This window comes from Pan troglodytes, chromosome 19 (genome assembly GCF_028858775.2).
Source record: "Pan troglodytes isolate AG18354 chromosome 19, NHGRI_mPanTro3-v2.0_pri, whole genome shotgun sequence".
Classification (NCBI taxonomy): Eukaryota; Metazoa; Chordata; class Mammalia; order Primates; family Hominidae; genus Pan; species Pan troglodytes.
The window spans coordinates 39895644-40183062 of NC_072417.2; the positions used below are offsets into that span (position 1 = coordinate 39895644).

Here is a 287419-nt window from a genome sequence, read left to right on the forward strand (position 1 = left end):
CATCAATCCCCTGTCTGGGTGCCCACTAGGAGACTCAAGCTTCGTGTGAATACTGACAATGAAAACCACAGGGAAAAGACGTCCATGTCACAGACCACCCTGAGATGTGGTGAGATCTGTGCCACCTCCTCAGAAGCTGGCACACCAAATCAAAATGGGCCTGGTTCAATACTCCCTGATGGCAACGGAGACCCATCTAACTAATCCCACTTCTCCTAAATACCTTTCTTTTTCTCCTTACAAACCTAAAAATCTCACCATTTCTATTACCTGGAAATAACATCCCTCTGTTCTTCTCTTCCTCCTTCAGCACTGAATCTCACTTACAACAGGTTTTATTTAATGATTGTCCTCCTTATACTTTCTGTCTCACCAGTTTCCTCTCACACTGATTTACCTGCTACACAAAATTATTCTTGCTGGGCTTATGTGCCTTTTCCTCCACTCATTTGACCTCTCACCTGGATGGATGCTTCTGCAGAAATCTACACTAATGATAGTTTGTGGATGCCTGGAGCTACAGATGAGCATTGCCCTGCTCAACCAGAAGAAGAAGGCACTGCATTTAATGTTACTATGGGTTATAGATACCCCCGCTCTGTGCCTCAGACATGCATCTGGTTGTATCCATCTAGAAACCCAAGTCTGGGCTGCTTATCTTCCAGAGAGATCAGCTACAGAGAAACCAGGACATTTTGTCTCCAGCCTCTCCCTTTCTCCTTTAAAACAAATGAAAGGGGGAGTAATGGGAGATACCCCATACTTTCAATAGAAACCTGCAGGAAAACCATGCCCTAAAAATTTTGAGGGCCCATCTAAAACTTTAATTTGGGAAGATTGTGTTAACCCACATGCAGTAATATTAAAAAATGACTCATATGGTTTAGTAATAGACTGGGCACCAAAGGTCTATTTAAAAAACAATTGCTCCTCTCCAGAAGGGAATGCCTGGAGGCTACTTATTTTATTTCTTATCAGGAGAATGAGAATCATCATTCTACTTTGCATAGGAGGTTCAGCTCATTCTTTCCCTTAAAATGGGAAGATAAAGGCCTTACCCTCCCCGAGGCCTCATATGATATTCCCCATTCTAAGCCAAGAACACCCAGAACTTTGGAAATTGGCTCTTACCATGTCTGGACCGTGAGTATGGGAAGGGGAAACTTTTCTGTCTATTGTCCCCACTACCATCCCTCTCCCTCAGTATCAACATAGATCCAGACATTTTGCTTTGCTTACCTCCAACCTGACTGTTCCCATACAGAGTTGTGTTAAGCCTCCTTACATGCTGTTAGTGGGAAAATCAAAATTTGGACTAACAATCAAACTGTCCAATGCATTGACTGTCATTTATACACTTGTATTAACTCCCATTTTGACTCCAGGAAAAGTGTAATGTTGGTTTGAGCTCAAGAAGGAATCTGGATTCCGTTAACTTTGCCCAGACCTTGGGAATCCTCCCCCTCGATACATTTAATTAATGAAGTGTTACAGTGAATAACAAAAAGATCTAAGATATTTGTTTTCACTTTAATCACTGTGATCATGGGCCTAATTATGGTCACTGCAATGGCCACCACTGCTGGAATGGTGTTATATCAGTCTATTCAAATGGCTCATTTTGTTAATGATTGGCAAGCCAATTCCACCCAAATGTGGAATTCTCAGCAAAGCATTGATCAAAAATTGGCTAATCAAATTAATGATTTAAGACAGTCTGTTATTTGGCTTGGAGATTGGGTAGTGAGTCTCAAACATCACATGCAAATGCAGTGTGATTGGAACACTTCTGATTTCTGGATTACACCATATTCCTACAGTGAGACTGATCATTCATGGAAAATGGTCAAAGGACACCATCTGGGTAGGGAAGACAATTTACCATTGGACATAACTAAATTAAAGAAACAAATTTTTGAAGCCTCTCAAGCTCATTTATCCATTGTGCCTGGAGCTGAGGCATTAGATCAGGTGGCAGAAAACCTTTCTGGACTAAACCCCATGACTTGGATTAAGTCAATTGGGGACTCCAGTGTAGTAAATTTTGGAATTATGTTTCTCCATTTAATCAGCTTGTCTTTAGTGTGTCAGACCAGTAAAAGAATCCTGTGTCAAAATTGAGAGAATGAACAAGCCTTCATTGCCATGGCACATTTATACGAAAGGAAAGGGAGAGGTGTTGCAGGAAGTCAGGGACCCCAAATGGAGGGACCGGCTGAAGCCACCACAGAAGAACATAAATTGTGAAGATTTCATGGACATTTATTAGTTCCCCAAATTAATACTTTTATAATTTCTTATGCCTGTCTTTACTGCAATCTCTGAACATAAATTGTGAAGATTTCATGGACATTTATCACTTCCCCAATCAATACTCTTAAAATTTCCAATGCCTGTCTTTACTTTAATCTCTTAATCCCATCATCTTCATAAGCTGAGGATGTATGTCACCTCAACACCCTGTGATGATTGCATTATCTGTACAAATTGTTTGTAAGACATGTGTTTGAACAATATGAAATCTGGGCATCCTAAAAGAACGGGATAACAGTGATTTTCAGGGAACAAGAGAGATAACCATAAGGTCTGACTGCCTGTGGAGCTGGGCAGAACAGAGTCATATTTCTTTCTCTGGGCTTCTGTTTCCTTGCCTATAAAATAGGCAAATGAGACTTCTAATAATAAAATAGGACTAATAATTCTAATAAAAATAGGACTAATAATTCTAATAATAAAATAGGACTTTCTAATAAAAAAAAATAGGAAGATGAGAAAAAAAAGTGAATAGGAGAAATATCACCGAATTCTTTTTCTCAGCAGGGAACAGCCCTGGGAAAAGAATGCATTCCCAGGGGGAGGGCTCTAAAATGGCCAGTCTGGGAGTGTCTGTCTTATGCAGTTGTAGATAAGGGACTAAATACGCCCTGGTCTCCTGCAGTGCCCCCAGGCTTGCTAGGATTGGGAAATTCTAGGCTGGTGAAATTCTAGTCAGACCAGTTGTCTGCTCTTGAATCCTGTTTCTCATTAAGATGTTTATCAATGACCATGTATGCACAGTGGGACATGAAACCTCATCAGCAATTCTAATTTCACCCTGGCCTTGTGATCTCGCTCTGCCCCCATTTCCTTGTGACATTTTATTGCCCTATGAAGCATGTGATCTCTGTGACCCACTCCCTATTTATACACTCCCTCCCCTTTTGAAATCCCTAATAAAAACTAACTGGTTTTGCGACTCAGGTGGGCATCATGGAAACTGCCAACAACGTTTGATGTCACCCCTGGAGGCCCAGCTGTAAAATTTCTCCTTTTGTATTCTTTCTCTTTATTTCTTAGGGAACTAGAAAAGAACCTACATTGAAATATTGGGGGCTGGTTCCCCTGATAAAATGTGCTTTCCCTCTAATAGGTCACAGAGCAGCCTGGCACTCGGGATTATCGTTGTTGAAAGCTAATAACTGCAACACTATATCCTGAGCAGCTGAATCTGCAATCACCTTTTTAAGAGACTCCTGAAACCAAGCTACAAAATCTGCATAAGGTTCTTTCAGCCCCTGCTTAACAGAACTAAAAAAAGGGTATTGTTCTCCACCTGAAGAGATTTTTTTCCCAAGCTCTAATGCACACTCCTCTAAAGTGATCTATAGCATCGTCCTGCATGACCACTTGTGCATCTAACACAGCCCAGCCACCGACTCCCAAAAGTTGGTCTGCAGTTATATTAATCAGAGGTTGAACTTGTGCATTGCAGGCAGCTTGAGTAGAAGCTTCATCTGCCCACCAGGTCTTAAACTGTAAAAACTGAGCAGGAGTCACACTGGCTTGAGTAAGAGCATCCCAATCAATGGGGATCATCTGACTGGAGGTAGCAACATTCTTTAACAGACCCATCATGAAAGGAGAACCTGGTCCATCCTGATTGATAGCTTGTTTAAACTCTTTGAGTAATTTAAAGATAAAAGGCTCAAATGTAGCCATAACATTCCCCTGTTGATCTGGGGGTGTATCCTGAGGGAACTGCCAAGCCTCTAAATCACCCTCTCTTCTAGCTTGTTGAATTCCTGCCTGAATAGAACTGAGGGTGGTCCCTTGCGGCACCGCTCAAACAGTCACTGGGGTGACTTCTTTTCACCCAGTGTCCTCCAGAAAAGAAAGATCAGGAGGGTCAGGCCATTCTCTATCTTCAAGATATTGAGGGAGTGCCAAGGGGCAGGGACAAGCTTCCCCTTCTTGGGTCTCTTTAAGCAGTGGACAGATCTGTTCTTTTATCTCTTCCACAACACTATCACACTCCTCCTCTTCTTTGTCTCCTTCCTCATCTTCAGTGTGAAAAGGTTCCAAGGTGGAATGAATCAGAGCCCACACTGAGCAGACAGTTATGGGAATATCCTCAGCACCATCCTTATATGCCTTTTTCAGTGCGCTACCTACCATCTCCCAGACCTCTACCTCCATAGTTCCTCATTTTGGAAACCAGGGGCAATATTTCTCTGCTGCACTAAAAAGTTGCATAAGTTGGCTAGTGCTAACCTTAACTCCTTTTTCAAGGAGCTGCTGAAGCCAACTCAAATAAGCCTCATGCCTGCTTGACCCTTGTCTCATTGTTACCCTGATGCTTCTGAGCTCCCCTTCTTTCTCACCATGGGGATTGCTTAAGAGCACTTGAGTGTCCTCCAGCATAGTTCCACGTTCTTCAACCATCGCTCCAGCAGCCCTTCAACCCAGGTTCGAGCCCCACATTTGGATGCCAGTTGATGAGACTAGCTCAGTCGTGGGGACCCCAACCCAGCAGCACTAGAGGAATAAAAACACAGACACAAAAATAGATGCAAAATGGGATCGGGGGCTAACAGCCTTCAGAGCTGAGAGCCTTGAACAGAGCTTGATCCACCTATTTATTGACAGTAAGCTATGATAAATGTCATTTCTGCAGTTTATAGATTAACTAAAAGTATTCTTTACCGAGAACAAAGGGACAGGCTCTGGCTTATTATCTGCAGCAGGGACATGTCCTTAAGGCACAGATCTCTCATGCCATTGTTTGTGGTTTAGGAACACCTTGAGCAGTTTGCCAACCTGGGTGGGCCAGGTGTTCCTTGCCCTCATTCTGGTAAATCACCAACCTCCAGCGTGAGCATCATAGCTATCATGAGCATGTCACAGTGCTGCAGAGATCTTGTTTATGGCCAGTCTTGGGGCCTGCTCCCAGCAGACGGGTTTTCACCATGTTGGCCAGGCTGGTCTTAAACGCCTGACCTCAGGTGATCTGCTCACATCAGCCTCCCAAAGTGCTGGGATTACAGGCATGAGCCACAGTGCCCGGCCCACCTGAGGCTTCTTTTTCCTTCCCCAGCCACCTCACCATCCCAGTGGAACTCTCCCATGAGGACAGCCAAGGCCTAAAATACCTGTGTGCAGGGGGAGCACCTCAGAGTTTGCCCAGGAAACCAGCCGGCTCTGGTCCAGAGCATCTTGGAGTGCATGGTGGATGGCACTGCACCCCACCAGACAGTACACCTGGAGGACCTGGATGAGAGCGGTGAGCTGGGGAGCCAGTGCTAAATGGCATCCTCCGGCCACCCTACTTGGCTGAGGGGCTGGGCCTGGGCCTGCCGGTGACAGCCATCCCTGTCTTTCCTGCTGAGAGGGCAGGCCACCAAAGCTTACGTGAAAGCAGCTGAGGAAACAGTCCCAGCCCATAAGGCATGGCTCCCTGGCCTTAGTTTCCCCAGTGATAATAATATTGCCAGTATATCCCCTTCAATGCAGTGGTCAAAGTCAGAAAATGGAATCAGCTGGGTATGGTGGCACAAGAGTTAGAGACCAGCCTGGGCAACATAGAAAACCCTGTGAACACAGGAGTTAGAGACCAGCCTGGGCAACGGGGCAAAGCCCTGTGTCTGCAAAAAACTTTTAAAAAATTAGCCACTTGTGGTGGCATGTTCTTGTGGTCCCAGCTGCTCAGGACTCTGAGGTAGGAGGATTGCTTGAGCTTGGGAGGTTGAAGCTGCAGTGAGCTGTGATTGCACTACTGCACTCCAGCCTGGTTGACAGAGTGAGACCCTATCACACATACACAAAAATTGCTTTCCTATTTGTACTGCTATATATAGGGACAGAGTCTCGCTTTGTCGGCCAGGCTGGAGTGCAATGGCACAATCTGAGCTCACTGCAAGCTCTGCCTCCCTGGGTAGACGCCATTCTCCTGCCTCAGCCTCCTGAGTAGCTGGGACTACAGGTGCCCACCACCATGCCCGGCTAGTTTTTTTGTATTTTTAGTAGAGACGGGGTTTCACCGTGTTATCCAGGATGGTCTCGATCTCCTGACCTCGTGACCCATGTGCCTCAGCCTCCCAAAGTGCTGGGATTTCAGATGCAAGCCACCCCGCCCAGCCTGTACTACTATATTTTTAACACGCCCTCCATATAAATCTTTAAGAGTTTATTTAGTTTTATTGGTGCATACACATTTAATGTTTTCTCAAACAATATACTAAGTGTAGTAAATCATTCCCCCTCCATATTATCTTCAAAGCTGGATGAAAGTACGCTCTAACCCACCATGTTATTGTCTATACATGACCATTGGCTAGTTCACTGTTACAGCTAGTTAGCTAGATCTCCCAGAGTGGAAGTATATGTACCCAGAGATGAATATTACTCAACTTCACCAGGAAAAGGAATGAGCTATTAGATATTTTCAGAATTCTTTAATGCTGATCAAAAATAAAAATAAAAAATAAAAAAGTAAAACAAGTCTCTATAGCATGGCATTTATTTTCTCAGATTTTTCTCTTTGACCTTTTAAATACATGTGCACATATCCTATGCAGGGATTAAAAAACAAAATGAAACAAAAACTCCTGTGATAACGAAAAAGTCTCGAGCCCAATATATTACCTGCAATACGTCTCTACATCTATAATGTATGCATCAGGGCCATATTCAAGGAGGGGACACCTGCACTGTTGATATATTCTGCCATTTTATTATTTACCTCATAAGCTAGAAAGGGAAAAAAACAATGAAAATATTTTACAAAGTGCTATATAAACAGCTAAAAGCAAATTTTCTGCCTATATGCCCTTTTGGTTGACAGCAAAACAAAACAAAACAGAAAACAAACAAGATAGCAAGTAATTGGGAGGCTGAGGTGAGCTGATCACCTGAGGTCAGGAGTGCAAGACCAGCCTGGCCAATATGGTGAAATCCCATCTCTACTACAAATACAATAATAAGCTGGGCATGGTGGCAGGTGCCTGTAATCTCAGCTACTTGGGAGGCTGAGGCAGGAAAATCATTTGAACCTGGGAGGCAGAGGTTGCCGTGAGCTGAGATCGTGCCACTGCACTCCAGCTAGGGTGACAGAGAGCAAGACTCCACCTCAAAAAAAAAAAAAAAAAAAAAAAGAGGGCAAGTAAGAATTCAGCATTTTATCCACATAATCCATAAAGACCAAAATAACACCACATGACCTGAGAATGGCTGTCATCAAAATTCAAGTGGCCTGGGGAGGTACATATCTTGAATGGAATGGCTAATTTAATTACACATGTCTGCCTTAATATAATCCAGGATCCTATCTAAGAAGTACACAGTTATTTGCAAAATAGCCATTTAGCAGAAAGCACTTACGCTTGCCAAAAGTTGTTCAGTATCAATCACCATTGTCAAAAACATTCTGTCTTGGCTTGATCCATTTAAAAGGGGTGTTAGATCAGAACTAAAAAGTTCAGTTAAAGGAAACCCATTACTCAAATAGAGTCCTTTAAAACACCTACCCTTGCCAAAAGTTGTTCAATCTCAAGCACCGTTGTCACAAACATTCTGTCTTGGCTTGATCCATTTAAAAGGGGTGTTAGATCAGAAATAAAAACAAGTTCAGTTAAAGGGAACCCATTAGTCAAATACAGTCCTTTAAAACATACTTAAAATAATGAGGTAATTAATAGGAGCCATAAAAGGAATTATGGATTATGTTATAGGGTCTGCGAGAAACAACCTTTTAAATTTTTACCCCTAAGGAATTACGGTTCCTTCATCTTCAAAATGAAGTTCTCTCTTCTTTCCTTGACTCTTACCAATAGGAAATAAAATTGAGTTTTAAATGATCCACAGATTGGCTGGGCACTCTGGCTCATGCCTGTAATCCCAGCACACTGGGAGGCTGAGGCGGGCGGATCACAAGGTCAGGAGTTCGAGACCAGCATGGCCAAGATGGTGAAACCCCATCTCTACTAAAAATACAAAAATTAGCCAGTCATGGTGGTCTGTGCCTGTAGTCCCAGCTACTCAGGAGGCTGAGGCAGAAGAATCGCTTGAACCCCGGGAGGTGGAGGTTGTAGTGAGCCGAGATCACACCACTGCACTCCAGCCTGGGCAACAGAGTGAGACTCCCTCAAAAAAAAAAACTATAGATTGGATAACAAGCTATTGAATACTCAGGAACTGGCTTTAAATCCAACATATACAGCCATGTCCTACATGCTTTGGTATGGATCTTCTACATTTCCACTTATAATATGCAATCATCTTTTTGGTTTGTAAAATTGTGTTAAATTGCCTTTTCAAATCTGAATAGTCAGAAATCTCTTTTTACAAGTGAAATTTGTTTGACAGGTTCAAATTCTGAACCTGCCTGTCCAGACCGTTTCTTTTGCCTTTTCTGAAACACCACTAACCTTCATCAGGTAGTATGTATTAGCATATGAGCAGCTCAATACAGACCTGAGTTATACTAGACACAGATAAATGCCTGGGCAATGACTATGCTCTCCAATCTTACTGAAGACTTTGTCCTGCCCTGTGACAGTGCCTGGGTGTGGCAAATGAAAAATATTAATCAGATGCTCTGTAGACTACTAATATAAATCTTCCCTTCCCAAATATATGAGAAAGAACAGTAGGCCAATAGAATTGAAGCTCCATGAGGGGAGAAAAAGCTGCCTCTGTCTTATTCACACATATATGCCTAACACCTAGTACAGCACCTGGCACTTAGTAGATGCTCATTAAATGTTTGTCGAATGAATGAATAAAGGCGAGAGAAATCTCTACTGCTGGTTATCCCATACTCATTATATTCATATGTTTATCAGGACAGTATAAGAGTAAACAGAAATGGTGAAAAACTAATTCTTCACAATACTAGCATTTAGTTAAATTTAATTCGTTTTATAGGTGGATAATGATTCATAGACCTTGAGGTTCTGAAAATACACAGTTAAAATAAGAGAAAGCTTTCTGGAATAAATAATATTCTAGTTATTGCTTAGTTGACTCATAGTGACATGCTTCCAACCTAGGCGTCAAACAAGATGCTTTAGAATACACATCAAATCCTGATCCTCATGGTCTTAGATTTCTTATTTAAAAAGAGAGTTAGGCTGAAGTAATTCTACAAAGCCAGTTCCAGTTTGTGGTAGTATTTCTTAGGAAATGTTAGGACATCTGCTTGCCCAGATGTCTTAACCTGGCTTTAGGAAGATAGAACAGATAACAGGGATGAGGCCCCGGCTTTTCCCAGGAAGATTTGGCAATACACTCTTTATTTAGAAGCATGGGCAGTGACAGGACCTAGGGATGACTGAGGGCTTGTCACCTAAACAGCAAGAAGAGCAAGGAGCCTGGTTTTATGCCTTCAAGCCTGGGAGGACGTGGCCAGGGCTCCACAAGGCCCTGGAGTTGGGGGAGGGGGTGTGTGCTGGCGGGAGAGCAGATCCACCCTCCTCTTGAGGAAGCAGCCACTACCCCCAGGAAGCAGCAATTCGGGGCACACAGGCAGAGTCCCCGCGTGCTGTAGAGCAGGGCCAGCAGATCTGCACTCAACCTCAGCCCCGAGGGAGCTGCAAGACAGATGCAGACCCTGATAGGTTTGGCTCTGTGTCCCCACTCAAATCTCATCTGGAATTGTAATCCTTCTGTGTCAAGGGAGGAACCTGGTGGGAGGGGATTGGATCTGGGGACAGTTTCCCCTGTGCTGTTCCCTGATAGTGAGTGAGTTCTCAGGAGAGCTGATGGTTTTAAAGTGTGGCACTTCCTTGTTCTCCACTCACTCTCTCCTGTCGCCTTGTGAAGAAGGTGCCTGCTTCCCCTTCGCCTTCTGCCATGATTGTAAGTTTCCTGAACTGCAAGTCAATTAAGCCTCTTTCCTTTATAAATTACCCAGTCTCAGGTATTTCTTTATAGGAATGTGAAAGCAAACTAATACAGACCCCTTCCCTGAGATGCCTTCTCCTTAGGCCACCAGCTGCCCCCATGCTCCTCCTCTGCCCCCTGGTCTTTATTTCCCCTCACTAGGCCCAAGTGATCCACAGAGCCAGCCCCAGCCCCATCCTACTGCAGGCCTGTGTGGCTGCTGGAGAGGCCGGGCTCCTTTCCTCACCCCGAGGCTGCCTGATATGCTCTCTGGATCCTGGAGGAATCTGACCCCCATCCTCGTACTAGTGCAACTTCTTCCAAAACTCAAAGCTGGACAATGTGAGCTGGTCTTTTTTTCTTGTCTCCACTTGCTAGGGTTGTCACTGGGACAGTCCTAGAGTTGCTGGGGGAAGAATGGATGAATGGATGGATGAATGGACAGTAGTCCAGGGAGGATGTCCCTGTGTGTCCTGAACTAGGCCCTTCCTCTGATGAGAAGCCTTCCTGAGTGAGTTTATACAGTCATCCCTTGGTATCCATGGAGGATTATTTCTAGGGTCCCCGGGGATGCCAAAACCCATGGATGCTCAAGTCTCTGATATAACATGGCTTAGTATTTACATATAACCTATGCACATCCTCTTGTATACATTAGACCATCTCTAGATTAGTTATGATACATAATCCAGTGCAGCTGCTATATAAATGGTTGTGATACTGTATTGTTTAGGGAATGATGACAGGAACAAAGTCTACACATGTTCAGTATAGACAACCATCCAATTTCATTTCTGAATATTTTCCATCTGCTGTTGGCTGAATCCACAGATGCAGAACTCCCAGATATGAGGGCCAAGTGTGCTTTGAGAGTAGGGTGGGTGAGGTTGCTAATGAGTACAGGGGAGCAGGTGTCAATCAGGAGGGCACTGCATTGGGGCATCAGGACATCCTGTTTCAGGACTTGAGCCTCCAGGTTTGGATGGCACAAGAAGGCTCAGCCTAGGCCAAAGCCCTCCCCTTGAATATTCTTTTTTATCCCAAGCTCTTTCTGGCTCCTGGAATTTGGCATCACCTAGGCCTTGGGTGGAAGGACAAATAAGCCAGATTTTAGATAACATGTCTAGAAGAGTGAGCCTCTACTGTGTGCCGGGCACTTTCCCCACAGGATCCTCTAGCTGGAATAACCAAGGATCATGGAGAGAAATACCCAATTAAAATATCAGAAATAAAAAAATAGATACCATTAGAGATACTAAAAAGACCATTAGAGATACTAAAAGGATCATTAGGTAATAGTATTAGCATTTTTCTTCTGAGATTCAACAACAGCAGTCACTTCCCTCCATCCCTATGTGTATCCCAGGCCCACCCTGGGCAGGGAGGACTGAGGTCAGGGAGCACCCATGGATGCTTTGATGCTGGCCTGGGGCCCCGGGGGTGACAGTGACAAGGAACTGGGTGCACACATGAGTGGGGCAGCCAGGCCTGGCCAGAGAAGCAACACATGCATGCACAGATGTGTTTACCCACATACACGTGTGCATGCACATGTGCAAACACATTGCAGGCAGGCATGTTGATGCCTCAGGCAGTGGAGGATGCTGACTCTGGGCCCTGCTGACCCAGGCAAGGCCCCATTGTGATGCCTGCCATGACCTCAGAATGTCACTGGTGCTTATTACCTGTCCGTTGTCCGGCCTGCCTCTGTGTTCTACAGCAGCTACACACACACAGTGGTATCTGTGAGCAGCTCTGTGGACTCAAAGGTTTTCTCCCTGAGAGGCAGAGCCCAGGCCAGCTGATTCATCAGTATCAGGTGAGTGTGACCTGCTCTCTTCCCTCCATGCTGACTTGGGGACTGTGGCTACAGTGTGGGCGGTGCTGGCTTCTAGGCAGCAGCCGAGGAAGGTGACCCCTGAGCACTCACCAGGTACCCACTCTACACTGCCCATGTAGACAATTGTCTCTTTTGTCCTCATGGTGGCTCCTGAATGTACCCATTTGGCAGTTGAGAATCTGGGGTCAGAGAGGCAGTAACCAGCCCAGGAATCCAGGCATGACCCTGGGTTTTGCTCTCAGCCCTGCCCTGTGCTGTGCTGGACTTAAGGCCTGAACCCCGTGGCCTCCTTGCCCTAGATCCCAAATTTGTCCAGGGTTTCCGATCCCGATGGGGCAGAGCCTGGCCCTGGCAGAGCCACTGGGATGGATCCACTGTGGGTGGGGTGGAGGGGAGGGCCCTCCGAACACATCTGTGCCCTAAGCTGGGTCTTGATGGTCCCTGTGGGACCCACTGGACACACATGGCCCCTTGTCTGTGAGTAGCATGGGGAGCCTTCTGCCTTTGGGCAGCTGTGGAAAATGAAGGAGCCCTGGAGAGCTGGCTGGAGTGAGACTATCTTCCATCCTGTTCAAAGGGGTCCAGGAACTGGGGTTCTCCCCAAGTATTTCTTTCTCTGTCTGATCATCTCAAGGCCTTGCCCTCCTTTTGCCCCAAGTGTTCCCAGAAGGGACAGTCCATCTAGGTGTTCTCCAGGACCAAAGACCCACTGTTCTTCCTCAGTGACCCAGGAAAATGAATCCCCTTCCTGTATGGACAGCTCAGAATGGTGGAGTCCACAGTCCCTCCCTGAGAGATGTGGTTTCCATGAGCACAGGGGCTGCTTTGGAGAGAGTAGATTATTTTCATCCCCAAAACCAAACACCCTCCTGCTCAACTGGTGTTGTTCCTAAAGTGGCTTCACTGTTCAGACTGAAGGGCCATGATAGTCCAAGTGATGAGTGGAGTAGAACCAAGCGATCAGGAGAGGTCTTGTTCCCCATAGGAAGCTGAACATCTCTATGGTCCCTGAGCATCCCAGGAGGCCGATTGTACAGAGACCTCTGGTCCCTCTCCCCAGTCTGCCTCCACATCCCTGGAATAGCCCATCATGGGCCCTTCACCCTTGGCAGATGGACACCATTGAACCTGCTAGGCCAAATGTGTGCGCGTTTCACGGCATCTGGGGACAATGGGATTCTCTGTCCAGGTCCCACTGTTCTCAAGTCCTTGGGAAGATGCCTACCCCTGCTTGAGGCTTTAGACCCCAGAGACCTGTGCAGGTGTGGGCCACTGGGGCTGGCCCTTTTTCACCTGGGTGCAGTGGTGGAAGGGCGGTTATGTAGCCAGGCAGCATCTGGGAACCGGGCAGGAGCAGTTCAGGTGTTCTCCGAAGCTCTCGGGTACAGTGTAACCTTTAGACAATTTTGTCTCACAGGATGGACATGGTAGAGGATGCGGATACTTTGCAGGAGTGAGGGGACATCATTATGAAGCATGAGAAGGTAGAGGTCAGTCTGCTCCCTGGAGGGAGGCCTCCTCCAGTGCACCCTGGTGAAAGGGTCCTGAGCTCCCTAGGAGCACAGAGCGGGGACAGGTGGCCAATACACAAAGGCCCTTTCACCCTTTACCCTGGACCCCTCACCAAGGCTCCCACTGGGTTGCAGGGACACCAAGCTGGGCTGCCAGCAGACATGGGGCCTGTGCCTGTTGGAATCTACAGCAGTGCTGATTGCTTTGGGATTCTGCAGTGAGTCCTCTGTGCTCCCCTCAGCCCCTAAAGCACCTATCTCAGCTCAGGGCTGGGTTTGCTTTTACAAAGGCCTTTCTGAGGCAGGACATGTCTCCCTAGGTCGAGCCAACCTCCTTTCCAGGGTCAGAACTCCTTCCTGGCTCCCCTGCCGGTCCAGCCTGAGGTTGCTGTTAGGCCAGTGGTGTGGGGCCCATCTAGGGAGCGGGTGGGAATGGAGAGGGGGCTAGGTCAGGCCCCTGGGCTCTCAGCAGTTCTGTCTCTGAGTTAGCACAAGAGGAGGGGGGCAGCCTGAGGGTCTGGCCCTGTTCACTTGGAGACAACCCCAGTGAGATCCAAGCGTTGTGGCCACAGGGTGAGGGGAGGCCTGATCCAGCCTCGGGGCTGTTGTCCAGCAGGCCTCTGAGGGCCCACCTTCCCCTGTTCACCCCCATTTCCCTAGAGCTACAGCCCTCACTGTACCCATGGGGAAGGGGGAAAGGCATGGGGACAGTAGGGGCTGTGGCCTTAGGGGAATGGGGGAGAAGATGGGCAGGGCCCTATTCTGGGCATCTCACAGAGAGCCAGGGAGGCAGCAGAGCTTGTGGCTAATGACCCTGGGTCTGGTGCTGGGAAGGGATCTGGGGCCAGGTAAGAGGAGCCCAGCCCGGAGCCCATCCCTCAGGGATCATAGGATGGAGAGATGGAGGATCACCGGGTAAGTAGTGTGGTAGGGAGCTTATGAGCCATGCCACTTCTGAAATGCAGTGTGTGTGGCTTGGGTGCAGGGAGAGGCAGGTGGACTCTGGGAGGTCAGATGCTGTAAGGGCCTTGGGACTCTCAAGTGGGATGGGCCCCTGGTGCACCCAGGGTGTACCAGGCAGGTCTCAGACCAGGCTACCTAGACTGGTCACTCCTTGAGGGATTACTGTCAGGGCCTGGTCACCCACACTAGGTGGCCCCCATCCCATCCAAGGGCTGACCTTTCTCAGCTCCAGCAGAAAGCACCACCTCCAGTCCAGGAGGGGCAGACCCATTGTGCAGCCTGACCACCCCCCACACCAGGGGCCCCAGTAACCCCGGCCAGGCTGGCCCTGCACTCCCTCTTCTCCCAGGTCCTGGACTCTCCTGGGAGTCAGCCCCACAGGAAGGCCCTTGTCCTCCCTTCCCTGTGCCTTCTCCCGGGATGAGCCCTGAGCTGGATGGGACAGAGCCAGTCCTTTCTGGGGGTTGACTCCCTGAACCGGACGACTCCAGACCCTGTGCAAGTCCTCAGCTCTGCCTGGGTTCCCTTACAGTGAGACGGAGCTGCCCCCTGTCACTACCTGGAAGGCGAAGGTAAGAGCCTGATCCATAGGGGGCTGGTCCCGGGATGGGGGACTCAGTGGGTGGTTGATGAGGCAGAGGAGGCAGCAGGTCTGTGCAGTGGCAGGTGAGGGAAACACGCTGTCACTGGGAGGGGCAGCTGTTCCTGCTGGACCTGACCCCAGGTTGCTGTATCTCTGGCAGTTTGATGAAATTCCAAAGTGAGAACCACAGTCATGGTATGGGGGTGGCTGCCCACTTGTGTTAGGACCCCACCTAGAGGCTGGGACCTGACCTACGACTGGTGTGTCTGTGGCCTGAGGATGGCACGTCCCGGGGTCCCAAGGCCAGCCCACTAGTGCTCATTTGCTCAAAGGCCCTCAGCCCTTAGGGTCTGCCCTTCCCTGGCTCCTTCTAGCTGGGTCCCACCAAGGCTTCAGAGCCCAAGACCCAGCATCCACGGGCCACTCCGCGAAGCCTGGCAGCTCCGCTAACTCCAACATTCCTCATTTGACAGCAAATGCGGCAGGAGATGAGATGAAAGAGCAAGTGGATGGAAATGCTGGGAGAATGGGAGACATATCAGAACAGCAAAAAAGTAATGTGTGGAGGGAGAGGCCCCCAGAACCACTCTCTGCAGAGACAGGGGACAGGCACCCATGGCTGTGTCCTTTCAGAGGACGAATGGCACACTGTCCTCACCCAGAGGACCACAGGCCTCTTTGCCAGCTTTGCTGCCCATTCGTGCAAGCATCACCTTGCTTGGAGGGAATCTGAATCCAGGGATGGAGACCCCTGGAGCTCGGAGTAGGGATGCCTCCTGGTGACCCGAAAGGAGGAAAAGGTCCAGATCAGAGTTCAGGACTCTGAGTGCCCACACACTCTTTCAATCCTGGGAAGGGAGACCCTGTGCCAGCTTGACCTCACCTCTACTGAGGAATCATGGGGCCAAAACCAAAGATTTCCAGAATCCTCGGGCTCTGGTCCTCACTGGGGTTGTCCTGTGGCATGTGACACCAGATTGTTTTCTGCCCACAGCTGATTGAGTGAGTGTATAAAGGCATTCCCATTAATTTCCAGGGCCAACTGTGGTCAGGCCCCCTGAACATTCAGGAAAGCAAGGCAAAAAATCCCAGAAAATACCAGGCATGCTCAGCCAGACACAACAAACAGGCCAGGCCGTGTCAGGGAGCCAGGTCTCCAGCTGGAGGGAACATCAAGCCCAGGCTTTGGGGGTGGGGGGGTGGTCAGATGCACATCCTGGGCACAGATGGTGACATAGTCACCACAGACGAACTCGGCTCTCGTGACCCTCTCCGGCTTCAGAAACAAGCCAAAAAGCAGTTTTCTGCAGAAGGAAATCTTTCTTCTTTCCTTCCTTCCAGAAGGGCTGACTGTGGGCTGACTGCCATTTGGGGCAGAGAGTCTTCCATCTATTCTGAGCCTGCTTCCTCCTCTTGGCCCTGCCCTACAGGTCATGAAGGAGAAGGGCAAGAGGTCCTCTGGACACATCCACCAGATCGACCTGGACATGAGCCGGACATTAAGGAACCACCTGTTCTTCAGGGACCGATATGGAGTCAAGTAAGCCTATGGGAGCCACAGGGTCCCAGTGGAGATGGGGTGAACCAGAGGGATGGGGACTTCCCTGGAGCAGAAGCCAGGGTCACCCAGGAGGGATGACAGAGCTGCCAAGAGCTCTCCTGTACCAGGGAGCAGCTGGTACCATGGACCGAGCACCTCCCAGGTTCCAAGCCCTGGGCCAGACTGGAACACGTGGGGCCAGAACCCAGGAGGATCCTGAGGAGACAGACGGCAGCAAAGAAAATCATGCACAATGGTGAAAAGTGCTCTCCCTGACCCACAGGGACCCATGGTAGGACCCACGGGAGGGCAGCAGGATGGAGGGTCCATGAGCTTCCCCAGGCAACACTGACAGGACCAAAAGCTGGGGGAGCTTGGGGTCCTGGAAACTCTCATCCAGGTCTGCTGGGAACATCACACGGCACAGCCACTTTGGCAGCCAGTTGTGCAGTGGCTCACAAAGTTCAATGGACTTGAACCACATGTCCCCAAAGTGTCACCGATATTGAACCCACTGATTTGAAAACTGATGTCCACATGAAACCTGCATGCCACATTCACTGCTTGATTCATTGACACTCACACATGGAGGCTACGGGAATGACCTTCAACACGGGAACGCAGAGAGGAAGGGTGGTCCTCCCTTCAAATGGCAGAAGATTCAGAGAGAAAAGGGAACGATCTAGTGATGCCCACATGAACGTGGGTGGATCCTAGATGCGTTTTGCTAAGGGAAAGAAGCCAGGCCCAATAAGCTACCACAGTAGGATTCCCATTCCTAGACCATTCTGGAAAAGGCCAAACCACAGGGACCGAGAACTGGTCTGGGTGGCCAGATGCTGACGGATCAGGGAGAGGCTGGCTGCATAGGGGCCACCCTGGAGACTTGGAGGATGAAGGAGTCACTCCAGGAGGGGCTGGAGCAGTGGCCAGGAGATTCTGCACTTGGTTTAGAACCCTCCTTGCCCTGCAGTGCCCTGCATCCCCAGCCCAGGGGTTAGGCTCACCCTTAGCCTACAGGAGGCCCAGGAGGGTCCCTGCAGGCCACAGAAGCAAGACCCTCTGCCCAAGAGGGGTCATCCCAGGGCAGAGGCTGGGGCTCAGGCCCAGCCTCATGGGCAGACTGGGCCAGGACCCAACTTGGGAGGGCTCAGGGATGCCTCAAGCCCCGGGAAAGCCCCTATCTCCAGAAGCCACATCCCTACTGAAATGAGTGCCCCCCCATGAGGAGCGGCAAGACCTTGTCTGACCCAGTGTCCTGGAGGGGTCAGGTGACCCTCATGGGGAAGGTCACTGACTCTGGAGACTGAAGCCCCAATGGGTGCAGCTCGAGCCACCAACCCCAGCCTGGAAGGGCCAGGTCCTCCCATGCCTGCTGTCCCCATAGATCTCTCTTGGGCTCACCCTGCACCTGTGGGACATGTATTTGCTGGAAGGGGAACAGGCGTTGATGCCGATAACAAGCATTGCCTTTAAGGTTCAGAGGAGTAAGTCCACGTGTGGCCAGTGGGGCCTGGGGAGCACTGGGGTCAGACCCTGACTGGCCCAAGGGCAGCTTCCTCACACTGTTCTCATGATCCTCTGTTCTGGCCCAGAAGGAGGTCTGTCCGGGTGGGCTGGGCAGGGCACAATGACACCAAGTCCATCCCCCACATGACCCAGATGAAAGTCAGGAGTGTAGTGAGCACTTTTTTTGCCCAGGCTACCCCCCAGCCACAGCCTTCTGTGCATATCTGGACCCCTGGAGTGGCCATGAAAGTATCCAGCACCACCCAGTGGGAGACTGAAGTGGCCATGGGGTGTGGGCTCTGACCTCTCCCAGGGAACTCTCCGGGCCTGATGCCCACCCTGTCCCTACAGCGCCTCATGAAGACGTCCAGGTCTGGCCTGTGGGCACCTTTTCGAGACCAGTTATTTCATACCTGAGCCATGGACGATGATCCTGTTCTGAAACACCTTCGGGCCTCTATGAAGAAACTAACAAGGAAGCATGGGGACCTGCCACCCCCAGGTGGGCTCCAGTACCAGGTCCCCTCCTGAATCACCTTCTGGGGCAGTCAATAGTGGTGGAGTGCTCAGGACCCCCAATCCTACTACCTGGGTCTTCCTCTTCACCTTTTCTTTCTCCTCTTCTTCCTGGACTCTAAGAAAGTACAGGAGGCCCACTGGTCCTCAGGGCAGGCTCTCAGTGCGTGTGTACGGAACATGCTGTGCAGGAGGGGGATGTGGGCAAGAGCCTCCAGCAAGCCCCCTCCCACTTTCCTTGGTGGCCCGCTTTCCCCCTCACAGGGCCCTCAAGGGCACTGGAGGAGCCAGACCCATTTGTGGGAGCCCCCACCCCTCCCTGAGAGCACCCACAGCCTCAGAGAGCAGCAGAGGCCCCTCACTCCTGCAGACCCCTCTAAGGGTGCCAGGACAACAAGCCTTGAGCCAGGGAGACAAGGGAATTGGGTGTTCCTGACTCCCAGAGCATTCAGGGAGAGGGCACAGGCAGGACCCCGGGCCCAGAGCCAGAGCCAAGAGTTCAGCCAGGTGTGGGAATGGTCAGTCCTGGCATGGACTGAGCAGCCCAGGAGGGCAGAGGGTGACTCATATCTGGGCCCAGTCACCCACTGCGGAGACAGGTCCCCATGTGAGGTGGCAAGGGGGCTGGGTAACAGCCAAGGCCCCTCCTACCTGAGTTCTGACAGGGGGCCATATCCCAGGCCCAACAGCCCTGGATAAGGTTGTGTGGCAGGAAGCCTTCAGCCTCTCTGAACCCTGGGGGGCAGTCCCAGGAGCCACCTGCCATGCCCCGACATCTTCCCCACCCCAGGCAGCACACACCCCTCCTTCTGGGATCAGCAGACTACAGGTGTGTCCTCAGAGTCAGATCACGGGGGCCACACAGAGACTCTGAGGACTCCAGAGACCCAGGCAGGTGAACTCAGGCCTCAATATACATCAGCTGCTCTAGCTGAATTTTGTTCAAACTCAGTGAACACCTGCTCTACAGGGTGCATGTGAAAGGGGCAAGAATGAGTAAGCTGCAGATAAAGAAGACAGAACACAGGGGGTCTGTCTAAGCTCTATCCCCTGCCTTCAGCACTGATGAAGCAAATCCAATACTTAGGGAATGGTGGCCACATGCTTGGCCAGCCCCAGGCTCTAAGGATCTGACAGTGAGTGACGCAGAGCCAGGCCTTGCCCTTGGGGAGCTCTCCAGCATACACCTCCCTCTCCCCTCCCAGCGCCCTGCAAAGCAGGCGTCAATGCCATTGTTAATGCACAGAGGAGGAACCTGACTGTTAGACGGGTTGATGGGTTTTCCAGGGTCAGGGTCACATGGCTTCTGGGAGACGGATGTGACCCTGAGGACAGGGCACAGGCCAGTGTAATGCCACAATGGGATGAGCTGTGGTCTGTGCTGTGTAGAGGCCTAGGCTAAGGTGGGACTGACGGATGACCAGGTCAGCCAGGTTGCTGAAAACACTCTTGGGTCCTCACCTGCCAGCTCCCAGGACTCCGGAACTGCCAGGAGAGTGGTGGCAGGTCCCCCATCCTCAGCTGGGTGGGCCTGGATAGAACAGCAAGGCGAGGGCACATTTCCCCAGCCATTCCCTCCAGGCACAGCTGTGACCTGCTCATTCCAATTTCGTGGAAATATTTCCACACACACAAAACTGTAAATAGCAATGGATGTGCTGAGAGGAGTTTGGACATAGGATAGGCAGTATTTTACAGGCAGAGCATCCAGGGCTTCCTGACGGGTTAGCTTCAGGGCTTGAGCAAGGAAGGAGAACCGAGGACAATGTGTTCAAATCTGTTCACTCACCTCCTCCGTGCCACACCTGTGCCGGGCACTGGAAGAGACAGATGAGCACAGAAGCCCTGGCCTGGGGGAGGTGTGGGAGGAAGCCCAGAGCATCTACTGGGAGCTGAGGGCTGATGTCCACCTGGGTACCATCCAGGTTCTCTGCATGGACAAGTACAGGCTAGAAGAGCTGCCTGGAGGAGGCACAGCTGTTGCTGGTGGAGACCAGCACATTTGGCAATGGAGACTGCCCCAGCAATGGAGAGGTGGGTGGCCTGAGGTCTGGCTGGTCTAGGAGGTTGTAGGGTGTGGGAGGACCCAGGAAAGGGTCCAGGGAATGCAGCAGGTCCTACAGAGGGCATTTGGGAGTCAGTGCTCAGGCCATCTGGGTCACTCAGGTCATTTGCCGGCCTCCGCTGTAATTATTGCCATATGGGAGTGCCACCTTTCCTATGACATATTTAATATATTTCTGTGAATGGCCTACCTGTTTGTATTTACAAATTCATGTTTAAAGGAAACTTGTGTCACTCTCACAAATGGAAAGCAGCAAAACATAAATTCAATGAAAACAAAATGAAGTTAATGAATTTTAGCTAGATACTATTCCCTGGCCAAGGCCTGTTCTTTCTTTGTTTTTTAAAAGAGTACTAGGCAATGAGAGAGGCATTAAAGGTCTATTAGCACCAACTCAAGACTGTCTCTCCAGGGCTCAAAAGAATGAAAATGTAATTGAAGGGGAATAACTAAAAAATAAATTATGGAAAAGGGAGTAAATACCATGGGATTTGACGCTAGTTCTGCTGGGTCACATATCTCCTGGAATCATCTTGGCTTCCTGGAAAGCCAGCCTTATTTCAGAGACTGTAGGACCAATTGTTGTTGCTTTTACCAGGTTCCAAACAAGAAGACAGAATCACGGCCTATTAGGAGGCCCTCTGGAGATGCCCAGGGCTGGATGGGAGGGGGCCAGGCTATTCTGGGTCTCCCACCAGGGGACAGGGCCCACACGAGTTGCTACAGTTTAGCTGGAGTGAGAGACAAGCTAAAATTCTCACCTGACAACCAGGTCCTTGGCCAGGTGGCCCCATATGTAAACCAACTTCCATTGTGGGCCAGGAGCCATCTCCTGCCAGCTGTGGCCAGTTTTCCAGAGGAATGGAAAAAGCGGTGTTTTTTTTCATCTTGGCCTGAGAACTCTGTCATTTCCTCTCTTTCTAGAAACTGAGGAAATCCCTCTTCATGCTGAAAGAGCTCACCAACAAATTCAGGTAAAGCTTTTTCCCTCCTCCTGCACCTTCTAACCTTGTCCTGAGGACCCAAAGTCTGGCTCAGGGGATGGAACTGGGTGCGCATACGGGGTCTTCTCAGAGCTGACCAGGCACAGAGGGACCCTGGGCCAGAGGTTTGCCCTCGGAGTGTGTCACGGGTCAAGCCACAGAAACCAAGTCCCTCTCACAGGTCTGCAGGCCAAGCATGGGGTGGTCATGGGAGTTGGTGGCAAGGCTCAGGGGTTGGGAGGACTAGAAGGGGCTGCAGCTCCATGCTTCAGCTGGATGGGGAGAGTCTGGGGCTGGCCCTCCAGGCTGTTGGTGCTGGGTGCTGGGTGCCAGGTGCTGCTTGCATGGGACATGAGTCTCTATGTGTTTCCTTGGGCAGGTATGCCATGTTTGGCCTCAGCTCCAGCAAATACCCTCAGTTCTGTGCCTTTGCTCATGACCTCACCCAGTAGCTGTCCCACCTGGGGGCCTCTCAGCTCACCCCAATGGGGAAAGAGGATGAGCTCAGTGGGCAGAGGATGCCTTCCGCAGCTGGGCCATGCAAACCTTCAAGGCCGGTTCCCAGCCAGAGCTGCTCCACAGCAGGGACATGACAGGATGCATTCAACCTAGGACATCTGTGCTGGGTGTCCCAGGTGCCATGACCTCTGCCCCTGGTCCTGTAGATGTGGTCCCAGGCATGAGCCAGGGCCACAGGCCTGAGGGCTTAGGTCACTGCTGCTCTCCCTCAGGCCTCTAGAAGAGATCCACCTTGTGCACACAACTCTGGGGGAGAAGGTGGCACAGATACCCCCCTGCCCTTAGGGAGCTTCTAGTTTAAGGTCTCCCCCACTGACTACCTAGGTCACCTTTTAACTACTATGTCTGTTTCAGTCTCACAGCCATAGAGAGCCTAGGGACAGGCACCACACAGTGGCAGATCCACTTTGGATCCACTCAGTATCTCCATAGCTCTTTACTGCTATGGTTGGCCCCAGTCATTTAGGGAACTCATCACTCATGCAGAGCGTCACTCAGCAGTGGTGCTTAGGAGCATCAGCTTGCATTGGGGCAGGCTTGGTTCCAAAGCCCAGGCCTCCTCCATGTGGTTCCACAACAGGAAAAGGGAACAATCAGACCTCTTCCAGTGTGGTCATGAGGATACAAGAAGATCATGTCAATATTGGCATTCATAATGGCCAGACACTGTGGCGCATGCCTGTAATCCCAGCAATTTGGGAGGCTGAGGTGGGCAGATCGCGTGAGCCCCAGAATTTGAAACCAGCCTGGGCAACATGGCAAAACCAGTCTCTTCTGAAAATACAAAAAATTGGCTAGGCTTAGTGGTGCACATCTGTAGTCTCAGCTACTTGGGAGGCTGAGGTGGGAGGATTGCTTAAACCCAGGGAGGCTGAGGCTTCAGTGAGCTATGATGACACCACTGTACTCCAGCCTGGGTGACAGAGCGATACCCTATCTCAAAACAAAAACAAAGGCAAAACAACATTCAAAATAGTAGCAATAGCTACTATGTGCCAAGCCCAGGCACTTCTTTGAGTCCTTGCTGTCACCCTATCAGGTAAGTGTGCTTCGAAGTTACACGAAGCATATGGCTTAGTATCTGGCCCATGGTAAGGGCCTAAAAAGTGGTAGCCCCAGTGGTGGGGATGCTGCTGCTGCTGCTGACCATTAACCCCCATCTGCTCCACCTTCTTCCAGGCAGCCTGTGAAACGTTTGATGTCCGAAGCCAACAGCACATTCAGATCCTCAAGCTCTACACCTCCAATGTGACCTGGGGCTTGCACCACTTCAGGCTCGTGCAGGACTCACAGCCTTTGGACCTCAGCTAAGGGACCTGCTTCTCTGTAGCACATGGGGCTTGTTTGTGTTGGGGTCTGAGCCCTGAGCTCATGGTCAAGGAGAACCCCAGGTCCTTCTGAACAGAGACAGCTGGCCTCGGGGCCTCCCTCTCACTGCATGCAAGAGCCTGTTAGGGCACAAGACTCAAGGCGCTGAGGGAGGCTGTTTCAGGAGGAAGCCGCAGAAGGATGGTGGAGAGAGAAAGGGACAGCATCCGCCGAGGGCCTACTGTGTGCCAGGCACTGTCCAGGGCTCCTGGCCCACATGGGCTAAGTGAGCCTGGACACTCCTCCTGGGAGAAAGGCACAGATGGAGAAATTGCAGTTCAGGGAGGTGAAGCAAGCTGCTAGCCTGTGGCCACTTTGGGATCTGAGCGCCAGCCTTCTAGCCACAAAGGCAGCCAAGGGTCATGAAGAAGGCATCACAGAGGCGATTCCAGGCTGTAGTGGTGAACTCTCCACTCTGCACCCCCAGGTGCTGTGCCCTGTGCCCTGATTAGATAGTCCTGAAGGTTTCTACATGTTTAAGATATCCCTAATGTCAACGATGCTCTCCTGTGGATCCCAAGCTGTGGAGATGTCCTGGGACTTTCCATTTCAGGTTCCTAAATTGAATTTCCCAACACCTAGAAGCAACCCAGCTGCCCTGTATCAGACCAAGGACCTTTATTTGTGATTCAGAAACAGTGGAATAAAAGGAAAGGAAAGAAAACCCCAACAGCCACCTCAGCAGGATGCCCCAAGGGTAGTGCTCTGGTGTCACTGACTCAGACATGTGGGGGCTTCTGCCACCCACGCTCAAGAGCCACTTTGCCGTTTCACCTTCTCTGTGTCCTCCACAGCCCTCAGCAGCATGCACGCCAATAACATGTTCACCACGAGGCTCAAATCTTGGCAGAAGCTACAGAGTCCAACATCCAGGTAAGGGAAAGTGCAGGGCTTCTCGGGTGATGCTCTACTGATTTTATTTTAACGAATGAAAGACCAGAAGTCAGTCTTTGAAGGGAGAGGAGAGGAGCATCTGCTGGCATTAGCAGCCATGCCATCGGTAGGACTGGCTCACCTGGTAACCTGTGGCCACCTGTGCTTTTACATCTACTCTTGGTTAACCACGGGCCACTTTTCCAGCTTGGACTCTAAGCGTCTGTTCCACTTCCTCTCCTTCCTCATTGAACTCTTTCACTAAAAGGAGAGTGCAAGAGAGACTTAAACTGTTTGACTCATTCTTAAGAACTTTCAGGAAAAGTGTTGGCAGGGAAGGAAATTTCCCAGCTCTGGGAAATAAGCCTTGTGGATTATCTGCAGGTTTCATTGATCTGTGCTGTCCTCCCCACATGCATTAAGAAAATTGGCCTTGGTTCTAATAAGAACAGCATTTGTCCTGGTGACAAGGAAAGGTTTCTTCTGATGTCCATTATCTCCAAGAGGGATGCTTTCTCCAGGCAGAGGCTGTGGCCAAGTGCTCGGGGGGCTCAGAGGGCTGCTGGGAAGGGGTGAGCCCCTCTCCTCCCCAGAGGGAAGCTCCCAGGGCCCTCTCAAGCACCTCTGGCTGTGGGGATGCTTCCCAAGCTCAGGGTGGCAGCCCAGGCTTGTGGAACCAGCCAGGTAAGTGAAAGGAGAGTGCATTTCCTGGGGAATCTCTCTTGCCCATCAGGGAGCCTTGGAGGAAATCCTGCAACATCACCTGAGGCTTCTTTTTTTATTTTCATTTTTTGAGATGGAGTCTCACTCAGTTGCCTAGGCTGGAGTGCAGTGGCGTGATCTCGGCTTACTGCAACCTCTGCCTCCCGGGCTCAAGCCATTCTCCTGCCTCAGCCTCCCGAGTAGCTGGGATTAGAGGTGCCTGCCACCACGCCCAGCTAATTTTTGTATTTTTAGTAGAGAAGGGCTTTCACCATGTTGGCCAGTCTGGTTTTGAACTCCTGACCTCAGGTGATCCACCCACCTTGGCCTCCCACAGTGCTAGGATTACAGGCATGAGCCATGGCGCCCGGCCCACCTGAGGCTTCTATTTCCTTACCCAGCCACACCACCATCCTGGTGGAATTCTCTTGTGGGAGGGCCAAGGCCTGAACTACCTGCCAAGGGAGAACCTTGGGGTTTGCCCAGGCAACCAGCTGGCCCTGGTCCAAGGCATGCTGGAGCGAGTGGTGGATGGCCCCACACCCCGCCAGACAGGGCACCTGGAGGCTCTGGATGAGAGCAGTGAGCCCTGGGCCAGGGAGCCAGTGCTGCCTGGCATCCTCTGGCCACCCCATCTGGCTGAGGGGCTGAGCCTGGGCCTGCCAGTGACAGTCATCCCTGTCCTTCCTGCTGAGAGGGTGGGCTGCCAAAATCTTATGTGAAAGCAGCTGTGGAAACAGTCCCAGCCATAGGCATGGCTCCGTGGCCTTAGTTTCCCCAGTGATAATGACACCACCAGTGTATCCCCCTCAATGCAGTGGCCAAAGTCAGAAAGTGGGATCAGCTGGGCGTGGTGGTTCACGCCTGTATTCCCAGTATTTTGGGAAGCCAAAACGGGTGGATCACTTGAGGTCAAGAATTCAAGACCAGCCTGGCCAACATGGTGAAACCCCATCTTTACTAAAATACAAAATAAATTAGTTGGGCATGGTGGTGCACACCTGTAATCCCAGCCCCTCGGGAGGCTGAGGCACGAGAATCGCTTGAAGCTGGAGGGAGGAGGTTACAATGAGCTGAGATTGCTCTACTGCACTCCAGCCTGGGTGACAAAGACTCCATTTCAAAAAAAAAAAAAGTGGGATCAGAGAGGCAGAGCCTGGCAGTGTCCCCCACAGTCTAGGAGAAAGTGAGGATGAGGAGACAGATGTCCTTGTGACTGCAGGGTGATGGATGTGGTTCATCAGGACCCTGGTCCAGAGGAAATAACGTCATACTCATATTTTAACCTAATATTTAGGGAACATGTTTACCAGGCATAGCACCAACTTTTTTTTTTTTTTGGACACAGTCTTGCACTGTCGCCCAGGCTGCAGTGCAGTGACATGATCTCGGCTCACTGCAACCTCTGCCTCCCAGGTTCAAGTGATTCTCCTGCCTCAGCCTCCCAAGTAGCTGGGATTATAGGTGCCCACCACCATGCCCAGCTAATTTTTGTATTATTAGTAGAGACAGGGTTTCCTATGTTAGCCAGGCTGGTCTTGAATGCCTGACCTCGTGATCCACCCGCCTCAGCCTCCCAAAGTGCTGGGATTACAGGTGTGAGCCACCATACCTGGCCACAGCACCAACTATTATGGCACAATTTCATTCAGCGCTCATGCCAACCCAGCAAGATAGGTTGTGCTATCAGATCTGTTTCACAGGGAGGGAAGCCAAGGCCCAGAGGCTTTAGTCACCTCGGAAGTGGGGAGCCAGGGTTTGAACCCGTGTCTTCCAGCCCCAGGGTCTGTGCTGTGACTGCCCTGCATGCTGCCCCCTGGGAGTTCCCTTTGAGCTCGTCTTCTGCTCACACAGCACCTCTTGGTATAGCACCCAGGGGACTGCAGTCATGGGCTTTTCTCCAAGTGAACAACTGGCCTGTGAGGTATCCATTAGTCTTTGGTGGATTTAGTCATTGTGAGTCTGTAGATCACCAGTGAATGTCTTGCTAAAGTTCAGGTCTGGGCCAGAGAAGGACATGGTTAGTTTATCAGGACCACGCCAACTTACTGCCCCTTTGGGGGCTGGTGATCAGCCTTCCCTGGCAGTCCTTTCTCTATGTGCCACCTTCTTCCTGCCTTTTGCTCTTAGAGCCAGGTCTTTAGAGCCTCCTTTCCCCTGCAGCTGGAGAATAGGGGGTGTCTGCCTGGGTGCCTCTCTACCTACTGAGAATCCTGAATGGGGCCTCTTTTCCATCCTGACGCCTTCCTTCCCCATCCGGGCAGCTACTGGGTCAGTGACAAGAGGCTGCCCCCCTGCTCACTCAGCCAGGCCCTTACCTACTTCCTGTACTTCACCACCCCCCAACCCAACTGCTGCTCCAAAAGCTGGCCCAGGTGGCCACAGAAGAGCCTGAGAGACAGAGGCTGGAGGCCCTGTGCCAGGTGAAGATCAGGGCTGGTGGGCAGTGGGGGTATGTGGGGGGTCCCAGCATGTGGGGAGCCAGAGTCCAGAGCTGGTCTTTAACTCCCAAGAGGGATCCACACCAGGTTCCCAAAGTGAGACTTGTCAAAGGCTGGTGGGAAGCCAGGCATCGTCCGCTGGCCCATGTCTAGGACACAGTTGTGTTGAGTGAACTGAGTTTTTCCAAGTGTCTGCAAGATGCAACCAGAGTGCACTGCCTTGAACATTAGCTAGAAAGGGGAGCCGTCCTTATCCATCTTTGCTTTCCCCAAAACTGGAATTAAACTTGTCACTTAAGATGTACTGGGGGATGGATGGTGTGGATGAATGGATAAATGGGCATAATGGGCAGAGTGACAGATGGAGAGTTGAATTAATAAGTTAATGAGAGAATGCATTAACTCACCTGCAACTGTCTGGTTCCAAGTCTGCAAAAGGCACTGGTTGTCATTATTATTGTCATCATTATAGTTAATTATCTCGATTCCAACTACCTCCATCACCATTATTTTGTGGCTGCAATGTACTAACTTGGCACATGCTTTCTCATTTAATTCCCATAACATCCCCACAAGGCAGGCATTACTATCCTTGTTTCACAAAGGTTAAGTAATTGGGATGAGATTCCACAGCTAGTGAGGACACCCAGCCAAGATTTAAACCCAGGTCTGATTGGTTCCAAAGCCTTGCCCCAAATTAAATTGCAACAAAAATTTGACCTCTGCCCATAAGTTGCCGACAGTGGAGGTCACATAAGTTAGATAAATGTACTGGACTGAGTTCCTCCAGGACAGGAACTATTTCTTCTCAAGCTCGGTAGTCTCAGCACCCTGGACAGTGCCTGGCACATGGACTTGTTTGTTGAGTGAGTGAATGAATGAATGACTACTGGGTTGTGAAAGCCTTTTCCCCCAAAGAGGGGCAGGCGCCCTGAGTCGCTCACATCACCCTCCACTTACCCTCAGAGTACAGCAAGTGGAAGTTCACCAACAGCCTCACGTTCCTGGAGGTGCTGGAGGAGTTTCCATCCCTGCGGGTGTCTGCTGGCTTCCTGCTCTCCCAGCTCCCCATTCTGAAACCCAGGTTCTACTCCACGAGCTCCTCCCGGGATCACATGCCCATGGAGATCCACCTGACTGTGGCCGTGGTCACCTACCACACCCGAGGTGAGCCCAGGGAGGAGGCTCTGGAGCAGCCTCACTCCGCCCCTTATTGGGCATCTGTTCATTAACTCCGCCTCAGCTCCCTCATCAATTCAAGGAGGGAGGGAACACCCACCACCCAGAGTTGTTAACTGTAATAGGAGGCGTGTGGGAGAGATCTCTAGGAACCAGGCACTAAACCAAGCCTTCTGTATGTATATGATCAGTTACATTGTGGGGTAGGCCCTGTGTGCATTTTACAGGTGGCACAGAAAGTCACACTGTTAGTAAGTGGAGAGCAGAGATTCGGACCTGATTAGTCTAACTGCTGAGTCCAAGTCCTCCACCACCCCACCGTTCCACTACTCTTGGGACAATTTAATGAGATCAGACGTGGAGAGCACCCAGTGCTTGGTGGGAGGCCAGTGGTTCTTAGTCTTCCTGGTCGTGCAGCCTGAACGCAAGGGAGATTCTGCATTGATTGTTCATTCACTTACTGAGCTCATTCAGTGATGGTTTATTTCACACCTCCTCATGCCTGGCACTGGGGTGGGTGTGGAAATACAGCAGACATCAGCCCTGCCCTCAGGGAGCATCTAGAGGCGGCAGTGGAGAGATAGGCATAGAAATAATTAGATGATTCTCATTGTGCTGAAGCCAAGAAGGAAAGGTCAGGGTCACTGAGGGAAGCAAAGTGGGCCAGGGTGGCAGGGGGCGGGGTGATGCTGCCATAGAGCGGGAGGCCAACATCTCGTCCAGGTGGTTTCAGCTCCACCACTGGCCGCTGCCCCCTGCCCTGCCCTCTGTAACTGAGCGTTGCCTGGGTGGGCGAAGCTGGGAGCTGCCCACACTTCTGAGCCCTCTGTCCTCTAGGAAGCACAAACACAGTTTCTAAAAACTGGCCAGAGACTCTGTTTGCCCTGCTAGAGAACAGCCACCCAGACCAGGAGAGGAGAGGCCTACATGTCTTGTGAGATCAAAATTTAATCCCGAGGAAAACCAGGGGGACCTCTGCAGTTGGTTGGAGGCCTCCTTCAAGTGCTGGGCCATTGTAAGGGGAACAGAACCCAGAGAAACCTCCTGGGTTTCTACAAGCCCGGGAGGGGCCACTGAGGAGGAAAGCGAGGTGTCAGAGCAGGCCGAAATGCGCGGAGCTCATCCACCACCCAGGGTTGCTACCAGCAAGGGCCACGCTCATGAGCACGCACAGCAGTAGCCACCCTGAGGGGCCACTTCATGCTGCTGTCAGTGGAGCTCAGTGGTGAGCTGGGAGTGTTCCCGGAGAAAGTCTTTGGAAGGAGCACTGGAGTAGGAGTCAGGGAAGCTGAGCTGTCCACCTGATTCCACCGCGACCTGAGTGACCTTCTCCAAGTCACTTTTCCACTCCGGAACTCAGTTTCTGCTTGGGCAGATGGAACAACCTGCAACCTCTCTAAGTCCCTTTCAACTTTCCTCAGCTCTGGGCTCATAGAGGGTGGATCTCAGAACCAGAACAAACAGCTGCTCATTGAGTCCTGAGAGTGCCTGAGTCGGGGCGTCCAAGGAGGCCGTGGTGTGGGCGGAGCAGCTGGTACAGTTTGCACATGGGCAGTGGGGGACGTTGGTCACTTCGTGGTATCGTTGCAGATGGCCGGGGTCCCCTGCACCACGGCGTCTGCAGCACATGGCTCAACAACTGAAGCCTCAAAACCCAGTGCCCTGCTTTGTGCGGAAGTAAGCACCCCTTCCACTCTGTCCCCTGTAGGACTGCCGACCCCTGGGGGTTCCGGGAGGAAAGGGAGGGATCTGGGGTTTAGGTGCCGCTCGGGGGCCCCGTGGCCCATAAAGAAGACACTGGGGTCACACTGGTGTGCCTGTCTCTAGCAGGGACAACGATGACAGCAGTGCTGGAGGGGCCCAGAGTCCAGTGAGCTTGGCCCTTTTTCAGAAGGACCTAGGGGAGGTGCTGGTGCCTGGACAGAAGTGAAGCAGCCTGCAGGACGAGGGAAATCAAACAGGGGCTTCTTGTCCTCTCCACCCCCTCATGACCGCCCCCCACAGGCCCAGCTCCCCAGCCATCCTGTGTGTGCGTGGGCCTGGGGTGTCTGAGGACTGGCCCCCTCTTCTCCTGTCCTCTTCAGTGCCAGCGGCTTCCACCTCCCCAAGAATCCCTCCTATCCTTGCATCCTTGTCAGGCCTGGCACAGGTCTCGCTCCCTGCCACAGTTTCTAGCAGCAGCGGCTCCATGACTCCCAGCGGAAGGGTAAGGCTGGAGGCTTCCCAGGTGGCAGGGGCACCAGGGGCAGCGCCTGCCTAGAAGCAGAACCGCAGCCCCACGAACAGTTCCTGGACCTCTCTGGAGGGAAGACCTCCCAAGTTTGCCTCCCTGTGCGGGCCTCTGCGGGTTAGAATGGCCGCCTTCACGTCTCCGGCACCGGAGCCGGGGCTCCCTCTCCTGGTAGTGGGGGTAATGGGAAAGTCCTTGCTTTTGACCTCCGATGGGCTGAGGGAATCCCGCATCTGCATTTTCAGTTGTGTGACTATGGATGAGTGATCTGAATGCCCTGGGCCTCAGTTTCCTCATCTGTAAAGTGGGGATAATGCTATTAACTAGCTAGGATACTTGTGGGAGTTAAGTGAGAATTCCAGTTGGGCTTGGAGCCGTTGCGCCCTCTGGTGGCCAACATGGTAACAACAGCCCGGGACTCCCGGCAGTAGTGCTGGAAGGCCGCCGGACCCCGGTCTTCTGGTGCCGCCGCCCAGATGAGGACCGCCACCTACCGGGAGGAGATGCTGGAGATGACCCGGAAGCGGGTGCTGCATGCGGTGCACACGCCTATTCCCGCCTGCCTGGCAAGCTAAGGTAAATGCAGCCTAAAAGCTGGTGAAGCATTACACACACAGGCTTCAGTATGAGCCCTGGGTCCCCACGGGCCCCTCGCCTCCCTGAGCCTTCAGCTCTTGAGCTCTAAAATGCAGGTAGTTCACAACCATCAGAGTGATGCTATGAAGCGCGTTACACCCTCTCATACAGCATAAGCGACAGGCCCAGAGAGGTTCAGGACTAACCTAGGTCACACGCGGGTTAAGCCCAGAGCTCAGCCTGCTGAAGGTCCCCAGCAGGCCCCCTGGGACATGCGACTGCCCAGGGAGAGGTGATCCAGGCTGGCTGTGCTCAAGCCCAGCAAGACTGGAGGGCGGCCGACCCTTCCACCACGGCCCTCAGACGGGTTCTGCTGCCCCCAGGGCCGCGTTGTCTCCTGAGCCGGAGGTGTCAGAACAGACTCTCGGTCCTCACACATTTGTCCCATCAGGGCACCTCTCGGGTCCAGTGCTCTGTGCCCAGTGCTGGGGCCACTGGGCATCCTGTGTGGAGCAGGAGCAGAGAGTCCCCGACTGACTCCTGGACCTTCTAACTGGGAAGCCCGGGATCCGTACCCTGCAGGGACCTGATGGACAGTCTGCATTGAAAGGCTACCTTTTCCGGAGTATAGACAGAGCCCTGGGCAGGGGGACTGGCTTCACTGATGCTTCTTTGAGACATGGCAAATTCAGAGACAGTCTGGGGTCCCCACTGGATGGTCAGCCCCTCGAGGGCAGGACTGTGTCCAGCATTTATCTCTGTAATGCCAGCCCAGCCCCAGGGGCATCTGTGCGCCTCATCCTAAGCCTGGCCCCATGCAAGGTCCTGGCTGGGAGGGGACTCACTCCTCACCCCTTAGTGCCCTCTCCCCACCTCCCTGAGGACAGCAGGCCTGCCTGCAAGCCTTGTCCCCAGCAGCTGGGGACTGAACCCACCACTTCCTCTGGTTTCAGGTAGATGTTCAGGACATCCTGCAGCAGCAGCTGGCCAGCAAGGTGCTCCGTGTACTCCATGAGGAGCCAGGCCACCTCTATGTTTGCGGGGATGTGCGCATGGCCTGGGATGTGGCCCGCACCCTGAAGCAGCTGGTGGCTGCCAAGCTGAAATTGAATGAAGAGCAGGTCGAGGACTATTTCTTTCAGCTCAAGGTATAGTAGTGGGTGTGTGGGCTGAAGGTGCCGGCCAAGGGCACAGGCCGTTGGAGCCAGGACCAGGGGTGGCAGGTAGACCCAGGGGAGTCAGGCCCAGAAAAGTTCTGGGCCCCAAGAGAATCTTAGCAGTGGCTGAGATCTGAGCTGGGTGGGCTGTCAGAAGGCCCTACTGCACATCCTGGACTGGTTGGCAGCTTTGAGAAGTCGGGTGAATGTGTTCCATTTTTCCTCTGTGGAATGGGGGCAGGAGAGTCTCCCTGGCCTCTCCCCAAACCCCCCTTTCAGAAAGTATCTGTGTGGCCAAAGCAAGGCTGTGAACACAGGGGAGAGCAAGGCTGCCCCCTGTCAGCCTCGTGTGAACCTCACACTTCTTATTTACACCCAGGCTGGCGTCTGCTCACCCTCATCCCCCCAGCAGGAAGGGCTTGCATTTTATTGATGAAGATAATAGTGATATTTATCAAGGGCTTACACTGGGCATACTGCTTGCCAAAGATTCTGCTGTGACATTTTGTTCAGTGCTGCCGAGGATTTTGTGAGGGAGGCACCCCATTTTGCAGAGGGAAGGGAGCCTGTGGGGACCACAGCAGTGAATATGAAAGCCTAGAGCGCAGTCTGCCTCTCTCTGGTACCAAAGCCTGTAATTGTCACTTCCATACTCTCCATAAGACACGTTCATACGTTCAACCGAACATTTATTGAGCACCTGCTATGTGCTAAGGGTAGAGCAGTAAATGAATCAAGCAAAAATTCTTTACATTTCACTGGGGCTGACAAACCCAAACAAGGAAGAGGTGTAGTGCTTCAGAGAAAACAGCAGGAAACAGCCCAGGGAATGCTGGGGAGTGTAATTTTAAATAGGGTGGCCAGGGAAGGCGGAGCTGGAAGGCGGCATCTGAGAATAAACCTGAGATGGTGAGGAGGAGCCCTGTGGATACTGAAGGAAACACTCTGGGCTGTTCTGGAGGAGCAGCAGGTACAAAGGCCCCGGGGGTGGGAGTTAAGCTGGTGTGTTTGAAGAACAGTGAGGAGATAACAGGCATTTCCCCAAATGCGTTGAATGGGTCGGTAGACAGTTGGCATCAAAAAGGTTCCAAGGTCGAATAGCCTGGGACATGCTTAGTTAAGGCAAGGCAAACACATTGCTTTACTACAAGACTTCTGGGAGCCTTCAGCATGCTGCTGTTCATCAGGACCCTTCAAGGCTGGAAGGAAAGAAAGGACCTAGCATTTCCCAAACATATTTATCTCAGAGCTCACACCTCCTGGAGTATCTTGGGTGGGGGATGAACGCTGGGCAGGAAATGGGTATGCTAAGTAAAGCTTTGGAGATGGTTAGCGGGCCCACACCAGATCAGGTGCTGAGGGCCGTTAGAGTCTAAACCAGATTCAAGCACAATCTTAGTATGACAGTTGGGAAGACAGATGGCTCATGGAGGTCCATGTGATAGGGAAGCTGGGCAACCCCAGGGGCTCATCCCAGCCTGGACTTGACACTTTGGTCTCTGTTTTTACCTAAAAGAGCCAGAAGTGCTATCATGAAAATATCTTTGGTGCTGTATTTCCCTACAAGCAGACAAGGCAGCAGTGCAGCCCAGGAGCCTGGAGATGTCAGCGCTCTGATGGCCCATAGGAGGGGTTAAAGCTGCCGGCACAGAACTTAACCACGGAGCCAGCTCTGCATTATCCGAGGTCACAGGGCCTGGGGAGATGGAGGAAAGTGATATCCCCCAGCCTCACATCTTATTTTTTCACTTCATTCCCCATCAAGCCCTTTACTTGACCTCCTACCAAGTAGCACCCTGGATTGATCGGAGCCTCCTCTCTCAAGCTGGGGCCTTCCTGGTCCCTTGGAGACGAAATCTTCAACGCCAGGCCTGGCAAATGGGTGAAAGATGGAACCCGCTGCTGAGTGCACCACTTCAAGTGACCACCAGGAGGTGCTGTCGCACCACTGTGTATTTAACTGCCTTGTGTACAGTTATTTGTGCCTCTGTATTTAAAAAACTAACACCCTAGTCTGTTCCCAACGGCCACTTGGGTCTTCCCTGTATGACTCCTTGATGGAGATATTTACATGAATTGCATTTTACTTTAATCACACTGTATGTGTGTGTGGGGGGGAGGGGGGTTGGGGGCTGTTTTGTAGGGAATGTGGCCCTCAGTTATACAGAGTGGCGAGCTGGTGGGTGTCGCAGCCTGGACAGATCCCCCACAGAGGGACACCCCAGGCAGGCCATGGCTCCTCTGAAATGGCTGCCAGGTGTGACAGCAGAAGATGGAGCTTCGTTGCTTGTCCAAAGACCTGTGGTAGGGTAGGAGGCACAGGCCTGCCTCCCTCACAAAGGATCTGAAACGGGGTCTGGCGCGGGTGGGATTCTCACATGAGGCCAGCACTTCTGGGAAGGCCTTGAGCTTCTTCTTAGACACTGTCTTAGCGTTTTACTCTGGGGCCACCTGTCCCATGTGAGTTTGTCTCATACGGATGTGGTCGCTGGGAAGGCAACATGTCGAGGCAAGTGTGGGCCACAGCATCCTCGTCTGAGGGATTGGGGACCCTCCCGGGTTTGGAGCTGGCCAAGGAAGGCTTCTTAAGAGACTGAGCCCCATTTCCTTCTGGTCAGAACCAAGGAAGGAGCTCAGCAGGGGACGCTGGGGTCCTAGCAACACACGGCTCCCAGCTCGGGTTTGGTGTCTGCCTCCTGGCCGCCCTGGCCGACTTCGCCCCTCTCTCTCCCCTCCCTCTTCTAGCAGCAGAGTCTCAGGTGGCAGGATAAGGTGTAGTGTCAACCTCAGGCTCCAGAAAAGCTCTGTGCCCTGCGCGACAGCCGTGCATCTCAGCAACACAGCCAGGAGTCCGCTCCCGGACCAGGCTTCTCAGGTTTGTGGTGGTGGTGGTGGTGGTGTTGTTGTTTTGTTTTGTTTTGTTTTGTTTTTAATTTTGAGATGGAATTTCACTCTTGTCACCCAGGCTGGAGTGCAATGGCGCATTATTGGCTCAATGCAACATCTGCCTCCTGGGTTCAAGCGATTCTCCCCCCTCAGCCTCCCGAGTAGCTGGGATTACAGGTGCCCGCCACCATACCCGGCTAATTTTTTTTATTATTATTATTTTTAGTAGAGACGGGGTTTTGTCATGTTAGCCAGGCTGGTCACAAACTCCAGACCTCAGATGATCTGCCTGCCTCGGCCTCCCAAAGTGCTGGGATTACAGGCGTGAGCCACCATGCCCAGCCGGCTTCTCAGCTTTAATGTGTGTGTCTCACCTGGGATGTTGTGAAAACGAAGGCTCTGATCTCTCAGGTAGGTACGTGTGTGTGTCGCGGGGCGGGGGGGCGGTGCGCGGGATGCCGCGTTTCCAACAAGCTCCCAGTTGCTGCTGGTGCTGCCAGCTCCGAGGACTACACTGGGGCCTGAGGAACTGGATTCTTGCTGAGCCAAGCAGGATGTGTTGGCATCACGTGGACGCGGAGCTGGGCTGTTGGGCGGTGGCCCAGTGGCTGGCAGAACCCCACACATGAACACTGAGCCACTTTTCCCACGCAAGCCCTAACCCCTAATGCCGGGGAGGCCCACAATGGAACACACACCCAGACGGTGCTTCGGATCAGCTTCTCCTGACCCCCCTCCCCAAGCCACCTCCTCCCACTGGGACGCCAGGTCTGAGGAGGCAGCTCTGACCCTGCTGTGGCCCTCACAGGCTCTGCCCCAGCCCCTCTCTCATCTCGGAGGCATGGGGCTGTTTCCTGGGGTACCCCATTACCACCCTTCCTGTGTCCGAGACTCCTGCCCAAAAGGCTAGAGCCCCAGCCTGCTTTCTCCAACACCCTCGTGGGATTTGCAAGAGACCCTCTGGGAGGAGGTGTGAGGTCAGGACCCCCTGCCCAAAGGGAGTCCATGCTTTCCCATCCCACTCCTCTCAGCAGCACCCCCGCCCGATTCCACAGACTCCAAAATGTCTCCAAATGAATTAAAGAAGCCATGGTCAACCCACATGAATGTGCCAACAAGCATTTTCATTTCTTTATTTTAAGGACACTGGGAAAGGAGCCAGTCCTCTGAAGAGAACACTCTGGTCAGGTGGTGGAGGCCAGTGGGAAGCCATCAGGCCTGCTTTCCAGGAGGGGTGAAGGGTTGGTGCAGGGTGCAAGGTGAGAGTGAGGTTAAAGGTCAGAGGGGAGGGGCTGAGGAGGCCACCTCCCACCAGGAGCAGACAGCTGGTGGCTTGGGACTGGGGTGGAGCTGCGTGGGGGATGGGAGGGGACTGAGCATGGGGCTTCATCTTCACTGCCCACTCCTCCCCTCTCCCTGGCTGTGCCTGCCTCCTGGGATGGTAGGATTCCAGCAGCTGGAGCCCCAGGTGCTGCTGCGGCTGAGGAAGGCAATCCCCGTCAGCTGCCTTCTCCGTTCCAGGGTGGCTGTAGCCAGAAGCAGGACCAGACAAGGACATGGCCTCTGCATTAAAGCCCAGATCCCAGGCAGGGTTGGAAAGGCTGGGCCTGGGAAGTGGGGATGATGAAAGGACCCAGACTGCCCCACACCCCAGCCCCCGGCCCCAGGGCCAGGAAGCCGCCTATGTCTGCACGTGGGTCAGCTGGATGTCGCCCCCCACTTCCAGTCTGTTGATGGTGGGCAGGTTCCTCAGGCGATGGTAGTATTCAAACAGGTGCTGACCATCCACGGCCACCTTGAGGCAGTGAGCTTCACACAAGATCCACACCTGTGCAGAGATCATGCCGTTTGCACTACACTTGGGAAGTCCTCCACCCTCACTGCAGCCTCCTCTCTCCCTCCCTCCCACCCTCCCTCCCTCCTCAGTTGTTAATAAGCAAGCCCCTCACCTGCACTCTATCCCCACTGAACGACGGCTCTTCACTAAACAGGCTGTGCGTGCTCTTTCCCCTGTACTGTTCCCTGGTCTAGAATACTGTTCCCACCCCATCAGGGACAGGAGCACTGGCCTATGCCGTCTGTATCCCTCAGGCCCAGCACACAGGAGTGCTCTGGGCCTGGGCTCCTGCAGCATCAGTCTCCTAACTTGTCTTTTCCACCCCAATGCCTTCTCCACGAAGCAGTCAGGGTACGAATGTTAAAACCTCCTTCCCTTTGCAATAGCTAACACTCCTATCACACATGCCACGTGCCAGGCACTGTCCTAAGCATACTACAGATACTGTCTCATTCCATTCTTACAACTCTAGGAAATTCATGATTATTAGCTCCATTTTGTAGATGAGGAAACTGAAGCACAGAATAATTAAGTCACTTGTCCGAGGTCACACAGCTGTCTACAAATCAAAGTATGTTGCTCCCTGGCTTGAAACACTCCTGAGGCTTTTCACTGTGTTAAAATCCAAGCTCCTTTCCATGGCTGCAAAGCCCTACATCAGTCATTTTCAACTCTGACTGCAGAGTATAATCACTTAAGGCATATTTTTAAAATACGAATGCCCAGCTGACTGCCTCATTGGCCTGGGCTGGGGTCCCAGCACTGATATTTCCTTTGTAAGCTCTCTGGGTGATTTGAATATGTAGTCAGGGTGGAGCACGCCTGCCTGCTGTTCCTGGACAGGCCACACCCGTGCCTCTGCATGTTGGCCCTAGCTGCCCCTCCCAGGCTCGCTCTATCTCATCGCTCTGTTTTGCTTTGTGCGTGGCACTGTCGTTATCTGTGACAATCTGTCCATGCTTTAGTTTCCTTGTTCTTTCCCCACCTAAATTATAAACTCCCTGGAGGCAGGACCCTGTCTGTGTGCTTCATGACTGTGCCCCCAGCATGTGGGGTGCTTCCTGCGCAAAGCAGGCGACAAGAAAATGGTTGTTGAGTAAATGAAGAAATGAATAACACCTCCTTCTTGGGTCTGATTTGACGCTTACTGACTGTGTGACCACAAGCAAGTAACCTGCACTTGTGAGTTTGTTTCCTCATCTGAAAAAGCAGATCCCAGCACTTCCTTCATGCGGGACAGTAATAATAATAATAATAATAATAATAATAATAATAATAATAATAATTTGTTGGCCACCTTCTCTTCTTTTGGGCCTTCATCCCAGAGGCATCAGCCCCCATCCTGTTCAAGGTACCTCAAACCTCCTTTACCCCCTCCCCCTGTGCACCCATGGGAGCCTCTCCAAGCTCCAGACTGCGGCGCCTTACCAAGAAGCTCTGGCCACGGACGAAGGGCATTTTTCGGGGCAGACTTCGCTCCTCAGACCCCCAGGAGTTGTTGATCTGGGTGTTGCGGACCACAGCATTCTCATCAAAACGGGGGTTCAGGTGGAAGGCGATGTGGCTCCCAGAGCACAGGTTGATGTGGAACCTGGGGTGGGCAGCCCACCTGAACCTTTATCCACCGAGTTCTGAGTCCCACTTCCTCCCCATCATCAGTAGCCTTCCTGAAGCCAGGGGAATGGCTGGACCCACCTTGAAGGGCTCTCTCTTCCCGGAGGTCACTGGAGCCCTTGGCTTACCTCTGAGCACTGGGCAGGACAGTGCCTGACAGCAGGATGGACTTGGATGGGTACAGCCCTCCCAGAATGGTGGTGATGAAAGGCATCGGCTGTCGGAAGAAGGGGGACAGGTCAGCCACCACGCGGAAGGGGAAGATTGTACCAGTTCCCATGAATTTGAGCTGTCAGCTGAGAAGAAGCCCATGATATCTGTACTTGGTTCCATAAAAGCCAAAGGAAAACTTTCCAGTGCTCCTCAAATTAATGGGCTTAGATTAGTGTCATGAAAGGAACTTTGGCCAAACACAAAAAGACTCGTCTCGTGGGGTGAAAAGGGAGGGACATGCAATGTGCTCATATTGACACGACAGTTTTAAGGTTGAAAGCTCCTCTCCACAGCCTTCTAATTCGCTGGGATGCTTTGTAGCCCTTCAGCTTAACAAATGACTGCTTTTAATTTTTCAAGGCCAGCGGATCCCCCCACAGCGGCCCTTCACCCCCAGCCTGCCCACCACAAACAGAACCTCTGCCCTCCCTGAGAAACCACTTACATAGGCGGGGTGGGGGTACATCATAGGTGGGATGGCGGGAGTCTGTTGAAAAGAAACCAGGAAATTCAATGGGAGAGCACATGGGTGCGCGAGCACTCACCCACGCGCACCCACGCGTTCTAGAGAGGGCTCCACTGTGAGGCTGACCTCGTGAGCCTTTGGCCCTTGGACTCTCCCGTCTACCTCCCTTTTCATGTTAGCCTTCCTGGAACTTCCTGCCGTGTTCCCAGACCACACCACGGTCACCTGCCCCTCAACCCCTCCGCAGGCAGCCCCACTAATTCTAAGCCCCCCTGCCTCATTTGCACCATCAGGAGAAGAGCTTAAGCCTGTGATCAATAGTGACATCCTGGGGACCCAGGATGCAGGGCCAGGAACCTCACATCCGGGTGCTGGGGCCACTGTACTCCCCACTTGGTGACAGATGGACCAGTTTCCCTCCCGGTCTCTAGGGGACTTGTCTCTTCCACCACTGGATAAACCCTGCTTCTTCCAGAATCTCTGCTGTCCCAAGGACAGCTTTAGCCACATGTCACCTGAGCCAAGCACTCAGCCCCTAGTGTCCCCATCCTCCTTGCTAAACCGCTTTCTTCCCGACTCTAGGGCTCTAGGGAGTTTAGTTTTTGGTGAAGGAGGACACTGTGCAGCTGTGAACTGACCAGAACTTGTAGACTTACAGAGAACATCTGTCCAGGGGCGCTCTGCACTGTGTGGATGACTGTCTGGGTCTGGAAGAAAGAAACCAGGTCTCACCCAGGCTCTCATGTGTGAAAACCACCAGCTCCCACCAGAGGGCGCCACATGGCAGGCACCCTCCGGGGGCGTAACAAGCCCAATGGCCCCACAGACCCCACAGAGGGTGGGCCCAGGTGTCTCTTCTCTCAAGGGGATGAGCGAGGGGCAAAGGTTAGAACCCTGGAGAAGACAGATAGGGACACTGGTGGCTCTGGCCCATCTTTCCTCTCGGGGAAACGTCTCTCAGCCCAGCCTCCCTTTGCAGGTGACAGAAGTGAATGTGGGGCATGGTCTTCCGTGGCTGCCCACGGGGTGGCAACTCAGGTTGTTTCATCACGGCCAGCCAACCACATCCAACCCCCAACCTCACCAGGCTGGGCAGATAGTCAAGGGTCTGGTCTGTGCCCTCCCCACTCCCAATGGGAGAGGCCCAATGCCTAGCTCTGCTTCCTCCATGAGCCCAGAAGAGCCAAAATGAAGAGGATCCAAAAAGAAAACAAGAGACTTACAATGGGAGCCGGGTTGGCAGGCCACACGCCGGGAGGCTGGAGGGGTGAGGAGAGTCAGAATGGTGGTTATCGCGGGCACCACAGAATGGGAGGAGATGGTGGCAAAACTCCAGGGAGGCTCTTGTGCTCAGAAATGCCTCCCCAGACACACCCACCTCCCTCTTGCTCCCAAGCAAGCCTTCCTGAGCCCGTGGCACCCAGATTTTTACCCCCAGGTGTACAGGGCTTTGGGGTTGGGGGGTAGGGTATCCCCACTTGTTCCTCTTGAGAGAGAGGAGACTGGGTTTGATAGAGACCTCATTGCTTTCTGTAGCTCCCACAGCGAAGAGCATTACTTCCAGTGCCATATTTCACCCAGAGCCAGGGCCAGCGCCAGGGCCAGGGCCAAAGTTGGGCTGCCCTGCAAATGTTCCCTGGGGCTCGACCAGTCCTGAAGTCAGCGTGGCAGGGGGCAGGTGCCCTGTCTGTATGGTGATGAGCCATAAGAAGACTGCATAGACAAAGCGCCCCTCCTCCCAGTTCCCACTACTTGAGTGGCCAGAGGAAGGGCTGCTCACCTCCTTGTCCTGGATCCTGCCCCACCCAGTAGACTGTTCTTGCCCTGGCTGGTATCCCATTCTCCCTGGCTGTGTGAACCACATTCCACATTCATTCACTGAGTCCCTACTGAGTGCCAGGCACAGTGCAAATGAACAAGCCACAGTTCTGGCCCTCTGGGGCCTCATGGGCATAGGGACATGGGGGTGGAGTAACGGGGACAGACACGCAAATACAGTTACAATGGGGTGCTGTGAACTGGCATGGCACAGATACATACAGACTCTGTGGGGACACCGGGGGAGCGTCCAACAATATTCCAGGCGGGGAGGACTCCCAGAGGAGCGGCACTTAGGCAGAGCATGGAAGGGCAATTAGGCATGTGCTCGGGGCAGGCTGGCAGAGGGTGCTTCCGGGACCAGGGACAGCATATGCAAAAGCATGGTGGCCCAAGAGGGCCTTGAGTGAGCTGCAGAGGCTGCGTGAGCTTCGTGGGTTGGGGGTGAGGCAGGGATGTGGATTGGGGCAGACTGGGGAGGAATTCATATGCCCTGCTGGGGAATTTGGGCTTTATTTGAAGGGCTAGGGGCTGTTAAGATTTTTAAGCAGGGAGAGGGTGTGATCAGATTTGCTTATAAGAAGGTCACTGTGGCAGTGGTTGGGTGTAGGGGGTGGGGAACTGGACCCCTGTCGTCATGGTGAGGAATCCCAGAGGCCTGGACCACATCGGTGGCTTCAGGAGGGAGACACGTTCGTGCCTTGGAGAGACGTAAAGAAGAGGGAGTGAAGAATCCAGGGCGACCCCCAGGTCCCCAGCTCTGGGTGCCCAGCAGACAGAGACAGGGAACTCTTGGGTGGGCAAGATGCGGCCTGTAGGCCCTGGGTGGCCTGCTGGCTGGGGCCAGCCTCTCAGACCCTCGGTCCTTCCTACTGTCTGCTCGGCCACCCAGGGCCTCTGTGTTGAACTCACTTTTTGTCTGCGCCCCCTGGGCCTGGGTGGGAAACAGACAGGCTGGGAGAATGGCACCGTGGAGAAGGCAGGCTGAACAGGGACTGTGCGGGGGTTCTGTTAAAACAAAAGGCACCGGGCAGTGAGGAGAAGCATTAATAGAGCCAAGGAGAAGCCGAAAGGCAGAGGCAGGGGCAAGAGGGAGAGACCAGGCAGGCAGGGGGATGAGGCAAGGGGGTTAGGGCCATGCCAGGATGGGAGGGGAAAGAGCCAGGCTCTGGTGAGCAGTGCAGGGGTGCAGTCTCCCTCCAGCTCTTCCCTCCCCTACCACCTGCAGGGGAGAGAGTCAGGGAAGGAGGGAATGAGAGATGAGGACCAAAGGGCGAGAAGCCCAGATTTGCTGAGGGCCTACTGTGTGCTTCGCTGATCTCAGGAAGCTCCCTCGAATGCCAAAAGGGTAACAGCAGCTCAGACCCAGCTGCTGGTGCCCTGTGGGAATGTGGGCCCAGCATACCCTAATCTTCCCATTTTTCACATGGTATTGGTATCTCCTGACCTTCTTTAGTTTTATTTATTTTATTTTATTATTTAAACAAAGTTTTTTGGAGACAGGGTCTTGCTATGTTGCCCAGACAGAACTCTAATTCCTGGGCTCAAGCAATTCTCCCGCCTCAGCCTCTTGAGTAGCCAGGACTGCAGACCTCCACCACCATACCTGGCTCTCCTGACCTTTTAGATGTTGGCAACACATTCAAAGTTGTTAAAACACAGAGGTCAAACAGACCCTGGTGTGGGCCCAGGGGGGCCACTGTGTGACCTCTGATATCTGTCTCCTCACTGAACCACACAACCACCCATGGGGGCCAGGCAATGACCATTCTACAGATGAAGAAACCAAGGCTGAGAGAGGTGAAGTTGCTTGTCTAAGATCCCACAGATGACGAATGGCAGAGCTGGGAATTTGAACTGGATTCAGTTTGGTTCTTGAGCCTGGGCTCTTTCCAGAACAATATGCCCTCCTTACCAGGATGGAAATTGACGGATGAAGAGAAAGGGGCAGCTGAGGAGTCTGGGAGACCAAGGCAGGTGTTCCAGACAGAGACAGTGACACAGAAGGAGGGGCAGAGTGACAGAGGAGAAGGGGAGGGCAGGTACTGGGACAGGGAAGCAGAGGTTGTCCCCAGAGTGACCTGGGTAGGAGATTGGCTTGGGTCCACCCAGCAGGGCCTAAGCACAGCTACGCTGGGCCCTGCATCCCAGCCCCGGGGCCGGTGCCAGGTGGACAGTCTGACCTGGAAGCTGATGTAGGACAGCTGCACAGAGCCATTGATGGAGATGGTGTCCACCCGGTGGAAGGGCACGCGGTGGAAGTACTGCACGAAGAGGCTCCCGTTCACCATCACCTGCCAGAGGAGAGCACGTGTTCTGGGGGAGGCGTCCCAGGCTGGGATGGGGACCACCCCTGAGCTCCTGGACCCTCTTTCTAGAAAATGAAGACCTGAGTCTGGTCTTCAGTGTGGGGCCAGTTACAGGAACGTGTGTGTGACCCAAAGTGCATCAACCCGAGTCTCTACTGGGCTCCAGTTGGACTTTTCGTTCTTCTGGTTGTTTCCTGCAGTAGGTTTGTCTTTCTAGTCTTAGCTCACCTGGGGTTTCATTTATTAATTATTTATTTTTCCTTCAACTTTTTTTTTTGTTTTTTGAGATGGAATGTCAGTCTGTCGCCCAGGCTGGAGTGCAGTGGGTCAAGTGATTCTCGTGCCTCAGCCTCCCGAGTAGCTGGGATTACAGGAGCCCACCACCACACCCAGCTAATTTTTGTATTTTTAGTAGAGATGGGGTTTCACCATGTTGGCCAGGCTGGTCTTGAACTCCTGACCTGAAGCGATCCGCCCTCCTCTGCCTCCCAAAGTGCTGAGATTATAGGCGTGATCCGCCATTTCCATCCCCTTCAACTTTGATTTTAAGTTCCAGGGTGCGAGTACAGGATGTGCAGATTTGTTAACTAGGTAAACGGGTGCCATGGTGGTTTGCTGCAGAGATCAACCCATCACCTTGGTATCAAGCCCAGCATCCATTAGCTAATCTTCCTGATGCTCTCCCTCTCCGACCAGGCCCAAGGGTGTGTTGTTTCCCCCCATTTTGTCCATGTGTTCTCATCGTTCAGCTCCTACTTATAAGTAATAACATGTGGTGTTTGGTTTTCTGCTCCTGCGTTAAAGGATAAAGGCTTCCAGCTCCATCCATGTTCCTGCAAAGGACATGATCTCATTCCTTTTTATGGCTGCAGGGGTATTATTTATATATGCATAAAATGCTCATGGGGAGCAGAGGAGAGGTGACCTCAGGTTGCATACTGAATGAATGGGGACATCCTTATCTCAGATAAGCATACTCGGACTGACTTACCCACAGGCTTCTCAAGCCCAGAGACCTACTCTGCTTGCAAAGGTAATTTGCAATGTGCTTACAAAACTATACCCTTAATAGACCCTGGATAAAGGCTGGAACAATGTCGCTGAAAAATAAATGTTACCAGTGACCTGGAGAGGAGGAATGGCTATAGCAGAGGAATGGAATGAGCTTGGAATTCAAAGACACACAACACCAAATAGCAACGTGATGACTCCTCTAGTTCTTATTTTCAGAGTAAAAGAAGCAGCAGGTGCACCTGTAGATTCAGATGAAGGTGCATAAGGAGACTAGGCAGCCATGGGTAACACCTCACAAGGAAATGATCGTGTTATCTGTATAGTGGTGTCACTCTGGCTGAATGTCAATTTAGGTGATTACTTAAAGGCCATTCACCTGATAGGGCTGGGGGTCCCAGGGGTGAGAGGTGGGGAGGGGATTCTTGCTCACCTTGAAATCTGAGCTCTGCACCAGGAAGCAGAGGTCAAAGGGCATCCCCTTCTGGAAAGGCATGTGCGTCTTCCTCTCCTCAGGCCCCCAGCTTCCGTTCTGCCTCGTGTTGCACACCACGTACCCTCCGTCTTCAAACCGAGGGTTGAAGTGGAAGGCAATGTCATTTCCACTGAAGCCAGTCTGAAAGTTCACAGCAAACCTAGGCCCAGGGAAAGCAAATAGTCTTCTGTGGCATGGATTATTGCCAGTGACAGGCACAGGAGGGCCTCGGCGCCTGTGCTTTGCATTTGTCTGGATCTTGCACACAACCTGTATGGCAGAGACTGCTTTGTTGGCATCGTTTTTGTTTTTCTAATTGGGATCTAATGTGTTTTTGTTTTAATTATTGGATTTTGCATTTACAGCATGATTTGCTAAAAGCAAATAGAAAACGGTTAAGGAAAAGTGCTGGTATTAGCAAACAAGAAGCATAGGTCTTGGAAAGTGATTACCAATTGATACCAAAGATGGAAGTTGTTAAGCACACCTAGAAGAGAGAGCCTTCTGTGCCAGTGGACACTTGTTGGAGGCCAGCACATGCCTGATTAAATGGGAAAGAAGAGAACAAATGTAAAGAGCATGTGAAATTGGGGCTGGGCACAGAGGCCAAGGCGGGTGGACCACTTGAGCCCAGGAGTTTGAGACCAGCCTGGGCAACATAGTGAGAGCTCATCTCTGGTTAAAAAAAAAAATTGGCTGGGCATGGTGGCTCACGCCTGTAATCCCAGCACTTTGGGAGGCTGAGGCATGTGGATCACGAGGTCTGGAGTTCGAGACCATCCTGGCTAACATGGTAAAACCCCGTCTCGACTAAAAATACAAAAAATGAGCCAGGCATGGTGGCATGAGCCTGTAGTCCCAGCTACTCAGGAGGCTGAGGCAGGAGAATCACTTGAACCCAGGAGGCGGAGGTTGTAGTGAGCCCAGATAGCGCCACAGCACTCCAGCCTGGTGGCAGAGCGAGACTCCATCTCAAAATAATAATAATAATAATAATAATAATAATAATAATAATTAGCTGGGCATCATAGTGCACTCCTGTAGTCCCAGCTGCTCCAGAGGCTGAGATGGGAGGATCGCTCAAGCCCAGGACTTTGAGGCTGCAGTGAGCTATGATCATACCACTGAACTCCAGCCTGGGGGAAAGAAAGTCCCTGTCTCAAAAGAAAAAAATTAATTAATTAAATGAATAAATGGAGAAGATTGCATTTGAAATATATCTGCATGTATTTTTTCCTTTGGAGTCCTTCAGCTTCATCCCTGTAGTCCTTTGGAAATTCTTGCCCCAAGGAAGGGAGAGACAGAAAGCTCCCAAGAGGAGAGGGCCCTCTGAGGTAGGATCTGTCTCTATATGACAGGATGGGAGTGGGAAGCCCTCCTGGTGCTGGGGGGTGGGGGAGGCGGAGGGAGAGGGAGAGAGGAAGGGGCGGAAGATCAGGGTCATGGTCCTGATTCCCCTGGTTGGAGGGTTCAGGGAGATCGGGGCCTCCCTGCCCTTGGCATCTCCTGAGGGCACCACAGTCTCTCAGAGAAGTCCCACAGCAGGATGGCAATGGCGGAGGAGGTCACCAAGAATCTAGGTGTCCAAGCTGAGGTTTAGCTGGGATCTGTGAGGCCCAGAAGGTCTTAAGGAGAGGTCCCCTGGGACTGAGGCAGAGAGGCTTCCGAGAGAGAGTCATGAGTCCAGAGGCTCTTCTGTGGGCCCCGCAGAGTTCAGCAGGCAGCCACCCATGGTCCCCCACTAAACCAGGAGAGAGCTGCACACCTCTGTGCCACCCGGTCAGGGTGCCTCGGCAGGGGTCAGCCAGGCCTGCGTGAGGGTCTAGAGCCCTCCCAGCCACTGAGAAGCCATGTGAGCTCTTCTCTGTTCCCAGACAGCCCACCTTGGGAGGGAGGAGGGGGTGGGAAACAGCCCTGATACAATGTTAGTATGTTGAATTGACTTAGTAGTTTCTAGAAAAGGCCTCGAAACCAAAAGAGACCAAATTACTTTTGATGGCAATTTTCAATATTTTCACATCAGCAGAAGGAGAGCTTCAGAGTGGATGAGAGCAGTTATGGGAAATGGAGGAAGTTTGATTTTTGCAACTCTTAGTCACAGTGTGCAAGGTTCAACCCAGAACATAATCATCCAACTCTGACCATCCCACACCCTCCTTAGACCGCCAGCTCCCAGGGCCCCATTCATCCTGGAGTCCAGGTTAATGGCACCCCTGGGTGCAGGTTGTGCCTGTGGAGTGCTGCCCTGTGGCATGGGTTAGGGACGCATTGGGCCTCCCCTGAGCCAGGCACGTGAGCTTGGATGTTGCTGTTTGAACTAACCCAGGCTCACAGGCACAGTGGTTTACTAAGGGACGAGGCTGGAGTGAAACGTTTCCATCCATATACACACACACCTCGTTCCACTGGAGCTGAGAACGGTCCCATTGACAGTGATCTGAAGTCCGTCCTGGAGACCTCCTTGAATAGTCCCAGAAAAGGGGACGGCCTGCAGGGAGAAGGTGTGGGACCATCAGTCAGGTGGCCGGCCTCCCATTTGCTCCCCTCCAGCGCTAGTCAGTGGCCGGCCTGGGTTTGACAGCGCCATGCAAGGGGATAGGGTGCGGCTGTGACCAGTACAGAGGGAGTCGCAGCCCCACGGGTCTTAGCGTCCTGTGTGGAGGCAAACACAAATCCAATTAGTTACTCAGACAGTCTAAGCTTGTGATAAGGAGAAGCCTGGCCCTGAGAGGACGCGACAGGGAGCTGAGCTTGTGTGAGAGTCTGAGAAACAGTGGAGGCTGCAGCAGGAACGCACCAGGCAGAAGGCCTTCCTTCCAGGCAGGGAAGTAGCAGGCAGACACCCTGGGCTGCTAAGGAATTAGGTAGCAATGGGGGCTGCTGGACCCCATGCTAAGCTCCCAGCAAAGGTCCCAGGCCCTGGCTGGAGACTCAGGAAGCCCAAGGGACCAAAGGGACCCATCAAGGGTCTGGAGGGTAAACCTTCGACTCACCCGAGAAGGTCAAGAAGAAGCCATCCCCCTCTCTCCACCAGCACCATATAACAATGGCCACTGTGAGCTTTGCCCTCCTGGCCACCTTCAGCAGAGCATCTTCCCAGATGCCTTCTGTAGCCGTGGGGCAGCCCCCTCCTCCATTTCTGTGCCCGGGCTCCCCATTCCTTCCCTCAGGCCCTCAGCAGCCCCGAGGCCTAGCGTGGTTTCCCCACCCATCCCAGGCCCCACGGGCAACCACTTTGTCAAATTCTCTCTTCCGAGGCTCTTAAAAGGAGCAATGGGCCATGGTGAGGCATGCATCGTTTTAGAGTCAGGCCAACTCCAGGTCTGAATCCTAGCTCTGCTGCTCATGACCTGAGTGACCTCGGGAAGCCTACTTCACCTCTCTGTGCCTCAGTTTTCTCATCCGTAAAATAGGAAGGTGTTTCACCTGCTGCATATGATTGATGATTTTGTGAGAAACAGCCTGTGGTAAAAGAGACTGGCACATAGGAGATGCTTCACCACTGTCACCCACCCCCCACCTTGATCTCTCTGAGCAAAATTCACAAACTGGTACTTCCAATTTTCAAAGTTTATTCCCAAAATGCTTCATATCCAATGTGGTTCTATAACCCGCATTAAAGCACAGTTCTATCTCCTGGCTGATTTTCACATTCTTCAAGTTTTTAATGTCTTCTCTAATATCTCCTTTAGGTCAATTTCCTACACAAATTAAATGCCTAAAGGAGCCAGGCAGGTGAAGTGTGTGGGTGAGATGGCCAGGTCGGGGAGTGGTGGGGACTGTGGCAAAGTAGACATCACACCCCTCATCTGAAAAGTCAACATCTACTCAGTGCTAAGCAGTGATTGCCATCTGGGCCCAGTATTGGCAGAGCTTCCAAATTTTTAACAGAAGACAGAAGTCTGGATTTTTTTTTTCTATAAAACTTTCTAATTTCTTGGGGGAAAATTTGTCAAAAAGGATTATGTAAAAGCTCCTGGCTGGGCACAGTGGCTCACATCTATAATCCCAGCACTTTGGGAGGCTGAGGCAGAAGGATCACTTGAGCCCAGGAGTTTCAGGCCAGCCTGAACAACGTAATGGGACCCCCATCTCTACAAAAAATTAAAAAAAAAATAGCTAGGTGTGGTGGTGCACACCTTTAACTCTAGTTACTTGGGAGGCTGAGGTGGGAGGATCCCTTGAGCCTGGGAGGTGGAGGCTGCAGTGAGCCATGATCACACCACTGTACTCCAGCCTGGGCAACAAAGTGAAATCCTATCTTGAAACCCCCCAAATTCCCATATTATAGAGATACAAAATGAAATATTTGAAATGGAATGGTATCTCTGGATTTGCTTCCACATATCTGAGGGTGGGAAGGAAGCAAGCGAGGGAGGGTATAGGATGAAGCAAGATAGGCCTGAGTTGATCATTGTTGGAGCAGAGTGATGGGTGTGTGTTGTTGATGGTACAATTCCCTCTGCATGTTTGAATTTCCTATAATAAAAAGTTAAAAGAAACACTGTGCAGGCCAAACAGAAAACACCCACCAGCCAAATTCAGCCTACTCGCCACTGCTTTCTGGTCTGTATTGTTGAGTTGTGTGACCACACAGAACCCTGGGAAACCCATCCTAGCTCAGTGTACACACCTGGCACCGTGAGAGCCCCAGGAAATCTGGGATCTGATTCAGATAGACTCTGCTCCCCATGGATTTCAGGGGGGTGTCTTTTGTTGCCCCTCAGGTCAGGTCTGAACTCTGCCATTAAGTACTTTAGTGACCTCAAGCAAATCACAGCTTCTCTGTGTCTCTGACTTCTCATTCTTGTCCCTGTCTACACCAGCAGTGTGGGGGAAGGAGAGTCAGCCTGATCCAATTATGGACCAGCACGGCCTAGGATTGGGAAGCCTGTTTTCCCTGAAACATGTCTGTGGAACATTTTTCCCCTTGCCTGTTTGTGGAAGCCTGTGATTCTCTCCAGAGCCTTTCATACTATCATGAGAGACAACACTGAAAATACACACCCTCCTGGGAAGCATGCGGCCTCCACTTAAGTGTATTCACAGCACAGCATCTAGAATTGAAGGCAGAGCGTGATGGACATGGGCTGGCAAGTACACACAAGGCTTAATTAAGGAAGCTGGGAGGGAGAAAGAGGAAGTACAGATCATGCGGGCGGGACAGGACAGGCTAATCTCCAAGGCAACAAGTTCCCCAAAAAAGCTCTGTGAGGCTTCAAAATATCTTAAATAGTGCCCCCAAAATTCGGAAAAACAAGATTATTTATTTATTTATTTATTTACTTATTTATTTATTTATTTAGAGATGGGTTCTCACTCTGTTGCCCAGGCTGGAGTTCAGTGAGGGGTGTGATCATGGTTCACTGCAGCCTCCACCCCCTGGCTCAAGTAATCCTCCCGCCTCAACCTCCCGAATAGCTGGGACAAAATAGGTGCAGGCCACCATGTCCCACTAATCTTACAATATTTTTTGTAAAGATGGGGTCTCTATGTGTTGCCTGGGCTAGCTCAAGTGATCCTTCCGGCTCGGCCTCCCAAAGGGCCAAGATTTCAGGCATGAACCATCATGCCTGGCCTGAAAAATGAGTTTTTAAATTGAATATCATCCTACAAACAAGGTTATTCATTGCAGCATTATAACACAAAGGATTATAAAGCAAAGCATTGGAAAGAGCTTAAAAGTCCTCTGACAGGAAAAAGGTGAAATAAATTAGGGTATTTCCATTTAACAGGTTCTGTGTAGCCTTAAAAAGGAAAGAAAAAGAGGAAGACAGAACTCTGAGCACTGATATGGAATGATGCCATTCGTATAAAAAGTGGGTGGGGGAAGTCTATGGACTTGCATTTACTTATTTATAGATAAAATATCTCTGGAAGGATTTATAAGAAACTTATAACACTGGTTACCAGTGGGCCACCCCCCAGAAACATCCACATTCGAATCCCCGGAAACTGTGAATATGTTGTAGAAGGGACTTTGTAGATGTGATTAAATTAGTAATTTTGGCATGGGGAGATTGTCCTGATTTTAAAGGTGGTCCCAATGTGATCACAAGGATCCTATAAAAGGAAGGCAGGAGGATCAGCGTCAGAGGTAGGAGATGTGACAACAGAAGCACAGAAGCAAGAAGAAGCTGGTTTGTGTTTTGGGGGGGTTTTTGTTTGTTTTCGTTTTTTGTTTTTTGTTTTTTTTGAGACAGGATCTCATTCTGTCAGCCAGGCTGGAGTGTGTTGACGCGATCTCAGCTCACTGTAGCCTCCACTTCCTCAGGCTCACGTGACCCTCCCACCTCCGCCTCCCAGGTAGCTAGGACTACAGGCATGCACCACCACACCTGGCTAATGTTTGTCTATTTTTTGTAGAGACGTGGTCTCACTTTGTGGCCCAGGCTGGTCTCAAACTCCTGGATTAAGGAGATCCTCCTGCCTCGGCTTCTCAAAGTGCTGGGATTATAGGCATGAGCCACTGGGCCCAGCCAAAGCTGCTGGTTTTAAAGATGGCAGGAGGGGTCATAAGCCAAGGCATGCAGGCAGCCTCTAGAAGATGGAAAAGGAAAAGAAACAGATTTTCCCCTGGAGCCTCCAGAAGGAAATAACTTTGCTGACACATTGATTTTAACATCTGACCTTCAGAATCATTAAGAGAGCAAATTTGTTGTTTTAAGATTGGCCAGCCAAGGCTGCTGTGGAATTTGGATAAGTGTGTCCAGAAAACCCAGGAAAACAACTGGACCTGCTTTTGTTCCATGTGGTGCAGGAGGATGGATTTTCACACTGGATTTATGGTCCCACGGGACTGGGCTTGCCTCCCAGCTCTGTACACTAGCAATTCTGACACTGGCCAAGTCACTTGACCTGCCTGTGCCCCAGTTCCCTCCTCTGAATGGCAGGACAGTAACACCACCCGACAGTGTTCTGGAGAGGACTGGGTGCAACGCTGTGTGCTCAGCCCCTGGCTGGCAGCGTTCTGAGAGGACTGGGTGTGATTCCGTGTGCTGAGCCCCTGGCTCGTGTCAGACATGACAGTGCAGCTCTTTGCATTGAACAAATCGATCCCTCTGCTGAGTCATGACTTGCTCTCTGTTCCTGATAGTGCCCAGAGACCGGGGACTTTTCCTCCTCTTCTTATCTGGAAGTCTAGAAAGCAGAGCTGAGCCCTGTGAACCAAAATGTGGGCAGCCTTGTTTTGGACTCAGCATCACCAGAGGACACCCAGGCCCGGCCCCGAAGTGGGGAGCTCAGCCTGGCTGGCCAAGACTGCGTGTCAGCAGGAGGCCAGTACGTGGCTCTTAGCCAAGGTGCCCCGCTGCCTCAGAGGCTCCATGGTCCTGCTGGCCACCTTCCATGACACTTTGATTTTAGACTTCTGACCTCCAACACTGTAAGAACAAATATGTTGTTTTGAGGTTGACCAGCTAAGGCTGCTGTGGCATTTGGATCCATGTGTGTCCATGAGGGCTCTGGGCATGACTAGGAACATTTAACTTCACAGCAACCCTGGCCACTTTTACAGATGAGGAAATTGAGGCACATAAAAGTTCAGTCACTTGCTCAAAGTTACACAACTGGTCAGCAACAGAACTGGAATTTGAACCCCAGCACCCACGCTTCTAACCACCACACAGGCTTCCTCTCATGAGTAAGCTGAGAACATCCTTATTCCTGGCTCTCCCAGTGCTTCCTGGACCACACAGCACGTGGTTCCAGCTTCCCCCAGGCCCTGCAAAGAGGCTGGGCTAGATGAGGCCAGACAAGAAGTGGGAGTGAGGTTTCCAAGCCAGGCCCTCATGGCACTCAGCCCTCCTCAGCAGGACAGCAAACTGCGTGACCTTCCCCCACTGTCGGCATGTGGAGGAAGCGTGGCTCCGACTGCCAGATGGGTCACCAAGTGAGGCTTAATTGTCCCAACCCAGGGGAGCCCCCGTGGGGTAGAGGGGTACTCTGGACACCCATAGGGGCTGCACTGATCATCTTTCTTGTCTGGACTCCAAGGCCCTGTTTTAACTCTCTGATGTCCATAGGATAATTTTCCTTCTGAATCCAAGGATTAGAAAGTAAAAACCAGTCACCAGAATAATAATATGTCAGAACCTGGAAGAAGCTCTGGGATCCCCTCTTTGACAGAAAACCAGAGACAGGGTGACATGCCCAAGGCAGCACCTGCTGACCCTAAGGCCCCCACCAGCGGCCTGTTCCAGCTTCCCCCAGCCCCCTCTGTGCAGGTCCTACCTCAGGGGCCTCCACAGGGTGGCTGAGGTGTCATTGGTGACAGCCAGGAGGAAACAGGCCTCCTTTCCCCATTCTTTCTCTCTGGAGTTTAGAAAGCAGAGCCGAGCTCTGCAGACCAGAACGTAGGCAGCCTCATTCTGGACTCAGTGTCACCAGGGGGCACTCAAGCCCGACCCTGGCCTCTGCTGAGGTGGGCCATGGCAGCTTCCCTCCCTCAGCACCCTGCCTCTGCCCACCCTCCCCACCCTGCCTCCCCACCCAGGAAGGACCCATCAGCCCACCATCTCCAGCCCCTTGGGAAGCTCTTTGCCAAGGCGGGGTGAGATCCTATGACAGGAGCTGGCCCAGGACAGTGACCCCTGAAGTCTCCTGGGCTCCTGGGGCTGCCACTCCCATCTGGAGGCATTTGGCAACTGGCCTCTGCCTCCCTGAGCCTCAGATTTTCCGTGTATGAAGGGGACTCATAAACCTCACAGGGTTTCAGCAAGGCACCTGCCGCCCTCTGACCCCACGCTGCAGGGACAGTCCTCACCCCCCTCTCACCTCTGAGACTGCCCCTCCACAGATGCCCTGAACATGCCCATGCCCAACCTTCAGAGCACAGACACCTCCTCGGGAGGTCTTCCCTGCTGCCCTCAGACACCCAATAACATGAAACACTCCCAAAGCACCTACAGTGTGTCAGGCACTGTTCAAACACACTAGATACACTACCTCCTTAATCCATATCCCAACCCTGGGAGTAGGGGGCTCAAGTATTATTCCCACTTCACAGATATGGAAACTGAGGCCCAGAGACCACCAGCCAGTAAATAGCTGGACCCAGGGAGGCCATCTTCACAGTAAGCACCCTTAACTACCATGCTGGGTAGCGTCCTTACTGTCCCAGAAGTGTGCTTGCTTCCTCTTTACATGAACCACCCCGCTCTACATGTCTTCCCCTGAGCACACAGGACAGGACAGGACAGGACAGCTCAGTCAACACTGTCAAAGCCATGACTCGTGGGAAGGAGCATCCCTCCAGGCATGAGTGAGCTCAGCACGGCACAGGTGTGCCAGGATGACCCCCTCTGATATTTCTGCCCTGCTTGTGTTCTCTTTGGGATGCCCCCACCCCCGTCCCCTGCCACCCAGGAGTTGCTTCCTCAGAGCCCCAGAGCTGTGTCCCTCTGGCTGAGGCAGCCCTGTGCCCATAGCCCTGGAACTCACTGGACTCAGGTAGGGAGCCTGGGAACCGCTGAAGGCCATCTCTCCGCCGCCTCTGTGGCCACCGCTGCCTTTCACACCCACTAGGAAGTCCTTTGTAGAGGGAACGACTTAACAAAGAAATAGAAACCAAAGCAACTTGGCTGTTATTCAATGGGGAGGAGCCGGCAGCAAAAGGAAGTGGGTCCAGAGAGAGAAAGGTATGGTACTGGGTGGACTGGGGTGACACTCACAGAGGGAAGCAGGCACTCCCAGCCCCAGTGACCTTCCCTCCTCCCTCTCCTGTGCTCAACCCAAGCCTGAAGCATATTTGGTTCATAGAGGTCTACAATGCTTGACCACACTGACATGACAGCAAGTTGCCAGATGACACTGCCCAGAAGTATGTGGCTGTGTGTCCTAAGCATGCTTGGCCACGGAGTCCAGAAAATAATGGGGCTGGGCATTGCCTGTGCACAGGGTGCTTGTGGGGAAGGGCGGCTTCAACCCATTTTACATACAGAGAAGCTGAGGCTCAGAGTCTAAGGGGCATGCCCCAGGTCACACAGCTAATTCGTGGCCGCCTGAACTTTCTGAAGATTCTCAGACTCTTCAAAAAGTATGTCTCCTGTTTAAATTTATATTATTCATGTAAAAACATAATTATGTAGAGGGGAATATTTTGCAAGAAAAACACCATAATGAAGATTTTTATTCTACAGTATGGGGTGCCCAGGAGCTTCTGATCCTCCCTCTCAATGAATCTCTCTTGATTCTCTTCTCCTTCTCTTCTCCATCCTTATTTTCTGCACTTTAGGATGAGGAGAGAAGTCTTGGACATGATAGAACATTTCAAGTGACATGGGGCTGGGAAGGAACATATGGCATGTGCAGGTGCGGGGGGAGGGAGCCATGAAATAAACTTACCTGAAGTCAACCAGGTCCCAGCGATGTGCTGGTGAGAAGGCCCAGAACTCAAGCTGGGTAGGGTAAGTGCTGGCAGGTAAGGGCTGTACGGGCGCGAGAGGATGGCAGGTGCCCCAGGGCCACACGTGAGTCTGCACCTCTCTTCCTTCCTGTGCTCCACCTAGATGCACTAGAATTTGCAAACTAATTCCTTTGAGATGCTCCAATAGACTGAGGCCATGTGTGCCATCTGCACTGTCCATCCCCATTATGTTCCTGGATCAAGTACCAGTTTAAGGAGTAGACAGTACAAGGGGAGCAGAGAGGAGAGAAAGGAAGGGAAATTCTTTGCGATCCTCTCGGACACCAGGGACAATTTCATCACGGCACATCATTTGTAGGCAATCACAAATTGATTGCGATACGCAACAACTGGAACTCTCATTCACAGCAGACTGGAGTGTAAAATAATCCAACTTAGAAAAATGGGCAGGGCGTGGTGGCTTATGCCTATAATACCAGCACTTTGAGAGGCTGAGGCAGGAGGATCACTTCAGCCCAGGAGCTTGAGACCAGCTCGGGAAAGGTTGGAAGACCCTGTCCCTACATATAATTTAACAAACAAATTAGCCAGGTGTGGTGGTGCACACCTGTGGTCTCAGCTACATGGGAGGCTGAGGTGGGAGGCTCACTTGACCCCAGGAGGTCAAGGCTGTAGTGAACCCTCATCACGCCACTGCACTCCAGCCTGGGTAATAGAGCAAGACTCTGTCTCAAAAAATTGAAAAATAAAAAAGAAAAAGAAAAACTGCTTGGTGAGTTGTAATACAGTCAAATATCTACTTCTATGTTCTGGCTTTTCTACTTCTAAAAAATTACACAAGAGAAAGGAAAACATATGTGCCTGTTTTTAACAGCTTTACTCATCATTGCCCCAGGCTGGAAACAATGCAAAAATGTTCACCAAAGGAGAAGGGAGAAATGAATTGTGGTTTTCATACAACAGAGTAGCCCTTGGCAATAAAAAGGAGCTAGGCCACAGGAAACATCAATGGGCCTCGCAACTGAGCAGAAGTAGCCAGATCCAAACTTGACTCGAACTGTTGTTCAAGTCAAGTTGAACAGGCCAGAATGGCGTCACCCTTGGGGGTCTCTGACTGGGAGGGGCAGGAAGGAGTCTTTGAGAGGCTGGAAATGTTCTGGATCTGGTTCTGGGTGGTGATCACACAGGTATTTACATCCATTAACAACAGGCTGAGGCTGGGTGCAGTGGCTGACACCTGTAATTCAGCACATTGGGAGGCTGAGGCGGGAGGATTGCTTGAGCCCAGGAGTTCGAGACCAGCCTGGGCAGCATGGCGAGACCTTGTCTCTACTAAAAATCAAAAAAATTAGTGGGGCATTGTGGTGCACACCTGTAGTCCTGGCTACAGGAAGGCTGAGGCAGGAGGATTGCTTGAGCCTGGGTGGTTGAGGCCACAGTGAGCTATGATCGTGCCGCTGCACTCCAGCTTGAGTGACAGAGCAGGACCCTGTCTCAAAACAAAACTCAAACAGAAAACCAGGATCTGTACATTTTACTCTACCTAGACAATATTTCCATAAAATACTGCTAAAAGAAAAAATCTCCCAGAGCCCAAGGAGACACAGGCACAGCTCAGAGTTCTAGCAAATCAGCACCTTAGCATCACCTTGAGCCTTGGAGATGAGTCACAGGTAAGCAGCCTCACTACTGAGTCCAGCCCATAAAGGAGGGTCCTCTGCTCCACACCCTGCCTGGAGGGGCCCCAGTCATACCCAAAGGCTGATGTGTTTTTAGACCAATCAACACAGTAGGGAGACACTTTGAGGCACAGTGCCGGCACCCTTCAGTCACCACAATCCATTCGCAGTGGTTAACCCTGGTCTTCAGGAGATGAGAAGCAGCCCTCGTGAATGTTTCTTCTCAGAGCTCTAGTATTCAAAGTCGCAGACCTGTCTCGGAGGCTCTGTTCTCTGCCCTGTAGACTGAGGGATCTTTTCAAAATGTGAGTCTGCCACCTCATACTCATTAGGATGGCTGTGATTAAAAAAAAAAAAAAAAAAATCCAGAAAACAACAACTGTTGGCTAGATTGTGGGTAAACTGGAACTCTGTGAAAACAGCATGGCTGTTCCTCAAAAATCTCAACATAGAATTACTATATGATCCAGCAATTCCACTTCTGGGTATATCCCCCAAATAACCAAAAACAGGAACTCAAAGAGACATGTGAACACCCATGTTTGTAGGAGCATCATTCACAAAAGCCAAGAGGTGAAAGCAATGCATGTCCATCAATGGATGAGTGGTCAACAAAATGTGGGCCAGACATACAATTCTATAGATAGTACAAATAGCCCACATTTGAATCTTGGCCCTGTCATTTAATTCTTGTGTGATCTTCAATAAGTTCCTTAATTTCTCCAAGCTTCCTTTCCTCACCCATAAAATGAGGCAAATGAATGTGAACCTTAGAGAGATGCTGTGGGGATTAAATGGGCTAATGCATGAAAAGGACTTGGGGCTGAGCTTCGCACGTAGTGCCCACACACCAGCACCTTTAGAGTCACTCCCGGACTGCACTGATCCTGTGCCCAGACCCGTTCACCTTCGCCAGTAGTAGACTTCCTCAAGAAGGAATCCTTCCATCTGCAGTGACACCTCCAGCACAGAGGGCCTCGGCAGGGCAGTCAGTGATGCCCGCAGACACCTGAGTCCTGTCGTACAATGCAGGGGGCCCTGGGTCGTCTTGTCCAGTTCCCTTTGGAAACCTCACTGTATTGGTACAGCCGTACTGAACCACATTAATCATTAAAACATGCATGCACATCCCCCCCGCTGAGAACAAACATTCTCTTTGAGCGTATTCTACCTCCATAAAGTCAGATATATGGTTCTAACTGCTTCCTAATGGCTAATTAACAGTGCACCTCTCTCCTGTAAACAGACTATGACAAAACAGTACTTGGTTTGCCTCACTCAGTAAATCCAGTAGTAGTTTAAGGCAGCAGTCACCAAACTTTTTGGCACCAGGGACCAGTTTCATGGAGGGCAATTTTTCACGGATGGAGAGGGATATACAATGATTTCAGGATGAAACTTTTCCACCTTAGATCATCAGGCATTAGACTCAGATTCTCCTAAGGAGCGCACAACCTAGATCCTTCACGTGCGTAGTTCACAATAGGGTTTGTGCCCCTATGAGAATCTAGTGCCGCTGCCTAACTTCATCCTATTGTGGTTGGAGAAGATGCTTTGTATGTTATGTTTAAATCTATTGAGACTTAATGTGTGGCCTACCACGTGGCCTATCCTGGAAAATGCTCCACAACCTAGCACTGTCTTATGAACATAGTAGGTGCTCAGTAAATGTCTGACCAGCAAATTCCTAGACTTCTGGAGAGATTCTGGAGTGAAAGCTGTGGCCTGAGTCCTGGATTGGCCACCCTGCAGCTGTGTGATCTTGGGTGAATACCTTAACCTCTCCGTTTCTCATTTTCCTCAGCTGAAACATCACAATTCTTACCTCATGGCCTTGTGAGGATTAAAGTGAGATGGTGTTTAGAAAGTACCTCTTCTCCACCTATCTGTATATATAACTGGCAATGAGGGGCTCCTAGATATTGGATTCAGATGAACACCACCTCATCCCTCCAAGGCTTCCATAAGGCTAAGGCATCTCCAGCTCAGGAGATGCTGGGCCTGCTCATGGCTTTGTTGCTGCTGGGGCCTGGATGATCTTCCTCTGCGCATTGTGGGCCAGTGACGCTGTGCCTTCTCCATTCCTCCATCTGTTTAGAAACACCTGCCACTGAGGTCCTGGCATAACTTCTTTCTTTGGAAGGAGCTCCTTAATCTATAGACCAGGGGTTCAGTCACCCCAGACCTATGCATTCCCATGCCACCCATCCAAATGGTCCCCAGGACTCAGCTGGAACTGACCAAAGCAAAGACAAGCCCCAGAACACCTTGGTATAACTTTATTCACAAACTCCAGACACCCAGGCCTGGCTTAGCACAGAGGGCATGTTCTTGCCAGTGGCAAAAAAACCCGATACAGCATGTTCGTTAATACTAACCATTTTAATTTAAATTAATAGCATGTCTGGAAGACAAATGTAGTTGATAGAAAATATAAAAACTTTACTGTACAAATTTTACATCACATTCAAAAAAAGCAAGTGTGTGGCTTGTGGCCACAGAAGATGCTAGGTTTGCACGCTGATGAGATCCTGGCTAACACTGCTGCATAGCACAAACTCCAACTGGCTTGACATTTACGTCTCCACCCTCCCCCCACACCAAATCAACACAGAATAACACAGGTTTCCAGGGCTTGCCATTCCTCTCTGTGACCTCAAGAGGAAATGCCGTAGGATGACAGAGGGTGTTTTGATTTGGTGACATGGAGAGATCAACTTTGCTACACACTGCTCACAACCCCAAATTAGCTAGGATTCAAGACTTCGAGTTAGACAGAAACCCAGGGGGCTGCGGCTCTGGTGGTTAAAGGCAGCAGGGCTTCAGAGGTGAGGCTGGAAACTGGGGATGCCTGGAGGGCCAAAGCTTGGGCTCCACTCTCAGATCCCCGTGGGGACTTCCGCAGCCCCTAAGAGCTCTCCCCGAGCCCTCCCAGCCTTCTCCATCCCCTTCACAGTTGGCCGTGAGGGCTGAATTCACAGTATCTGTCATCCTTCGCGTGGAGAGAGCACACAGAAGGGCAGGTGTGCCTTCCTAACCTCAATTCACAGTCACTGAAATACAAGGGGAACAGAGGGGACCATCATGGGGTGGGGTGGGGTTCTTTAAAGGCAGGCAGTGCAGAGGTGGCAGGCTGACAGCCAGCTGCCCCCAGTCCTTCAGTTCCACCTTTGGGGCCCAGTGGCTTCTGGGTTCCTTGAAGACAACAGGGCCCCACCAGGTCATCAGTTCCTTAAGAGCAGGGACCATGACTGTTCCTATCTCTAGGTGCCCAGCACTTGCAGAAGACCAAGTGCACTGTAGTTGCTCAATGAGCGCTTCTTTAACTGTGATGCTCACAAGAAAAGCAAAACCCAGACTGACTTTCTGTGGGCCTGTGCATGCCCACTGCGGCCTGGTGTCAGGGGTCAGGGAGGAACTGAGCCTACTGTTCCTCCCAGTTGGACGGCTGAGCTGACATCCAACTGTGGGGGTCACCAGTACATCCATCAGGCCTGCTCTTGCCTGGACAAAGGCCACCATTGCAATAGAAAGGTGAAAGGCTGGAGACACACGTGATCCCTGGGAAGGGGCAGGTGTGTGGGAGGCCAAAGGGATGATGGGGCAAAATGAGCAGTCCCACCATAGCACAGAAACTCCACACGGAGCTGAATCCATGTGGTTTACAGCCTCCCCACACAGACTGGGAAGGGTGAAGATGCTGATGGCCAGGCACACTGGCACTGTAATACGGCTGTGCCCTCCCAGGAGGGGCTGACCAAGGGATGCCAGGCCTGGAGAGGAGGCAGCTCCACAGCTTGCTGGCAGAGCAGCTCATTTTCTGTGGCATTTTGACCAGACTCTGGTGCTAGGGAAGGGGCTGGAGACTGGGGCTCTGCTAGGCAGGTCTTAACTGGAAGGGGTGGGAGCCACACCCCTCCCTCCCCAAGTCTGAGCTCAGAGCATGGTCACAGGTTCTGGGCCTGAATCCAATCACGTCTCCACTCCCATCACCCTTTTTCCTTTCTGGTTTTGGAGTCTAATGCAACCTAATCTCCACTTAAGGGCTCCCTTGCCATCTGGAACTTTTTTCTGCAGTTAAGAGTTTCTAACGAAGACAAGCGTGGTGCTCTCACTTCAAAGACTTTTCCAAATCCAGCCCCTCCTGCTTCAAATGGACACAAGTAGAAGGCCTAATGGTGCTAAGGAAGGCTCTGCAGATGGGGGCCAGCTAGGTAGGTCTAAATGAAAGGGGTGATAGCCCACACACCGCCCAGCTGAACTCAGAGCATGGACAGAGGAGTCGGAAATAGGCTAAGGGGTTTCAGCAGGACTGAAATGGAAGAGGTGGGCAGTTCTAGAACCTTCTGGCATGACTGACAAAGGGTTTTTACAGTGCCAGGGTCACCCTGTGGCTGGGAAGTGGGCTCAGGTACCTTTGCCATCTACTCCTCCTCCTTGTTCCCACCCATCCAGCCCTCATGGTCAGATGTCAGTGAGGGACTGGGATGTATCTAAAAGCCAAGGCCCTGAGTCCCATCACCTTGGTGCCTGCCTGGGGGCTTCATCAAAGACTCACATCTGTACAAGCCATGGATGTTTCCTCACCTTTCAGCAGAAACCCTGGCTGGGAACCACTGGGTGAGTCCAGACCTTTTTTGGATTCTGTTTCTACTTTTCCAGCAGGAGCAGCCTGGATTACAGGGGTGAGAAGGTGAACCCAAGCTCTCCAGGAATTCCAGACGCCATAGACTAGCTCAGTTCCTAGCCAGGGTTTCCTCTGCAAGACGAGGAAGGGGCAGTATCCCTTTGAAAGGACAAGGGGAGAGCCCTAGATAGATTTCCCTGATGGAGTCTTGGGCCAAAAAGCAGAGGCCAGATCAGACCTTCTGGGCTCCCCGCCCTACCCCAAGAACAGCTGCAATCACCATGTTTGTCTTCCTTCTGGCCCAGCATGGGTCCCTCACCGCCTACAAGGTCCTCAGAGGGGACGGCCATTTCCGCCATCCTGGCCGTCAGTGCCAGTGCATCTGCACAGACTGTTTTTATTATTACCTATTGGAAAACATCAGGTTCACTCAGGAGAAATAAACGTGTAAACATTTGCTGTCTGTCATGACAGGTTTGGTTGTTGGTGGTGTCATTTTAAGAAATAGCAGGTGCAGCTCCATCTCCCGAGTGGGGTTTATGGCCAACAGTCTGAATCTAGGACACGTGCTCCTGGTTTGCAGCGGTGGGCAGGCAGTGTTTTTTTGTCGTGGTGGTTGTTTGGATGTTTCAGAAACACATTTTAAAAAGAAAGAGATCAGCAGCGAAAAACCATATGGCTGGCTACATCTTTGGATTACTGGACTCCAGGACGCCCAAGCCAAACCTTTCAAACCGGGGTACAACTTTGCTGCTGTTAATGCTGCAAAGAGGAACAAAAACAAGAATTATAGCCCCATTGATCTTCATCAGAATTAGGGTAACACTAGCTAGGAAATGAGTTCAGCAGAGGACCTGGCCTCCAACAAGAAATGAAAATGATTGATTGGCCAACAGCCCTGGCAGAGCTGCCCCTGGTCATACTGCGTCCAAGGCCTTAGCTACACTCCAAGTAGTCCTACTTGGAGCACCAACGGTGGCTCATTCATCTCCAAGTCCCAAGCTCCCAGCATGCTCAGTACTGCTGTGGGTTCCTCGGAATTGTTTTCTCATTTGCAGCCCAGGAAAGCTCTTGCTCCAAGTAGAACTGAGAGAGAAGAGAAACATGACTCCCAGGATACCAGGAGTGACAGGGCATGTTCCTTTTAGCAATAAACTCTAATACTGGGGTGCATCAGGGCCACCTGGGAAGCAGGTTGAAATGCAAATTCCTAGGGCCCCATTCCAGAGATCTGGGTTCAGCAGGTCTTGCTGCGGAGGGAGAACAGAAACCTGCATTTAGTAAACAGTGCAGTGACTGCCACAGGGGACTCAGCAGCCATGCTCTTGACAAATGCTGACCTGGGGTCTGGTCTATGGTACACTGGGCAGCTGTAAAGGAAGTAACTTTGCCAGGGTGGCAGGGTGGAGACGGGGCAGAGACTTTGTTTTCATCAGAAAAATTGTCTGGAGCCAGGTACCTCTTTGCTTTAAGACAATTTTTCTGAGGGTGCCACTGAAGACACAACCCTTCCAAGCTGGTATCTTTCATGGCCACAGAACTTTCTGTGTCTTCTGATCTAACTCTACAGAGGGGACTGAGACAGGAGCCAGCGCAGAGGGTTCCTGTGACCAGGGTGCCAGCCTCAGGGCAGCTCTGAAATCATTCCACTCCTTGTTGGACAAAATCCCCACAGGTTAAAAGCCAAGCCAACACCCTCCCAACCTCCGCCCGCCCCGCACTAGGCACACACCCAGTGGGAGGCTGGTGTGCTCAGGAGGGTGGAAGGCATCTCACTAAGGTGTTAGCAGTGAGACAGAGCCACCCAAACAAAAACAAGACCAGCCCTCAGAAGAACACGGGAGCAATCAGTCATGTCCAGGAAGGTAGTTAGAAGCTGCCCAGACCGCCTTGGAGGGAGCTCAGTTAGTGGGATCCTCTGAGAGCAGTTACTTGGGCATATGCAGGCCACGTGGAGAGGGCAGAGGGCCAGTTTTTAAAACAAAGCAAAAGAAGTAGCCTCGAGAGAGACGACTGGAGCAGCAGAGGTGGCATCCCCTGGGTTAGTGCCCGCATCTCATTTTGCATTTTAGCAGAAGTCACGGTGCTGAGTTGTTGATTAGGAGGAAGAAAGCCCCTGGTGCATGCAAGGCAGCCAGGCCTACAACCTACAGAGGGAAAGAGAAGAAAGCAAAGAACAGCGTCAGAATCATAGCCCCAATGCAGAGCCTGACGGGAGCTAGAGGTCTGGCCAGAGCAGCTGGGCAGGGGACTCCCTTTCTCTTCCAGAGAGAAAGGGCCATCCTGGACTCCATCCCCCAGGCTTGGCTGCACTGCATGCTCAGAAGGGAGCCTGGGCACAAAGAACCCTCTCTAAGCTCCCGCAGGGCACAGTTGCAGCACGTTTATAAAGAGGATGGAACATGCCCACAGCTCCTTAGCCCTTGACGAGTAAAATCTACTTCCAAGAGTATTTCTGCTTAACTGGATTCTCTTCTCTTGAGCTCTGGCCAGGGGGACTGGGATCCTGGGGGCTCAAATCAATGACCAGAATTTTCTCCGACCCAGGGACAAGCCACCCATTCACTCATGGTGTGGACAAAGGCCCCGCCACATGCTGTGGCTCTTCTCCCACCCAGCGAAAAATGCAAGCCTGTGTGACCCTTGCTGGTAGCCATTTCAGCTGCAGAAACCTCACTTTGGTTTGCGAGAATAAATGACACAAAGATGGGAGAAGCTGGGAAGCGGCGACAGAAAGGAAGCGGGGCTTGTGTCAGGAAAACCAGAGACAGGCAGCCAGCAAAGGAAGCAACAGGAACACACTATTCCTCCAGAACCGGACAGGAGCTCTTAAAGTCAGGGTGGCCGTAGCGTCCTTTTCCATAGTAGCGGCTCCTCCAGCGACTGGGAGTGCCCAGCGACCATTCCACCAGGTGTGGGAAGAGCGCAGTCCGGCCCCGGCATGTGATGGAGTCAGGCACGTGTGGACAGGTGGAGGAATCAGGTGATGGGAAAGTGGGAGGTGACAGAACAGCACATCCGCCACCCCCCGAAAATAAAAAAGTGACAAGATCAATGGAAAGAAAAGAGAAAGTGAGAATTAGGGGGCAAGCGTGTAGAAAGTAAACACTGTGAACAGGAAGCTTTGACACAGACTCATTCAGGAAAGGAAAGCCCACATGCTTTCCTCGAAGGGGCTGGGCAGGGAACAGCCCCATCTGTGACTCAGTTTCCTGCCTGTGAAATGAGAAGGTGGGACTATATGGTTTTTGGGGAATCTGGAATGATGTTCTGAATGCCAGTGTCCACCTAGTGGAGCCTTTTCTTTCGTCACGGAGAAAACCAGGGCCCAGCTTGTTAAGCAAGTTGCCCACGGTCTGATTAGAGCTTGGCCTCGCTGCCTCACATCACCCTCCTTGAACTGCTAAGAGCCCCATGCTCCTGGTCTCTGCTGGGATAGTTCTGGCTCAAAACCCAGCCCTGACGACCTTCTTCCAGAGACTCTTCCTCCTGTCCCCCAGGTGGATGCAGAGGCCCCCATCTGGGCTTTATCACAGCACTTGGCATGGTATCACCCTTTGCTCACATTCATTCATGCACATTAAATATTTAGTGCCCAACTATAATGTTCCTGGGACTGTACTAGGAGCCAGGAATACAAAGGTGACAAGAAAGAGTCCTGATGTGTGCAGGTTTCATTACAGTGTGTCTGTTTGTCTTTAGGACACTGCAATCTCCTTGCTGGTGGAGCCCTGGCCTCAGCCATCTGTGTAGCAATGCGGCAGGTGTGCAGGCAGGCGGCAGGTGTGCAGCAATGGCTGCCTAAAATGTATACCTCTATGGCTACGATCCATTACCCCACAGTTGTACTGGACTCTGACCCATCCTAAGAGCAAAATAGTGAACCCAGTATTGCATGAGACATGGTATTCCCTAACCCCACACTGTCGTTCCTCCAGACCATCCCTCTACCTGGCCTGAATCAGTGAAGAACCAAGCATTTCTTTAGTGACTTCTGCAGGAGAGAAAACTCATGCTGAGTTTCTCCTCAACTGCAGCTTGGGGCCCACTTTGGTTCTTTATCAAGACAGGGCCCGAAGGCCGGGCGCGGTGGCTCATGCCTGTAATCCCAGCACTGTGGGAGGCCAAGGCGTCTGGAGTTTGAGACCACCCTGGCCAACATGATGAAACCCCATCTCTACCAAAAAAACACAAAAATTAGCCAGGTGTGGTGGCAGGCACCTATAATCCCTGCAACTTGGGAGGCTGAGGCATGAGAATCGCTTGAACCCGGGAGGCGGAGGTTGCAGTGAGTCGAGATTGCACCACTGTACTCCAGCCTGGGTGACAGAGCGAGACTGTCTCAGAAAAAACAAAAAAATAAAAGACAAGGCCTGGAGGCTGGGTGCAGTGGCTCATGACTGTAATCCCAGCACTTTGGGAGGCTGAGGTGGGTGATCACCTGAGGTCAGGAGTTCGAGACCAGCCTGACCAATATGGTGAAACCCCATCTCTACTAAAAATACAAAAATTAGCCGGGTGTGGTAGCGTGCGCCTGTAGTCCCAGCTACTCAGAAGGCTGAGGCAGGAGAATCGCTTGAACCCGGGAGGTGGAGGTTACAGTGAGCTGAGATCGTGCCACTGCACTCCAGCCTGAGTGACAGAACAAGACTCTGCCTTTAAAAAAAAAAAAAAAAAAGATACAGCCCAGAAAACAATGTGCAAGCCGAATCTGGCCACACACTAAGAAAGGTTCTGACTACTTTAAAGGGTTAAAAAACAGTAACAAAGAACATGTAACAGAGACTGTGCCACCTGCAAGCCCAAAATATTTATTACCTGACCCTTCCTAGGATAAGGAATGCTGCCATCACCACACCTGGCGCCAGGTATGGGAGTTGGGGATGCAGCTTCTCCAGGCACTCAGTGACACACATACACAGGGACGGGGGCCTCAGGGGCTTTCTTGGCAGCGGGTGGCAGAAAGGCTCTTCCCCTCACTCTCATCAAGAGCAGCTCCACTTTATGGGTTTTATAGAGCGGGACTCTGTGGGAGATTTCACTTTCAGAAAGTGTCCTTTTCCTTAAAGTTTATAACTGGCCGGGCGCAGTGGCTCACGCCTGTAATCCTAGCACTTTGGGAGGCCGAGGCAAGAGCATCACTTGAGCTCAGGAGTTTGCAACCAGCCTGGGCAACATAGTGAGACCTCATCTCTATGTATACAAAAATTTTTTTGAAAAAGTTTTTCAGAAAGGTAAAACTATTCTTAGTTTGCAGATTGTACAGACACAGGTGGCAGGCCATACTTGACCTACAGGCTGGACTCCTGGGTGAGATGAAGCGATTCACTTTCTACATGGTTGGGGGCAAAAATACCAAAAGAAGACTATTTCATGACATGTGAAATCCCAATTTCCAGCATTAAGTCTTACTGGCACGCAGCCAGCTCCCTGGTTTATGCTGTCCGTGGCTGCTCCCGTGTTGCGACGGCAGAGCTGAGATGCTGTGACAGAGATGGTGCTCGGCACACTGCCGAAGTCAGCCCCAGAGTGAGGACTTGAGTTGCCCTCTTGGCCTGCAATGCCTCCAATATTCACCTGGCCCCTTACAGCCAGTTTACCTGCCCTAGACCTGGCCCAACCCCTAGCCCAGAGATTTTTTAATGCTGTGGAAACTGAGGCCCAGAACAAACTTCCCAGGTTCTCACAGAGCATTCGTGACAGGGCAGAGGTCTCTTCTGAGTGTTCTAGCAGAGGCAGCCAGAAGACAAAGGAAAAAGGGAATGAGATAGAATGCAGGAGAGACGACAGTGGCCTGTGACCTGGTGGACATCACCCCCGCACCAAGGGGTGCAAAGGGCTGTGTGTTAAACCAGGAGGGAGAGAGCTTCTAAACCCAAGTGACTGTGGTCCCCATAAGAGGTGGCTGGCTTCTTGTGTTTCGGTGGGTGCCATTGTAAGCAATATTGACTCTGCTTATTTCAGTGAAGCTTATAATACCACATCACTCTGATTTCTATCTAACTGGCCCCATCTTGCCCCTCCCTCAGCAGAGCCTTCTAGTCCTGGCCTGGCCTGGCATCAGTGCTGGTCTGCTAATAGTGATGATGTAGTATTTCATAGCTGCAAACTGGAGGTGCTCACCTGTCAAAGGGAGTCTCCAAAATAAATGTGGTAAACGAAATCCTGGTATCACTTGGGCAAGGGGACTAGTCACCTCTGGGTGACCTACTGTGTGTATTCCTCAGATCAAACTCCTGGGCAGAGGCCAGGCATGGTGACTCATGCCCGTAATCCCAGCACTTTGGGAGGCTGAGGCAGGAGGATCACTTGAGGTCAGGAGTTCAAGACCAGCCTGGCAAATATGATGAAACCCCGTCTCTACTAAAAATACAATAATTAGCCAAGTGTGGTGGCAGGTGCCTACAGTCCCAGCTACTCGGGAGGCTGAGGCAGGAGAATTGCTTGAACCCAGGAGGCGGAGGCTGCAGTGAGCTGAGATCGTGCCACTGCACTCCAGCCCGGATGACAAGAGCGAGACTCTGTCTCAAAAAAACCCCCAAAAAACAAAGTCTTGGGCAGAAAGATCAGAAGGTGCCCTCTAAGACCCCAGGTGAGGCTGCGAGGGCCTGGCTGGCAGTCTGGCTCATGGAAGAGGCACTTACTCAGCTGACTTCCAGAAGTGTCCAGGGTGGGAGAGCCGCCGGTTCAGCTTGGGAAGTTTCTCCAGCATGTCCATCAGCAGGCTGAAGCTGGGTCTCTCCTGCAGGTCGAAAGCCCAGCAGGCCGACAGGATCTCCTGCAAATGGAGCTGCCATTAGTGGTGTGTGAGCTGGCTGGGAGGGAGGGGGCACACAGTAGGGGTGCTCCACAAAGGGTCCCTTCAATGTTCTCAAGTGCCCTCTAACTGGCGGCCCCCTGAACACCCTGCCGACATGAAGGGGTGAGAAGTAACTGGGTTTCAGAGAACCACTCATGCTTCTGGTTCAACATGGAATGCACGAGATTACCTCACCTCCTTCCTTCTTAGATCCATGCTCACCCCAAAATAAGAGTAACCATGATGAACACACCAGCAATGGGAAAGAGATCAGAAATGGGGCTGTTGGTTTTTTGAAGATGCAAAGTGCAAGGTACAACGTTCACAGGTGAAATGCAAGATGCTTGGAATATGCGCAAGGCGGGGCTGCAGTGGACGAGGGAGCCTCAGCATTACTAGAATGGCGGCTGGAGTGACAAGAAGACTCGATATACGGGCAGCAGCTAAGAGTCAGCAGAACAGCTGTCCCGATTGCCCCCAGAGCAAAGCCCTTCTTGCTGTGGCATTTTGCTGCCTACTCTCAGGATCCACATGTGTACCAGCACGGCCCTGCAGACTTCTGATTCAGAGCTGCCTGTGAGGAAAGGCCTATTTCTTGCACATACGACCAGGCAGAACACATACACCCACACAGACTCAGCAACTCAGGCTTTTGCTCTTAAATACAACTGGACCCCATGGGGTTGCCTGCCGTATCAGGAAAACCAGAGAGAGATCAAAGATAAGCAGATCAAGATACTGTCTCTGGAGGATATGGGGTGTACATGTGTGTGTGTACATTTGTGTGAAGCAGCTGCTCTATCCATAAAACAAGACCAGGCTGCAATAAAAAAGAAATCAACAAATAAGAAAGTGCTTGAAATGAAAATATAATTTCTGAACTGAAACATTAAAAGTGCTGGAAGATAAAAATCAAGGAAATCCCCCAGACTGTAGGCTCAATTCTAGAAAGGGATGGAAAATACAAAAGAAGGTAAGAGAAATGTAGGCTCACCAAGAAGAACCAAATTCTGTCTAATGGGGATTTCCACAAAAGTAAGCAGACTATTGGGCAGGAAATTATCAAAGAAATAATAAAAGAAAATTTACCAGAAGCTTTCAAAGGTAGCAGCTGTCTTCAGCTGAAGAGGTCCAATAAAGGGACCTCACTAAAAACAGTTAAAAAACAAACAAACACACAAAAAAACTCTACCCTCAGATATATGTTTATGAAATTTCACTATAGCAGGCATATAAACAGAAAATCCTAGATGCTTCCAGAAAGAGTAAGATAGGCATCCACAAATGGTTGAGAATCAGACCAACACCAGACTTCTCAACAAGGCACTGGACACTTAGTAGACAGCAGGGCAAAATCCCTGTGTTCTCAGGGAAAATTATTATGAACCTGGAATTCTACTCCTGATATGAGGATGAAATAATAACTATTTTAGGCATGCAAGGATTCAAAGATTATCTCCCATTCTTCCACTGGGAGGCAGTTTTTTCAGGTTTCACTCGCAGTTTATTTGCTGGAGTGCAAATAAAGAGAGGGCAAGATATGAGACATAAAGAACAGTGCAACTAACCCAGGAGTGAATGAAAAGAAAACAGAAGGGTAACAGCTGTGCAGCAGGCCTAATATCCCATTGATTCCAATGACAAGAAACCAGTGGACTCTGAAAAGAATGTAACAGTTTCCATTTAGGAAGCAGAATGCAGAAGCTGAAAGACCTCAGGAATATGAGAAAGGTGTTTGTTTCTTCTCTCAGCAATAAGAAAAGGCAAGAAGGAAAAAAGAAGGCAATTAGAAACTACAGGAAAAACCTAAACTGCACAAGAAAGCCATGGTCCAAATGTGAAGCCAACAAAATTGTGAGCCTTTGAGTAATTGATGAAGTGGAAGAGATGGACCCACAAAGAAAATGTAATCCCAGTGAATTACCTGACCAGTGGCTAATACCACTTACAGTCTACTATAGTAGTGTATACACTGTTCATCATCTTTTCACTTTCAGCCTCCATCAACAGGCACAGCATGGAAGATTTAATCATGGCAACCTTAACAATAAGTAATGGGAGAGCTGACCAAAGTGGTGCAGCAGAAATAACGGAGTGCCAGAGTGAAAAGCTGATAGACCCAGGTGATGCCTTTGGAGAATGATCTAGGGTGAGGGACTGCTGGTTTTCATTAAGAACCCTCTGGTCTTTTGATGTCTTCCCATATGCATGGACCCTTAAATACAATGACTAATAACTCACTGGCTGCCTCAGCACATAAAGCAGTGCCTGGTGGCGAACTATACAGCAGTGTGGCTGGAGAGACAGAGAAAGGCATCACTCAGAGGGCACTCCCAGCTTTTGTCTATGACAGAAAATAATTTTATTGCGTTGACCAATGTTCCCCTACCCCTAATAGCAATGTGTTAAAAAGGGAAGGCAAGACTGGACAAAAGAAAGGGAACTCCTGTGAGCCACAAGCTGCTGCCGGAGCATCTGCTCTCTCCCCACTCCCCACGCCCTGATCCCACACTGGTCTCAAAACAACCATCACCCCGCACTAAAAGAAATCCTTCCAATTAGTTCAGAACTCTGGCTGTGCTCTAGAATGATCTGAGGAGCTTTATTTAAAAATAAAAAATAAAAAAACTATGATCTTATTCCCATCCCAGGCCAATTAAATTGGTACCTCTGTGGGGGAGGCCTTAACCCTGGCATTTTTATAAAGCTCCCAGATGATTCCAACTTGCAGCCAGTGCTGAGCCTTGACTCCCTTGCAGCCCTTTGCTCAGCTCTGCTCCAGCCTTTGCCTCCCTGAAGATGGCACTTACCATTCTCTGCTCCAAGATGCTAAGTATGCAGAAAGGAAACAAACTGTTGCCAGAAGGGCAGAACGACGAATATCTTTTCTCTCAGATCCAACAAATATACATAATACTCTGGTTTATACAAAGATGTCCTTGCTAACTCTTGTAAAGAGAGGTTAAAACTGGAAAGAATCCCCATGTCCAGTGACAGAAGTAGTTACATTATGGTGCGGCCACAGGACATAAGGGCAGACAGTCTTAACAATAAGGATTTGTTAATGATTTGAGGTAATGAGCATAATAAAATGTCATGTGGAAAAAGTCACAATAAAAAAATCAGCTAGGTTTTATGATATGTATGTCTTAAATATTTTTTTAAAAGACTATGCCAGGCATGGGGGCTCATGCCTGTAATCCCAGCACTTTGGGAGGCTGAGGCAGATGGATCCCTTGAGGCCAGGAGTTTGAGACCAGCTTGGCCAACATGGTGAAACCCCATCTCTACTAAAAATACAAAAATTAGCTGGATATTTTGGTGCATGCTTGTAATCCCAGCTACTTGGAGGCTGAGGCGGGAGATCACTTGAACCTGGGAAGCAGAGGTTGCAGTGAGCCAAGATCGTGCCACTGCACTTCAGCCTGGGCGACAGAGCAAAACTGCTTCAAAAAAAATTTTAAAAGACTGGAAAGCAGTGGTTACTTCAGCTGCCATCTGAGCTGCCCCAGAGCTCAGCCAAGGAGGCTGCAGCCACAGCCAGGAGCCCAAAACCTGTATCTTGAGCCCACTGACAGTTGCAGGAGGCAGATAAAGAAGGGTCCCTGGAGAACCTCCAACCTGCCCCACAAGTGTTTACAACAGATGTTTTTGTGCAGATGAGGGAACCTGCACAGGGTCTTGCCTGGGTACACCCACAATGGACTGGAGACCCACATGCACTGGGGGAATAGGGTGGAGCCACCAGGAATTCGCGCCTTATGCAGGGGAGGAGCCTGGCCTCTTCAGCTTGTGTGTGGTGGCCTGATATTCAATCTGTGAGATGGGAGCCTGTTGGGAGGACCCCCTCTTTTTTGCTGAGAGGTTTCTTTTAATGAATTCCACTCTCCTCACCTTTCAATGTGTCCGCATGCCTAATTTTTCCTGGTCATGAGACAAGAACCTGGATTTTAGCTGAGCTAAGGAGCAAAAAATTCTGCATCACCACCACACGCTCCTAAGGCACCCGAGGTTGCACCAAGGTGAAGGTGGTGTTTAACTGGCCCTGGCCCAGAAGGAGGCCAAGAAGGACGGGCCTCAGAGTGTCAGAGAAGTGCTCATCACCCATGGCCCTTGCCCAGCACCCCAGATGAAATGGTATCAACTGGCCAAAGAGGAGCCTGCTGTTCGTGTTGTTAAATAGCATTTTGGTGTCATCTTTGGAGGGGCATCCCCGTACAAATATTTTGCACTTCAACAAGATGACATATACTACTGTGGAATAAAGTAGATCAAATATAATGTCATCTTGAGTGAGCCTTCTGAAGACGCCCTAGGGGCTTGCCACCAGTCAACTGAGAAAAATATTACCATCTATTAAGAACTTGGAGGAAGATGAGGTTGAATTCATCACTGCAAATTTGCAGACAGAGTCTGCAGACAGACAGTGATCCTGCCAGCAATGTTCATGACCTTAACAAGAAGCTCACAGCCTGTTTGTATCTTAGCCTGGACAAGTGCTGGGTGGTCCCTCTGAAGACTTCAATTGTTATGCTGCCCAAATACTGACTGGAGTTGCTTATTAACATCAAGGCTGTTCTGTCCCAATCTATCTGATTCATGGACACATGGCTATCACTGATGGCACTGAAAACACCAAGCCCTGGAGTTTCTTTATATATCACTGTGCTGTGATAAAGGAAACTGAAAGCTGTCAGAATCAAAAGAGAGTCACAAATGTGAAGAAAACTCTGACAAATCGGGCCTGGGAAAGCCATGAAGAGAGGCTTCTTGGGCTTGTATGTCTGATAACAAAAACTACCACTGAAGACTGCAAAAACTGCAACCTTGTACGAAGGCCATGGCAACCTTATACAAAAATACTCCTACAAGGACATCTGCCTCAAACAACCTGTCTAACCTTGGACTGACATCACTCTTGTTACTCATCTTTGTAGCCAGGGAAAACTACTAAATATGTCAAAATAATTGTGTAATCCTCTTCATTTTTTCCTTTACCTCCCTGAATAAGCAAGCCATTCACCATGGCATGCATATTCCCAGTGCAACGCTCTATTTCCAAATAAACATCTTTTGAGAGCCTCTCTCTCTTATTTAGCCTGACAAAACTTACAAACACAGAGAAACCATTAAGGAGAAACCACGTAGAAACGAGAAGTCAGCCACTATAATTAAGACTTGGTTTTTTGAAAACAAGTTTGCTGTGGAAACTTTGATTTGTTCTTAATAGTCAAGAAAAACATTATGAGGAAAGATTTAATACCACACCATAACACAACTATTTGTATTTTCAGCAGTGATTTTTTAAAAAAAATTATCTTCTTTCATGTAAATAACATGGGGCTTTACTTTCTTTTCATCTCATAAATCAATGAAAACCATTATCTTTAAGAAAAAAAAAAGACTGAAAGGAATGAAAAGGGTGAGCAGTGGGGTGAGGATAGATATTTTCTTACTTATGCCTCCCTGTTCCTTCCCCATTCCCAGGCAATGCATATCATTTTCATCTCTAGCTAGACACGTGCAGGTGGCAGAGCTCCTCACCGACCCCATTTCTCAGGTGGGTGAGTGAAGGGCAGCCATGCCACATGCCCCACCCCACCTCCAGCCCTACTGCTCCACCCAGGGCAGGTACTACTTACACTGACTTCCTTCCCCAAGCTGACAGAAGTCAGGACACGCTTCATTCCTTCCCCGCTTCCAATCTGCCAGATGGATGCCTCTGCAGCCTGGTTCTTCAAGGGCCAGTCTCTTGCTTGCAGCTCATACCAAACAGTCCTGCGGAGACCCAGCCATGTCTGTGAGCTCCTGGGCCGCTGTGCCCAGCTCACGCCCAGGGGCCCTTGAGCCATAGCCCAGCCAGAGGATCAGGACCCTTCTCCAGCCTTCCTCACCCACTTGGCTTCAGGGGATGCTACAATGGGCTCCTGGAGGCTCCTCCCAGCCCTAGAGGACCTGGGCCCTGTGCTGTCGTTGGGTGGGAAGTCTGAGACAGCGCAGGTTTGACTGGAGCATTGGTGGTCATTCTGACCTCAGCACAAATCCAGCTCTGCCACCTTCTAGCTGCAAGATCCCAGTAAAACTGCTTCACCTCAGTGGGGCTAATGTCTCTTGTCACAGGGTTGTTTGAGGAGTACTAAAGTGCCAAGCCCAGCACCTGGCACACATGGGTGCTCAGGAAAGGATACAGTTAAAGGTCAGGGAGGAAGGATGGTGCCAAGGCCACCCCACTGGGAAGGATACCCAGATACAGCACAGGTGACCGGGGTGGTGAGCCTTCCTTGGCCTCTCTACGTCCCCTTGGCTTTCTTGACTTGGGATGGGACTTTCTCCATCAGACCCACACTGTCCAATGTGGGAGCCTCTTGCCACAGGGGGGCTACTGAGTGACTGAAATGTGCACAGTTGAATGGAGGGGTGCTCTAGGCAGAAAACACACCAGATTTTAAAGACTTAGTAGGAAAAAAGAATATAAAATATCTTATTAATTTGTATATTGATTACATGTTGAAATAATATTTTGGATATATTGAGTTAAATAAAATATATCGTTTTATAATATATAAAACATAAACAGGGGAAACTAATTTCACCCATTTCTTTTTTAATGTGGCTATTAGAAAACTTTAACTTCTATATCGGGCTCACATTATATTGCTACTGGTCAGCACCCAGGTCTTTGTGGGGTAGCAGAGCCGGCAGGACATCCAGCTCCCCCAGACTGGGAGGAGCAGTTCTTGGTCAGCTCTGGTGAGCATCCTCCCAGATCAGCTGGGTGGGGCTGACAGCCAGTGTTAAGCACTGCACACAATTACCTGATTTAGTCCTCATGAAATGACCTTGTTGGGAGGAGCTATTCCAGGTCAAGGATATAGTCATGCACTCAACAAGCGGCAGAGCCAGGACTCAAGACCATGCACTCAACAAGCGGCAGAGCCAGGACTCAAGACCATGCACTCAACAAGCGGCAGAGCCAGGACTCAAGACCATGCACTCAACAAGCGGCAGAGCCAGGACTCAAGGTTGATTTTTTACTCCAGAGCCTGGGTTTTCAACACCTAAAAGCATGCCTCCCTCTGCCCCCAATGGCCACCAGGGCCCTCTGTTTTGGCCACACTTGGCCTCAGGGCACCAGGGGCCTACTCACCCAAATGCATAGACATCAGCAGCTTTGGAGAATGGCAGCTGATCCTCGTCCTTCCCAGGGGTCATCTCGCGTACAATCTCAGGGGCCAGATAGCACAGCCAGTCGTGGGACAGCTTTAGCTGGTTCTCACGCCTGGAGACCAGGAAGCCGGGACAAGGACACAGGCCTTTCAGCAGGCAGCAAAGAGGCCTGCCTGGCACAGGTCTGCCCCAGGGCCGGCAGAACACCCACACACAGCTTAGAAAACACACCCAGACCCAGAACACTGACCCTGCACTTGGGAAAGGCACCGGTGCTTTTGAGGAATTCTACAAAGGAGTCATGACCGGTTGTTTCTAGAAAAGCAGGGCAAGAATGGATAAATATTGACAGGGAGCTGCTGGTGAAGGTGCCCAGCTCCCTCTGCTGGAGAATGAGGCGCCTCTCTAACCAGGAACCCCGATCTGCCTGTGGATCTCAAACTTGGCTGGGGCTGGCCTTGCAGCCTTGCTGCCATGCTCCCTTTTGGGTTCCCCTAGATGTGAGGGGAGGGGCCTTTCTCCCTATGCCAATCCCTTCAAGATTTGGGGAAATAAAATTTGACACTCTTCCTCATCGTGGGGAAATGACCTGGTTCCTTGGCCAAGCAGGTGAACAGCCAGGGCAAATGTGAGTGTGGGGACCTGGTTTCCGTGGAAGTCGGCCTGAGAATCCAAACGCGACCCAAATCTGATTCTGAACCAGAACTACAAGGGCAGGACCAAAGCGACCTGGGTTTCCCTGCAGGGAGGGCTGCAGCTCAGCAACAAACAGTGAAAGTGCCCAGACCTCAGCCCTGCTCTTCCCCATCCAGCACCCACATCCCACCCAGACACTCAAGACCAACTCACCGTCCCTCTCGGACCACGCCTGAGATCCCAAACAGCCCGAAGTCTGTGATGACCACCTTGCCGTTGTCATAGAAGACGTTCTTAGATTTGAGATCTTTGTGTACGATGCCCTTGGCATGAAGATATCCCATGCCCTGGAGGACACATCAGGAGGAGTGAAGATGTGCAACGATGACGGAGGTGCCACCCTGGGCTGGATGCTTTACCTAAATCCCCATATTTGATCTTCACAATTCCACGCAGTATATTGTCCCCATTTTACAGAAGAAATCGAGGTTCAGAGAGGGAAAGTCACTTGCCCCAAGCCACACAGCAGTGAAGAAGCAGAGCTGAGATCTGATCCCAGACCGGTCTATGCTCTTTTAATGTTACCATGCTTCTAAACAACCATGTTAACCTTGGCTAAGGTAGGAGGTGTGAACAGGGTGATGGGCAGGGAGCCGGGGGGTCAGGGACAGTGAGATTTATCAGTGTTCAGTCATAAAGGGCCTAAATGAGCTGGGGTTTTCTGTCAGGATATGCACAGCTGGTCTGTGCTCTCAGGCAGGGCAAGGGCTCAAGGTGGGGGAACAGAGAGGCATTCCCACAGTGGGGTCCCCAACTTTGAGTGCTCCTAATGTCTGAGCTGTAGTAGAAGGAGCCCTGGACTAAGAAATCTGGGGTTTGAACTCCATCTCAGCTCAGATTCTCACTCACTCTGTGGCCTTGGACACAGTGCTCAACTTCTCTGAAGACTGCTTTCCTCACCTATCAAGCGAAGAGGTGGCAGTGGGTGATTTCTAACCAATGCTGTATTTGAACTAACACTGATGAGGCAGGTGCATGGAACGTGGGTGACCTGACACAGGCATGATCTCATCCAAGGTCAAGCTGTCTTCAAACACCAGACCCAGGGCTCCTGTGTACCCCACAGCATGGATTATTGCATTTTTAACCTCACACCAATCCAGAGAGGGAGGATATATGAAGATCCCCATTTTACAGGGGAGAAAACTGAGGCTTAGAGAGGCTAAACCTACCCAAGGTCACACAAAGGGTGTGACCAGGATTGAAACTGGCCTCTAAAGCCTGCCAAGTTCCTTCCCAACCAAGTCAATTCCATCAAGCCTAATCATGTGGACAATCAGCTCCCAGCTCTGAATGAATGAGACAGAGACAGGGAGGAAGAGATGGGGTCCCACCCTTGAGGAGCCTGAGCTAGAAGGAGAGGCAAAGCTGCCCAAACCACCCTAACAGGGAGTAACAGGGCGAGAGGAACAGCCGAGAGCCCTGGAACCGGCCAGAAACCCACCCCCAGCAGCTGGGCACCCCCTCACCTTGATGATCTCCTGAGCGATTTGCCTCGTCTTGTTGATGTCCAGAGACGTCTTGGGGTCCCTCACAAACGAGTGCAACGTCCGCCCCTTGCAGAAGCTGTCGAGGGTGGTGGGGGTCAAGCACAAGTCTGGGGCTGGTGCGGCCTGACCCCAACCCTGGTGGAGCCCATGGGGAGAACTGTGCCCGTCTGCCTGCAAGGACTCTCTCCAGCCCCTCGACTGTGAGCCAAATCTTCTTTAACCCAGCCCAGTCCTGCTGGGGCCTGGCCTGAACGTGCAGAAACACATGACACCACACACGTACACGCACACAAACCCCCATTCCCTGAGAGCCAGTGCCTGCCCATCCTACAACAGGAAACAGTGCATCAAAGCTCTCAGGAACTCAGAGTAGCCATGCTTGGTGGGTTCAAGGCAGGACCACTCTGATGGGGAAGAACTTGGCTAATTTAAGGCCATCAATAGGCAACATCAAGGCTCTGGGGCTCACTGTCAAGAATCTCATTATAGTTTTCATTTTTTCTTCATCACAGGGTTTTTATTACAATAAAGGAGTGTGCAAGGAGGGAAAGGGGGTGGGGTAGATGTTAGGGGTGTCAAGGTGACTACTGGAAAAGGAGCTTCAGTTCTGGGGTCTCCACCTGCATCAACTCCTAAAACCCCGGGTGAGGAGGGACCCAGAGAGAATGTGGGTCCAAGGGAGCTATCTTAGGAAGGGACTATGTTTTTAGGAAAATATTCTTGGAGTCTCAGAGCCTTTGAAAACCAGGCAAGGGGTAGAGAATATTGGTTGGTGATTTCCTTATCTGTGTCCCACTTTTCTTCAGCGTATTCTAAACAAAGTAAGATTTTTTTGTTAATGAATATTTTCCTGTTTCAGGCAGGCCACAGTGGCTCACGCCTGTAATCTCAGCACTTTGGGAGGCTGAGGTGGGCGGATCACCTGAGGTCAGGAGTTTGAGACCAGCCTGGCCAACATGGTGAAACCTCATCTTTACTGAAAATATAAAAATTAGCGAGGCGTGGTGGCACACGGCTGTAATCCCAGCTACTTGGGAGGCTGAGGCACGAAAACTGCTTGAGCCTGGGAGGCAGAGGTTGCAGTGAGCCAAGACCACACCACTGCACTCCAGCCTGGGTGACAGAGCAAGACCCTGTCTAGTTTATCATTAATTAATTACCTGTTTTGTTTTTCATTAACTACTTTTTTTTTTTTGAGATGGAGTCTTGTTCTGTAAATAAATTATGGGACCACCAGTGATCAGCTCTTGATTATACAACTCTTCCCAACTCTACTCCACTCCAGGAGATAACATTGGTAGTCTGAAATTGACCATGGTGAGAGTATTTACACCACAGGAAGTGATGGATGTTATAAATTAGGGCTTCCCTCCATACTGCCCCAAAACTGGTTGTTACACATTTACCAGCACACCACTGGGTTCAGCCTATGTGATGGGGATATTGTGCAGGTGTTAGAAGAGAGTAGACCTCAGACCCACAATCGGGTGCAGGAGGCAAGGTGTGAGCCAGCATGATCTCTCCTTTGTATTTTTACAAAAAGGAATAAACAGTTTTAAAACGTGAGTATATGCAAATGTCTTCCTTTTAACAGAAGGAATGTTAACTGTTTATAGTGTCTCTGACTTTGGGGAAAAGCGCTTAGTTGCAGTGGGAGAAGACTGGCTTTCACTCCGTACCTTTTATGGACATTTGATTTTCTGTAAACTTAGAAAGGTCTCACTCTGTCACCCAGGCTGGAGTGCAGTGGCATGATCTTGGCTCGCTGCAGCCTTGACCTCCTGGGCTCAAGCGATCCTCCTGCCTCAGCCTCCTAAGTAGCTGAGACCACAGGCACAGGCACCTGCCACCAGGCCCAGCTAATTTTTTTGTAGAGACAGCGTCTCACTATGTTGCCCAGGCTGGTCTCAAGCTCCTGGGCTCAAGCAATCCTTCCACCTTGGCCTCCCAAAGTGTTGGGATTACAGACATGGGCCACTGCACCAGCCCATATTTATTTATTTTTTAGTGTCAATGCGGTTATGTGATTAGGAAGTTATACCCCATTTTTGGTTTTCTTCTTTATGCCTCTATTAGAACTTCCACACCCTCTAGGGCATCCACACAAACAGGGCTCCCTGGGAAGGGGGAGGCTGAGCTGGCCATCCAGCATGAGGTCCTAGGGCTTGGTTACCTGGTGATAATGGCCAGGTGGGGCGGGTTCATGCAGGCCCCCATGAAGAGCACCACGTTCTCGTGCCGCGTCTGCCGGTAGTTCATCACCTCTTTCTTGAAGAGCTTCAGGTGGTCCTGGTTGTGGCCGTCCATCTCCAGCAGGCGAATGGCCACCTCGCCATGCCAGCGGCCGCGGTGCACCCGGCCCCAGCGGCCCTGCCCGATGGGCTCGCCCAGCTCTACCTGCTCGAAGGGGATGTCCCACTCCTGCAGGTACACGCTGGTCTGGCTGGCCTTGCGAGAGATGGGGCCCCGCCAGGGCCGGCGAGAGCTCGGCAAGTCGTCCACCTCGTCCTCATCGTCTTCTGCCTCAGACTTGCCAGCCTCTGGCTCCTCAGCCTGAAAGGAGAGCAGGAAGAACAGGGATGGGCAGCAGATCTGGGCTCTGCGACGTCTCTTCCTTCTCCTGGAGCCCTAGCCAGGTAACAGGGGAGAGAGGCATCCTGCCGGGGGACCCAGGTTGTAGTTGCAGCTCTGCACTGGCCTGCTGTGCAGCTCACTTAGCATCAATGGACCTCAATGTCCTCATCCACAATATGTGGCGGCTGGCCCCGGTGACCTGAGGCCCTTCGTCATGCTAATACTCCAATACCTACCTGTGAGCAACATCTAATTGTCCAGGAAAGAGCAAGAGCATCCCTGGCATAGAAGAATTTCACTGCATCCATCCTTCTGGAACTCTTGTTTAAACACAGAGTTTCTGACTCTCCCCTGGGCAGGAGTAAATCAGTCTGTTAACATTCTCCAAGCCATAATGCAATGGAGGGATCCAGCCTTGGCTGACACTTTTGTTCAAGGGTCAAGGCAGTGGTTCTTGACCCTGGCTACAATCACCTGGGGAGCGTGGGGAAGACAGAGCTTGGACAAGCTTGCTCCATTACATTCCTCATCGTTCTTCCCTGACATGCACCTCTGCAATGGGTGCCTGGGACAGCCCTTGCCAAAGTCCAGAACCCACTCACCCTCAAGCCCCCTGCATATTCTGAGATGGGGAAGGGAAAAAAGACGGAGGGGCCATCTGTGGACACGTGTGTGTCACCCTCACCTCCGCTTCGTGAGCTTCCAACACATCTGCTTTCGGCTGGTCATCGAGCCTAAGAGTAAACAAGGTTTGTCAAGGAGACCTTGAGGAACGCCGCTCTGCTCTCAGCTAGCGGGGACTCCGGGGAGAGATCTGAGACAAAGGTACTTACTCTGACTCACACCTGGCTAGGGGAAAGGCCGCGTGGATACCATGGCAATAGGCAGGAGGCTGAGGGCCAGACCTGCCCCTTGTGCAGCCTCAGCCTTCCCTAGGCTAACCTGAGGGTGGTGGGGGCTGAGAGGTGGGCAGTGATCCCCAAAGCCCCTTTTCAGATGTGACACTGCTACACAGGGTCTCAGAGCACACCCACAGGACTCGGAATCTGACGGCCTCAACTTGGAAAACCAGCTCTATCGCTTCCTAGCTGTGTGACCTTATGTAATTTCTTAACCTCTCTGGGCTGGCTGTATGTTAAGAATGACACCTACTTTGATACCTACCACCGCGCTGAGGGTGAGATGCGGGAATGTGAGTCAAGTGCTCAGCATGGCCTGGTAGAGAAAGGGCTCTGCACAGGAGCTATTCTTAGGCTTCTCTAACTCCAAGTGCCCTCTATCCACCCCGCCTGGGTCCCAAGACTGCTCCAGTTTCACATGCGGCCCCACCCAATGTTGACCGCACTGATAGGAGGCAAATAAAACCCTCTGTGGAGTTCACTTGCCCAGAGGGTGAATGAGCCCAGGGAGTTCTGCATCTGGCTGGCTGGAGATGGAAAGGTGGAGTGGGAGGTGGCCAGGGATATGGATCCAGCCTTAATAATTCCCCAAAGAAGCGAAGGGGACACCACCTAGGGATGCCTACCGGGTACCGTCGGCAGCTTCAGGGAGCGGGGCTGCGTGTGCAAAGGCCGAAATGTCTGGAGGAACAAAAACCAAACACAAAGCATGAGATTGCTTTCCTCTCCCCAAAGAGACACCGTGCTTGAAACCCAGCACCCCCAGAGAGGCTGATTTTCCCCTGAGTGGACTGCCACATGTTCCCCAGGCACTTCCACAAGGACCAGCCTGGGCCCTTCCATAAATTTTGCAAGGACGCAGCCTCCACAGCACCTGCTTCTGCATACACAGCTGTGTCTCAGGAAGGGGCTCTGGGCAGGGGATCTGGGCAGGTGGGGAGGGTGAGACTTCTCATTACCACCATGCCCCTGTGGCCAAACTGCCCCCCACCAAGCAAGTGGTAAAAGCAAACTGGGCTCTCATTTACTGGACAGGCTGGCTAAAGCTGCTGTTTGGAAGCAGGGGCTGCTTGCAACAACCCTTGAAACTAATGAGCTTCCCTCACTTTGGCCAGCAAGGCCGGTGGCAGGACATGCAGGTGGCTCATTAGCGACACCTGGTGCCTGATACAGTTGCTGGGAATTTCCAGCACAGAGGCCCCGAGCCCTCGGCTTCAGGTATGGGTCACTGGTAGAGCAGCTCTCAGGGGAGAGGAAGAAACGCCACATATCAGGGGCCCAAGAGTGGGCAGCTGGGGCTGATCCCTGAGCCTGGGGTGTTCCCAGTTTTGGCGCTAAAAGTCCCACGTCCAGGAAGACCAGAACCAAAGGTTACTCCAGCATGGAACCAAAGTGCTACAGGGAGATTGGTGGCCCCAGGGCCGCCATGGACGGCTCACTCCCCGCTCTTTTCTGCAAAAAGAGAGACAGGAAGTGGCAGTGGCTGAAGCTATCAAAGGCCTCTCTCCTGCCTGTGTGGACAAAGACTCTCCCCGCTCAGCCAAAAGACCTCCCTCGACCTTCTTCTAGGGCTTTCTTCTGCCTTTGAAGGTCATCTGAACCACAGGCTGTCAACATCTCTGGGACCTCACAGACTTGGAGAATCTGATAGAGGCCGTGGGCCTTCTTATCAGGGAAATGCACACATGTGCCCAACAACCTGTGCACAATTTCTGGGGGATCAGAACCTTAGAAGCCTCTACCGGTAAGGCCTCCCCCGGACACAGTGTGTCTGCAGACTACCAGCAGGGGCCTGGCATTTCCACCCATCCCACACTGCTCAAATGTTCCAAAGAAGGCAAACACACACCTAAAGCATGAGGGAAGTAGTAAGAGTTGGGGTGTGGTTTCTCCCCAAACCCCAGGTGGGAAGGCAAAATGCCTCTCTGAATCCTCATGCTTTTGCTTAAAAGTTAAGAGTGTATCATGCATTCTGCTCCAAAATGTGTCCACGTTTGCTTTAATAAAAATGTATTTCCTTGCCCTCCCTGTGACATCTTCGGGGGAAAATGGACCCTTCTGGGAGAAGAGCCATATCTTCCCAATGTTTTGGGGTAATCCCCTGCGTGCATCCTAGAGCTAGTAACCAGGGGAACCACAACAAAAAACCGGTGTGAAACTGCAGAGGCTGCTCAGCTGTTCAGAGGGAGCCTCCGGGAGGCGGGTTCTCAGGGCCCTGACTGCTGCCCTGCACACACCTGAGCAACGCCATATGGACGGTCCTCTAAGGACTCACAGATGCTCCAAGTCAACCCCCTAATGGAGCTGGCTTAGGGAATAGAAAAGCCTGGAGTAACCAAAATACTGTGACTTCAAGACAGTCCTGTTCAACCCAAGAAAAAAACAGCTACAGTCTTTGTTTTAAACACCATTATGCTCATCACCTTCAGTTACAGTAAAAAGCACTGATCTCAAGCACTTTAGGGGCAGGAATGAAAAGGTTGGTACACAGTAAGTGTAGAAAACAATTTTTGCAGAAGGGACTCAATGTATTGACTTACTGAAAGGGTTTTCCTTTAAACTTTCTGCAATAAGAAGGCATTTCCAGCAATGGCCAGCAGATGGCACTGTGTGGTAAGGCACAGAAGGGTGAAGCCCACTAAGAGAAGCCCGCAGACCTTCCCAAATGGGTTTCTACTTCTCTAAGACACTGTGCATAAGATATCCTCCCATCATTGTGCAAGGGAGGATACGGTGACATATGCTCATAAGGCATTAGCAAAAAGTCTTCTCCCCATTCTATAAACCCAGATTCTAGTCCTCCTTCTGCCATCTCCTAGCAGTGTGACCTTGAAAAGGTCGCCTGCAGTCTCTGTGCCAAGAGGCTGGATGGGATGGATTCCAGGGTCCCTCCCAGCAAGAACTTCTCACGTAAGAGGCCTGCCACCAGGGCACTTACCCTGCCCTCTTCCCATCCTCTATGGGCAGTCAGCTCTCAGAACAGGTGGAGGGAGACTCAAGTATCTCCAAAGGTACCCAGAGAGAGGGCGCCCAGGTGGGCAGGACAGAAGGGGTCACAGCAAAGGGCAGTTAATGGAACCATGCAAAGGACTCACCTGGAAAGATAAACTGCTGTCTATGATGAATGAAGTAGGCAGCTTTAAACAGAAGAGGAGGTGAGTCACACACACAGAACGGCCAACGCAGGAGGGAGGAGCGGAATTGCAGGTACCGGCTTGGGAGGCAGGGACTTGTTACTGGGCTGGGACAGCCCTACCCCAGATGGACCTGGCAAGGACAGGCCAAACCATGCAGGAAGGAGGAAAAGAGCTGGGAGAAAATGGGCCCTGGCAGGAGTCTGCAGGACTAAAGGGGCTTGCACTGGAGGATTGGGCATTCCAAGACCCCGTCTCTGGTCACCAGCACTCTGTGAAATGCATGTGAGCCCAGAAGGGCAAAATACAATGGGAGAGAAACAGTGATTCTGAAAAGTTTAACAGTGTTATGTACGGAAGAATGGCCTCCTCCCCCTGAGCCCCACCTGTACCTCCAGAGTGTCTCAACCTTACCACTCCCTACCCACATTGTTTTCTCTCTCTCTCATAGGTGACTGAAAAGGATACACTGGGGTTCTGGAAGCTGACAGCATGTTCCAACCTCAATTCTGCCACATAACTAGGCTCTGGGACCTTAGGGAGTTGGCTAACCTCTCCAGCTGTCTCACTGTCAAATGGGGGTGTAAATACAGTCATGTGCCACGGAATGTTGTTTTGGTCAACAAGGGACCACATACACGACGGTGGCCCTAATTATAATGGAGTGGGAAAATTCCTCTTGCCTAGTGATGTGGTAGCTGTGGTAACAGGGCAGCGCCATGCATTCCTCACGTGTCTGTGGTGACGCTGGCGGGAAATAATCCACGGAACTACATGCTGTATAAAAGGATGGCACGCACGATTATGCACGGTAGCATCTTACTTGATAATGAGAATAAACAACTGTATTACTGGTTTATGTATTTACTATATTGTACTTTTAATCATTTTTTAAAATTTTTTTATTTATATATTTATTTTTTGAGACAGAGTCCTGCTCTGTTGTCCAGGCTGGAATGCAATGGCACAATCTCAGCTCACTGCAACCTCTGCTTCCTGGGTTCAAGCGATTCTCCTGCCTCAGCCTCCCAAATAGCTGGGATTACAGGCGCCCAGCCCACCACCATGCCTGGCTAATTTTTGTATTTTTAGTAGAGACGGGGTTTCACTATGTTGGCCAGGCTGGTCTTGAACTCCTGATCTCAGGTGATCCGCCCACCTTGGCCTCCCAAAGTGCTGGGATTACAGGCGTGAGCCACCACATCCAGTCTTTTAATCATGATTTTAGAGTATACTTGTTCTACTTACGAAAAAAAAAAAAAAGTTATCTGTAAACTAGCCTCAGGCAGGTCCTTCAGGAGGTATCCAGAAGGTGGCACTGTTATCACAGGAGATGCCAGCTCCATGTATGTCACTGCCCCGAAGACCTTCTGGTGGGACAAGATGTGGAGGTGGAAGACAGTGATATTGATGATCCTGAGGCTGCACAGGCCTAGGCTAGCGTGTGTGTCTTAGTTAACAAAAAAGTTTAAAAAGTAAAAGAAAAAATAAGGATTTTAAAAATAGAAAAAAGCTTATAAAAATTCAAAAAAAAAGTTTCTGTACAGCTATACAATATGTTTGTTTTGGGCTAAGTGTTATTACAAAAGAGTCCAAGTTAAAAAAATGTTTAAAGATTATAATGTAAAAAAGTTGTAAGCTAAGGTTAATTTATTATTGAGGAGAATATTTTAAAATAAATTTAGTATAGCCTAAGTGTTTAGTGTTTATAAAGTCTACAATAGTGTACAGGAATTCTTCCAGAGCAGCTTCCAGTCCCCTACAAATAAAGAACAATTGATTGATTGATTGATTTAGAGACAGAGTCTTGCTCTGTCACCCAGGCTGGAGTGCAGTGGCGCAATCTCAGCTCACTGCAACCTCCACATCCTGGGTTCAAGCGATTCTCATGCCTCAGCCTCCTGAGTAGCTGGGACTACAGGTGTGTGCCACCACACTTGGCTAATTTTGTATTTTTAGTAGAGATGGGGTTTCACCATGTTGGCCAGGCTGGTCTTGAACTCCCGGCCTCAAGTGATCCGCCTACCTCGGCCTCCCAAAATGCTGGAATTACAGGCATAAGCCACTGTGCCCAGCCCTATTTTTAATATTTTATGCTGTATATTTACTGTAGCTTTTCTGTGTTCAGATGTTTAGATACACAAATATTTAGCATTGTGCTACAATTGCCTACAATATTCAGTACAGTCACATGCTGCATAGGTTTGCAGTCTAGAAACAACAGGCTACACCACACAGCCGAGGCGTGTGGAGGACTATACCATCTGGGTTTACGTAAGTACGCTCTATGATGCTCACGTAACAATGAAATCATGGAATCTATCTCTCAGAACATTTCCCCATTGTGAAGCAGCACGTGACTATAATCTTTTCCCAGGTTTACCCCTGAAGTTCAAGTGCAATGCCCCTGCACAGCACAGAGCAGGGGGACGATAGGAGGCGTGCCTTCTCCAGCTGAACCACCGGGCCAGCGGGGCGGGCAGTGGGGGTTGGGGGGAGGGTTGACCCATTGGTGCTGCCACGACCAAAGAGACAGGATCTTGGAGAGAGTGAGGCCTCTGTGCAGGGGACGATGAAGGCCCAATCTGGGGACATCAGGGAAAGCAGCAAGGGTCTGGCTGATTGTGCAAAAAGAACTTTTTCTGTGACTGCCGTGTTCCAAACACACCCTTTCCTTTTACAAAAACCCAAAATGGGAGGTTTAGCAAAAGGCACAGTTTCAGAGCATAATAAAGACAGAGCAGAATGGGAGAGGAGGTTAATCAAATGGGCCATCACTCAATGCAGGGAGGGGAGGGGCGTGCTCAGGACAACGCGTGAATGTCAGGAGATATCCAGCCATGTGCGTACTGAGGTGAAGGCAAAGAGAGAGATTCCTACAAGATCTCCGTCTCCACCGTCCCCAAAAGAAGTCCCAGGAGAAGCTCCCTGGCCTCCTGCTGGCTGGGTATGGCTCCAGCTGGGGCTCTCCTGGCACAGGGAGAGCTGTGCCTGTCCTCATGGACCTGGAGCTCCAGAGGCCAGAGACAGGGGCCTGACCTGGACTCTATGGGCTGGAGACGGCCTGTGGCTGGGTCCAGAGCAAACAGGAGTGTCACAGTCACCTTCCTTCCTCTGGGACTGCGAACTGTAATAAACTGAAGGCTGAGACTGACTCTGAGGAGCTGCCAGGGAGGCCGAGGCAGCAGCTCAGTCCCAAAATGGGCAGGTGGGCTTCACTCTGCTGCTTGGAGAGGCAGACACCCCCGGGCCAGCAGCTGAGGGCAGGAGAGGCTGGAATCCTGACCTCTCCCCACAGACACCAGGCAGTGGGCTGGGGTGGAGCTGGAGGTCAGCTCTGGCTCAGGTCTACTCTGCTTTAAACTCCTGTGGGACTCAGTGTCTTCATCCACACAATGGGAACAACCTAATTCCAACTTTACATGGTCACCTATCTTATAAAGGGAACGAACGAGAGGTCTCCTTGAAGGAGCTTACCCAGATCACGAGTGGGAAGCAGCAGGACCCCAGATTCCCTCCCTGAGGCCTTCTAGCTCCCTGTGTTGCTGGCCATGCCTCCTGGGAGCTCAGAAGCCAGTCCCGAGAAAGTGAGCACTGCCCAGGAGAGGCCACCCCATGAAGAGGAGGGCAGCGTGGGGATTATGTTATGTCAGACAGACTTGGGTTTGATCTCCATTCTGCCACTTACAGGCTGTACAACTCATGGCAAGCCCCTCCCTCTCTCTGAACCTCAGTATTCCCATCTGTAAAACAACAGCATCAACCTCAGAGCTATTGTGCTTGGGGCGCCTGACAAGTACTTCATAAACATCAGCTCTTAGCTGTGACCATGTCTGACCTTGAATCTGCCGAACTTGGGTCTGCTGAGAAGGGGATCTGACTGTACCCCTTAGAACCCAGAAAAGCCTGGAGATGTGGTACCTGGGAAGTTGAACCTGCTGTCCCGCTGGCCAGGTGAGGGGTTGGGGGGCGTGGTGGCGCTGGATGGGTTGGATGATGTCGGGAAGGGCGCCGGTGAGGAGGGTGTGGAGGAGGTGGTGGAGGAAGGGTTGCTGCTGGAGTCCAGGTGATTCATGGCCGGAGGGTGCTCCTGCAGGACCAGAGATGTTGGGAATGGCAGGGCTGTCCCTGCCCCACCTGCCTCCCACCAGCCACACCCTCCCTTCCCCACCTGGAAAGGAAGCAGTCAGCCCAGGGAATCCTCAGGGTCTGACATTTTACACATCTAACATTTGAGGAAGGGCAGCGCACAGAGGCCCTCGCCTCAGTGCTCACTCCCCGGGGGGCTCCTGCTCAGCTTTCTGATTTCAGCTCAAGCACACTCTTCCCAGAAGCCTTTCCTGCACCCTGGCTGGGACCACGCTCCTCCTCTCCATCCTGGCACAGTTCCCAGCAGTTTTTCATCAGGGCACCGTGTCTACTGCAGATGTCCACGGGCACTTTCCTGATGAAAGTCTCTCCCACTACCTTGTGTGTTCCATGAGGCCAGGGTGACCGTCACATACTCAGTGACTGGCTCTGAGCTGGGCACACATTAGCATTTTATAATGAATTAAGTTCAGGCTCTGATAAATGTTATATCATGTCTGCTAGGCACCAGGCACTCTGCCAGAAGTAGGGAGACCAATGATAAGCGAGAGGTGTACAGTCCTTTTCTTTGGAAACCTGGCTGAATCAAAGGCACTGTGAAGTCTTAGAGTCAAACTACAAAACCCTGAAGAGGTGATGGCTTGGGCTAGTGTGGTCTGCCATTTTGGAGGGGTAAGAATTCTGGAGCTAGAAAGAACTTTCTAGAAGATGACCACAGGAGTTGGTTTGTCAGGACAGGCCTGGTTCACTCATGTTGTCCCAACTTAAATGTTAATGTCATCCCTTCGACACTCAAAGCAAGCATGCTCCCCCTGCTAATGGATCACATCAACCAGTGCTTGCCATGGGAAACACGTTTGGTGCCTAGTGAGACATCTTTAGGAGGCCCTTGGACACAACACAGAGGATGCTGCGCCAGGGAGGAGGGGCACTCTGTTTCCTATCTTGCTCTGCCTGAGAGAAGGCCTCGGCCTGAGCTGCTATGTCTTTAATGCCTCTCCAACACTGGCTCATTGCCCATTCAACAGAGTGAGGGCTTCAAGCTCCAAGCCTTAAGCAAGTGTGATAACCAGATGAAGCTTAGTAACTTTTTGGTTTTAACTGTGCTTGTTTTAATGATTACCTTCCATCTGTAGGGATCATGGTTTTTCCAATTACGATAGTGATGATTACATAAAAATGAAGTGTTATAAGTAAGTATTAGCCCAGGTGGTACCTGGTTCAGATAGAAACCATAAAGATGGTTTTCAGCTTTGATGAAGTTTGGGCGGCACTGATTATCAACTCAATCCACGCTACGTGCCACCATGGCCCCACTGCAGAGCTCAGGGGAGAAGGGCCCAGGGAAGCCAAGGGCTTTGCCCACGGTCATGGGAGATGGGCCTGGCATGATCCTGGCTCCAGGATGCCTTGTGGCCATGGCTCCCCAGCCACAGCACAGAGGAGACCCCTGAGAACGGCACCAGCATCTCACAGCTCCGAGCAAGAGCCTGTGGGAGCAAAGCACCACCAGACAGGCCTGGGAAGGGAGGGCTGCTGCACTAGAAATGGAAAAGGGGGGCAAAGGGAGAATGTGGGGGGCAGGGAGCCCTGGGAAGGGAGGGCTGCTGCACTAGAAATGAGAAAAGGGGGGTGAAGGGAGAAAGTGGGGGGCAGGGATAGAGGCCTAAGCTCCAGCTTCTCCCTGTGGCCAAAAAGAGCACTGGGTTTGGAGGCAGACAGACTGGAATTCTCAGCCAGCTTCCACCACCACTTAGCTGGGTGACTCTAGGCAACTTCCTCCACCTCTCTGAGCTTCCATTTCCTCAACCACAAAAATAAAACATCAACACCTATGTCAGAGCGTTACTGCGCTGATCAGTAGCATCACAAAGGTGGGAGTGTGTGGTACATAGCAGGTGACTAATACATGTTTGTTCCACATTCTTTTGCAGACCTGCTAGCCAGGAGCACCCAGAAGTTTGGGTCCCAGCAAGGCCAAAAGACCAACAGAGAGAGGGCTCCAGGGGGATTCTACATTAGGCAGGACCCTGGATCTGACCAGTGCTTCCTGAATGCAAACATCAATTCACCTGGGGGTGGGAGAGGAATTACTTGGTTAAAGAAGTTGAGGCCAAGTTGGGTTAAATGCTAAGTTCAACAGGTTTATTTGCTGCAGGCCGTGAAGGCTCTGGGGTACACAGTGACCTCTGGAATCTACTGGCCAGGGACAGTTGACATCATGTGGTGCCAAGCTAGAAGTGGGAGCTGGATCCACTGAACCCTCCCTCTTCTCACTCATGCTCCAAGGCTCAGGACCCTCCATCAGTCCCTCTGTGATCCTGGACAAATGATCCAACCTTTCAGAGCCACTGTATAGTAGTATGGGGGTAACAGCTGCCAGGTCATAGGGTTGTTCAATCATTCAACAATCAATATGCTGGTTTCCTGACTGCCTATTTTGTGCTTGGTGCCAACGAGAGCAAGACAGCATCACTGGGCCCTCAGGGAGCATCTGTGCTGAAGGGGAATGTGGGGTGGACAGGGGTGGAGGGGCAGGTAGTGGGAGAAGAGGTCAAAGGGGAACAGGATAAACACCTCTCAGCACCATGTGTGGCCCCTATTGAGAACTCAGTAATGGTTAGCTTATGTTATCATAGCAACCTTCAGTGGGATCCTGGAGGGCCACTGCTCTCAGAGATGAGAGGCCTCTGGCACCACCACTGTATGGACTTAGAGGTCGAGCAGGTGCACGCAGGAGGGGCTCATGGGGAAGGTGGGACAGAGAGAGAGTGCTGTGAGGAGGGCTGAGGGGTGGTGTCCAGGTGGGTGGAGATGCAGGACTGAACATGATGGGCAGGGGGTCGTGCAGGACCCACAGGCATGCGGGGTGTGCTTGGTGTAGCTGGAGAGGAGAGGCAGGGGCAATTATGACATTGTTGGCAATGGGGGCAGGAGGCACTGCATTCCTGCTGAGGAATTGATCCTATCTGTGACGGGCTGGGAAAATAATTACTAGTTGATGATATGGTACTGCTCCCTACAAGTTCATGAACATTCTCTCTTTACCCTTCAAATACCCTGTGAATGAAGCATTAGTAACCCCAATTTACAAAGCAGAAAGTGAGGCTCAGAGAGGTCAAGTGGCTCACTCAAGGTCATGGAAGCAAGAGAGGAGTTGGAACTCAAAGCCAGGGCTGGGCAGCTGCTGTGGTCTGAATGACTGTGAACTCCCACAACTCACATGCTGAAACCCTAGCACCCAAGGAGGTGGTACTGGGAGCTGGAGCCTCTGGGAGGTAACTGGGTCATCAGGGCAGAGCCCTCAGGAACAGGACTGGAGCCCTCATGGAAGGGCTCGAGGGAGCTTGCTGGGCCCCTCCACCATGGGAGGATGCAGCACGAGTGACATCTGTGAGAAGGTGGACCTTCCCAAGACATCGAGTCTACTGGCACCTTGACCTTCCCAGCCTCCAGAACCATGAGAAACTAATTTCTGTTGTTTTTAAGCTACCCAGTCTATGATATTTTGTTACGGTAGCCTGAACACACTAAGACAGGACCCTATCATCTTTCCCCCTGCCTCCCCATTCTGGGTGAGAAGCTACCACCAGAGGGAAACGAGAGGCAGGAGAGAGGACAGGTGCAGGCCCATGGCAGACTGTCAGGCCTGGGGCAGCTGGCCTTCTTGTCTGACAGTAAGAGGTGGCCCTGGCTCTCTCAGAGCAGCCACTGAAGCTGTATCTTCAGGGTCCCCAGTATGAATTGGCCACATTGCCTGTCTTTCTCTTCCGGCCTGAGCCATGTGGCCAGCCACAGCCACGGGGCAACTGGGCACATGCTCATCGGGGGGGCACACGCTAAGCCCCTGGTCTGGGGCTGCAGGTAGAACACACTTAAAAATACACAGCCAAAACCACAGCAGCCAGAAGCCTGCACCCAGCAGCCAGCCAGGATGGGAGCTGCTGTCAGAAGCCATCAGCACTGGCACCTCCCAGATGCCAGGCATACCTGTGCAAAGAGGCCCATGACAGGTGTGCCAACCCTCCTGGGGGACACAGGCTTTGCAGACTCTGTCTAGCTGCAGAGGACACCCGTCTGCCTCAGCAGAGAAGCCTGACCTGGCTATGGATGGAAATGCACTCTTTGTATTACTTTTGGGTGCATTCTTGTGAGGGCAGCAAAGCCTTGCTTGGTGGGTGCCACGGCAATTGCTTTAATGAACAACTGAAGGTGTATCTGCTGCACTGTGACTAAGGGCCCAGGTTTTGGGGCTGGGCGGCTGCCAAGGCTACCACTCTGGGATTGTCTCTTGCTCTCGGGATGCTGTGCTGTTTTCTCACCTGTGAAATGGATCCATATGTACCCTTCAGAACTATTGTGGGGCTCAAATGAAACAGCAATGGAAGAAGTTTCCAGTACACACTAAGCACACAGGAAGTGTTAGCCCAAAGGAGAAGGGACTGGGAATCACGGCTGTACCACCACAACTTAAATGTAAAGCCTCCTAGTGGCTCAAGATATGATCCCCAAGGCCACCCTCTGGCCACAAATCTGAGACGGTGGTGTCATGCCCAACTTCCCCACTGAGCCTCTGAGGCAGGGGTGCTTTATAGGAAGGAAGGCCAGTGGCAGAAGGGCATCCTCCCCAGCATTACCCAGCGTACCTTCTTTGTCAGTGCTTTGGGGAGGGTTCCAAAATGGGGTTCGGCTGCTCTGTCCACCGGGTTGTTGATGTCCGAGGGGACAGATTCTGTCCTCCGAAGCCGAGTTACTGTTTGAAAAGAGGGAAAACCCATCACCAGGGAACAGGTCAAGCTAAAGATTCACCCAAATCCAGAAGGCAGAGGAGAGGAAGGCAGAAAACTCACGTGGCAGGAAGGATATTCTACAGGCAGGGGCTTCTTTGGTACATTTGTTGTGACACTTCAACCTGGTAAAGAAGGGGAGGTTGGTGTGCAAAGCACCACATGGGGGGGCTCAGGCACACAGGGGTAGCTCTGTGTAGCATTCACTCAGGACTGTCTCCATTTTCACACACTTCTCAACAAATGTTAGCTCGAAAGTAGAGAACATCATGATATTAATAGTAATAGCAGCTGCTCCACTGAGCCACTATGCTGAGCATTTACCACGTTCTGCTGTCATCTATCCATCCTCACAGCAAAGCAGGTCTCATGATGCCCACTTCGACTTGCCCCAGGTTGCCCACCTATTTTTCCTTTGTAAAGAAAAGGAGACCCTCTACCCATATTGAAAAAGCTCAAGACAAATCTGAACTTACAAAAAAAGAATTAGACAGATAATGTTTGCTTTACCAAAGAATCCCAGGGACCCAAAGGGCAGCCCCTCCGGCTACATGTGTGCAATGGACCGTGAGGTCTGAGGGTCAGCCCCGGGCCAGGATTGGAAAGAACTGGATTCTCACTGTGGTCCTGCCTTCTGCACTGAGTCTTAGATTTCTCACTAATGGGCTGAGGGTGTCCTATCAACCTCATACTGCATCGCAGGACAGCCCTGGGCTCAGAGGTCATCCTGTGCTCCCCACATGATGGGAGCTAGAGGTCCCTAATGTAAACCAAGTGGCCAGGAGCCACAGGAGACCCAGACTAGAGAGAAAACTCAGCAACTCCCTAGAGGTCAGGAGTCGCTGGGAAAGTAATGGGTCCAGCTGATATGCACAAGACCCACCATCTACGGTCTGACTGGAGCCCAGATGCAATCACACATACTAGCTCAGGTTCTCAGAGCCATCCCCATGGTTGATGTATACATTAAAAATCAGGCCCAGAAAGGCAAGTGCCTTGCCCCAGATCACACAGCAATGCAGGGGCAGAGTGGGCTGGGCACCGAGCCTCCGAGGCCTCCCTGCATTAGGTGAGGACAGCCGGACAGCAGGGGACACACTCTGCCTAGCCCACACTGTTTCCTATCCTTGACCTTCCTTCCCACCAGAAACCACAAGGCATGAGAAAATAAAGTTGGACTTGTACAGAATCTGTACCCTCTGCTCACTCTCCCCTTCCGCAAGCCAACTCCCTGTTTTTACCATCGCCTGTCTGCCACCTCTCGAGGGCTACAAAATGCAAGGCTAAACTTCAGAACTCCTTACAGGTCCCAGAACAGTCCTCATATTCCTCCAGGCCTTAGTACAAGATGCACCCATGGCCTGGAATTCTCTTTTCCCCTTGGTCTACCTTGTAAACTTCTATTCATCCTTCAAAGCCCACCTCAAGTATTCCCTTCTTCCAGGAGTAACTTGCTTAGTCTCCCTGAAGAGGCCTGATCACTCCCTGGTGTGCTGAATAGGACTATGAATAGCAAGTATAGGGAAGCGCGTTTGATTTACTGAACTAAAAGTGTCTGCTCCCCCCACCCCCACTCCTCTTCCCATCACCTGCAATGCTTGCACTTCACTCCAAATATCATGCTCTTCTGGCACACGTGGCAGACCTGCGACAGCCAGGACTTGGTGGAGAACCTGCAGAGGGCGGACACAGGCACATGCTTGCACCAGCTGGGAGGCCAAGGCCCAGCCACAGAAGGTTTCCCATGGAGCTCCAGGGCAACTGGGAGTCTTGGCTCCATCCCAGAGCCCCGTGGGCCCTCTCCCAGAGAGGACAGAGATACCCAGGGGCCACTGCTTCTCCTCTCACATTTAAATTTCCCAGATGCAAAGTCATCATTGTCAATATGCTGAAGTTGGTGTGGTCATCTGGCAGTACCAATTTGGCAGCAGCAATCAAGAGTACAAGTGCGCATACCCTTTGACCCCACAGTTCTTAGGAATTCTTAGGAATTTATACAACACATAGGCCCACATGTGTTGCAAGATATATGGACAAGGTATGCCTGCAGCATGTTAGCAGCATAAAGACAGAAAATAACCTATGTGTCCATCGATAGGAGCTGACTAAAGTATGGTCTTTCCATACAATGGAACACTATGCAGCAAGAAACTAAAACAAGGACGCTCTTTCTGTGCAAATATGGAATGATCTCCAAATCACATTGTCAAGTTAAAAAAGTAAGGTACAATAAGATATGATCCCATTCACATGAAGTTCAAGTACAGGAAAAAAACTAAGCTATGACAATAGAAGTGAATAGTAACCACTGGATGGTAGCACTGTCAACTAGGGAGAACTAAAGGTAACTTTCTGGGTGCTGGAATGTTCTTCATCTTCATCTGGATGGTATACACAGGTGTGTGTATATGAATACATAAATTCACATACACACACACGTGCATTTTGCTCTATATAAATTGTATCTCCATTTTTGAAAAAACAAAGTATAGGATTGTGTATAACATATGCAGTATTTGAGTAAAAAATAAAGGAGGAAACATATATACATATTTGTTTGTATAAAATATCTCTAGAAGACAACACACAGCTAACACCTCTTTAAAGAGGGGGTTGAGGAGTTGAGGACAGGAACAAGAGGGCAATTTTCTGTTGACGTTTCAACGTATCAGTGTATTTTCAATCCAAAATGTAGAACATTAAAGAAAACACGAAAGATAGATTTGAAGGAAGGACGGGGGCTGAGTGGGTGGTGTCCTCCAGAAAAAAAGCGCAAGGCTGGTCCACAGGGTGGGGAGGCCTAAGAGCAGAAATAACTCATATTTTTGGAAACACAGATTTTTTTTAACGTATTGTATATCACAGTAACAACAGAATGAATGCCAACAGTATTTGGGAAGTAGTTTGTAATGCATCCACCAACACTAGCTCATTTGATTCTTATGCCCATGCCAGGGAGTGAGGCAGGTCCAGGATTCTTAGTGTGCAGCCAAGGAAACTAACTCAGAGAGGTCAGGTGATGTTCCCAAGGTGCCACAGTTGGGATGCTGTGTAACAGGGTCTGGATCCCAGCTCTCTGAACTTAAGAGTTACAGAGCTTCTCGGTAAGAGATTCCACTGGTCCAGCAGAGGCCAAAAAAGGCCCCGAGCACAAGGGAAAGAGAACAGACTCTGGGGGCAAACAGCTAGGTTTGAATTCTGCCTTCTGCCTACTACCAGCTGTAAGATGCCTCAGACACCTCTGCAAATAGGGTTAATGCTAAGCCTCACAGGATTTGGGAAGGATCACAGATACGCCGTGTAAATGGAAGGTAGCAGAGATCCATAGATGTTACTCTCTCCACCCAACAAAGATGGGAGCTTCCGGTGGCAGGGGACGCCAAACTGCATGGCGTGCCTTTTAAGGAGTTGCGATCCGGCCTCCCCAAGATGCAACCAGGTCTGTGGAGGCTCACACGTGCACACGTGCTGTCTCCCTCACTGGGTTTTAATTACTTCTCACATCAACACTGGGGGTGAGGGGAGCAAGAACCTTAGGGGTGGAGCCCGGGAATCTGGATTTTCAACAAGCTCTACAGCGGACTCTGATATGCGGCCAGTTTCAGGACTCATGTGACATCGCACTGGATGTAGGGAAGCTCCTGTGACTCCTTCCCATGACCCTGACCTTATTTCTCCCGGGACCTGTGTCCTGGGAAAGAAGGAAAGTGTTTTCCCTAAGCAGAGTGAGGAAGAGACCCGAGGAGGTGCAGATGAGGGAGCTGCAAGTCCATGTGGCCACCCTGGCAAGGTGAGGGCTCCAGGTAAGTGCAGGGCCATGTCCCACAGGTGAAATGGACAGGCCCGTCAGAGGCAAAGAGCTCGCTGAGAAACAGTGACCAGAACTCCTGGCCCCATCTGGGTTCCAGCCCGGCTCTGTGCCCTGCTCCCCCTCCAGGCCCGCTGTGCCTACCTGTGCGTCACTGACAGCCCGATATCCCTCCGTACCATCTGTGGGGATCCATGCGAGAGATCTGCAGGGAAAGAGGCCGGATGGGCAGGCTGAGGAACTCCGCAGGCGACAGCTCGTGCCCATGACTTCCTAGTTCAGAGACCACAGGCTAGAGGGGGGCGCAATGGTTTATTATATAAGCATCTCCCTGATCTATGTCCATCAACACAGGAGCAGGCCAGGCTAGCCCAGTGGCATGGTGTGGTTCCCCTCGCCTCGCTTGGTCCTCTAGCTTGCTCCTGGCCTCTGAGGATGGCTCAGTCAGCTGCCCCTGTGATGTTTCCAGATGAGGAAGAAGGCAGGCTGGAGAGGCAGAAGGCAAAGCCAGAGTGAGGGCAGAAGCTTCTACACAGCCCAACCTCTTGCAACCTCTCACCGACACACCACAGGCCCCCAGTGTGCAGGGGCTCAATTCTGGGTATTTCCTGGTAAATGGCTGAAGCTGTTTACCTCAGGTGGAGGGCCGAGGCTAGCCAGCCCATCCAGTGCCTTTCCAGGCAGAAGCCCCTGGAGGATATTCCTCTGGGAGAGGCCACTGCCAGATATGGGCAGATAGAACGAGGACAAGGTGAAGCTTTACCACATTCTCGAGTGGGCCAGCCCCACCCAGGTACAAGCCTGAGCCTCTGGGGACTTCTTGGGCACCCTCCTTCTCTGCTGAGATAAGGGCCATACGCTTTGGGATGCCCCTGCTGCTGGCCTTCCGGAGGACGTTCCCTCTCCCAGCCTGGGATTCCCCGTAAGAACAGGCATCCCTAGTGCAGTAGACAAGCTGCTGGAAGCACTCTCTCCACCCACCGGCAGCCCGCACATTCAACTCACGCCCCCATACTCAGCGCCATTGCCTCCCAGAGCCAGCCCATGGGTGGGCTTCGGGGGTCCGGGAACCCTCTGGACTGGTTCAGTAGAATGTTGTAGACTTTTCTCTGGAAAGAAGATCTAAGACTTTCATCCAATCATCAAGGTGACCTGTGACCCAGAAAGGTCAGGAACACAGTGCTCGAGTGTGGCCATCTCATGTCCTCTGAGTCAGAAGGTCCCCCGAGGGTGGCCACTGCCCCCCTCAATCCCAAGTGCTGGTCTAGCACAAAGATGGACTCATGAAGTGCTGGTTCACTTGAGGCCAAGTACCACATAACCAACCTCCATGAGAAGGGTGTGCCGGAGGTACTGAGTCCTCCCACATCAAGGAGAGGGGGATAGGAACAATCTATCTCACCCGCAGCTCTCCCTGGCACATCTGCCATGAGGTTGACTTGTCCCAACTTCCTCCTGGGGCTCACCCCACCCATCAGCAGCCAAGGCCACCAAAACACATGGGCATGACTGGGCGCAGTGGCTCACATCTGTAATCCCAGCACTTTGGGAGGCTGAGGCAGGAAGATCACCTGAGGTCAGGAGTTTGAGACCAGCCTGGTTAACATGGTGAAACCCTGTCTCTATTAAAAATACAAAAATTAGCCATGTGTGGTGGCAGGCACCTTTAATCCTGGCTACTCGGGAGGCTGAGGCAGGAGAATTGCTTGAACCCGGGAGGCAGAGGCTGCAGTGAGCTGAGATTGCACTACTGCACTTCAGCCTGGGTGATAGAGCGAGATTTCGTCTCAAAAGAAAAAATAATTAAAAAACACGTGGGGCCAAAGGTGCCAGCTACCAGCCTAGGAGAAACAGACTATGTTGGAACTTCAATCAATTAGCCCCAAAAGCCACCTTATGATCTGCACCAACTTCTGTGGGCATGGGCAGTGAGGTGCTATATGTGCCAAGCACCGCCTCCATCTGATCTGCATGGAGACACTGGCCCTGAAGGCCTAACAATCTCACTGCTCCAGTCCCCGTGTTACCATAGCAATTGGAGGATGACAGGGCTGGGGCTGTCCTAGAGATGGGGGTGTTGAATGTTCCTCCAAGGTTCTGTGAAGGGCCCTGGGAGTTTCTGCCCGGGCACTAAGGGAGGGAAGTGTAGCTCCTCTTCATGCTCCCCCTGTGCCTCCCTGGGGTTCCTACAGCCAGCTCCACTTCAGCATAGTCCCTGCCTGCTGTACCCCTCCTCATCCCCAAGACCCCGCCCACAGCTACGTGACTCTCCTTAGCCAGCTCGGGATAGTACAAAAATAAACTCCTATTTTGCTCAGGCAAAAACCAGACATCTCTGCATTTCCAGATAATTAAAAGCAGACTCCAGAGGCACAGCTGTCTCCCTCCGCTCTGACTCATGAGAGAGGCCCCACAGCATAGCCACGTGCAGGAACGTGCTCCCAACCTGGAGGTGGGGGTGGGAAAGGGGGTCAAGGGTTGCCCAGGTGTCCTCTCCTCCCAAAGGGGCTTCTGCATCTCCCATCTTTTGGGGCCTCATTCAGAGCTGCGCTACATTTCTGCCTCCAGGAATGTCCCTTTCCTGAAGAGCGGGGTCCCAGGACATCAGGTGGGGTTCTGGAGATGGCTAAAGTCTAGCGAAATCAGGCAGATGGCACCGCCTTCCCAGGGGCGCTGCTTTACCGTGGCAGCCCAGCAGGCCAGAGTCCCTGCTGGAGAGTCTCGGTGGGGAAGGGCAAGGTGCAGACAGGGCTCTTCATGGGGCTGCCTGTGGGCTGAGATGTGCTCAAGGTCTCTGCTTCTCAGAGAGCAGCCACCAGCTGGGCTGAAGCCAGCCAGTCACTTTAAGGCCACCTGTCTTAGGGCTATTTCCTGAGGCGGTCACCAGCACCTCTGCTTCTGGACTATGGAGAGGCTGAACGGGCTAAGAGGTGGGTCAAAGAGGTCCACCCCCGATGGGGACAGCAACGCACACACGACTCCCAGGTGGTAGAGGGGATGGAAATGAATCTCTCTTACCAAACCTGGAGGAGACAAAAAGCAGAGAGGGGGATTACGTCACCATGCTGGCTCGGCGTGTTCCTAGAACACTACCCTTGGGCGGGAGCAGGCAAGGGGCTGGGACGTAGGACTCTGAGGCCTGGCTTGAGGCCAGACTGGCTGATTGACTCTGGGAACCCCTGCAATCTCTGTGGGGACATTTCCTCAATGGAAAGGACTAGAAGGGCATTCCCCAGGCCTCCCCAGGGAACATCTAAACTCAGTGCTGTGCACTTTAATACATTAGCTTACGTAAGCCTCGCCAGCAACCAAGCATGGTAATTAGAGTTCAGCCCATTTCACAGTCAAGAAAACTGAGCCTCAGGAGGCTCAGTAGGTCACATGGCTCACAGTGGGAGAGCCTGGCCCAGAGCCAGGCAAGAAAAGGGGTCAGTCAGCTGGAGAGACCAGGCCTGGTGGCTCATGCCTGTAATCCCAGAACTTTTGAGAGGCTGACACGAGTAGATCACCTAGGTCTGGAATTCAAGACCAGCCTGGCCAAGGTGATGAAGCCTTGTGTCTATTAAAAATACAAAAATTAGCCAGGTGTGGTGACACATGCCTGTAATCCCAGCTACTCGGGAGGCTGAGGCAGGAGAATCGCTTGAATCCGGGAGGTGGAGGTTGCGGTGAGCCGAGATTGCGCCACTGCACTCCAGCCTGGGCAGCAGAGCAAGACTCCTTCTCAGAAAAAGAAAAAATAACTATCAGTTGGCAAGGGTGTGGCTGGACAGGAGGGCAGAGATAACAGCTGTGCAGAGCAGAGGTAGCCCCTGAAAGGAGAGTCAGGCAGGGACACACCCTGAGCCTCCCCAGGGGGCAGCCACTGCCCCCGAGAACACATGGAGCTGGAGGAAGCAGAGCACTCAGGGGTCACCAGAATAGTGAGGTGGCCTGAGCGTCACGTCAGTGCTGGTTCTGGTAGCTCTGCAGGGACTGGACTCAGAATCCCAGGGTCTGAGGCTCAGTCACTGGCTGGAGTTTGAGGCTAGTTGTGTCATCTGCCTGAAGCTGTGTCCCTGCCACCTTCTAGCATGGGAATGAGACCACAGCTTTCCTAATGCTCTTCTTGGGAGAAGATAGAAACACAGGGACTGGGTTGAGCCCACTGTGAGGCCTCCTCTGACTGACCCATGTTCTTGTGGCCATCATCACTGCATTCTACAGCCCCTTCTGGGTGGGACCCAGGCCCCAGCAGGACAGCCCGAGTGGGAGCAGCAGGGTCGGTGACACCTGGATCTCTCCTCCTTGGGCAGCATACTTAAACCCATCGGAGCTGTCCAGGCTCCATCCCATAAAGGACCCTAACAGCATGCACTGGGAGAGGGGATCAGGCCCGTTCCAAAGATGACTCCAAGGCCCAAGATACACCAGGGCCCAAGGAACCCCCTAGAAAAAGGGTGCCCTTATTGCTTCTCGGCCTTTTGGCTAAGATCAAGCGTAGGAAAGGGGTGCCCATGCCGAGGAGAGAAACCAGGTGCCCCAATCCTCAGGGGTACAAGAAGGTAAGAGGCACCCAAGGAAAACACTCCCTTTCTTTCTGTGCTGCCAAGGGTATACTGACAAGGGCAATCTTTGTAACAAAAAAGACAATGATCTAACGCCCATCAAGAAGGGACAAGATAAACTATACAATGAAATAATATGAACAAGTCAAACAAATGGGGTTTAATTAATTATAGACATACACAAAACTGCTAGCCTGGTTGGCTCCTGAAAGGGGAACCCTGTGACTGAATAAAAATGGTGGGGTAGAGTTTTCACCATGTACCCTGAGAAGCCACAGAGCTGCTGCGCTTTGGACCATGTGACTGTCTCACTTGTTCAAAATATATAGATAGAAAAATTTTTAAGTCAAAAACTAAACAAAAGAGTAAAACATTCCAAGATGTACTGACATGATGTTCTCAGAGATACCAAGGGAAGTTGAAAAAACAAGTCATGGGACAGAGTAGATGGTATGGTATCTGACAGTCACTAGTGGTTTCCGCCAAATATTCCAGTTCTCCCCTCCCGGGCGTGTGGGCAAAGAGCACTGTTTCATTCTCCTGTTCAGGTTGGGCCAGGAATGGTGAGTGGAACTTCCAAGAAGGAGTACTCAACTGCCAGGGCATGACATCTGGAACTCACTTCTCCCTCTGCCACCATGGCCAGCAATGTTCAGACAGTCTGGGCCCGGAAGGAGGCTGACCCATGATGGACAAGATGGACAAGATGGACAAGGCGGCATGAGCAAGAAACAAATCTTTGTTCCTTTAAGACCTGGTGATTTAGGCATATCTGTTATTTCTGTGTAACCTGGCCTACCCTGACCCATACGTGGCATCACGTCATGTGCACGTACGTGTACATACAAAACCAAATCTAGAAGGATTCAGCCCACACCACTAAAGTAGTCTGAGGAATGGACTGAAAGATGGGGGCACATTTTACTTTTGACTTTACACACGTCTATAGGGGTTGATTTTATTGGTCCTTCCGTATATCTTTATGATTAGAAAACCACAGAGGGCACTTTTGGTAGCTGCCCAGAAGGAGCACTCACCTCATCGAGGAGACGTCATCAATGCGGTTCCCCAGCTGAGACTCATGGGACTTGCTCCGGGTGAGTGTGGGGAAGCTGGGCAGCAGCTGGAAGACCTTGCGGCTGGGTGGGGGGGGCGTCCGTGGTGGCTTCAGCTTGGTGTGCCGTCGCAGCTGGGGTGTGGTGGGCGGGGTGATGAAGCTGTGCAGGGCACGGGGGGTCAGCCGGCCGCTGGCGTGCAGGGGAATACAGGTGTCTGAGAGGCCCTCACTGAAGCTGGGGGTGGGGGAGTCTGAGGCGGGCAGAGCTGACACGGAGATGGAGCGTGGGCCCTGGGCGCTGTTGCCTGCTCTGCCCAGCTGGGAGCTCCCTGGGGGCCAGGGCAGGCTGGCTGCTGAGAGGGTGTCCGTGGAAGGCCCTGAGCCACTTTCCCGCCGTGCATCCAACGAACTCCAACTGGAGTCCTCCTTGTGCTCCCCTCCTGTGGACCAAGATGTGGAGTCACAGATGGTCAGGGCTGGAAGGCATTCACAGGGGAGATGGCTAGGGGCCAGAGATGTTCAACACCTGGTGTGAGGCTGCACTGTTTCTTAAGGGAAGGCTTCAACTACCAACCTTTACCTGGTTTATAAAGGCCGCTCACTCATGCGCACACATTATCTAGCCAACCATGAGGCCCTCGGCGCAGATACTACCACAGGTTGAGCATCCCTAATCTGAAAATCCAAAATCCAAAATGCTCCAAAACTTGGGAATTTCTGAGCACCGACATGACACTCACAGGCTGTATTGCACAAGCCCTGCCTCCCTCCTCCCTCCCGCAATATCTGTTCTTCTCCCCAGTGTACAGTGGAGGTCACTGTGACTCAGGGAGGCCACAGACACTGCCCAAGGCCAGAGAGCTAAGAAAGTGGTGGGATGGGAATTGAAAACATCGATCTCAGCACCATGCTCCCCACCTTGCCCCCGACAATGCTACTGATTCTGAATAACCTAGAGCGGAACAGCTGTGGGAGGTAACAAGCTCCATCAGAGGTGGTCAAGCCACTTCTCAAGAATAGGGGGGATGAATTAGCCTTCCCAATTCATAAGTTTCTTTGCACATCCCATCCCCTCTTCAAACACCCTTCCTCCCACCTGACTGCAGTGACTTTCTATTCAGGAACCGACTGGACAGGAGCTGCTCAGTCCCTGTGCTCCCATACCGCTTGCTCCTTACGAGCTACAGCCATGACTGACACTGTAGCTCATAGACTGGCCTACTGGAGGCACCAAACAGGTTTCTTATTGAGCAGATGAAAGGATGAATTTCATGAATCTATGAGTAAGCCTGCTACCAAAGGGAGCAAGCTTGCCACCAAAGGAAACAAGCCCCAAAGTTGCAAGTTGCCTATTTAATCACCACTGCTCTAGGCCCACTTGAGGATGGCCAGTGGGTCTTGATGTGTGCACCGACACCAGCTGATTGGCAGTGGCTGCTTGAGAATGACACTAGAGTCACACAGAAACATCTGTGGGTTAGTGATATCTGCCTCGGGTGAAGGACTGGGAGGTTCAGCAGGAATGTTCATCTCCTATTCACCAGCACAGACAACCATCCTTCACTCACTTTTTTTTTTTTTTTTTTTTTTTTTTTTGGTGAGACAGCGTCTGGCTCTGTTACCAAGGCTGGAGTGCAGTGGTATGATCTTGGCTCACTGCAACCCCTATCTCCCAGGCTCAAGCCACGCTCCCACCTCAGCTTCCTGAGTAGCTGGGATTACAGTCACACACAACCACTCTTGGCTAATTTTTGTATTTTCTGTAGAAACAGGGTTTTGCCATGTTGCCCAGGGTGGTCTTGAACTCCTGAACTCAAGCAATCAGCCTGCCTCAGCCTCCCAAATGCTGGGATTACAGGCCTGGGCCACCATGCCCAGCTGTTCACTCACCTTTCTTTAGACCAGAGATTGCAAAGGAAATGACTTCAACACTTTCTATCACCTCATAGGCCTCACACTGAAAAGAACATCTAATACATGCCAGGCTCTGATCTAAGGACTTTACGTTAACTCATTTCCTTTTCACAACAACCCTGAGAGAGGTGTCGTTATCACTGCCATTTTACAGATGAGGAAACTGAGGCAGAGTGAGGTGAAGTAACTCACCAAGGTCCCACAGGTTCTAAGTGGCCGAGCAGAGTGCTGGGCCCAGGCAGGGCCCAGGCGGTTTCATTCCATAGCCCACCCGTACTCTGACTAGACTTCTCTCACCAAGCCCCATGGGGATGCAATGAAGATGCTGTGATGCACAATCTAATGGGATCACTGGTACCCAGCGGATCCCAGCAGGTGCCCGTGAAGTGCAGCCAGCACTGGGCAGACGAAAGGCCTGTGTCCTGGACTGTGATGGGGCTAGGACTCTGCTGGGGATGCAGAGGCACCACAAGCTGAGACTAAATGAGAGAGAGGAAACCCAGAAAATGCTTCTTCTTCAGGGGCCTCCTCTAAGGCCTGCTGGAAAAAGCACCCTCTGAACAAGAAACCTGAGTTCAAAGCCCAGCTCTGCTCCATGCCAGGTGTGGGGCCCCAGATGACTCATCCAACGCCTCCAGTGGTCAGAGAGGCCTCAGCTACAAAGTGAGCTCAACACTACCTCTTACAACGGTGTGGCCACAATATGTGTGTCACACGCCTGGCACACAGTAGGTGCATAAATTAGTGATCTCCCTCTCTTGGCATCTAGGACAGGTAGACAGCAGCCTGCATGACACAAATAGGTCACTACCACTTAAAAGCTGACTCTTCCACAATTCTTTAAAATCCAGGCATAAGGAGGAAGCAAAGAAGGGCTGACAAATTACCCCAAAGATCTCAGCTTGGGTGGCAGGCATGGGGACAAACCAATCGCCATCAGGGCCCAAGGTTCAAATTCTGGCTCAGCCACCAACTGCTGTGTGCCCTTACCCAAGCCCTTTCCCTCTCTGAGCTCAGTCTCCTGTAATATGTGAGAACAAGAACACCAGCCACACTTCTGTTGTGTTTATTTTCAGCATCTGCCAGGAGACCTGGCAGGTCAAGATTTTCTGAATTGAGTGCAACTTTCTACACTGTGCCGTGTTCAGAGGACTTGATACAATGAGGGCAGAGAGGAAATTAAGCCCGATCCTCTCTGGGAAGAAAAAACCAGGCAGAATATAAACCTCGGTGCCTTCCTTAAGCCTCAGGCAGACGGAGATAAGACAGGGGCCTCAGATAATTAAAAACCAGGCCTGATTCCATTCATGAGGCTTATTTTAATGCCTTATCTATGTGGTAGTGGGACCATTAAGTCAGGCATTTGAAGCTGTTTCCGAGGCAAGATTTAGAAAGCCTGTGAATAATTCCCAAGGACCTCGTGGCAAGGCCAGGATTACACACTTTGCCTGGGACAGCCACGTACACACTCCCAGCTAAAGAGCCATAGAGTTTCCCTAATCACCCTTGGCTCAGGCCCACATCAGCGTGTGCCTTCTGAGCACAGAACCCAGCCAGCAATGGGGACAGGAGAAGACGGGGAGAGGGCTGGGGGCTGGAATGTGGGAAGCTGGCAGAGGGTACACAGAGCCCTCAACAGAGAGGAAACCATGCCAGGCCAGCCCAGCCCAGCAGACAGGCCTGGGATTTCTAACCATGGCTGAAACCCCTCAGATTCGGCCTGGCCAGACCCACCAGGATCCAGAGCCCTGAGGACCCTGGGAGAGCTTCTCAGGAGGCTGTGAACATCCAACCCTGGCCTTTCCAGGCTGCCCCAGAAACCCTGGGCCCCGCTTGCCCCGCTCCATCACCCACCATAGTGAAGGCCACAGCCCCAAGGGCACCAGGCCAGGCAAGGGAGAGGGTGGCAGGCCCCACGTACCCAGGCCTGTCACCTTCCGCAGGCAGGTGAGGGCATACTGCAGACGGCCACACTCATCCCCGCTGGCCCCGCAGCGCCGCAGCGTCTCCTTCACCTTGGCCTCATTCATCTCCAGCAGGGCATCCAGCGTGAGGTCTCGGGGGATCTCCTGAGGGGACAGAGGGACAGGCAGAGAGGCCGTGAGCAGTCGGCTGGGCCGGGAGCCCCTCAGCCTCAGGCTGGCCTCCTGCTGAGTGGCAGGGGCCAGCTGCTGGCTGGGCCGGCCTCTGACCAGAGCCACCACGTGCTTGGGGACACAGGCAGAGCTCCCTGGCCCCCACCCTCCAGGCTCCCAGAGACAGCAGCTGAAGCAGACTCGGTGGGGGGTGAGGGGAGGAAGTAAAGACCAGAAAGGTTTGGACGAGGGCATGTTGCCCAGCTTGTTTCTTCTTACTCCTCTGCACAGAAAAAAAACAGCGAGTCATAACAACTTTTTAGAATGACGAGTACTTCAGACAAAGATGGCCCTTCACAATTTTGTTGTATCTGAATCAGATAAGAGAGATTTCAAATCAAACTGGCTCAAGAAAGGAAGGATTTAAAAAAAAAAAAAACAAAAAACCTCACCAAACACTGCAGAGGCACTTACTGCCTCACCTGATTTCTATCAAAACTTTTCACTGGGCCCACCTGACAGCTGAAGAAAGAGGCTCAGAGAGATTATGTCACCTGCACGAGGTCACTAGGCCATACGGCGAAGAAAGTGGCAGGCAGAATTTTAAGGTGGTCCTGTGACCTTTGTCCCCTGGTGTTGCTCCTGATCTTGTTACATTACAGAAGTCTCCCTCTTATCTGCAGTTTCAGTTACCAGCAGCCAACCATAGCCTAAAACTATTAAATGGAAAATGCCAGAAACATTCCAGAAATAAACAATTTATAGTTTTAAACTATGCACCATTCTGAGTAATGTGATGAAATCTTGCGCCATCCAGCTCCATCCCACCGGAGACGTGAATTGTCCCTTTGTCCAGCGTCTCCACACTGTCTCCACTCCCGGCCTGTTTGTCACTTAGTAGCTATGTTGGTTATCAGATCAACTGCCACGACCTCTCCCCACATAGGCACTTTATCATCTCACAGCATCACAAGATGAGGGGTGAGAACAGTACAGTAAGATATTTTGAGAGAGAGAAGAGAGACCACATTCCTGTAACTTTCATTATAGTGTATTGTTATAATTGCTCTATTTTGTTATTGTTGATTATTAATCTCTTACTGTGCCCAACTTACTAACTTTATCAGAGGTATGTATGTATAGGAAAAAACACAGTATATATCATATATATATATATATATATATATATATATATATTCAGTACTATCCATGGTTTCAGGCATCCACTGAGGGTCCTGGAACATATCCCCTACAGAAAAGGGGGGATTACTATATACAGCAAAAGGGAAATTATCCAAGTAGGCTTCATCCAATCACAAGAGCCCTTTAAAAGCAAAGGGTTCTCTTGAGCTGGTAACAGAGAAGTCAAGAGACCTGAAGCGTGAAAAGCAGACTTTGAAGAAGGAGGGGAATGGGGGTGGCCTCTGGGAAAAAAAGTAGGCCCTGGCTGACAGCCATTGAGGGAATGAGGACCTCAGACCTCCAGCCACAAGGAAATGGATTCTGCCAATAACCTGAATGAACGTGAAGTGGATTCTTCTCCAGAACTTCCAGGTAAGAGGAAGGCCTGGCCTACACCTTGACCTCAGCCTTGTGAGACCCCAAGTAGGGATATAAGCAGAGCCTGTGTGGATTCCTCCACCTAGAGAACCATGAGATGATAAGCGGGTGGTATGTTAAGCTGCTAAATTTGTTATGAAGCAATGGAAAATACAAAGAATGAATGGCAGAATCAAGGCTCAGTGGACTTCAAAACTTGTGCCCTGTCCTCTCATCAGGGAGGGAGGAAACCTCTCCAGCTCTGACTACTTTGAGCCACATGACACTGTCAGAGGCACTGGAACCAGAGCCATTCCATCTTGAATAGGGGCTGGGTAAAATGAGGGTGAGACCTGCTGTGCTGCATCCCCAGGAAGTCAGGCATTCTTAATCATAGGGTGAGAGAGAAGGTCACAAGATACAGGTCACAAAGACCCCATGATAAAACAGGATGAGCTAAAGAAGCCAGCCAAAACCCACCAAAACCAAGATGGTATCCCAAGTGACCTCTGGTCTTCCTCACTGCTCATTATATGCTAATTATAATGCATTAGCATGCTAAAAGACACTCCCACCGGCGCCATGACAGTCTACTAATGCCATGGCAATGCCCAGAAGTTACCCTATATGGTCTAAAAAGGGGGAGGGGCCCTCAGTTCCAGGAATTGCCTGCCCCTTTCCCAGAAAATTCACAAATAATCTACCCCAGTTTAGCATATGGTCAAGAAATAACCATGAAAATAGCTAACTAGCAGCCCTCAGGGCTGCTCTGCCTACGGGGTTGCCATTCTTTTGTTTCTCCACTTCTCTAATAAACTTGCCTTCATTTTATTCTGCGGACTCACCCAGGATTCTTTTTTGTGCAAGACTCAAGAACCCTCTTTTGGGATCCGGAATGGGACCCCTATATCCAGCAACAATACCAAACCTGGGACAAATATAAAAAACCAATGGGACATGCCTCTGGTCTCAAGTGGCCTACAGCCCAGTGGGAGGAGTGACAGACATTTAAACAGGTAACTACAATGCAGTAAGATGCGCACTAGAGCAGAGAGAGTTCAAAGAGCTATGGGACCAGATCAGACCTTTTTTTGTCTTTAACCCTTTCTATATTTTCCAGATTTTCTGTAACAGAGAAGGCCAGACATTCCACATCAAATGACTGCTATAAAGCTCACAGTTCTTGAGAATCTAAGCCAATCCTGATTTTTAGCAAGTTGGGTCTAATTTTACTTTTAAGGACTAATTTCATTGTCATTCCATTTACATGCTGTAATTCCTTGCCTCAAGCGTCAAAACTAACCCTAATGGAGATACCGGCTGAGTCCTGAAGGTATGAGGCCCAACCCATACCCCTCTCTCCCATAGCAAGGCTGGAGCTAGATGCCTGCCTTTCTGTATTTGTTTGTTTTTTACTGTACCCGCTGACGGCAGATGCTTTTGTAGCTTTTCAGTATATTCTTCAATCTTCAGGGCTGTAGGCAATAATCACATCACCACTTAGAATGATTCACACCAAAATAAAGCCAGACACATAACTGTACCAAGAAGCTCATCACTGGTTGGCCAAAACCCTGGTTGCCTTCCAGAAGATAAAACTAAAGTGTCACAGGAAACCACTGATGAGAACGGCACCAGTAGGGGAGGCAGATTAGACAAATGGTGCCATGCAGAAGCTTCTATTCAATCAACATGTCTTGCTTTCTTTCCCTTAGCCTGTCTTCCACTGAAATGAGGTTTGGATATCTTTGCCCTCATTTGACTGTTAAGAGCACCTTGGCGATACCGTCAGGGTAAGCACAAGAGCAACCTTCACCTTCTCTGAACAAAGCAATCCTCTACTTGTCCGGAAGGGTGTCCTCAGTTTGTCTCTCCACCACATACTCCAAGGCTGTGATGACTCAGCAGTTTGCCCAGATGATGATAGAGATGTTTAATGGGGCTGGGGAGGGAGCCAGGCTGAGGAAACCCAATCTTCAACCTAACTATAATGCAAATAGGGATTCTTTTTCTTTCTTTTTATTCATCTCCTCCTCACCCATACCAAGTTTCAAGTTCTCAAAGTAACTACATTTATTATTACAAACTATTTGCCAGAACAATATGCCTAGGGCTTTGTATACATTATTTTATCTTTAATCAACTCCGCAAGTAGATGGAGTTAAGTCCATCTTACTGAGGCTCAGAGACTTCACAGCTTAACAAGTGGCTGGGCAGAATTGAAACCCACGTGCGCACGATTCCAAACCTCCTCCAAATATTCCATGCTGTCCACTTGTTAACCTGGCAAAGCCTTGGGATACAGCAGCTACCTTTCAGGGGAAATTATTTTTTTCAAAGTAAATTAATTTCTACCTACTTTCAGAAAATAGAAGTGAGGTACAGAAACAGCTGGATTGGTTACAGCTCCTTTGCCTTATTTGAACAAGATTCGAACAGTTGGCTACATTTGATTGGCACAAGTGCAGTCTACAGTGTTTTTATACCTCCACTTGTTATAGTTCATGATATACAGAAAAACCTTTAGGCTGAACTTAAAATATCTAAGGAGGCAGCTCTAGGCTAAACTTGATTTAACACACTTCTCTGCCTTTTTACTGAACAAGAAACCCAACGGCAGCAATGGCAATGCTAAACAGAAACCCCCCGCTTTCCTCCCTTGGTGTTGGGGAAAGGGGCAGGCAATGGAGGGGCACCAGACCTTCTGGTTTTAAAGAAATCTGAATTTTTATTTTTAAATGGCTGGCTTTTACATGGTGATAACTAATTCAAATCTGTGCAAACAAAACAAATTATGTCCATGAGGAACATGGGGCTTCCAGGCCTAAGCGCGGAGACCCCATGGGAAGAATCTGATGCCTTCCAAGGTTAATCTGATCAGTGAGTGACATCTAAAACTTTATTTCTGTAGGCAAACGGGGAAGGATGCAGGCCCAGTAGCAAGTACTCCAGGGGACCAGGCTTTCTCAGTGAGGGGCCCACCCTGGAAACAAAGTGCCCCACCTCCCAACTCTACAACTGACTCTGAGACCCAATGTTAACTTAATCAAGAAAGGAAAGCTACCAGGAAGGTCGCGTGGCTGTGAAGGCCCCTGCGAGGGGCCCTGATATCTCCCAGTATCATGACTCAACAGTGCCCCAAAGCAACTCAGCACCCCTGAAACCTCACACATGGATGTGACTCGCCCACCCACAGTGACAGGCACAGCCAAGTCTGATTTAGGAAGATGTTTTCAAAGCAGAGTAACTCACAACTTTCCTGGATCATCTCTAAACCAAAAACAAATTAGGGAATCAGTTTTGCCACCTGCTGAACGTGAACTCGCAGGTGAAGCCACTCTGAAACCTTCTCAGGTCTGAGAGGCTCCAGTGCCCCAGGAGGGCATCCCATCTGCCAGGAGGTGCCCAGAAGATGCTAAGTTGTCTCAAAGCCAAGGGCAAAAGGCCCCTCTCTCTGCCCATACCCCAAAGTTCTGGAGAACCCGGCTGGGAGTCCGTACTGCTTCCAAGGAATTACTGCCCACCCCAGCTTCTGTCTAAAGAACAAAATATGGAACTACAAACCAAAAACGGAAGACATGGATGCCCAGACCATCATAGGAGATGCCCAATCCATCTTGAGAGATGCCCAGTCCCAGCTCCGACAAGTCTCAGGGTTAGCATGGGTGCACACAGGTGGGGATGCAGGAATGAGGAGCAGAGTGACAGCATCAGAGATCATTGGCTCCCTGCCTCTGCCTGTCTCCCTCAAACCAGGAGATATGTTCTCCAGTAGGTGGGATTAAGTTATTCTTTCTGATAATAATTGGAGAGCAGGGCCAGTTGAGTGCTGAGGTCACTCCCAGTCTGTGACAATCCAGTCATGTCATTAGCAGGAGACTGCTGGTCTCCATTCTCTCCAGTGGAGGGTGAGGATGGGTTTGGGCAACGTGCTACCCCCTCCCCCAGCAGCTGGCAGAGGCTGGCGTCACAGGCCACGCTGGGTAAGCCGGCAGCTCAGGGCCACTTAGGTATCAAATGGTATCCAGGGATTTACTAGCAGCCACGGGGCTGCCTGGGGTCTATACTTAGAAACCTGGGCCTGCTGACACTGAGAGGCGCCACACTCCCTGTGGCCAGTCAGATGGACCAGGAAAATGCCAGGGGCGGCACCGCTGCTGTACCGGCCACGTATACAAACACATTGCACTTCACGCAAGAACACGGGTGAAAGCTGGGTTGAAGGAAGATCAAGAAGCAAACCCAGGCTCTGTGTTTCTGTTCAGCTTTGCATCCCTAGAACATGCCTCAGGCAGTGCTGCTGGAACACAGGTCCATCTGTGGAACCTGGATCACCGGTGTGCATGGGTGATGAAAGGGATCCTTAACCCCAGACCTTTCCCCAGGAACTGGTCAGACCAGAGAGGCCAAAGGTGGGCTCCTAGAGCCCTGTGGGTGGTGACATAGGACCCTGCACATCCCTCTGAGGCCAGAGCCCAGCGGGGCTGGAAAGAGAGAGAGAGAGAGGAGCAAGTGGAGAAGGTTTCTATGGCAGCCCAGGCTGGGAGCCACATGTCTCAAATTGGCAAGGGAGCACCTGACAGATGTTTCTTCTACCTGCACCCACCATTGGGGCTCATGGAGAGGGAGGAGTGAGACTTGGATAGTAACAGTCAGATATTCTGGGAGGCACAGGAAGGGCTGAGGCAAGAGCCCAGGTCAGGCAGCCTCCAGGGGCTTCCACAGAAATCAGCAGAAAGCCTGGGGATGCTGGCTTTGCTTGTGGCCAGTTCCGGGCCCAGCCTCCTCACTACCCCACCCCTGGGAAGCAAGGCAAACAAAGCCCCCTCCCAGGAGAGTCAGTTGGTTCCTTGAGGGCAAACTCCCCTCTTAACACCATTCCCTAGAGGCCAACACAGTGAAGCAAAGAGCCAGACTGGGTCCCCGCAATGCCCCTGACCTCGGACAAGTCCCCGCCCCTCTTTGGGCTTCGGATTTCCCATTTATAAAATGAGTGGTTCTGCCTAGAACAAATCAATGGCTCTCAATCCGGGTTGTGCCCTGGAATTTTCCAGGGACTTTAAAAATGAATCGCAATGCTTGGGCCCCACTTCAGACCGGCCAAATCAGAATTTCTGGAGGTGCGGACCATGAGGGCAGACAGGCGTTGGGGCCCAAAGTCTGGCTAAGGCAGCCCAGGACAGAACAGGTCTGGGGATGTCCAGACCAGAAGGCAGATGTGGCCACAGCACGGCTGTGCTCAGGAGGCCACATTCCTTCCACTGAACTCGAGCCCAGCCCAAACTCACAGCTGTCCCAGGAGACGTCCTCTCCTGTGCCCAGGTCCCTGCCTCCCTCTCCACAAAGCAAATAGGGGCTCACAGTGGGGAGCTGGGCTTGAACTGGAACCTTCAGGATTGGCTTCTTCTCACGTATGCATTGGTAAGCCTGGGATTGAAAGCTTGTTTAGAAAGAAGGTACAGTGGTGGGTGTGGAGGAATAGAGGTCAAAGGGGAGAAGGAGATGAGAGGGGTTCAAGAAAGGGCAATAAGCATTTATTACACATGTCCTGCGTGCCAGGCACTCTGTCAGATGAACCACAGAGGTCAGCACATGCAATCCTCCTAACAGCCTGAGATGGGAGATAAGGCTGAGAGAGGGCGGGTAACTTGCTCAAGGCCACACAGAACAAGGCCATCTCAACCCACCACCAGCCAGCCCTTGTGTCCACCGCCTTGAATTATGAAGTGAGCCCTTTTTCCCAGGGCAGCGTTTATTTGCCACCACTGGCATCACAGGTCACATATGACTTTCCAGACCCCACACCGCTCTATCCCTGGGCCCAGCTAGGGTGAGCTCTGGCAGTGGGGTTTAAAGCAGCTGCAGGAGGCTCCTCCAAGGAGGTCTCTCCATGTTCCCTTTTAATCCCACTTAGCCTCCACTCCAGTCCTTTGGAGGAGGCTGGCACTTTTCAACTCTGCCTGGGACCAGATATCTAGCTTCCAGCTGCACCCGCTGTCACCACAGCCACCACTTTCTCTCCAGGCCAGCCCACCCTCCTGGAAAGCTTGTCCTGTGGCTGCCTCCTTGCTCTCCCTATCAGCGTGGAAAGGCCCCATTCCTCCTTCTATAAATCCAGAGGTATAATACATAGTGTGAGAATAGGCAAACTTTTTCTGAAAGCCACACAGAGTCTCTTCAGCTTTGTGGGCCACATGGTCTCTGTCGAAACTGCTCCACTCTGCTGCTGTGGCACCACCAGAGCCACAGACAACACGTACACAAATGGGTGTGGCTGTGCTCCTGTAAAATTTAACTATGGATACTGAAACAAATTTCATGTAACTTTTACGGGTCACGAAATATTCTGTTGTTTTTAATTCCTCCCGCCAGTTCAAAATGTAAAAACCATTCTTAGTTCACAAGGCTCTACAAAAAATAGTGCTGGGCTAGATTTGGCCCATGGGCCAGAGTTTGGCAACCCCCAAACACATAGCAACGCTGTTGGGCTCCACCTCCTGGTGGCCCTGGGCCTGGCTCCTCCCTCCTCCTTTCCCACCTCCCCACCTAACCCCCATCACACAGTCAGCAGGACAGGCTTGCGGGCACACCCACATCTTGTCACCTTTCTCTGCATCATCAACACACATTTCTAAAACCAGGCTCCTGTGTGAAAATGGCCGGATGTGTCCTGCATTAGAGAAACACACACAGCTACTCCAGCTTTGGGCACTGGTGTGTCCCACAATTACTCCCAAAATGTAGAGGAGATGGGAAGGCTTCTACAGAGTGGGTTTCCCTACTCCCAGGATGTTTTGTAACATTTTACAAAATGCATGATTGTAAAATTTTAATTTTTTTAAAAAAAACAGTATTATCCACAAGATCCCACACTAGAACTTGAGTCAAAATGAATACATTAAATTTTTTAGACGTTTAAAGAACATTCAAAAGGAAAAGTGGGTCAGGATGGAACGTGGGAGGGTGAGCCACAGCCAAAAAGCTGCGTTAACCTTGGGTGACACTTGACTTCTAGGGGACTGGCAAATGAGAAAGTCCTGCCCTGCACAAAATAGGGCTATGTGCAGGGGCTAAAGCTGAGGGCCTGGGATCAGAGGCCCTTTCAGGGATGGCAGCTGGCTGAGGATGGGGCTACAGAGGAGGGTAGGGACAGGACGTGCCCCTCAACAGGGACACTATTCCTCTACGGAAGGCAGAGCCCTGACAGCAGGCCTCAGCTGGGACTGTTGCCGGCAAACTGGGATGCGGTAATCCTACGAGGAGGGTGCAGGGTGCTAGGTGTGGCTAGAGATCTAACTCCCCATGGGGGACCCCAGCTCTCCTGGGGGTCAAGGCACTGACAGAACTAAACAGGGGTTCCTGGGTGTGGCCATGTCCCCGGCATCTTTACTGCTCCCCCTCCCCATTCTCCCCTGCTCGGACACACCATTGAAAAAGAGAATGGTCAGACGAGTCCCCTCCTCCTCCACATGCACAGGGCAAGAGCTCGGAATTCAGCCAGTGAGGGCCCTGGTGCCAGAGGGCATCCAGACTATCAAATAGGCCTCGGGCACCAGCCTTGGAGTCTGGTGGGTCCCTTGTGGGGCCAGAAGCCAAATCACAGATGCCGTCCACCAGAGGGACATGCCCCAGTGTTTAGCACGTGAGGTCTGTCCTTTGGGGTGGTCTGTCCATTCAGATGGGAGATGAGCCAGGCCACAGCAAGTGAGCCCAGAGCTGGAGACAGAAGAACCAGGCTCCTCCGCCTAGGAACAAGAGCTGTCGGGTTTTGGAGCTGCCCCATGGGGGTCCAACTAGGAGACAGGTGTCTCAGGAGCTCCTGCTCCCCTCAGGCAGCCTCTCTGTGGTTTTCTAGAAACCTTGAAAACAACTTCTGCCCCACAGCAGTAACAGGCATCAAAGCTATGGGACCTCAACAGAGACCCTGAGCAGATGGCCGAGGAGAAGCTGGGGAGACCAATGCCACAGCTACCAGGCTCTAGGGGCACGCACGAAAGGGGCCAACGGTTCTTCAAGGGGTCGGGAAGAAACCCCTTCTCTGCCGAGATCAAAGGCAGGCTCCAAAGGGAACTTAGGGACAATCTAGTCAGCACTCATTTCACAGAGGAGAAAACCTGCCTGGGTCACCCCAAACAATGGTGCCAGGACCAGGATCCAGGTGTCCAGACACACTTGCCAGTAACCAACGCCAGGATATACCATGCCCCCGGGAGGGCGTGCCAGTTTCCAGCACGCATTCCCTGCCCAAGTGCAAAGGTTTCATTCCTTCCAGGTTTTCTGCACTAGTCCAAGAAGGGAGCCAAGGTCAAGATGTCCCTGAGGTCTGCCCTGAGAATCACCTCCCTCTGCCTAAGGGACGCCAAGTCACATGAGTGCCTTGTGGGCCCAGAGCCCTGTGCAATCCAGAAGCAATGCGGCTCTGGGCTCGTGGCCTCACCTGAAGCCTAGCCAGGTCCTAGGCCTCAGTGGCTTAGAAGGTGGCAGATGGGCGGAACTCCTCAAGTCCATGTTCTTGCCCACTCCTACCCACTACCACTTTTTTTAAAAAAGAGACGAGGTTTCACTATGTCAGGCTGGCTGGTCTCAAACTCCTGGCTTCAAGCAATCCTCCTGCCTCGGCCTCCCAAAGTGCTGGGATTACAGATGTGAGCCCCACCCCCATTTTGGTGACAATGCACTTTTCTTCTTTTTGAAAAGAAGAAACAGATCCCACGTCACCAGCGACACCCTAACGCCCAGGTCCTGAGACCCACTCAGGGCCATGGCACATGGATTCTTACACAGCTTCTTGACGTATTTTCCCTTTTCACAATCAGTCTAATCATAAAAATAACAACTATTGGTATTATCACCACTGTGTAAGTAGCCTAGGCACAACTGCTTGGTAGCTAAGGAACTGAGCTTCATAGAGATTAAGTTACACACCTTAAGACACTGCAAGCCCTAAGTAACAGGGCCTGGATTTGGACGTTGGTCTGTGTGACCCCAAAGTCAGCACTCACAGTCTCTATAACCATCGGCCTCCCTGGCCTGGTCAACCAGAAGCATGGAGAGGTAGAGCTGGATCAGCCTACACAGCTCCACGTTCTTAAGCTCCCTGTAAAAAAGCAGCATGCTCAGAACAAGTGTGTGTCCTACTCAAAAGCAGGAAATGACCAAACACTATTCACTAGAAGGATGGGGAGGATCTATTTCAGGAAAATTCTAACTGATCCCCAGTGACTTTATCACACAGAAGACAGCGAATGAAGTCATGAAACAGAAGCACCTTCTGCCCCAACATGCGATTTCTCCACACGTGTTCTACAGCCAGTTAGCAAAGCAGGGACTCAGAGTCTAGCAAACAGACTCAACTCCAGGGAGCTGTGGAATGGCCTCCTGCGCCCAGACCCCCGTGCCTACCTCATAATCCTCCAGCCCAGGTGGGCTCACGCCTCGGGCTTCTCTTGGCATCCCCAGAGGTGGGGGCCCTGTGCCCCTGGACAACTTGGCTGTCACCCAGCTCCACAGGCGATTCATGACAAGGGGGCCTGAGCCCAGGGTCCCCGGCAGCCCTGGCCCCCAGTGCAGTGTCCCAGGGAAGAAGGAGGCAGGGAGAGGGGTTTCTGTTTTCATGACTGTAGTGAACAGTCACTGCAGCCAAAAATAGTTTGTGCCTGGGAGCTGGGGAGTCAGCACATACTTCCCGGGGCAGGTGCTGGGTGGGAGATGTGCAGGCTCCAGCAGGCCCTGCAGCAGGGGCTGGGGACCAGGCACCCAGGATGTCCAGGATGCGAGGCCACCAAGAGGTTTTCCCTGCCTTGCCACCTCCCTCCAAAAGGTAGGACCTGAGTCAATAAGAACACGGTCATCTCCCTCCTTCCAGTGAATCATCTGGGGAACCCCCACCCCCACATGAACTCCAACTGCCCCCAAGCCCCTGCAGCTTCTCGCATGCTTCGGGTGGGTGGTATGGAGACCAACAGGAAGAACCCTATGAACTGCAGCAGATGCCTGGGATGGCTCATGGGACAACCTTCAAAAGGATGCTCAGCTGTCAAAACTCCTAGAGGTCTACACCAGAAACCGTGAACTGGAGTCCATGCAAATGAAAAAAAAAATGTAGAAAACAGTTAAGTGCTGGCTATCAGTGGCTGGCAGGGTTATGTGGGGGTTTTATTTTATTTTTAAACTTTTCTGTATTTTAAAATTTTTCTACAATGGATGTTCATAATTAGATTCACAGAATGCTGTTTTAAAATAATAATTAGTGGCCAGCTGTGGTGGCTCACACCTGTAATTCCAACACTTTGGGAGGCTGAGGCAGGCGGACTGCTTGAGTTCAGGAGTTTGAGACCAGCCTGGGCAACATGGCAAAAGCCTGTCTCTACCAAAAATACAAAAAAATTAGCCTGCTCTGGTGGCGTGCGTGTAGTCCCAGCTACTTGGGAGACTAAGGTAGGGGGATTGCTTGAGGCCAAAAGATGGAGGATGCAGTGAGCCAAGATTGTGCCAATGCACTCCAGCCTGGGTGACAGGGTGAGATGCCATCTCAAAACTAAATAAATATAATTTCACGTAGTTTTTCCATCTCTATTTTATACTGAGGATAAAAGCACTGCCTCCTCATACAGTTACTGAGAGGAGTGAATGAGATTCCACATAAAGCTCACAGCTCAGTCCCAGGCACAATGGGAGTGCCTGCTAAAGAATTACAGCATAAATTCATAAATAAACTACAAAGAAAAAGAAAAAGAGAAGCCTAGCAAAGTTGGTTGACTGGAAGGAAATGCATCAAATGGTTTACAGTGTTTCCTTTGAGTAGTAAGATTACAGTGCAAACCATAATAAATGGTAGCTGTTACTGTTTTCTATAATTTCTATACTTTACACACTTTGAAAATAAACATATATGTAAATTACTGGATATTAAGAAAACACCTAAAAAGCTAACAGCCAATGGTTGTCTCTGAGTAGGGTTTTCTTTGCCTTTCTATTATTTTCTAAAATAAACATTGATTTCATAGTGAGAGAAATAACAAATGTTATTAAAAACAAAAACTGGAGGGTGGGCTCACCTACTGTAGTCTAGAAACATGATCTCTGCAGACCCTTCCTGCGGAGCTGCAAAGCCTCTGACAAATCATCTCTGAGGGAGGAAAAGTTTCTACACGTCTCTGCCTTCTGTTATCAGGGCTGTCTTTCCTCCAAGAACCCATTTCCTGAGCCTACTGTGGGTGGGGGAGGTGGGGGGGGGGGCGTCTTCCATCTTCTTAGCCCAGTGATTGGTTACAGTATGAACATGTGGTCAAAGCCAAGCCAATCAGAGCCTTCTCTGGGATTTTTCAGCTATTTTTCAGCCAAGGGAAACAGCCCTTCATGGACAAGCATGACTACAGTAGAAGGTAGTGAGGCTCAGCTGCCTGTGCTCTTCATACCTGCCATGCAGAGCAAGCCTGTCCCACAGGCACATCCTAATGGCATCACCTGAGCCCCTGCATCCAGACTTCCTTGGATTTGTATTGCCTAAACTGGTAAGTCTCTGTTTTAAGCCAACAGGTATCTGAACTTGCTTTGAAAAAAGTTCTAACTAGGAATAGAAGAATATAACTTCGATTAAGTAAGTACTTACTATGAGCCCTGGTGCCATGTCATTCTTCCATTTGTCCATCTATCCATCCCATCCAGTCAACAAATAGCTACTGAAGGCCAGGTGCGGGGGCTCACGCCTATAATCCCAACACTTTGGGAGGCCGAGGCAGGCAGATCATCTGAGGCTAGGGGTTCGAGACCAGCCTGGCCAACATGGTGAAACCCTGTCTTTACTAAAAATACAAAAAAATTAGCTGGGTGTGGTGACGGGTATCTGTAATCTCAGCTACTTGGGAGGCTGAGACAGGAGAATAGCTTGAACCTGGGAGGTGGAGGTAGCAGTGAGCCGAGATCGTGCCATTGCACTCCAGCCTCGGCAACAAGGTGAAATTCCATCTCAAAAAAAAAAAAAGGCTACCGAATACCAACTGTACAAATAAAAAAATAGCTAAAATACATAATTGAAGCTTGTGAATAAGTGCTAAAAGGAAAGAGCATGCTGAGATAAAGCGGCAGGTATAGCAGGCCTCTAAGCTTAGACAAGGTGGCCTCTCTGAAGAGCTGACCTCTAAGTCCCAGTCAGAGGATGAGATGGCACTAGCCACAAGGGTACAGCAACTTCCAGGCAGAGGAAACAGAACATACAAAGGCCCTGGGCTAAGACAGGAAACCATCTGATGCGTTCTTCTGCCAGTGGCAGAGTGAAGAAAGGCAGGAGATGACGTGGAAGAAGGTGGCAGATACTGAATACTTAAGGGGCCTCAAAGGTAGGTGAAGGGTTTGGATTTTGTGCTAAGCGTAACAAGACACTGACAGAATATTTAACTCAGAACTATCTAGCCAGGCTCGGTGGCTCGTGCCTGTAATCCCCACACTTTGGGAGGCCAAGTGGGAGGATCACTTGAAGCCAGGAGTTTGAGACCAGCTTGGGGCAACAGAGTGAGACCCAATCTCAACTAAAAAATAAAAACATAGCTGGGCACAGTGGTGCATACCTGTAGTCCTAGCTACTGGGGAGGAGGAGAATAGCTTGAGTCCGGGAGTTGAACGCTGCAGTGGGCCATGATTGCACCACTACACTCCAGCCTGGGCAGCAAGAAAACAGAAAAGGAAAATGGAAAGGAAAGGAAACAGGAAAGGAGAAAGGAAAAAGAGAAAGTAAGAAAGTAACATAACCGGATTTGCTAAAACAACTGTTAACTCACGAAGAATGAAATCAAGAGGGTAAAGAGTGGATATAGGGAGCGAATGGGGAAACTGCAACAGTCCGAGGACTAGTCAGGACCAGGGAGGTGGCAGTGATGGAAAAGAGATGCAAAAGGACTTGAGACCCATACTTGGACATAGAGCCAGTAGGATTTGCTAGCTGATTCCACGTGGGCATTGAGGAAGCACAATGAGTCAGAAACGACTCCCAGGTTTCCAGCAAGAGCAGCTAAGACAGTAAGCAGGCTCAGAGAAGTCAAGGGACCTGTCCAAGGTCACAATGCTGGCAAGTGGCAAAGGAAGAATTTTGTCAAAATTTTGTCTGCCTCCAAGGCCATTTACTTCCAGAGGTGACACTCAGACAATTTTGTTTCCCAATCCTGTGGCCTCCCCCAAAGGTACATAGCTAGGAGCAGGGGCCACTGAAATTTATGTGCTATTTTTTTAAAAGAAGGGTAATAAGAGATTGCTGCTTTATAATATTTAAAACAGTGCAGTGTTGACATAAATGTTTCCCAATGATATCTGGCCATAGTCAGATCTGTTCTAGAGCAATCTTGCCTTTGAGGTGGTCCTAGGAGGAGGAGGGAACACACACAAGCTGACCACTCAGGAGCCAGGTAGTCCCCAGAGGGGGCTCCGGCACACACTACACCAAAGCCATCTCATGGCAGGGCTATAGGCACACAGTCCTGCTCAAGTTCTGTGGCCGATAGAAGCCTGAGGCAGTTTTGGAGCCCTGGGATTCAGCAGGCCACCGGCAGCCACCTCGTCTTCACCCTCCCCAGAGATCCTTGTAACGCAACCTTCACTGGCCCAGGTGAGAGCTCCTGAGACGCCTTGGGCCAAGAGACCAAAATTCTTTGGATAATGTTATTTGAATCCAGTCATTCAACAAGAAAACCCACCACGTGCCAGGCACTGGGGATAGAGCTGTGAATGAAATAGCCAGGTCCCTGCCAACATGGTGCTTCTAGTCTAGTCAGTTTTCACTGGACTGGGCAGCCCAGAAATCCAAAGGATTGATCAAAAACACCAAGCAAGGCCGGGCCTGGTGGTTCATGCCTGTAATCCCAGCACTTTGGGAGGCCATGGCGGGCAGATCACTTGAGGACTAGAGTTCAAGACTAGCCTGGCCAACATGGAAAAAACCCGTCTCTACTAAAAATACAAAAATTAGCCGGGTGTGGTGGCATGTTCCTGTGGTCTCAGCTACTCAGGAGGCTGAGGCACAAGAATCACTTGAACCCGGGAGGTGGAGGTTGCAGTGAGCCAAGATTGCGTCACTCTACTCCAGCCTGGGCGACAGAGCGAGACCCTGCCACAAACAAACAACAGACAAACAAACAAACACCAAGCAGTACAGGACTAAGCAGGACATTCATGCTCATGATTTTTCAGATTTCATGAAACCAGGGGAACCCCCACCCTGAAAAGTGGGTACCTTTGGCTCAAGATCAGAAAAATTAATGACTTCATCTATTGGAGAAAGTGATGTCTGCCAGTTCCAGAAGGACAGGAACTCATGTTCAGTGGCTAGAACAGTGCCGAGCACACAACAGGTGCTAAATACACACTGAGTGAGTGAATAAATAACTGAATGGAAGTAGGACCTCAGCTCTGTACCTGACCATGCTTCATCCCTTCCCCGCTCCTTGGGGCCAGCAGTCAGCTACGCACCCTAGTTATTTGCAGACGTGTGCATCACACTAGCTGTAAGCATCCAGGACAGACTATTTTGCTCATCAATTAATCCTCTGTGATAATTAATCAAGGTACCAGGTAAAAGGTAAGTGATCAATGGGTGCATATGAGTAACGAGTGAATGTAAAGGAAAAGAAATGAGGGGGGAAGAGAGAGACACACGTGCACACACACAAAGGCAGGCAGTCAATTCATTTACACAACTACATATCATACAGTAGCCCCAGAACTGTGCTATTCTGGGTAAGATATTAGATGACAAAATTGTGTATGAGAAGGAAGTACAAGGACCTGGGTTTGAATCTTCATCCTGCCATCAGCTTGCAGGGGATCATCAGATCTCCCTGTCTCCTGTCCCAGGGATAAGGATGAAACAGGATGACATCTATACAATGCTGGCCTTGTAGCTTGCCCCTTCCTTCCATGCTCCAACTTCAGCTCCTCTCCTGACTGGCCAGGTGATACAGGCATGCCAGTCCACCACTTGCCGCCATTTCCCCATCCTAAGTGGAGAGCTGTGTGGCCCAGCCCCCATTGGGCTGGTACCAAGGCAGCCCTGTGCTGCTGGGCTGACACATTGGCACAGATCCCTCCAGGAGGCTGGGTGAGGGTGTGTGCTGCTTCCTGGGGAGGCTCCCAGTTGCCAAAGAGCAAGGTTGTAAGAACAGCTGGGCCTCTGGCTCTCAAAGAGAGAGTATGGGGCCGACAGGAGGAGGGGTGGGAAGGAGAGGCTAGGAATGAGGGCCATAGTCATGCCGACTCAAGCTGCACCCCAGGAGCCAAATGCGGGTTCGCTTTCCTGGTTAGGTCTCACACATCCTACTGCCTCATACAGCCTACATTCCTGGTGTCCACACAGAGCTCTGGCCACCCCCAGCCACTGGGAAACCAAAATGGTGGCAGGAGTCAGGCAGCTTTGTCCCCCATCTCTGGGAGAAGGCCTCATCTTAAACACAGGAACGCAAGGATAGAGGAGAGGGGAAAGAGAAACATGTCCAGTCAGGATCACAACAAAAATCCCCTTACCAGATCCGCCTGCATCTTCAGTTCAGGAACCACCAGCAGTAAGAGCTTATTCAGGGGAACCTGTGGCTTTCACCCTGGAATCCCAGACTCTGCAGCACCCACCTCTCCCAGCTAGAACTGCTCAGGCAGCGCTTGCCACTTCCTTTCAACAACTTCCAACCGGGAAATTGCTAAAGAAAAAAAAAATGGCTCCATGCCAGCAGGCTCTGAAATCATTTCCCCAGCTGCTGCCAGAATATGAAGCTGAGACTTTTAGATGTAACTTGTGGGACAGGGGGCAGCTTGAAACAGCCATAGTGTGCAAATCCAAATGACTGGGAAAGGGGCAGGGCCCCGCCTCTGAGCTCCCTCCCATCTCATTTCCTATCCCCGGCCCTTCCACCCTCCAGCCACGTGGGAGGCAGTGCTCCTCACCCCGTCACTATCAGCCCATTCCCATGTGAATGCAGCCTTCTTGCTAGTTTTACTTTCCTTTAAACAATTCTAATGTTCATTTGGAATTCCTCCCCCTCTCTCACACACACTTCCAATATCCCCCAAGAGGAGCCCCAACCCCTACACTGCACACAGGGAGAGCTGCAGGAATCCACCATGGCTCCCCGCCAGCCTCCTCACAGACTCCTCCTCACGCGCTTCACAAGCGCTCTGATTTCCTCATCCTCAGGGTCTCTGCAGATATTCTTCCCTCCGCCTGGTGTGCTCTTGCCTTCCCGGACATCCGTCTTTCCCTGACTACCCAGGATGAGTTGGCCCGCTGGCTCCAACAGATCCCATCCCAGAGCCATCAGGGCATCTGGGGCTCTCACTTCCTGTTTCACCCCAGTCTGTGCGCTCCTGGGGCAGAGGAAGGTGTCTTCAGCATCCCAGCTCTCACCACAGGGCCCTGGTCAATGCAGTCATAGCCAGATGTCTATTCAAATTAAAATTCATTACGATAAAACAAAACGCGAATTTCAGTTTCTCAGCTGCATTATACACATTTCAAGTGTCCCCAAGCCACATATGGCTAAGGGCTGCCACACTGAATGGACAATACAGAAGGTTTTGAACAGCGCTGCTCTAGAGGAAGATCTAGTGGTTGGGCAAACACATGCAGGCATTGCCCAAGTTCTGTCTCCAACATCTACAGACAGGGAAGAGACGAGGAACCAAAGGTCAGGCATGCAGCGCCGCAGCAGGCTCGGAGCCGCAGAGGGCTGGCATCTGACTCAGGTGGGAACAGAAAGAAACCCACGCAGGGCCACCTCAGCCACACCAGGAACCTGGAAATGCAGCTGCCGTACTGTGTGACCACATCCATGTCTATCCCCTCTCTTCCTCTAGTAGAAAAGGCATTATTTCCTGGAAACTTTAAGACCGCAAACACTATCCAACCAAAAGACAAAATCTGAAATGGTATTTAGATAACCCTGCAGGGATGGCCCTTAGGAAAACAATATGGAAAAGGAAGGAGGAGATTCCACACACAGATGGCTGCACACACAAACGATCCACGTATGTTTTCCTAAGGGAAAAATCAAAGTCCTAGTCATGAAGCCACGAAGAGTCAAGGTCAGCAGAGAACTCAAAGCGACTGAAGGGACAAATCCCACCACACAAAGTTCCCCCAGGAAGCCTCAGGGGGCAGCCCTGGGCAGATCATCTTCAGGCACTGACTGCACAGATGCTGGGGTCCTTCAGCACTATCAGGTTAGCAAAAGGAAACAGACAGACTTCACGGATTTTGTTCCCTTCCAAAGAAAAAAAAAAAAAAAACAAAACAGAAAGACAGACAGACAGACAAATATTGAAAGAGTCCTGTTTTCAAGTCTGGCATCCCTGACCTCTATCCTGCAGTGACTTTGGTACATTCCTTCACCCAGTAAGTATTTGCCAGGGCCTCCATGTGCCAGGCATTACAGCTGGGCACCTGGCCTCTTCTGGGCACGGGCTCTCATCTTCGTTCAGGTGCTGAGTCACCTGAACCACCAAGTTGCCTGATGTCACTGTGTGCGCATGTATGTGAGCAGGTGGGTATCCCTCAGACACAGGCATTCATATCATACCTTGATGAAACTGTATCTCTTACTACTCTACTGTTAAAGAAGGATAACATGAATTTTTATGGATAACACAGATGACGTTAAGACTGCAAACCTGCAAAATGATATCTATCATATGATCCCATTTCAGCAAACAAAAAAAAAAAAGAGAGAGAGAAGGGAGTAAATTTGCACGTCATTTTAAGTGACTGTAAAATGCGTGAAGAGGTCTGGCAGGTGCACCCACCGACCTGTTAACAAGGTGTTACCCCCGCGAAGTGGAAGAGGAGGACCTTTGCTTGCTTTCTAACACTTCTGTACTTGCTTGGTGTTGAAAAATTTAAAACTCCCATCTCTCAGTAACAATGGATAGCTGATCACATCTTGTGTGGGCTAAAGGAAAAAAAATGGGTGAAGACACACAAGGAAGCTTTGTGTGTCAAAATCCATGGAAGAAAAGCCTGACTCGGGGGCACAGAATACAGGAGTAAAAACATCGCCCCATGATCTGTGCGGCAGAGCTCCAACTGCTGCACACAAACATTACATAGGAGCCAGTGGGAAAAGCACATGATGAAATACCTCGAAGAGAGCATGGTATACAACTTACAGGAGGGCAGACACATCTGAGAGGCAAGGCAAAGCCACCATCTGGAGGGTTCAGGGGAAGGTGCCACTCCACGTGGTCTCTCCGAACCACCTCACCTGACAGAACTCCTTCTACTCTAGGCTTCTTTACTGTCCAGAAGCAGCAGCCATCTGAGGAAAGGACTTAAAAGGTCACTTAATCTGTCATTTCTCATATGGATAAACTGAGGCCCAGAGAGATGAAGTCACTTGCCCATGATCTCACATTGTGTAAAAGGCAGATAGGCCCATTCTAGATACCCATAGGATCTCAGGTCCTGCCTGGGTCAACCATGGCCACGGCCATGCAGGTCCATCCTGCTTCCACTGGACAGTGGTTCTGGGAGGCAGGGTTACCTCCCTGCAGTGCCCACCACAGTGGGCACCAGCAGCCAAGTGAGCGTGCTATGTCTAATTCTTGCCTGGAAAGAGGGGACAGATGCCATGACTTTCTGGCCTCCGCTATCCCCCCAGGACTCCTCCTGATGCTGGTGGTGTCTTTTGGTCCAACCTCTCTCACACGTACAGGGAACCATTCCTTCAGGGTGCCAATCTCTGCAGTCTGAGCTACCTTGGAGGAGACTTCTCTCCAGGCCAAACTTCAGGGTCAGGCAGAGAGGGGTCTAGCTCTAATATCCTCCAAGCCAGACCAGCTGCCCCACAGAAATCCCCAAGGACCTATCCCCACCCCCTGGGCCAGGTTTCTGGAGATCTTGTTGGGTTTTAGGTCCCTCCCGAAGCTTGACAAAGGGAAGTCCCTTTCCCCGCAGACCTGGATCGGGCTGTCCCATGGGGGCACTGGCAGGACCTTGGCACTCCTCCCCCTCCGTGTGAGCCAAGCTGTCCTGTTGGCCCTTTGGGGGCTCTCTAGTTTCCTAAACAACAGGAGGGCTAAGGCACTAAGTCAGGACAGCCAGGGAGAAAATACAACTTTGCTTCTAGCCTCCAAGGCACCAGGCCAGTCTGGACATAGCAGAGGCCACACCAACCCATGAAGGCCTGGGCACCCTAGAGGGATTCCTGAGGCAGGACTAGGGCAGGCTGGAATCTGGGCCCTGCACCACACTGACCATTCAACACACCCAGGGACCCTGTTCCCTCCTCTGACTCTGAGTCTTCTTCTGTGGGCATGGCCCTATGCAATTTCTTAGGAAACATACAGGGACAGGAACAGGGATGAGCTGGGGGTCTTAACTACCGCCCAGCCAAGTACAAGTTTAGAAAAGGTATATGTGCAGTTTACTGTCTGGTCCAGGTACACCTGGAATGAGAGTCTCATTAAAAAGTTGAGCAGGCCAGGCACGGTGGCTCATGTCTGTAATTCCAGGACTTTGGGAGGCTGAGGCAGGAGGATCACTTGAGCCCAGGAGTTCAAGATCAGTCTGGGCAACATAGAGAGATCCTGTGTCTACAAAAAAATTAAAATATATATATAGCCAGGTGCAGTGGTGCGCACATCTGCAGTGCCAGCTACTTGGGAAGTGAGGCGGGAGGATCGCTTGAGCCCAGGACATTGAGGCTGCAATGAGCGAGGATCACATCACTGCACTCCAGCCTGGGCAACAGAGCGAGACCCTGTCTCAAAATATATAAATAAATAAATAACCGTTGAAGAAAAAGACTGTTTTTATTGTATTTTAAAAGACACTTTGGAAACATTCACTAAAATCCAGCCTAGCAAGTTCACTTCTAGGTTTTTTTCCCTGTAGAAATACACAGGTGCACAAAGATGTTCTTGGTAGCAGTGTTTGTAACCATGGAAATACAGGTCTTTAAGGGGAAAGAGCAGGTTCCTGAACCAAATGTCTGGCCTGATCTCATGTGTACAAAAGAGACAACACGCAGAGGAATGTGAGGGCTAGAAAATGTTCAGAAAGATGAGCAGGCTTCAGGGAAATGGGATGCAGCAATTTTCTTTCACTTTATCTCCTTTGTTTCATTTTACCCCCTACAATAAACACATCTCTTCTAATAAAACCAATGGTTCATTTGAGAAGATGAAAACGTTCCAGTGGTGACAGTCACAAAACAGTGTGAATGTATTTAATGTCATTGAACTGTAAACTTAGAAATGATTAAAATGGTAAATTACGTTATATGTATTTCACCACAGTTTTAAAAAATAAAAATAATAAAATCAAAACAAAGCAGAGCGAATAACTCACCAGGCTCCCTGGGGAAATAACTGATTCTAGAAGTGGGGTTAGTAAAAAACAGAGGGGGCTGAAGCATACTGTAGTGTCAGAAAGCAAAGGAAGTGCTACACACGGAAGTGCTACACACACACACACACACACACACACACACACACACACGCCAAACAAAACTGAAGGATGGGGAATGTCACAGGATGCAGGAACAAACCTGCAAGAACTCCCAATGGCCAAAGCTGGAAGAACTTGAGAAACAAAATAAATCATGTAGTATTGGATTAGAACCCAATGTGTAAAAGAAAAAGACATGAGCCTATACTGATATAAATGACTGAATGAATAAATAAATGGAGGAGAAAAGACAACTCTTTCCTACAGAAAAGTTCCAAATAATCTGTGTAGATATACCCCCAGAGGAGATGGAGCTTAACCCACCTACCCCCCATACCCCCCAATCCTAAGGGAGGGCTCACTTCCAAAAAACAAAGTAGTGTCAACGTCTTGAAATTAAGGGAAGACTGAGAAACTGTCACAGAGCAGAGGAAACTGGGGAGACATGATAAACCAAAATAATGTAAACCATGCGGTGCCCTGGATTGATCCTAGAAAAGAGAGAGGACAGTAAAGGAAAAACTGGTGAAACCTACATAGTCTGGAGTTGCGTTCATTGTAATATACCAGTGTCATTTCCTCAGTTTTGACAAAGGCACTGTGGTCACGACAACGTTCATGATGGGGAAACTGGGTGAGGGGTACATACGAGAACTCTCTTTACATCCCTGCAACTTTTCTGTAAATCTAAAATTATTCCGAAGTAAAAAGTTTATTTAAGAAGATAAACAATGGTTTAGAACAGTGGTCCCCAACCTTTTTGGCACCAGGAACTGGTTTCATGGAAGATAATTTTTCCAGGGACAGGGAGCGGGGATGGTTTCCAGAGGATTAAAGTGCATTACATTTATCATGCACTTTATTCTATTACATTGTAATATATAATGAAATAATTATACAACTCACCATAATGTAGAATCAGTGAGAGCCCTGAGCTTGTTTTCCTGCAACTAGACAGTCCAATCTGGGGGTGATGGGAGACGGTGACAGATCATCAGGCATTAGATTCTCACAAGGAGCACATAACCTAGATCCCTCGCGTGTGCAGTTCACAACAGGGTTTGTGCTCCTGTGAGAATCTAATGCTGCTGCTGATCTGACAGCTGGCGGAACTCAGGCGGTAATGCGAGCAATGGGGAGCAACTGTAAACACGTTCCTCCTGCTGTGTGGCCCAGTTCCTAAGAGGCCAAGTGGACCGGTACCTGTCAGTGGCCTGGGGGATGGGTCCCCTGTTTTAGATGACAACCCACGTATGCCTAGTGTTCCATTGTTGGAATGCTAAGCACATGGGAGTTATTTATATCCTACTGCTCAAGGTCATTGCCAAGGTCTGACTGCAAAAATTAAAAAAAACTGCAACCTCTGGCATAAATGGGTTAAGAAGTCAAAAGATTCTCTGACAGACATGGGTTTTTAATGCATGACAGACATGGGTTTGGAACTTTGGCTTCTGAATACTGCACCTATTTTTGATGGGCAGAACTTACAGAGCCAATTCCCACTGAAAGCACACAGAATCCATCAGGGCCAGGGTAGGGGTCAGGGGCAGCAGTGGGTATCGAGTCAGAGTCCAAAGAACTGTCTGGGTTAAGAAACAGAATAAAATAGACCCACACCCCTGGGGCCAGCCCTTGCAGCTGAAGCCCTGGAGAGCTGCTCTAACTCAGGGTTCCCCCATCACTAGGCTTCCACACATGTACAAGGAGAAACTCTCAGAGGTAGAACTGAACCAAGGTAGCCCTCTCCCCAGTCTGTAGGAGCTGAAGCTGGGTTTACTAAAGGAAATAGCCTTTTCTTTCTAGGCTTTAGAATACTCTGGCTATAGCCCAGGAACTGACATGAGATTTGGGAGGAAGAAAAAGAGAAATCTTGAGAAGGGGTTTCTGGAGAGTCTGGGGAAGATGGAATGACAGCAGCTAATGGTTCCTTGTGGTTCTTAAAGCCCAGGAAGAAAGCTGCCAGGCCCAGGTACCTCCAGCAGGCTCCTGCAGCCCAGTCTGCCCTCCTGCTCCCCATCCACTCCAGCCTCACTTCCTCCTGGCCCTGCTGGTGAGGACACCCTTGGTACCAATTGGGGGGACGGAAGGAGGACACTTGGCCCAGCTCTGTCAGGCTGGTGTGCCGCCCTCTCTGTCCTAAGCCCTGGGTTGACCCCCGCTATCTCTCTTGATTCAGAAAACTGCCTCTAGTCAGCCATTCCCAGCCTTCCTTCACTCCCCAGGAGGCTGTTGAGAGCTGCCGTGTGTGCAGGCCTCTCTGGTTGCCTCTGCTGGGTCTGGCTCTCACCTGGGATTAACAGCAGCTGAGGGTAAGAGAGAGGTGGGAAATTGTTAATTTTTCCTCCTCCACCCCCGCACTTGACTTTCACAACTGCCTGTGCCAGCAAGCAGCACATGGGTGATTCCCATTTCACAAAAGGAGGAGACTGAAGCTTTGGAAGGTGAAAGGGCTTGGCCAGGTGCCTGAATCCAGGCATTCCAAGAAGAAGGAGAGAGAAGTGGTTGAGACGGAGGACTCACAGTCAGGTGTGGAGGGGCATCCGGCTCTACTCCTCTGTGGCTCTAGGACCCTGGTGAGTTTCTATACCCACTGAGTGCTAGCTTCCTCAACTGTGAGGTGGAGAAAATGGTCTCTATTAAGTAGGGTGTTGGGATAATTAAACAACACATCAGTGTACCCATCATGACATGCCAGATGTGCTATGTGTCAACTTTGAAGCAAAAGAACCCAGAGGCTCTCAGGGGCCCCAGGACCCCACTGTGGCCACCAGTGCAGCTCAATAACCAGAGAGCAGAGGCCTCCCAGGAAAGGGCTGCTCAGGCTCCTGGCAGCACAAGCCCTTCATGAATGAAAAGGACGTTGGCATGGGAAGAGGGGAGTGCTACTGCATCCAAGAAATCTTTGGGTCACTTGCCCTAGCCTTCCTGGAGAGGGCCATCTCCCCTGGGGGCACCAACTCTCCCAGGGCTCATGGCAGGTGACTCATGGAGGTGACTCATGGCAGCAGGCATAGCTGGGAAGGGGGTTCTTTGGGGCTATGATCCCTACACTGGCCTCTCTTGCCGGACTTAACTGAAAGCCAGAGCTAAGAGTAACCTGTGTCACCACCCACTTGGGGCCAAACCCTGGGCTATTGGAGACATCTACCATGTCATGATGAAATCTACTTATTCAGTAAATAAATAGGTATTTATTTTTATATCTGTCGCAACCAAGCAACTGCCATATTGGGCCCAACACTCAATGGGGATTTTGTGGCAAACAAACCCAAACAGCAAGGCCGTGTCTCATGGTGCTCGCATCCCAGGGGGAGCAGACAGACCACAGACAACAAATCGGTTAGGTCACTCCAGAAAGTGGTCAGTGTCATTGAGAAAATAAACTCAGGTGCGCAGGCGAGAATGATGGGCAGGGGATGATCTTTAGATCACATCACCAGGGACGACTGCCTGGAGGCGGTGACAACACTCAACACCAGAAAAATATTCACGGGATGAGTCATGGGCAGAGCACTCCAGGGAAGTGGGGAGCAAGTGCAAAGGTTAGAGTCTACCGAGCAAAGGAGAAGGTGAGCAAACAGAGGCGAGAGAGGCCAGATCAAGGAAGGCATCTGGCGTTTATCCTGAAGGAAACAGGAAGCACTGAAAAAGGATGGGATCTAAGTCACCTTTCTAGGTGAGCACCCTGGCTGCTGGGTGGAAAATGGAATGCAAGGGGCGAGGTGCCACTGCAGAGATTCTGCAGGAGGTGACAGCGGCCTGGACCGTGGTGCTGGAGGTAGGGAGGGAGAGAGGCAGGCGGGTCTGCAGTGTGCCTTGGGGGAGAGCCACAGGGCCTTGCCCACACAGGTAAGAGCAAGGGAAGAAGTTATAGCACATTTTAATTTGGACTAGCCATGTTCTAAATGCTTGATAATCATGAGGCTTGTGACTACCTTACAGGACAGTCCAGATAGAAATTTTTAAAAGATTTCCATATTGGGGAGAGGAAGGAAAAAAAAAAGACCTTAATGATCATAGATTTTCTGAGTGTTAGGAGTATGTATGTGATTTCTTTCCTTCTCTGTTTCCAAAGTATCTATATATAATGAATTCATGCTACTTTTTACACAGCAGCAAAAGCCAATATTTTTAATTTTAGGATAGAAGTAGGGGATTTATGAGATCTGACTGGGTGAACCATGCCTGCCAAGTAGGACTAATCCGCACTCCATGAGAGCTGACCTGCACCCCTGGCACCTGGCACAGTACACACTCCGAGTATGCTGGTTGGTTAGTTGGCTGGCTGGCAGGTGGGTAGGCTGCACAGACAGGAAGAGAGAACAATGGAAGGAAGACAGCATATTGTAGCAGTCAGAAGATTAAACTAAATTCAGACTCTTATTTCCAAATTCCAAGCTATCATTTACTAGCTGTGTGATTTTAAACAACTTACTTAACCATTCTGTGCTTTAATTTCCTCGAGTATAAAATGGCAACAATGACAGTAATTTCCTTATAGGAGTTCATGACAAGTGAGATTATCTATCTTACAAAACACAGAAACATTTAACACAGTGTCTGCCACACAGCCAATGCTTCCAGATATGTTGGCTGTTGTAAGTATGATGAACAAATCAATGCCCAGCGTGGGGCTGCCCTAGTTCATCGGGCAATAGCATCCAGGGCACTTGTTGGAGCCACATGTACCCTGGATCCCTCCTGGCGCTGCTGTCCCTCCCCATCCTCCTTCTCAAGACTAGAGAGCATCAACCCTTAGTCTTAGCCACGGGGAAGCTAGCCCTCGGGTTTGTGTGTGTTCCCTCTGCTTGGCCCCTCATGCCTATCCCTATGCTGAGACCCAGCTTGCATACCTGCACCACCTCCGGCCTCACGTTGAAAGTGTACAGCCAGTCGCTGAAGCGGGGGTAGCTGTTGAGCTCTGGGGTCCTCTCACCGGGAGCCACGCTCAGCTTGCACTGCCTCTGCTTACAAATGTAACGGACCAGCTTCGCCTGCAGAAAGTCCAAAAAAGAAAAGCCTGTGTTCATCTGCAGCCCAACCATATGGCAGGCCCAAGCACACTACAGAGGAGCTCAGGCAGACACAAGCAATGTGATGAGGGAAGGGGCTGGCTCTCCTCTCTGCTGTTTGCAGGGGAGGGGAAAGGGTGGAGAAGGGTCTGGGAGAACAGGCAGAGGCTGGTGGCCACCCATGAGCCCCCTGCCCTACCCAAGGTGGCTGACACTGCCCACCTCAGGACATGAGCGTCATGGGCAACACTGGTCAGAACAGAGAGCTGGGTTAAATATAAGGCAGCCTTCCTACCAGCCTGGCCAACGTGGCAAAACCCTGTCTCTACCAGAAATACAATAATTAGCCAAGCATGGTGGCGCATGCCTGTAGTCCTAGCTACTTGGGAGGCTAAGGTGGGAGGATCGCTTGAGCCCAGGAGGTCAAGGCTGCAGTGAGCCATCATCACACCGCCGTACTCCAGCCCGGGTGACAGAACAAGACCCTGTCTCGGGAAAAAAAGAAGGCTTTCCTGCCAGGGTGGGGTCAGGGAGTTGGTAATTGCTAATATGGAAGACCTGCTGGTTTGGGGAGAATGGGTAACCTCCCACCTAGGATGCTTCCAGCGAAGAATCCAACTGCCTGGGTTGGGATCCAAGGGCTCAGTCACGCACTAGCTCTGTGACCTTGGACAAGTTACTTAACCCCCTATAAAAGTCTCCATCTTGTCATAGGTCTCCATCTTGTCCTCCAGAAAAATGGGGATAATAGAAGCTGACTCTCAGAGAGACGGAAGAAATGACGCATTTGGCACGTGGTGAGCACCACAAGTGTAGCCATGACCACTGAGCAGCAGCAGTATTGGCCAGGGTCCTGGACTCGGATTCCCAGTAGGCTTTCAGGGATCCACACCCTGAAATGTATGCAAATTTCAGATATGCAAGTCTGTGTATTTTCTAGAGTTATTGTCCAAAGCTTTCAAAAGACTCGCAAATGGCTAAAACTTCAAATAAGCTTACACAAGGACAGCCTGACTTGGGTAAACCCGACAAACACTGGGCCCTGGCTGGGTGCCCAGCATTGGACTGGGGAACACGGGATACAGAGAAGCACAAGGAGGGCATGGCCCAGGTCTGACGAAAAATAAGGGACTCGCATTCCCAACAGAGGCCAGTTAGGCTCGACAGATGGAAACGAGCTCACTGCCAGAAGACCAGGGAGCTGCCTGGCTTGGCTACGGCCAAGTGACCCAGGGACCCAGGGAGAGCTCCTGAAATGTTGCTAAGACTCTGGTGGCCTCCTAATGGTGACTTCCAAGTGTCCCCCCAAAATAAGTACCACCTTCACAGTCTCTTACAGGAACCTGTCTTCTGGAGACACTTCTCAACCCTGCTGTCCCTCATGGTTGTGGCGTTAATTCATTCCTTTTCCTTTCATCTGTAAATATAGGTTGTGCATTTCGAATCCAAAAACCCAAAATCCGAAACGCTTCCAAACACCCAGAAGCTGAACCTCTCCAAAATCTAAAACATTTTGAGCACTGACATGATGCTCCAAAGAAATGCTCACTGGAGCATTGTGGATTTTGAACTTTTGGGTTTGGGATGCTTAGCCATTAAGTATAATACAAATATTCCAGAATTCTAAAAAATCCAAAATCCAAAACACTTTGGACCTCAAGCATTTCAAACAAGGGATACTCAGCCTGTATCTCACTATATTTTTCTTTTTTTTTTGAGATGGTCACCAAGGCTGGCAGGCTGGGGTGCAGTGGCACGATCTTGGCTCACTGCAACCTCCGCCTCCTGGGTTTAAGTGATTCTTGTGCCTCAGCTTCCCAAGTAGTTGGAACTATAGGCGCATGCCACCATAAAGGGCTAGTTTTTGTATTTTTAGTAGAGACGGGTTTTTGCCATGTTGGACAGGCTGGTCTCCAACTTCTGACCTCAGATGATCTGCCCACTTCTGCCTCCCAAAGTGTTGGGATTACAGGCATGAGCCAGCACTTTCGGAGGCTAAGGTGGGCAGATCACTTGATCTGAGTATAAAACAAAACACTTAGGATCACTGCACCGGGACCTTAGTACATTTTTCTAAAGAGCAAGGACTCTTGTTAACAGAGTCACAATATTTTACAAAGAAAAAAATGATGAATTAATAATTTTTAATTTCAAATATCTAGAAAGGCTCCAAATTTTCAATTAGAATAAAAGCTTATAACCAGTTTGGGGCCGTAGACCCTTTTGGAAACCTAGGGAGGCCCATGATCTCTTTCAAAGAACAATACTTTCATTTATTTCTTTTTTTATCTTTATCTTTTTTTTTTTTTTTTTTTTTGAGATGGGGTCTCACTATGTTGCCTAGGCTGGTCTTGAACTCCTGGGCTCAAGCAATCCTCCCACCTCAGCCTCTCAAAGTCCTGGGATTACAGGCGTGAGTCATCGCACCTGGATAGAACAATACTTTGAAATGTATAAAACGACACACTTAGAATTACAAAGGAAATCAATTCTATTTAAACACATTTATCAAATTACTGAAAACTGTGATAGACAGCCAGTCATGGTGGCTCACGCCTGTAATCCCAGCACTTTGGGACGCCAAGGCAGGTGGATCACTTAAAATCAGAGGTTCGAGACCAGCCTGGTCAATATGGTGAAATGCTGTCTCTACTAAAAATACAAAAATTAGCCAGGCGTGGTGGCACACGCCGGTAATCCCAGCTACTCGGGAGGCTGAGGCAGGAGAATCACTTGAACCCAGGAGGCAGAGGTTGCAGGAAGCCAAGATCAGGCCACTGCACCCCAGCCTGCCAGCCTTAGTGATCGTCTCAAATAAAAAGAAAAAAAAGAAAAATATACTGAGATACAGGCTGAGTATCCCTTGTCTGACTGCACTTCAGCCTGGGTGACAGAGCAAGACTCTGTCTCAAAAAAAAAAAAAAAAAAAACCTGTGATAGAGTCATAAAAGCTTCTTTATTAAAGTATTAAACATCCAACAGTGCATCTAATAACTGCCATAACTTTAAAGTTGTGACAAGTGGAAACTGCTTTTTCAGATAGCTCCACAACTGTGATTCCTACTGGTGACCGAGTCACAGGTGTTTGTTAAGATAACTGTGCCTCATTGCCTACAACCAAGTGGAATGACATGCTAAATTCCAGTTAAGGTTAATGAAAATAAAAGTGCAATTTTCTTCCCCATCTACGTTCATGGATGGACCCCCTGAATTCTATCCACAGACGCCAGGTCAAGAACTCCTGTGGATAGAGAGATGTGAGCATGAAATGAGACCCATAATAATGAAACCACTGCTGCCACATCAGCATTTTTGAAATTTCCCCCAGAAAACTAGTTTGGCCCCAGGCTCACCAACAATCTGACAGAGCCAGATTCAACCCCCTTGGGGTTACTTACCCCTCTCCCATGGCCCCTGCTCCCTTCAGGGTACTAGGGGCTCAGTGGCAAGTGCAGACAACTGCTGGAGAGGGAGCGCTGAGTCAGAATCAAAATAATTCCACACTCTCAACTGTACAGTTTTTACGTCTGATGAAACCACAGACCCAGAGGCTGATCCCCTGACATTCCTGCACCCCATGCCCCTCAGGTGCCCAGAGCAGACCCTGCTAATCAAACACACTGCTGAGGTTCAGGATTCTGAGTCTACTTGCTGTCCTATTATGGAACCTAAGCCCTGGGTAGCACCTACAGAGCATGAAGCTCACAACCGTAGACACACGAGTGAGCTTTTATCCTACAGGTCTAAGAGGATGCACTCATGTGCCCTATCCTGGCTTACCCCACTCTGATCCATCCCGCCCAGTGAGACCAGAGGCAAATTCCAAAACCAGGGCTCCAACTTCCCCCAGCCCCCCAGCTCCGTTCCATAGCCCCTGGCCCTGCCCACCAGGCACGCACTCACCCAGCAGCTATTCCTCCAATACCTGCTGGAGTTTCCTACCCAGGCCAAGTCAGAGTCCGCCTCTCCCCTTCCTGGTGTGTTGTGTGTGACTCTTTCAGAGCCCTGATCATGGAGTTACTATCATACTACAGTTAACAGCTTCTGCCTCGGTCTCCCCCAATAGACACGAGCTCCCAGGCTTCTGAGTTGAACACATCTGGGTTCAAATCCACCATATACTAGGCTGCACTGCCCCAAGGAAGATAATTAATTTTTCTGAGTCTCAGTTCACCCACCTGTAAACAGGAATGATGATACCTAGCTCATATTCAACTACAGCATGGAGACCTCCAAAAGACTAGGTTAGATCCCCCTATAATTACACATCAGGGCAGGGACCATATTTCCCTCATATCCCCAGTTCCTACTACAGCACCTGGCATAAAACATATGCTCAGGAGTGCCAGAGGAAGAAAATGTGTGGTTCTTATCCCCATGTTTCTCACAGCCAGCCCTTCCCTCCATTCCACGCGGCTCTGAAACCACCACTTCAAAGGGCTGACCAGAGACAGGACTATAAATCAAACAGCTGTGCAAACTCAAAACCACTCTTTTCCACATTAACTGGAGAGGTCAGGCTGCTGGCACTAAAAGCAGCAGCACTAGAGCCCTTCTGTCACTGGCACATGGCCTTCAAGGGTCCTGCCTCTGGGAGTGATTCCTAACATATGCCATTTGCACAAGACTTTCGCCACCACAGGCCAACATTGAGATGAGCCCACCTGGCCTTAGCCTGAGCCAGTGTTTGGGCCTTCCCCAGTCCAGCCTCCCCACAACCTGCCTGCCCTTTTCAGCTTTGAGGCACTCGGTCCCCTGCTAAGCAAGCTCTTCCCAGGGACTCTCCGCCTACAAGGATCAGCTCAGACACCACTTCCTCCAGGAAGCCTTCCTCAAGCCCTCCAGCCCCCTGCCCAGATCACATATCGCAGTTTTGATTTTTCACGCTTGTCTGCTTCCCTCTTCAGGCTGGAAACTCTGGGAGGTGGGGGTCCAGCTGGTGTTCTTGGTCACCAGCAGACCTCAGGAGCCAGCACGGCACCCAGCACATGGGCTGCTTTTTCTCTTTTTTCATAATAGAGATGGGGTCTTGCCATGCTGCCCAGGCTGGTCTCTAACTCCTAGGCTCAAGTGATCCTCTTGTGTTAGCTTCCCAAAGTGCTGGGATTAAAGGCATGAGCCACCACACCTGGCCTGGTTTGCTATTTTAAAACCTTTGTTGAAAGGATGAACACACAAACACAATACATTGTGCCAGACAGGCACACAAAGTTTATCAAATGGCAGCGAAAAACAAACACCAACTGGGCAAGTGATGAGACAGGGGTCTGAACATCTCAAAAGCCAGGGCAGCTTCCCTAGAAGAGGAGCAAGCGCTTTCTTTTTTTAAAGGCCGGTAGAGATCCCCGCTAGACAGCCCAAAGCAGGCCCATGGGTAGGACTGTGCAGAACTTGAAGTGATTCTTCTTTGCACCCAGATAACCCATAAACCTGGCTAGCTGTGCCTGAGACAAGGAAAAGGGAAGACATGCAGTGCAGCACGACCCAGCTACTGGCAGGTCTGGTGTCCTGGCAGCTGCTATCTCCCAGAACTTGTTAAGAAACAACCTCTACAGATTTGGGTTCTGCTGATGGAGCAAAACTTCTCTGGTTGACAAAGGATGGAGGTGGCCTGCAGGCAGCCACTCCCGTCAGAGTGAAATGAAGCTGCTCTCACTTCTTGGAAAGTTGGTTGCAGTCACAGAAGTGCCAAGGGGCTACTTTCCCAGACAAACCACAGTGGGGCCTGCTAGCCCAGCCCTGGGGGCCTAAAAGGGGACCTTTCATTGGTAGCGTCATTTTCTCTTAACCACAAAACCGCAAGATATAAATTTTCCGGAATAGACAAGCACCTGGGGTTTCAGGGATGGGACCAGCAGCAAGAAGGAAAGAGTCATTACGTCTCTGGCCACAGGGGAGGCTCTGGGCTGGAACCAACATCTCTCATGCCCCAATATTCTTTTGCTTCAAGAATGTACTGTGGGCCCACCCCAGCCCTGACCAGAGTCTGACTTACAGAAAGAGAATAGTATCAGGTCAGCCACAAACAGTTGGTGGGTGCTACCGATACTACAGCAGGCGCTCACTAAGTATCTGGGGCTGAAGGAGCTCAGCTCTAGTCCCAGCTCTAACATCTAAAATCAAAGATCTTGGGGAAATCCCCCTTGGCTCAGCTTCAGTCTTACCACCTATAAAAAGAGTATCATTTTATGGAGGTTGAGGCCAAGTGAGTTGCCGTATACAAAGTGCTTGGAACAAGCAAAAAACAAACCACGGGTCCTATTATTCTACCACTGGTTATTCCAGCCATACCTAGGAGTCAGTGTGGCTCCATGAAGGACATCTCTAGCCCTAAAGTCCCTTGACACCACTCCCTTGGGTGAACATAGCCATGGGATCTAACCAGTGAGCCTCACTTTTCCTACCTGTAAAATGGGGTTGATCTACCTCAAAAGGCTGTTGTGAAGGCTTACATGAGAAAAATATGAATGCAAAATGCTCAGCAAAACGTGTGGAACACAGAAAACACTCTTGCGGCGGCAGCGGACGTGGGTGGTGTTCTTCTCAGGCGAAGCTGACAGGTTCTCTCTTATTACCTCCCTAGGCAATACAGAAGATATGGGTGGGAATCTGCCCGTGTCAGAGATGGGACTAAGGAAGACCCTGAAATCTGGTCTTGACTTCAGGACAATGCTGGAGGAACCCACGCATCAGATATATTTCTTCTAAAGGCGAGAGGGCCAAGACCTGTACCCACCCAGCTGACTCCAGGGAACCCAATCCTATCCTCCTTTGAGTGCTCACCTCCAACCTCAGCACCAGAGGATGTGACGGGAATGAAATGACATCGGCTCCACTTGCCCAAAGGAACATCTGCACCCGTAACCTGGCATCCTGATCAGCCTCAGTGTCATCTGCCACCCCAGCTGCTCTGGTATGACTCTGGCACAGGCCTCCCAAATGGAGGCTCCACGAGTATCACTTGGATGGTGGTGAGGCTTGTCAGACATCCCTGGAGAGCACGGGCCTGGTTGAGCAGATACTGTGCCAAGGAGAAGCACGTGCCACTGAGGAAAGAGACTTCTTCAGGTAAAGGACACAGCCCCCAGAACTGCAGGGATCCCCAGGAACATGGAGGCCTCACACCCCTACCCTGCAGGTCCCTTCCTTGTCATCCTTCCTTTACACTGCGCCCCAACCTGCCTCTCCATAGCTGGTGCCCCATAGCATGGGTCCTGGGCCCATCCTCCATGGTGTGTCATGGCTGTCCCAGGCAACCTACCCATGGGCCAGTCTGATTTGGGAGGCTGGGTTCCTCTGTGGCCACAGAACCAACCATCCCTTGGAGGCTGCCACAGTGGAGCTGGAGCAATAGCTGCCTTGCCTCTAAAAGGAAGACCATTTAGCACCAGCTAAAATGGCAGTCTAGACAGAGAGCTCCCACGGGCTTCCACAGGGTGTGTGGACAGGGACAGGCCAGCCATTGTGCTGGACTGGCTGGAAGTGCAGCAGTGACAGGCAGATGACCCACGCCTCCTGTTTACCACCAGCACCTGTTCTGACTGGTCAGAGGCCATGCCTACCATTAGTTAGTGGTCCCATCCCCTCTGCGAGAAGCTTGGGTTTGGCAGCCAGGAGGCTCTACCCCTCGCACCATCACACATCAGCTGTGTGGCAGGATCTAGATCATATCATCTTAGTCTCCTTCTCTGTAAAGCAGAGAAAATATAATACATGCCCCATAGCACTGCTGAGAATTTGCTGCAGACTCATGTATGCAAAGTGTTTAGTCCAATGTCCAGAACATATAAAGTGCTCACTAAATAGAACTCTGTTAGTGTTACTCCAGCTCAGCCTGCAGAATGACCTCAAAAAGGAGGAACATGAAGACTTTTGGCAGGTGCCATTTGGATTATACCCCACCCAGGCTTTTTTGCACCTTTGCAAAAAACACCTCTTTCCAGACGACTGACTTTGCAAACAAAGTCAGCTCCACCCTAAAATTGCAGGGCCTGAGATGGGGAGATCTCTTCTGTGGGCAACTCTCAAACCCATGATCTTGGCTATGTTAGCAGCCAGATGCCAAGGCCTATTATAGGTTGTCACCCTAACCCTGACTTTGGTCATTGGCTGCCACAGGACCCTCTCAGTGGCCCAGATCTTCATGTCTCAGAAGCAGGGCAGGGGGTTAAATCTGTTGTGACAGATGTCACAGATGTTAACATATAAATGAGTAAATGAATCCAAGGCACAGGCTAACATGGACACCAGTTTCCCATGTATAGTAGCAGGCTCCCTCAGTTACAGAATCATGTCAATACTCATTTGTCAACCTAGTAGTGTTAACAATCTTTTCCTTATGTATGGTACCATATCACTTCCTCTACCTGGATTGTCAGTGAAAATTCCAGAGGCTAGGAATTAGAGTAGATCCCTGATAGCACAAGGGTGACTGATGTCCCAATCTTCACACACAAACCCAAAGCTGGCAATGTCCCTAAAGCACATCATTCCCTCCACAAAATACAGTCATGTGTAACTGAAAATACTACAGACCCTTCCAGACTTCTGATGGGATGTACTGTGTATTCAACATTGAGTAAAGAAAAACAAAGCTACATCGGGATGTGGGTGCTGGACAGCACACTGGGCTCACTCACTGGCTCAGGGATGCTCACCTGCATGCCTGCCATCGAGTCCAGCCTCAGCCAAATGACAAGTCACTGCTCATCCTTTGCCGTCACTCACAAATCATGAAACCTCTCATGTGAAACCCACAAGACTTAAAGGTGTACTTCATCATTCCCATCTTACAATGAAGAAACCAAGGCACCAGCCTTTGTAACTTTCTTGAATCCTGTGGTTAAAGAAGGGATTCCAACCTCAATCTAATGCTCTCTATGCACCTCTCAAAATAATGACTCCTGCAACCCACACCCTAAGCTGTCTTGACTGGTACAAGCAGGATGGCAGTGGGCAGGGTCTACCTCTTTTGCGATCCAAAGCCCAAAATCCAGCCACGCCTAGACTGTTCCAGGCAGTGAATCCTGTGAATAAGAGCCACAGGCTTGCCCACACCCTCTAAATGTATCCAGCCACCCAACTGGGCCACCACCTCTGGTCCTGACTTGCAATAACCTACCCTCTGGGCTGTACCCCACCCCTGGCTCTAAGCCAGCATTAAATTCATTAAAACTAGCCATCATGCTGCCTATAACCTGAGGCCATCCCTTTTAAGAAGATCCTAGTATGCTTTACAGAGTGACATGAAGCAACTGGACAGCCACTCCATTCGTCCATCACTTGCCTCTTGTTTTATTTAGTCCTCCTGTGGCAGGTGCAGTTGTGGACCAGCTTCCAGCTCACCAGCACCCACAAGACCCTGACTCCTTTCTCCTCAGTAGGCAGCACCAGACTCTTACGTGGTGCCCACAGCAGTCTTTGCTCCTGCCAAGTCCCTGACTATACCATCCCGAACTTCAGGATGCCACCAAAGCCCTGGCAACTTACTCCAGCCTTCACTCCAGTGGTCCCTGAAGCTGCTGCTCCTCCTCCACTATTGACCCATTCTGTCCATGCCTCGGGGAAGCTCCCCTTACATCTTCCACTTCCTTCCCAAAGCTGGAGTGCATTTCTGGGGACTTCCCACCAACCCAGCCAGCTAAGCAGTCTAGCCTGGCTGCCATGGCCAACTTGTTGCAAAATGATTTCTGAGAATGTAAGGAGGCCTCTGGAGGTTGTGATGCAGCTGACAGTTCCACGCACAGGCACGCAGCGACCATAGCACCCAGCTCCGAGGGGACCAGAGGCAGCCCTTGGCTCCCAGCACTGCCCAGCCCTCAAGGGCGCCCACGGGGGCTGACATTCATGGGCATGGGACAGAGCAGGAGAGGCACACAGGGAAAGTGGGGCAAGGAGAGGAGAAAGTACAAGTGACCTCAATCCTTGAGCTGGGCATTTCGCAACAGCCAGCCCTCTCCCGGCCCGGCCCGTACCCGCACTCTCCTGGGGAAGCTGCCAGGCTTTTACATTTGTGTAGAGACAACCTCCCCGCCAAGCCTCCCACCAGCAATCCTGCCTTGACGTCAAACTCGGAGTCGGGGAACTTCAAACACAAACAAACAAGTCTAACCCAGACCACAAGTGGAGATGTTCCCAAGGAGGCCAGGGGTGAGAACGGCCACAGCTGGGAACTCAGGGCCTCCTGCCCTTCCCTAAGCTCCACTGGGAATGCAAAGTCTGAGGACCTGACAACAGACTGTAGATGGGAGATTCAACCCCAGGCTGAGACAAAACGAGCTCACTTGTCTAAGAGTATGACTGACTGCCTTCGGCTGGTGCAGCAGTGGGTGCAGGAGACCCTGTATGGAAGCACTGATGAGTTAGCTCCTCTGTGCAACTAAGCACCCACCTTAGATAAATCACATAAATCACCTGTTCCCACTGCTCCAGTACTAAGCATGAGCAGTCAGGGAAAGAAGACTATGAGGTCAACTATGGTTTAAAAGCACCCATGATGCTTCCTGGGAAATGCAGAGCTTGAGCTGGGCCAGAGTGAATGGCCAAGGGCCCGAGTTTTCTCAGCAACAACTGCTAGGCCATTTTATGTGCCACGGAGGTTGTGAGATGCAGCAGAACCAAAGAGGAAGGCATTTCCCTGACCTAACAGCCTAATACAGCTCCCACCTGCAAAGCCAAGGTGAGTCAAAACACTGCTCTTCAGAAAGCAATTATTTGAAAAGTCAGTAAATGATCTGTCTTGATCTGCCTTTCAAGTTTTCCTTCCTGCCTCAATTGATGTAACCCCCCAATATCTCATGTGTTGTTAGTACCAGCAGTCCTTAGGGACTGTGGGGACCAACAGGACTAAATCATGAGAAAGAAAGACACCCACTTTACCCCCTAACTCACCTGTGCCTGAAGCAATTGAATAACGGCAACAAAGGACTTCTGACCATCATCCAGTCATTCAACAACCAAACCTCTTCCCAATGCCCGGCACCGTTGGACTCCAAGGACAACGGTCGTAAGCGGCAGGGGTCCATAATTTTCAGGAACCCACACAAGTTGGGGGAACAGATGTGTCCGCACAGACACCTGACCGAGGGCTAGGAAAGGCAAAGCAACAGACAGCAGGTCTGAGCGTCCATGACACAGCAGCCCTGCTGCTCGGTGCTTCTGCTGGGAGGCTGAGGGAAGTGCTGGCCCAGGTGTCAGGAGCCACAGGTGCGGTGTTGCTCACAGACCAGATATTTCATCAACACGGCCTGTGTCCCAGTTCAAACACACACTCCATGTGTTTGTCTGAAGGTCACCAGGCCCACAGGGCACAGCCACGAACTAGTTTACCCCCTCAGCTCAACCCCTCAATCACAACAGGTAATCCTGGAGTATTCCTGACATTGCAAACTGAAAGGCACCTGGGTGTGAATTACCAAGCAAGGGCCTAGTGAAAAAGGCAGAGGTTGCACCTAATGGCAAAAGTAGATTTCTGCCAATGGGCCAAACCCCTTACCTATCCTTAAGGCCTGTTCCCTAGGGAGACTCTGGAAGGGAGGGATGGGGAAGGCAAGGCACCTTAAACTCTGACCTATATGCACCAACTATGAGAAGGAGACTGTGCCCAATGCTGGAAAGATAGAGGGCTTTCTTTCCAGGGACGTGACTGTTGGCTTAGCAACTCAGGCCATCACAGAAAAGGACAAAGGGCTGGACAGGGGCAAGGGGCAATGACAGATGAGTGCCCCAGACACCAGGGATCAATGAATGCATTGTGAACTCCCCCAGAAGGATGAGGGGCGCCCGAACCGCCACACCCTGTGGAGCACCATGCTCAGACTGCTCATCTCCACCTAATATCAGCTCCCAGCTTCTCCCTTGCCCACAGGACCCAGTTTTGTTCAGGGTAGCACTGTGCCCAGTGATGAACTGGTCTCAGTCAGTGGCTCGCAGCCCAGTCTTCACATCACAACCCACGTGCCTTGGCTTCAGCGAGTGTGACATAATTGATCCGGAATGGGGTCCCTGCACAGCCATCATGATGATTCAGTCCCCACTTTCAGCTTCCCTTGAAGCTGGTTACCTGTGACAGTTTTGGCTAATGAGGCATGAGGACTTGCTTGCTAGGGGACCTGCTGGGGAAGCATGGGACAGATCTTGGGGCTGCCCAACACCTCCTGCCCATTTTGAAAACAGACAAGCTGCAGTGGCCATCTCGCAACCACAAGGATGGCAAGAGCTGCCTGGAAAACCAGAGACAGTCTCCCTGTTCAGCTGCAAAACCAGCAAACTCCAGACTCATTGCAGGAGAAACATAATGGCCTATTCCAGTCACATTTTCTGTTACTTGCAACCAAAAGTAGTTCTATTAAGTCCGCAGTATTCCAAACCTCCTTCTACTGCTAATGTTTCTAAGGCTGAGGCTTCCTGCTGGCTTCCAGAAAACCTACAACAGCAAAAAGAAGGTATCCCTCATTCTTCTTTGAACCACATGCCATCCAAAAGCATTCTTCCAAAAGTCCTTAAATCTCGAAGAGCAGCTAATTTTTATGAAGTCCAACTTAACAATCTTTTTGTTTGTTTGTTTGTTTGTGCTTTTTATTTCCTATCTAGGAGATATTTGTCAAGCCCACATTCACAAACATATTCTCCTGGGTTCTAGAAGTTTTATTGTTGTATCTTTTTTATTTAGGTTTTTGATGCACGTTGAGTTATTTTTTGTATTCCAGGACTGTTTTAACCACAACTGGATATATTCTTTTTAACTGGGCATTCCTAGGTACTAGGCATCATGCTATACATTCTATATTATCTCACCTAATACCTACATGAATCCCGATAGGTATTTTTATTTTATTGTTTGTTTGTTTATTTATTTGAGATGGAGTTTCGTTCTTGTTGCCCAGGCTGGGGTGCAGTGGCCTGACCTCGGCTCATTGCAACCTCTGCCTCCCGGGTTCAAGCGATCTCCCACCTCAGCCTCCCAAGTAGCTGCGATTACAGGTGCCCGCCACCACGCTCAGCTAATTTTTTATATTTTTAGTAGAGATGGGGTTTCACCATGTTGGCCAGGCTGGTCTCGAACTCCTGACCTCAGGCGATCTGCCACCTCGGCCTCCCAAAGTGCTGGGATTACAGGTGTGAGCCACTGCGTCCAGCCAGGTACTATTATTAATCTCATTTTACAGCTGAGGAAACTGAGGCTGAGAGAGTTACATATCCTTGAAAAAGGACCCTAGCATACTGTAAACCACATGCAGTACCTTAGAGTACCTTCGAGTCTATTATATAAGACCTGGAATACAGACAAACATTTGCCACGAGCTGGAGATATGGAATCCTTGTTGTTCTACCCTGATTCAGTTGATGCTGAGTGTTTGGGAATACAACCCCCAGCTGCACCACTGCACTTAGGAAGACACATGATGACTCAGTTTCCCAGAGTGCACAAGGTAAGGGTGGGGGTGAAGCAGGCTATGTAGGATCTTGCATTTGCTAGAGAAAAAGAATAGGTGGGGGAGCCCCCGCTCCTGGCAGTGGGTGGTGAGGGTTCTTCTTCTTCCCCATTGGGTAGTCACAGGATCATCTGAGTCTACCATACGAGTGTAGACAACCACAGCAGATCGAAGACGGCCACAAAGTATATGACACTCCTCCAATCTAGAGGTCTATTTCCTCTCCCCTTGAACCTGGGTTGGTCTGTGGCTACTTTGTCCAACAGAGTACAGAGTCTCCTAGAGTCCTGACTACTGTGATGAAGAGACCATAATGAGTGGCCCTGGGCCTGCCCCTGATGGAATGGTCCCCACCCAGGGTCAGGTGCATGAGCAGGGCCTTCTTAGACCCTCCAGATCAATGTCTGGTGCCACTTTTTTTTGTTTCAGTCAGGGACCAGGACCAGTTCATGCAGGTCCTACAAAGTTCCAGAAGGTCCTGGAATGCCACACTCAGGCATCTGCACTCAATCTTGCAGGCGTGGGGCGGGAAGCGAAGGGAAAAATGTGATCAGATTTGCATTTCTGAACGATCCTCATTCTGGAAACCATAAGGAGGACAGACTGAAGTGCGTGTGGATAAACCAAAGACAGGAAAATCATTTAAGAAGCACTGCAATTCAGCAAACGATGAGAACAAAAGGTAATTTAGTTAGTGGCAGTGTGGGTGTAAAGGAAGGAGAAGATTCTAGAGCTGTTTTATTAGTGTTTTTACTATAAAGACATGACTTCCCTTCTTGCTTGTCCAGGGAATTTCTGGCATACCGGCATACTTTAGCAGGAAGGTGAAGCACTGAGTTTCTCCAGCAAATGAGCCACCCAAGCAGAGCCCTGTTTGTTGTTCAATTTACTAGGACTTGGTGCTTCTCGGGGAGGGGCCCTTCGGCTGGAGATTCCACCCTCAAAGGGCACTCAGCCCACAGGCAGCCCCAGCCCAGCCGTTTCTCACTTCAGCGCTGTGCCTGCCCTGTCTCCCAGACAGAGGGGAACCCTATGCTTGCCAACAGCACAAAGCCGCTGCTCCAACAGTACCATCTCCAACTCTTCCCCACACCCGTGGAGGTGGGTCAGACAGAAAGCAATGGGAGAGAGGCAGTGTCTGCCATCATGGCCAGACCCCACAGGGCCCTCTCACATTGCTGTGCGCCACAGAAAGAATGGACAGTCATGTCACTAGGGGTAATTCCGGTCTCATTTGAAACTCAGCCCTGACTCCTACCAGCTAAGGGCCCATGGGCAATTGAATGTCTGAGCCTTCACTTCCTCTGCTATAAATGAGGGGCAAAGATCAGCCTCAAAAGATCACTGTGAAGACAAAACAATATGACACAGCTGCTGGCTGACTGCGAGCTCCCAGCAAAGATTCCTTCCCATCTTCCTTCGCTGCAATCTTAATCTTAACATCAAAGCTGTGCCTTTGGCAGCTGATAGGAAAACCAGGACGGGTGACTGGGGAAGAGTGCAGAAGGAAAGCGTCCAGATGAAGGATCACGATTGTTGATCTGTTAATGTATCTGCAAGCTTCCCGTGGAACAAGGAGAGCAACCGGCTGTGAAATGAAGCTCTATGCATTAGGGCAGATCAGCACCCACACCCTTTTAACAATTCACTTGTACCAGAGGCCCAAGGAACACCTCTGGCACCAAACCACCATGCTGAGTTTCAAATGAGACCAGAATTACTCCTAGTGACATGACTGTGCATTCTTTCTGTGGCGCACACCAATGTGATGATTGTGTATCTTATGGATACTTGGTCGCAGCACCTCACACTCAGTCACAGCACTACAGAGTTTACGGAGCGCTCTGGCAAGACAGCACCTCATCTGATCCTCACTGCAAACCAAGGCTCAGAGGTAAAGGCACATGGCCAAGGCTACACACCATCCTGTGTTGTGGCGCCAGCTTCACAACCACTGCCCACCCCAACTCCCACCCAGGAAAGCATGATTTTAAATTCATAGATTAAAACCAAGCACCCCTGAAACACTGAGTCCCACCCAGGGTCACTCCCAGCTGTGACCCCAGGGACTTCTCAGATGCCTCTCAGGGAAGAAAGCCCTGACAAGGACATCCACACGCTTTTCCTAAGCGATCTGAGAAGGTCACTGATTAGCCACAGCCATCTCCACTAAATAATCTTCAAAGCTCTTTTCCTGAGGGACTATTTTGTCTGGTCAGAGGAAGGAGATACGGGATGTAGGGGACATAAGAATCAGACCTGAAACCCAGGAATAATATTGCAGCAGGGTTTAGGTGACATCAGCTCTGGGAGGGAGAAAGAAGGCAAGACCACCTTCTCTAACAAGCAATGGCTAAAGACAACGCAGTTATCCCCCTAGGCCCTGTGCACCTCAGGCAACACAGCTGTAACTGGACTCACATTACTAGCACTATCATTAGCAGGGGATGAGAAAGGGCTCAGGCAACAGGATGCCGCTGCTGTATAATCCCAGGAATGCCAGCCAGGGGCAGTATAGTGATGGATAGTCAGGTGCTGGGGCCTAGAGGCCAACAGACCCGGGTTCAAATCCCAGCTCGGCCACTGACTAGCTGCTTTAACTCAGATTACTTAACCACTTTCTGCCTCAGTTTCCTCATCTGCAAAATGGGGGAAGAGGGGGATGTCTATTGCTGAAGACATGAGGCCTGCTATAATAGATTAACACTCATTGTCAGCCATCTCTATCATGAAAATTCCAGTCTCTTGTGCTCTTTGAAAGCAGTTAGTCTGACTTGTTTATTGCCTTAAGATTCTTAAACACATTCCTGGATGACTCCATCTACATGGCATGTCCCAAGCTACCCTGGTGTATTCCTTGAAAATGGGCAAACGTAGACAAGGCCAGGCGTGGCTGGAACACACTCACACTGAAAGGATGGCTTTCCTGGCCCTTACTTTATTCTCAGGTCAAGAGCTGGGCACACCCGAGCCAAACTGTGCAACACGAACCTCTGAGCACAGTCTGTGCAGAAGAGGGAGGCAAACCAGAATGGGTAACAAGATGCACACAGCCTGAAGAAGCAAGCCGAGGAGAGGCCTGGCCCCCAGGCTGCAAGGGGAGCTACTCTCCAGACCTGGATAGTGGTGACATGGCTGAAAAAGACACACACACACACACACACACGTGCGCACACGCACCTGTCACCTTGGACAAGCTCTAGCTGAACAGAGTGGGGATGCATCTCAAAATAAAGAGAGGCGGTATGCTGCCAAGCTCTCAAGAAATCAACTGACCACCCTTATTGAAGAAATTAGACAATGACAGCTAACTCCAACAAGGGTGACTATTATGCGCTAGACACTGCTTTAAGTGCTTTATGCGTACAGACAGCCCTTAGGATCTGTGGGTTCTGCATCCATAGATTCAACGGCAGATCAGAAATCTTTTTTAAAAAATGAATGGTTGCGGCTGGGTGCGGTGGCTGACACCTGTAATCCCAACACTTTGGGAGGCCGAGGCAGGCAGACCACAAGGTCAAGAGATCGAGACCATTCTGGCCAACATGGTGAAACCCTGTCTCTACTAAAAATACAACAATTAGCTGGGCATGGTGGTGTGCATCTGTAGTCCCAGCTACTCGGGAGGCTGAGGCAGGAGAATTGCATGAACCCGGGAGGCAGAGGTTGCAGTGAGCCAAGATTATGCCACTGCACTCCAGCCTGGTGACAGAGTGATACTCCATCTTAAAAAAAAAAAAAGAATGGTTGCATCTGCATCTGTACTAAGGGGGCTTGAGAATCTGTGGATTTTGGTATCCTCAGGGGTTCCTGGGGCCACTCCCCCATGGATACCAAGGGACAACTGAATTAACTCACTTAATCCTTGCAACAAACCTGTGAGAGACGCCCTATCACAACTATCCCCATTGTACAGAGGCGTAAACTGAGGACGAGGAACAGTCCCATGTCATGCGGCTAGTAAGTGGCAGAGCAAGAAACTGAACCCAGGAAGTTCAGCTGCTCAGCCCATGCTCTTAACCATGGGCTACATTACTTCCTTAAATGACTGAGACTTTTGGGGTGCCTACTGTCCATCAGGCCAATGCTGGGCATCTTGGTACAAATGTTCTCATTTATAAAAAAAGGACTCAGAGGGTCAGGAAGCCAACCCAACGTCACCCAGCTGGTATGTGTCAGAGCCAACTTAAACTCATAAGAGGCTGATGCCCCACGCTGCCCCTCCAGGCTTGAGGCGCTGGGTCTGACCTTCCACAGTTTGAAGGCTGACCTTTCCCACTGTGCTCCACCAGCAGTGATGCAGATGGAGATATCACTGACCCAGAGCACACGAATCCTGGTGAGGAGCCCCAGGGATGCTCTGCCACCTGATCAGAAGGAGGCCAGAACCTTCCAGAAAGCCTGTTGGAAAAGCAGCGCCTGGGAGAGAGTCCACCAGCTCCAACCTCTTTCCTAGCACAGTCCTCTCCTCCACAGCAGCCTGTAAGCCACATCCTACCCCGTCCCACCCGCTGACAAAGAACCAGAGCGAGGGCCTCCTGCTAGTTCTCCAGTCGCAAGGGCTCTCTGTGTTTAGCTTTCTGATGTAACAGCTCGAAGCGGAGATGCATGCACTCACTCTTGCATAAGACCCGATTTCGCTCACACAAACCTCAGGGCAAGTCAGTCTCAAGTGCTGCGGGCTGGAGCACAGGGTGGCCTCACAGAGCAGCCCGTACCTGAAAGTGCTCTGCCGCGCAGGACAACACATTCCCAAGGAGGCCAGTTCTCCCACGGCCTGTTCCCAGGTGACCCAGCTACCATAACCCTCCAGGTGGAGGATAGCTCACCCGCACTGAGAAAAACCGGGCAAACCCCACAGGGCTCTGCATCTCCTGCCCTCTGGCCTTTGCAATTGGCCCCATCTAAGGACCACGTCAACCAGTGAGGATTATTAGCAGGACCAGACCCATCTTCAGATGTCTGAAATGCCTTTAAATTACAAAATCCTTGGATGTTCTAAGACAAGAAGGGCCTAAGGTCATCTCACAGAAATAGATGAAAAACTGATGAGGAAACTGAGGCCCAGAGAGGGACAACGACTTAGTCAAAGTCACACAAAGTAGAAGGCAGTGCCAGGACGGTCTCCTGGTTCTGTCCAGCACTCTTTCCCCCATACTGGATGGCAGAAGTCCTGGGTTCAACCTGCTGTGAGCGAGTGGTCTAGCTGGTAACGCTGGTTCCCTATTTTTATTTAACAAACAGGGACTGTTTTGAGAAGTGTATAAAATGCTAACTCATTTCATCTGGGGAGGTGGGTGTTATTACTATCCCCAAGTGGAGATGAAAGACAGAGAGATAAAGTAACTGTCCAGGGTGGGAGGTGAACCTAGGCAATGTTACTCCACCATCCAAACCTGAGCCTTGAGTGCCACAGTGGCCTTTGTCACTGCAGCTCCTCAGGGTGCTGCTGGCTATATGCTGAAGTGCTCTCTGGAGCTCAACAGCATGCCCCAAGCAGCTGCTCAGAGGAGCAGCGCTGAAGCCACCTCCAGCACAGCACGCATCTCAGCAGCCCCACAGGAGGGGTTCTCCCCCAGCACTCGCCCACAGAACACAGGGGCCAGATCTTCCATGACGGATCCGAGTCTGGGACCAGGCAGAAAATGGACTCAGGTATTCACTATACCCGCTCCAGAGACCTGCAACATGTGACCAGGGCCACCCCCTCAGCTTACTGTCAGGGGAAAAGATTTGCCAGGCAGCCCCTTCAAAGGCGTGGCCTCCCCGTCACCTGCACCTTCTGTAACCCTGGGCCTGTGAGGCAGAAGGGGGCCGCCCTGCAGTGCCAAGGCCATGACCCAGCAGGCAGGACTCTGCACCTTTGTGCACAGCCTCCTCGAGGTTCAACATCTTGAGCTTTCTTCCTGAAAAAGGAAGCCGTTTCTCAACATATTGCTACACATGGAGACTGAGAAACACAAACCGAGAGGCGAATAGGGCACTGGCCCCAAGGGAGGAGAATGAAGCGGGGAAGGGCTGGTATGGGCCAGTCTGCCTGAGGTAACCAGCCAAAGGGACAAGGAAACGCCCAGCACAAACTTGTCCGTCCCGACATTGTTTACAAGAGGGACACAGTGCAAACAACCCAAAGACCCAACAATGGAAGCACAGCTAAGGAGGTGATGGTAAAACCACTTACTAAACTATGACAGAGCCACTGAGCAGGTTTTCAAAAACATAGGAAGTTTTTTGTGTTATTTTACTAAGCGACAGGCAGGACAAAAAAATCTACATGATGGATGGCAAGAACTACGTAAACAAAACCTCGCACACAAAGTCTTTGCCTGGAAAACACAACTGAAAGAAAACACAGCAGAAATGTCATCTGTGAATGGGCTGATCTGAGTGGGAAGGCTATAGGTAATTATTTTCTTCCTTCTACTTTTCTGTGTTTTCCAAATGTTCTCTAATTACTGCGTACTGATTTTATAAGGCTCTGAATGGGAATAATACATTTTAAAATGTCACAAGAGGAAAAGGGAGGGTGCTGGTGCTTCTCTTCTAGCAAAGGGAGAAAGGTCCAGGAGCCCACGGTAGACGTACTATTTGGAGCCGATCCCTGCTCAGGCCGCCATGCCCAGCCTCACCACTAAGGTCGGCTTTGCTGGTTACTCCATCTGCCCTGCTGGGTCTTTTTTTTTTTTTTCTTTTGAGACAGGGTCTCACTCTGTTGCTTAGGCTGGAGTGCGGTGGTGTAATCACGGCTCAGTGTAGCCTCGACCTCCCAGGCTCAAACGATCCTCCCACCGCAGACTCCTGAGTACCCGGGACCACTGCCACACACAACTACACCCAACTAATTTTTGTATTTTTTGTACAGACAGGGTTTCACCATGTTGCCCAGGCTGGTCTCAAACTCCTGGGCTCCAGCGATCCACCCACATCAGCCACCCAAAGTGCTGGGACTGCGCCCAGCCCCTGCTGGGTCTTTAGATGGAGCAAAACCTCACTGATTCCAAAGGCAAAGATGCGGAAAGGAAGAGAGCAATTTCATAAGGTGGCATTAAACTCATTTTGCTGACGGGTGTGGGATGGGTTGGTTGGTTTGTTAAGAACAGTGTGTGTCCATCTATCTATCCATTCAAGAGTATCGAGTACCCACTAGTTACCCAGTATGGTGCCAAGGCCCTGCAAACAACACAGAAATGAATGACCCATCTCCTACCCTAAAGACCTCAGATTCAAGTGGGGGCCAAAGATATCAAGTTGCAATGCAAAAGTGTCTTTGACAAGGGTTTTCAGATACACACAGGCTGTGAGAATTCAGATATGAAAGTTAAAGCTTCCAGCTTCAGAGAAAAGACGGGTGTTGGGAAAGAGTTCATGGAAAAGATGAGCTTTGAATTGGGTCCTGAAGAATGACTGGGGTTGCACAAAGAAGTCAGTTAAACAGGCCAAGGAAATATACATGTTTATCTCAAAGGAAAGTTACCTCTGCCGGCAACCATAACAAACCTCCCACCTTAATAATAAGCAAGGAAATACAAAATGGAAACATATGGGCAGACGTTTGGCAACATTGGCAGAGGGACTCCCCAGTGTGGCTGTGGCAGGAGCGTGGCAGGAGCATGGCAGGAGAGTGGAGCGGCATCGCCCCCCTGGAGGGCAGCAGAGAAACAGGATGATGCAACAGAAGCCTCACCAGGCGGCCCTCACCCCTTGAGCCAGACTCCACTTCTAGGAATTTATCCTAAAGAAACAATTAAGTGTAAGCATAAGCCTATTCACGGAAGTGTAACTTAAAATAGCCAAACATGGGGAAGTAGGTAACTACATTCTGGTGTGTCAATCACAGAACACTATGAGGCAACTTTTTTTTTTTAAGTCCCTTTTAACAGTGTACTTAATCATATGAGGCAATGCCCATAATCTTCTAGAAAGTTAACAACTCAAGGTAAGAAAACTACATTTGCAGTATGATCTTCACATATCTTTTTTATTTTAATTTAAGGCATTAATTTTCTTTTTTCAACTTTGAGGTCAATTTCTATTTTTATAGCAAAATTAACATCTCAAAATGTAAACACTGGAAAGTTTTATTATTTACTTTTTTGTATTTTTAAAGAACGGGTGTCATTTTTATAATCATAAAATGTTATCCAAACTGAAAGAATAATAAATGGAGTTTTTTTTTCCAATAGGTTTTTGGGGAACAGGTGGTGTAAGTTTTGTTTTGGGATTTTTGTGGTTTTTTTTCCAGTAGAGACAGGGTCTCTCTTGTCACCCAGGGTGAAGTGCAGTGGCATGACCGTAGCTCACTGCAACCTCACACTCCCAGGCTCAAGCAATCCTCCCACCTCAGCCTCCTGAGTAGCTGGGGTTACAGGTGAACACCACTATACCCAGCTAACTTTTTTTATTTTAATTTTTGTAGAGGCAGAGTCTCACCATCTTGCCCAGGCTGGTCTCAAGCTCCTGGGCTCAAGAGATCCTCCTTTCTCAGCCTCCCAAAGCACTGGGATTACAGACGTGAGCCACTGTGCCTGGCCCAGGAATGGAGTTTCAATAGGAAGAGAAGAGGACATCCTCAGCTTAAAAACACAGCAGGAGCCAGAAGTGAAGAAGTACAGGTCTCTCCTGGGAAGGAGAAAGAACTGAACATCATGATTAGACAGAGCTGGGCTCACATACTGGATCCACTCTTTTCTAGCGGTGTGACCTTTAACAAATTACTGATCCATTCCTGAGCTTCAGTTTCTTCCAAAGACCAAATGTGTTAAAGACTAAACGTGTTAACTTGGCCAGGCACAGTGGTTCACGCCCGTAATCCCAGCACTTTGGGAGGTTGAGGTGGGCAGATCACCTGAGGTCAGGAGTTTGAGACCAGCCTGGCCAACATGGTGACACCCTCTCTCTACTAAAAATACAAAAATTAGCCAGGCATGGTGGCACGCACCTGTAATCCCAGCTACTCAGGAGGCTAAGGAACAAGAATCGCTTGAACCCCAGTAGGCAGAGGTCACGGTGAGCCGTGATGGCACCACTGCACTCCAGCCTCGGCAACAGAGTGAGACTTCATCTCAAAAATAATAAAAAACAAAATAAATGCATTAACTTACACAGAATACCTACTCGATACACTAATTAGGTCATAGCCTTTTCTACTGACCAATAAAACAAATTCCATCCTGGATGACCCACAAGAGGTAGGGATGTTCATTTATGAGACACATAATCAATGTAATAACAGCATTTGGGGAGAGCAAAGAATTACTACATTAAAGACATCATACAAAGCCTCCCAATTTCAGAAATATTAAACTATGAAATATATCCTAAAATCAAGAAACTATGAAAATTTGTGTCTTCTAAAGATACTGCTGACCAGGATAAAACATTTGGTGAAAGCCCAAGATATTACTGTTTTTCTCATGATTCTTATACAGTCTGATTTGTGCCCCAAACAAGAAGTCAGGCCGGGTATGGCTCACGCCTGTAATCCCAGCACTTTGCGAGGCCAAGGTGGGTGGATCACTTGAGGTCAGGAGTTCAAGGCCAGCCTGGCCAACATGGTGAAACCCCATCTCTACTAAAATACAAAAATTAGCCAGGCTTGGTGGCTGGTGCCTGTAGTCCCAGCTACTCGGGAGGCTGAGGCAGGAGAATCGCTTTAACCCAGGAGGCGGAGGTTGCAGTGAGCCAAGATCACGCCATTGCACTCTAGCCTAGGTGACAGAGCAAGACTTTGTCTCAAAAAAGAAAAAAAAAAGGGGGGGGGGGGCGGGCATGCCACTGCAGTGTCTCCTTTTGTTATCCAAGCTGGAGTGCAGTGGTGCAAACATGGCTCACTGTAGCCTTGACCTCTTGGGCTTAAGCAGTCCTCCTACCTCAGCTTCCCAAGTAGCTGGGGATTACAGGATAGCTGGCGGCCAGGGGAAATATAGTGGAAAATGCAAAACAATGAAATTATAAAACCTGCCAAATACTTCTCAGAACTAGAAAAGAGTACCCTGCTGGTTTTAGTAGAAAAGTACAAATATGTGCTGGAATGTAAGAAAAGTGATGTGTGAACTATTGCCCTTAAGCAATCAATGTACCTGCAGGCGCTGACCCACGAATGCAACTCTCAGCCGAGCTGTCCCTGCCGGATTTCAAACAGCTGAAGAAGGGCTGGGAGAACATCAAGGCTTGGACTAAAACAATTATGGCCCATGAAAGGAGAGAGAAGGTGAAAGGGAGCGTCAGCCCCCTCCTGAGTAACCAAGTCCTAGGGAAGGAGATCACCAGCATGCTGCTGGAACAGCTCTACTTCCTGCAGAGCACTCCTTCCACCCCTCCCCCCGGAGGAGGAGCCCAAATACCACGCCACGGCCCAAGAATCATTTGCTGTTTCAAATAGAGAACTGTGCGATGATGAGAAAGAGTTCATACGTTTTCCAACACGTGAGAGGACCTCTCAACCTGAACCCTCGTGTTCAGCTGTCAGAATAACAGCCAATAAAAACTACAGGAGCAAAATCTCTCAGGAAGGTGCTTTAAAAAAGATGCATGAGGACTGAACATGATCAACAAATGTCCATCTTACAATTGCAACTGATACAAATGAATGAGGTGCATTGTGGCCAAAATCCAGCAGACAGAGCGAGAGTGTGAGATGGCAGAGGAGGAACACAGGATAAAAATGAAGTTCTCAATAAAGAGAAGATGTATTGGGAAAAAAAACTACAAACTTTTACCAAGGAATGGCCTGCTTCCTCATTTAACCGGCCCTTTCCCAATTCACCCTAAGACTTTGGGGGTGGCTCTCTTGTAATTAATTGTGTTGGCAAAGAATGTCTGGAACATGGACTTGCGGTCAGTAACCTGTAACAGAGCGACAACTAGGAAAATTTGAGTGGTAGTAGTCACTAACTTAAGAATTCCTTCAGGGAAACAGCTGCACCCTTTGTACCCCTTAAGTGGCAAAGAAGCTGTTACAGTCTTCTGAAAATTATCACCATGAGTGCTATAATTCTGAATGTAATGTCTCTTAATTAGAATTCATACAAGAACCATGAGAGAGAGAGAGAGAGAAAGAAAAAGAAAGAAAGAAAGAGAGAGAGAGAGAGAAAGAAAAGAAAAGAAAAGAAAAGAAAAGAAAAGAAAAGAAAAGAAAAGAAAAGTTAGTTGCAGTTACCGAACAGATCTGGATGCCATAGGGGCAAGGCCCCACCTTCCACGCAAAGTGTTCCAAATTGGAAAGGGCTGTTTTCATTCTCCCTATAGCACACCGGTATTTCTCCAGTTTGATGTTTAGGGAGAAGATTTACGCAAATGTCTGAAGGGCAAATCTTGCTAGACTACCTGGGGTGTCCTTGGCCCCAACTACCTCATCCTCTTTCAGATGAAGAAGGCACCAGGAACACCAAGGTCAGCTGCCTGAAGATTAAGCAGCTGCAACCTGGAAAAGCTTAAGGTTTAGAGAGAACCTTTGGAAACCTTTGGAACCTTCGGGAAAAAATGCAAACTCAGTGACCAAACTGTAAGGGGTGGAGAGCTGTATCCTCTCCTAAATGCCAGGCTTTGGGAAACTCAAGATAAGCCTTCAGAGGAGACCCAGAAGGCTCAGCTCATTCCAGTACTACATATAATCAGCATTTAATCCTTACCATGGTTCTTAGCCATGTGTCAGGCCCTGTTCCAAGCACATTACATGCGGTAACTCATTTATTCTCTCCAACGAAACTGATGCACAGAGGCAACTTGCCCAAAGCCAGAGCCAGAACCAACCCATGCAGTGCCTTTGTGCAAGGTGAAAGAGTGCATCCCATCCTCTGCACAGACACAGCACAGACCCACAAAAGGCATATTCCTGGCAATAGGGGCAGTCTGGATTTAAGGAACCCTTCACCCCCTTGTGCAGTGCACAACATGCTTGACTGTATACAGCCCTGTCCAAGTTCACACAGTAAGTAAGAGGCGGAGCTGGAATCTGAACCCAGGCCACCTGGCTCCCAGGTCTGCTACCAAGTAACAAGCAGGCACAGTTTCATATTAAATAAGTGGCCTGCAAATTAATGCAACTCAAAATATACAGAAGGACTGATGCGGGTGACTGAGAGCACAATTCTGTGTGTCTAGAATGATCACATTTTCAGTAATGATGAGACAATGCTCTGACATTTACAACTTCATGGGCATAAGATTTTTTCTTTCTTACCATTTCTAATGGGAATATTTCTAAAATGTGCCCACCCTTTTCCAACTTACAGCATAATGTAATATAACCCTGCTTGAACTCCACACCACCACTGCCACTCCAGGAACCCAGAGCCCCCTCCCTGCCTTTTCCTGCCGCTCTGCCTGCAGCCTTCTAATCCTGGGTAATCTCTTTTTCTCTGCTCCTATAATTGCTACGGGAGAAAACTCAATGTGCAGGTGGGTTGGGGACATCCAAAGTTTTAGGTTTTGACCTACTTCCTCTGGCTTAGCAGCTCTTTGATTTGATCCTATCTAATTCCTTGCTCTTCCCCAATTCCTGGGGCAGCATCTTACCAGTTTCATGCTCTACAAGCCCCTTTGCAGAGATACTGGAGGCCACCGGCCTGTACTTGCTGGATTTGCCTATCCTCACCTCCCATCAATACCTCCCTCCTTGGGAAAGGGATGAGGAGGGGAGATCTAGCTGTCCTTCAGCCTCCAAACCTGCATTCAAATCTTTCTGGCCTTAATAAATACTTTCTCTTCAGCTCCCCCTTCTCTCTCTCATTCCCTTCAAGTTCAAAGATCTTGACACATTTCCTCAGCTGTTCAATATTACTCCTCCATTGATCTTAGTCTCTCTACTCCACCAAAACTGCTCTTGCAGAAGCCCCCAGAGTCCGTGTTCTCACTCCCACCCTCATCCTGCTTGACCTCACTGGGGCATCTGGCCAAGTGGTCTCTCCTCCCAGACATGCCCACCCCTAGCTTCCCAGTTCTCCTACCTTTCTGACAACTCAGCAGCCTCCTTCCCAGGACTCCCACAATCACCTACATGCTTATGCCTCCCAATTTAGAAAACTCTGAACCCCACTCCTCTCATAAGCTCCAGCCCCAATCTAACCCCCAAATGGATGGCCAGCCTGCATGGGCCAGAGGTACCCAAACTCACTATCTCATCTTTCATCATCTAGTGGTGGCCTCCCACTTTCCACTCTCCTTTCTTCCTAACAGAATGCTGAGGTTTTAGCTGGCCCGTTTCCATCCTTCCTTGCAGGCAGGTGTAGCTGTGTGACTAATACCTGGCCAATGACACATAAATGGAACTGCCACATGGTAATTTCAAAAGGAATATATACACGACACATCCTTCTCCAGTTCATTCATCCTGCTCCCTGGAAAGCTGATGTGAAAGCTGGAGCTCCAGCAGCCATCTAGGAACATAAGGACAAGGAATGGCAGAAGGGTGAGCTGGAAGGTTCCTGAGTTCCTAATGACTTTGTGGACCCACCACATCGACATTGGGTTACCTACATCCAGACTTCTTTTATGTGTGAGAAAAATTAACTTGCCTGAGTTACTGTTATTTGAACTCTATTTTATCTAATATCCCCTCCAAACTGGTCATGTCTTGCAAGACAAGGAACTTGGTCAATAACATCAACATTCACTATCTGGAAGCCTCCAGCTGTTTATTTGCCAACTTTCCCCATTAGACTGCGAGCAACTTGATGGCAGCAACATGTCTCTCACTTTCTAAATAATTCAAACACACAAAAATGGTATCTTTCCTTTTTTTTTTTTTAACCTTACAGAAATGGTATCATTACTACAGATATTCTGCAACCTTTCTACCAACGTTTTTCTTAAATGTAGTCGGGCTGATTCATGTAAGTCAGATGGAACTGGTGAAAAGTACTACACTGTGTAAACCGTCATTTATTGATATATTTCCTGGCTAATAGGCTTTTAGTTTCCTTCTAGTTTTTCATCATCACCAAAAATGCTACAATGTACATCTATTTCTCCTTGAGCACTTGCATGCTAGTTTTTCCAGTACAGACAATAGAAGTAAAATTTTTGGCTATAGGGTATGTGTATCCCTAACTTCACCACATCTAGTCAAGTTCTCTTGAGAGTAGTTGTACCAATTTACACTCCCCAGGGCCCTGTGTGAGAGAGGAGGCCCCTCCCCATGCTGTATTTCTAAACTGCCAGTTTCTACCTAACATGATGGTAGCAGGATCCTTTTTTTCTTTCTTAGTACCCTGAACTAGCTACAGCAGAAACACAAGAATCCCCTGAGCTACTCTCCCCAAAATGTTGTCTGGCTGCTGCCTGAGGACAGGCCACCCTGCAAAAAGCAACCTAGCTGGGCAGCCAGCATTCAGAGTGGTGCACCCATTGCTTTCTATCTATGGTGTCTCCTCTTGCAAGACAGAGACTTTCCCTCATTGCAAACTTGCTGGGGGGTTGGTGGATTAGTCCTCTGCATTCACCACCCCTCAAATTATTTCATATCCAGCCTACTCACTCAAGCCCTCTCCAATACCAACCAGAAAAGGACAATGTGAAGGTGTTTGTCCCACCACAAAGCCCTCCCACTTTTCCCTGGAGCTCTCAGGCAGGCTGCTGAAAAGAACATCTCATCTCTGCTGGAAAGAAACACCTCATCTGTGGTGGTGGCTCATGAGCATCTCCTGATAAAGGAAAATCCCAGGCAGAGAGAGGGACCAAGTTGTTTATTTCCAAACACAAGCCAGATTCCAGCTGTGACATGTATACTGGATCTGCTCACTGCAAAGGCGAGCTGGGCGGGAGGGCCACGGGGAGCGGGGGCCAAAGCTGTGTGGAGGATTGCGTGGTTGTTTAGTTTCAGGTAAGCCAGTATTCCTAGGATCAAGTTCATAGCCCCTTCTCAGTCCTGTTTTTCCTGACTCTGCCTGTCTATGGATTTTTCATGTGAACTTGCCCTAAGTGCAAAGGGTAGTTGCCTTGACCCACTTAACCCAGGGGCTCAGAGAGACACTCCACCGGGCTCAAGGCTGGGGTCTGGTATCCACCTTTCCACTCCACAACATTTATTGAAAGCTTGCTCTGGCCAGATACCAGTGTATAAGAATGGCTGTAACAAAAACCCAGCCATTATCCAGAACTTGCCCTCTGAGAACTCATGGCCTAGAAAATAAATACTTGTGATGTCATGTGAAAAGATGCGATGGTAAATATGTGCAAGAGAAAGGAAAGAACAGAGAAAGTAAACCTAACTAAGCCTGGTCTCCCTAGCAGCATGGGTGATGAGCAGACATTTTTATCATCAACATCATAATTCCAACTGCCTGCCTTTCCCATAGCCATGAGAGTGTGGATTAACAGGGCAACAGGCGGTGCTTTGGGGCTCAGACGTCAGGAGACCTGGTTCTAACCCACCTGCCTCCATCAGAGTAGCCTTTGCAGGCCAGGTGTGGTGGCTCACACCTGCAATCCCCACGCTTTGAGAGCCTAAGGCAGGTGGATCACTTGAGCCTAGGGAGTTTGAGACCAGCCTGGGCAACACAGTGAGACCCCATCTCTACAAAAAAATTCGAAAACTAGCCAGGCGTGGTGGCTCATGTCTGTGATCCTAGCTACTCAAGAGGCTGAGACAAGAGGCTTGCCTGAGCCCGGGAAGTCAGGGCTCCAGTGAGCTACTGCACTCCAACGTGGGCAATGGAGCTAGACCCTGTGATCCTAGCTACTCAAGACGCTGAGGCAAGAGGCTTGCCTGAGCCCAGGAAGTCGGGGCTCCAGTGAGTTACTGCACTCCAACCTGGGCAATGGAGCTAGACCCTGTTTCAAAAAAAAAAAAAAAAAAAAGGAATGGCCTTTGTCAACTCACTGTCTTCATGGGTAAACTGAAGGGTGGAACAAGCAACTCCTGAGCAGTCCTTTCAGCTTGGGTATCCTAACCAGGGGCTTTCCACCCTCCCTGTGTATCAGAATCACTTGGAGCGGGTATACATATAGAGATGCCTGGGCCAATTCCCACCCCAGAGGTACTAAGTCAGCTGGCCCAGGGCTGTGCTCCTGATATGGATGTGTTTTAAAAGCACCCATGATTCAAACATGAGGACAGGGTTCAGAACCACGGTGCTGAACAAACTTCCTGCTGGCAGCCACCAGTGCTTGAGGACCGGGTCCCATTCCACAGACTGCCCAAGGCAGGAAGCGAACCCAAGGCCAAACAGCCCATAGTGCCTGCTGTCTGCTCACAGGGATACAATGATTTCAGGAAGATTCCAGTTAGGCCAACTGGCAAACAGGGAATCACACGTCTCCCGCATCCTCCAGCTACCTGCTTTCAGCCCCTTTTGGCCACTGGGACAAATGGGTAAGGGGGAAGGCAGCACCCCTCCAATCCACTGGCAGGGGGCCGCCCCACCCTCGGGAAAAGGAGGCCAGTGAGAGTTGGAGGCAGCGGGGCCTGGGAAACCTGGGCGGGCACAGCCTGGCCTCCCTGCCTGTGAGTCAGCCCCTGAGAGGCCTCGTCCGGACAAAGGGGCAGAAGAACAAAGCTCCACTGTGCCCGTTCTGCACGGAAAAGCCAGCAGAGACAAGGAGACTTCAGGGCTGGTGGCACGATTAGCATTTTATTTATTTATTTAATTTTCATTTTATCTAACAAATGCCTTGGGGACACAACACTTATTATGCGCACCAAGCAGAGTTTCTGAGCCCTTTCTAAACATTAAGCTTTAGAAGATTAAGCTTTCCAGAGTTAAAGTCCAGGGAGGGGAAAAAATTAATTCTCCCCCTCCACAGGCACATAAATTTACCTTTGCATTTGCTACTGTCTGGCCTATAACATACAGAAACCACTTGGATCTAGGAATGTGTCCCAAGGTGTGACTTAAATCCCTTTGGTGCCCTTTGTAGAAGGCCATCTTCTGCAGGAATGGAAATTTTCTCATGGCAAGGTGGAAAGAATTTGGAAGTTAAACTCCATTTGCTACATGAACTTGGACAAGTTTCAGAAACTCTCCGAAACTCATTTTGGTGTCTGTCAAATGGGAACAGTGTAGCCTATTTCAGAGGTGTTATGGAGTGAAATGAAATAATTCATTCGGTATAAAGGGTGCAACAAAGGGCCTGACATCAGCTACAGGTTTATTCCCTTCTCCCATCTGCAAAGCACCACCTCTGCCATTTACAGAGACTCTGCTGCACCGAGTACCCATGGTCTAACAGCAGCCCTGCCAGGTTCAGTATTACTATCCCCACTCCCGGCTGGGGAAACAGTTTTACTGTCCCCACTCCCAGCTGGGCTGGATGAACAGCTCCTCCCAAAGCTCACAGCTCTCAGGTGGTGGGGCCCACATTCAAAGCCTGTGCCATGGACCAGGGACTTTCCTTTGGTCTTAGACTCTAGGTCCCTCACCACAACCCGTCCCAATTTGGAGCCTAAATAATCATACAGCTCAGTAGAGCTCCTTGCTTTTTGTTTGGTTTTAACAGTGGCAGAAATCCCCCACAAATCTGGCAGCTCTAAACACTCACATTGCAGGCCCCACAAGCAAGCACCCAAGGCTGGGCTGTGCAGAGAACGGGGACAGCTGGGGTCCCGGGACTGACAGAGTGGCACTGATTGACCATCACCACTCAGGCTGCCCATTCTTGGCATCAAACGCACCATGGCCAGGTCAGAGAAGAAACTATGCCGACATGATAGAATCACTAAATGCCTGGGGTTGAAGGGGACTCCTTTCCTCAGCTGTAACACGGGTGTGGGGAGGAGTATTGCTGAACTAAACAATCCTGGAGGGATTTCCTGTCCTCCCACCCCTGGGAGCCCTAAGGGAGCAGTTGATTCAACCTCCATGTGGCCCCACACTTGAGCCACAGGGCAGGCCCTGACCTGCAACTGGAGAGTGGGTGCCCAAGACAATTTTAACAAAACAAAACCTCATTTCTGAGGCCTCAGAATTCCTTTCTGCAGGGAACCACACCCAGGGCTTCCAGGCGCTGACCACCACAAGCCATTATTTAGGGCAGCCTCTGTTCAGGTATTACTCCTCCCACTGTCACCATTACCCACCAGCGGCCTTACACTGCCCAGAAGTGAGTTCTGCAGCCCAGGGCATGGTGAGAGGAACCAGGGCTTCAGGATCAAGCAAGCCTGCAGCAAGCGCAGCCCTGCCACTCTTCTAGGCAATGTGACCCTAGACACATCACCCAACACCTGAGCGGTCACTTCCTCACAGCTACTGTGCTATGCAGGGCTAATGATGCACACATCCTACTCCAGGAACCAGCCAGTGCAGGCCACAACAAATGCCAGTTCCCTGGAGGGCTCTTTCCCTGTCTTTTTCCCACCACGGCACAATGGAGGGATATGGAACATTTCCAGCACTATGAAGGCTATGCCTTTGGTGGAGAGGGAGGAGGGTCTAGGGAGTGTCCATCATTTATCCTCTCCTTTGAGCATCGCAGCCTTAAGCTTTCCCGACTCCTGCCAACACAGTGCTTGCTCCTACCTCCACTTTCCCACAGAACTTGTCAGCACAGAACATCAATTATCAACATAGATGTCCACTGACCCAGATTGCAAGAGCCTGGCAAGGTCAGGCTCTGAGCTCCCCGACACAGTGCCTTGTAGAGAGGCGGCACTCAGATGATGGATGGGCACTGGGTGGGCAGGCAGACAGCAAACACCAGAGTTAACAGAAACCAATTCTATGCTTTTCAGGGGGTGAGCTACACTTTCCAAAAGAAAGGACGGAAAGAAAACTATAGGATGCTTTCGAAATACATACCTTCTGCCTTTTTCTTTAAGAATATTAAGGTTCGCCAAATTTCACAAGTGCAGCTACTCCACCCAGTATTAAGTGGATTGAGAAATGAAAAGGTGTAGCTATTGCTTCTTTACTGCTAAGCTAATCCATCCAAGCTGTTTCACACCTCTGGGGCCTTGTTTACAGGCTCTCTCCACCTAGAATGCCCTGCTCCCTACAAAGCCTTTGCCAGCTCCCCCCTTGCCAACTCCCTCCTTCAGACTCCTTTTGGGGACAGGATAGATTTCAATGAGAGCATCTCTAACAGCCTACTGCATGAATTGGTTTTTTAAGTCTTCACTCACTGAGACAGATGCTGTCTGAAACTAGAAGGTCCTCTTATTTATTTCTGTATCAAGAGCATCTGGCCTCATGTGGTGGCATACAGCAGGTCCTCAATAATGACCAAATGAATAAATAGCTTGAATCGTGTTACTGCTTTAGCTTACAATCATTCTTCCTCCATTCTTGCCTATATCTGAAATCATCCCAGGTCCCCAAATCTTCCACTTACAATCCAAGCTTACAACCCCCACAATTACATAACATAGGGACCCAACTGCAATGCACTCCATCCCTCAGTTAGAAAAAAGCAAGTCTTACAATACAGAAGTGGGCCAAGGGTGGATTCTCTGAGCTCACCCAGGAAAACCAATCTACCTTCAATCCTCAGTGGTCTCTTCCAACTCCAGGTTGAAATCCATTTGATGAAATGCTACACAGGAGCGGTACTCAATAACACTCATAGTTTATCGTCCAATGAAAATGAAAGAATTATTATCAGCTAGGTGCAGTGGCCGAAGCCTGTAATCCCAGCATTTTGGGAGGCCAAGGTGGGCGGATTGCTTGAGCTCAGAATCAGGAGTTCGAGACCAGCCTGGGCAACATGGCAAAACCCCATCTCTACTAAAAGTATAAAATTAGCCAGGCATGGTGGTGTGCACTTGAGCCCAGGGGGTGGATGTTGCAGTGAGCCGAGATCACGCCACTGCCCTCCAGCCTGGGCCATAGAGTGAGTGAGACTCTGGCTCAAAAAAAATAAAAAGAAAATAAAAAGAAAAAGAGTTATTAAAGACCTGGAATCAATAGAAACAAGTGTCTGGGTTAAGATAAGGGGTTGTGGAGCACAAGGTTCTTATTATGTAGATGAAGTCTCATAGGTAGCCACCCTTAAAGGCAATAGACGGCAAATGTTTCCCATTCAGACCTTTAAAAGATCTCAGTTAATCTTTTCAGGATCAGAAAATTACCTAGAAAGGGAAGGGGATTCTCTACAGAATGTAAATTTCTCCCACAAGAGACAGCTTTGCAGGGCCATTTCAAAATATATCAAAGAAATCTATTTTAGGATAAAATACTTTTGTTTTTGTTTCTTTCTTTCAGGGCCTGCTATCTGTCATGTGATAAGATGTTATACTAGAGTCAGGTTGGAATTTGGTATCTCATTGCCACAAAGGGTCTCTTTTGTATTAAGATCTCTGTTTTAAGGTTTAGACTAGTCATTATGTCTCACGAAAATGTATAAAACCAAGCTGTAACCCAACCACCTTGGGCACATGTTCTCAGGACCTCCTGAAGCTGTCATGGGTCATGGTCTTCACATTTGGCTCAGAATGTATCTCTTTAAATATTAAAAAAGAAAGAAAATAAAAAATGAAAGCAGGCTATAGAGCAAAAAGTACAGGATGATCTCAGCTTTGAAAAGTTCTCTCTATATATACATTTTTAAGAGTGTTTCAATTTTCTTTTATGCTTTTCAAATTTTCTACAAGGAACATATATTACTCTTGTAATCAGATATGAAAATGATGGAAGGAAGAAAGGATGAAAGGGGGAGGAGGGGGAGGGAGACTCTACTCTGCACTATCACAGAAAGGGAGCGAGGACAAAGGCACATGAAGACGTCTGTTCCAACAATGGATTGATCTCTCTCATCAGGTAAATATGGCTCACATTGGCCTCTGTCCAAACACCCTCCCAGGGTGGCCCAATCCCACATCAGTGTTAATCTGTGATTAACACACCCCATCTGTGATAATGATGATAATATTAATGATAATAGCTTTTTTGAGCATTTACTACATGCTAGGCACTATTCCATTTAACTCATCCTCATTTCTTACAATGACCATAAGGCAATCATTACGATTGCTCTTTCACAGATGAGAAAACAGACAGAGATCAGGTAACTAGCCCAATGTCACACAACTACCTTTTCTCGATTTTCTCCTTTGGCAACTTCCTGGATGTGATAGGTCTCTTAGTTAGATAAAACCAGGTTTTCTAGAGGTTGTGCTTATAAAATGGGGGCTGCATTCACAAAGACAGATGAGGTCAGGAGGAAGCTATGTTGAATGGTGATGAGAAAATTAGCATTAAGTCAGCCATGGAGAGCCAATTGTTAAATAGTGCCTTGACTGGAGAAGATTTCAAACTCCTTCCCTTAACAAAAAAAAAGGCAAATTCTTTTATCTGATAGGCCAGAAGAGATCAGAGCTGATAAAACAGACTAAGCCTGCTCATGAAAGCCCTACCTAACCTAGAGGAGAGTCAATGGTTTCCCCCAGAGCCTCCTTCCTCAATCCACATTTCTACCATGTTGGGTTCTCTGGTTTCTCCCATCCATAGATTATAGTAAAGCAGAACATTTTTAAGGTGAAAAGAACCAGGTTTCCAGAGGTAAATGCACAGAGGCCACAAGACCTGACAGCAATAATGGAATAAATGAAAAAAAAAAAAAAAAAAAACCACAAAGCAGACCCAAGATTTAAAAAGGATAATTTTCTGGGACTTATATGAGAGGCAAAGTGGCCGTTCAAACCACACCTCAGTAGAGCCTACTGAGACTCCCAGCCACACCGAAAAAGTCATTAAGTTGTTTAGAAGAAAATGTGTCTTCTTAAACTACAGTCATGAGGCGTGTAACAACAGAAATACGTTCTGAGAAACATGTCCTTAGGTGATTTTGGCTTTGTGTGAACATCAGAGTAATGAGTATGGTAGGCAACTGTAATACATTTGTAAGACAAATCTAAACATATCAGAACACAGAAAAGGTACAGCAAAAATACAGTACTATAATCTTATGGGATTACTGTCATACACGTGGTCTGTTGTTGACAATGCGGCACATGACTGCAATTAAAATGATTAAAATACATTTTAGTGCTTACAAGAATGTTTCAGTTACTGAATATAAATTCGCTTTCTATGAAACAGCTTGTTTCCTATCTATTTTATCCAGTGAATCATGGCACCTGCTGTTAGCTGCCTCCCCATGTCCATCCTCCTTTTCCTTCCTTAACCTCGGGAATCCCTGATTTTGTTCAAATAACAATGTGCTCAGCTCCCAGCCACCCTGACAACCAGTGGTTGCCATGTGATCCAGTTCTAACCAGTGAAATGTAAGGGAAAGCCTATTGCTTGGTACTTCCAGAAAGTTAGTTTTCCTCATTAAAATGGATAAGAGGCAGTTGACAAAAGCCACCTTCCTACCTGAAATGCAAATGTGAAACCTGGAGATATAGCAGCCATCTTGGGAGTATGAGGCTTTGTGCTGAAGATGATAAAGCAAAAAGACAGGAGGCAGCAATGTGGAGCCGTAAGACTGTCAGCCTCTGGGCTTTTTGTTTCATAAGAAAAATAATCCCTTACTTCCAGTGTTACTTTTCTTTTCTTTTCTTTTTTTTTTTTTTTTTGAGATGGAGTTTTGCTCCTGTCGCCCAGGTTGGAGTGCAATGGCACAATCTCACCTCACTGCAACCTCTGCCTCCTGAGTTCAAGGGATTCTCCTGCCTCAGCTTCCTGAGTAGCTGGGATTACAGGCGTACGCCATCACACCCAGCTAGTTTTTTGTATTTTTAATAGAGACGGGGTTTCACCATGTTGGCCAGGCTGGTCTTGAACTCCTGACTTCAGGTGATCCACCTATCTCAGCCCCTCAAAGTGCTGGGATTACAGGCGTGAGCTACTGTCCCCAGCCTTACTTAATTTTCTGAAATATATAGCCAAGCAAACCCTAACTGGCACCTTAATATCAGGTTATAATTCCCCGGTGATAAATATGACTCCTAATATCTTACTGTTTTCCTCCAAGTAGCCTGCAAAGTATTTTCATGTCTTTGGGGTGCCCCAATAAAACACAGGCTGACCGAGTGTTATTTACTGGGAGCTTGCCTAGCTGTTGCAAGTGGCAAATGGCCATTCATTGGTATTGTGTTTTTGCTAAGCTGACTTGCTTTTGAGACTTGGAATTTTGTTAGGAAACAAAAAGTGCTTTATGGCAAAGGCGTTAGCGCCACAATGGGACCTTTCTGCTTTGATTATGAAAACACATTAAGAGCTTAGCTGCACCGCAAGCAGTGGCCTGGAGACTCGGCTGAAGCCTCAGCCTTTCCGACCATTCTCCACTCAATATGCTGGAAGGGCACCAAACCCACTTGGGAGGAAACACTGCAGGCAGACACCAAAGATTAAAGGGGTTGGGCGTTCAGGTCCACTCTGGAGGACCTGTGTGATGAGCAGGCTGTGCCCCAACACAGCCCTACACCCTTCTTCACCAGCCCCCCACACTGGCTACATGCAACTCCCGTATTCTGCCTTGCAGGGGTTAAACATAAGCATCAAGCAAGCTTTACTGCTGTAATTCCTCACAACACCTGGAAAACGATGCGTCCCCAAGAGAAGCTCAGAGACAACCCAAGGGGTATAGACATAGGACAGTAAGCAAAGCTTCCCTGGGGTCCCAGCAGACACACCCTTGCTAAGGTGAGCCACTCTCCCCATCGGCTTACAAGGTTAATATGAAGATGGGATGAGATGCAGTGATGCTACCTCCAGGTACACCCAACACAAGTGTGTGCATGCACATACACAATACAGGCTAACCAAGAGTCATGTCCAACAATGCTCACAGCAGCATTTTTTTTTTATAGAGAAGGAGTCTTGCTATGTTGCCCAGGCTGGTCTTGAACTCCTGGGCTCAGGTGATCCTCCTGCCTCAGACTCCCAAAGTGTCAGGATTACAGACATGAGCCACCGCATCTAGCCCGCAGCATTTTTTAGGAATATCCTCAAAATGTAAACAAACAAAGTGTTCAACAGGAGAATGGATAGAAAAATTGTGCTAATCAGTCAATCGAATAACACACAGCAATGAAAATGAACAAATGGCAGCTACATGCAACGAAAATGCACAGATTTCACAACAATGTTGCATGAAAGAAACCAGACACTAAAGAATATATACAGCATGATTATCCTTGTAGGAAGTTCAAAAAACAGGCATAACTAAATTTACAGTGTTTGGGGATTCATATTTTGGGTAAATAATTATTTTAAGAAGCAGGGAGGCAACTACTACTAAAGTCAAGCTAATGTTGTGTGTGGCAGTAAGAGAAGAGGTTATGATCAGGGAGCCTCCGGGGGCGCTGGCAGGGTTCCTTCTCTTGGACGGTGGTTACAAGGGTACTCACTTTGTGATAATTCACCAAGCTGTACATTTATGTTTTGTGTACTTTTCTGAGTCTGTATAATATTTTACAATATAAACAAAGTAAAAATGAAAAGGAATGATGTCTAGATCCAAACAAACCCAGCCTACCGTAGGTTCTCAATACATCTTTTTGTTTGTTTGGAGACGGAGTCTTGCTCTGTTGCCCAAGCTGGAGTGCAGTGGCGTGATCTCAGCTCACTGCAACCTCCGCCTCCCAGGTTCAAGCAATTCTCTTGCTTCAGCCTCCCAAGTAGCTGGCATTACAAGCGTACGCCACCACATCCAGCTAATTTTTGTTTTTAGTAGAGATGGGGTTTCACTATGTTGGCCAGGCTGGTCTCAAACTCCTGTGACCACAGGTAATCCACCTGCCTCGGCCTCCCAAAGTGCTGGGATTACAGGCGTAAGCCACTGCACCTGGCCATTCTCAATACATCTTGATTGAACCTGAATCCTATGCCACTTTATCACCCCTCCAGGATGCCTGGAATCCTCCTCTTCAGAGAAGAAATGCTCACATTTATGTTCCACTGGAAACTGGCAAGGGTACAGCAATTCATCCTTCCCTGGATGCTTCGAGTATATTCATCTCTGTTTTCCAAGCCAAAATCATAAGCTCCTCTGAAGGAGGAAATGGCTTGGGATATACACATTTTCTCCACAGATTAGTGATGGAAACCTAACCTAGCTCAGAAAGCAACAAAGAAGTCACTACAGGGAGAAAGAGCAGGGAATTTTGCTGGGGTCATCAAAACAAAGGCTAGAGACACATCAGGACCTTGATGAGGGGATAAGGGGTTCAGGATCTGGTCTACTCCAGCCCTGAAGAGTCGGCTCAAGCTAACTTAACATACACATGACTACTATCAATTGCACAAAGCCACTTGGGCTCTGCTATCCTAGAAAGTCCACATCAATCAGAGTATTCTCCCTGATGAGCAAGCTTACACTTAAGCAGATGTTTGTCGGGTGTGCTTATCCTAACACCAAAAACTAGTTTTAAGAATTGCCACGTGTGGCAGGAAGCAAACAAACCTGGATGCTAGCAGCTCATCACACCAACGGTCTCGCCGGTGAGATGGGATGCAGAGGAGTCTGACCCTGAGAGCCCCCTCACCTAGGCAACCCTGCTTGGGCACTGAAAAGGTTTGCCTCAGGAACCTCCATTTCCTAAGCTGACCAAGCTGCCTCTAAATCACACATTCTCCCTATGGAGATACCTCAGCCATGGAGCACAGCCCAGCCCTGCCAGCCCAGAAGCATCCCACTCCCACCTCGCCCCAGGTCCTGCAGGAAACTTGGCCCAACGCTCCACAGGCCCCTCCTGAGTGGGGTCTAATTGCTCCAGAGAGCAGGCTGTTTTCTTGTCTTTCTCAGTTCCAGACTCCAAGTGACCAACAATGCTCCCCCTCCCTACCTTCTGGCACTGTTCAGTTTCTTCCCAGCCAAGTACAGACAGCCCTCAATGCGCAGCAGCACCCACCCTCCACACTCTCCCAGGCTTCTACCTCCCCACACTGGTGAGCAAGTGCACCTCCAGAGCACTCAGACTGGAAGAAAGGTAAGAGGCTTCTGGCTCTGAGATGTCATGACAGTCCAGTCAGCTGCCTGCCAGTGTTCCAGCCCCAGCCAGGCGTCCCCACGTTTCTTGGCCTACCTCTTCACAGCCAAACATTCTGCAGGAGCAAGATGCACTAGAATCTCTAGCCAGGAAACTCCTCACCCTTCTCACTTTTTTCCTAAGAAAGAAGTAAACAGCAGAGGAAGTGGACAGAAAAGGTGTTTTTAGAGCTTCTAGACTGTTTTTCCAAGAGCTGTGTGCAGTGTGCACAGGCAGGCTCATCCCCACCTTCTGAGACTGTCTTCTCAGATGGGGATAATAGCTTTCTCCCTGCTCTCAAGACAGTTGTGAGAATCAAGGAATGGGGAACATGCTACATGGCTCCTGGGTGGTACGGCGCTCCATACCAAGATAACTCTGGCTCAGAAGGGTGCCTGGCAGGCAATGCGGGATGCTCAGAGGAGGATCAAAGTGCATTTGCTGCAGAGAATTGAGCCAGGAAATGGTTATCTGTACACTTTTAAAAGACATTAGATAAGCATTCTTGGTAGGCTTCTGCCAAGCACATCATACCCCCAACCCATGCATTTGGAAAAATGAACCAGCAAGAGAGCATCTGCTCTGAACGGACGGCACTGCAGCCTCACTCAAATCCTCTCAAATGCCCTATTTCACAGACGATGGCACTGAGGCTTGGGGAGGTTAAGTTACCTAAATTACCTTAAGCTAAGGCCACTCAGCTCTTCGGTGTTAGGACTTAGATTTCTCTCTAGCTCCCACACTCTTTCCAATTTCATCGTGTCTAAAAACCATCCATTAAACTACACAAAATGACCACTCATGCTGGTACCTCATGCTTTATTGGCAACCAAGCCTTTTTACGTCTACTCACTCGGTCCTTATAACTCTTCAGTGAATAAGTTTTATCACCACCAACACTCCCCTTTTAGAGATGAGGAAAACTGAGGCTCATTGAGGTGAAGTGACGTGCCAGAGGTCACTGGGATAACCAAGGTCAGGAAGAGCCCTGGTGGGGCAGCGCCGCCACCTTCCCAGGCTAATCAGGGATGGTTTTTCCAGAGTCTTGGTTCTGCCACAACTCACGGCCCTCAGAAGAAAGGATCAGAAGTCCATGGAAAAAGGGAAAACCAGAAAGGTTCTCTCCGGACAAGGTGCAGCAAGCTTTGAGGCAGGGCCCAGGTGAACTTGTGTGAAGAGAGAGATTCCCCAGTTCCCAAGTGCCAAGAGGAGGGACAAGGTGAAGTGCTGGCACTTAGGGTACTACCCTCCTCAGGCCCCCAAAACTAGGATTATATGATGAACTCCACTACCTCTGAGCCAAGTCTGCCCACCTCTAGGTAAGGAGATTAAAGCCAAGGCTGGGTATTGCCCCTGCTCGCCCAACATGGCCTCTCACACACAATGAAGGGCTCTGGCTTTTATTTTATTTATTTATTTTTTGAGACAGGGTCTTGTTCTGTTGCCCAGGCTGGAGTGCAATGGCACAAACACAACTCACCGCAGCCTCAAGTTCCTGGGCTCAGGCAATCCTCCAACCTCAGCCTCCTAAGTAGCTGGGACTATAAGCATGCACAACCACATCCAGCTATTTTGTTTTTTGTTGTTGTTTGTTTGTTTGTTTTAAACTAGAGACAAACTCTCCCTATGTAGCCCAGGCTGGCCTCAAACTCCTGAGTTCAAAAGATCCTCCTGAGTCGCCAGGCATGGTGGCTCACGCCTGTAATCCCAGCACTTTGGGAGGCCGAGGTGGGCAGATCACGAGGTCAGGAGATCAAGACCATCCTGACTAACATGGTGAAACCCCGTCTCTCCTAAAAATACAAAAAATAGCCGGGCGTGGTGGCAGGTGCCTGTAGTCCCAGCTACCCGGGAGGCTGAGGCAGGAGAATGGCGTGAACCCGGGAGGCAGAGCTCGCAGTGAGCCAAGATCGCACCACTGCACCCCAGCCTGGGCAACAAAGCAAAACTCCGTCTCAAAAAAACCAAAAAAAAAAAGATCCTCCTGACTCAGCCTCCCAAAGTGCTAGGATTACAGGCATGAGCCACTGCACCCAGACTGCTCTGGCTTCTTTAATATTTATTTGGTATTTAAAAGCCACTTGGCCTAGGAAGCAGAGTTGCAGAAAAATGCCTGGAATGCAGGAAACTGTTCTTTCCTTGCTCACTCTGCAGAGGATCCACTGGAGCATCAGGCCTGGCTGCCCAACCCCTCTGCACCTGGCTTCTCTGCTGGGTCTGTTCAAACTTCAGGCCCAGGCTGGGAACGGTGGCTCATGCCTGTAATCCCAGCACTTTGGGAGGCCAAGGTGGGTGGATCACCTGAGGTCAAGAGTTTGAAACCAGCCTGGCCAACATGGTGAAACCCTATCTTTACTAAAAATACAAAAAGTTAGCCAGGCGTGGTGGCAGGCATTTGTAATCCCAGCTACTTGGGTGGCTGAGGCAGGAGAATCACTTGAACCCGGGAGGTGGAGGTTACAATGAGCCGAGATCACGCCATTGCACTCCAGCCTGGGCAACAGAGCAAGACTCTACCTCAATAAATAATAAATAAATAAATAAATAAATAAATAAATAAATAAATAAATAAATAAAATTCAGGCCCAAACCTAGGAAAGAGGGCCCAGTGAAGACAGGCTGAATCTCAAGCCTGTGTTTGTCCCTGCCCTTCCTGCACCTCCTGTGAGCAAGTGTCCAGTCCCCTTTGTTTTCATCAGGAAACTGAGGGTTGGAGAGAAGAGGCAATAAGCCCAGAGAGGAGTGATGTGGGGCAAAGAGCATGATCTTGAGTCAGAGAGGGGCTTCACTACAAGCTCCTGCCACTTACAAATAGCAGGACTCCAGGCTAGTATGTTACAACTTAGGCCCTTGATGATCCTCATCTGCAAAATGGACATCACAGCACCTTCCAGCTCAGTGGGCGGATTCAGAGGGATGATAAAAGTTCCCAGCATAGGGCTTGGCAGGCCATAGGCACCCAGTCAATGATAACCATTATTCTAACTGCTCAGAGCCAGGATTCCATACAGGGCTCATGGCTTCCTCTGTCCAGTTAGACACATTCAAACCCATGCCCACGCCTCCAAAGTCCACCCTAACCAGCCACTCCACCCAACAGAAGCTCCCTCAGTAACCTAACTTGCTGACCCAAGACCCCAGAGTAATGTATTAGCAGGGTGGCTGCCACAGTGAACACTGCCCAGGGCACTTGCTCCTTTGTAATCAAGGTGGCAGGTTGGGGAGCAGGAGACTGGGGCCACGTGGGAGATTAGGGAGGTACCCAGATGGGTTTCATTTCTCCCCTCTGAAGCCAAGATAGCCCCTTCTAGGGCAGGACAGCAGCTGCCAGGCTACACGCTCTAGAATAAGACTATCCAAGAGATGTACTTGGTATGTTCTAGTAGCCATATTAAAAGCCAAACAAAGGCCAGGCACAGTAGCTCACACCTGTAATCCCAGCACTTTGGGACGCTGAGGCAGGTGGATCACCTGAGGTTGGGAGTTCGAGATCAGCCTGACCAACATGGAGAAACCCTTTCTCTACTAAAAATACAAATTAGCCAGGCGTGGTGGCTCATGCCTGTAATCCCAGCTACTGGGGAGGCTAAGGCAGAAGAATCACTTGAACCCAGGAGGTGGAGGTTACGGTGAGCCAAGATCGCACCATTGCACTCTAGCCTGGGCAACAGGAGTGAAATTCTGTCTCAAAAAAAAAAAAAAAGCCAAACAAAAAAGATTTTAATGATCTATTTTATTTAATCAAACATACCCAAAATATCACTTCAACACATAATCACACAAAACATACAAAAATAAATATAAAACATTAAAAAAATATATATTTTTTCCTTCGAGATAAAGTCTTGCTCTGACACCCAGGCTAGAGTGCAGTGGCATGATCTTGGCTCACTGCAACCTCCACCTCCCGGGTTCAAGCAATTCTTCTGCCTCAGCCTCCCCAGTAGCTGGGATTACAGGCCCCTGCCACCAGGCCTGGCTAATTTTTGTATTTTTAGTAGAGACGGGGTTTCACCATGTTGGCCAGGCTGGTCTTGAATTCCTGACCTCGTAATCTGCCCGCCTCGGCCTCCCAAAGTGCTGGAATTATAGGCATGAGCCACCTTGCCCAGCCTAAAGAGATCTTTTACATTCTTTTGTTCATATTGTCTTCTGAATCCACCAAGCATTTTTACACTGCACACCCCGACTAGGACTAGCCACAGCCTCAGTGCTGAGAAGCCACATGTGGCTGATGGCTACCGCATTGGAAAAAGCAGAATGAACATTTCAATTATTGCAGAAAGTTCTAGACAGTGCAGCTGACCTTTTTCATCAGATCCCAAGATTTGAGGGGTGGGAGGCTGGCATGTGTGCGGCTCTTCTCTCTGAATTACCAGAGGGACCAACTTCTCTGACAGCTGGGGGCTGACAGGAAATACCTGTTTGTCAGGCTATGAAAAAGCTTTCCCCTCGGTCTTCCTCAGGCTTGGGCAGGGCTGGGGGTTTCCATGACTCATGACACCTGCGGAGCCCAAAGCATCCCCTAGGGAGCTGAACCAACACTCGCACCACAGAAAAATGCAGCTTGGGGGTGGGGGGAGGGGGGTGGGAGTGGGAGATGGGAGATAAAGGCTGGACAAATCCCCAAGAACACCAAGTTACCAACTGCAAAGGGAAGACTCCAGGGGACTCCCAGCTGCCGGCCCGCAAGTCTGCTCTCTCCAGAGATGACCAAGAAGGGGAGGTGGAAATCACCGAAATGTGCAACCCCAGACACAGGTTGGACAAATCCAACTACATCCACATAATCGAGTATGAGGCAGTGCTTAAAAACTCTACAGTGAACATCTACAACTAATAATAAAAACTACGCTTTGTTAAACAACCACATCGAGCTAGAATGTTTACCTAAACTACCTCTTGTAATTATTGCAGTGGAGTCATGAGTTAGGGTAGTATTATTCCCATGCTACGAGAGAAAGTGAGGGTGAGGTTCCTCAAACTAAAATTCACTTAAGCAAGATGGTCCAGCCAGCAAGGGGCCAAGGCCACACCGAGCCAAAGCCCCTCAGACTCCAAAACCCAAAACCGACCTTATTACTACACTATTGCCTTCCCGTGGTGTTTTTGGGGCAGAGGAGGTGAATCAGATACATATCCGCCTGCAGACAAGGACAAGGAGGGAGCATAGAAATATTAAAAGTTTGGTTAGGTGGGGGCCCTGAACCAGTTGTTTTTACATTCTTATGGTGTGTATGCAATGCATCGTTTTTAAAAGGCTATCTTCTAGGAAAAGAAAAAAATGAGAAAAGTACCAAGAACATCAACTATGCACAAGCCATCCCGGTCACCCCTGAGGTCTGATGCCCCATGCTCCCCCATAGTGGGTGGGCTGAGACTAGAACCACGGTGCTTCAAGTAAGATTGAAAACACATCCACTGTTTCTATCAAAGAACCGACTGGAAGCATGGTTGATGGCAACCCCTTGGTGACACCAATACCTGGTACAAAATGGAAGAAACATCAACAAAAAATATTAACAGCAAACATGTGTATGATATGCCAGCACTGGTATAAGCATTCTGCCTATGGTAATTACACTAACTTATTTAAGACGCACAATAACTCTCCTGAGGGAGATACTGCTACCATCCCCATTTTACTGATAAAGCAACTGAATCACAGGGAGATCAGCAGCTTGCTCAAGACCACACAGCCAGGGAGTGGCAAAGCTGGGATTCAAACCCAAGCAGTCTGGCTCCAGAGCAGGGCTGTTTGCCGTATTGCCTCTCTTAGAGCACTAATAACAAACCTCTGCTGCCTGCATCCGAGCAAATCACCCAGCTCAGGTGGAGACTGCAGGCAGGCACCTTCTTGGATGAAGAACTAATCCCTCCTGGGTTAATGAGGACAGAGAAGGGGCAGAGTCACAGGAAGCATGCATGCGCAGGCCTGTGGACCCTGGGGGATGGCCATCTCAGGGGCAAACGGGTTGCACTGTAGAGCCCACAACGAGTTCAGGTCAACCCCTCGGTCTGGGAGCACACAGAACCAGGAGGTGAGAGAACAGCTCCCTCTCACTGGCCAGCTCCCAGAGGATTCAAACAGACTATCCTCCTGAAGTGTCATAGCCCGTGGCCATAGTCAGCAGGTACTGATTCCACAGGTGCTATCAGAGCTGTCCCAGGGCTCCCGTCCCAATCCCTCTCAAGGTAAGAGTTCCCTGAAGATCTGAACCATCCCTTTCTGACCCATAAGGGCATCTTTCCCTGGCTTTATGGGACAGAGCCCTCCCACATGCTTACCTTAGTGGAAGACAGGCAGAGCTTTCCAGATTATGCCCGTTTTATAGACAGGAACACTGAGGCACCTGGGAGTGTAAGTCAAGCTGACTTTGCTCTGTGCTGCTGGGAACAGCTCTGGCTCTGGGCCAGGATAAGCCGGCTCCTGGCACTAAATCATTATTCTCCAAGCCGCTGAAGGAGATGAGCATAATTCATGAGCCTTCAGTGCACTTCCTGCAAAGGAGCAGCCCTCCCAAGGGCACGTGCTACTCAGGTAAGGCAGCATCTGCTCAGGCAGATGGCGGCAGGGATGTCCTCTCAGGGAAGGCATCCCCCCGCCACAGTGCTCCTCCCTCATGGAGTCCCTCAGGACTGCGGTGCTTCCTGCCCATGTGAAACTCAGAGAGAAGTGAGAAATGTCCAGCCCTTCTCCCTGCCCAGGCCCCATCCCCGTCTGTACCTACCCTTCAAGCAGGCTCCAGGGTCTCTGCCGGCCTCCTCAGGTCATCTCTTTCCCCGGAACCCTCAAACCCCACAGCTGCACCCCATCATGGCACTGCTCACTGTCTGCCTTCTCCCCCCCATATCCCAACTCACTCAACAAACGTGACTGTGCCACAGCCTGCGAGAGGCCCTGGGAAGGTAAAGACAGACTTTGCCCTGGAAATATTCACAGACCTGCAACTGAGTTGAAACCACTGACTGAGGTGGGTAAGAATGGCCGGCTGACTGCGGACCAGCCTCACAGAGCCAGGCTGGACACAGCTGCTGGATCCCAGCAGGTGCCTTCACAGATGTTTGGGTAAGTCATTAAACCTCTCCAGACCTCAGAGACTCATCTTTTAAACTCCCTTCCATTTCTTCTATGAAGCAACCTGCCAGGGTCTCTATACTTCCCACGGGGCCAAGCACAACATCTTCACTATAGGAAACAACCCATAAAATACTGGATGCTTGGGCTTTTATCCACAGTATCCAGATACCCACCTGCCTAATCCAAATGCCAACTTCTTGTTTTGTTCTTCTTAGAGTACATCTGTCAGGATTGCATAGGCTATGCCATGGTAACAAACAACTCCCAAATCCCAGTAATATAAACAACAGAGGTTACCTCTCATTCATACTACGTGTTCATCGTGAGTTGACTAGGAGCTCCGACCCACACCTCCTTACACCAGGACTAGGCTGACGGCGCCTCCACCATCTAGGAGCACGAGAGGGTAGGAGGAAGGAATGTGGCAAATCACATGAGCACTAAAGGTTTCCCCACTTTAATGTCATGTTTCTTCCTGCTCATGGTTCACTGCTCAAAACAAGTCACACATCCACACCTAACTGAAGAAGGTAGGAGAGTGCAATGCTTCCACGTGCTCAGTAGAAAGACAACCAGAAATAGATGGGAACTGCACCAACGACCACAAGCAGGATTTGAGCAGGAGTTAACGATACCAAACTGGACAAAAGGCTGAATATGATTTTGTCTTCTCTTTAGATCAGAGAATCTCGAACTTCTGACCTCAAGTGATTTGCCCACCTCGGCCTCCCAAAGTGCTGGGATTAGAGGCAGGAGCCACCCGGCCTAGATCAGAGAATCTCAACCTTGCACTATTAACATTTGGGGACAGATAATTCTTTGTTGCAGGAGGTCCTGTGCATCACAAGGTGTTGAACAGCATCCCTGGCCTCTACCCATGAGATGCTGGTGGCAAACTCCCTCTCCAAATTGTGACAACCAAAAATGTCTCCAGACATTGCCAAATGTCCCTGGAGGACAAAAATTACCTCTAGTTGAGAACCTCTGCTTTAGACTTACAAGAAGTATACTCTTTATTAAAGAGCAAAGAAAATAATGACATCATCCTCCTCCCTCAAAATATCTTACTCAGAACTCTCTTAAGAGACAGTTTTCTCATCTGCAATATAAGAATGCTGGTACCCACCTCAAAGGGTCATTGTGAGGATTCAACAGGCAAATGCCTTTAGAGCACTCAGCCCAGGCACATGGTAAATGATAAGGGTGAGGCAGCAGTGGCATTGCCTGTCAGTAACTGGGGCTCACTGTGTTACTGTTACCATCAGCACAGCTGCTAGCATTACTGTCCGTGAGAAGTGATGGGAACAGCCAGGCAGAGATTTCTTTTTCAGAGAGCCAAGGGAGCCACTCGCTTGGCCCAAGGTCATCCTGGCCCCAGACAGGAATCCAACGCTGGAAGGCTGCTGCAGAATTCTTGCCATTTGCACCCCAGCCCCCAACAACTGAAGTCAAACAACATCTGCGCCGTGATTACGGTTGAGGTAGGTTCTGGAATGTGCTGACGCTCAAGTGTGAGCAAGCACAGAAAGATGAAAAACCAGTGCCTGCCCCCGAGGAGGGCTCCTGACATGGGACTAGGTCACCCACAAGCCTACAATGACCGCTTGTGAGGCTGCACGTGGCTTGAGGCCGGCCTCTGCCTTTTCACCAAGGGCTAGAGAATGGAAGGAGAGGATGGAGTCGATTTTAAATTAGCAAAAGGAAAAGATCGTACAGGGAAAATGTCATATTTTAAGACATTAAGTTTTGACAGATGGCCTCACATGTAAGACAGGGTCTCGGAATCAGGGAGGGGATACTTCAGGGTCATCAAGCCCACTCTCCCTCCACCCACTGGGGGATTCCTCTTGCGGTGTTGACGGACAGCCACCTTGTCTTCGCAGGACCACTTCCAAAGACAAGCCTCAGGATGGTCGAGGCTACACCGGATGCTTCTGACAGGCATACAGCTTTCTCCCCTCCACGGTGGTTTATGACAACTGGCTCCAGAATCAGCAGACCTGGCTTGGAATTCCAGCTCTGCCATTTCCTAGCTGAAAGGCTCTGCCAAGTTCTCAGCCCCTTGCTCACTCTTCAGAGCCATCAGCTGTCATGCAGTCTGAGCCCTTGGCTAAGGTACCAATCAAGGAGGCAGGCATGGAGGCACAATCCAGCCTACACAATCTCCACCAAGCCCAGTACCTGGCACAGTCCACCTGAGGGACAACTTTCAGTAATTTGTGCAAAGTCTGCATGCTCTGCTACAGCAGCCCACCTGACCCTCAATTCCTTTACCTCGAAATGTTTCCTAAATCTCCATCAAGTTATTATGAGAACTAATGACAATGTATGGAAAGTATTTAGCAGTGTCTGGAACAGCAATCATTGTGATGAAAATTATAACAAGCTGGGTGCAGCGGCTCACGCCTGTAATCCCAGCACTTTGGGAGGCCGAGGCGGGCGGATCTTTTGAGGTCAGGAGCTCAAGACCAACCTGGCCAACATGGTGAGACCCCATCTCTACTAAAAATGCAAAAATTAGCCAGGCGTGGTGGCGCATGCCTGTAATCCCAGCTACTGTTTAGTCATTGCTGGAGCTGGAGCAGCTGGGATGTAGGGCATCATGCTCTGAGGCTACACACAGCAGCAGGGTCCTGGGCTTGCCCTCCAAAAAGCATTTTTTCCTCCTAGGCCTCCAGGCCTGTGATGGGAGAGGCTGCCACGAAGGTCTCTGCAATGCCCTGGAGACATTTTCTCCATTGTCTCAGCTATTAAAATTCAACTCTTACTTAATTATGCAAATTTATGCAGCCTGAGGCTGAGGCAGGAGAATCACTTGAACCAGAGATTCAGTGAGCCAAGATCACAGCCACTGCACTCCAGCTCAAAAAAAAAAAAAAAAAGAAGAAAAGAAATTAAAAAAAAAAAAAAGAAAAAGAAAATTAGGACAACTCCTGATGACCTAATATATAGCCTTGGTCAAGGTCCTGACTCTAAAGCAACCACAAGCCTAAATACTGCATCACAGGGCTGCAATAAGGATTAAATGAAACAATGTATGAAAGGAGTTTAGCACAAAGTGAAGGGCTCAGGCCTTGACAGACATCAGCAATTACTGTTACAGACTCCCACAGCCTTTGGTCTGAATTCTGTATCCTGGAGCTCATGCAACCTAGCACAATGCCTGGTACATAGGAAGGGCTTGAAAAACATCCGCCATTGTCATTATCACATAACTTGCATACCCTTTGGTATGAATCCTGCATCCTGGAGCTTCACATAAGCTTGATCTCCTGATAAAGCCAAAGATTTGGAGTCAACCCATGTAAAGGGGCTGGTACAAGGCCTGGCAGAGTCAGGGTCTGGACCCAGCAGCACCCTTTGCCCCCGCTACTCACAGAGGGCCCCAATCCCTGAAGGTGGTGAGTGCCATCCTTCCTCCACAAACCTCCTCCTATTTCTCATACCTCTGCACCCCAATGACCCACAAGTTTGTCAACATCTCTTCCAATGTGTACCCCTCAATTTCTCCCAAATTTTCAGTTGTCGTAACGCTACTTTTAGAACTTTAAAATATTCTTCCAAAACAACTTTAGTTTCTAATTTAACCAAATAAGCTAAAAATAAAATGTGGTACCCAGAACAGAACATGAACATCTCAATGAGGCCTGGTTGGTCCAGGTGCATGGCTAAGCATCAAACCTGTATTGCTATGGCCCAAGGTGTCCTTGTCCTTGCTGGCTACCACACCTCCACAGAGCCTTCTGGAGCACGACAGCAGCTGAAACCTGTCTTTTCATACCATCAAACCTACACTATCCCATCAGTACTTGCATAGCTACCCCTTAGCAGCTGGGTGGCCTTGGGAACATCACTTCTAACATCAGCTTTCATCATCTTAAAGATCACTAGGGCCACTCTGGACCCTAATGCTCAAGGGAAGGCTTCAAGGGTTTCATTTCTAGGAGGCTTCTGACCAGGCACAAAGCTTTACACCCACTGCATTGCACGGAACCTCCCTTGTCCCACTGACCCCTGCACTCTTTATAAGCTTGCTGGTCATCCATCCTGGCTCAGCTCCCCCAGACCTGGGTCTCCAGCAAATGTGCCTTTATCCAAGGTGATGCCATAACGCAGAACGGCAGATGCCGAAGGTGCCTTCTCCCATCTGACACGAGTCCACTCTCAAGATGACAGCAGCACTGGTGCAGATGTGGCAGGTGACTCCACCCTACAATCGCTGCCAGTCCTCCCAGGCCAGCCTCAGATAACAGGCACTCAAATGAACCATGTGCTTGCCACAGTCAGTACTTTGCAACAAACTCCCTTTGACACCCTTCCAAACAGAAGGCCTCGTACACCCCCTCTGCTTTGGTGGTGGCTGATGAATTTTAAACTCTGACACACAATAGTTCATTCAGTCCCCGTCTCTCCACAGGATTTTCACTAACACATTATTGAAGGCTTACCTGAGAGCCAGACCCATCTTCACTGTGGGGAGCACATGAAGATGACATCATGAGTGCCTTGCCAATAGCTCTGCCAAGGGCCGGCTGTCTGCCACCTACCAGAACAGGCCTGGCTAGCCTGGCACACCTTGCTCTGAAAATAGGAAGGGGCCATCACTTTGACCCAGACTGGGCTCAACATGTGCTCACAAAGCAACTGCTTTAATAATGCTTTCTGGAAATTTCTTAGAAATGAAGCCCAGCCTTAGCAGACTATAGTTTCTGGAATTCACGTTTTCCTAATTTCCCAAAAGCTGGGATAATTTTTGCCCCCTCTGGTTGTCCGGTGCCTTGATCTCCCTTCTTAGCTACTTCAATTGACTGATAAAACCATCCTGTGATGGTAATAACCAGGTTCCCAAGTGCCCAGGAAAATAAGTCCTAAGGGTGGACTTCATTTAAAGCAGACTGTGGTTTCTGCCTCAGTTCCCTCTTGCTCCTGGTTGGATTACACTTGCTGCCCAGGGGCCCAACAGAAAACAGAGAGGCGCTGCTTCCCTCCACCTCCCTGAGTTAATGGTGTATTGCTTGGCTTCTGCCTCAGGCTGATCGCACCCTTGTTCCTCTTGCTCTGAACAAATCTTCAAGAACCCTTCTGATGCCCTTGGCATATCCTGAAGCTGTTAACCCTCCTGGCCCTGCTCTAAAACCAATAGGCTAGTGCTGCTCTCCCACTCACCCTGGCTTACTTGACTTCTAATTCCATTTCTTCATAGAAGTCCTCAAAACCTAACTCAGATCTGAGGGTTCCTCTGCAGCTGCACTCATTTCTTTCAGTGCCTCATGCCGCCCTTTGCTTCTTCCTCAAAGCATTCCCACATGTTCGTTAAAGTTTCCCTAAGAGTCTCCATCAAGGCCAGTGAGTCTCCACCTGCCCACACAACCGCATCACCTGAGGCGCATTTTAAAAATTCCAATGCCCAGGCCCCACCCCAAGATTCCAGTGGGGCTTTGCTAGGGTGGGATCCAGGCCTCAATAGCTTTAACAGTCTCCAGGAGATTCTAATGGCAGCCAGGGCTGGGACCCATGACCTGGGCCACGATCTCAAACACTAGTGTTATCGGGATCACCCTGGGAGAAACAGCGCACAGAGGCCTAGCTGGGTGCGGCAGGGTGGGCCCTCCATCTTCTATAAGCTTCCCCAAGCAATGCTGACAATGACAAAAGTTTGAGAACCACTGGACTGTCCGGAAAGTGGGAGAATTTGAAAAGGAGATTTTCCCCATTGGGCTTTTTACTTGGAAACTTCTGAGCTGTTTCCCTGTGGTTGAAATTATCTAAATAGAATTGTCACATCAAGTTGTGTGTAAGTAGAGTTGGTTGGTCAAGAGCCTTTTTTTTTTTTTTTTTTTGAGACTGAGTCTCACTCTATTGCCCAGGCTGGAGTGCAGTGGTGCAATCTCGGCTCACTGCACCCTCTGCCTCCCGAGTTCATGCCATTCTCCTGCCTCAGCCTCCCGAGTAGCTGGGACCACAGGCGCCCGCCACCACACTCGGCTAATTTTTGTATTTTCAGTAGAGACGGGGTTTCACCATGTTGGCCAGGCTGGTCTCGAACTCCTGACCTCAAGTGATCCATCTGCCTCAGCCTCCCAAAGTGCTGGAATTACAGGCATAAGCCACCGCTCCCAGCCTCAAGAGGCATTTTTAAGGGTAAAATATTACTGCTACTGAAGGAAAAAACAGTATGCACATGCACATGCACACACACTCCTCATTTTTGCAGCAAAACCTGTACAAACCTGCCTGCCCATCCCGGAAAGAAACTGCCACCGTGACGGTCTTGCTGTGCACGCACTGACTCTGCCAGACTTTCCAGTAAGATCTCTTTCTCAGTCACTCCTGGAGCTTCCTCACCAATACTGCCAGCCCTCCTTGCTGCACATGTGTTGCTGCAGCCAAACAGGGTTTCTCAAACGTGGGCTGTTCATCAAGTCTGGCATATGCCACCAGTACTATTATTTAATATTTTCTCTTAAATCTACTCACTTTTTAAAAAAGAAACTATCTCATTGCCATAAAGGAGACACTAGTATCTGTGCCATACAGAAGATTTCCATAAAAACAAGCATAACTGAAACAAAACAACATTATTATATATTTGGGGCCCCACTGCCTGCAAAAGGCCGGGATCCTGCGGCCTGTTTCCTCCTGGTCCCACTCCTTGCTTTTTAGAAAGGGAGGTCACATTCAGACTTTCTCCTAGAGGCCATTCAAGGACTGAAAGGGGGCTGTAAGGAGACATCTTCTTCATTATGGGGTTTACAGTAATTAATGCAGCCACATCTGGGCACCATCCTTGTCCCAGGACATTTTCCAGAAAGGACTGCAGTACCGACAAGTGAAAGTCACTGGGACAGCTGGTCCCACGATAAGAGGATGAAGCCCACCCTGGCACTGGTTATTCAATCTTCCCCAGCTTCAGCCTCTGTTTCTCTGTATGGAGTTTAAGGTCCTTCACTCACCATCTGGAAGAATGAAATGGGTTACCAATAACATAAACCGCAAGCCCTTTTTGGGAACGTCTGCTGTCTCATATCGCAAAGAGGTGGAAATGAAAGAGCTGAAGACCAAATATCTGCTCATCTGCTGACTTTAATGAGCAGCTCCACATTCTCCTGCCCAACAGGGAAGGAGGAAAAGCCCACTTACTGCTGCCCCTAGAAAACACCAGAGCAGGAAGGGTCGGATGCTTTCTGCTTACGCAAAAAGAAAGACAAATGTGAGCTTTTAAAACTGAGTGCAATTGATGAAAGCTGAACCTCAGAGTTCTAAACTGCTGGCCCACACTCTCATCTCAGAGGAGGACACGGCAGGGCTGTGGCTACTAGCAAATTCACTAGCACACGGCCAGCCCCTCTGTATCCCTCCAAGACAGTTTCCATCTTCACTCGGCCTGAAAAGCTAACAGAAGTAAGAGGCCCTGCGTTTGGCAGGTGGCTGCAAATCCTGAGGGCCACTGCCACTGCCTGGCTTGAATGAAGGCTCAGGGCTTAATCATTAACTTGAGATCCCCCAGGATCCCCTTGCTGGTTACCATGGCACAGGCAAATTCCCCACAGTCCCAACCCAATTCCTGCATTCTCAGATTCTCGCTCTGGGGCACAGGAGGCCCAGCTAGGCAAGAAGACCACATGGGGGCCTCCCTTCTGTTGGAAGGGAGGGGAAAGGTGAGGAAAGAGGACCAGAAAATCTGGCTGAGACATATTTCAAATACTTAAAATCAGGCAGAATCAGCCAGCAAGGTGAACAAAATAGAGAAAGGGGGCGGCAAATTATCTAGGTTTTTCTATTCAACTCATGAGTTTCAGGGTTTCTAATTTTAGGGGAAATTGGGGTTTCTATGGCACTCTTATGCCTTCCTCCCCTGCCCCCATCTTATTAAGTGTAATTAGAGACAAACAAAAGCAGCATCATGGCTCTCTCCAGTCACATCTGGGTGGCTGGAGATGAGGCATCTCCCTTAGGCAAACACAAAAACGCCACCCGGGGCCTCACTCTCTTACTCAAAATAAGACTTGTTTCACACTGCAGTTATTAAAGAAGAAACAGGCCTATCCCAGGAACTTGGCCAAAAGAGATTCATAATGCTGGGCCTGACCACTGGCCCATGAGGTCCCAACAAGCCAGATCTTGCGGCGGCTCATGGAGTAGGGGGCAGAACTCAAAACGTTCCAGAAGCACTTACTATCTGCCTGCATAAAGACCCAACCCTAAAGGAGGCTTATGCGCAGTACCATCTCGTCTCTTCTTGGAAGGAAGCACTTTCCAAACTGTTCCCTCTGACAGCCCAGGGGCAACACTCAAATTTTACTAATTATAATAAGCAAATATCATCCAACTTAAAAAAAAATGATTCCAGGCTTTGAAAAGCATGTTTGCACCTGATCAATGACAGCTACATTGACTGAACTGACTGTAGACCCGCCATCAACTCAGGTTCCACAGGGACTGCATGATCGATGAAGCAATGAATGCTCTGTGAGAGCTCGCCCTGTTATTCTGAAATCACAGTGATTAAAATACCCACTTGGCAGTCATGTGTTACCTGGTAGAGACAGCCTCACTGGACAACATTGCTCACAGATTTCAGAGCTGGAAGGGACACGAGAAATGATCTCCAAGCCTCCCTCCTGTCGCCCAACTCCACCTTTGGGGCAGATCAGGGGGCTATATCCCAAGGATACTAAGGGACTGGGCCTAAGTCATCATCGGGGCAGACATGTCCTCCAAGTCCTGGCCCAGGTTGTCCAATGCACCTCACCTCCTCTGTGTGAGGGGTCCCTTGGACTTTTCTTGAGTTAAATAAACACCCACAGTCACAGTCACACACAGAGCCTTGTATAAAGACAAGCACACATATAAACTATGCTTTTCTGCCTCCCAAGATGTTGGACAAGGCCAGGAAAGTGCGAGATCAGTATTAGAGGGCTCAGGGGAGGAGGAGAGGAGCAGCCGCTGCATATACCCCCAGAACCCTGTGCCACTGAGGCATGCATTCTTTCAGAAGCCCACAAGCTCCTGTCCTGCTAAAATCAAGTCTGATTTCTCAAGCTTCCTTCCCTGCCCAATGGGTAAGGGCAGAAACCACCTCCTGTGCTGTGCAGAACTCACACCCACTCTGCACACCTGAAGCAGAGCCCTGCCCAGCCGCCCAGCTTACCAGCTGTGCCCACCTGGAACCCGCACTGCCCGGGAGCCCCTTCCCTCTGCCTCTCCAGTCACTGAATGGGAGCAGGATCACCTGGGGCACTTGCTTATGGGCTGAGCCCAGGGACACTGACAGGGCCGCCTCCCAGGCACAGGGAGCCACCCAGCAGGCCACACTGAGTCAGCGGCCAGGGTCCAAAATTTGCTTCCTGGAGAACTTGGAAGGGACACCGCCCAATGGCACTCTCAGAGAAGCTTTCATTCTCACGACGTCAATGCTGAGAGGACTGCCAGGCTGACTGGGAAACAGCTCCATCAAGATTTTTTGTCTAGTTGGTTTTTAAACTGCACAAATGCCAGAAATCTCCTTCCTGCTCTCTACTGCTTTTAAATGTAAATCGAAAGACCTGTTCGTACTTGTCCCCGGAATCCCTAATATCGGTCCCTCTATTAGTCTCTGGGGAAACATTAACTCTGTTGAAGTCGAGGCAGAGGGGGCTGACAACGACTCAGGGGCTCACACCCTGGATCCATTTAAGGCACTGACCAGGCACGTGACCCTGGGTAAATCTGCCCCTTTCACTGGCTCTTTAAATGCAGTGGAAAAAACACATTCTAGTTAATCTCACTCAGAGGCAAGCTTCCCAGTTACTGCCACCTGCTGTTCCCTTCCTTCCTTCCCACAGGCCTGAATGCTCACCTGCTTGGACTGCAAGACAAAACTGCACTTTACACATCTCTAATCCGGGTGCTTGCCCGTCTCTCCAGGAATAATTCCAGATACTCCACGTATAGAATTACGCAACCATACGGCATCTCTCCTGCAAATTTCAAGTCTTTAAGTGCCATAAAAAAAATCATCTCCACTTTTTGTTCCTGGAAGCTCTTTGTAATTTTTTTTTTAACCTGCTGTCAGACAGCGGAGTGGGAGAAGGAGACTTCTTCTGAATTCACAGAGACTCCCCAAGCATTTCTGGGCCTCTGCTCCAAACCACTGTGGACATGAAAGGCGGACATTGATGACAGCTGCTACAAACCACCTCAGCGTCCCCAAGTTTCTCTCTGGCCAGAGAGAGGAAGAAGTGGTGGAAAGTCCAGCCAATCACACCACAAAATGGGAGCCTCAGGTGCCTCAAATTAAAGGGAGTAAATTCAACAGCTAAACCTCCAAGGCTGAGGCAGAGGTTGTTTTGCTTTTTAAATTTTTCCCAGCAGCAGGCAAAAATCTCCAGCTCTGCTACTGAATATAACCAGTGCAATTTCCAATGGTCTCACGACCCCATTATTTCCTATTCAGTGCCCCTCCCTCTCCACCATACCCCATAATTACAGAGAGTTTAGGGCTGGGCTTTTTCATGATGCTGCTTCTTTACACTCATGACAACACAGAAGGAAAGGTTATTTAAATCTGAGTTGGAAGGGTAAAATCAGCATTGTTAAAAGGGCAGATTAAGAACACATTTCCCTGGGTTTTAGGTAATTCAAGGTCACTTGCAATAAGCAAGACAGAAATGGAATCATCAGGCACACATGGGCAGTGGGGTCTACCGAGCACCACGGGGCAGGGTCACACAGGCCATACACATTATACGGAGCTGATCGTTAATGTCTCTCACTTAAAAAATCTGCCCTGTTAAAGAATTCAAGGGCATGATTTCCTGCCTGACCCCGGTGTTTCACAGCCTTTGCCTCAGAATTGGAGCCCTTCCTGGTCCTCCAAAGCCCTCTCTGTCCTGAAAAGCAAGCTTACATTAATAACTAAGACTGAGGACTCCAGCTTCAGCATTTACTAACTGAGTGACCTTGGGCACATCATTCAACTTCACAAAGCCTCACTTTCTTCATTTATATGTATAAAGTGTGGATAATAATAGTCCCTTATTGCTTCATAGGGTTTCACGAGGATTAAAGGAGACTGGGGTTATCATGTACCTCACATAGTAAATTGCTCCATAAATGATCATCATCAGCAGAATGATGAAGGAACACACACTGCTTTGGGAAAGGCTGGCAATCCCAGTGCCAATGCTTTCTATGAAGTGGCATCTATAAGGTAAGATCATTCCCATTTCTCTCCCCGCATGGAATATATTTCCAGCAAAGACAAAAAGTAAGGCTGGGAATGCCAAGTACTAAGTGTATAACACCATTTAATGAGCACCTACCACGTGCCAGGAATTCAACCATGTTTTCACAAATCCTCATTACCCTGCAAGACAAATCCTGTTAGCCCCATTTTGTACATGGGGAACTCGGGCTCAAAATAAGTCCCACCTCCTCCCTATTCCAAGCCAACATCTATGGGCAGACAAGAGACAAGTCAACATCCACAGGTCTGCTTGGTGGCCAGCATGAAGGGATGGATGCCTCGAATTCCGGGGCTTTATCTAACTCATGGCTGCCTCCCTGCAAACAGCAAGTAGGGGCATATTACTCACAGAACATTCTAGAGCTGTGGAAGTCCACAGGACTCACCTCTTTTGATCCCCTGAGTTGGGAATGTTAGAAACTCAGCCCAAGCAAGGGAAGGGAAGCAGCTTGTCCAAGGTCACGTGGCAGCTCAGACACAGAGCTGACATTTGGGCTCAGGTCTATTGACTCTCGAGGAAGATCTTGCCTATGGATGCCTGATCATTCCTAGAAAGGAATTCACGGGCACAAGAAACGAGCAGGTGTAACTTTGAACAGACCCAGTTTCAGAGCTCTGCAAAGGTGAGTTGAGGAGACTCCTGCCTTCCTCCCTCCCAAGTCTGACGGGAAAGCAAGGTCAACATGTGCTGGGTGGGCTGCCTCCAGCTTTGCTCACCCCTGAACCACAGCCTCTAAATGAACAGTGTTTAAAATTACCTTCCTAGAGCCTTCATGAATTTCTATTTTGAAGCCACCCACTCGTATCTGCTGCACACACTCTCCTCATATCCTCTCCTCCCTCCTCCCACCTCCCAAAGTGCAACTAATCTGCTTGTCAGTACCGTCTGTCTCCAGCAAAGGCGTCCCATCAGGTGACTGACCCCTGTAAGTAATTAAAGAATGATCCCCCAGCCTTGGTGGAGGCCGACGGAGAGAAGGGTGACTGGTTAAATTAGACATGGGAGGGAGGCAGGTGCTGCTCACAGCCTACCAACTGCTCCCTTAACAGATGGTGAGCAGAGTGTAGCAGGAGTGTAGCCCTGGAGCCAGCCTGTGAGGGCAAAAACAAGGCAGGAGCAAGGGGCCTCCCAGCAGACTAACTTCAGTCGGAGCCCCTGAGCTCTCCTGCTGCACACACTAAACAGCCGGCCACTTCCCCACACAGACCTGGGCGACCCTGGGCAAATCCACCGCCCCCTTGTGAGTCATTTTCTCACCTCTATGATGACCAGCATACTTTTATTTCCCTTCCTTTTTAATTTGAAAGAAAACACCAACTAGGAAATAAATTACACAAAGTACCACCCTTTGTGGACAGGGGAAAACTATAAAGTAAAAAACACCAGTTTCCCCTCTATCCCCCCAAGTAAGTACTATTAGCAGTTTGGTCTGTAGCCTTCCCAGCTGGTTCCTAAAGTAATGAGCATTAGAGTGTTTTGTGGCCAGGCACAGTGGCTCGTGCCTGTAATCCCAGCACTTTGGGAGGCCAAGACACAAGGATCACTTGAGGTCAGGAGTTCAAGACCAGCCTGGGAAGAAAGCGAGACATTCCACCCCCGCCCCTACCCCACCCCCAACACACACACACACACACACCACTAACAAAAAACTAGCCAGGATTGGTGGCATGAGCCTATAGTCCCACCTACTCAGGAGACCAAGGCCAGAGGATCACTTGAGCCCAGGAGTTTGAGGCTACCGTGAGCTAGTATCATGCCACTATACTTGCTCCAGCCTGAGCGACAGAATGAGACTCCACCTCTAAAAAAATAAACATAAAAATTAGAGTGCTTTGTGTATCTGTGTGTATATGTGTGTATGTGTGTGTATACATACACACACAGTTATAGATACATATACATATGGTTTTTTAAAAGAAGGATCATACTATATATATTGTTCTGCATCTTGAATATATCACGAAAATCTGTCCAAGACAGTCCATAGATCTACTTTGTCCCTTTTATGGTTACCTAAGCAAGTTCAAAATTGACTCAGCCTTTCCCCTGTTACTGAACATTTAGGTGTCTCTAACCCTTTACACAATGAACAACCTTGTACTTATGCTTGTATGTGTACAGCCTATCGTTTCTATAGGTGTCAGAGTCCCACAAGTGAGACCGCTGAATCCTAAGGAACATACATTTTCAATTTCAATAATCATGGTAATTTACAGGGGTCAGCTGCCTAAGGGTAATACTATCAATTACCGTCCAAAAAGGCAGTACCTATTTGTACAACTCAATTATGTATTAGAGTTGCAAACTGCTCCCTGGACCACAAGAATGAGGCTCAGGAAGCCAGCAGGAAGACCCCCCAGGTCTTTGCTGCCCACATTCTGTAACCCCCACCCCCGATCCTCCTACCAGTGCAGCTTCCATTTCACCTTATTTATACATTGGCTTTCCATGTAAGATTTCACTCGGGAAAAAAAGGGGGATTGCTCTGGCGAAGGTTTTTGAAAACCACAGGATGAACTCTAAGGTTCCGTTCATCTTCATTCTTTAACAATGGGGAAGATAAAATGGTTTTATGTAAAAATAACTTTCTCATAATTTTAAACAAAACCTTATTTTCCATGATAAATGAGATAGTCTGCTGTGGTCTTTTACAGTAAGTATCAACAAAACCACCTCATATAATAGCTAGCATTTACATAACATTTACTATATGCTTAACTTTTTAAGGATAATCCCATTTGATCCTCTCAACAGCCCCCTTGTACAAATGCAGAAACGGAGACTTAGAAGTTATTTCCATAAGGTCCCACCAGGATGCTGATAACAGGTAGAGAGGAATGGACCTGGGCAATCCATCCCAGAGTCCACACACTTGCCCGACACCTTACCATCTTCCAGTGAAGGGTCTGAGCACACGCACAGGTATACACACATGCACACACACAATGCTTCCAGATCTTGGCCTGTTGGCCTCTTTGAACCAATTGTATGCAACAAGCTTCTGGGTCAGCCCTTTCTGCCCAGATTGGTGAAGCAAGGAAACACTGTCATTTTTGAGAACGCAGCTGCCCCTCCTTTTCTCCCTGCGGACCTCCCAGACACCTCCCAACCCCTGGGCCCCCATCTTCCCTACTGTGGATTCTTCATGACCTCCTCCTGGGCAGATCTGGTCTCCTCATTTCACAGCCACACACCTGAATGAGGAGGCAGTGAGGATACCAAGAAGAGCAGCCCCACAGGGGAGAGAAGAAGCAAAAGCAGGCTAGGGCCCCAACCTCCAATTCACTGTCTCTGACTTTCACTCTACTGCCCCCAAATCTCATTCAGATGGGGGAGAAAGAGAAGAGCCAGAACTTTTGTACACACGGATGGAAGAATTAGCCAGGGTTACCAGGAATTGTAGTCTAAAGAGGGGATGAAGAAAGAGAAAAGGAGAAAGAACAAAAGAGAAGAGGAAAGGGAAAGTGGCAGATGGAGCAAGCAAAGAAAAACAAGGAGCCTCGTCTCAAAAGCTCAAGTGGCCTGGGCTTGAACCCCCAAACCAGGCCCCCTGCCTCATTCCCCGCTGCAGGAAGATGAAGAAAAGCAGAAGGGCAGACCCAGATCCCTCGCAGGGATGTTGCACAATCAAAAGAAAAGGAACTCTGCTTGGAGCCAAGCCTGCAGCTGAGTTCCCATCAGCATACTTCTCCACACCCTGCATGTGGGCACGCCCATGGCAGACACCCAGCTGAGGATCCAATGAGGATCCTACACTCTCCCACGGGACCGGCCCCCAGGGGCTTCCAGAGAGGCATGGCATCAGACAGGAATGCTGGCACCACCCAGGTACAGGGAGAGTGGCACAGGACATCAACATGTTAGGAGACTAGAGCCATGCAGGGCTTTTGTGCTGCAAATGTTTCTGTATTGCTCTGGAAAGGACTGACAGGTCAGAGATGCTGAGACAACAGGACATTTTTAAAAAAAAAATTTTTTTTGAGATGGAGTCTTGCTCTGTCGCCAGGCTGGAGTGCAGTGGCACATTCTCAGCTTACTGCAACCTCCGCCTCCCGGGTTCAAGCAATTCTCTTGCCTCAGCCTCCCGAGTAGCTGGGACTGCAGGCATGCGCCACCACGCCCAGCTAATTTTTATGTTTTTAATAGAGACAGGGTTTCACCATGTTGGCCAGAATGGTCTCGATCTCTTGACCTCATGATCCACCTGCCTCGGCCTCCCAAAGTGCTGGGATTACAGGCGTGAGCCACTGCGCCTGGCCTAATATTATTTTTTAATAGAGACAGGGACTCACCATGTTGCCCAGGCTGGTCTCTAACTCCTAGACTCAAGCAATCCTCCTGTCTTGGCCTCCCAAAGTGCTCCCAAAGTGAGCCACCATGCTCAGCTAATAGGACTTCTCATAGCACATTCTAATTAATGTCAGTTCTTGGAAGCCAGAAAAATTATTGCAGCATTGTTGGTAACAGCAAAAGATTGGAAACACCCTAAGTAACTATCAAGAGGAAATTGGTTAAAAAAAACTACTACTAATAATGGTACATCCAGATAGAGGAAATGTTATCAGCTATTAAAAAAAAAACAAGACATGTGAGCCAGACAGAAGTAAAAAAGTAAAAAGAGCATAAATAGCATATTCTCACTTCAGTAAAAGGATTGTGGAACACAGAAGGGGTCTAGAGACTGGGAATATTTCACTTCTTAACCTGAGTTGTGGGTACATGGGTGTTCAGTTTATCATTCTTTAAACTTTATATATGTTTTGAATGTATGATATTTCACAATTCAAAAATTTTAAAGGCTGGAACACATGTGCACATTTATGGGTGCACATGCACAAAAAATCTCTAAAAGCTGTTATGAATGCCTCTGACCAGGGACACTGGGAGGCAGTGGGACTGGGTATGTGATATAGTTTGAATATTTGTCCCCTCCAAGTCTCATGGTGAAATGTGGTCCCCGATGTTGGAGGTGTTGTCTGGTGGAAGGTGGCTGGGTCATGGGGGTGGATCCCTCATGAATGGCTTGGTGCTGTCCCCACCGTAATGGGTGAGTTCTCACACTATTAGTTCAAGCAAGAGGTGAGAGCTGGTTGTTGAAAGGAGCCTGGTACCTCCTCCTCTCTCGGTCCCTGTCTAGACACATGACACACCTGCTCCCCCTTCACCTTTGGCTAGGAGTAAAAGCTTCCTGAGGTCTCACCAGAAGTGAAGCAGATGCTCCACTATACTTGCTCCAGCCTGGGCGACAGGGTGAGACGCCGCCTCTAAAAAAAAAACATAAAATTTATGTTTGTACAGCCATGCTTGTACAGCTTGCAGAACTGTGAGCCAAATAAACCTTTTTTTTTTTTTTTTAAAGAGATGGGGTTTCGCCACGTTGCCCAGGCTGGTCTCGAACTCCTGGCCTCAAGTGATCCACCGACCTCGGCCTCCCAAAGTGCTGGGATTACAGGAGTGAGTCACCACACCCAGCCCAAATAAACCCCTTTTATTCTTATTTTTTTGGAGATGGAGTCTCGTTCCTGTCACGCAGGCTGGAGTGCAGAGGCACGATCTCGGCTCATGGCAACCTCCACCTCCCAGGTTCGAGCGATTCTCCTTCCTCAGCCTCCCGAGTAGCTGGGATTACAGACGTGCGCTATCACACCTGGCTAATTTTTGTATTTTTAGTAGAGACGGGGTTTCACCATGTTGGCCAGGCGGGTATCCAACTCCTGACCTCAGGTGATCCACCCACCTAGGCCTCCCAAAGTGCTAAGATTACAGGTGTGAGCCATCGCGCCCGGCCACAAACCTCTTTCTTAAATAAACTACCCAGTCTTAGGTAGTCCTGTATAGCAACATAAAATGGACTAACACAGTATAAGGGAGGTTTACTCTTTCATTCTATATTCTTTTACAGCTTTCTAGTGTCTTTTACCACATTCCTATCTAAAAAAATAAGGTCACTGGCAATTCTCCAGTGTGTTTCAGCATCATAGATCAGGAAAGTACCCAAGGCGACAGTTTCCCCATTTTACAGCTAAAGACACTGCAGCGCAGAGGGTCTGAATGTCCTGTCAAAGGCTGCCTAGCAAGTGAGTGGTAGACTCGGGAAGAGAGGCCAAGTGTCCCACCTGCAGTCCCGTGTTATCTAGCCTGCTCTCTCAACCAGGGATTCCCAGGCCACTCCAACCCCAAACCACCTGCCTTGCTTGTGCCTCCTACAGCTCCCTCCCCCACTGCAGTCTCAGGTGGGCAGGGAGAATTCAGGGAGGGGACCACAAATCCCAAGGTAGGAGTCACAGGGCACAGTCAAGGTTGGCACTCCGAGCTTTGAAGCCTCCCTACCCCATCCCCGGGGCTGCTGCCTCCAGCCTGTGTACACCCAGATGGGTGGACGGGCTCCAGGGCCCCCACTTCCCATCTTTATTCTCCAGGCATTGTCAGCCTGCATGGCCACTCCTGTGTCCTCAGCAGAGATCCTCCCAGCAAACTGATGCCAAGCAAGCCCACTAGGGAGTTCCACATACTGGCCACTTTGCAGTCACAACCACATTTGGCGGGGTGGATGGGGTTGGGGAGCACTTACCCTGATGCCTTCATGCCAACCAGGCACCAGACTCACCAGCTCAGCAGCCTTGGATGCCAGACCCAAGACAACGGTGGGTACCCGGAGCCAAACCAGACTCCAGTTGTTAAATACCACCCTTGTCAGTGTGTTTACATTAAAGAAAATCCTTGAAGGGCTGTGCAGAAGAATCACAAATGCTCAGAGCCAGGGGAAGTTAAGAAAACAGGCTGGTTTTGCTTGCAGCAAAAATCCACCATGCCTGCTTCATGTATTGGAGGCCAGAAACAACTTAATCCAAATTCTAATACTTCCTTATTTAACAAACACTCATAAACCTGAGTTCATACGTTCTTTTCAAATCCTACCCCGCTGTGAGCCAGGCACACTAAGAAGCACGAAGACTAATTAGAAGAACTAACGTTTGGAGAACACTTACTATGAATTAAGATATAGCAGCTCTGTAGCTAAGCTCTTTGCACACAGAGCCTCTTTCAATCCTCGGGGGAGCAGCCCTCGGGGGAGAGATGCATTTTACAAAAAAGGAAATCAAGGTTTTGGGGTTAAGTCACTCATCCAAGGTTACAGAGCCAGCAAATGGCAAAGTGAGGTCTGGCTGGCTCCAAGGCCCATTCCCCACCGTGCACAAGCCCTATTGATGACACGATTTTGCCCCCAACACATGAGACAGGTAGGTTCACTGAAACATTGGGAAAGGAAAAAAAAGTACCAAGGGGAAAATAAGTTAACTATTAGGCACTGATGGTGGACAAACCACCCACCTTTAACAACTGTATGCATTTCCTTCACTTTCCCTCCACTTATTTCATTTATAATAAACCCACTGTGAAAGACATAGCCCTGTGTCCCCTCCATGAGGTTCTGGGCTTCCTCTAAATCTCCTCTGTCTGCAGAGGGCCAGTCAGGCCTGTTACTTCCTGCTCCCAGACTCCCAACCCCACCCATCTGAACTCCAGGAATGGGAGCGTGCAAGCCAGATTGACAGTGGGGGAGAGGGAGTGTCTCCCCAGCAGTTCCAAACACAGCAAGAGCCTAGCATCCACCCATCACCCTGCCCTCTCTGCCTCAGCTCAGACCAAGGGTCCTGGTGACCCATCAGCCCACATGTGGACACCATGCCAGGCTGACAACCCAGGAGATGACTCATGTGAGAGAAGAGAATAGTCCAGGGTGGGCATACTTGCCCCCGTGACAGACAGCCATGGCCCGAGAGCTGGTGGACTCTCTTGTATTAGGCAGGGGCAGTGTTGCCAGGCTGGGGAAGTGGGCCAAGTATAGGAAGCCAGGTTCAATCCAGGCTTGACCAATAACCCTCTTGGGGAAACTGTCTTAACCTCTCTGGGATGTCTCCTCACCTGTAAAAGTGGGGATAATCTTCCATCCCCAACTCCGTGGGGAGGACAGTGTTGGTAAAGGAGCCTATTCACATACACTTCCTAATAAAGCTCTGAGACACATTTTACAGATTTGATGTACCACTCCCTGCACACTGCAGCCACTATGAACACTGCGCAGCTCCCTGGTTAATCCCCTGCCTGGAGCATCCTCCGTGCTCTTCTGATCAGGAAGGTTCAAGCTTCGGCTCCTCTGAGAGGCAGACCCTGACCCCTAGCCCCAAGGCAGGCAGGCTGTTTCCCTCTCTGTGCACCTGCCCTCCCTCCCTCGCAGGACCTCAAGCTCCCCAGGGACCTCCCCATCACACTGGATAGGAATTGTGTGTATGCTGGGGATCAGGGCTCCTCCTTCTGTACCCATGACACGTGTCAGAATGCCTGGCATACACTAGGTACTCAATAAATGTTCACTAAATAAATAACGACGGGGTCAGGTATGGTGGCTCACGCCTGTAATGCCCAGCATGAGGCAGGCAGATCACTTGAGGCCAGGAGTTCAAGACCAGCTTGGGCAACATGGTGAAACTCCGTCTCTACCAAAAATATAGAAATTAGCCGGGCATGGTGGTGCACACCTGTAATCCCAGCAACTCCAGAGGCTAAGGCAGGAGAATTGCTTGAACCTGGGAGGCAGAGGTTGCAATGAGCCGAAATTGTGCCACTGCACTCCAGCCTGGGCGACAGAGCGAGAACCTGTCTCTAAATAAATAAATAACAAGTATTATTATCACTCTCTGAAATCTGTGAAAAGGACAGAACCCTCCTCGAAGGAAGGGCGGCTCCCCACTGGAGCCTCCAACACTGGGACTGACCAAGGTCACTGGCACCTCACTGCTCTCTGTCTGCTTCCAGCAAATATTTCTCACACCCCAAGTCAGCCTCCTCTATACCTGGCACTGCAGATACAAGAGAGACACATCCCCAGCTCCCCACCCTCCACCACTGCAACACAGGGAGTTCTCCATCTAGGAATTCCCATCCAGAGGCCCTCAAAGAGAGCTGCAGGAAGAAAATAGAGCTTTCCTTATCTCTTCCTTCAAAAGGTCTATTTTTGTAGACGCATTATTACAATGGACACTCAGCGTTGGAGGGGGTCACCTTGGGAGAGGATGTACCCTTCAGCAGAAGGTGACTTCACGGGAGGGACTCGGCTATGAGCTGTCAGCAGCCAAGGCTCACGGCAGCTGGGGGTGGAGAAGTCAGCTCTGAAGGGGGCTTTGGGCAGCACATCAAGCCTTTTCAAATGGTCCCCTCAAGGAGTTTCATCTAGAACAGAACATCAGTCCAGTCACCTAAGAAAGAAATGACACATAAAGTCACAGAGGAAAAGCTTGGGTCTGTGATTTCTTTTTTTTTTTTTTTTTTGAGAATTTCGCTCTTGTTGCCCAGGCTGGAGTGCAATGGCGCAATCTCAGCTCACTGCAACCTCCGCCTCCCACGTTCAAGCGATTCTCCTGCCTCAGCCTCCTGAGTAGCTGGGATTACAGGCATGCGCCACCATGCCCAGCAAATTGTGTATTTTTAGTAGAGACAGGGTTTCTCCACGTTGATCAGGCTGGTCTCGAACTCCCGACCTCAGGTGATCCACCCGTCTTGGCCTCCCAAAGTGCTGGGATTACAGGCGTGAGCCACTGTGCCCAGCTGGGTCTGTGATTTCTACCTCACAACTGAGCTGATAGGCTCTAACGTGCTCTTTCCTGGTTTTAGATTATTTTTAAGAGCACATAATTTCACTTCAAAAAACCTGTTGATGAGTTGCTATGTGAATTTTCCATTTTCTCCCTCATCATTCTCAAGTTCCTAGTTCGCACACTTGAAAAAAAAAAATCTATTTTTTTACCTGTAGACTCAAACCACATCACATGAGCAGATAACCACATTAAGCCAGGGACAAGGCCTGCGCAATGAAATGGTTAAAACTTGGCAGCGGGCACAAAAATAACATGGGAGAAATGTCTGTCACATTTTGAAGTACTGAAAATCCAGCCAAAATATTTTTTTGTGGATGACATGATTTTCCCCCCAACACATGAGACATGTAGGTTTATTGAAAAATTGGGAAAGAAAAAAGGAAAATAAGTTAAGTATGAGGCCACTATCCACTGATGGTGGACAAACCACTCACCTTTAACAACTGTATGCATTTCCTTCACTTTCCCTCCACTTATTTCATTTATAATAATTAACTGGGGTCATACTGTTTGGTAACCTGTTTTGTTGCCTGTTAGTGGTTCATCATTAATATCTTCTCAAGTAGTAATTCTTTATAGCAAATGTTTGCTGTTTTTAAGTGCCATAGGTCTAAATGTGCTCCAGTTTTACTTTTACTTACACACTATCCCAAGGTTGTAGGTATAGGATACTGGATATTTAGGTGATTTGTAATTCGTCATCAGTATAAAATAATGCTGCAATTAACATCCTGGGGCCAAATTATTTTTAAATCATAGTTGGTCCTTAACACAAATCTCCAGTGCCGAGACTCATGTAACTTTATTGAGCTAGCATCTTATAAACGTAAACAATGGGTCGTTCCCACCTGCAGCACAGTTACCAGAGGTCGTACACATTCAGGCTCACTATCTGCCTCAGCAACTCCAAAAGATGGGGCCTTCTCCTTGCTGGTGTTCTGCAGACAGTGAATCCCTGCTCCTGCAACCCCAGGGCCATGGATATAATTTTTATATACATATAATATTTTTTTTTTGCTATGTCGTCCAGACTGGTCTCGAACTCCTGGTCTCAAGAGATCCTGCTGCCTTGGCCTCCCAAAGTACTGGGATTATAGGCATGAGCCACCACGCCTGGCCTGGAGATGTTCTTTACCCCCACATCATAATAGTTCTTCTTTCTCAGCACCACCAACAACATTTATGCTTTTTACTAAGCAGCTGGCATGCGCTATAACATTTAACCCTCAAAAACATTCAGAGAGAAGCTGTTGCCCTCATTTGATGGATGACAGAAATTAAGGTTCAACATACAGAGTCCAATCAATGAACACAGCTAACATCATAGCACTCAGGATTTAAACCAAATTGTCTCCAAAGCCCAAGGGCACCAGCTTCAAACTCTGGCAATAAAATCTACAGTTCTGGTATAATGGACAGTGGAGACTCAGGAGAAGGGACAGTGGGAGGGAGGTGAGGAATGAAAAACTACATATTGGAGAACAATGTTCACTACTTGGGTAATGGGTACACTAAAATCCCAGACTTCACCACTCTACAATTCATCCATGTAACCTAAAACCACTGCACCCCCTGAAGCTGAACCCCCAAAAGGATGAGTTTCCATGGCATGGAGATAGCTATATAAGTGCAGGTGGCCCCACTCATCATGCTGGCAGTCACTAGAGAGTCAAGCAGGAAGGCTGGTGGCTCCACAGTCCACAACCACACGACAGGAAGCCATGAGGCTGACTCGTGATTGAAGGGCCACAGTACCTACGTGTATCTTATGTACAAGGTGCAGCATGCCTTATCAGCTAAAATATGGCACGTATGTGCTATGAACTTAAATTACTATCTCTGTGAGTTTGGCCCATGAGAGACAGAATTAAAGAATTGAAAGAGACTTCAGAAGAAATCAGCCAGTCCAATTCCCTCACCTTGTTTCCACAAACAAGAAAACTGGGGCTCAGGATGCTGGGTCACAAAAGCAGTTCACGGCAGACCCAGGTCTACAGCCTCCCAACCTAGCAGTCCAAGCAATAACTCACAGCAGTATGTGAATCACGAAACTCACAAAAATTCCCAAAAACAAAATTTCTATTTTAAGAAAAAAAAACTACCTGAAGTTTAAACAAAGCTGAGTATCTAATTTACAGGACTTTGTTGAGGTATATGGTTTCATGTCTCTGGCATATTTGACCAAAAAACAAAGTCAAGAGATGTAAATAATAAAAACAACAAAAGCTAAAGACACAATAAGCTGTTTCCATCAAAGGTAGTTTTGTTTTGTAAAATGACATCAGAGTGTTACTGAAACCTTAATCACAGAGGCCTGGAACACACCCTGCATTATCCTGGCTGATACAAAAGAAGAAAACACACACGCATGCGACTAAGGAGGATCGAGCCCAGATCCACTGGTGTTATTTCCAACAATGGAAAACTACTCAATGGGTCCTACTGGGCTCTGAGTGTCAAACTGCACTAGGCTTTGGCAGTTTTCTTAGTAACTTGCTTTGTTCCTTCTTTCATTCATTTGAATATTATTTAAGCATCTACTCTGTTTAGGAGTTGAGGATAAAACATCAGTGAATAGGCCAGGTGCTGTGGCTCACAACTGTGGGAGGCCGAAGCGGGTGGATCGCCTGAGGTCAGGAGTTTGAGAACCAGTCTGGCCAACATGAAGAAACACTGTTTCTACTAAAAATACAAAAATCAGATGGGCGTGGTGGAGCATGCCTGTAATCCCAGCTGCTCAGGAGGCTAAGGCAGGAGAATCACTTGAACCTGGGAGGTGGAGGTTGCAGTGAGCCAAGATCGCACCACTGCACTCCAGCCTGGGCAACAGAGCAAGACTCTGTCTTAAAAATTTAAAAAAAGAAAAGAAAAGAAAAGAAAATCAGTGAATGAAAGAGAAAAATCCTTACCCTGTGGAGCTTTCATTCTAGGGAGGTGAGGCACGCAATGAACAAGTCAGTAATACCACAGTATGTGTTATTAGGTGGGGGAGGCAGGAGGGTTCACAATTACATGGGCTGCTTAGAGAAGACCTCACTCTGGGAGTGGAGGCAAGGGGAGGAGGCCTGGGGGCATCTAGGAGATGTGAGAACAGGAAGGTGGCCCAAGGGGCTGGGGCAGGATGAGCAATGGGGTGAAGGACAGAAGCTAGGGCCTTGACTTTGGCTTTTGCCCCAAGTGGAATGAGAGTCAATGGTCTCTGCAGATGATGCAAAAGAGCTGACTTGCATTTTAAAAGACCCCTTTATCATTAAACTTTTCCCTGAATGTCACCAAGAATTCCTATTTACATTCAGACAAACCCACACACAGGCAGACACCTACATACATTCACACACACCTCAGAGAATATGGTCCAACCCAGGTGCCCCCGCAGCACAGGTCACCCTCTAATGTCTGTGTGGTGCTGCCACCCCTCTGTTAGTCAGTCATTCTCATGCCACAGCACCTGTGCTGCAGATGGCTCAGGAATGGCCCCTTTCAACCATCTGGACCCAGGGATGTAATTCTCTCCCGTGCTTGAGGCTCACATCCCATTGAAGCCCTTCCTCCTTCCAACCAGAACCTACCCACTCCCTGGAGGCCGCAACAGAGGTCTGGGATGCCCAGCTCTCAAGGGAAGTCCAAGCGTCTGTCTCATGTCCTGCAGCACTTGAAGGAGATGAAGGGGTCTCAACTGAGCAAAGAAAGCAGGTGGAGGGCCAGTGTGGGTCAGAGCAGCCCATCCCTGTCACCTGCATTAGGAGCGGCACCTTCCTCCCTTCCCTACACCCGCCTCAGAAGGAACAAAAGGAAGAGCAAAGAGAGGTGAGGGGTGCAACCTGGGATGCTGCAGCGAGAACGGGAACCCAGCCACCCATCTGCTCTCGCCTTATTGACGTGGGTTATGTGAACTCACATAAGATTGGCAGTGGGCCTGGCACTCCAGGATGAGGGAGGAGCACGGATGAAGGGAGGAGCATGGATGGGGGAGGAGGGGCAGAGCACAGATGCACAAGCATGGAGGGAGAGAGGAGCACAGATGGAGGGAAGAGCATGGATGCAGGGAGGAGCATGGATGGAGGGAGGAGCATAGAGGGAGGGAAGTGCGTGGATGGAGGGAGGAGCACACAGGGAGACAGGAGCACAGAGGGAGAGAGGAGCATGGATGGAGGGAAGAGCATGGAGGGAGGGAGGAGCATGGATGGAGGGAGGAGCACGGAGGGAGGGAAGAGCACAGAGGGAGAGAGGAGCATGGATGTAGGGAGGAGCATGGAAGGAGGGAGGAGCATGAATGGAGGGAGGAGCATGGATGAAGGGAGGAGCATGGATGAAAGGAGGAGCATGGATGGAGGTCCACCCGCCACATGCTTTATGGCACTGACCATGTTCTCGTGACACCAGCAACAGTCGTGCTTATTTCACAGATTAGGAAATGGATTCCCAGGAGGGGACCTGCCCAGGGTCACAGCAAGACAAAGCTGGGACTCAGGGGTCTTGAGTCTGCCCAAGACTTCCCCACTTCCCAATTTATCTAATCTTCCTGGGGTGATAAGCCCCCAACCCCACTCCGCCAATGGTGCTCCATGGTAGGGGTGCAGGAAGGGCAAGGAGGTCGGTGGCATTAGGTCTGGACTCTGAAGCCACAGACAGGATGGGAACCCACACCTGGGGGCACAGGATTCTCCCCAGAGAATAATAATGGACAGCTCATGTTTATCAAGCGCTTACTGGGCACAAAGCCCTACTCCACCTACCGTATTCATTTAATCCTCACAACATCTCATGACCAATGTGGTGACGTCATGCAAAAAACAATAAATAATCCGCATAACAGCCCCAAACAGTAGGTATGACATTGTCCCCATTCATATGTCCCCATTCCTCAGATGAGGAAACTGGAACCCAGAAAAGCAAAATAACTTGACCAAGGTAAGGAGAGTCCACAGCACAGGCGCAGTCACACTCAGGCTGTCTGACCCCAGAGGCCACACTCCTAACCCTGACACCATCCCCTTTTATACCGGTTTGTGTTATTTTTCTAGGAATGCTGTGAGGTTAGTTTAGCCCTGATTAAAGCACATACTCCAGAACCCTCGTTCAATTCCTCAGCACTTACTGTGTGCCAAGTACTGGGCTAAGCCCTGGAATTTCTGGGTAAAAAGGTCATGACATAGTCTGTCCTTAAAGAAAGAAGAACTCCTTCCTTTGAAGCTAGAGGGCTTTAGTCTCCCTCAAAGACAACAGGAAGGCCAGGTGTGGTGCCTCACACCTTGTAATCCCAGCACTTTGGGAGGCCAAGGCCTGCCTTGGCCTCACTTGAGACCAGGAGTTCAAGACCAGCCTGGGCAACATAGTGAGACCTCATCTTTACAAAAAATAAAAGAATTAGCTATGTGTAGTGGCGCATATCTATAGTCCCAGCTACTCAAAAGGCTGAGGCAGGAGGATTGCTTGAGCCTGGGAAATCGAGGCAGCAGTGAGCTGTTATTGCACTACTGCACTCCAGCCTGGGTGACAGAGTGAGACCCTGTCTCAAAAAAAACAAAAAAGAAGAGAACAGGGAACTTCCCCTGAAGCATCTGGTGTAGAAGTGGAGGGGCTATGATGGCATTCTGGGAGGGATGGGCCGGAAGTGGAGCAGGAGGCAGGCAGGGGTCTATACATCACCGTTTTCCCTATGTAGACAGATTTTTAACTTGTACCACCCCACAGTCCAGTGAGCTGTGACAAAGAAACTGCAAAGGTATGGGCTTGGTCATCAGCCAGACTACAATTCTAATCTCAGCCTGTCACCACTGGTGTGCCCTCAAGAGTCTAACTCACCTCTCTGGGCTTCAGTTCCCTGTATAATAGGAGGTAAGAATGAAACTCTGGTGTTTCCAGGGCAGCTAGAGGTGTCAGAGGCATGTGAACCAGAGCAACTCCGTCTTAAACAGGAGCTGGGTTAAATAAGGCTGAGAGCTAACAGGCTGCATTCCCAGATGGTTAGGCACTTTAAGTCACAGGATGAGACAGGAGGTCAGCACAAAACACAGGTCATAACGACCTTGCTGATAAAACAGGTTGCAGCAAAGAAGCCAGCTAAAACCCACCAAAACCAAAATGGCCACAAGAGTGACCTCTGGTTGTTCTCACTGCTACACTCCCACCAGCGCCATGACACTTTACATATACCATGGCAATGTCAAGAAGTTACCCTGTATGGTCTGAAAAGGTGAGGCATGAATAGTCTACCCTTTATTTAGCATATCACCAAGAAATAACCATAAAAATGGGCAACCAGCAGCCCTCAGGGCTGCTCTGTCTGTGGAGCATCCAGTCTTTTATTCCTTTACATTCCTAATAAACTTGCTTTCACTTTACTCTATGGACTTGCCCTGAATTCTTTCTTGCATGAGATCCAAGAACCCTGTCCTGGGGTCTGGATCGGGACCCCTTTCCTGTCATGGAAGGGACTGGTGGGGTACAGTATTCCCAGTGCTATCTGAGAGCCCAGAACATAGACAGCAGACCTTACATGTGTGCTGCAGTTACAAATGTCCTCATCGCCACCACCCTCATCCAAACAGCCAGAGGGCTTTTCTCAGAGTGGGGGCAGCGGGACCATCTGTGGCTGTCTAACATTTCAGTCCTTCTGAGTCAACCATGGGCTTCCCAGAGCACATCACGGGCAATGTGGACCCTGTGAGTGTTGGGCACCCAGGAGATGAGCCCACAGCTGCGGTCTCCTTCCTGGGGCAACCTCTCATACCAACGGCACCACAGTCAAACAGGCAGGGGCGCTCCCTGAGAAGGTGGGATCACAGCTCACCGGCAGCGCCCCAGCACTGCTCAAGTCCCAGCAGCCAAGACTCAGGGAGCCCTTTTGGTGCCAAGCCAGCTCTACCCCTGAGTTCTCTACCCTCAGGAGGGGGTGGCAACTCTGGAAACTTCCCTGTTTCTCAGCAGAATCTGGGACTGGCTCAACAAGCGCCCTGCAGAGAACCTGGAGGACCAACTCTCCGTTTTATTCCAGAAAGTTTGAATTTTGCACCACTTCATTAGCCTTCAATCCTTGAGCACTGAGAAGGGGTGGGGGCTCAAGAATCGCTCACTGAGCATGGTCCCCCCGGGGCAGGGGCCGTGCAGTCCAGTCCACTGCTCTACCCAAGCACCTTCTCAGAGCCTGATAGCTAGGAGGTGCTCAAATATTCATTACTTTAATAAATGAAGGAATGCAATTATAGCAACAATAAAGGAATTTTTCCAAAAGAAAAACAGTCCCACCACAAATAACTCATTTCAATTTCACCTCTAGTTTTCCCCATATGCATACATATCATCACACATTTACAGGACTACAAATGCCACATACATGCAATCTTAAATACTGTGTATTTTTCCTCGATGTAACAGTATGAATATGCTCATGTTCTTACCCAGCCTCTGTCACTGACACCTGTGTGTGTGATGACCCACCCATCACATGCTGTGCCATGGTCTGCCAAACCTCCCCTTACCACTGGACAGCTACCTTATTTTCATTTTTTTCTGTATTATGGATAATGCAAATAGCCTCATACATTCTGTTTTGCTTTTCTATTGCATTCTTGCCTCAGGAGGAACACCCCTGTAAGGATGGGGTGGACGGAAGGGCATCGCTGTCCCCGTGTCATAGATGAAGAGAGTAATACCGGGCAGGTGCCAGCATGATCTCCTGCCGTGGGAGCTCTGTAAAAGCTGCTGGATGAATAAACATGGCTCACCCACCTGACGCCCTCAGTGAGTGGCAGAGCCTCAGCCTGCCCCGGGCCAGCGCTCTGTCACCTGCCCACGCAGTCAGAAAGTGACTTTCTGTAAGTCAGTAGGTTAGTGTGCCAGCCCCCAAACTCCATTTTTTAGTAAGACACAAGTTTCAAAATCACCTGTGGATCCTACAAGATGGAGGCAGAGCCCACATAAACACAGCACCTCTCACCACCTTCTCTTCTCATTACTCTTCCCTCCTTCACACCTGTGCTCAGAGACCCGTGAGTGCAGTGGGTACTGGAAAGCAAGCACCTCCCTAAATGTCATGCCCAGGATCCCTTGTGGCCTCACCCCTGGCCCCAGGGTTTTCCAACAACCCGGGTTCACTCCCCTTTGGCTTCCACATGAGCTCAGCTTCCAAAGCTCTTTTCCAGCTGTATCCCCATGGAGCCCTTCTCTACCCTTTTGAGGTCTTTACTCAAATATCACCTCCTCTGCAAACCCATCCTGACCCCTCACTTTAAATTATACCACCATCTAGGCACCCCTCCCTGCTTTCATTTTCTCCACAGCACTTTTACCACTTAACAGATAACACATTTTCCTTAGTGTGTGTGTGGTATTTTTAGGGATGGGAATCTTGCTATGTTGCCCAGGCTGGTCTTGAACTCTGGCTCAGGTGATCCTTCTGCCCCAGCCTCCCAAGTAACTGGGATTCCAGGTGATATTTACTTGTCATCTGAATGTCTCCTCCCAACACTGAAGCGTAAGTTCCACAAGGTCTACATTTGTGTCCATTTTGTTCACTGCTATTTTCCCCAGAGCTAAGAATAGTGCCCAGTCCCTAATGGGTGCTAATTAAACACTTGTCGATAAAATAAATAGTAATATTATAATATAAAAATATTCTCATTCTGCACAAGGCATTGTGCTTTTCCATGGCTCATCTTACTTACTATGAAAAACGACCCCATTATAATCCCCATTTCACAGATGAGGAAACTATTGCTCAGAAAGGGTAAGCAACTTGCCCAAAGACACACAGCTAGCCAGAAAGGCAGTGCACAGCCACCAGAACCTGTGCTCTTACACAGCATGAGGTGCTGCTCATCCTCCCATCCTTACATCCAAAGATAGAAGCCACCCATGGTCCAGCAGAGCTTTATAGTAAGAACAGCAGGTCTGACTTTTGGAACATAAGCATTGCCTGGCTTGCAGCCACAGGGTGACAGGGGCCTGTTTGCTATAACAAGTAGCACTACGGCTTTGACAAGCTGGGTGCTAAGATAACAAATCCTGCCAGACCAGGAAACTGCTTAAACCAAACAGGGCCAGAGAGGAAGTTTGGCCTAAGCTGTTAGATGCTTGAGACAAGGTCTGGTCATTTGAGGCCGCCTAAGTCTTCTTCTAAGAATAGTCAAAAGCCCCCTCTGGTTTAGGGGTCTAGGTGGGAGGGATGCAAGTGAAGGAGTTTCCTCTAGACACATGGCCAATCGCAGCCCACATGGCTGGCTGTACACAGGTATTGTGAGTAAACGAGGTCTTTGGCTTTTGGTTTCTCTTTTTCTTTTTTTAACTACTTCCTAAAACTCTCAAAATTGTCAAAGATGCAGCTGGAAGAGTGGCCTGGGGTTTTGTCTCAAATGTTCACCTCTCCTCATAAGCCACCAGACCAACCACACAAAAAAAGTTTCCTGTCCCCTAAAAAGACAAGTTTCCATTCGTTGATGGATTCTTCCTTGTTCTGTTCTGTCCCCTGTGCCACGGTGAGTCATGGCCACCACAGGGACTCTCCCCAGGGACTCGTCACCTTCTTTCTCCTAAAATGTACCACCAGTATTTAAAATACCGCTGTGCCTATCACCATCACACCCAAGCACTACCTGCTATGTTGCCTTTGTAGCTAGAACCCTTCCAAGCAGAGGCAAAATTATTTGAGATGATCAGATAAAGTCCTCTGCCTGCCTGCTGCCCAAACCCCAGCCCTACAGGCTGCTCCTCACAAGGATGCCCCTCTCCCACCTTCCTGCTCAGCCAGAAGCCCCCACCTCTTGCTTTGCAGCCTCCTTTCTGCGAATGGCCACCTGTTAATCCAGATCCCCACACTCTGTTACTTCACCTTGTCTCCAACTATGAGGGACTCCCATTCCAATGATGCGAAAAACGAGACTGCCAAATCCATTTCCACCCAGCATTACTTCTTCTAAAATGCTAAGCATTACCAAAGCCTTGTATTATCTCTTTCTGCCCTGAACAAGACCCAAGATCAAGCAAATTTCTAAAGAGGGCAATGAAATGAACACAAATGGAAATTCAGACAATTCAGCTCCACCAGTTACTGTGTGACTTTGGGCCTTATTTCATCACCTACATGGGCTCATAAAGTTATCATTACTGAGAAATTAACTGAGAGAACTGCTGTCAGAATCTTGCTGCCTTAAACCTGGGTACTAGCTGGGCATGGTGGCATACACCTGTGGTCCCAGCTATTTGGGAGGCTGAAGGTGAGCCAGAGAGGTAGACAGAGGCTGCAGTGAGCCATGATGGTGCCATGGAACTCCAGCCTGGGAAACACTGCGAGACCCTGTCTCAAAAAACCTGGGCAGGTCCACTTCACATTAGCCATAACTGTGGGAGGAAGGGATAGGGCCCTGAGTTATTACTGATACATTCCCAGGATTCTGGCCTTCCATTCCATTTATTTTTTTATTTTCATTTTGAGATGGAGTCTCGCTCTGTTGCCTAGGCTAGAGTGCAGTGGCATGATCTCAGCTCACTGCAACCTCCATCTCCCAGGTTCAAGCAATTCTCCTGCCTCAGCCTCCTGAGTAGCTGGGATTACAGGCACCCACCGCCATGCCTGGCTAATTTTTGTACTTTTAGTAGAGACGGGGTTTGACCATGTTGGCCAGGCTGGTCACCTGACCTCAGGTAATCGGCCCACCTCGGCCTCCCAAAGTGCTGGGATTACAGGCATGAGCCACGGGGCCCAGCCCACTTCCCATTTATTTAATAGCAACAAGCTTACATGCAAGGAACCCAAGGTGCTGGTTAACCCTGGTCAAAGGAGGCCCCTAATTCAATGACATCAGAGCCCCCCGGGGCTTATGAGTCATTCAGCCTCCTCCAAACGAAATGGTGCCAACATCTTCCACCAGGCTATTTCCAGGCACTCTCATGAGGTCCACACCTCGCTATGTGAGTACACTCTAGACTCCCAGAAGCATCTGCTCAATCTCATAACCCCTTCTTTGCCCCATCCTACGGGAAGAAACCCATGAGGAGCACAACGTCCCCAAGTCTACATTCCCAACCAGAGCCACAAATCAGAGTCTGCAGTCAGGGGAGAAAGGGGCAGGGCAGGCAGCTCAGTAAGAAGGGGGTTTCCCATGGCTGTCTCTTGGTCTTGTTTCCCATAACTGGGAGCCTAGACACTCATACCTAGTATCAGCAGCCCCACATCTGAGCTGGCAACCTCAAGTCTGAGGACCCCTTCCCTGGCAGGGGTCCAGGTGCCCCCAAGCAGGCCGGGACTGCCAGGCTTTACATCAGAGAAATGAGTTTCAGTTACCACGGTGAAGGCTGGCAGCACAGAGCACAGTTCCGTGCAAATCAAGACACATTTCCCAAGTCCCTACACACCTGAGTACAGAGATGAGTCAGCTGCGCGGCCTGATGAGCCTTCATTCACACCTCACCAGCACCTTCTATGGGTTTACTCATCCACAAACTCCCCCACTAAGCTGGCTTTCTGGAGCACAATACACCTCTCATTCACTCTTATATTCCAGAACAGTGCCTGGCACGAAACCCGGCCAGGAGGGCGGAGGGGGAAGTAGGAGGACACCTGTTTGCTGAGTTGGTGCATTAATTCTCTCCTGCGGCCCAGCACTGAAAAAACAGCCCCATGCCCCTGCCTACCTCCTTGACCCCAAGGCCAACCATCCTCCCCTGACACTGTGTTCCAGGCACACCAGCCTCCTCCTGGCCCTTGACCACACCAAGCTCGATTCTGCCTCAGGGCTCTTGCACAAGCCAGCCCCTCTGCCGGGAACACTCCTCCAGGCTACAGTGGCCTTCTCATCTTTCAAGACTCAGCTCAAAAGTCACCCTCTCTGGGAAGGCCTTTCCCGATCACCCCATCTAAAGAAGTCACCTCTTCCATACCCCCACCTCTCTCTAACCCACTTCCAGTTTTCTTCTGAGAGCACGTCTGTCTGTTTGGCATGTGTATTATCTTTCTCTTTCCACTGAAGGAAGCCCTCTATTTTCTTCCTTGCTCCTTCCTCAGTGCCTAAAACAGTGCCTAAAACAAACCTGATATTGAGCAGATGCTCAATAAATCATCACTTGAGTGGGCCCGGCACGGTGGCTCACGCCTTTATAGCACTTTGGGAGGCCAAGGTAGGGAGATCACTTGAGGCCAGGAGTTTGAGACCAGCCTGGCCAACATGGCAAAACCTGTCTTTACTAAAAGTACAATAATTAGCTGGGTGTAGTGTGCGTGCCTGTGCTCCCAGCTACTCAGGAGGCTGAGGCACAAGAATCACTTGAACCCGGGAGGCAGAGGTTGCAGTGACCCAAGATTGTGCCACTGCACTCCAGCCTGGGGGACAGAGTGAGTCTCTGTCTGAAATTTAAAAAAAAAAAGTCACTGAATGAATGCACAGAAGAGAGAAATAGCAAATTCAAGATAAGGAATATCTAACAAGGTCAAAAAATGGGGAGAATAAAGGAGAGAAGAAGAAAGGTACAAAGGTCAGAAAGAATTGTAAAAAATATGAGATACTTACCCAGGAGTACAATTTTTAAAACAGCCATCATTCAACAGGAGTTAAATGGAGGGGCTAGGTGTGGTGGCTCACGCCTGTACTCCCAGTACTTTGGGAGGCTGTGGTGGGCAGATCACCTGAGGTCAGGAATTTGAGATCAGCCTGGCCAATATGGTGAAACCCTGTCTCTACTAAAAATACAAAACTTAGGCCTGGCGCAGTGGCTCACACCTGTAATCCCAGCACTTTGGGAGGCCGAGGTGGGTGGATCACGAGGTCAGGGGTTTGAGACCAGCCTGACCAACATGGTGAAACCCTGTCTCTACTAAAAATATAAAAATTAGCTGGGCGTGGTGGCGGGCACGTGTAATCCCAGCTACTCAGGAGGCTGAGGCAGGAGAATTGCTTGAACCCGGGAAGCAGAGGTTGCAGTGAGCCGAGATCGCACCACTGCACTCCAGCCTGGGCCACAGAGTGAGACTCTGTCTCAAAAAACAAACAAACAAACAAACAAAAACAAAACTTAGCTGGGCATGGTGGTGTGCACCTGTAATCCCAGCTACTCAGGAGGGTGAGACAGAAAGATCACTTGAATCTGGAAGGTGCAGGCTGCAGTGAACTGAGATCACACCACTGCACTCTAGTCTGGGCAACAGAGCGATACTCCGCCTCAAAAAAAAAAAAAAATGGGAGAACAGTTTGGCAAGTCTTAACACACACACACACACACACACACACACACACACACACACACACTCCATCTTCATGCTCTTTGATCCAGTAATTCCATTCCTGGGAATTATCCCAAGAAAACAAATTCAGAATAGGAACAAAAATAAAGCGCCTATATAAAGACGATTCCATTCACATTGTTTATAATTGCAGAAATCTAGAAACTACTGAAATGTCCAATAACACGGAAAATGCTTTGCCAAATTACAGCAGATCCACTAGACACACTCTCATGTGGCAACTAAAATGACCAAAAGGAAGATAATAGGGAAACATGGAAAAGTGTTTTGGAGTAATGCTACGTGAAAGGCGGGGGGCAGTGGGGGAAACACTGAACTCCTTCTAAGTACCAGGCACTGTCCAGCACTCCTTCTGTATCTTGGTTCTCAAAAGAATCCAAAATTAACCTACTCTTATCCCCTTTTAACTAACAAGAAAACTGAGGTCCAGAGAGCTAAAGAACTTGCCCAAGGTCACAGAGCTGGCAAGGAATGGAGTCAGAATACGAATATGTCATCCTCACCCCAGAGTCCCCGCACATCCTGGCGCCCTCAATGCACGCCTCAATGTCCTACCAAGTGCTTGAGGGGCTCTTTCCCACAGTGACATCACGATTGTGTTGTGGAGGCCAAACTCAGAGACTGAAACAGCCAGCAAAAAGTGACTTGGCACCTGAGAAATGCTTGCAAGAGAATACAGCAAAAGCCAAAACAAAGCACAAACAACCAAAAGAAAACTACCTGTTGGGATCAAAAGACCACGGAGAAAAGAAATGAGAAAGTGGTCAACAAAGCTAGGCTTCAGGAAGGACTGTGCAGAACCTCGAGAGAAGAGCCGGGAAGGGCAAGGAAGACTTTTACAGGTGCTGGATCCGGGTTCCAGGCTGGAAGCGCAGAAATGAGGGTTTGCCCGGGGCTCCCAGAGAAAAGCACCTTCCTGTACTCAGCAGCTCTTCTCTCCAGGGCCCACACACAGTGAAGCTTAATCAATGTTAGCTGAAATACACTTATCTCATAATGGGAACAAGCAACAAGGAAAAGGAAGGGAAGAGACACTAGAGGCATGGGCAAGAATGGACTGGAAATCAGGACGTGCACAGTGGGATTCCGCTGGGTCTGGGGGCCCTGCTTCGTTAAAAACTCTCATCTCAGTCTCTGGCAGGACTGCTGTGGGAGAGGGAAAGCACTCAGCCGTCTGAGAACAGGTTTCAGGTGCGGTGGGAGACTCAGGTTAGATAGTGAGATGGACACTCCGCAATGTACCTGCTGCCAGAAGCCAGAGCAAGCTTAGGAGAAAATAATCAAAACTGCCTTTTCATAGGAAAACACAGAGATTCCTCCCAGCCTGCTGAGATAGGTACAGCTCAGCCTGGAAGCGGATGGCTGGAGAAGACCCTGGGTCACTCTGCTTCCTAGAGACGAACTGCCCAGGGCCACCATCGCCAAAACAGAGCATAAATACCCTAGATCACTCAAGATTGGCCACAGGCCAGGCACGGTGGCTCACGCCTGTAATCCCAGCACTTTGGGAGGCCAAGGTGGGTAAATTGCTTGAGCTCACGAGCTGGCCTGGCCAACATGGTGAAACCCTGTCTCTACTAAAAATAAGAAAATTAGCCAGGCATGGTGGTGTGTGCCTGTAATCCCAGCTACTTGGGAGGCAGAGGCAGGAGAATTGTTTGAGCCCGGGAGGCAGAGGTTGCAGTGAGCTGAGATCTCATCACTGCACTCCAGCCTGGGCAACACAGCCAGGCTCCAACTCAGAAAAAAAAAAAAATAATTGGCCACAGCTGGTTATTGCTGAAGCTGGGTAATCACTACACAGAGGTGGTCACAACATTCTCTCTACTTTTGTACAAGTTTAAACCTTTCCATGATAAAGTTAAAAAAAAAATATGGCCGGGCGCAGTGGCTCACGCCTGTAATCCCAGCACTTTGGGAGGCCGAGGCGGGCGGATCACGAGGTCAGGAGATCGAGACCATCCTGGCTAACACGGTGAAACCCCGTCTCTACTAAAAATACGAAAACGAAAAATTAGCCGGGCATAATGGCAGGCACCTGTAGTCCCAGCTACTCGGGAGGCTGTGGCAGGAGAATGGAATGGAACCCAGGAGGCAGAGCTTGCAGTGAGCCACGATTGCGCCACGGAACTACAGCCTGGGGGACAGAGCGAGACTCCGTCTCAAAAAAAAAAAAAAAAACAAAAAAAACATAAACTCAGACCTAAGCATTTCACCTGATGGAGCACAGGGAACTTGACCTCAAAACATAGCTCTCTGATATAATGAGCATTTTAAACTAAAGGCCCTTAGAGATTAACAGACACTGAAAGAGACATTTCCCCTATCTATAAAAAGACCAGATGGACCCACCAGGGACCAAGGATTGTTTTTTCTTCCCCTCACTGTTATCTCATTATCTATTGCAGGAAAAAAGACCAAAAACGCAACCACACCCTAAGATACCCATTCACAAGATAATGTCTATCTCTTAGGAACATTCAAAGAAATATTTGGGTCCCACTGGGATATTAAGTAATCGCTCTGTGATTCCGTGATACACCAGGGAGAATCAATTTATATGCCATTTCTCTTAGTCATCTATATGTTGTGAGTTAATTTTTCAGTAAACCTTCAGAGGGCAAAAAGTAAGTTTCTCCCTTGCCCACTACACACCAAGGAATCACTATGGCCTGGCCCAGGGTTTGGGGCTACCCCCCAGAGCCTAGACAAAGGCAACCAGAGTCTTCAAAATTATCGTATGCTAACAGATTTTCCAGCTGGACGGAGAGAGGAGTTTGCAAATCCAAGCTGGGTCGTAAAGGCAAGGAATTAAGACTGCCTGGGTTCAAGTCACAGCTCAGTCTCTCCTTAGCTATGTGACTCTGGGAAAGTCACTTAACCCCTCTGTGCCTCAGTTTCTTCATCTGTAAAATGGGGACAGCGAGAAGACCTTCCTCACAAGGGTGTTGTGAAAAGTAAATGCTACATAAAGCTTAACAAGGGGGCCAGGCACAAAGCAAGCTTGCCGTAAAAGTAAATGTCACCCATTATGACACATCCATTTTGTAACAGGTACAGATATTCGTTTTGGAAACCACATGCATCCATTTGACTCAGCGACCGGGGAAAATGAAACGGGGTGGAACCAGCGCTCTTTCTGAAACCTCAGGCAGCAGTGTGGGAGCCTCGACTCCAGCGCACCTAGAGTGGCCCCAGCCGGCCCAGGCCTCCGTTGGCCAAGAGGCCAGAAAGAGCTCCTCCTTTCAAAAAGCCACCACGAGAAACAGGAAGCTGCTTCCTTTCCTTTCCATTCAGAGCCAGCATTTCCTTTTTTATTTTGAAAAGCATTCATCATCTGTAGCCCAGCCCTCTCCCCCAAACCCCCTGCAGCCCAAGCTCAAATGCACCCACAGCCATCTGCATTTCTCTTGGATTGTTTTCTGCCCATCAGGGGGATCATGAGGTTCCTGGTAGACACTGAGCAGACCATGCCCTTAACACCAACTAAATGCACCCAGGGCCAGGAGGAGGCAGGAAGTGCAAACTCCAGGCAGGCAGGCAGGCAGGCGGGCACACCTCTCTGGGCAAGTTTCCTCTTCTTGTTAGAAGGATTCAGTGATACATGTATTTAAGTGCTAATGTGATGCCCAGGAGACACCCTATTTCCCTTTGTAAAAAAGGCAATTTCTCATGGCTGGATAAGTCTACAGGGATACCAGCCTCTCTTCAACCACCCAATTTTATTTGGAAACTCAAACAGCACCTCAGTTTCATAAAAACCTAAAACTTAAACACAACACTTGGTTGTAAGTGAGCCAACAGTTTCTTGTCTCTTTCTCTGCTCAAGGCTTAAGGCCATGTCTCCCCAACTACGTTCAGTGGAAGAAAAGATCCCCTGGACAAATAAGTTTGAGAACTGTTGTTGCAGTACTTCTCAGAACCTTTAAAACACAAATCCTCATCCGCAGGGATCTTCGGGAGGGAGATGGCTGATGCAGCACAACTTTCTTCACAGGAGCATCTTGCAGAATACAGTGAGATACAGAAAGGCTGCACTGAGCCTTTTTAAGGGCCCAGGCCTTGGTGGGAGTGGGGTAGGAGCTCTCCAGATAGCTCCTAATGAGTAGGAACATTCAGGTGGCTTTTTTTTTTTCCTTATTGGCAAAACTGTGTGTGCACCATGAATGAAGCTGGTCTCCCTTATCCATATCAAAACTAAACCCAAATTAATTGGATAAATTGGGACTCAACCCCTCAAGGAGCCATGCGGAAGAAAGCCCCACCACACTTTAAAGTAGCTTACCACATCATATTTGCGGAAAGCAAAACACTTATGACCAGTATGCTGCTAATACAAATCTATAGATAATGCTGTATGAAAAATTATTTTTCCCCATCATAGCTGGCATAGTCCACATTTTGCATTACACTTTCCCCCCTTTTTTTAAAATTTTAAACACGGGTCTTTATCTCTTCTTTTTTTTAAATTTTAATTTAATTATACAAGACAGAGTCTCAGTATGTCGCCCAGGCTGGTCTGGAACTCCTGAGCTCAAGCGATACGTCCGTCTCTGCCTCCCAAAGTGCTGGGATTATAGGCCTAAGACACTGTGCCCGGCCTTAAACACAAATCTTACTTCATTCTTACAATTATCCTGAGGTTAGAAAAATGGAAGGGGAAGAAAAATGGCAAGCAGGTAGGCTGACTTCAGCTTCATTATTTGGAAAGACAGTTTGCTCAGTTAAAACACACTACTGCCCACCAAGGCCAAGACAACAGAAAAATACAGACTTACATAAATAGATTTTATATGTGACAGCAGTTTGGAGACTTTTTCAATGCAAATGACAAACAGCTGTGCCTGGGAATAAATGACAACAAATTTTTTTTATCTCAACAGCTGTCCTGAGAGCACGTCTCTACATCTCTACCTGCATTCTGGAATCAGGGAGAAAGCCAAAACGGACAAGGCACTAGATCAGCCGTGTCCAACCCTTTGACTACAAGGACTTTTCCGCCTATCTGTGGTGGTGGGTATCATGAAAATTATGCACAAACCTTTTTTTTTTTTTTAAGCTCATCAGCTATCGTTAGCATTAGTGTATTTTATCTGTGGCCCAGGAGCATTCTTCTTCCAATGTGGCCCTGAGAAGCCAAAAGACTAGACACCTGTGCACTAGATTAAAAGGCTACTCCTTCTGGAAGCAATTGTAAAGAATTTTTGACATTATCTTGACATGAAAACCAATGGATAGTGGCACAGAATGCAAAATCTGCAAGAATTTTTCTTGTTGGTTTTTTTTTTTTTTTTTTTTTGAGTCAAGTTGTTGCTCTGTGGCCCAGGCTGGAGTACACTGGTGAGATCACAGCTCAGTGCAGGCTCAAGTGCTCCTCCCGCCTCGGCCACTGTAGTAGCTGGGACAACAGGTGCGCACAACCACCCCTGGCTAATATTTTATTTTTTGTAGAGACCAGGGTCTCACTATGTTGTTCACATTGGTCTCAAACTCCTTGACTCAAGGGATCCAGGACAGGATTACAGGTGTGAGCCACCACACCTGGCCATGCGCATGAACTTTTAAGACAAACACAAGGCCCCATAAAAGTTAAGGTTTTCTCACCTAATTTCCAGGGGATCTTTTGGTGCAAGGATGAGAAGCCCTTAAAAGTACACAGACAACTCCAAAGATTCAAGACAGTTCATTCGGGCTGAGCCAGCCCACTGAGCAGACTGACCTTCAAAAAAGGTCCACCCGTGACATACCCCAGATGGCGCTCCAAGAATCTCTCCAGTCCTCAGGGCCCCTAAGGCACTGGGACAGAGCTAGGAAAGCAAACCCATTTGCTTCTTCCTGCAGGAAACCCCTTGAGGTCAACACCCCACAATCAGAGGAGGATGGAGTGGCTCACCCTCAGTCAACAGGCCAGACTCAAGGTGGTATAATGTCTTAACCAAGGGTGTGGGCCTCCAGGTCTCACTCCCAACTCAGTGCTCCTTTAATAACCACCCTTTGTTAATTCTGCTTAACAGGGGTTCCTGGCAAGTCAGTTCTCCCTCAGGCCTTCAGTTTCCTCACCTGCAAGATGAGAGGGCTGGACCACATGGAAATTCCAAGACCCTTTGTAGCCCTAGGAACCCACAACTCTACTAAATCATCCCCAAAGCCAGGCACCCCAAATAGCACTGTGATCAGTATTTGTAGTTAGGGATGCAACCAAGAATGCAGTCAAAGTGACTTTCATGAGCCTCAAGTGATCAAGACCTCACCATATGATTATGTACTACCAAAGCTGATCAGTCCCTGGACAGGGAGACCTGAAATCCAGCCCCTCCCTCTGCTATTTTGGAGCAAAGAAAAGGCCTTCTTCTAATTGGTCAGCCCAGGGGGCCCCCCTTTGCTGCAGGTAACCACAAAAACTAGAAGCCACAATGCCTGACACATAGCCCAGAACCTCAGACACAAGCAACCACAAAACTAGAAGCCATAGTTCCTGACACTTATCCCAGAATCTCAGCCAGAGGACCATGTCCAGCCTCTTTTTTTTTTTTTTTTTTTTTCTCTGTCATCCAGGCTGGAGTGCAATGGTGCAATCTCAGGTCACTGCAACCTCCACCTCAGCCTCCTGAGTAGCTAGAACTACAGGAGCGTGCCACCATGCATGGCTAATTTTCTATTTCTTGTAGAGACGGGGTTTACCATGTTGCCCAGGCTGGTTTCGAACCCCTAGACTCAAGCTATCCACCAGCCTCAGCCTCTCAAGGTGCTGGGATTACAGGCATGAGCCACCGCACCCAGGCCCAGCCTCCTTTTAAACTCTTGGCCGTCAGTGTGATTACAGATGCAGTGGCAAATGGATAAATGTATGAAGGCTGCCATTCCTGCTTAGGAGAGGGGGAGTTATGATGCCATAAAGATATTAAAGACGAGGACAGATATTAAATGTATTCATATACTTTGACCCAGCAAATCTCACTTGTAGGAAGATACTCGTTGCAGCACCATTTATAAAAGCAAGACTTGGAAACAGCCTGAATGGCCCACACAGGGAAACCGGTTAGATGAATTTGTGGTATGACCACACAATGCAGCCACTAATAGTGTTGATGCATATGTATATGTGCTGATACAGACAGAAGACATTTACAAGGCAATGCACATGGTATGTGCCACAAATATACACATGTACATTTATATGCAAATGCAGGAAGAATATACAACAAAATGTGCACTGGAATTAACTCTGAGAGGTGGCATTATGGGTGATTTTCACTGTTGTACATCTAGTACTTTCTTTTTTATAGTGAACATATATCATTATGTATTTTGTAAATATTTTAATTAAAAGTAGAAAGTTAAAGAATATACTGTTTATCAGAGCAACTGTTCAGAAAGAATAAGACAGGTAGCCATTTAAAAAATTATGAGTAAACTGATCTCTAGGCAGCTTCTCCTTTCTCAGAATGAGACAAGCGTAGAGCGGGCTGCATCATGGTGCTGAGAGTCCTGTCTTTGAGGATGTGCTAGCCTGGACATTAGGGAAGCAGACCCATGCCCGAACCCTGAGGCTGCACAGCCTGGGTGGCCACCAGGAAGCCCAAACATTTAGAGTTGAGCCACAGAATGCCCTCGGCCCAGCCCTTTTTATTATTGGCCATTTCCTTGGTCTCAGCAACCATGGCCCTGCACAGAATCTCCCCGCCATAGCAACAGCTGTGGAGTTCTGAACATAAGTTCTCAAGACCAGTCAACCTGGGTTCAACCACCTAAGACAGTCTCTCCATCCCTCTGAGCTGCAATTCCCTCATCTGCAACATCAGGATAAGGCCTCATAGCATCATTGTGAATGTTAAGGTGCAATATATGCCGAGAGCCTAGTGGAGTGCTCAACATAGAACAGGTGATCAAGCACGTTCTTCATCTGTGTCTGCCCTCTCTACTCCAAGATCATTCCCCTAACCCCAAAGGCACCTATGCAGCTTTCCCTTTGAATTAAACATAAAAAAGAGATCTCAACCAGCCTCTTCTGAAAGGATGGCCTTTTAAAAAGGCATAGCTTAGAGAGACTTGGCCACAGGCTTTGCTGCTTCTCCCCGGCATTGCAGACACTGCCACCGTGGGCCAGCGTCTCTGCATGGTCCATCTCCAGACACACCCAGCGGGCAGGAGTAGAATACCCGCGGCGCACTTTCCTGGATTTTGAGGCAGCCCAGACCACTCCAAGAAGAGGAAACAACCCTGACGTGGAAGAAGGCATTCCCATAGCTGCAGGCAGCAAACCACACCTCCAGATCTGATAAGACCTCTCTCCAGCACCACCCAGCCCTCCCCAGGCTCACAGCCACTGCGGGTCTCCCTCCAGGCTGCCTCTAAGAAACATTTGGGAGGTAGGTTTCACCAGGGAAAAAGTCACCCGGGTGAAAGTGGACACAAAAAAGGGCCAGAGCCCCAGCTCTGTATCTCTTCAGAGACGGCTGGAGCCACTTGGCCAGAGGGTTACAACTGTGGCCACAGAGCAGAAGCAGAGAAACGCCACACTTTGAGACAGTGGCTGGGTGGGAAAGCAATACCAGGTTTCAGTCTCAGTTCTGCCAGGGACCTGTGACTTGGGAGAAGTCCCCAAGACTCTGGGAATATTTCCCAGAAAACCAGGAGGTGGCTCACACTTGTAATCCCAGCACTTTGGGAGGCCAAGGTGGGTAGATCACTTGAGGCCAGGAGTTCGAGACCAGCCTGGCCAACACGGCAAAACCCTATCTCTACTAAAAACACGAAAATTAGCTGGACATAGTGGGGCATGCCTGTAATCCCAGCTACTCAGAAGCTAAGGCAGGAGAATTGCTTGAACCTGGGAGGCTGAGATTGCAGTGATCCGAGATCATGCCACTGTACTCCAGCCTGGGCGACAGAGTGGGACTCTGACTAAAAGAAAAACAAAAACAAAAAACAAAACAAAACAAAAAAACCAGGAGGTTGGATGGGCCAAGGGTTCAGTGGGGCTCCCAGTGCAGGGTCCTGCAAGCTGTGCTACTAAATTCATTACTGTGCCCTGCCTGGCTCCTTCACTAGACTAGAACTGTCCCTAAACCCCAAAGACTGGGAGAACAGCCCACCTACTTCAGAGCCCTTGCTAGGTGGCTGCCAGCCAGGTAAGCACATCAATAGTAACTAAAGGTCTGTCCAGGGAACGTGCCTCAACACACCCTAAGGACCCAATCTGCAGGAATGCCACCCCTCCCCTCTCCCAGCAGTTCCATCGTCAGATGCTCCTGGGAGGCATAGGGAGAGCTCAGGTCCCCCACACGGTGGGACTCTGACCTCTGCCACGGCAGAGCTGTGTGAGGGCCAGGCCTCTCTGACCTTCCAGATGGCAGGAGGGCCTCCCCTCTGACCCCCTGCGGCTCCAGGGCAACTGCTCAGGAAAGCAGCCCAAGGGCAGAGACTGCACCTACCACAGTTCCCAACATCGCCTCCCAGCACAGCCTGACTCTGCACCTACCACAGTTGCCAACATCACCTCTCCCAGCAAAGCCTGATGGTCAAAGTCCTTCAGCCCCTTTCTCCACGCCAGCTTGCTTAGGAGGGATTTTTCTCCACAAGAACACAAGGTGGGGAGACTCAGCATGGCAGAGCCTGTCTCTGGAAAGTACTAGTAGGCTGGCAGGAAAGGGCAAGTCACAATGTCCCTGGAACGTAAATCTCCATGAGGCAACATGTGTCTGCTTCTACACACCCTTGTCTCCCCAGCGCTGGGCAGATTCAAAGGAATGAAGGTAATTATTACTGGCATAGGTTGCAGGCCCAGCTATTAGGCAGGCCAAGTGTCCCTCTGTGAGTACACTGGGGCATAAGAACATTCCCGTTTGCCTCGGTGGAGTTTTCAGACCCCTAGGAGGGTCTAGCGGAGACAGAACACCAGCTCCTGCCAGGATGAAGTAGCCTCACAACTTCTGTTTACAGATTAAGACCCTGGTTTCAAATTGTGCCTCCCTCCCTTTATATTTAGAGAGGGAAAATGTGTATGATGAAAACTGCTGATCTCCAGGAACGTGTGTGAGTTTGAGAAGAGTCAGGCACGCTGCTAGGCACACAGGCAGCAAATGTTAAGTCTCAGCTCCTTCTACCCTTTTCCATCCAAACTGGACCACCACACAGAGAAAAGCTATCCCCGGACAACCAGACACGCTGACCCACTACACCCCATCACAACCCAATTTCAGGCAGCAGCAGCCCATCCCTGGTCAGGGACCTCCACGGACATTTCACGTGCTGCTTCTCCCACTGAGTGTTTATTTAATGAAGGCCAGAGTGAGCTGGGGCTCCTCAGATTCTAGATAAGTCCGATGCAGTTGCACAGGCCAAGCCCTCCAGGTCAGATCCTTCTTCAAAAGCCAGGAATCCAGTGTTGCAAGCACAGTCTCTGGGGCCATGGCCTGGTGTGTGGGGAGCCCACAGAACAGGAAAGAATGCTGGAGTGGACACTGCCACTTGCCTGCCTGGCCCCAACACATGCTGCTGGCGGTGGACGGTCCCACCCAGCTTGCTGAGATTGTTTCCTGGCTTGTGTCACCCACCTGTATGAAATGAGAGGCAGCTGCAGAAGTACCTTTCCCTAAAATCCAGATTTACTGAACCCATAAAGTAGGGGGTTAAGTTTCCCTAGCAAGGGTCCAGTAGGGGTTAAGTTTCCCTAGTGGTGGCCTGTGCCATAAATGCTACTGGACCCTCACTAGGGGCAGCTGCCAGGCAGACTCTTTTCGTAGTATCAGCACAGACTGACAGACAAAATGCTGCAGGTGTGAGCAGTCTCGTTCCTATTTTACAGACAGGAGAGCTTGAGATTCAGAAGTCATGGGACTTGCCTAAGGTCACACAGACAGAACCCAGGCCCAGTATGAAAGCCATGGGACTTCCTGTTCACCACGCTGCTCCTATGGCAAAGATTCTTCTAATAAACTTAACCCCTATGTTATGGGTTCAGTAAATCTCGATTTTAGAACCATTCTTAAAGAGGGTTATTCTTAAACAAGGGTAGTATAAAAACAATCACAAACATTTGATTTCACCCAACCAAGTCTCCTTCTCTAACCTAGAGAATTTCGAGCTTCCAGAGCCCTCAGAGATCCACTCCAGCCTCCTTGTTTTGCAGGTGAGGAGGCCGAGGCCTCCGGGATGAAGTGACTCATCTAAACTAGCTGGTGGCAGCCCCATGGAACTCACTCTAGGGGGTCTAAATTCCCATCCCCAAAAACAACCCAGGCCCTGCCTTTTCACGAAGTGGAGTGAACCCGAATCCACATCACGGTGGGAAGAACAGGGAGCTGCAGATCCCCTGTGGGCCTTTGGATGGGTTCTCTGCTGCCAGGGATGATCGTCTAAACAAACACTCAGGAGGGAAGCCACTGAATAAACCAGCTCCAACACTTAAATAGCTGGATGCTCTGGGGTGTCATGAACGCCACACTGCCATCAAAATGAGGGACTCCGGAAGTTAGGGTAGGACAAAAGGCCATTCCAGAGAATGCACAGCAAGTGGTTCTCCTATATACACACTCTGGAAGCCAGGAGCACTTCAGAGCAACGTGGGGACAATCCCACAGAGGCCAACACAGAGAGCATTCTCCAAGCCCAGCAACACCGAAGTCCAACCACGCACACTCTGCCAGACAGCGACCCCTCCTCCCGGAACTAAGCCTCACAGGCCCCCTATTGTTGTCAGCTTAAAAACTGAACTTTGCTGAGCAAACACACTCAGCTGTGTTCAAAAAATCAGTTTCTCTCAATACTTGGAAAACTGCAGCATGCATGCAGAAAGGCCAGTTGTAGGGGGTTTTGTTTGTTTTTTAAGCAAAGCCTTGGTCAGTACAGCTTTAGCCAACTGTAATAAAAAATAATAATACCCAACACTGACTGTATTCTTCCAATGTCCTGTGGTTTTATAGCTTTTAAGAAAATAAAACTGAGGGAGAGTCACCCCCGAGCATTTGGAATCAAACAAGGATTCGGCTTTGTGGCATGCCTGGAGGAAGGATTGGTCTTGTAATAATTACCGCGATCACAGAGGGCCTTATGACAGCTGGCAGAGGCAATTAGCAATAAGGGGCGGGGGGAGGGTTTGGGGGAGGAGAAATTGAGGATCTAATAAAACAAAACATCCCCAGACCTGCAGGAGGCCAGATGTGGCAGGGCAAGATGGTGAGAGGTTCCTTCTTCAAGACGGGGCAGCTATTAACTGCTCTGACGTTTCACCGCCCCGTCCCTGGCCAAAATCACATTCAGAATCCACTAGTTGCCCTCATTTGTGTATGGACAGGGTGCCCCAACAACCCTCGGGCTGGTTTTTCCAAATCCTTCAGATACTTCCCCAGCTATAATTTGAGAGAGGAAGGCCCGCATATCTTATTTCTTCTTTACACTCCAGGCTGTCTCCATCAGAACCCTTTAAACAGTTTCATCTTCCCACCAAAGGCTTGCTTCCCAGCATAATCCTTCCTAAGCCTAAATCCAATCTTTGGGGGGAAGCAGGGGGAGTCAGCGGGTAATTATTAATACATTTTAAGCAGCGAGCCTCCGTGGCAACGTGAAAGGAAAGCACCAAACGCCTGAATAGCAAAAATGCAGTTTCAGCAACACTTTTTGAAAAGGCGGCAGACAAGACCTGGGAGGAGAGGAAAGGAAGGGACAGGACGGCGTCTGGGGCGTGAGGGGAACAGGGGACGGCAGGCCTGCGATCACGCTTCAGGGGAACCTCCTCCGTCACCCTGGCCCACGGGTGCTCAGCTCAGTCACACGGGGAAAAGTCCAGCTTGTGACTCGGTGAGACAACGAGTCCTGCGGCTCCGCAAACTGGAAATGGGGTGGGGGCGGAGAAGGGGGGAAAGGGGATGTCCGCGCGCAGCCCACCCCGCACGGGCCCCTCGAGCCTCCATCCCAGTTCCCACGACGCACCCGCCCCACAAATCCTGCCCAAGATGAGGGCTGGTCCCGGGTCCTCCGGCTGCCGCATCAGCGAGTGCAGGAGGGAGGGGAAGCCTCCAAGGGGGGCGACGCGGGCTCAAGGATGCAACTCGGCCAGGAGTACTGGGGCCCGGAGGGAGGTGTCCGGGCCCGCTCCTCGAGCCCAGCCTGGTCCCCGACCCACTTACCTCCAGGGTCCGTATCTCCTGCTGGGTGAGGTCGTTGGACACAGCGCACTTAGTGCGCAGCCCGCGCAGGCTGCCGATGGAGATGTCGATGAGCTTCTGGAGCTGCCCGCACTGCTGCAGCGCCCGGCTGGCCGCGGCCCCTGCGCCTCCCTCCGCGGCCGCCGCATCCCCCCCGCCACCGCCCTCCTTCTTCTCTCCCATCGCCGCCGCGCGCAGCGCCGCTCTATCCATGCCTCGGCATCGGGGCCGCGGCGGCCGAGGCTGGGAGCCCGGGGCGCGGGCGCCTCGGCAAGGAACCCCCGAGCCAGGAGAGCTGGACCAGGAGCGCCCCTCGGCGCTGCCCGAGCCGGGACGCCGGTAGAGCCGGCCGCTGAGTCTGCCGCTTCCACCCTCCCAGCCGCGGCAGCAAAGCGAAAGCCGCGGCGACCCGACGGCTGCGGCTCCCGGAGCCTTTAAGCGGCGGCGGGGGCCGGGTCAGGGCGGCCGGGCATGCTGGGACTTGTAGTCCACGCCGCGCACCTGCAGCCGGCCTCCGCCCTCGGGGCCCCGGACCGCGCCCGCGCCGCCCTCCCTGCCCTCCTCTCCCCTCCCCTCCCGGCGGCCGCGGCGAGGCAGGCGGTGAGGGCCGGCCCCAACCGGGAGCCCCGGGTGGAGCTGCTCCGCGCCAGCTCCTCCCCCAGGCGCCGAGAGTCGGGGGAGCAGCGTCTCCCCGTCCGCCTCCGTCCCCCACCCGGCCTAGGAGCTTCCCGCGACCCCCGGATGGGGCGGCGCCCCCTGGACGCCCGGCGGGTGTGCGTCCCGCAGTTCCTCAGCTGCAGCCCAGCCCTGGAAGATGGGGACCAGGGAGGTTCCAGGATTTGTATGTGGGTTTAGGGGCTGCCATCTAGTGGGAAGGGGCTTACAGCACTTCTGTAGCTGGCTCACAAAGCGCTCTACTCTGGACTGCCTGCGCCAAAACGATTGCTCAGGCTTGGAGAAAGACGAAGAGCTTTCTTCTGAACCATATTTACCTGCCAAAATAAGTGTCCCATTCCCCCGCCATTCCCAGCCCACCAAGCCAGCCCAGACACGGGGGACAGCACACTGAATTGTCGGTGGCTTCGGAGCAAGTGGCCAGGACTCAAATTCTGACTCCACCACGGTCCAGGGTGAGACTTTGGGCACGTTCGATTTCCAGTGAATGCCCGACTCTCCTCATCAAATAACTCTTTAATAGGGTTCCTATGAAGAATCAGTTAATACATGTACAGCACCTAGATTGATTACTGGCACATGTGGTCGCTGGATAAATGTTAGCAATTCTTACTATCTAACCTCAGATCTGAATGTGGCCCTGGACCCAAGTAGTGGCCATGGAGCAGTACAGTACTGCCAAGGACTGGTAGTCCTTTGTCCTCTGTGCATTTCTGTGCCTCCTAACCCAGCAATCAAGCCTTGCCCATCTGTTCACCCTCCTCTCCCATTAGTTCACCCCATGCGTTCTATTATCTGGCAAAACTGAAAAACCAAGTCTCTGATCAAAGCTCCCACACCTTCATGCTTTCGACATCTGTCAACCAGAAAAAAATGTCTCCCCTCTCAATTTTCTCTTGTAAGCTGCTTGATTGCAGAAGCCACTAGCTATTGTACCCTCTTTATAGTGCCAGATACAGTGCATGGCACACAAGAAAGGCTCCAGCGTGCCTCAGGAGCTCTTTCAGCAGGTCCTACGCGATGTTTCTTTTACCTCTCAGGCCAGCCGAGGGTGTGTGTGTGTGTGTAGATAGATAGTTGTTTTTTTGGTTTTGGTTTTGTGTTTGAGGATGAGAATTGGACAGGAGGTGGGATCCAAACCTTGTAGACACTAAAACAATCAATAATGGATGGCAGTTTGTATTACACCTTCCTTTAATGTTTATATTACACCAGCCTTCGAAATAAATTAAGGGCTGGGCACCGTGGCTCATGCCTGTAATCCCAGCACTTTGAGAGGCCAAGGGGGAAGGATCACTTAAAGCCAGGAGTTCGAGACCAGCCTGGGCAATGTGACAAGACCCTGTCTCTAAAAAAAATAATAAATTTTTAAAAATCAGGTCTAGGAAGCAAAACTATAATTTTAAAACTTGTTTTTGCAAATTAACCCCTTCTCGAGATTTTCCAAATGCAAGGAGGTTCCTCCCTAACCCCTGGCCTTTCCCATTGAGAGTCATTGATCCAGTCCTCACTCAACTTATAAAAAGACCCCCTGCACGATATTATGAATTTCTCAACCTGTTACCTTAACCCCACCCGACTCCTTGCAAAGTAGTAACTATTATGAAAGGGAAACTAGTTGTGGTTCTCAAACTTGAACATGCATCAGAATCACTTGGAGGGCTTGTTAATTCCCAGAACCATGGAGCTCACCTCTATAGTTTCTAATTTTGTAGATCAGAGGACAGGGCAGGATAATTTGCATTTCTATCAGGTTCTCAGGTGGTACTGATGTGGTTAGTCTGAGCCCAGTAGCAAGTCTATACTTTGAGAAGCCTAGGTACAGAGGAAGGTCAGTGGGCAGAGAACTATCTCAAGGGACTATCCACAACCCAACCTGGCTGGTTCAGAGCCTCTGTCCAGCAGCCAGAGCTGCCAGGCTCGAACGACTCACTCATTCTAACGCAATTCACAAAAGATTTTTTTTTTTTGAAACAGGGTCTTGCTCTGTCACTCAGGCTGGAGTACAGTAGCATGATCATGGCTCAGTGCAGCCTCGACCTCCCAGACTCAGGCGATCCTCCCACCCCAGCTTCCCAAGTAGCTGGGACTATAGGAGTGTGCCACCATGCCCGGCTAACTTTAACTTTTTTTTTTTTTCCTTTTTTTTAGAAATGGAGTCTCTCTACGTTGCCCAGGCTGCTGGTCTCAAACTCTCGGGCTCAAGCAATCCTTCCCCTTCAGCCTCCTGAAGTGCTGGGATTATAGGCGTGAACTACCATGCCTGGCTCACAAGAAATGTTCTGGTAAGTGCCTATTTATGCACTTACATCGAACTTGTTATTGCCACAGGGACCTGGTCATCACATTCTCCCTCTAGGGCCACTTTATGTGGGAAGCCACATCCTGAGAAGAGCCACTGCCAGCTTGTGGCATTCATGCCCACCCATGTCACCACAGGGGTGATGTCAGAGCCTGAGACTGGACAAATGCCAGCTCCCTGGTTACTCTCCCGCCAGGTTCCATGCAGCGAGTCTCTCCTCTGTGGATAGTCTTCCCTCTGATTATCCAGAGCATTCAGCAGGCCACAGTTTTCCTTCCTCACAGATGGCCTCCAGCCTTCTTGCCTGGATTTGAGTCATCTGTCAGCCACAAGTTTACAGAACTGCCCCTCAGAGGTGGAGAAACTTTTTTGTTTTTGTTTTTTGTTTTTAAGAGACAGGGATTTGCTCTGTTGACCAGGTTGGAGTGCAGTGGTGCGAGAAAGCTCACTGCAGCCTCAAAACTCCTGGGCTCAAGCCATCCTCCTGCCTCAGCCTCCTGAGTAGCTGGGACTACAGGTGCCTGCCACCACATCTGACTAATTTTTAAATTTTTTGTAGGGACAGGGTCTTGCTGTGTCATGTAGACTGGTCTCAAACTCCTGTTCTTGGCCTCACTCTCCCAAAAGTGCTAGGATTACAGGCATGAGCCATGGCACCTGGCCGAAATAAGGATTTTTAAATAATCCCTTCATTCATCCTTTTAACATTCAGTAAGCATTCATGAAGTGCCACTTACATGGCAGGCCCTGTTCTGGGCTCTGGAAAAGGGTAGCGAGCAAAACAAAGATTCTTACCCTTAGGGAATTTATGCTGTGGTGAGAGGAAACAGACAAGCAGATAAATGCACAGTGTGTCAGTGGTAACAGGTGGTATGGCACTGCAGGGAAGGGGACAGGGAATATGGCCTTTACAACTTTGAATAGAGCTGTTTTAGAGAGTAGGGTAGTCAGCTCTGTCTCTGAATTGCTGTATGACCTTTGACGAGTCTTATATGACCTCGGGCAAATCTCCTAATCTGGTAGCACAGCTTCTTATTTGCAAGATGGTGATAATGTTTTATGAGGATGAACAGATTATATAACACAAAGTAATGGTCATAAAATAAGGGTTCAGCATATTTATTTATTTGATAAATATTTACTGTATGTCTACTGAAACTGTTCCAAATGCTTAACTCATTGAACTATGCATTACTTTCTTCCTCACCTTCCAGAATGAATCTCTTCTAGTTAGATGAATTGATCTATTATGTGTTGATTCAGGGTTTCAGCATCATCTCCAGGTTCTTGAGGCTTTTTCTGAGGCACCTCAGTAGAGAAAGTTTGCTTACTCTCTCCTTCCTCTCCTCTGTCTCGGGTCCCTCCATTGCTTTTCCCAGCTTGTCTGCATCCAAACACCAACAGCAGCGGTGGGAGCATTTTCATGCACAGGCCCAAGAAACATGAAGAGGACACTTACCATGCACCAGGCTCTGGGGTAGGCTCAAAGCAAAGGAAGCCGAGTCCTTATCCCTGTGGAACATACATGAAGGGAAGGACAGGAAATGAATGTCAACAAATATATTACCAAAATAAACTGAGAATCATAAGTGCTACGCAGAAGAAGAAAGCAAATAGCCGAGAGTCTCTGGTGGCTAAGGTACTTCACTAGGTGAAGTGGACAGAGAAGTATTATCTTGAACTAAGATGTAAATAAAGAAAAGCAAGCCATGTGGAATGTTCCAGGAAAGGAGCACTCCAGGCAGTGGGAACATCATGTGCAAAGGCCCTGAGGTAGGAGCAGCTTGGCATACTCCAGGAACAGAGTGAAGGCCAGAGGAGCCATAGCAAGATGAGGGAGAGGAGCAAGGGCTGGCGATGATGTGGGAGAGCTATGCAGGGGCCAGATAAAGTGGGACATGGGAAGGAAGTTTGGGTTTTTCTCCAAGCCTTTGTTACTCCTAATGCGGTCCAGGAGCAGCAGCAACTGTATGGCCTGGGAGCTTATTAGAAACGCAGTCTTGAGCCCAACCCCAGATAACTGAATCACAAACTGCATCTTAGCAAAATTCCCACATGACCCAAAAATAGATTAAATTTTTAGAAACACGGTACTCTAAGAAAGTCACGTTCTTTTCAGGTGGAGAGTTTTAAAGATCCCTCAGGCTGCCACATGGAGAGCCGATGGTAGGGAGGCAAGGGCACAGCCATGGCTCTGGTTTTGAGACAGCTGCGGTGGCCCAGGCCAGGTGGGGAGCAGGAACCGGGTGAGAGTGGAGGAGAGGGAGGAAATAGAGGGGATAGAGGACATGTTTTGGAGACAGAGTCAACAGGACAAGCAGATGGATTGAATGTCGAAGGAGGAAAAGAAGAATTCCGGCCATCCTGACCGTGTAGCCTCCACTCCTCCAAAGACGCCAAAGGGCACTTTGGGAAGAGCCCTATCCTGCAGCCAGGTGTAGCCACACCCTCGGGTGCCAAACGCACTCTCCCCTACCCACCCCTGCCCCGCCACTCCTAGCATCATCTCAGGACTCAGTAGGTTTCTGTTAGAGCCTGAAGCTCTAGAGTTTATGGTTCGTGGATTTCACCTTCAGTTAAATCAGTCAAGAAATGCACGGAGCCACCCTGGAGATATACATTCTTCTTATTGTTATGATGTACACCTGTGCACATTCATTCATTCATTCAACAAATATCTACTGAACCCCCAATATGTGCTCAGCACTGTGCCCAACTCTAGGGATACGGCAGTAAACAGTAGATTGTGTTCTAGTTTATAGAAGGACTTTCCATCTATTTCAGCTCACAGTAAACTGTGTTGTCTTCCTAAGGCTAGAAAGGGTGCTTAAGGTGGGTGCTTTCTCCCAGCTAGAAAACACCATGGGTTCCCTGTTGGCCTCAGAGTGAAGTATGAATTCTTGAACCAGGGCTACAAGGTCCTGTGTTCCCGGGCCCTGCTGATGTCTCCAAGCTTATCTGCTACCCAAGGCTGTTTTGAGTGAATGTCCCGGTTTGAAGAATCGATGAAAATAAAAAGCCTCTCTCTAGAAAAAAAAAAAAAGACACCCACAACTGAGATCAAATGTCTGGGGGTTTGTGGACCATCTCCTTGAGGCTGTTCATGAACCCCAGGCCTATAGACAATCTTGTCTCTGCCTTTAACTCAACAATCTTGGTCACACCATGGAGTTTCATGTCATGATGTCTTTGCTCAGGCTATCACTTCTGCCTGCAGCCTTTCCTCTCCAGCTCCATATGTAAATTTCTACTAATCCTGGAAGTCTAACTCACATGCACCCCACCTCTTCTCCCATAACAGGAGTAATCTCTCTAACTTCCATGTTCCCTTAAAACTTTGCACAACGACTTATGTTTTTTTATTTCCCTACCTGATTCTTTCCCTATCTGGATAGTGAGTCTCCTTGGACTCAGATAGACCCAATATGACCTTGGCAAATTTTTCAGCTCTCTGAGTTTTATTTCCTCATTTGTAAAAATGAGCGTAATAATCCTCCCCCCATTACTTGAGCCCAGGAGTTCGAGACAACGCTGGACAACATGGTGAGACCCTGTCTCTACAAAATAAAAATGAAAATAAATAAAAAATAATCCCTCCCCTCAGGGTGGCTGAGAGAGGTAAAGAAAATAAAGCAAATAGGACTGGCATGCAGTAGTGCTTAACACATGTTTGAATAAACAAATGAGGGAGGGAATGCAGTTTACAGGAGAAGAAACCAGGCCTTCTGTCTAGAGATCTGACTCCCGTGTGCCCGTCCTAGAAGACACATTACTACCACCTGTGCAGTGCAGTCAGAACCAGGCTGTGGATCAGGCTGTAAGGAGAAACAAAGTTGAAAAATGGCCTGATTTGGCCTAAAACTGAAGCCACCCAAGTTGTCGTGGGCTTTTTCAGGCAACCTGGCAAGAGACAGAACTGCTCTGGGAGATGTAGGGGGAAACGTCCTGGGAAGGCCAGGAGGGGATGTGGGTGCCCTCTTTTCATTCAGTTACTTTCTGAGCCATTTCTCCTCCTCTGCTTTCAAAACCCTTGCCCGGCTGATACCATCAGGGTACACCCTGTGCTCCCTCACTTGCTGTTTCTTGCAGTCATCTCCCAATCACTTCAACTCAGTTATCACGGGCTCTAGCTCCCCCTCCATGCCATGCTTCATCAGAGCCTCCAATCCTCTTTCAGTATCACCTTTTTCACTGTCACCCACTCATGTGCTTGCTTCCCTTCTAACCCCGAGTAGATCCCACGCTCCACCATGACTGTCACTCCCTGGCTGAAACCCTCAATAAACCTGCCCCTCTCTGTCCATCACGTAAACCTGACTAAGTCCCAACTCTTCCAAAACCTAACCCTCACCTTCTTCAGGCCGGTGCCAGAGCAGCTGCAGGTGCTGGAGAAAAGCGCACAGCACTGTTGACGGGTTGCTCTTTAAATTCATGATCCAGCCAGGTGCGCGGCTCACGCCTGTAATTCCAGCACTTTGGGAGGCCAAGGAGGGTGGATCACCTGAGGTCAGGAGTTCAAGACCAGCCTGACCAACATGGAGAAACCCCGTTTCTACTAAAAATAAAAAAATTAGCTGGGCATGGTAGCAGACGTCTGTAATCCCAGCTACTGAGGAGGCTGAGACAGGGGAATCTCTTAAACCTGGGAGGCAGAGGCTGCAGTGAGCTGAGATTGTGCCACTGCTCTCCAGCCTGGGCAATAAGATTGAGACTCTGTCTCAAAAAATAATAATAACAAAATAAAAATAAATAAGTAAATTTGTGACCACAAACCTCAAATTGGCATTCCTCATACCTGGCAATCCCACCAACCTTTCCTAGAAAGTTTGTTTTCCAGTTCCCTGAGATGGCTGTTTCATACTGTCTTCTATCTGCACAAACTCCCCTGCACTCCTCAGCTGATGGGCATGGCTCGCCCTCCTTTGAGAAACTCAAAGCCCTCAGGCCAGATCTATCAACCCTCCTGCCCCTGCGCCCAGGCTTCCTGCCTTTCCTCCTGCAACCGCCGAAGAGGCATCCTGCTGGAGTCTAAGGCAATGTCTATCTGCTGGGACTGTGGATCCCAGGCCCTCGAGCAGGCTCAAGGCCTTTGATCCAGTGAGTATCCTGCTTTTCTCTGCATCATCATTTTCTCCCTTTCTGCTCTGTTATTCTTTTTTTTTTTTTTTTTTTTGAGACAGAGTCTTGCTGTGTCACCCAGGCTGGAGTGCAGTGGTGCTATCTTGGCTCACTGCAACCTCCGCCTCCCAGACTCAAGCAATTCTCCTGCCTCAGCCTCTCGAGTAGCTAGGATTACAAGCATGTTGCCATCATGCCTGGCTAATTGTATTTTTAGTAGAGATGGGGTTTCACCATGTTGGCCAGGCTGGTCTCAAACTTCCGGCCTCAAGCGACCTGCCCACCTCAGCCTCCCAAAGTGCTGGGATTACAGGCATAAACCACTGCACCCAGCCATCTGCCCTGTTATTCTGATTTGCACACAAACATATTCTAGTATCTCCCTTAAGGGAGGGAGGGAAGGAAGGGAGGGAGGGAGGGAGGGAGGGACCACTCTATCAGTTAGGGTCCTGGCAGAAATCAGGATTCTCTCAGTTGGTTCAACTGATTCAAAGAGGCTACTAACAAAGCTAAGGGAACGAACAAGGATGTTGCAGCACCCAGAGACAAATGAAGGTTTGTAGGGTGACAGCTCCTGGCCCAGAAAGGACCAAGGGAAGAAATAGCATTCCAGGAGCCATTGAGAAAAGGGCAGCCTGGAAGGAACTGCAGGCATGGAGTGGGACACAGCTCCTGCCCGAGACAGGGCACTGAAGCAGAGAGGGATGGGCAGAACACCTGCTCTCTCTTTCCTCCAGCCTTCAGTTCTCCTGCCTTTGCTTCCCCTTGGCTGAACCCATATGGAAGTGTTCTAACCAGAAGAGCCCCGGTAATGCAGTGCAAAAGGGTCTCTCTCCCCCGGGGCCCAGAGTGGGACCCAAATGGACAGTGAATGGACCTTGGATGGGATAATGGCCAGCACACCTTCCCTCATCCCCAAATCCCCTTCCAGCTTCTGCCCTTTCTCTGCTTACGTTTATAGCAAGACGTCTTGGAAGAGTTGTCTGTGCTTGGCTGGGCACAGTGGCTCACATCTGTAATCCCAACACTTTGGGAGACCAAGGCAGGAGGATCTCTTGAGCCCAGGAGTTCAAGATCAGCCTGGGCAACATGGCAAAACCCCATCTCTACAAAAAAATACAAAAATTAGCCAGGCATGGTGGCATGTGCCTGTGGTCCCAGCTACTTGGGAGACTGAGGCAGGAGACCACTTGAGCCTGGTAAGTTGAGGCTGCAGTGAGCCACGTTCATGCCACTGCACTCCAGCCCAGGTGACAGAGTGAGACCCTGTCTCAAAACAAACAAAAAAAACCAACACAAAAAAAGAAGTTCCACTGTTTTACTTTTGCAAGACTGAATTTCCTCATAGGCACCTAAATATTCTACTGGGTCTTTTAAAGGAAACTTCCTTTCCTATTAAATTTATAGTCACATATATTACACATATATGTGAAATATGAACAGAGGATCTGGCAACCTGGATTTGGGAGTTAATGAGGTCTCGTATTATTGACATATAATTCCATAAAGTGAAGACTCAGAATGAGGTCATCTCTTTGCCCCCTCTGGTTCCAGCCTCCATGAGGCAGCAGCATGAAGAATGGTTTAAAGGCCAGGGCTGCAGAAGCGGAAATTGTTTAAATTTCATTTCTAACCCTCCTTTGCAATGTGACCTTAACCAAGTCACTTTATCTCTCTGAGCCTCAGGGTTCTTATCTGAAAATTGCCTGAGTAGGGTTGTCACAGAGATTAAGTGAGCAATACACAGAAAGCCCCCAGCCTCTGAGCCCTGCATGAGTAAGCACACTGGAACAGTGCCAATCATTTCCATAGCTAGGATATTATTTTCCAGAAGCTTCCCAATGATCACAGGCTTCAGAAAGAGGTGATGCACACAGATTGGGGCAGTGAGTTGAGGGCTGGCAGCTGTTTCTGGCAGGTTGTTTGGAAGGGGATGAGGAGTGACTAGAAATGAAGGATGACGTAATGTCCTTTCCAGGGTCAAAGCATTGAAGGGATTATGGCATCTATTCCCACAAATATGAGTCAAAATAAAAATAACACTAAAAACCACAAAACACGAAATCTAAATGTATGGTGAAATGAAAACAGTCTCTTTCTAGATGTTCCGATTGCACCATTCTAGATAAATTCATTGAAGCCGAATTCATGTTTTCAATGCCCTTGCTCTGTTGCCTGCCTGCAGGAAATGCAGCAAGTGTTTGAGGCCAGGAACAAAAATTCCTGGGATCTGAATGCCATGAGATACTTTCACATCTGTGATATAAGTCATGATGATGATCATTCATTGATTGAGTTGATTTTCTGTTGTACCATTGTTTTTTAAACTCTTTGAAGTCCTTTCACCTATATCAGCTTGCTTGAATGCCACAGTGGTAGTCAAAAGGTAATCAGTATTAGCTCAGTGGGTTTTATTCATAGAATAACCAGAAACATAGCCTAGACCTCTTTGACATCAGTTGAGCCATCTGAGCCGATTATGATTCCTGCCAGGACCCTAACTGATAGAGAGGTCCGCTCCCTCCCTCCTCCCTCCCTCTCTCTCCCCGCCTCTTTCTTTCCTTCCTTCCTTCCCTCCTTCCTTCCTTCCTCCCATCCTTCCTCCCTTCCTCCCTCTTTCCTTCCTTCTTTCCTTCTTGAAGGGAGATACTAGAACATGTTTGTGTGCAAATGAGAATAAAAGGGATAAAATGGTAGTGCAGAGAAAAGCAGGATACTCGCTGAAATGGAGGCCTTGAACCTGCTCGAGTCGTGGGATCCAGAGTCCGAGCAGAAGGTCCTCCAATCACAAGCCAATTGACCTTGAAATCGCTCTTTGCCTGGAGACCACCACCACTTTCACTCCTACATAGCGATATACCACTCAGGACTCAGAAGTCACCTCTTCTTGGAAACCCTCCCTCACCTCCAGGCTGGCCCAGCTCATTTCTTCCAAGCCACCAAAGTCTCCCATGCTTGTCCTCAGTGTCAGGGGACACTCCTGCCTCAAAACTCTCTGCTTTCTTACTCTTGCACTGGCCTGTGAGCTCTTTGCAGAAAGGGCCCCACTCACATATCACAGTGCTCCAAAAAGCTTGTGGTTCATCTTTGAATTGAGTGGGTCAATTTAACACAGAGATCTTTCACAAGCTGGATTTAATATCCTGGGAGGACCCATTTTATGGTAAGTAGAGGCAACACTAATCTCGTCCCAGGTAGGAGACAAAGATCCCTCTGCCGCCATCACACACCCATGAACACAACACATATTATGATAACCATGGTGCCTGAAATTCCACCATTCAAGAATCGTTTCTTGTCTTCTGATGTTCTTGTTCCCCTGGACAGGTGGGACTGGAGTGATGTGGGTGGGTGGTTAAGTGCCTAGGTGGGGAGGGGCCTACTAAAGACACTAGGGCTTATGATGATTGCCCTTCCTGCAGCTATGCTCCCCATTTCATGGAGATTGAAATGCCTCATCTGTTCCCTGTGCCCTGGGCATCTGAGAGGAATGCTTGGTTGCTCAGTATCTAGGTTCCTTATGCCAAAGTTTTGGTGACACCGTTCTCATTATTTTTTTCTTTAAAATTGTTGCCCAGGCACAGTGGCTCATGCCTGTAATCCCAGCACTTTGGGATGCCTAGGTGGGAGGATCACTTGAGCCCAGGAGTTCGAGACCCTTGGGCAACATGGTGAAACCCCATCTCTACTAAAAATACAAAAAATTAGCCGGGCGTGGTGGTGCATGCTTATGGTCCCCATTACTCAGGAGGCTGAGGTGGCAGGATGCCTTGAGCTGGGAGGTGGAGGTTGCAGTGAGCCGAGATCATGCCACTGCACTCTAGCCTGGGCAACAAGAGTGAAACTCCATCTCAAAAAAGAAAAAAAAAGTTGTATTGGCCAGCCTCAGTGTTGCAAACCTGTAATGCCAGCACTTTGGGAGGCCAAGGTGGCAAATCACTTGAGCTCGGGAGTTCAAGACCAGCCTGAGTACCATGATGAAACCCCATCTCTACCAAAAATATAAAAAATTAGCCAGGCGTGGTGGTGCCCGCCTGTGGTCCCAGCTACTCAGGAGGCTGAGGCAGGAGGTGGAGGTTGCAGTGAGCACAGATCGCACCACTGTGCTACAGCCTGAGCAACACAGTGAGACCCAATCTGAAAAATAAAAAATAATAAATAAATAAGACAGGTTGTCTAAAACTTTTTTTAAGTTCTATTGTTCAATCCTTGTCTCATGAACATTAAATTAAATTAAGAAATAAAGTCATATTGTACTTGTTCTGCCTTTGAATGTCATAGACAGTCAATGCCAGTGAGAGGCTGGGTGTGAAGTGACTCAACAGGACATCCCAAGCCGCAGTTCCTGAAGGGATAGCAATGGTGCCATGAGGGAGGGGTTGTGGTGTCTACGTTTCTGTCAGTGGGGGAAATCTGCTCTCAGCCCCCACACCAGTGGGGAAGCTTCCCTCTCTACCAAAGGGAGTGGAATAAAAGAACATGCTGGGCCTGGTGGCTCATGCCTGTAATCCTAGCACTTTGGAAGGCCGAGGAGGGTGGATCAATTGAGATCAGGAGTTCGAGACCAGCCTGAACAACATGGTGAAACTCCATCTCTACTAAAAATACAAAATTAGCCGAGCGTGGGGGTGCACACCTGTAATCTCAGCTACTCCAGAGGGTGAGGCAGGAGAATCCCCTGAACGCAGGAGGCAGAGGTTGCAGTGAGCCGAGATCATGCCATTGCACTCCACCCTGGGCGACAAGAGTGAAACTCTGTCTCAAAAAAAACAAAAACAAAAAAACAAAAACAAACAAACAAACAAAAATGCATATCCCAGAATGGCAGTCCCAGGAGAATTCCCAAGGAGAAGGCAAAAAAACTGAGCAGGAAACAGGGAGGGCCAGAAAGCTGCAGGGCAACCTCCCCAGAGAGAGGGTCCCGCTCCTCTCCCATTCCTTCCCCACCCATCTGGGCAGACCTTATCCCATCTCAGCATGGAGCTCCAACAGCCCCGAGCACCCCTGTTCACCGTGACCCACTCTTCACACTGCAGCCAGAGCGCTCTCTCTACCCACGATTGTCTAGTGCCTCCCTCTTCAACCTTCCAGACTCTGTCCTCCCCCATCGTTGTGGATGGAAACAAGACAGGGCCAGACAGGGCCAGCTGCATGGGCCTATGACCTGTGCAGTCACAGAGGGCCCTGGTGCTAAGGGCCCCACACTTGGTTTAATGCTCTGCTATAACTGCCTTTACATTCCTCATGACACATGACCAAGAGATCCACATTTGCTTTTTCAGTGGGCTCTGCAAATTATGTAGCTAGGCCTGGTACACAGCCTCACCCACTGGGGATTAATATTTAAGTCCAGGCTTCAAGGCTCAGGAGTATGAAGTCACATTTCTGTTTAATAGAAAAATTACCAGACTCGAAATTCTCACCTCCTTAATCACAGTCTTCAGCCAGGCCCTATCCCTGAGGGTCTCTGGGCCTTCGGGGCCTCCCTTTTGGAAGCCAAGTCTGTTGCACAAACCTGCTGGCTTGGTGATGTGTCTTGGCCAGCCTGATGGTGCCAGGCTGTGGGCAGTAGTCTTCCCCCTGAGCAGCTGGCATCCTACAGTGCCCAGGCCACCTGGCTGAGGTGGGCTCCAAGTTTCTCTGTAGATGCTCTCACCTGATAACTAAGGCCAGCAGGCAAGGTCTGACAATTCTTTAGAAGGTTTAGAGAAGATTCTCATTTTTAGCTAACATGCGCTGAGCAGTCCTACGTGCAAGGACTCTAAGCACTTTTAGTGCACATTCCAGGAACCTCACCATCAGGCTATGAGGGAAGTACGATTAATGACTACTGCCTAGTTATTACAAGGAAACTAACGTTCAGGAAGATTAACTACACCTCACTGGCCACTCCTTCTCGTCTTCCTGCTGGGTTTACCTCATTGTCTAACCTCTAAGTGCAGATGCCCTGGGCATGCCTCGATTCTCTCCTCCTTTCAGTCCACCCTCTCACCCCTGTTGGTCTTCTGACACCTCACCCATCCACCTAATCTATCAAATGACTCTGAACTCCAGATTCCACCTGCCTTTCAGCGTCTCCACAGGGATTTCTAACAGACAAGCTCAAACTCCGTGCATCCACAACAGAGCTCCTGATCCCCCATCCCCAACTTCCTGGCTTCTGTAGCCTTCCCCCATCTTAGACACTTGCTTGACCAAAACCACTGGAATCATTCTTAATTCTTCACTACCCGACATCTAATTCATTAGCAAATCCTGTCAGCAAGACTTTAAAAATATGTGCACACACAAAAAAATTATATGCAGATGCTCCTCTACTTATGATGGGGTTACATCCCAACAAACCCATCGTACGCTGAAAATAATCAGGTTAAAAATACATTTAGTGCACAACCTATGAAACATCATAGCTTAGCCTAGCCTACTTTAAATGTGCTCAGAACACATACATTAGCCTACAGTTGGGCCACATCATCTAACACATACTTATAATAAAGTGGTGAATATCTCACGTAATTTATAGAATATTGTACTGAAAGTGAAAAACAGAATGTTTTATTCTTTTTTTGTTTTTGTTTTTGTTTTTGTTTTGAGACGAAGTCTCGCTCTGTTGCCCATGCTGGAGTGCAGCGGCATAATCTCAGCTCACAGCAACCTCCCAACCTCTGCCTCCCGGGTTCAAGCGATTCTCCTGCCTCAGCCTCCTGAGTAGCTGGGACTACAGGTGCCACCATGCCCAGCTAATTTTTTATATTTTTAGTAGAGACAGTGTTTCACTGTGCTAGCCAGGATTTGTTGTTGTTGTTGTTGTTGTGTGTGTGGTGTTTTTTTTTTTTTTAAGACAGAGTTTCGCTCTTGTTGCCCAGGCTGGAGTGCAATGGCATGATCTCGACTCACCACAACCTCCGTCTCCCAGGTTCAAGTGATTATCCCGCCTCAGCCTCCTGACTAGCTAGGATTACAGGCATGCACTACCATGCCCAGCTTATTTTGTATTTTTAGTAGAGATGGGGTTCCTCCATGTTGGTCAGGCTGGTCTTGAACTCCTGACCTCAGGTGATCTGCCTGCTTCCGGCCTCCCAAAGTGCTGGGATTACAGGTTTGAGCCACCTCACCTGGGCAACAGAATGGTTTTATGGTTACTTGGTATGATTTCTACTGCATGTATATGTCTTTCATACCATGGTAAAGTCAAAAAATTGTTAGGCTGAACCACTGCAAATCAGGAAGTGTCTGTATATATCGATCTATAGATAGATAGAACACAATAAAATTGATAAATTAGACTTCTTCAAAGTTCAAAATGTTTGCACTTCCAAAGACACTATTAAGAAAGTGAAAATAGGCCAATTGTGGTGGCTCACGCCTGTAATCCCAACACTCTGGGAGGCTGAGGCGGTTGGATCACCTGAGGTCAGGAGTTCAGAACTGACATGGCCAACATGGTGAAACCCAGTCTCTACTAAAAATACAAAAATTAGCCGGGCGTGGTGGCAGGTGCCTGTGATCCCAGCTACTTGGGAGGCTGAGGCAGGAGAATTGCTTGAACCCAGGAGGCAGAGGCTGCAGTGAGCTGAGATCATGCCACTGCACCCCACCCTGGGCAACCGAGTGAGACACTATCTCAAAAAAAAAAAAAGGAAAGAAAAGAAAGAAAGTGAAAATAGGGCTGGGCGTGGTAGCTCACGCCTGTAATCCCAGCACTTTGGGAGGCCAAGGTGGGCAGATCACCTGAGGTTGGGAGTTCAAGACCAGCCTGAACAACATAGAGAAACCCCATCTCTACTAAAAATACAAAATTAGCCAGGAGTGGTGGCGCATGCCCATAATCCCAGCTACTCAGGAGGCTGAGGCTGGAGAATCTCATGAACCCGGGAGGCAGAGGTTGCGTTGAGCTGAGATCGCGCCATTGCACTCCAGCCCGGGTGACAAAAGTGAAACTCCGTAAAGAAGGAAAGAAGGAAAGAAAAAGAAAGAAAGAAAGAGAGAGAGAGAGAGAGGAGGGAGGGACGGAGGGAGGGAGGGAGGGAAGGAAGGAAGGAAGGAAGGAAGGAAGGAAGGAGGGAAGGGAGGGAGGGAGGAAGGAAGGAAGGGAAAGAAAAAAAAATAGGCTGGGCATGGTGGTTCACACCTGTAATCTCAACACTATGGGAGGCCGAAGAGGGTGGATTGCTTGAACCCAGGAGTTCAAGACCAGCCTGAGCAACATGGTGAAACCTCATCTCTACAAAAAATAAACAAAATTAGCTGAGCATGGTGGTGTATGCCTGTAGTCCCAGCTACTTGGGAGGCTAAGGTGGGAGAATGGCTTGAGCCTGGGAGGCAGGCAGAGGTTGCAGTGAGCTCTGTTTGTGCCACTGCACTCCATCCTGAGCAACAGAGCCAGGCCTTGTCAAAAAAAAAAAAAAAAGAAAAGAAAAGAAAGAAGGAAGAAGGAGAGAGAGAGAGGGAGAAAGAGAGAGACAGAAAGAAAGAGAAAGAGAAAGAAAAAGAAAGAAAGAAAGAGAAAGAAAGAAAAAAAGAAAGAAAGAAAGAAAGAAAGAAAGAGCTTTCCCTCACTTTGCCCTACCCTTGAGGCTCTGCCAAATGCAGGTGATGGTTGCTGACCTCCTTCTGTGGCAAACTCTGAGTAAGTAACTTTGCTTGTTCTCATTTGAGTGCTCTTTGTTTATTCCTGCACTTTGGATTAGGAGTAACAAGAGTCATGGGAACAAGGGGACAAGTTGAGGTCTATTTTGGAGATAAAACAGGCAAAACTCGATAATGGATAATAAGGAGGAGCAGGAGGCAGGTAAGAAAAGAGGGACATCAAGAGGACTCCTAGAGAGGCTGGGCATAGTGGCTCACGCCTGTAATCCCAACACGTTGGGAGGCTGAGGTGGGTGGATCTCTTGAGGCCAGGAATTTGAGACCAGTCACAGCCGACATGGCAAACCTTGTCTCTACTAAAAATTCAAAAATTAGTCAGGCGTGGCAGCACACTCCTGTAATCCCAGCCACTCAGGAGGCTGAGGCACGAGAATTGCTTGAACCCAGGAAGTGGAGGTTGCAGTGAGCCAAGATCGTGCCATGGCACTCCAGCCTGGGTAACAGAGTGAGACTTTGTCCCAAAAAAAAACCAAAAATTAAAATCAAATTAAAAAAAGAAGACTCCTAGGTGTCTGGCCTTAGCAAGTGGGTGGACGGTGGCACTGTTTACTGAGACAAAGATTAGAACAAAAGCAGGTTGGCAGGGTGACTAAAAGCCAGAGTTGAGTTTTTGATGTGAGATGTCTATCAGATGAAGGTGCCAAGGAGGCAGTTACATCCCCAAGTCTGTGCTCAGAGGGAGACCAAGCAGGAGAGAGGACATAGGAGGGGCACACAAAGATGCTTTATACAACCAGGAACACGGATGATGTCACAGGAGACAGTGTAGACAGAGAAGGGATGAGGAAGCAGGACTGACCCTCATCAGGACTGAGCCTGTGGGAATCCAGTTTCTCTCTGTATTTATTTATTTATTTATTTATTTATTTATTTATTTATTTATTTGAGACAAGGTCTTGTTGTGTTGCCCAGGCTGGAGTGCAGTGGCGAGATCTCAGCTCACTGCAGCCTTGACCTCGCAGGCTCAAGTGATCCTCCCACTTCAGCCTCCCAAGTAGCTGGGACCATAGGTGCATGCCACCAGGCCTGACTAATTTTTTATTTTTTGCAAAGATGGGGTCTTGCTATGTTGCCCAGACTACTCTCAACTCCTAGATGAAAGTGATCTGCCTGCCTCGGCCTCCCAAAGTGTTAGGATTACAGGCGTGAGCCACCTCACTGGGCTTGTAAATACTTATTGAGTGAATGAGACATTCTTCAGCACTAAGTAAAGTTGACGGCCTCCTAAGGGATTAGATTAGAAACTTCCACAGTCGGATGTGGGCAGAAGATGAGGAGGCAGCCTCAGAGACTGAGAGGAGCTGCCAGCGAGGACAAAGAAAACCTGCTGCACCGGGATGAACCCCACACTCCTCGGCAGAGCGTGGGCTAACCTGGGCCAACTGCCTGCCGCCTTCCTCTCCAGACTCATCTCTTCCTGCCATCCTTTTGGGGCCAATTTGAGTATTTTCCCAAATGCATCCTATAGCTTTAGACCTTCACACATGCTGTCCCCTCTCTAGGATTACAAAAGTCACATGAGCTCATTATCAGTAAGTTGAACACAATGGAAATACATGACAGAGTAGAAGCTGGCCAGCACCCCTGCTCTCCATTAGTAAGCATTTGTACTATGCGTTTGCAGATGTGTTTTCTGCGCATATTCTAATACACTTGCTCTCACACACATGCACACACCAGATTTTCCTCCCTGCCTCCAAAATGGGAAATACCTCCTTTACTGCATGATTTTTCCTCTTAATGCATTATGGACCCTTTCCACATACATAGAGAGTACATACTTGCTTATGCTTATGTTTCAATACAAATGTACATACAGTGCATTTCGGTACACAGAGAGGTGCCTTGTTCTTTAAGATAGATCTTTAGAGTTTGAGTGTATAGATTAATCACAATGTATTTAAACAATCTGCATTAATAAACCTTCCATCTCTTTTTTATTTCTTTCTTTTCTTCTCTTCTTTTTTCTTTTCTTTTGAGATGGGAGTCTTGCTCTGTTGCCCAGGCTGGAGTGCCATGGCACAATCTCAGCTCACTGTAACCTCCACCTCCCAAGTTCAAGTGACCCTCTCACCTAAGCTTCCCGAGTAGCTGGGATTACAGGTGCCCTCCACCACACCTAGCTATTTTTCTCTGTGTGTATTTTTTTTTTTTTAATAGAGATGGGTTGCACCATGTTGGTCAGGCTGGTCTCAAACTCTTAACCTCAACTGATCCACCTTGGCTGCCTTGGCCTCCCCAGGTGCTGGGATTGTAGGCATGAGCCATTGCACCTGGCCACCCTTTCTTTTTTCTTCTTCTTTCTTTCTTTTTTTTTTTTTTTGAGACAGAATCTCACTCTGTTGCCCAGGCTAGAGTGCAGTGGTATGATGACAGTTTATTGCCGCCTCAACCTCCTGGGCCCAAGTGATCCTTCTTCCTGTCTCCTGAATAGCTGGGATCACAGGTGAGCACCACCATGCCTGGCTATTTTTTTTTTGTAGAGACAGAGTCTCACTATGTTGCCCAGGCATCTTTTTTGCAATTATAAAAGTGGCAATGCTCTATGTTGTACAGACTGTACAAAAACATGACCTTAGACAAATAAATTCCTAGAAGTAGGGTTGTGAGGTCAAAAATAGTGAATGCTTTAATAGACATTGCCAAACTGCTCTCCAAAGAGTTCAGGACAACTTTTGCCAACAAGTGTGAATTAAATTTCTTGTTTATCTACACTCATGCCAAGACTGGGTATTGTTAATCATTCAACTCAGTCAATTTTATAGAAAAAGTGATATTGTATTATTGTTTTAATTTGCATTTCATAGAACAGAAATAAGGTTTCTGATAGTTTTTCACATTCCTTGCCCATTTTTCTGTAGGCTTTTTAACCTTTTGATTTGCAAGGGTTCTTGGTATATTAGATGTCATATATAGGCATTGCAAACACTCTTCATTTAAATTTTTTATTTTACTTTCTTTTTCTAGAGACAGGGTCTTGCTCTGTCACCTAGGCTGGAGTTCAGTGGCATGACCACAGCTCACTGCAGCCTGGACCTCCAGGCTGAAGCGATTCTCCCTCCTCTGCCTCCTGAGTAGCTGGGACTACAAGCACACACTGCCACACCTGGCTAATTTTTGCATTTTTTGTAGAGCTGGGGTCTCACTACATTGCCTAAGCTGTTCTCAAACTCCTAGGCTCAAGCTATGCTCTCACCTCGGCCTCCTAACGTGCTGAGATTACAGGCATGAGCTACTGTGCCTAGCTGGAAATATTCCTTATTGGCTGCTTTTTCTTTACTTGTCTTATTTTTTCAAATATAAATATAGACGGGCTCTATGTTGCCCAGGCTGAAGGGCAGTGGTTATTTACAAGTGTAACCATGATTCACTGCAGTCTTGAACTCCTGGCTTCAAGTTATCCCCCTGCCTTAGCCGCCCGAGTAGCTAGGACTACAGGTATGCACCACTATGACCTGCTGATTTTTGTTTGTGTATGTGTTTTGTAGAGACAGGGTCTCACTTTGTTGCCCTGTCTAGTCCCTCAAGCAATCCTTCTGCCTCAATCTCCCAAAGTTCTAGCATTACAGGCATGAGCCACCATACCTGGTCAGTTTATTAATCTTTTTTGTTTGTTTGTTTTGAGATGGAGTTTCGCTCTTGTTGCTCAGGCTGGAGTACGATGGTGTGATCTTGGCTCACCGCAACCTCCGCCTCCCTGATTCAAGCGATTCTCCTGCCTCAGCCTCCCGAGTAGCTGGAATTACAGGCATGTGCCATCACGCCCGGCTAATTTTGTGTTTTTAGTAGAGACAAGGTTTTTCCATGTTGGTCAGGGTGGTCTTGAACTCCCGACCTCCAGTGATCCACCCGCCTCAGCCTCCCAAACTGCTGGGATTATAAGCATGAGCCACTGGGCCTGGCCCAGCTTATTAATCTTTATTTTCGCTTTATAAAGGTTTAGAATTTTACGTGGTCATGCTTATGAAGGCCCTTAATATTCCAAATTTTTTCTTTTTTTTTTTTTCTTTTTCAAGATTAAGTCTTGCTCTGTTGCCCAGGCTGGAGTGCAGTGGCAGAATCTCAGCTCACTGCAACCTCCGCCTCCCAGGTTCAAGAGATTCTCCTGCCTCAGCCTCCTGAGTAGCTGGGATTATAGGCACACACCACCATACTTGGCTAATTTTTGTATTCTTAGTAGAGACTGGGTTTCACCATGTTGGCCAGGCTGGTCTTGGACTCTTGACCTCATGAGCTGTCCGTCTCGGCCTCCCAAAGTGCTGGGACTACAGGCGTGAGCCACCACACCCGGCCCACCAATTTTTTTTCTAAAACTTACTCATCTTTATTCTAGAAAGTTATTGGTTTCATTTTCTTACATATAACCATCTTTGAACCATCTGGAATTGTTTTGGTGTTGAGAGGTAGGAATCCAGCTTCTCCTTGTAAATATTTATTGAATGAATGAATGAGACATTCTGCAGCCCTAAGTAAAGCTGATGGCCTCCTAAGGGATTAGATTAGATGGTTAATAAAATTGTTTGTTCACTCTACAAATATTTTTAAACTGCATGCCAGCATGGCAGAATGCAATGGTGAATAAAATCAGATAGAGCTCCCGCTCTGTGGCTATTACAGTTGATGGGACAGGCAGACATTAGCCAGACACCACAAATGGATGTAAAACTTACAAAGGCGATATGTGCCCTGAAAAAGCATATAGTTAAGGAATCTACCCTAGTTGTCACTGGTTAAGGAAGTTCCTTGGGAAGTGCCCTCAGGACCAGCACCTGTGAGAGGGTGAAGCTGGCAGGCCTGGCCAGACAGAGTGACTGCACTCCAGTTGCAACAGAGGTCTCAGCCACTCCCACAGGGAGCTCTAGAGGGCAGATGACCCTTCAAAGTTGCAGTGAATGGAGGCGAGGGGTCTGGGCTTTTATTGCCCACCCCATCTCCCTGCTCCAATGAACTAGGCAATGGATGTAGACTGTCCCCAGGCAGCTCCGTTCAGCCAGGGCATTTCCCAGAGTAAGACTCATCTGCCAGCATCCACTTCCAAGTCTCCTAGCAGCCAGGGAATGAGGGCCCTGATCCTGAAGTGGATGTCTGGGTGGCAGGTCACAGTATCCACTACAGAAGTCTTCCATAAAGTAGTTGGGGAGACCTTGAGTACAGTACTGATGGGTAAGCGGAAGTTAACTAGGCATAGAGAACGGAGACTTTTTCTAGGAGCAACCTGCTTTCTCTAGCACAATGCCAGGGGAGCCTTTGCATGGCAGGCACGGGCAGAGAGACTAATGAGGAGGCTGCTAAGGGAATTTAATAGAATACATTCAAATCTGGAGATGAGCATATACAAAATTAGACAGAAAAGCAAAGTTTCCTGATATCCACAGCCCTCAGAGATGACAATTATTAAGGTTTTTTTGTTTTTGTCTTTTGAGATGGAGTCTCGCTCTGTTGCCTAGGCTAGAGTGCAGTGGTGCAATCTTGGGTCACTGCAACCTCCACCTCCCAGGTTCAAGCAATTCTCCTGCCTCAGCCTCCCGAGTAGCTGGGATTACAGGTGCCCACCAACATGCCCTGCTAATTTTTTTTTTTCATTAGAGATGGGGTTTCACCATGTTGACCATGTTGGTCTCAAACTCCTGACCCCAAGCGATCCTCCCGCCGTGGCCTCCCAAAGTGCTGGGATCACAGGCGTGAGCCACCATGCCCGGCTCGCTGCATTTCTTTTCCATCTTTCTTCTCTGCACATTTTATTTAAAAGCAAGGATTTTATTATAGATGTGATTTGTTTTTCTGCTTTTTTCTACACATTTTTTTCTATACCTTTACTGTTTCTGATCACAAAGGCAACACCTGCTAATTACATAAACTCAGAAAATACAAATTTTAATAAAGAAATAAACAATACTTCCGTCCAGGCGCGGCCTTTAACCTGGCACCCCACGGGCTCCAGAGCTCCCGTTTCCATGATCCAGCCCAGCGCCTGGCATGCTGAGAATACCTGGAAAATGCCAGCTATGCACTGTCACCTCGGGAGGGTCTCTTCTTATTTCCAAAGCTGTCTTCTGCTTAATGAAATGCATGCAGACACTGAGCAAGTATGTATTGAGCTTCTCATCTCCCGGACACCAGAGACACATCCATAGACTGACTGAGTTCACTGCCCCTTGTGCTGCACTCTGCTTGAGGAGACAGATGATGGTGTCATGTAAGGAGCTAAAATGTAAGGAGCTAAAATGTCCTGAGCTGTGAAAGTGGCAAGCGGGGGCTGAGGGATGGAGGGGGCAGGGTTGGGGCAGGTGGGGGTGACTGGGATGTCTAGAGCCCAGGGCTGGGGCCGGACCCTGCACTGCTCTGCTTGGTGACCTCACTGTGCTCTGAGTCATGAGGGCAGACAGTGGCCAGGGTGAGGATGGCACAGTGCAGCCCTTTCCCCACTGCTGAAGATGCGCCTTCGTGGGGTGGGAGAACAGGCTGTGGGGACTTGAGAGTCATCCTGCCCCCAGGGGTGGTTGTTTCTGGAAACAAAAATCCAGGGCTTATGCTCCTGGGACAGAGGAGCCCTGGGGCCTCGCGTCCTCCCCATGGCCTTCGCATTGGGCTGTGAAGGCGTCTTCCTGTTGAGTCTGAGGGAGAGAGAAGTGGTGCCACTCAAGGAGTCAGCTTTCATCTCACTTAGTCCTCACAGTGGCCCTGTGAGGTAAGGACCACCAGCAGCCCAATTTACGGATGAGGACCCTGAGGCTCAGAGAAGTTACATGGTTTGCCCAAAGGGACACAGCTACTAAGTGGCTGAATGGGATTGAACCCGGGTCTTTCTGAGACAGCCCAAGCTGTGGATGGAACGCTCCAGCTCACAGATGAACAGGTGAAGTGGAACAGACACTTTAGAATGATTTGGCAATATTCACCAAAGCTAAACATTTGCCTCCCATGAGCTAGCAATTTCCTCCCTTCGTGTGTACCTTACACAGATGTGTCTATATCTTCACTAAAATATAAGTAAAACAACCCACATAGGAGCACAATTTGTAATAGCCTCATACTAGAAACTTCCAAAATACCCATCACAGAAGAATGAATAAAAAACCATGGGACATTCAAGACTAGAATACTATACAGCAAAGAAAATGAATAAATTGTGGCTACAACATGAATGAATCTCACACAGCTCATGTGTGAGCGACAGAAGTTAGACCTATAAGAATAGGTCTATAAGAATAATATCTATAAGAATAGATAATGTGTGATTCCATTTATATGAAGTTATCATCAGGCAAACTAATCTCCAGTAAAAGAATTTACCTCGGGGTGGGGGTGCAGGGAATTGAGCCTTCTGTGGGGCCTGAAATGTTTACAGTTGCCCCTCAATGTATGTGGGGAATCAGTTTCCCCATCTCCCACAGATACCAAAGTCCTGATATAAAATGGTGCAGTATTTGTATATAACCTAAGTACATCTTCTTGTATGCTTAAAATTATCTCTAGATTACTTATGTGATCATGTGTCAGATAACGACATTTCAGTCCATGCCAGAATGCATATAGGACGGTGGTTCCCATAAGGCTATAATGGATCCATCCTATACAGGTGTACCATCTCTAAAAATTGATATTTAAGAAGAGATGGGGCCCTGTTATGTTGCCCAGATAGTCTTGAACTCCTGGGCCCAAGTGATCCTCCCATTATGGCTTCCCAGAGTGCTGGAATTATAGGCATGAACCACCACACCTGGCCAGGTGTACCATTTTGTATTGTTTATACTGTATTTTTATGATCCTTTTCTGTGTTTAGATACACAAGATAGCCACCATTATGTTACCATTGCCTACAGTACTCAATATAGTAACATGCTGTAGAGGTTTGGAGCCCAGGAGCAATCAGCTCTACCACTCAGCCCAGGTGTGTGTTTGGCTGGACCACCTGGAGGAAGCTAAGGAGACATGACCTAAAGGCAGAGGGTGAGTCAGAGGTGGGATCCCTGGACAGGTATGAGAAGCTAGGCGAAAATGGGTGAAGTCTGAATAAATTTCACCCTATTCATATAATTACTGCATTAATAACCTTAGATAATAGTTCACATTATCATTTAGTTAATAGGATTGCACCCATGTTAAATTTCTTATTTTGTTTTTTTAAGAGACAAAGTCTCACTCTGTCACTTAGGCTGGAGTGCAGTGCTGTGATCATAGCTCACTGCTTCCTGGAACTCAATTGCTCAAGCAGTCTTCCCACCTCAGCCTCCTGACTAGGTGGGACTACACACACACGCCACCACGCCTGGCAATTTCTTTTACTTTTCTCTAGAGAAAGAGTCTACCTATGTTTCCCAGGCTGATCTCAAACTCCTGGGCTCAAGTGAACCTGAACCTCCTGCCTCTACCTCTCAAATTGCTGGGATTACAGGCATGAGCCACCACACCTGGCCTAAATTTCTTATGTGCCATGGTACTGCAAAACGTCCTTATTAAGGGCAGCTGGATGGAAGGTGTACGTGTAAAATCATTTCAACAGTAAACATTTATTTTACAACATGAAGATGGTTATCCTTCCATGAGTGTAAAGTATAAAGGCAGGCTCATGGTGTCGTCAGAAGTCAGGTTTCAGGGCTGGGGGTGCTGGGAGGGGCTGGGCATGGTTGGCTTTGTGATCTGGGGGCTGGTGTGTTCCATCTCTGAATGTCTTTTGAGCTGTGCACTTACCAGGGATGTAAGTCATATCTTAATAAATTTTCATAAGTTTAACAAAAAATAAAACGAGGATGGGAAGCTTGTTTGGGATCTCGGGTGCTTATCTAGCCATGAGCCCTGGCCCAGATGCTTCTAGAAGCCTGGAGGGAACTGAGAACATTCAAAATAGAGGTGGCAGAGCCAAGGCCCCGAGGTGGAAGCGCACTGCTGCTTGTCCCTAGCTGTGAATGGGGTGTCCTGCTCAGAGGCAATGCTGTGTGCACTGCAGGGCCCACAAGTCCATGTCCATATTGTGGCTCAGTGCAGTGAAAGCCGATCTCAGCCCCTTCGCAGTGTGGTCAGCCTGCCAGCAGGTGGCCAGCTGATCCTCCTGGGAAATTGTGCCATCCCAGGGACTGGGTGTGAGTCTCTCATCCACAAATGTGGTGTCAGCCTGGTGAGCCTTGGAAAGGGCATGTGCAGGATGCTGAGCCTCTTCCATCCTCATGCCGGTCTCAAGGCCACTTGCTCCGTGGGCCCATCCAGCAAGTGTGGTGGCTTGGAAAGAAGCCGGCTCCATCCACAGGGCATGCTGTTTTGCTCAACTCAGGACCAACATCATCCTCCATAGTAATTCTCTTTGGTGGGAGTACTGGAAACATGAATAACAGATACCTTCAGAGTCTGAGCTGCTGAGGCCAGGGCTGCAGGGTGCCCTCCTGTCAGGAAAGCCTGCACTGGCAGCTGGAAGGCACCTGGTCGTGGTGCCTGCAAGGGCTGCAGCAGTGGCTGCAAGGCTTCGGGACTCACCCGGCTTCTGTGAGGTGAATTGTGACAGTGGCAGAGCTCTGCAGCGCCAGGGTCCCCTGCATGGTCATACTGACTGCAACTGGGAGCCCACCACACCCCTGGTGCCCCTCTCTTCCCAGGGCTGGGGTCTAGACCAGGCCCCTCTTGCCTGGGAATTATACGCTGGGAGGGGGACACAGGCCCACAGATTGGGACAGAGGCCCCAGGGCATGCTGCTGGCTGGCCGGGGCTGCCATGCTCACCTCTCTGTCTCTCGTGGCCTTGGTGGGACCGGCCTCCCCATTGAATGGGATTTTCCAGGTGTCTGGGGCTGCAGGGCAGCTGGCGGGGTGCCACCCTGGCTTCTTCCAGACATGCCAGTCACTGGTCACCGAGGGGGCCAGATGCAGGTGCCCATGTTGCAGCGGGGTTATCTCCCGACCTCCCTCTTAGTCCTGATGGGACTGGGCTGGGCCCCGTGTCAGGGTCCCCTTGGGCTTCCTGGGCTAGGCCTGTCCCATGGTCCCGGGGCTGTCCAGGACACATTTAGAAGGGACATGGACCCAGCAGCTCTGTTTGAAATCATCATGGGGGAACCAAGGGCCCCCCACATCCAGGTCCGTTGGGAGCTGGGGCATAGAGTTCCACTGCAGGAATCTCCAGGAACGCCGAGGTCCTCCCTGAGCCGGGGCCAGGCTGGGCATGCCCTGAGTCCCAGGTGCCCCCAGAGAGTGGTCTGCTGCCCTGGGCTCCCCAGAAGCCCCCACATGTTCCTGGGCCTTGGCCTCATGGACAGCCCCACCAGGACAGGGTGTGGGACGAGGTGGAGAAGCGGACCAAATGGGCCGCTGGAACTGGGCTGGTGGGCCGGGAAGGGCCTTCCTGTCCCCCTTGCAGAGGGTCTTCCCGCCATGTGATGCCAGCACAGACCTGGGTCCTGAGGACCCTTTCTCGGGTTTTGCTGAAAGGAAAACAGACGTGGTCAGTGTCTCCAGTGAGCCCATGCAGGCCTTTCCGGGCTGGGCCCCACCTGCCTGGGTCTCTGGAGTCCTCAGGGTCTCTGTGTGGCCCCCGTGGTCTGACACTGATGACATGCCTATAGTCTGCTGATCCCAGAGGAAGGGGTGTGTGCCGCCTGGTGTGGGGAAGCTGCCTGGGCATGGCAGGTGGCTTCTGGAACTGCCCCCAGGATTCAGCCTCACTGGGGGCTTCCTGCCACATACCCTCGTCCCAGGGCTATTGGGCCTGGGATATGGCCCCCAGTCAGAACTCAGGTGGGAGGGGCCTTGGATGTCACCAGCCCCTTGCCACTTCACATGGGGACCCGTCTCCACAGTGGGTGACTGGGCCTGGACGTGGGTCACCCTCTGCCCTCCTGGGCTGCCCCGTCCATACCAGGACTGACCGTTCCCACACCTGGCTAAACACTTGGCTCTGGCTCTGGGCCAGGGGTCCCACCTGTGCCCTCTCTCTGAATGCTCTAGGGGTCAGAGACACTGATTCCCTTGTCTCCCTGGCTCAAGGCTTGTTGTCCTGGCACCCTTGGAGGAGTCTGCAGGAGTGAGGGGCCTCTGCTGCTCTCTGAGGCTGTCAGCACTTGCAGGGAGGGGCAGAGGCTCTCACAAATGGGTCTGGCTCCTCCAGTGCCCTTGAGGGCCCTGTGAGGGAGAGAGCAGGCCACCGTGGGAAGTGGGAGGTGGCTTGTTGGAGGGTCTTGCCCACATCCCCCTCCTGCGTGCACAGCACATCCAGTACATATGCACTGAGCGCCTGCCCTGAGGAATGGTGGGCCTCCTGTACTTTCTTAGAGTCCAGGAGGAAGAGGAGGAAGAAAAGGTGAAGAGGAAGACCCAAGTAGTAGAGTTAGGGGTCCTGGGTACTCCCCCAGTATTGACTGCCCCAGAGGGTGACTCAGGAGGGGACCTGGTACTGGAGCCCACCTGGGGGTGGCAGGTCCCCATGCTTCCTTGTTAGTTTCTTCATAGAGGCCCAAAGATGATTAAGAACAGCGTCATCCACAAACAAATGGGAGAACATTCCATGCTCATGGATAGGAAGAATCAATATCGTGAAAATGGCCATACTGCCCAAGGTAATTTATAGATTCAATGCCATCCCCATCAAGCTACCAGTAACTTTCTTCACAGAATTGGAAAAAACTACTTTAAAGTTCATATGGAACCAAAAAAGGGCCCGCATTGCCAAGACAATCCTGAGCCAAAAGAACAAAGCTGGAGGCATCAAGCTACCTGACTTCAAACTATACTACAAGGCTATAGTAACCAAAACAGCATGGTACTGGTACCAAAACAGAGATATAGACCAATGGAACAGAACAGAGCCCTCAGAAATAATACCACACATCTACAACCATCTGATCTTTGACAAACCTGACAAAAACAAGAAATGGGGAAAGGATTCCCTATTTAATAAATGGTGCTGGGAAAACTGGCTAGCCACATGCAGAAAGCTGAAACTGGATCCCTTCCTTACACCTTATACAAAAATTAATTCAAGATGGATTGCAGACTTAAATGTTAGACCTAAAACCATAAAAACCCTAGAAGAAAACCTAGGCAATAGCATTCAGGACATAGGCATGGGCAAGGACTTCATGTCTAAACACCAAAAGCAATGGCAACAAAAGCCAAAATTGACAAATGGGATCTAATTAAACTAAAGAGCTTCTGCACAGCAAAAGAAACTACCATCAGAGTGAACAGGCAACCTACAGAATGGGAGAAAAATTTTGCAATCTACTCATCTGACAAAGGGCTAATATCCAGAATCTACAAAGAACTCAAACAAATTTACGAGAAACAAACAAACAACCCCATCAAAAAGTGGGCAAAGGATATGAACAGACACTTCTCAAAAGAAGACATTTATGCAGCCAAAAGACACATGAAAAAATGCTCATCATCACTGGCCATCAGAGAAATGCAAATCAAAACCATAATGAGATACCATCTCACACCAGTTAGAAAGGTGATCATTAAAAAGTCAGGAAACAACAGGTGCTGGAGAGGAGGTGGAGAAATAGGAACACTTTCACACTGTTGGTGGGAGTGTAAACTAGTTCAACCATTGTGGAAGACAGTGTGGTGATTCTTCAAGGATCTAGAACTAGAAATATCATTTGACCCAGCCATCCCATTACTGGGTGTATACCCAAAGGATTATAAATCATGCTGCTATCAAGACACATGCACACGTATGTTAGTTGCAGCACTATTCACAATAGCAAAGACTTGGAACCAACCCAAATGTCCATCAATGATAGACTGGATTAAGAAAATGTGGCACATATACACCATGGAATACTATGCAGCCATAAAAAGGATGAGTTCATGTCCTTTGTAGGGACATGGATGAAGCTGGAAACCATCATTCTCATCAAACTATCACGAGGACAAAAAACCAAACACCGCATGTTTTCACTCATAGGTTGGGATTGAACAATGAGAACACTTGGACACAGGAAGGGGAACATCACACAGCAGGGCCTGTCATGGGGTTGGGGGAAGGGGGAGGGATAGCATTAGGAGATATACCTAATGTAAATGACGAGTTAATGTGTGCAGCACACCAACATGGCACACGTATACATATGTAAAAAACCTGCACGTTGTGCACATGTACCCTAGAACTTAAAGTATAAAAAAAAAAAAACAAAAAAAAAAAACAGCGTCATCATCCAGGGCCCAGATATGGAAGAACTGTTCTCGAAAACGTGCCCACAGGCCAGACCTGGACATCTTCATGTGGCACTCTAGGGACAAGGTGGGTATCAGGCCAGGAGAGTTCCCTGGGAAGGGTCAGAGCCCACACCCCGTGACCACTTCAGTCTCCCACTGGGCAGTGCCAGATCCTTTTGTGGCCACCCCAGGGGTCCAGATGTGCACAGAAGGCTGTGGCTGGGGAGGCGGCCTGGGCAGGGAAGTGCTCATCACACTCCTGACTTTCATCTGGGTCATGTGAGGGATGGACTCGGTGTCACTGTGCCCTGCCCAGCCCACCTGGCCAGACCTCCCTCTGGGCCAGAACAGAGAATCATGAGAACAGTGTGAGGAAGCTGCCCTTGGGCTAGTTGGGGTCTGACCCCAGTGCTCCCCAGGCCCCACTGGGCACATGTGGACTTACTCCTCTGAACCTTAAAGGCAGTGCTTGTTATCAGCATCAACATCTGTTCCCCTTCCAGCAAATACATGTCCCACAGGCACGGGGTGAGCCCGAGAGAGATCTGTGGGGAAAGTAGGCATGGGAGGACCTGGCCCTTCCAGGCTGGGGCTGGTGGCTCGAGCTAGCCCATTGGGGCTTCAGTGACCTTCCCCGTGAGAGTCACTGGACCCCTCCAGGAGGCTGGGTCAGACAAGGTCTTGCAGCTCCTTATGGGGGGCACTCATTTCAGTGGAGAGAGGGGCTTCCCCAGGGCTTGAGCCTCCCCTCAGCCCTCCCAAGTCAGGCCCTGGCCCAGTCTGCCCTTAAGGCTGGGCCTGAGCCCCACCCTCTGCCCTGGGATGACACCTCTTCGGCAGAGGGTCTTGCTTGTGTGTCGTGTAGGGATCTGCCTGAGCCTCCTGTGGGCTGGGGGTGAGCCGGACCCCTGGGCTGGGGAAGCAGGGCACTGCAGGGCAAGGAGGGTCCCTGAGCCAGGGTCTCCCTGTGCCTCCTTACCCCATCATTCAGCACCCAGAGAAGCCAGCTGAATGAGGAATCCTCTGCGCATAGACCTTCCTTGTCCTGATGGGAGGAACAGAGGTACTCAGGGCCCCATGGGCTGCCCTAAAAACCTCCCTCTTCCAGGGCCCTCTGAAGACCCTTCCCCAAGTGCAGAACACTGGGCAGTGTCCCGGGCTCCCCCCAACATCTTCCCCTTCTGGCACTCCCGGTAGACACACTACCCTTAGCCCTGCTCTGTGGGAGCTGGGCCCCCATCCCTGTGCCTCTGTCGACTCCAGGGCTGGAAAGGAAACCCAACTCCCAGCCCATGGGGAACCCGACATCCCAGGTCATGCCCTGGCTGGGACTCAGCCTGTCCCCAGCCCCATGAAGGGCTCCAGCCCCCGCTGATCCTCCAGCCCCCCAGGATGCAGGGCCTCTGGGGAAGAGCCGAAGGAACCATAAACTCACCAGATGACACATGGTCTTGGGTTGTTACATGGGTACCACATGCTCCTGATGGTCTTGGAGCCCCTGAACTGTCCCGCCATTTGGGCTGTGGAATCCTGAGAAGCCCCCAGCCCATCATGAAATCAGAGCCCTCTCCCAAGATGTGGAGCCATCAGCTGGCAGAGCTGGGCAGCTGCAGAGCCCCCCAGACCCTGAGCCTCCCACCCTCCCATCTGGTGACCCCACCATGTGGCCTTGGCCCTGGGGAGGGGGGTGGGAGCATCCCCTGGAGCCTGGCTGGAGGTGCCCCTGGAGGCCTCCTGGGCCAGGGTGCCGGGAGGGCAAGACTGACTTTGAGGCCACGACAGGGGGTGGCCAGAACAGGGTGGGTGCTGGGCTTCGTGGTCGTCTCCTGGAAGTGGGGCCGGGCCAGGGGACACGGGATGGGGAGATGCTGCCATCTGGGCTTGGTTGGCCCATTTGTGGGTACCAAGGGAAGCTGGAGCCTGGGCAGCTGAAGGGCAAGAGGACTCTCAGGGAGGGGAGAGTCAGCTGCACAGAATCAGAGCCGGAGGGCGTGGCTCCGTGATACACAGGGCGGCCTTGGGGAGGATGAGATGCCTTCTGCTGATGAGGATGAAAGGTGTCTGACTTGGGCTCTGGGGGTCAGCCCCGGGCTCCTGTGGGACCCTGTGGGCTCCTGTGGGACATCCTAAAGGCTCCCAACAAGCTGGCAACACAAGGAAGGTGTCTTCAATAAAAGCCGAGATCACTTGGTCAGGGTGGCTCTCTCTGGGTCTGACTGCGTGAGGCAGACATCCTAAAGGCTCCCAACAGTTAGCTGGTGACACAAGGAAGGTGTCTTCACTGAAAGCTGAGATCACCTGGCCAGGGTGGCTCTCCTCGGGTCTGATTGCATGAGGCCCCGGGAGCAGCTGTCCACCTACCCTGCAGGGAGAGCCTCTCACTGGCCAGCAGCTGCGCCAGTGCCTAGAAGGCATCCTCCTCAGGCAGATAAAGGAAGAACAAGGCAGTGACATGGCCCAGGTCCCTGCAGTAGCCCACCTCCTGCAAGAGCCAGAGTCACCGTGGAAGGACATCACCTGGGAGGGCTGAGGTCACCCGGGAGGACTCATGTCATCAGAGAGGGCAGAGGTGACTGGGGAGGCTTCCTCTGAAGAAGAGGCTTCCTCAAGATGCAAATTCATTTTATGACGACAGCTATGTCCATTGGGCCTTTTAGCACCTTGTCCAAAATGTCTCCTGATAGCACCGTCCTGCTTGTGACACCGCCAAGCTCCTGAGCTTTGGGGCAGCCCCAGGAGGAGGGCATCATTTCTTGTTCCAAGAAGGGGTGGTCAGGCCCAGGTGACACCAGGAGTCCAGGCCCGACTCCTTTGTGTCTCAGTGAGACCCCTTGAGACCACCCCCCTTGCTTGGAGGTTTATGCCAGCAGTGGGCTGGAGTCCTACCTCCTATATCCTGGTGGGTCACAAATACTAACTTTAAAAGAAGCAATGACACCCACACCAGACACCCATGCCCGGGAATATGGAAATATGGACCGGGAATATAGCCGTGAACATGGGAATATGGTCACTGCCTGGAAATACTCACCATGTTATACTCTGAATATGCCAGGAGGATGTAGAATAGTTCCCGCTGCCTAAAAAACAGATAAAGGGGGCTTTTGTTTCTTTTGTGCAGATGTTAGTTTCACTTTGTCTACAAACCCTAATAACAAATCCAATTTCAGGTTCAGATGATTCACCAGATAAGCAGTGAGCTCTTCAGGGCCTTTGACTATTTAAGAAATGTTTCAGTAAAATCCACATCCGTGAAATGCTAATAGCCCAGTTGTACAGTGAGTTGACTGATCATTTTTGCTCTGATTTTTGTTTTTTGTTTTTTTTGTTGTTGTTGTTGTTGTTGTTGTTGTTTGGTTTTTTTTTTTTTTTCGGTTTGCATGCACGCCAGTTCAGTCTTTGGGTATACAGTTCTTCCATGGTTCTAAACCAATGTGCAGAGCCTTCTGGCCACTGCTCCAGCCCCTCCTGGAGCGACTCCTTCATCCTCCAAGTCTCCAGGGTGGTCTCTATGCAGCCAGCCTCTCCCCGATCCGTCAGTCCCTGGCCACTCAGAATGGTTCTCAGTCCCTATGGTTTGGCCTTGTCCAGAATGGCCTATGATTGGAATCCTACAGCGGTATCTTGTTGACTCTGGCTTCTTTCCCTTAGCAAAATGCATCTAGGATCCACCCACATTTGTGCGGACATCACTGGCTCGTTCCCTTTTCTCACTGAGTCTTCTACCGTTTTAGGGAGGACCAGCCTTCCTCTCCGCATTCCCGTGTTGAAGGTCGTTCCCGAAGGCTCCATGTATGCGTGATGAGGAATCAAGCAGTGAACGTGGCATGCAGGTTTCATGTGACGTCAGTTTTCAAATCAGTGGGTTCAATATCTGTGACACTTTGGGGACATGGAGTTCAAGTCCATTGAGCTTTGTGAGCCACTGCCCAACCAGCTGCCAAAGTGGCTGTGCCATGTCACGTTCCCAGCAGACCTGGATGATAATTTCCAGGAAACTGAATCCCCCCAGCATTTGGTGCTGTCAGTATTGCCTGGGGAGGCTCATGGGCCCTCCATCCTGCTGCCCTCCTGTGGGTCCTACCATGGGTCTCTGTGGGTCAGGGAGAGCAACTTTCACCATTGTGCATGATTTTCTTTGCCGCCTTCTGTCTCTGCAGGATCCTCCTGGGTTCTGGCCCCACATGTTCCAGCCTGGCACAGGGCTTGGATCCTGGGAGGTGCTCCGTCCATGGTGCCGGCTGCTCCCTGGGCCAGGAGAGCCCTTGGCAGCTCTGTCGTCCCTCCTGGGTGACCCTGGATTCTGCTCCGGGGAAGTCCCCATCCCTCTGGTTCACCCCATCTCTGCTGGCACCCTGTGGCTCCCATAGGCTTACTTGACTCCATATCGATCCCTGAAGAAGATGTGGTTCCCTAGTGTCCAGCTCATGTCCAGGTAGACCTGGTGGATGTGTTCAGAGGATCTCTTGCCCTTCTCCTTCATGACCTATAGGACAGGGCCAAGAGGAGGAAACAGCCTCAGAACAGATGGAAGACTCCCTGCCCTAAATGGTAGTCAGCCCACAGTCAGCACTTCTGGAAGGAAGGAAAGAAAGGCTTCCTTCTGCAGAAAGCTGCTTTTTGGCTTGTTTCTGAAGCTGGGGAGGGTCTGTGGTTCCTATGTCACCTTCTGTGCTTAGGATGTGCGTCTGACCACGGTACCCACTCCCCCAGGCTGGGCAAGACATTCCCTCTAGCTGGAGAACTGGGCCCTGACCCAGCCTGGCCTGTTTGTTGTGCTCTGGCTTAGCATACCTGGTATTTTCTGGGATTTTTCATCTTGATTTCCTGAATGTTCAGGAGGACTGACCACACCTGGCCCTGGACGTTCATGGGAATGCCCTTATACACTCAATCAATTAGCTGTGGGCAGAAAACGATCTGGTGTCACAGGCCACGAGATGACCCCAGCCAGGACCAGAGCCCGAGGATCCTGGAAATCTTTGGTTTTGGCCCCATGATTCCTCGGTAAAGGTGAGGTCAAGCTGGGACAGGGTCTCCCTTCGCAGGATTGAAAGAGTGTGTGGGCACTCAGAGTCCTGAACTCTGATCTGGACCTTTTCTTTCCTTCGGGTCAGCAGGAGGCATCCCCAGCCCTGAGCTAGGGGTGGCCCCAGCCCTAGATTCAGATTCCCTCTCAGCAAGGTGATGCTTGCATGAACGGGCAGTAAAGCTGGCAACCAGGCCTGCGGTCCTCTGGGTGAGCACTGTGTGCCACCTGCCCTCTGAGAGGCTGACGGTGCCAGGCCACAGCCATGGGTGCCTGTCCCCTGTCTCTGCAGAGAGTGGTTCCGGGGGCCTCTCCCTCCACACATTACTTTTTTGCTGTTCTGATATGTCTCCCATTCTCCCAGCATTTCCATCCACTTGCTCTTTCATCTCATCTCCTGCCGCATTTGCTGTCAAATGAGGAATGTTGGAGTTAGCGGAGGTGCCAGGCTTCGCAGATGCTGGGTCTTGGGCTCTGGAGCCCTGGTGGGACCCAGCTAGAAGGAGCCAGGGAAGGGCAGACCACAAAGGCTGAGGGCCTTTGAGCAAATGAGTGCCAGTGGGCTGGCCTTGGGACCCTGGGACGTGCCATCCTCAGGCCACAGACACACCAGTCTTAGGTCCGGTCCCAGTCTCTAGGTGGGGTCCTGACACAAGCGGGCAGCCAGCCCCAAGCCAGGACTGTGGTTCTCACTTTGGAATTTCATCAAACTGCCAGAGATACAGCAAGCTGGGGTCAGGTCCAGCAGGGACAGCTGCCCCTCCGAGTGACAGCGTGTTGCCCCCACCTCCTACCGCCCAGGCCCGCTGCTTTCTCTGCCTCACTGACCACTCGCCGAGTCCCCCCGTCCCTGGACCAGCCCCCCCATGGATCAGGCTCTTACCTTCACCTCCTGGGCTCTGACGGGGCAGTTCCGTCTCACTGTAATGCAGCCCAGGCAGAGCTGAGGACTTGCACAAGGTTTGGAGCCATCTCGGTCTGGGAGCCGACCCCCAGAAAGGACTGGCTCTGTCCCATCCAGCTCAGGGCTCAGCCTAGGAGAAGGCACAGGGAAGGGAAGACAAGGGCCTTCCTGTGGGGCTGACTCCCAGGAGGGTCCAGGACCTGGGAGAAGAGGGAGTGCAGGGCCAGCCTGGCCGAGGCTAATGGGGCCCCTTGGTGTGGGGGGTGGTCAGGGTATAAAATGGGGGCTGCCCCCCTGGACTGGAAGTAATGCTTTGTGCTTGAGCTGAGAAAGGTCAGCCCTGAGATGGGATGGGGTGACCGGGCCCTGACAGGAGTCCCTCTGGGAGTGACCACGTGATGTGGACCTGCCAGGGTCTAGGGTACACCGGGGGCCCATCCCACCCGACATTCCCAAAGCCCTTGCAGGGTCTGACCTCCCAGGGTCCACCTGCCTCTCCCTGCACCCAAGCCACACACACTGCATTTCAGAAGTGGCATGGCTCATAAGCTCCCTCCCACCTTACCTCTCTTGGCATCCTCCATCTCTCCATTCTATGATCCCTGAGGGATGGGCTCCAGCCTGGGCTCCTCTTACCTGGCCCCAGATCCCTTCCCAGCACCAGACCCAGGGTCATTAGCCGCAAGCTCTGCTGCCTCCTTGGCCTCACCGCGAGATGCCCAGAACCGGGCCCTGCCAGTCTTCTCCTCCATTCTCCTAGGGCCACAGCCCCTACTGTCCCCATGCCTTTCCCCCTTCCCCATGGGGACAGTGAGGGCTGTAGCTCTAGGGAAATGGGGGAGAACAGGGGCAGGTGGGCCCTCAGAGACCAGAGACCTGCTGGACAACAGCCCCAAGGCTGGACCAGGCGTCTCCTCACCCTGTGGCCACAACCCTTGGATCTCACTGGGGTTGTCTCCAAGTGAACAGGGCCAGACCCTCAGGCTGCCCCCCTCTTCTTGTGCTAACTTGGAGACAGAACTGCTGAGAGCCCAGGGGCCTGACCTAGCCCCCTCTCCATTCCCACCCACTCCCTAGATGGGCCCCGCACCACTGGCCTAACAACAACCTCAGGCTGGACCTGCAGGGGAGCCAGGGAGGAGTTCTGATCCTGGAAAGGAGATTGGCCCGACCTGGGGAGACATGTTCTGCCTCAGAAAGTCCTTTCTAAAAGCAAACCCATCCCTAAGCTGAAATAAGTGCTTTAGGGGCTGAGGGGAGCACAGAGGACTCACTGCAGAATCCCAAAGCGATCAGTGCTGCTGTAGATTCCAACAGGCTTTAGGCCCCGTGTCTGCTGGCAGCCCAGCTTGGTGTCCCTGTAATCCAGAGGGAGCCTTGATGAGGGGTCCAAGGTAACGGGTGCAAGGGTCTGGGGGTAGTGGCCACCCGTCCCTGCCCTGTGCTCCTAGGGAGCCCAGGATCCTTTGACCAGGGCACACTGGAAGAGGCCTCCCTCCAGGGAGCAGACGGACCTGTACATTCTCATATTTCATAATGACGTCCCCTCGCTCCTGCAAAGTATCCGCATCCTCTACCATGTCCATCCTGTGAGACAAAATCATCTAAATGTTACACTGTACCTGAGACCTTCGGAGAATACCTAAACCGCTCCCACCTGGCTCCCAGATTCTGCCTGGCTGTGTAACCCCCCTTCCACCACTGCCCTCAGGTGAAAAGGGGCCAGACCCAGTGGCCCACACCTGCATGGGTCTCTGGAGTCTCAAGCCCCAAGCAGGGGTGGGCATCTTCCCAAGGACTTGAGAATACTGGGACCTGGACAGAGAATCCTGTTGTCCCCAAATGCCATGAAACGGGTACACATCTGCCCCAGCATGTTGAATGGTGTCCACCTGCCAAGGTTGAAGGGCCCATGATGGGCTATTCCAGGGATATGGAGGCAGACTGGGGTCAGGGACCAGAGGTCTCTGTACAATCGGCCTCCTGGGATGCTCAGGGACCACAGAGATGCCCAGTTTCCTATGGGAACAAGACCTCTCCTGACTGCTCGGTTCTACTCCACTCATCACTTGGGCTACTGTGGCCCTTCAGTCTCACCAGTGAAGCCACTTTAGGAACAACGCCAGTTAAGCAGGAGGGTGTTTGGTTTGGGGGATGAAAATAACCCACTGTCTCCAAAGCAGCCCCTGTGCTCATGGAAACCACATCTCTCGGGGAGGGACGGTGGACTCCACCATTCTGAGTTATCCATACAGGAGGGGGCTTCATTTTCCTGGGTCACTGAGGAAGAACAGTGGGTCCTTGGTTCTGGAGAACACCTAGATGGACCATCCCTCCTGGGAACACTCAGGGCAAAAGGAGGGTGAGGCCTCGAGAGGACCAGAGAAAGAAATACTTGGGGAGAACCCCAGTACCTGGACCCCTTTTAACAGGAGGGAAGACAGTCTCCCTCCAGCCAGCTCTCCAGGGATCCTTCATTTTCCACGACTGCCCAAAGGCAGAAGGCTCCCCATCCCACTCCCGGACAAAGGACCATGTGTGTTCAGTGGGTCCCACAGGGACCATCAAGACCCAGCTTAGGGCACAGATGTGTTCTGAGGACCCTCCCCTCCACCTCACCCACAATGGATCCATCTCAGTGGCTCTGCCATGGCGAGGCTCTGCCCCATCCCAGTGGGGATCAGAAATCCCGGACAGATTTGGGATCTGGGGCAAGGAGGCCGCAGGGTTCAGGCCTGAAGTCCAACACGGCACAGGGCAGGGCCAAGAGCAAAACCCAGGGTCCTGTTGGGATTCCTAGGCCGGTTACCGCCTCTCTGACCCCAGACGTCTCACCTGTCAAATGGGTACATGCGGGAGCCACCATGAGGATGAAAGAGACAACTGTCCACACGGGCAGCGTAGAACGGGCACCCGATGAGTGCTCAGGGATGACCCTCCTCAGCACGTGCCCAGAGGCCAGCACCACCCACACCATTAGCCACTGTCCTCAAGTCAGCATGGAGGGAAGAGAGCAGGTCACACTCACCTGATTCTGATGAATCAGCTGGCCTGGGTTACGCCTCTCAGGGAGAAAACCTTTGAGTCCACAGAGCTGCTCACAGATACCACTGTCTGTGTGTAGCTGCTGTAGAACACAGAGGCAGGCCAGAGAGCGGACGGGTGCTAAGCACCAGTGACATTCTGAGATAAAGGCAAGCATCACAATGGGGCCTTGCCTGGGTCAGCAGGGCCCAAAGTCAGCATCCTGCACTGCCTAAGGCATCATCATGCTTGCGTGCCATGTGTTTGCACATGTGTGTGCACACATGTATGTAGGTAAACACATCTGTGCACGTGTCTGTTGCTTCTCTGGCCAGGCCTGGCTGCCTCACCCATGTGTGCACCCTGTTCCTTGTCACTGTCACCCCCGGGGCTCAGAGCCAGCATCACAGCATCCATGGGTGCTCCCTAACCTCAGCCCTCCCCGCCCAGGGTGGTCCTGGGATACACATAGGGGTGGAGGGAAGTGATTGCTGCTGTTGAATCTCAGAATAAAAATGCTAATACTATTACCTAATGATCTTTTTAGTATCTCTAATGGTATCTCTTTTTTTATTTCTGATATTTTAACTGGGTATTTCTCTCCATGACCCTCGGTTATTCCAGCTAGAGGATCCTGTGGGGAAAGTGCCCGGCACACAGTAGGGGCTCACTCTTCTAGACATGTTATCTAAAATCTGGCTTATTCGTCCTTCCACCCAAGGCATCCTAGGGGATGCCAAATTCCAGGGGCCAGAAAGAGCTTGGGATAAAAAGAACATTCAAGGGGAGGGCTTTGACTTTGGCTGAGCCTGCCTGTGCCATCCAAACCTGGAGCCTCAAGTCCTGAGATAGGGCATCCAGATGCCCCAGTGCAGGGCCCTCCTGATTGACACTTACTCCCTTGTACTCATTAGCAACCTCACCATCCTACTCTCAAAGCACACTTGGCCCTCGTATCTGGGAGCTCTGCATCTGTGGATTCAGCCAACAGCGGATGGAAAATATTCAGAAAAGAAATTAGATGACTCTACTGAACATGTGCAGACTTTGTTCTTGTCATCATTCCCTAAATAATACAGTATCACAACCATTTACATAGCATCTGCATTGTATTGTATATCATAAGTAATCTAGAGAAGGTCTAATGTATATGGGAGGATGTGCACAGGTTATATATAAATACTAGGCTGTGTTAGGCCAGGTGCGGTGGCTTACACCTGTAATCCCAGCAATTTGGGAGGCCGAGGCGGGCAGATCACCTGAGGTCAGGAGTTAGAGACCAGCCTGACCAACATGGAGAAACCCCATCTCTACTAAAAATACAAAATTAGCCAGACGTGGTGGCACATACCTGTAATCCCAGCTACTCAGGAAGCTGAGGCAGGAGAATTGCTTGAACCCTGGAGGTGGAGGTCGCAGTGAGCCAAGATTGCGCCATCGCACTCCAGCCTGGGCAACAAGAGTGAAACTCCATCTCAAAAAATAAAAAATAAAAAATACTTGGCCATGTTATATCAGAGACTTGAGCATCCATGGATTTTGGCATCCCTGGGGACCCTGGAACTAATCCTCCATGGATACCAAGGGATGACTGTGTAAACTCACTTAGGAAGGCTTCTCATTGGAGGAAGGGCCCAGTTCAGGACAGACAGGGACATCCTCCCTGGACTACTGTCCATTCATTCATCCATTCATCCATTGCCCCACCACCCCATCCCGCCCCAGGACTGTCCCAGTGACAGCCCTAGCAAGTGGAGACAAGAAAAAAGACTGGCTCATGTTGTCCAACTTTGAGGTCTTGGAAGAAGTTGCACCAGTATGAGGATAGGGGGTAAGTTTCCTCCAGGATCCAGAAAGCATATCAGGCAACCTCGGGGTGAGGAAAGGAGCCCGGCCTCTCCAGCAGCCACACAGGCCTGCAGTAGGATGGGGCTGGGCCTGGCCATGTGGATCACTTGGGCCTAATTAGGGGGAAGGAAAGACCAGGGGGCAGAGGAGGAGCATCAGGGCAGCTGGTGGCCTAAGGAGAAGGCATTTCAGGGAAGGGGTCTGTATTAATTTGTTTTCACACTGCTATAAAGAAATACCTGACACTGGGTAATTTATAAAGGAAAGAGGCTTAATTGACTCGCAGTTCAGGAAACTTACAATGATGGCAGAAGGTGAAAGGGAAGCAGGAGCCTTCTTCACAAGGTGACAGGAGGGAGGGAGTGAGTGGAGAACGAGGAAGTGCCACACTTTAAAACCATCAGCTCTCTTGAGAATTCACTCACTATCGGGGAACAGCACAGGGGAAACTGTCCCCAGATCCAATCCCCTCCCACCAGGTTCCTCCCTTGACACAGAAGGATTACAATTCCAGATGAGATTTGAGTGGGGACACAGAGCCAAACCTATCAGGGTCTCCATCTGTCTTGCAGCTCCCTCGGGGCTGAGGTTGAGTGCAGATCTGCTGGCCCTGCTCTACAGCACGCGGGGACTTTGCCTGTGTGCCCCGAATTGCTGCTTCCTGAGGGTGGTGGCTGCTTCCTCAAGAGGAGGGTGGATCTGCTCTCCTGCCAGCACACACCCCCTCCCCCAACTCCAGGGCCTTGTGGAGCCCTGGCCACGTCCTCCCAGGCTTGAGGGCATAAAACCAGGCTCCTTGCTCTTCTTGCTGTTTAGGTGACAAGCCCCCAGTCATCCCTAGGTCCTGTCACTGCCCCTGCTTCTAAATAAAGAGTGTATTGCCAAATCTTCCTGGGAAAAGCCGGGGCCTCATCCCTGTTATCTGTTCTATCTTCCTAAAGCCAGGTTAAGACATCTGGGCAAGCAGGCAATAGAGTGATTCATTGTGATTTAACAAGTATTTGTGTTCCTCTTGTGTGCCACACAATTTGCCTAGGTACTGTGAGTGCAAAGACGAAACAGATATGATTACCATACTTACGGAGGCTCAGTCTAGTCAGTGTTTTTTTAAACAGAATAGAACATATCAGAGTGGGACATTGTAAGGGTAAGAATGATTTAATGAAGTTATTTCACATACTGTGTGTGTTTATACATACACAAAATGTTTCTTATTGCAGGTCTCGTTCCAAAAAGTTTGATAGCCATTACTCTAGTGCAGTGGTTTTCAATTGAGGTGATTTTGTCCTTCAGAGGACATTTGGCAATCTCGGGAGATATTTTTGATTGTCACAGCTTGGAAGGTGCTACTGGCATCTAGTGGGTGGAGACTGAGATGCTGCTAACCTTTCTACTATGCACAGGACAGTTCCCACAGCAAAGAATGATTCTGCCCAAACTGTCAATAGCGCTGCTGTTGAGAAACCGATTCCAGTGGAAGAGACAGGCACGTAGACACATGAAAGAGAACAGGGAAGGGAATTACAGGGCAGGTGGAAAGTGAGCTTGCTAGGGAGAGGGCAAGGTGGGGGAACCACAGTTACTGACTTGCCAGCTCTACTGGGCACTGTTCTGAGTGGGGAAATAGTTTTATCATAGGTATTTGTGCAAGGTATTATATGAAATCTTAAAAATGGCACTGGAAGGGGTAGGTATTATCCCAACCTATAAATGCACAAGTCGGGGCTTTAAGTGTTTAAGTAACATACGTGAGGTCACATAGAAAGTTGTGAGCTGGAACCTGGCATGGTGACTCATGGCTTGCAATCCCAGCACTTGGGGAGATGGAGACAGAAGGATCGCTTGAGCCCAGTAGTGGGCAAAAAAGTGAGACTCTGTATCTAAAAATAAAGCTGTAAGCTGGGACAGATGCTACCATTACCCTGAAATATGTTTGTTTGGTCAAAGAATTTGGATGATCAATAGACAAGTTTTGTGTCCCAGAGGAATAAGGAAATGAGAAAGTTGAAAGTGCTGAAGAAAAAAGCCCATGTGCTCCATCGTGAGATTTGGGCTAGCTAGGAAAGGGAAGCAGGAAGCAAGAGAGCGGCTGATAAATTGGGAGGAGATGTGAGAAGTTCAAGAGTCTGGACATCTTAGATGAGATACATTCATTAGAAGAAAAAAAGAGAAAACAACAACAACAAAAAAAGAGTCTGGATGTCTTGATGAGTTCCTAAGTAGAAATGACAGAGAAGAGGAACTGAAAAAGGAAGTCATGAGCCAAGAGTGGAGTATTACAATTTCAGACTTCCAGTATGGAGCAGCACAGTTACGGGTGTGGACAAGTGAATGTCTTGGAGTAGAGGGCAAAGAACATTTTTGCATGGAACATGGCCACACCATACCTTGGTGTGATCTCAGGTATTGGATAGGTTGGCTGTAGATACTCAGTGAATTTGGAAGAAGGGCCTAGAGATCTATCGATGATAGAAACTGAGAAACAGAATGTAGAATGTCAGCTTGTGAAGAGGAAGGGTTTGGAGTGACAGGAGAGCAGTCATTGAGTATGTGAGGAGCTAGGAGAACATGGGAATCTTCATTCTCCTAGAGCAGGCTCTATTTGAAAAGCCATCAGGGAGGTAGTTTATTCAGAAAATAGTTTTGCTTAGCTAAGATAAGGATGTGATTATGGAAGAAATGTGAGAGAATGTTTTATAGTAGAAAGGAGGTTCCAGGGGAATGAGAGGAGCCTAGAAAGTTTCAACAGTAGTGTCATGAGTTAATAGAAAACGGGAAGCAAGCTGGGTATGTGCGTTTAGAGGTGGTGTACATTTTCAGCATTATAAATGGATAGAGATGGGTGGCAATAGTTACTTTGGTCCATAGGTTTTTGGTGTCTTAACTAGTTATGGATCTCTAGCACTAAAGGAATTGCCTGTTGAACGTTGTTAGCATAAGAGTACTGAAGGCAAACTGCCTGGGTTTGAATTTTATTCTGTCCCTTTCAACCTTTCTGGGTTCAAATCCTAGCTCTGTGTATTAAGTTCTTTTAAGCTGATGATCTTTGAGCAAATGTCTTAGCTTCTGTTTGCCCACGTAAATGGACACAATAGTTGTTACCTTGTAAAAGAAGTTAATTCATATAATTGACCAGCATTAACTAAGAAGCATCAGTGTACAATTTTAGTCAGTGGTAATTGACTAGCTGGACTGTGAGGCTGTGTGTGTGTGTGTGTGTGTGTGTGTGTGTGTAGCATGTAATAGAATGAAGAAAGGAAAAGATACTTTTTATAACCTACAGGCAGCTTTTCTCTGCTTTTGTGTCAAGAGGGAAGAAGGAAGTTTGGAGGATATGAATTCTGTTTAATACTAAGCTCTCTTACTGAAAACCAGAGGTAGATAGAATGTGTAATAATTTACAGAATTTCTAGACTTGATCCGATTTTTTAAAATTTATTTTCATTTTTTAGGTTGAGGCTGAGCTAAAGTTAATCTGTTGTAACATTCTGGATGTACTGGACAAACACCTCATTCCAGCAGCTAACACTGGTGAGTCCAAGGTTTTTTATTTGTTTGTTTGTTTGTTTAAGACAGAGTCTTGCTCTTTCGCCCAGGCTGGAGTGTGGTGGCGCAATCTTGTCTCACTGAAACCTCCACCTCCCGGGTTTAAGCGATTCTTCTTCCTTAACCTCCTGAGTAGCTGGGTCTATACACGCCCGGCTAATTTTTGTATTTTTAGTAAAGACGGGGTTTCACCATATTGGTGAGGCTGGTCTCGAACTCTTGACCTTGTGATCTGCCCTCCTCAGCCTCCCAAAATGCTGGGATTACAGGCATGAGCCACCACACTCGGCCTGATTTTTTTGTTTTTTTGTTTGTTTGTTTTGGCAGAGTCTTACTCTATTGCCCAGGCTGGAGTGCAGTTGCGCAATGTCAGCTTACTGCGACCTCCGTCTCCCAGGTTCACCAATTCTCATGCCTCAGCCTCTCAAGTAGCTGGGATTACAGTTGTGTGCCACCACGTCAGGCTAATTTTTGTATTTTTAGTACAGATGGGATTTCACCATGTTGGCTGGGCTGGTCTCGAACTCCTGACCTCAGATAATCCACCCGTTTCGGCCTCCCAAAGCTGGATTACAGGCATGAGCCACTGCGCCCTGCCAGAGTCCAAAGTTTTCTATTATAAAATGTAGGTTTTATACTAGAAGGGAAAATGTGAGATTAAATGTTGACCTTTTTAGAATCATGACATTTCTATGTAGGTTTTCAACTTTTAAGAATAATTGTTTAATGTTAGAAGGATAGTTAATGTTGGAATAAAAAGATGGTCAGGCTATTATAAAAATGCATTAGCTTTTGCTTTACTTATTTATATAATTTTGCTTTTGTGGGACCTATCCCCTTTCCCTCCCCGTAGTGGCCATACATTTCACAGTGCTGTCTCAATGTTTTACATAGAAATTTTATTTCGTAATTAATAAACTCTCGTGCCATTCCTTGGAACCACTTGCTTGTTTAATTTTAGTCTGTGATCATTTTGTTGATTTTTAGAGGCTCCCCAGTTAATTTCTGTGGGATTTTTACTTATATTTTCAATATGAAATGTCTAAGGAAAAAAAGAAAGAAAGTCAAACATTCCTGAGAGTGTTTAAAATTATTGAAGTATACCTGCTAATTGTTACATACATTTTGTCACATATTTTAGAAAATATAGAACTCTTTTAGCTTATTTTCCTTTAGAAATCATTGTTCCTAGTTAAAAAATTTTTTTTTAATTTGGTTTTGTTTTAGGAAAGGGGATTACCACAGGTATCTGGCAGAATTTGCCATCACCACTATTTATTTGAAAACTTCTTCTTCACCTCACATGAAACAAACTATAGCCATTAAACAAAAAGTCTTCATTTCCCCTCTCCCCAGCTGCTAGTAACCTCTATTTTACTTTGTCCCTATGAATTTGCCCATTCTAGATACCTCATGTAAGTGGGATCGTATGATTTTTGTCCTTTGTGGCTGCCTTTATTTCACGTAGCATGATGTTTTCGTTTCATCCATGTTGAAGCATGTATCAGCGCTTCAGTCCTTTCTATGACTGAATAATAATTCGTTTTATGTATTTTGCACACATTGTTTAGCCATTGAACTTTTGATGGACAGTGGGTTTCTTTCCCCCTTTTTCTTATGGTGAGTAATGCTGCTGTGAACATTGGTGTGCTAAGTATTTGCCCAGACTGGAGTGCAGTGGTGCAGTCTTCGCTTACTGCAACCTCTGCCTCCCAGGTTCGAGCAATTCTCCTGCCTCAGTCTCCCGAGTAGCTGGCATGGTGGCATGCAGCTCTATTGCTAGAAACTTGGGAGGCTCAGGCAGGCGGATCGCCTGAGCCCAGGAAGTTGAGGCTGCAGTGAGCTATGATTGCACCACTGCAGAGACAGAACAAGATCCTGTCTGAAAAAGAAAAAAAATTACACACAGAATTACCTGTCCCAATTCCACTCCTAGGTGGAGTTGAAAACAAGGACACAAGGCCAGGCGCAGTGGCTCACGCCTGTATTCCCAGCACTTTAGGAGGCCGAGGAGGGCAGATTGCTTGAGGTCAGGAGTTCGAGACCAGCCTGGCTAACATGGTGAAACCCTGTGTCTACCAAAAAAACAAACAAAAAACACAGGCCAGACACAGTGGCTCATGCTTGTAATCCCAGCACTTCGGAGGCTTAGGCAGGCCGATCACTTGAGGCCAGGAGTTCGAAACCAGCCTGGCCAAAATGGTGAAACCCCGTCACTACTAAAAATACAAAAAAAAAAAAAAAAAAAAGCCAGGAGTGGTGTCACGCACCTGTACTCTGGAGGCTGAAGCACGAGAATTGTTTGAACCCAGGAGGTGAAGTTGCAGTGAGCTGAGATTACGGTTCCAAAAACAAAAACAAATTAGCCAGGATTGGTGGTGCATGCCTGTAATCCCAGCTACTTGGGATGCTGAGGCAGGAGAATTGCTTGAGCCCTGGAGACGGAGGTTGCAGTGAGCCAAGATTGCACCACTGCACTCCAGCCTGGGGAACAGAGTGAGACTTCGTCTCAAAAAAAAAAAACAATACTTCCATGGCTAAGACCATTGTTGATATCTTCAGGCAACATCAACTCAGATTCTTTGTAATGCATATCTGTCTGTATTTTGCTTTTCAAAGAACGGATCTTTAAACATCACTTATAAGTTTCCTTAGAGATCCATGGGCTAGGAGTCAGTGGTCCCAGACTCCAGTGCGAGGTGGCACCTAATAACTCTTCTCTCCTCTCCAGCCTAAGTGCTGAATTGTGGGTAATGGCTGAATCCTCCAGCCTGGACATAGTAACATCAGGAAGCATGGGCAGCCAGCGCAGCCTAGGGCTGCGGAGAAACATCACGGGGGGAAAGGGAAGGCCCAGAAATAAGGTCTGGTGCCTCCATAAGGAAGGCTTTTCTTTCCCCGGCCTGAGCTGCTTTTGTTACCTGGAGTCTCCCACAACTCCTTGCAATTCCCCAAATGCACCAGGTTCTCTCTGGCCCAAGCCAATTTTCCACCATCTCTTCCTTCCTACTGACGCAGTTTGGTTAATTCCTACTGATCTTCTAGAACTCAGCTTAAGGGACACATCTTCCAGGGAGCCTTCCCTGCTTCCCTAGGCTGAGGTAGCCTCCTCCTCTGGTCTCTCAGAAACCTTTCACCCTTGCAGCACTTATCACAGGACACCATGGACATCTGTTTGATCATCTCCCACCTGGATTCCCCCCTAAACTGTGAGCACCTTGAGGGCAGGTGCTCATCTTGTATGCCAAGTGCCTGGAACAGGCCTGGCATGTAATGAGCTCTCTTGGTGAACATGCAATGAAATGGATGGAAGCTTCCATGACAGCTGTTTTCTTCAGGAGCTGCTGCCTCCAAAGAGAACAATTCACTGAGCCTCAGAGAGAGCAAGAGTTCTCTGAGAGTTTCCCAAATTATTCGTCATTGGCAGAGCGCCTCCACGGAAGGTGCAGGGGACCCCAGAGGCAAAAATGATGTGGAGCCAAGAGGCTGGCACTTCTGTCACTCCAGGCAAGCAGGCAAGCCTCAAGCCCAGTCCCCAGACCCCCAAGTGCCCTACTGCGCGTCCCAGGAGTAGACTCCCTGCTGTCCTTAGAGAGCTCCTGATGGTCCTCGCAACTTCTGAGCCACTCCTTCTCCCACATCATCTGCCTGTGTTTCCTGTTTCCTGGGTACAGGAGTCCGTGGAGGCAGAGAAGGAACCAGGCTTCTCTGGGAGGAGGAACTGCCCATATGTGCAGTGAAAGGCAAGGCCTCTTGCAGGGGGTGAAGGAGGTGGCTTTGACTTTGGGAAGCTAAGCAGCTGACCCTGGCCCTGTTGTATCTTGGAAGGACATCAAAACAATGAGCTTAGATGGCAAAGACAATATTTAGGTGAGCTACCCAAAATAACTTCTAGACAGACACGTGGAGGGGCACTGTCCCCTCTCCTGTGCAAAAGCTTTGGATCCAAGCCCAAGCTACAAGTAGAGCAGGCAGCAAGCTCCCTGGAGTGGAGGCATTCCGAGGCTGGGTGGCCCCTTGGCAGGAATGCCTTTGGAGGATTTCCAGAAACAGCTGGACTAGATAGACTTTGAGAGTCCTCTGACTCACAGATTGATGATTCTCGCAGGAGGAGTTTTCTGGAACAAAAGGAGGCTTAAGAACATCAGTTCCTCGAGGTTCTAGGGGGTGAAGGGAGGGGACACAGAGGGCATGTAAGAGGAACTTGACTCCTGCCCCAACAAAGCAGTGCAGAGCTTCGGGGAGAGGAGTCCCATCTCCAAACCTCTTAGTGAGGTCCAAGGATCTGGGGTGGAGGTGGGGGAGACAGACAACAGCAGGCTGGAGCTGGGCAGGTGGGGCACGTCAGGGAATTCAGCTGAGTAGGATGAGGGACCAGCAGGGGCTATAGATCAGCTAGCCAGAGGTGGAGTCCAGGGAAAGTAGACAAAAGCACAGTGCACCCAGCACCCAGTTCATGAGCTTGCCACACTCTCTGCTCTGTGACTGCAAGAAATAGACAGTGCTTTATCCAGTTGGAAATTATAAGCAAAACCTCTAAGTGCCACCTCCTGGTGAGAGCTCCCACTTCCACCACTTCCAATCGGAGTGCAGCCCTGGAACGGTGTAAGTCGCATTGCTCTGGAATTAAGACCAATAGCCTTAGTGTGGCCTTTAGACCCTACATGATCTGGCCCCTGCCTGCCCCCAAGCCTGGCCTTGAGCAGCTCGCCCAAGTCCTTGTTTACTCCACATATGCTGGCCCTCTGTCTTGTTCTAGAAGGCATGGTGTCCCTTCCCTCTGGCCTCTCCATTACACTGTTTTTGCTGCAGGAACACCCACCTCGTTGAACTCCACAACCAGTGGAGACCTCCACCTATTCCCAAGTTTAGCTCAAAAGCCACTTCCTCCAGGAAGCTCTTCTGGATACCCCAGATCAGGCCAAATTTCTTTCTCCTAGCCCTGTGTGTTTCTCCTTTAGACCATTCACTACAATTGTAGTTAAATGACTGTCATTTAACATCCGAATCCCCTGCTAGACTGTAACCTCTGTGGGGGCAGAGCTGTGTCCATCTAGTTCACCACCAGACCAGCCCAGAGCTTGGCACAGAGTGAGTACTAGGGAATAATTGTAGGGAGAGACAGAGAGAGAGAGAAAGGAAGAAGGAGGGATAGAGGAAAGGAAGGAAGAAGGGAGGGAGGGAGGAAGGAAGGAAGGAAGGAAGGAAGGAAGGAAGGAAGTCCCGAGAAAAATATCATTCTTCATAATAGAAAGATGATGGAACATGAAACATGATTAATTAAATCATGCACATAAATAGAGGCCCATATGTCAAGGTTCTATTTGTTCTGTGACAGTGTAAAAACTGCACATTTTTTATCAAGATGGAAAAACAAATAAACAAAACACCATGTGCTCCATCTCCTGGTAAGACCTCCTGCCACTGCGTCAGAGTGAGCTCCACTGCATTCTGCTCCATGAGGAGGAGCAGGTGGGCCTCCAAGTACAGAGAGACCTGGTCCCAGTTTCAGAGCTGGGACCCGGAAGCCAAGCTGGAGGTCAGGGACCAAAGGCAAAGAGATCAGAGGTAGATGAATTCTCTCCTCCACACTGAGTCCTGGGCTTGGTGGTTGGCTTGTTTCATCTTCACAGTAAGTCTGTGAAGTAGGAATCATTATCCTTATTCCACAGGTGAGGAAATTGGGCTTCAACAGGATAAAGAATTTGGTTAGTGTCATACAGCTTAACAAGTGGCAGAACTACAGCTTGTCATAGATCCACTTGACCTCAACAATCATGTTCTTTTTCTGTAGCTTCTTTGAACAAGAGGCAGAGGTCTTGCTAACAGCTATTGGTGTAGTATTGAGGCTGTGGAAGTCAGGGCAGTGCTGGGCAACACCTGCTGTTTTTACCTGTGCCACAGCCATCCCCATTTCTGGCAGCACATCCCTCTCTCTGAGGGGTAACTCATTCTATGTGGTTCTGGGGAGCTGACCCTGTCCTTTTTTCTCCTCAGATTCCAAAGGTAGATAGATGCCCCTGTTCTTAATTTTTTTAATTAAAAAAATTTCTTTTTAGACACAGAGTCTTCCTTTGTCACCCAGGCTGAAGGACAGTGGTGCGATCTTGGCTCACTACAGCCTCAAACTCCTGGGCTCGAGCAATCCTCTTGCTTCAGCCTCCTGAGTAGCTAGGACTCCAGGCACGTGCCACCAGGCCTGGCTAATTTTAAAAATTTGTTTGTAGAGATGGGGGTCTTACTATGTTGCCGAGGCTGGTCTTGAACCCCAAGGCCTCAAGTGATCCTCCCAGCTTGGCCTCCCAAAATACTGAGATTACAGGTGTGAGCCATGGCAACTGGCCTAATGCACCTGTTAGAACACCTATCCCCAGCTAGGTGTGGTGGCTCACGCCTGTAATCCCAGCACTTTGGGAGGCCAAGGCGAGCAGATCACCTGAGGTCAGGAGTTTGAGACCAGCCTGGCCAATATGGTGAAACCCTGTCTCTACTAAAAATACAAAATTAGCTAGGCATGGTGACACACGCCTGTAATCCCAGCAGCTCAGGAGGCTGAGGTAAGAGAATCGTTTGACCCTGGGAGGTGGAGGTTGCAGTGAGCTGAGGTTGCAGTGAGCCAAGTTTGCACCATTGCATTCCAGCATGGGTGACAGAAAGAGACTCTGTGTCAAAAAAAAAAAAAAAAAAAAAAGACCAGACAGGGCCAATCAGAGGCCTTCTCTGGATTTTGGATTTTGTGCTGAATCTATTGGTCTTTTTCTCTGAGGTGCTAAGTAATTTGGAAACAGAATTGGGGCTGCCATGGGACATCCTTCTTGCCATGTGCAGAAGGCCAGTTATGGACTCAAACCATCAGACAGAGGGAAGGAGAAAGGGAGACATAAGATGGAGACCACTCTGAAGACCTTGTTTGAGCTCTGGATCCAATCATGTCTGAATTGGCCTTGCTTGGACTTCCCAGGTCCATGAGTTAATAAGTTCTTCTTTTTTTTTTTTTTTTGAGACAGTCTCATTCTGTTGCCCAGGCTGGAGTGCAGTGGTGTGATCTCGGCTCACTGGAATCTCCACCTCCTGGGTTCAAGTGATTCTCTTGCCTCAGCCTCCCAAATAACTGGGATTACAGGTGCCCACCACCATGCCCAGATAATTTTTGCATTTTTAGTAGAGACAAGGTCTCACAATGTTGGCCAAGCTTGTCTCAAACTCCTGGCCACACATGATCTGCCTGTCTTGGTCTCTGAAAGTGCTGGGATTACAGGCATGAGCCACTGCGTCTGGCCAATAAGTTATCTTTTTGCCTTGAGCAGATATAAGCTGGAGAAAAGTAAGTTCACCTGGATGGAGGAGATGAGAGGGTAGACTTGGAGCTCAGCAAGACCTAGAACTGCTCAAGTGACACCGAAGGGGACAGGAAGGGGAGGTGATCTCCTTTGGAGGATTTGGAGGTCGGTATGTCTGTGCCCCGACCCAAATCTCAGCTTGAATTGTAGTTCCCATAATCCCCATATGTCATGGAAGGGATCCGGTGGGAGGCAATTGAATCATGGGGGTGCTCGTGATAGTGAGTTCTCGTGATAGTGAGTGAGCTCTCATGAGATCTGACGGTTTTATAAAGGGCTTTTCCCCCTTTTGCTCGGCACTTCTTGCTGCCATCATGTGAAGAAGGATGTGTTTGCTTCCCCTTCTGCCATGATTTTAAGTTTCCTGAGGCTTCCCCCAGCCATCCTGAACTGTGAGTCAATTAAACCTCTTTCCTTTATAAGTTACACAGTCTTGGGTATTTCTTTATTAGCAGCATAAGAATGGATTAATACAGGAGGGGAAGCAGAGTCTATTGACTTGACAAGGGCCATCTTGTCAACCACCCACCAGCCTGCCATGTGACTTTGTACCCATGGTGTACTTCTCTGATCTCAGGCCTGCCATCTGCAGAGGGATGTACTAATTTGCAAAATACACCAGGGACTGCTTGTTCCTGGGAAACCACAGTGAAATGGGAAAATTTCCAGTGAAATAAATATAAAGAGATCTTTCCTGGTCTGGAGAGGGAGGAGGGGCCACACATTTACTGAGCACCTAATGTGTGTTGGGAACACACACTAGGTGCCTTGCTGCTTCATTATGAGCCACTAAACTGAAAACAGGGTACAATGCTTGACACCCAATGAATCGCTCTCTCCAAAAGGAAATATTTTGGGGCTGAAAGAAACATCCCAAATAATCCTCACAAGAGTCCGATGAGAAGAGAGCCAGAGACAAGGAAACTGATGTTCAGAGAGGACCAGAGACCCCCAACAAAGCCACAGAGTTGGTAAGTGGCTAAGGCAGAATTCAATACACATTTTTTTTAAATTTATTATACTTTAAGTTCTGGGATACATGTGCACAACATGTAGGTTTATTACATAGGTAGACATGTGCCATGGTGGTTTGCTGCACCCATCAACCCGTCATCTAGGTTTTAAGCCCGGCGTGCGTTAGGTATTTGTCCTAATGCTATCCCTTCCCTTGCCCCCCATCCCCCGACAGGCCCCAGTATGTGATGTTCCCCTCCCTGTGTCCATGTGTCAATGCACATCTTTCAGGCCCAAGAACTTACACATTTTGCCCTTGGCCTGGACTGACTGAAGCCAACACCTTAGCAAGAAATACCCATGGTGGGAGCCTCCTCTGGGCACCTGGGGCAGAGGAGATGGAAAAAACAGGTTGAATTATATCACTTATGAAAATAAGACCGAAAGCATTCGATGATGAGGGATGTGTAACTGATGCAACACCAGTGATATCAGGAATGGCTTGGAATGAAGGTCTTATCTAAACCCTTGGCCTTGAGGGTGGGAGATCTTGCTTGTGCGAGGACAGGGAAGCTGAGAGATGGCCATAGCTGTGGTCAGGAGGGCCTGACACTGTCAGAAGAGGGGTTGTTTCTGCACAAGGCAAAGGAAACAAGGCAAGAGGGATAGCAAGAGAGACTTAGGATAGATAAGGGAAACTTCCTTGGAGGCACCAGTAAGGAAGCTGTGGGCTGGTGGGCTAGATGACTTTGCAGGATCTGTGGAGACCAATTCATGGGGACCGCTAAGAGCTATCGCTCTGAGGTCAGCCCGGCCTGGGTTGGAATACCAGCTCAGCCTGTCACTGACTGTGTGACCCTGGGTTTCTTTGTTCAGAGCCTCCATTGACATTGGGAAATCAGCATAGTCTTTCATCAGCGCCCGGCACAGTCTTCAGCGTGTGGAGCAGGGACAACAATAGAGATGCTCCAACCTTATGCTCTGGGGAGGTGGGAGGCCTCTTCCACTCCCTCACCTTCCCCTCAAGCAAGGCAGGGTGGGGACAACTTTCTACTTGCAGAGGTCCCTAGAGTGGAAAGCGGGGGAAGGGGATGGGGGGCCCTGAGCCTGAGCCTTGTGGAAAACATTTATTAGCCAGGCATTGTGTCTCACACCTATAATCCCAACACTGTGAAAAGCCAAGGCAGGCGGTTCGCTGGACTCAGGAGTTTGAGACCAGCCTGGGCAACATGGTAAAATCACGTCTCTACAAAAAGTACAAAAATTAGCTGGGTGTGATGGCACGTGCCTGTGGTTTCAGCTACTCCAGAGGCTGAGGTGGGAGGATTGCTTGAGCCCAGGAGGTCAAAGCTGCAGTGAGCGGTGTGATTGGGCCACTGCACTCCAGCAGCCTGAGTGACAGAGTGAGACCCTGTCTCAAAAAAAGGAAAAAGAGAAAGAAAAAGAGACAAAGAAAACATTTATCTGAGACTTTGGAAACTTTTTTTCTTGGGGGAAAAATATACTCAGTTTATCGTTTCCTTGTTTTCTGTGTGAGGGAGAGGAAAAGTCTTAAATAAACCTCTGCGGCACAGGCCCCTCTTGTTTTGGGAGAAACACTTCTGTGGGCTTTGGCTGACTGTGGGTTAGACCAGACCTTATTCCAGAGTGGACCAGGCCCAGAAGGAAAGGCGGCCTTGAATGCATGGTGTTCCCAAATCTTTGGGAACAATTTTTTAATTTTTATTTTCTTTTTTTAAATTTTTTTTTTTTTTTTTTTTTTGTAATAGGGTGTCCCTCTGTCACCCAGGCTAGAGTGTAGTGGCACAATCAGCTCACAGCAGCCTCAACTTCCTGGACTTCAGCAACTTTTTGTAGAGATGGGGTTTCGCCACGTTGCGCAGGCTGGTCTCAAACTTCTGAGCTCAAGCAATCCGGCCACCTTGGCCTCCCAAAGTGCTGGGATTACAAGTATGAGCCACGACACTAGGCCCAACATTTTTCTTCCCCCCACGGTATAGAGATATCTCTATACCCCCCACGGTATAGAGATATCTCTATACCCCCCACGGTATAGAGGTATCTCTATACCCCCCACGGTATAGAGGTATCTCTATACCCCCCCACGGTATAGAGGTATCTCTATACCCCCCCACGGTATAGAGATATGGACTGCACTGCTTTGAAAATTGTCTGGGCCAGGCACAGTGGCTCACGCCTATAATCCCAGCACATTGGGAGGCTGAGTTGGGAGACTCTCTGGAGCCCAGGAGTTTGAGGCCAGCCTGGACAACACAGTGAGACTCGCTCTCTGCAAAAGTGAACAAAATTAGCCAGATGCGATAGCACTCACCTGTGGTCCTAGCTACTCGGGAGGCTGAGGCAGGAGAATTGATTGAAGTCAGGAGGTCAAGGCTGCAGTGAGCCAAGATTATACCACTGCACTCCAGCCTGGGCGACAGAGGGAAGCCCTGCCTCAAAAAAAAATTAAATAAATAAATAAATAATAATAATAATAATACTTTTTAAGCTGTCGTGGGAGATTTTTAAAAAGAAAAAGAAAATGGTCTGTCCTTGGGAGAAAAGTGTGTGTGTGTGTGCGCGCATGTGAGTGTGTGGATGTGGCGTGGGAGTGGTACTAGTGACATGTACGTGTGTGTGTGCGTGTGTGTGTGTGTGTTAGGGGGCTGTTTTCTGCCCAGGAGGCCCCCCAGGAGATCAGGCTGGTGTTGCAGGAAGGCTGCTGAGGTTTGTCTTCATTTTCTGTTGTTGATGGGTGCCTTCAGGGCTGGTTGGGGACTGCCGCGTCCCCTGGGGTCACTGCAGAAGGAAACCCATAGGCTTTGGTTCCTGTGTGGTTGTAGACATCTGGATTCTCTTAGATTGTCATGGGAGAGGTAGAGCTTTGTTTCTTTGTTTCTTTTTTCAGACAGTGTTGGAGGGTGCAGTGGCATGATCATAGTTCACTGCAGCCTCGAACTTCTGGGCTCAAGTGATCCACCTGTCTCAGCCTCCCAAGTAGCTAGAACTTCAGGCCACCACACCCAGCAAATTTTTAAAAAATTTTTTTGTAGAGACAGGGTCTTGCTATGTTGCCCAGGTTGGTCTCCAACCCCTGGCCTCAAGTGATTCTCTAGCCTTGACTTCTCAAAGTGCTGGGATTATAGGTAGGAGTTACCGCACCCAACCCGGCTTCCAGTTTTAAGTCTGTTTCTCCAGCCTCTCAGTTCCCTTCTGCTATGGTTGAGCCTTCAGTAATGCTGGGTTGACCACTGCAGCCCTGTCTTTGCTTTGGGGTGTTAAAAGGCAGCCAGCGTCCACACCTAGGGCAGACCCATGGAGGAGCTGATGGTCTTCCCCCACACCTTCTTCTCCAAGGCCTCTAAGGTGGTGCAGCACCATTTCATGAAAGACTAGCAGCAAAGTGGGCGAGGTCCCCGTGGAACCAAGTGACTCTAGGGAGCCCAGTACTGGCGTGGTCACAGTCTCAAGCATTGACAGACGGGGAACCAGACAGAGGTAAACTCCCTCTGCCTCCAGTACTGGAAGGGAACAAACCTGAAGGCTAGAGCCAGCATTCCATGGTAGAAAGGCAAACTAGTCACTTGTAAGCTATTTAGTATATTGATCAGGACTCCGTCAATTGTAAAAGACCTAGTTTATATTAGCTTTAAACAAAAAAGAAATGCATTGGCTCATGTAGCCAAGAAATTCAAGGGACTCAGGCATGACTAGATCTAGTAGTATTCTGGGACCCTAGGTTTGTCCACCTCTCAGATCCACTTGCCTCTGCTTGACTTCATTCCCCAACAGGATCTTATTCAGCAGTGCTAAAATGTCTCTCAGTAGCTCCAGGTCTATATGATCTTAGAAGTTATAATTCTAGAGAGAAACTCTCTGTTTCAGAGTCCATGATAAAACTTCCAAAAGGATGTAAACTTGTGGTGTTTAATATGGAGACATAGATAGAGTGTGTTCCCCATTCACAATAAGCACACTGGGGGGCTAGATCCTTTTTATTTTTTTATTTTTATTTTTATTTTTTGCCACCTGGCAGTGAGTTTGCCTAGGGCATGGATCTTGACTTCGAAACACAACTCTATGCTAAAAGGAATTAGAATGCCTTAGAGAAATGTCTAATTCCAAGGCCGAGCCTGGGAAAGTACCATATGAACCCGAGATATCTTATTAAACCAGAAAGCAAGGAAGCACTTAAAGGAGGACACAGAAGCTGGCTTGAAGAAGCTCCCACGAGCCAAATCTGGGACAATTTGAGCATCAAGATAAATAATGAGAGTAATGGATTATAAACCCTTGGATAAAATAGGAAGCAATGAGTTCATACTAATATAAATAAATAAGCAAACAAATAAATGGAATGATTAAGGAGTAATGGGGCCAGGCACAGTGGCTCATGCCTGTAATCCCAGCACTTGGGAGGCCAAGGTGGGTGGATCACTTGAGCCCAGGAATTCAAGACCAGCCCGGGCAACATGGTGAACCCCGTCTCCACAAAAATTTAAAAAATTAGCCGTGCATAGTGGCAAGTGCCTGTAGTCCCAGATACTTAAGAGGCTGAGGTGGGAGGATCATTTGAGCCCAGGAGGCAGAGGCTGCAATGAGCTGTGATTGTCCCACTGCACTCCAGCCTGAGTGACAGAGCTAGACCCTGTCTCAAAAAAAAAAAAAAGGAAAAGTGGAATATTAACATTGTCTCAAAGTAACTGCCCCCCAGATTTTATTAATAACTTCACAGTGGAGGAGGCTGGCCAACATTGCCTTAATCCAGTAACAAAGTGAGCATCACCAGCAATGGGGCAAACCAAAATGGCGCCACCTGATAGGATGCAATGAAAAGAATACAGCTGCACTTCTGTGATGTTCATGCCAAAGATGCATCATCTAAATCTGATCAAAAGGAAACAACAGACAAACTCAGGCTGAGGTTCATTCTACACAGTAACTGGTTGGTCATCTTTATAGGACCAAGGTCATGATAGTTAAGAAAAGATTAAGGAACTTTTTCAGACTGAAGGAGACTAAGAGTCTTGCCAAGTAAATGCAGTGTGTGATTCTGAATGGATCCCTTTGCTATAAAAAATGTTCTTGGGCCGGGCGTGGGCTCACACCTGTAATCCCAGCACTTTGTGAGGCCAAGGCAGGAGGATCACTTGAGCCCAGGAGGTCGAGGCTGCAGTAAGCTGTGATGGTGCAACTGAAAAAAAGAAAAAGAAAAAAGAATATTTTGGAACAGTTGGTGAAACCTGAACGAAATCTGAGGATTTAATTATAGTAATGTATCAGCATGAATTTCCTGATTTTAATAGTTGATGTAGTAGAAAGTCCCTGTTTTTAGGAAACACACACTAAAGTATATTTGGAGGCGATGGGCATCATATCAGAAAATGTATTCTCACATGGTTTAGCAAAAAGGTTTTTTGTACTGTACTTACAATTTTCTACAAACCTAAAGATGTTTTAAAAAATTTTTAAATATAGCCCTCCAAAAATTCTGATTGGCCCTGCTGGGGTAACATATTTACCCTAGGCCAGTTGCTTTGCCCAACGGTCTGAGGTCTTCTGAATGGCCATTTAGATGTGTGCCCACTCCTGAGACAGGGAACCCAGGTTGAGGGTGGGCAGTGGGAGTGACAGCTTACCAGGATCAGATGGACTGAAAAACAGCCGTTTCCTGACAGAGGGAATTCAGGACAGACCAAAAAAGGAACAGCTGTGTACTCCACTTAGATTAGACTATGATTATTAACTTTGGGAAAATGGTCATTTAAAAGCACATAACCTTTGACTGAGTAATTCCACTTCCTGGTAATCTATTTCAAGAAAATAACCCCAATACAGAGGAGGGGGAAGCTCTATATTCAAAGACTTCGGTTCCAATGTTATCTATGGTACTAAAAAACTAAAAGGCACTGATGAGTCCCCATATGGAAGAAAGGTTGAGGAACGTGGCTAGAGGGCTGACCATCTCTGAGGACATTCGCACACAGCTGGTGGGCTTCTGGGCTTCCTAACCATAGGCTTCCATTTTCCCCCATTCAAGTGAGACCATCTTGGTCCACCTGACTTGTCTGAGCCACCTCCTGGCATTAGGTTCCTGGTCCTCATGCCACTGTCACCTTTCCCTCATCCAGGGCAGGTGTCTCTCTAGGTTATAAAGAAGGCAAGGAGCCTTGGATGTGTACTCTTCGTGATCAGCCACTTGGGCTGGAGCCTAGCGCCTCTGGTCCCGAAATGAAAGCAAGATACTATCACTATAATCGTGATCATGACAATGATTATGATGATTTTAAAATTCACTGAGTGTGAAACATGCCAGGCACAGCTCTAAAGGCTTTTCCTGTGCTAACTCATTCAATCCTTACACCGTCTCTACAAAGTAGTTGCTAATTTCATCCCCTTTTATCAGATGAGGAAACTGAGTACCACACAGCTAGAAAGGAGCACGTATCTAGACTGTTACTTGAGCTCCTGCCTTCAGAAGTTCTCCTGAACTGACTCAGCAATTCTCTTCAATCTTCTGGCACCTTCTTTGGCCCATCCTTTCTTTCTTTTTTTTTTTTTTTTTTGAGATGGAGTTTTGTTCTCGTTGCTCAGGCTGAAGTGCAATGGTGCGATCTCAGTCTCGGCTCACCACAACTTCCGCTTCCCGGATTCAAGCAATTCTCCTGCCTCAGCCTCCTGGGTAGCTGGGATTACAGGCATGTGCCACCACACCAAGTTAATTTTGTATTTTTAATAGAAATGGGGTTTCTCCACGTTGGTCAGGCTGGTCTCAAACTCCTGACCTCAGGTATTCCGCCTTGGCCTCCCAAAGTGCTGGGATTACAGGCATGAGCCACCCCGTCCAGCCTCCATCTTTTCAATACTTAACATTTATTGAGGGAAGTTAGAGAGATATTGTGACAGGTACTTGGGATACTGAAGTAAAAGATAACAGGTCCTGGCCTTGAGGTCTCGCAGTCTAACGGGGTATATGGACATGGAGGCAAACAATACAGTCCAGGAGATGTTGGAAATTGAGGTTTGGACAAAAGGCTGTGGAGGGATATACAGGGATGCTCAATCTACCTCAGGAGCCAAAGAGGCATCAAAGAGGAGAAGCTGACTTTGCCAGGCAGTTGAGAATACTTGAGAGTAGCACCTGGCAAAGCCAGCTTTGCAGGAGGAGGCGCCACATAGACAAATGTATGGCACTGTGCAAAAAGCTTGGCTGTTTTTTATACCATTTTGTACCATCCTTTTGTGAGTTGATTGAATCAATAA

General features: G+C 49.7%; 2 protein-coding genes, 1 long non-coding RNA gene and 3 pseudogenes across 10 annotated transcripts; 3 read left to right on the forward strand and 3 right to left on the reverse strand.

The window, feature by feature from the left end:
• Positions 1-11846: 11846 nt before the first annotated feature.
• LOC738379 (nitric oxide synthase, inducible-like) lies at positions 11847-38428 on the forward strand (annotated as a pseudogene).
• Positions 36682-55123, reverse strand: LGALS9 (galectin 9). Of its 4 annotated transcripts, XM_009432544.5 has the most exons (11): positions 54763-55109; positions 47718-47809; positions 45280-45481; positions 43710-43820; positions 42439-42534; positions 40932-40967; positions 40365-40415; positions 39688-39729; positions 39158-39246; positions 38844-39006; positions 36682-37406 (listed from the first exon to the last, which is right to left on the reverse strand). In XM_009432544.5, exons 1-11 carry the CDS (start codon positions 54799-54801, stop codon positions 37260-37262), a joined length of 1068 nt encoding a protein of 355 aa, XP_009430819.4. In that variant the 5' UTR covers positions 54802-55109; the 3' UTR covers positions 36682-37259. The 4 variants fall into 4 exon arrangements, with proteins under 4 accessions (XP_009430819.4, XP_016787691.3, XP_024206176.2 ...); XM_016932202.4 differs by lacking the exon at positions 42439-42534 and having other exon boundaries at positions 54763-55075; XM_024350408.3 differs by lacking the exons at positions 38844-39006; positions 42439-42534 and having other exon boundaries at positions 54763-55123.
• Positions 55124-59630: 4507 nt separating this feature from the next.
• On the reverse strand, positions 59631-228187 carry KSR1 (kinase suppressor of ras 1). 5 transcript variants are annotated; one of them, XM_054670970.2, is made up of 21 exons: positions 227605-228187; positions 133841-133981; positions 106876-107023; positions 103021-103480; positions 102835-102839; positions 97581-97641; positions 95218-95301; positions 93692-93753; positions 93488-93594; positions 88674-88842; positions 84714-84755; positions 82245-82299; positions 81405-81453; positions 80319-80698; positions 78125-78221; positions 76809-76942; positions 75940-76071; positions 74435-74570; positions 68638-68771; positions 64796-64876; positions 59631-62755 (listed from the first exon to the last, which is right to left on the reverse strand). In XM_054670970.2, the coding sequence occupies exons 1-21, from the start codon at positions 227833-227835 to the stop codon at positions 62677-62679; spliced, it is 2787 nt and encodes a 928-aa protein (XP_054526945.1). In that variant the 5' UTR covers positions 227836-228187; the 3' UTR covers positions 59631-62676. The 5 variants fall into 5 exon arrangements, with proteins under 5 accessions (XP_054526945.1, XP_054526946.1, XP_063655749.1 ...); XM_054670971.2 differs by lacking the exon at positions 64796-64876 and having other exon boundaries at positions 227605-228183; XM_063799679.1 differs by lacking the exons at positions 64796-64876; positions 84714-84755; positions 102835-102839; positions 106876-107023; positions 227605-228187.
• Positions 157284-159428, forward strand: LOC107969215 (myb/SANT-like DNA-binding domain-containing protein 3; annotated as a pseudogene).
• On the forward strand, positions 226754-232654 carry LOC129137672 (uncharacterized). Its single transcript, XR_008540410.1, has 3 exons — positions 226754-227275; positions 230449-230582; positions 231979-232654. It is a non-coding gene; the product is annotated as an uncharacterized LOC129137672 (long non-coding RNA).
• Positions 232655-252857: 20203 nt separating this feature from the next.
• On the reverse strand, positions 252858-264616 carry LOC738487 (TBC1 domain family member 3F-like; annotated as a pseudogene).
• Between the last annotated feature and the right edge of the window lie 22803 nt (positions 264617-287419).

Bases quoted from the DNA above. Each gene is read 5' to 3' on its own strand.
- KSR1 (XM_054670970.2), bottom strand. From the start codon at position 227,835: ATGGATAGAGCGGCGCTGCGCGCGGCGGCGATGGGAGAGAAGAAGGAG. The intron at 84,756-88,673 runs GTACCACATCTC...TTCTGTTTAAAG, and splicing joins CAGCAGGTTCAACTTCCCAG to CTGCCTACTTCATTCATCAT. The intron at 62,756-64,795 runs GTGTGTTCCTGT...TCCTCTTTGCAG, and splicing joins TGTCCGGTTCTGGAGGAATA to CATTAACAGCAGCAAAGTTG.
- LGALS9 (XM_009432544.5), bottom strand. From the start codon at position 54,801: ATGGCCTTCAGCGGTTCCCAGGCTCCCTACCTGAGTCCA. The intron at 47,810-54,762 runs GTGAGTTCCAGG...TTCTCCCTGCAG, and splicing joins AGGCTCCCTACCTGAGTCCA to GCCGTCCCCTTTTCTGGGAC. The intron at 37,407-38,843 runs GTAAGGCGCCGC...ATCTCTGCACAG, and splicing joins TCCGTGGCCAGAGCTTCTTG to GTGTGGATCTTGTGTGAAGC.